Source organism: Bos grunniens, chromosome 3 (assembly GCF_055505025.1).
Source record: "Bos grunniens cultivar Pamir isolate PY7600 chromosome 3, Bosgru_T2T1.0, whole genome shotgun sequence".
Taxonomy (NCBI): domain Eukaryota; kingdom Metazoa; phylum Chordata; class Mammalia; order Artiodactyla; family Bovidae; genus Bos; species Bos grunniens.
Window position 1 is genome coordinate 11,522,874 of NC_141167.1, and position 248,629 is coordinate 11,771,502.

Sequence of the window (248,629 nt, forward strand, 5' to 3'; positions counted from 1 at the left end):
CTGTATAGTAGATGCATCTAATTAGTGCTTTGAAATAACTAATAAATACCTTCACTAACATTTAGGGAGGATTTTCTCAGTGCTTTATGCCCATTCCCTAACTTCACAACTGAGGACACTGAAGCCCAGAGGCTCAAGTGACTGATCTGAAGCCCCATAGTGACTGGAAGAGTACTAAAGATACGATCAAAGTGAAAGTTGCTCAGTCCTGTCGGACTCTGCGACCCCATAGCCTATCCAGTCCGTGGAATTCTCCAGGCCAGACTACTGGAATGGGTAGCCTTTCCCTTCTCCAGGATATTTTTTTCCTTTTTCTCTTTGTCCCAGGGTTTAAAAAAAAGTATTTTCATTATTAACATTCTAAACGTTGCTGATACTAGGGACAGGGAAAAATCATTAATCATTTCTCAGCCTGAATGAAATAGTTATCGTTTCTGTAAGGCAACAAACACTAATAGGCTACGCAATAGCAAACAAAACTTGCAGACTGGGAGAGGGTTTGTTAAGGAAATACTGTAATAGTATACAGGAATGCCTCACCATAGGTCCAGGAAAAGCATCAGCGATTGGCGGGCACAGGGGATGGGGTGAGCGTGAGAAAGGAGAGGGCTCCTGGTCAAGAAAATCCAAGTGTAATAGAGAACCGCTTTGCCCAGTGCCGGGTAAGCAGACCACTGTAGCTGTAGCATAATGATGAGGAAGAGTCTCGCTTGAAGGGAAAGGCAAGGACCTCCCTTTACGCCTCTAGGTTGGCCCCGGAATGGAGTTTGGGCCTTAGAGTGACCAGGCGTTATTAAAGAGTTTTTAACATGGAAATTATTCGATCTGACGTTTTTGTCAAGTCATCTTTTCCCAAGTTAGATTGTACGAGAAATATTCTCCCCAGAAATTGTCAAAACAACTCTACAAATTTGAAGTGATAAACCGTGATGGTCACTCGACTGCCTGCAGGGGAGGAGGCACGTGGGGTGTTCTCAACTGGGCGTGGTGGGAGGGCCTCAAGAAGAAAGGGGGCACTTTCCCAAGACAAGATCAGTCTGGGGCCCTCACAGCTCCTGCACCTCAGACCAGCCAAACTCCGAGGAGGCTCTCGTCCAGGTCAGCGAGGCCGCCCTCCACGACTGCGCCTCGCGCCGGCACGGCCCCGCACCAGGGCGGCGGGAGGAGTCCAACCCCTCGGGTTTGTCTCCGGCCGGCACGGCCGGGTCCCGTTCGCTGTCCCGGGTCTCAACCCGTCGCGCTCGCCCCGAACTCCGCCCAGGCTCGGCGCCCGCGGCGCGACGCCTCCCCTGCGTCCACCGCGCCGGCCGCGCCCGCACCGACGTCGCGCCCGAACGGTCAGGGCGGAGAGGCGAGGCCTGGACGTCTGGCGAGCCCGGGCGGCGGAACTGACGCCAGCGGGCTTCCGGGGGTGGCCCCCGGGGAGGTCGGCGGCGGCGTCGCAGTCGTGGAGGGGCAGTGGGAGCGTAAGCGGCCGTGGGCGACGCAAGTTCCGCACAGAGCTCTTCCTTCTCGCCTCACGCTTCTTCCTCTCTCCTAGTCGCGTGCTGCCTCCCGACGGCCGCTCTTCCTGACCAGAGCTTTCGGAGTGCGGTGGCTGAGGAGAAGCCGTCACCACCCCGCCTCGGGGCCGCGTCAGGGTTCCAGTCGCGCCGCGTCGCCCCCTGCGCCGCCTCCTTGCCCTCAGTGGCGGGCGCCCTTCTCACTCGAAGCACTCCCCCCAGCTCCATGAATGGAAATCGGCTCCGCAGGTGAGTGAGTCAGAGCTGCTGGTCTGTTCGGTGGGTGTAGGTAGCCCCAGAGCATCCTCGCCCCCGGCGCCCCGGCCCAGGTGCGCGAGGTCTGCGCCGTCCCCCCTCCGCCCCCCGCCCAGCCCTTCCTCCGCCTCCCCGCAGCCCCGCCGCAGTTCACCGGGGCCGCGGAGTAGGCGACACTGCGGGGAGGGGGCGCTGCTCTAGCGATGGAAGTTTGGGGTTCCTTAGGGGATATTACTCTTTTCCCTTCGGAGTCTAGAAGGGTTTGCCATCGTTTTCGTTGTTCCAGTTGAAGATATAATGGGGTGTGTGTCCCGTAGAGACAGAGGGTGGCCAGCCTTCTCCCTTATGTATTTCTTAAGGTAGTTGTGAAGATACATTAAGATAACAGACGAGAATTGAGTTTGAAATAGATGTTAGTGCAACGTCAAATGCAAGATGGCATTTCTTCCATCCCTGAGTTCTCGTCTGATGTTCGTGGCAGCTTGGTATGCAGTTCCTGAGGATCTTGGAAATGTCATATCAGCCTGGATCACTGCTTATGTGAGGAGGTAGATCTTAAAATTGCTGACTATATATGTATCTGTTCATTCTTTATTCCCTAGAGAATCGGCTGTCATATTCTTGGAAATTTAGGATTTAAGAAAACTGCTTCTCTCCTTGGGAAAAAATGATAGTCTTGAGGAAAAAATTGCAACATGAGCAATGCTTACATTTAAAAAAGAAAAAGCACTCTTTGTGGTCTGTAATTAGTTGAAGGACATAAGTAGGTGTTACATAACAGTTTGCTTTCCAAATGATCATATTTGGTATGTTAAATTTGGAAGTATGCTTCATCCAGTTACAGATTTATAAAGTAATTTTGAAAATGTAAAGTGGTTGGTGTCTTCTTACTAATAATACCAGAAGTCCCCGAATTTCACATCTCATTTTGTCAATTGATGAGGCAACTGAATATGAGATAGAAAAACTTACATGAGAAACCAGTGACATAATGACAATAAAGATTTTGTTGACTATATTAAGGAGTATAATTGTCAAGTAGATGTGAAAAACAGAAGTTGTAGAGATGGGCTGGGGAGAAGGGTTTATTACAATTTCTATTCTATGGAATTTTCTCTAATCAGTATCTACCATTTCTCTTTTGCATGCTCCATCTTTTTTTTTTTTTTTTCCACCTTTTCATGTCTTCTTGAAAAGGGGAAGTTTGTCTAGACTGTGAAGAGTTTTACTCTGGTTTATCAGTGATTAGTATATTTCCGAAACTGTCCTCTGTTTTTCAGTTTTCTAATACAGTATTTAGGGAATGTGATAATTTGGGAGATATACATAATTTTTACATAATTGTTCATTGTTAAGCCTGTAAAACAAGCATGGAATTTAAATACTTTCCTAATTATCCTAAATTTCCACACACACAAAAAAATTTAAGGTTTTCTTCTTTTTCATCTTTGGATTTTTCATATGAAATTACTCCCAAATACACGAACAACATTTTAGAAACTACTTCTGGAGTCAAATGATTTAGCCAATGGATCCAACTTGCCAAGTATGATTCAGTAAATTCTCCTATAAATTCTTGAGTTATAGATAAGTTTTACCTCTTCTTGCATGGGCCATTGCTGAAATATATACCCATTTAACTGTCTTCACATCTCTGGAGGTATAGTTTGATTTATCAACCATATGGTTGGACATCTTGGAACACAAGGTTTATTCTTCAGTGCAGTTTATACGTGATTGACTGTAATTTAATAAGATAAAGTGTAATTTGGCTTAAGAGTGTCATCATCAAAAACAGAATTTTCATTCTTCCTGAGACTTTTTTCATGTAATTGTTATGCTGCAAGTGAAATTAAAAGCATAGTTGGGAAAAATGTGCAACTGAGTTTAAAATCAAGAGTTTGACAGATGTGTATTTTTTGAAAATTTTAGATGCATATGTTCTCTGATAGTCTATTGAGTCAGTGTTGGATCTTGGCTCTCCAGTTCTGTTCTGAGTTTTTCTTTCTTGTGGAGATTCTCAGGAATCGGCTTATGGCAAAATTTATTAAATTCTAGTTGTTAGGTGGATACATAGAAAACTTAAATTTATTTACATTAGAGGACTTCAGATACAAATTCTATATATGTGTTGCTTAGGGAATCGTTCTTCACTAACAGTTAATATTTGTCTAGTCTCCTTTTAGGCATATAATATTTTAAGTGATTTTTTTAAAGGGTGTCCTGTACAGTGTACTGACTTAGTGCTGTGTGAACTCAGTGATTTAACCAAAAAGCTGCCAGGCACGATTGGTTTTTAAATAATGATAATCAATAGTTTGGCATCTGTGCCTAGGATTCCTTAGTTAGGGGAACTTCTGATGGAACTCTTCTATGCTTTAATTACAGCTGGTTTAAGATTATATATGTTATATTTTCATTCCAAATGAAGTGGGAATAAAAGAAGTAGAAATGTTCATTGAGATAACAGTTCTCCTGGGTAGCTATTTTTTAGGACTGCACTATTCTAGTCTGTATTTTTAGGTAAAATCAGACTAGTGTTGAAGGCAGAGAGAGTTGTATTTACCTTCCAATGGAAGAAAAACATTTTCTGTTATCCTAAATGAATGACAGTACAAAGTAATTTGTTTGATAGTTGTCTTATACAGTCTTGCAAAAGTGAATAGACTGTGTTTCTTAGTTATATTCTTGATTTCCTGTTTGAATGTAGTTTTTTTAGGACTCTGCATTTCTTATGTAATAAAAATCAAGAAAAGTCATTTGAGAAATTTCAAAGGATGTATGGAAGCTAAGTTTGAATAAGATGAATAAAAGTTGTGGATTCAAAGTACTGAAGTATATAATGCCATTAGGTTCTCAGTTTAGTATTTCTTTAATTGCTTGGGAAATGTTTTTATTGTTATATGGATTTTCTCACTTGTAGAGTTTTGTCTTGAAGAAGGTAAGATGCTGCTCTGTCTAGAGGAAACATTGAAAAATTTAGCTAGTGCTGCTCTGAAGTGGCCATTGTAATGTTTTTTCCCTAGTATTTGCTGCTCTTGACTGGTATTGGGACTTATAAAAATGTACAAGATTATTTTGATTTTTGTTTTAGAATTTAATTCCTCTGACAGTGATGGAAGACCCTGAGGGAAAACTGAAAAGGAAACAAGAAACAACTGTTTTCTTCTAAACAAAGACTTAAAAGTAAAGGGGGTGGGGGGGTGGGAAACATATGAAATCTTCAAATGTAATCCAGTCAACATGATGAGACTTTAAAAAATTATCCTGATTTCATCACCTTGGTATAATCTTTAAAGTTTTAAACCAAATTCCAAGTTAATAAATGTGTTAAAGATTTTTTTTAGCTAAATAATTTAGGAAAGTGGTTAGAATAAATAAAATAGTTTCTAAATGCTATTTTTGCTCCTTCAGAGAACTGTATGTAATAATTTGATAATTTAGACTTAATTTATTATTTTCCAGTGGGAACATTACATTTGTTTGTTTCTATATGCCTGGTCTGATAGTATGCAGAGAGGCCAGAGGCCCTGTAAAGGGAACATTTCTGGAAGCATTCTCTGTTGTATGTGGAAAAACCCTGCCTCAGGATAAAATTCTTGCCAAATTGTCATAATCTTGGGTTCTAATTGAATACTATCTTATTTTATATCACAGCCATCTTTCTTCACATTGGGTTTCATAGTCTTAAGTAAAATATTTGAGGATCTCCTTGAAAGATGAATTAAGTATTTCATAATCTAAAACAAAGTTGTAGTCTTGTAAAGCAAGTATACCCCAGTAAAATTTTTTAAAAAAGAAAAAAAAGAGGGCTGCCTTGTCATGTTACGTAGTTGAAAGTCAATAAATAATTATATGAATCTGAAAAAATAAAGTAACATGTTTTTGCTTATAATACTGAAAACCAGGATTTTAACTAATTTATGTGTAGTTTTGTTTTGTTTTAATGGATTGGGAGGAAAAGACAAGTGATCTGTTTTCAGGAAGGTAAAACTAAAAAGATAATTTATTTAAGAAAAGTATTCTTTCCAAACCTGTTTAGTCTTGGTTTGTTGGGATGAACAGCATTCACCAGACATTCCTGCTTCTCATTCAGTTGTCTGGGATACTCAATAGACCCTCATTCTTGGCTCATTAACAAAACAGATGTGAGAAAGAATATTGTGTGGTGTTTCAACCATAGTGGTTATGCTGTTAGGATACATGAACAACCTTTCTGTGTTTGGAGGTTCTGTAGTTTTCTGCCATTATCTGTGTTTTTAATATTAATGACTTTCATTGGCTACCCATTGCTTTAAAAAAAAAAAAAGACTGTTGAGAGTTAGCAAAATCTTGTCACACAACTGATGCTTTCTCTTATATCTTAAATGTGGGCTCTTTGTGATTTGGTTGCAATAAAATATTATATACATTAATCTAGAATGTTAGTTTAATGAAATCGTAGGGAAGAATTCTTTGTTTTATGTCAGCCAGTTTTTCCCACATTATTTCTGAATTATTGAGTTCTTGAGAAATCAGAATATATCTGTAGAATATAGACTTTGGATGTTTTTATATTTTTCATTTTTGCAAGAAAATGTTCTCAACTGTAGGCTTACATAATTCTCCTTTTGAGTCATTACCAATATTTGATGTTTTAACTGATTTCTAAATCTAACAGCAGAAGTTCAGTAGTGTATCTCTCAATTTTAAAAAAGTTGAAGAATAGATTGCAAAATAGGTTTATATCTTAGCAGTGAAGTCCTTTTGTTTGAAGAAACTTCTAGCTTCTGAATTGGGACTTGCTATCTATCTGTATATTTGACATAAAATTACTCAGATTTTTCTAAATTTTTGCTTGGGTGATAATAAGTTTTTCAAAAGTTATCCAAACTTTAATTATAAAATAAATCTCAAGGCATTTCCATAGTGCATGGACTGTTTGTTTTCTGAAGGGGCGGGGGAGGGGGGACGGCGTGGTGGGGGAATGTCTTTGAAAAAATGGTTCCCCATATGGCATCTGAGAAATTTAACCCTGAACAGTCTGGATGTTCTAGAGTGCTGATTTAGCTACAGTGAATATAATAAATGTAATCTGATATGAGTACACTGTGTTTGTACAGGTTCATTGAAAAAATAGGTAGAATTAGTAGATAGGAAGTTATTAAAATCTCATGCCTTGTGAATTTAACTAGTAAACAGACATTTAATTATGTCAAGTTTTGAAGTCAACACAATATATATATTTTTTCAAAACAAAAATAGAAAACTTTTCCTGATTATAAAAGTATATGTTTATTGTTTTTTTAAAAGCAAACAGTATAGGAAAATCTAGAATAGAAATTAAAATAATATGATCTTATAATCCAGAGAAAACCATTGTTAATTTTTTCTTGTATATTTTCTTATATGTCTATCCATCATCATATTAATTGTTTTTAACCTGCTTTTTCTACTCAGTTATGTATCATGGATATTTTTTTCTTATCATTACTTATATCTATGTAGCAATATTAGTTTTACTAATGCATAGCATTTAATTTTTAAATTTGTATTTTTTTTTTTTTTGCCATGCCATTTGGCTTATGGGTTCATAGTTCCTGGACCAGGGATTGAACTTTGGCAGTAAAAGCACAGAGTCTTAACCAATGGACCACCAAGGAATTCTAGCATTTAATTTTATATTATTAGTCAGGCTTAACTGATGGCATTTAGATTTTTTCCATTTTTTAAATAAAATTTTAACTGAAACTTTGGTAAGTATCCTAATATATAGATCTTTGTATGGTGGTCCATTGATTGCTTTAGGATAAATTCCTAAAAGTAGAATTGATAAAATGAAGTATCCCATGAATATGCAAGTAAAAGTTCCCAGTGAAAATCCATAATTTGTTAATAGGCTATAGTTGATTCTGATTTGTTAATTGCTTATTTTTATTTATTTTTGTTGTTGTTGTTCATTGCTTATTTTTCATCAGTCACATTTGCTGTAGGCTGTAATTTAGCTTTGGATTCACAAGTAGAACATGTTAAATTCTTAGGTCAGTGAACACCACATACATATGCTTTGAAAATGTATAGTTTGAGGTTTATGTGGTTAGTTGTTATTTAGCCAATACTTGATATAGCTACCAGAAGAAAAGTTTGGGGTAGAAATTCCTGATAGTGCTTTTTATTTCTATTTAATTACATTTTTAACTCTAGTGGACAATATATGTATTTGTTAAATAACTAAAATATGGTTCAGTGGAAGTTTAATTTATTGTATTGACAGAATTACTTCTTCCATTAATATACATTAACTTTTTTTTTAATACTTTGAATTGATGGTTTTATAGTCAATAGAGTTCTGTTACATTGCTTATTCATGAAACAGAATTTTTATTTTTACCAGTTTGTATAAAAAGTATCAAGCAAAATAATGGTAACGGAATAAAAATGACAGTGTAATATAGTGTAGAAAGCATGGGTTTTGGAGACAAATCCTGGTTCTCAAATTAACATAATAATGATATGCCATTGCAGGTTCATCTATTGTAACAAATGTAACACGCTGATGTGGGGATATTGATAGTTGGGGAGGCTGTGCATAGGTGTGTGTAGCAGGCATATAGGCCATCTCTGCCTTCTGCTCAGTTTTACTGTGAACCCACAACTACTCTAAAAAATAAAATCTGTTAAAAGGAACTAACTGTGATTTTGGGTAGTACATTTAATCTTCCTTAACTTTAATTTCCTTATCTGTATAATGGCATAGTAAAGAGATTCAGTATGCAAAGGAAATACCATTCTTCACTTCCTAATTTGTAAGACATTTTACTATAGAAGATTGAGGGTGTATAGGCAGAACTGTAATAAACTCCCATATACTCATCACCCAAACCCAACATTCATCAACCCGTATCCAATCATGTCCATTCTACTTTCCTCTCTCCTGTATTTTTTGAAGTGTATTCTGAGCATAATATTTCATTTATAAATATCTGCTAAGTATATCTATAAGAGATATAGGGGACTTCCCTGGTGGCTCAGTCTTAAAGAATCTGCCTGCCAGTGCAGGGGACACAGGTTCAAATCCTCTTATGGGAAGATTCCACATGCTGCGGAGCAACTAAACCTGTGCTCCGCAACTACTGAGCCCGTGCTCTAGAGCCCAAGACCTGCCACTGCTGAAACCTGCACGCCAAGAGCCCATGCTCTGCAACAAGAGAAGCCAACAAAATGAGAAACCCGTGCACTGCAACTAAGAATAGCTTCTGCTCACCCAACTAGAGAAAGCCAGTACAAAGCAATGAAGACCCAACATGGCCAAAAATAAATAAATAATTTTTTTTTTTTTAAGAGAGAGAGAGAGGGAACTTCCCCGGTGATTAAGATTCTGGGTTTCCACTGTGGGGGGCGTGGGTTCAATACCTGGTTGGGGAACTAAGATCCCACAAGCTGTGAGATGCAGCCAAGAAATGAGAGATATGTACTCTTTAAATAAGCCACAGTACCATTCTTACAGCAGAATAGTAACAGCGTAATCATTTATATCAAATATCTAGTCAGTGTTCAGTTTCAGCTTGTCTCAGATATTATACTTTATTTTCTTAACAGTTTGCTTTTTAAAAATATATTTCATTTTTGAATCAGGATCCAAATAAATTCCCCACATTGTAAATGATTGTTACATATTTTAAGTATCTCTTAATTTGTAAGGTTTCTACCCTTTCCCCCTTTACAATGTATAGATTGTTTGTTCTTTTAGACTTACTCACAGTCTGGATTTGGCTAGTTCTGTCTTCATGGTATAATTTAACATGTTTCTCCAAGTTTACTGTAAACTTTTGTTGTTGTTGAGTCGCTAAGTCGAGTCCAACTCTGCGGCAACACGCCAGACTCCCCTGTCCTTCACTGTCTCCCAGAGTTTGCTCAAACTCATGTCCATTGAGTCATTGATGCCACCCAATCATCTCATCCTCTGTTGCTCCCTTCTTCTCCTGCCCTCAGTCTTTCCCAGCATCAGGGTCTTTTCGAATGAGTCAGCTTTTCACATCAGGTGGCCAAAGTATTGGAGCTTCAGCTTCAGCATCAGTTCTTCCGATGAGTATTCAGGGTTGATTTCCTTTAGGATTGACTGGTTTGATTTCCTTGCTATCCAAGGGACTCTCAAGAGTCTGCCCCAACACCACAGTTCAAAAGCATCAATTCTTCGACATTCACCCTTCTTTTTGGTCCACCTCTCACATCCATACATGACTACTGGAAAAGCCATAGCTTTGACTATACAGACCTTTGTTGGCAAAGTGATGTGTCTGCTTTTTAAAATGCTGTCTAGGTTTGTCATAGCTTTTCTTCCAGAGGGTAAGCATCTTTCAGTTTTGTGGCCGTAGTCACTGTCCACAGTGATTCTGGAGCCCCCCAAAAATAAAATCTGCCACTGTTTCCATTGTTTCCCCATTATTTGCCATAAAGTGATGGGACCAGATGCCGTGATCTTCATTTTTTGAATGTTGACTTTTAAGCCATTTTTTTTGCTCTCCTCTTCCACCTTCATCAAGAGGCTCTTTAGTTCCTCTTTGATTTCTGTCATAGGGTGGTGTCATCTGCATATCTGAGATTATTGATATTTCTCCCCGGCAGTCTTGATTCCAGCTTGTGATTCATCTAGCTCGACATTTCGCATGATGTACTCTGCATTTAAGTTAAATAAGCAGGGTGACAGTATACAGCCTTCACGTACTCCTTTCTCAATTTTGAACCAGGACCTAAAACTTGATCAGATTCAGGGCATTCTTTTTCTCTTTCTTTCTTTCTGCCCACGCCTTGTGGCATATGAGATCTTAGTTCCTTGACCAGGGATTGAACCTCCACACAGTGGAATGGGAAATCTTAAACACTGGACCACCAGGGAAGTACCCCCAGAGCATTCTTTTTGAACTTCACAAAGAATCAGTCAGGTTTTTGTTCCCAGCACTTTGCTAAAATTGCTCTTATCAAAGTCAACAAATTATTCGTTAAGTCCAGTGAAAGTCACTCGGTTGTGTCTGACTCTTTGAAACCCCATGGACTGTAACCTGCCAGGCTCCTCTGTTCGTGGAATTTTCTAGGCCAGAATACTGAAGTGGGTAGCTGTCTCCCCTTTACTTCTCCAGGGGATCGTCCCAACCAAGGGATCGAACCCAGGTCTCCTGCATTGCAGGTGGATTCTTTACCATCTGAGCCAGCAAGGAAGCCAGTTAAATCCACTAGTCAGTTCCCAAATCTTAATTTTGTCTCTTCACCCATATTTTATTACATTGCTTCCTTCTCGAAACACTGCTATTCCACTTGTCTTCCTGACTACCACATTCTCTAGGTCCTTCTCCAACCTTATTGGCTATTACTTTTCTTCTTCCTTTGCTGTTTCATCTTCATCTCCCCAGTCTCTAAACATTGGGAGTTTCTCAGGATTTATTAATATTCTTATGTATCCTGCCACAGTTTGGGTGATCACCTCTGGTTCAGTGGTTTCAAAAGCCACTAATATGCCAAGGACTGTCATATCTACATGTCCAGCCTATACCTCTTAAAGTGTCCTAAAAATCTTCTTGATTTCTTCTCAAAACTTTCTATTATTCCTGAGTTATTCCTATCAGTATGTGACATTTCAAATTCTTTTAGTTGCTTAGACCAAAAAGCTTTTAGAGCTCTTTTCTTTCATACCCCACACCTAATCCATTAGCAGTTCCCACTAGGTCTCTTGTCTAAATATTTTCCACATTGACATCATTCCCATAGCTGCTACCACTGCTGCCCTAGCCAACATTATCTTTTGCCTGGAAAGTTGACTGGCCTACTAACTGATCTCTTTGCTTGTGCTTTTACGCATAATTTTTCAGACAGCAGTTAGAGTGATTGTTTAGAAAAGTTTAAGTCAGATCATAATGCTTCTAGATTCAGAACCCATTGTTGATTTCTCATATATCATAATCAGATCCAAAGACCTCATGGCTTGCAAATCCCGTGTGATCTGATCCCCCATTATCTTTCTGACCTCATCTCCTACTATTCTCTCCTGTTCACTTTGCTCCAGGCAGAATGGTCTGTTTGCTGTTCATTGAATACCAGGCAAGCTTTTTGCTTTATACTTGATTTTTCCTTTGCCTGGACTACTCTTTCAGCTATCTATAATACATGACTTTTTCTCTCACTTCTGTTTTCTGCCTCAGTTCAGTTCAGTCGCACAGTCATGTCCAACTCTTTGCAACCTCATTGACTGCAGCACACCAGGCCTCCCTATCCATCACGAACTTCCAGAGCTTGCTCAAACTCATGTCCATTGAGTCAGTGATATCATCCAACCATCTCATTCTCTGTCACCCCCTTATCCTCCTGCCTTCCATCTTTCCCAGCATCAGGGTCTTTTCCAATGAGTCAGTTCTTTGCATCAGGTGGCCAAAGTATTGGAGCTTCAGTTTCAGCATTAGTCCTTCCAATAAATATTCAGAACTGATTTCCTTGAGGATTGACTGGTTTGATCTCCTTGCAGTCCAAGGGACTCTCAGGAGTCTTTTCCAACACTACAGTTCTAAAGCATCAATTCTTCAGCACTGAGCTTCTTTATAGTTCATCTCTCGCATCCATACATGACTACTGGAAAAACCATAGCTTTGACTAGACAGACCTTTGTTGGTAAAGTAATCTCTCTGCTTTTTAATACGCTGTCTCGGTTTGTCATAGCTTTTCTTCCAAGGAGCAAGCATTTTTTAATTTCATGGCTGCAGTCACCATCTGCAGTGATTTTGGAGCCCAAGAAAATAAAGTCTGTCACTGTTTCCATTGTTTTCCCATCTATTTGCCATGAAGTGATGGGACCAGATGCCATGATCTTAGTTTTTTGAATGTTGAATTTTAAGCTAGCCTTTTCACTCTCCTCTTTCACTTTCATCAAGGGCCTCTTTAGTTCATTTTTGCTTTCTGCCATAAGAGTGGTGTCATCTGCATATCTGAAGTTATTGATATTTCTCCCGGCAGTCTTGATTCTGGCTTGTGCTTCATCCACCCCAGCATTTGGCATAATGTACTCTGCATATAAGTTAAATAAGCAGGGTGGCAGTATACAGCCTTTATGTACCTCTTTCCCAATTTTGAACCAGTCTGTTGTTCCATGTCTGGTTCTAACTGTTGCTTCTTGCCCTGCATACAGGTTTCTCAGGAGGCAGGTCAGGTGGTCTGGTATTCCCATCGCTTGAAGAATTTTCCATAGTTTGTTGTGATCCACATAGTCAAAGCCTTTAGTGTAGTCAGTGAAACAGAAATAGATGTTTTCTGGAATTCTCTTGCTTTTTTTTAATGATCCAGTGGATGTTAGCAGTTTGATCTCTGATTCCTTTGCCTTTTCTAAATCCGGCTTGATCATCTGGAAGTTCACAGTTCATGTACTGTTGAAGCCTGGCATGGAAAATTTTGAGCATTACTTTACTAGCATGTGAGATGAGTGCAATTGTGCGATAGTTTGAGCATTCTTTTGCATTGCCTTTCTTTGGGATTGGAATGAAAACTGACCTTTTCCAGTCCTGTGGCCACTGCTGAATTTTCCAAATTTGCTGGCATATTGAGTGCAGCACTTTCACAGCATCATCTTTTAGGATTTGAAATAGCTCAACTGGAATTCCATCACCTCCACTAGCTTTGTTCATAATGATGCTTCCTAAGGCCTACCTGACTTTGCATTCCAGGATGTCTGGCTCTCGGTGAGTGATCACATCATCCTACTTATCTAGGTCAGTTCTTCTGTGTATTCTTGCCACCTCTTCTTAATATCTTCTGCTTCTGTTAGGTCCATATTGTTTCTGTCCTTTATTTTGCCCATCTTTGCATGAAATGTTCCCTTGGTATGTCTAATTTTCTTGAAGAGATCTCTAGTCTTTTCTATTCTATTGTTTTCCTGTTTCTTTGCATTGATCACTGAGGAAGGCTTACTTATCTCTCCTTGCTATTCTTTGGAATTCTGCATTCAGATGGATATATGTTTCCTTTTCTTCTTTGCCTTTCTCTTCTGTTCATTTCTCAACTATTTGTAAGGCCTCCTCAGACAACCATTTTGCATTTCTTTTTCTTGGGGATGGTTTAGATCACGGCCTCCTGTACAGTGTTACAAACCTCCATCCATAGTTCTTCAGGCACTTTGTCTGTAAGATCTAATCCCTTGAATCTATTTGTTACTTCCACTGTATAATCATAAGGGATTTGATTTAGGTCATACCTGGATGGCCTAGTGGTTTTCCCTACTTTCTTCAATTTAAGTCTGAATTTGGCAATGAGTTTATGATCTGAGCCACAGTCAGCTCCTGGCCTTGTTTTTGCTGACTCTATAGAGTTTCTCCATCTTTGGCTGCAAAGAATATAATCAGTCTGATTTCGGTATTGACTGGGTTTTCTGCCTACTTGTCGCCTTTTCAAAGAGGACTTTTTTGACAGACCTAATATGGCTAGCTACCCCCTACCACATACGTACTGTCTATCCCCTTAACCCATCTTATTTTGTATAGCTTCCATGGGCAGAGGAGCCTGGTGGGCTACAGTCCATGGGGCTGTGAACAGTCGGACACAACTGAGCAATTGAGCACACACACTCATTTTTTATAGCAGTTATTATTACCTAACTGGCAAAAAAGAAATATAGTATAATATATCCTCCCACCCCTGTAAAATCTTCATGAGGATCAGGTCTTTATCGTATTTATTAAAATTACTATTCACCTGAACAATGCCTGGCACTTAATATACAGTAAATATTTGTTGAACACATTTATGAGTCAGGAAATAAATGACTTGATGAATGATAGCCTGTAGTGTAATGTGCTGATGAAAACTGCAGGCTCTGAAATCAGACTACTTATTTGCAAATCCTAGCTTTGCCATTTTCTTCCTGTGAACATGTTTTTTTAAAACATGTGCTCCTTGTGCTTCATTTTCCTCATTATAATATAGTACCTGATGCAAAAGTTATGTTGTAAGAAATCACCAAATGTATATCACATATATAATGCTCTGTATATGTTTCTGTTATTATTGTTGTAATTTGGGGATATCCCCCATTATATTATGAACTACTTCAGTAAAGTAATTGTGACTTATTAATTCATGTATCTATAAGACCTCGAACATAATATTTGTTCAATAAAAAGAATAGATAAATGACCTTTTATATTTCTGATTTTTAAAAAAAATTGTAGGTGCAATGAGTTTCATGAGAGAATAATGAATATAGAATAATAAAACATTTTTAAGCCTATCTTGATGGTTATCACATGTAAATAAAACGGCAGAAGGCGGGGTTTTTTTGTAACATATAAAAGATTTTAAAAAGTTGTAATGCCTAATGCTAGAGAGGGCATAGGAGAGAAAGAAATCTCGTGATAGTAATGTGTTCATATTGCCAGTTTGGCAGAAAATACCAAGTCAGAAATATGTTTCTGTTCCTGTCCTTTGACCTGGTGGTAGGTCTATTTGTGACATTTGTCTGAGGGAAAATTTCTATATGCCAGTTTCCCTCTCTAGTTCCCCCAAATAAAACAGTAGGTGCTTGATGCAGAGAAATTTCCTTAGCATATTTATATGACATGTAGGAGTTTATTAATATTTATTGAAGAACTGCTGCTTTTTTTAATGACTTCTATGCCTGGCACATCTAGAATATATAGATCATTTTATCTCATTTTTAAAATAAGGTAACTGAATGTACTGCAGCATTATAAAGGCCATATTTGCCGAAGTCCACAGCTAGTATCATAGTCAATGTGAAAAACTGAAAGCTTTTCTTCTAAGATCAGGAACAAGACAAGAATGCCTACTGTCAACACTTTTTTTCAACTTAGTGCTGGGGACTTACCTGATGGCACAGTGGATAAGAATCTGCCTGCCAGTGCAGGGCACATGGGTTCGATCCCTGGTCTAGGAAGATTCCACACGCTGCAGAGCATGTACGCCCACGTGCCACAACTACTGAAGCCCGCACACCCTAGGGCCCTTGAGCTGCAGCTCCTGAGCCTGTGTGCTGCAAGTGCCAAAGCTGGTGTGGCTAGAGCCTGTGCTTCGCCACAAAAGAAGCCACCACAGTGAGGAGCCCACGCACCATGAAAAGGAGCCTCTGCTCACCACAAGTAAAGAAAACCCAAGCAAAGCAACAAAGACCCCACGTAGCCACAAATAAATAAGTAAAAGAGAAAATTGACTTTTATACCTTTAAAAATAACAACAGTGCTGGACAACCTAGCCAAAACAATTAGGTAAGAAAAAGAGTAGAAAAGGCATTCTTTTTTCTTTTTTTGCTATTACGATTGGTATTTATAGAGTATGCAGTAATACAGGAAAAATATTTGAGCTACACTGAAAAAAAATCAGAATACAAAAAATACATATAAACAGAAAACCACTACAATGTAGAAAAAAATTTTTATAAGAGAAGATTATACATAGAAACACCAGTGTTCAACATGGGTGATGGGACCACGGATTTTTTTCCTCTGCCATTACCAGGTATTTTCTGAACTGTATATAATTAACAATAAATCCCAATTTTAAAAACACTGCAAAATCCAGTTGAGATTTTTGCATAGAGCAAATTCAAAGAGTAAGTAAGAGAGTACACTGGAACACTGTGAGTGGAGTTTGTCAGTGTCAGGTCAGACTCAGGCTTTTCATCGCTCCTTACCAGCAAACTTGATAATGCTGCCCCAAAATGCTTTTCAAATAACAATTTATAACCACTGACTATATATTTGACCCACTGAAAAACACCCACCTTGGCTCCTGAAAGAAGCCCTGAGAACAGTGTGTGTGTGCTTAGTCACTTAGCTGTGTCCGACTCTTGGACCCCATAGACTGTAGCCTGCCAGGCTCCTCTGTCCACGAATTCTCCGGGCAAAAATACTGGAGTGGGATGCCATTTCCTTCTCCAGAATACTACCAGTGCTGAAACAAGCTGATGAACAATTCTTAACCCGTTCACACACTGGACTGGAAGGAGTAAAACTGTATTTGCAGATGATGTGCTATTATATATAGAAAACTCTAAATTGTGAAAAACTGTTGGAAATAATAATTGAATTTAGTAGAGTTGCATGACACAAAATCAACATACAAAGCCTAGTATATTTCTATATACTAACAACTATCAAAATGATAGAATTTTTAAAAATCCCAGTTACAGTAGCATCAAAAACAATAAAATGCTTATGGAAAGATACTCTATGCTCATGGATTGGAAGAATTAATATTGTTTAAATGTCCACACTATTCAAAGTTATCTACAGATTCAGTGCAGTCCATATCAAAATTGCAATGGCAAAAAAATAAATCGCAGGGCATTTTCTACAGAAATAGAAAAAGCAATACCGCAGAAGACCCCCAATAGCTAAAACAATCTTGAGAAAGATGAGCAAAGCTAGAGGCATCACACTTCGTGATTTCAAACTATTTTACAAAGCAATATCATAATAGTGTGGTATTGGCATAAAAATAGGCATATAGATCAATGTGAGCCTAAAAATAAACCCATGCATATCTACTCAGTTTTTGACAAAGGAGCAAAAAGTACACAGCGGGGAAAGGATAGTCTGTACAACAAATGGTGTTGGGAAAACTGGATAGCCATATGCAAAAGAATGAAACTAGACCCTAGCTTATACCATATATAAACATTAAAATGGATCAAAGACTAACAGAATACCTGAAACCATAAAACTAGAAGTTTTACTCCATAGCACCTAAGCTTCTTGACATTGGTCTTGACAGTGATTTTTTTTTAGCTTAATACCAAAAACCAAGTTAAGGCAACAAAAGCAAGAATAAGTGGGTAAGACTATATCAAAATAAGTCTCTGTTAGCAAAGAAAATCATTAACAAAAGGAAACTTTATAGAATGAGAGAAAATATTTGCAAACCACGTATCTGATGAAGGGTTAATATCCAGTATATACAAGAAGCTCTTACAACTCAATAGCAGAAAATAACTTGATTGAAAAATGGGCAAAGGACTTGGAATATACATTTTTCCAAAGAAGACATGCAAATGACCAACCAGTACATAAAAGGTGCTCAGCATTACCAGTTATCATAGAAATGCAAATCACAACCACAGTGAGATATAACCTCATACCTGTTGGGATGACATTTTATCAAAAAGACAAGATGATAAATGCCAGTGTGAGTGTGGAGAAAAGAGAACCCTTATACACTGTCGATGATAACATAAACTGGTACAGCCACTGTGGAAAACTGTGTGGAGGTTCCTCAAGAAATTTAAACTAGAGCTACCATATGCTCCTTTACCAGCTGGGGAAGAGTAGGGGGAGGGATAAATTCGGAGTTTGGGATTGACACGTACACGCCGCTATTTTTAAAATAGCCAACAAGGACCTACTGTATAGCACAGGAAACTCTGCAATATTCTAAATGGGGAAAGAATTTAAGAAGTAATAGATGGATGTATATGTATAACTGAATCACTTTGCTGTGCATCTGAAACTAACAGAACATTGCTGCTGCTGCTGTTGCTAAGTCACTTCAGTAGTGTCCGACTCTGTGTGACCCCATAGATGGCAGCCCACCAGGCTACGCCATCCCTGGGATTCTCCAGGCAAGAACACTGGAGTGGGTTGCCATTTCCTCTAGAACATTGCTAATCAACTATATTCCAATATTAAGAAACAAAGAATAGAGCTGCCATGTGTCCCAGCAGTCCCACTTCTGAGTATATATCTGAAGGAAATGAAACCATTACCTTGAACCAATATCTGTACTTGACTGTTCATTGCAGCATTCACAGTAGCCAAGGTATGGAAACTATCTTAAATGTCCATCAGTGGATGAATTGAAACAAAATGTGGTATGTGTGTACACACACACACAGTGGAATATTGTTCAACCTTTGAAAAAGAAGGAAATCCTGTTACTTCTGACCATGGATGAGCCTAGCTGTCAATGAGCTAAGTATAATAAGACAAAGACAGATACTGCTTGGTATCACTCACATGTGGAGTCTTTAAAAAAAAAAGTAGAAAAATGGTTGTCAGGGGATGAGGGAAATAGAGAAAGGTTGGTACAAGTGTACATACTTTAAGATGAATAAGATTATACTGTGAGTAAGAGCTGCAGATTAATGTATACCATAGTGACTAGAATTCATTATACTGTGTTGTGTAATTGAAATTTGCTAAGAGTGTAGAACTTCAGTGTTTTAAATCCTCCCCTCCTTGCAAAAAGGTGAATATGTGAGGTGATGGATGTGTTAGTTAACTTGGTAGGAAGAATCTGTTCACAGTGCACAGGTCTATCAAACTATCATGTTGTATGCTGTAAATATCATTTAGAAAATTAATAGGCAAGTGAGTCAGAGTTGTGCCTTTTCCCTGATCATTAGATCTGAAATTTGAACTCAGATCTGAGACCATACTTCAGTTGAAGTAATTTAATATATTACTCTCTTTATATGTTAAGAGTTTAGCCTACTGCCCTCCAGGCTTATCCATGCAAATAACAGAAATCAAACTGAAACTAATTAAAGCAAAAGGGGTTTATTGACTCATGCAATCTAAGGAAGGTTGAGTGGCAGTAGGAAGAACAGATTTGCAGCTGAGCTCACATCTGGAGCAGTTGGAACTGGAAACTCATGGTATCAGACTACTACTCCATCTCTTATTTTGACTTCACTGTACATGTAGCTCTAGTATATGTAGTTTCCATTTTATCCTACTGTTGATTGGCTTTTTCTACACGTCAGAACATTTGATCTCCAATGGCTGTTATATCTCACAGCCTTAGTCCCTGAAGAGGAAATGCCTGATGGTTGTTTAGGTCCCAAGTTAAAAAAAAGTCCCAAGGGAAGGACTACTTATTAGTTTTTCTAGGTTCTGGTGTCTGTCCCTGGACCAGTCAATTGTGGGGCAAGTTCATGTAAGAACATATCAACTACAGGTATTCTTTAGTACTTGGGAAAGTGTACAGTATTCAAGAGAGTAGCCATGAGGTAGAGGAAAATGATGGTGTTGTGCTTGGCATACAGTCCTGTGAATATCCATTACAGTTGCTTGTTTCATTGTTTATAATAGTGAAAAATTGGAAGCAAGCTAAATATCCTGGAGTGAAGCTTGGTCAGTTGTAGTTCATCAACTTAATGGGTCATTAAATAGCTGTTAAAATTATGGTTATTAAGACCTTGGGCTTCCCTGATGGCTCAGTGGTAAAGAATCCGCCTGCCAGTGTAAGAGACACAGGGTCAGTCCCTGTGTCAGGAGGATCCCCTGTAGAAGGAAATGGTACCCCACTCCAGTATCCTTGCCTGGGAAAGCCTGAGGGCAGAGGAGTCTGGCAGGCTGTAGTCCATGGGGTCACAAAACAGTCAGATACAACTTAGCTACTACACAATAACATATGAAGATATGCTCATGATGCTACATTAAATGGGAACAGAATATAACATTTTATATACAGGAGCCTGGTAGGCTGCAGTCCATGGGGTCGCGAAGAGTTGGACACGACTGAGCGACTTCACTTTCACTTTTTCCTTTCATGCATTGGAGAAGGAAATGGCAACCCACTCCAGTGTTCTTGCCTGGAGAATCCCAGGGACGGGGGAGCCTGGCGGGCTGCCGTCTGTGGGGTCACACAGAGTCGGACACGACTGAAGCAACGCAGCAGCAGCAGCAGCAGCAGCATACAGTGTGTTTGCTACTGTGAAACTTCAAAATTCAGATTACTGAAACAGATTTACAAAGTCATATGACAGAGGATCGGGTTTCAAGCAGGAGACACAGGTTTGATCCCTGGGTCAGAAAGATCCCTGGAGAAGGAAATGGCAACCCATTCCAGTATTCTTGCCTGGGAAATCCCATGGGCAGAGGAACATGGTGGGCTACAATCCATGGAATCACAAAGAGTCAAACACAACTTAGAGACTAAACAACAACAGCATTGACAGAGGGTCACTGTGGTCCAAAGTCTGGTGCCTAACTTTGTAGATCCTGACCCTTTGTCTTGCCAGGCATCCAGAAACCATCATCACCATGAGGAACTGACTGATGCTAACCAGAGTTCACAGGAAACTGATACATAAATCATAATGTTAATCATTTGCAAAGAAAAATACTATTTCCAGAGCATCAAGCAGATTCATATTGACTAGTCATGAGGCAGCAAACTTCTCTCCCTCCAGTGGTCTATATGGGCATCCAGACAATAATTAGAAGATTGGTCTGAAATTGTGGAACCAGGAAAAGGGGCTTAATATGAGGCACTCGTAAGTATTAGGGATAGAAATATCACTCACTCACAAACTCTGTCCTCAGATCACTCAGTTTATATGAAAATACAGGTGTTAAATAGCTATAGAATTTTCTCTGTATAGAGTAGGCAGGCTATTTTATTAGGCTCAGAACTCCCACTAAAGAAAACTAAAATATCTGAATGAAATAGAACAAAATGTCTTATTAAAAGCATGGAATAATTAAGAATAGGTTGCTGAAAATCAGACATTCTGCATCACAACCACTAGTTGGGAGACTATTTGCCATTATGTTAAATGGGAGAAAGTATAATGTGTTAGATATTGGCCTAACCTCAACTGATTTCCCCAAATGAGAAATTGATGCTGGGAAGGACTGAAGGCAAAAGGAGAAGAGGGTGACAGAGGATGAGATGGTCAGATAGCATTACTAACTCAATGGACATGAGTTTGAGCAAACTCCAGGAGATAGTGGCCAACAGAGGAGCTGGTGTGCTGTAATCCATGGGGTCTCAAAGAGTTGGACACAACTTAGCAACTGAACAATAACAACTAACTTAAGTACATTAACACACTGTACATCTATCAGAGTGTCATGTTAGGATGTAAAATGCTTAGGAACATCTTTCCTGATCACGATAATTAATATGGTTGGTTATAAACAGTTGTTTTGTGAGTAGTACATGACAAATGGATGAGCTTTTAAAAAATTATCATTTTACTGCATTCTTTCCTTAAATTGAAATATAATTGATATATGTTTCAGATGTACAACATGATTCAGTATTTGTAAATATTACCTCCACAATAAGGAGGTAATAACATCTGTCAACATAGTTAGAAATTTTTTGTGATGAGAATGTTTAAGGTCTACTTTTTTTTCTACTTTCAAGTATGCAGTACAGTATTATAAACTATAGTCATCATGTTGTACATTACATCCCTGCTGCTGCTACTGCTGCTAAGTCGCTTCAGTCGTGTCCGACTCTGCAACCCCGTAGACGGCAGCCTACCAGGGTCCCCCGTCCCTGGTACTCTCCAGGCAAGAACCCTGGAGTGGGTTGCCATTTCCTTCTCCAATGCATGAAAGTGAAAAGTGAAAGTGAAGTCGCTCAGTCATGTCCCACTCTTATCGACCCCATGGACTGCAGCCTACCAGACTCCTCCATCCATGGGATTTTCCAGGCAAGAGTACTGGAGTGGGGTACCATTGCCTTCTCCACATTACATCCCTAAGACTTACTTATTTTGTAACTGAAAGTTTGTACTTGTGATCCCCTTCGCTCATTTTGCCTACTCCCATAATGCTAAAGAGGGCTTCCCAGGTGGTGCTAGTGATGAGGAGTCTGCCTACTAGTGCATGAGAGGCAAGAGACTCAGATTCGATCCCTGTGTTGGGAAGATCCCCTGAAGTAGGAAATGGCAACCACTCCAGTATTCTTGCCTGGAAAATTCCATGGACAGAGGAGTGGCAGGCTACAGTCCATGGGACTGCAAAGAGTCAGATGCAACTGAGCGACTGAGCACACACATGGTGATAAAGAATCTGCCTGTCAGTGTGTGAGAGGCAAGAGACTTGGGTTTGATTTCTTGGACAGGAAGATCCCCTGGAGAAGGGAATGGCAACCCACTCTGGTATTCCTACCTTGAAAATTCCATGGATAGAGAAGCCTGACAGGCTGTGGTCTATGGGGTCACAAAGAGTCGGACACAACTGAGCATGTGTGCACCTCTGGCAACCACCAGTCTCTTCTCTGTTATCTATGAGGTTGGGTTTTGTTTTTTTTTCTCTCTCTGTCTCTTACATTCCACACACAGATGAGGTCATGTGGCTTTGTCTTTCTCTGTCTGATTTGTTTCACTTAGCATAATGTTTTCAAGGTCCATCCATGTTTCAGATGGCAAGATTTCCCTTTTTATGACTAAATAATTTTCCATTTTGTATATAGAGCACATTTTGTTTATCCATTCATCCAATGGACACCTAGGTTGTTTCCATATCTTGACTGTTGTACGTAATACTGCGGTGAACGTGAGAGTGGATATGTCTTTTTAGGTTGCTGTTTTCCTTTTCTTTAGATAAATATCCAGTAGTGGAATTGCTGGTGGTTCTTCTAGTTTTAATTTTTAAGGGAATCTTCATTCTGTTTTTCATGGTACATGTACCAGTTTACATTCCTACCGATAGTGCACAAGGGTTTCCTTTCTCCACATTCTTGCCAACACTTGTTATTTCTTGTGTTTTGATAATAGCCATTCTAAGATGTGAGGTGATGTCTTATTGTGGTTTTGACTTGTATTTTCCTGGTGATTAATGATGTTGAGTGTCTTTTCATGTGCCTGTAGTCCATCTGCATGTCTTCTTTGGGAAAATATCTGTGCAGAGCCTCTGCCCATTTTTTTAATTGGATTTTTTTTTCCCTGTTGAGTTTTATGAGTTCTTTATGTATTTTAAGTATTAACCCCTTATCAAATATGTGTTTTGCGAATGTATTTTCTCAGTTTATGCTTGTATATTCATTCTCTTGTAGAACAGGTTTTATTTTTAATGAAAACATCAATTTTTTATTTAATATGTTGTGCTTTTGGTATCTATGTGTTTCTCCTAAAAAGTCATCACCAATGAACACTGGGGTACATGTGTCTTTTTAAGTATACATTACCATATGTAAAATAGACAGCTAATGGGAAGCTGCTGTATCACACAGGGAGCTCAGTGCCGTGCTCCATGACAGCCTAGAGGGCTGGGATGGGATAGGGTGTGGGAGGGAAGTTCAAGTGGGAGGGGACATATGTATATATAAGTATACATATATATTCACATCGTTGTATGCCAGAGATCAACACAACATTGTAAAGCAATTATCCTCCAATTAAAAATTAAAAAATGTTTAAAAATCATCATCAAGGTCACTTATGTTTTGAACTAGGAGTTGAGTAGCTCTGCATTTTACGTTGAGGTTCACGAGCCATTTGAGTTTGTTTTGTTTGGGGTTTTTGACCATACTGTGTGTCTAGTGGGATCTTAGTTCCCTGACCAGGGATTGAACCTGGGCCCTCAGCAGTGATAGTGTAGAGTCCTAACCACCGGACCACCAGGGAATACCCTGAGTTAGTTTTTGAAAAAAGTTTTAGATCTGTGTCCAGATTCTTTTCTTCTTTTTTTTCTTTAACACGTGGATATCCATTTGTTTAACAGCACCATATTTTTAAAATGTCCTTTTTCCATTGAATTGCCTTTGCTCCTCTGTCAAACATGAGTTGACTGTGTGGTTCAATTTTGGGGCTATCAGTTCTGTTCCTCAGATGTATTTTTCTGTTTTTTAATAAAAACCACACTAAAGTAATGCTAAAAATTCTGCAAGCCAGGCTTCAGCAATATGTGAACCGTGAAATTCCAGATGTTCAAGCTGGTTTTAGAAAAGGCAGAGGAATCAGAGATCAAACTGCCAACATCTGCTGGATCATCGAAAAAGCAAGAGAGTTCCAGAAAAACATCTATTTCTGCTTTATTGACTATGGCAAAGCCTTTGACTGTGTGGATCACAATAAACTGTGGAAAATTCTTCAAGAAATGGGAATACCAGACCACCTGACCTGCCTCTTGAGAAACCTATATGCAGGTCAGGAAGCAACAGTTAGAACTGGACATGGAACAACAGACTGGTTCCAAATAGGAAAAGGAGTATGTCAAGGCTGTATATTATCACCCTGCTTATTTAACTTGTATGCAGAGTACATCATGAGAAACGCTGGGCTGGAAGAAGCACAAGCTGGAATCAAGATTGCCGGGAGAAATATCAATCACCTCAGATATGCAGATGACACCACCCTTATGGCAGAAAGTGAAGAGGAACTCAAAAGCCTCTTGATGAAAGTGAAAGAGGAGAGTGGAAAAAGTTGGCTTAAAGCTCAACATTCAGAAAACAAAGATCATGGCATCCGGTCCCATCACTTCATGGGAAACAGATGGGGAAACAGTGGAAACAGTGTCAGACTTTATTTTTGGGGGCTCCAAAATCACCGCAGGTGGTGATTGCAGCCATGAAATTAAAAGACACTTACTCCTTGAAAGAAAAGTTATGACCAACGTAGATGGCATATTGAAAAGCAGAGACATTACTTTGCCAACAGAGGTCTGTCTAGTCAAGGCTATGGTTTTTCCTGTGGTCATGTATGGATGTGAGAGTTGGATTGTGAAGCAAGCTGAGTGCCGAAGAATTGATGCTTTTGAACTATGGTGTTGGAGAAGATTCTTGAGAGTCGCTTGGACTGCAAGGAGATCCAACCAATCCATTCTAAAGGAGATCAGTCCTGGGTGTTCTTTGGAAGGACTGATGCTGAAGCTGAAACTCCAATACTTTGGCCACCTGATGCGAAGAGTTGACTCATTGGAAAAGACTCTGATGCTGGGAGGGATTGGGGGCAGGAGGAGAACGGGACGACAGAGGATGAGATGGCTGGATGGCATCACCGACTTGATAGACGTGAGTTTTGAGTGAACTCCGGGAGTTGGTGATAGACAGGGAGGCCTGGCGTGCTGCAATTCATGGGGTCGCAGAGTCGGACATGACTGAGCAACTGAACTGACTGAACTGAACATTTCTATTATTGTAGTCTTACATATTAGCACCAAAAAACCCCCCAAAAAACTTAGGTATGAATCTAACAAAATATGTATAAGATGTATGTGAAGGAAACTGTGAAACTTTGATTAAAAAAACAAAGAAAATCTGTGGTTTGGTGGTGTAGTCTCTAAGTTGTACCCGACTCTTGTGACCCCATGGACTATATAGCCTGCAAGGCTCTTCTGTCCATGGGATTTCCCAGGCAAGAATACTGGAATGGGTTGCCATTTCCTTCTCCAAAAGAAAATCTAAATAGAGATATTCTATTATACATGGGTAGGAAGACTCATTATCATAAAGATCTTAGTTCTTCTCAACTTGATTTATGTATTTAGCACAATTCTAAACAAAATCTCAGCAAGTTATTTTATGGACATTGAGAAACTGATTGTGAAGTTTATATGGAAAGACAAAAATACCCAGAAGAGCTACATGATATTAAAGGAGATTAAAGTCATAGAACTGATTGACAGTACCTGATTTCAAAGCTTACTATAAAATATCGTAATCAAGACAGTATATGTTATTGACAAAAGGATAGATACATCAGTGAAACAAAATAGCACAGCAGAGTGAGTTCCAATCCCAGTTCTGCTACTAAAACAAAAAGACATCCTACGGACTGGAAGAAAATATTTGCAAATGATTCAACCAACAGGGGCTTAATTTCCAAAAATACAAACAGCTCCTACAATTGCATAACCATAAAAAAAAATAACAAACAAAAACCCACTCAAAAAAACAGAGTACCTAAATAGACATTTTCCCAAAGAAGACATACAGAGGAAAACATGCTCCACATCACTAATTAAAAATGCAAGTGAAAACTGTAATGAGGTATCACCTCAGGCCAGTCAGAATGACCATCATCAAAATGGCCATCCTACACATTGTTGGAGAGGGTGTGGAGAAAAAGGAACCCCCTACAGCGTTGGTGGGAATGTAAATTGTTGCCGCCACTATGGAAAACAGTATGGAAGTTCCTCAAAAACTAAAAATAGAGTTATCATATAATCTAGCAATCCCAGTCCTGGGCGAGTACCCATACAAAACTATAATTCAAAAAGATACATGAACCCCTAATTCATAGCGGCACTATTTACAATATCCAAGGCATAGAAACAACCCAAATGTCCAACAGCAGTTGAATGGATAAAGAAGACGTGAGTTACATATATGGGCTTCCCTGGTGGTCAGCTGGTAAAGAATCCACCTGCAGTGCGGGAGACCTGGGTTCCATCCCTGGGTTGGGAAGATTCCCCTGGAGAAGGGAAAGGCTACCCACTCCAGTATTCTGGCCTGGAGAATCCCATGGACTGTATAGCCCATGGGGTCACAAAGGGTCGGACACGACTGAGTGACTTTCACTCCACTCCACTTCACTTCTTCATACATGGAATATTACTCAACCATTATGTGTATATAAATATATATAGATAAAGAAGATATGTTACATATATGTAACATAATATTATGTTATTATGCAGCCATTAAAAAGAGCAAAATAATGCCATTTGCAGCAATATGGATGGACCTAGAGATTATCATATTAAGCAAAGTAAGTCAGAAAAAGATAGGGACTTCCCTGGTGATCCAGCGGCTAAGACTCCATTCTCCCAACGAAGATCGCTTGGGTTTAATCCCTGGTTAGGGAACTGGATCCCACATGCTGCAACTGAGGGTTCACATACCTCAACTACAAGAATCCTGCATGCTACAGTGAAGACCTGGCACAGCCAAATAAATATTTTTTTTTTTAAAGAGACAAATGCCATGTGATATCACTTATATGTGGAATCTAAAATACAACACAAATGAACATGTCTAGAAAACAGAAACAGACTCACAGACATAGAGAACAGACTTGTGGTTGCCAAGGAAGAAGCAGGTTGGCAGCGGGAAGGACTGGAGTTTGGTAGCAGATGGCAACTATTATATGTAGGATAGATAAACAACAAGGTCCTACTGTATAGCTCAAGGAACTATTTTCAGTGTCCTGTGATAAACCAAAATGGAAAAGAATATGAAAACGGATGTATAACTGAGTCACCTTGCTGTAAAGCAGAAATTAAACACATTGTAAATCAACTATACTTCAGTAATGTTTAAAAAATAAAAATAATTGTTATAAGATGTAGTAAGAGCTTGGTAAATTTTATCTATTGTTTATGTTCTGATTTGATCCTGACAAGATTCATGAAAAAGGCAGATTAGGTATTATTTCCGTTTTATAGATCAGGAAATAGAATTTAAGGGCTATTGTTGCTGCTTAGTCGATTCAGTCGTGTCCGACTCTGTGCGACCCCAGAGACGGCAGCCCACCAGGTTCCCCCGTCCCTGGGATTCTCCAGGCAAGAACACTGGAGTTGGTTGCCATTTCCTTCTCCAATGCATGAAAGTGAAAAGTGAAAGTGAAGCCGCTCAGTTGTGTCCGACTCTTAGCGATCCCATGGACTACAGCCCACCAGGCTCCCTCCGTCCATGGGATTTTCCAGGCAAGAGTACTGGAGTGGGGTGCCATTTTCTTCTCCTTAAGGGCTATTACTGTGTAACGAAGAGCAAGTGGTTAGGGGCTTCCCTGGTGGCTCTAGTGGTAAAGAACCTGTCTGCCAGTTCAACAGAGGCCAGTTCAATCCCTGAGCCAAGAAGATCCTTTGGAGTAAGAAATGGTAACTCCAGTATTCTTGTCTGGTGAATCCCATGGACAGAGGAGCTTCGCAGGCTACAGTCCATGGGGCTGCAAAGAGTCGGACATGACTGAGCAATTAACACACACTTACTTTGTTTATTGTGAATAGTACTGCTATGAGCATAGGTATATAATTATCAATAGCCCACTTTCAGTTTTTTTGGGGTTATACCCAGAAGTAGATAATAGATCTATTGTATCATATGATAATTCTGCTTTTAATGTTTTGAGGAACCACTCTACTGTTTTCCAAAGCAGCTGTACCATTTTATATTTTATCAACAGTTTTTCAAATTTTATCTGCTTTTGTGTACCAGTAAGCTGTATTTTTCTAAGACTTTGTCTAATTCATCAAACTTTCAAATTTATTAAGTGTTTGTAATGTCTTTGGTATTTGTGGTAATACATTTTTTCCATTTATATTGGTTACTTCAACCTTTTTTCTCATGTTATAAAAGTTTGTGTTGTCTGGAATTTATCACTTTATTTATCTTTTCAAGTAATTGATTTTGTGCTTTGTTGATCTTTTTTTTGTTTGTTTGTTTATTTTGTTCATTTGCTCTTACCCTTCTGTAAGATTATTCTGCTGTTGGTCACACACTCTTTGGATACGAGTGGTTTGTGGATTTGTGGTTTGCTTATGCTCACCTGGGTTTGTGGGATTGTTTTTTCCACCCGTTCCAAAACAATTTTTCAGAGGTACCCCGTTTTTTTCTCTGTATGTTTTAATGAAGAAAGTAAATTGGAGTGAAAGAAAGGGGTCTTAGAATTGACATCATTTTTCAGCACTAGGCTTTAGTCATTATCAGCCGTACTTAAAATTCTAACCTACTCTGGTTGACAGGATTATCAAACACAGCTTGTAACAGTGTTTCTGTCTCTCTTTTTTTCCCCTTCCCTGGCAGGACCCGTTGGGGCCCAGCCCCTACTCATGGTGCCCAGAAGACCTGGCTATGGCACCATGGGCAAACCCATTAAATTGCTGGCTAACTGTTTTCAAGTTGAAATTCCAAAGATTGATGTCTACCTCTATGAGGTAGATATTAAACCAGACAAGTGTCCTAGGAGAGTGAACAGGTAAGAATCAAGAAGTCACAGAGATCTTTTGCTGTTGGTTTTTGTCTTTGCTTTAGAAATTATGTTTATCTTATATGTCTAAATAGCAGTGTTTAATGTCTAAATTTGACCAAGAACACATGGTAATTTTCTTTGAAATTGACTGTACTTCAGAGGTGTGATAATGGGGGAAATCTACAAATAGTCTTGAAATTTTTCTGTTACAGTAACCTTATATGTTTTCTCTGTGATAATAGAAAAGGTCCAACTCATTGTTACGTGCTCTTAAAATCAGACTGAACATTTTTTTCCTTTGCTATTAGGTAATATCTATCTGTGCTTTTCTTTTCTCTTCCCACCTACCTTGAACTTATTTACCCCTTCTGTAATATTCCCTTTGAGACAATGGTGATTGTCATGATTTTATGCCTTCCCATCCTCAACTCCTCTAACTGTTCCCTACTCTTATACAGGAATAAATATATATGATATATAAAGATTTGCAGTCTGCTGTTAATAAGCTTCTCTCACTCCCTCCAAATACTATGGATGTGGATATGGTTTATGTAATATAGGAAATGTGAAAGGAATTTATGACATGATGTACACCACAAAGGAGGTTTTTTTAATTGAAGTATACTTGCTTTACAATGTTGTGTTAGTTTCTGCTGTACAATAGCATGAATCATCTATAAGTATACATAGACTCCCTCCCTCTTGAACCTCCCTCCCACTCCCTCCAGGTCATCACAGAGCGCTGAGCTGAGCTCCCTGTGCTGTTCAGCAGCTTCCCACTAGCTGTCTGAGTAGTGTACATATGTCAGTGCTACTCTCTAAATTTGTACCACCCTCTTCTTGCCCCCTCCTGTGAGATAAGATCCATAAGAAATATGAAATAAATTAGTACTAAGAATCTTTGTAATAACATGTAACAGAAAACCCCTATCATATGAATGTTACAATTAACGTAATAACAGAGTTCTTTCTGAGGTCAGGAGGCAAGTTGTAGAGTATTACAAGTGGAGAAACCTAAGGTATCAACTAATCTGATACCTTTTTTTCCCCCATACCTTTTTTATAGCTGAAATCAAGAAAGGTTGAGAGGCTTATTCAACAACGCTTACTAGTAGCAAATGTGAGACCAGAACTCCAGAATCCTGACTTGATAGTCGTTAAGAAATAATTTGTAAAGCAAGAAGGGAAGGAATTGAATTAATCTAAAGAGTTGGTAGAATTGCAGATAGCTGTAGTAAAGAAAGCACTTTTTGTTTTGTTTTTAAGATAAGGCAGCAGTAACAAAGATACAAACTCCAGGAGATAGTGAAGGACAGGGAAGCCTGGCGTGCTGCAGTCCATGGGGTCGCAAAGAGTCGGACATGACTTAGCGACTGAACAACAACAAAGGTATGGCAGTTGAGGAGAACCAGGTGTACTGACCTAAGCCAGGCTCAAAGGGGAGGTTCTAGTCAGTTACTGCAGTGCTTGCCATCTGACTAGATGATTACCTAATCTTGCTGTAGCCTCTGCCTCTTTCCTGAGCTTTGGACTGACACCTTACTATCTATAAAGGACTTCAAACAACTTACTCTCTGAATCCTCCTCCCCACACTCTGCTCATGTTGCTGTATTCTTTTTTTCTACCTAAATTTCCAAACTAGAACTTCCTTTTCCTCCTATTGGTGATCATGTCCTATTGCTTCTTTTTCAGAAACTATTCCCTAATCTGGCCCCCTCTATCCGTATTACTGCCACCTTGGTTTCAGACCCTTATTTGTTGCCTAGACTATTTTAATGACCTTGTCTGCCCTAATGTCTCTTTCTCTCTCCATTCTCCTAACATATCTACACTTTTGGCATAGTTATCCTTTTAAGTAAGAAATCTGATTATTTCACTCGCCTACTTTTAAATGTGTTCAGCTGCCTATTGCCTACAGAATAGCATCCCAAGTTTAGTATAGTATGCCCTTCTTAGTTTGGCTCTAACCTTCATCTTTTTTCATATTCTGCGACTCCTACCTGGAATGCCCTCTCTGCCTTTATCTAGCTGGCAAACTTCTATTATTTTTCAAGACAAACCTTTTGAACTCCATAGTCAGATGGTAGTTCACTTTTTAAAATAAATAATAACTGGCAGTTTATTAATCGATGGAGTATATTGCACAACAAATTCCCTCACATCTTTCAGGAAGAAAACCCGTTAGATTTGAAGAATAAAGACATCACCCACTGAATTTGGACATCATTAAAAGGTGCTTTAAATATTTCTTTGGGAAAAGGGACACAACACTTCTACTCAGGAGAAACATACAGTCCAGGTCTTTTATTTTCTTTGTAGCCATTGTGGCATGAATTCATGGAGAAGGGGCTCAGCAGTTCAGGCTCCTTCCCACTGGTTCTCACAGAGTGTGTATCTCTGGGTGGAGCAAGCTGGTGCTTCAGCTGAACCCAAATACTTTTCTTTTTGGCTCCCTTCTTTTTCTAATCATTTTCCTTTACACATTTCAGGAAGCTGTCTTGGCTCTTAGACTGCTTAATGTGCTCCATGTGCACATTAATTCTCTTGGCAAGAACCTTGCCCTTAACTTGTTTGTTTACACGGATGCCATCAGCATGCTAGGTAACACTGTAGACTCTTCCAGTTTTGCCACCGTAACATTGATGGGGCATTTCTTGTCAAGAATGGTGCCCTTCCCTTGTTATCTACAACATCACCTCTCTTGTTGATGTGCATGATATATGTGGCCACAGGAGCAACTCCATGTTTCCTAAAAGGCCTAGAAAACATACGGCGAGTACCCCTCCTCTCTCCCTTCGTGTTGGTCATTTTGGGAAAATGCTGGAGGGTGGCGGTTCCAGCCAAAAGGCCAGCTCATTCTACTATGACCTTGTAGTACTTGATTGGTATGCACTTTTGTTATAATATATTTAGTACAATATTTGTTGCTACCTTCTTCTCTCAGCATAACCTCTTCATGAAAAGTTATATTCTTTATCATCATCTGTATGATCATCTGATCTTAGCTCAGTGATTGGCACAGAGTAAATACTCAATAAAATGAACAAAATGCCTATAAAACTAAGAGGGGATGAGTGAATTGGTGAGAGACAGGAAAGAGAACTGGACATTACAAAGGGCTTCGTATGGATGTTCAGTACCCTATCCTCTCTCCTAGAATATGCAGGTTAGTCTTTATCATAGTATCCTTTTCTTTTGTCTGTCTTTGTGCTTACAGGGATTACCCATCTCATGCTGCACTCTCAAATTCCCTTTTTCTTGTTTCTCAAAACTAGGGTGTTAATGTGTAAATTTGAACAAAGGATAATCCTGGCCTTTCTGGTAGATGTTTACATTTTTTAAAGGCATTTATTAATCTAAAGAAATCTCTTAACCAATAGAATGTCTAAGGCAAATATTTCTTAGCTGAATTTCTTATTATCGCCTCTCCAGCTTGCCCTACCTGAAAGAATTGTCCTTAAATTTAGCAATATATAGTGGAGAATTCTCATATGTTATTTATTGAATAGCAAAATTATATAATTATAACATTAGAAACAGAGATCAAATTGCCAACGTTTGCTGGATTATGGAGAAAGCTAGGGAATTCCAAAAAAATTTGCCTCTGTTTCGTTGACTATGCCAAAGGCTTTGACTGTGTGGATCATAATAAACTGTGAAAAGCTCTTAAAGAGGTGGAAATACCAGACTATCTTACCTGTCTCCTGAGAAATCTATTTGTGGGTCAAGAAGCAACAGTTAGAACCCTGTATGGACAGGGTTGTCTGCTGTCACCCTGTTTGTTTAACCTGTACACCAAGCACATCATGAAAAATGCCCGGCTGGATGAACTCATCCAAGCTGGAATCAAGATAGCGGGAGAAACATCGACAGCCCTAGATATTTGGATGATACCACTCTAATGGCAGTAAGCTATGAGGAACTAAAGAGCATCTTGATGAGGGTAAAGGAAGAAAGTGAAACAGCCGGCTTAAAACTAAATATTAAAAAAACTAAGATCATAGCATCCAGCCCCATCACTTCATGGCAAATGGAAGGGGAAAAGGTGGAAGCAGTGACAGATTTCCTCGTCCTGGGCTCTGAAATCACTGTGGATGGTGACTGCAGCCATGAAACCAGAAGATGATTGTTTCTTGGCAGATAAGCTATGACAAACCTAGACAGTGTGTTGAAAAGCAGAGACATTACTCTGCCGACAGAGGTCCGTATAGTCTAGGCTATAGTCTTCCCAGTGGTCACATACGGTTGTGAGAGTTGGACCGTAAAGAAGGCAGAGCACCTTCATTCAAACTGTGGTACTGGAGAAGACTCCTGAGAGTCCCTTGGACAGCAAGGAGATCAAACCAGTCAATTGTAAGGGACATCACCCCTGAATACTCCTTGGAAGGACTGATGCTGTAGCTGAAACTCCAGTATTTTGATCATTTGATGCAAACAGCTGACTCATTGGAAAAGTCCCTGATGCTGGGAAAGATTAAGGGCAGAAGGACAAGAGGGCATCATAGGATGAGATGGCTGGATGGCATCACCAATGCAATGGACATGAATTTGGGCAAACTTCAGGAGATGGTGAGGGACAGAGAGGCTTGGCATGCTGCAGTCCATGGGGTAGCAAAGAGTCGGACATGACTATATGACTGAACAACAACAACAGTGTTAGAACAGCAAAATCACTTGAAGACAAAATGGGTTGGAATTGAGGGAATGATAGGAGTTGGAGACTTGGGACTTAGAGGTATGTCAGTTAAGGGTTTTTTTTTTTAATATTTCAGATGAGTCTCTCATAAGAGACTGAGGCAGTCGCAGTAATGTTGGGTATAAAAGACCAAAATTATTTATATTAGATTTGTTCCTTTTCTTACCTTTTTTTGGTAAAGGAATAATCACATGTTATATGTGTGTATATGAAGTTGTGTACCACAGAGTTTCAACATGTTGGTTAAATTTGAGAGGAACATATATATAATAAATTAGTGTGGTACATTCTGGTTTTAACTTATGGCCCTGTTGACATCCCTAATTGCATTTCATCTTTATGTTGCTTTGTCTTCTTATGTTATTTGTCAGTAGAAGTAAAGGATCTGTAATTAAGATGTTTCCAAATGGAAATTTTTTTATCATGTACCTTTTATTTGAGTTTTGACAGGAGCTAGAGGATCTCTTTGGGACTCTAAAATTGGCATTAACCAACTTTGTACTTTGCTAATAATATTGACTTAATTTTATGTCAGCATCCACGAAACTTATTCCTTTTGTTTTCTTCAGAAGACTAGTTCTTGTCTTCACTTTTTGCAGTATTACATACAAGTAGTCATTTAAAATTGTTGATGGGCTTCCTAAATTGATTTAGTTCTTACACGTCAAAAACTAGAATTCGAAAAGTTGGAAACTCAATAGAACCTTACAATTCCTTTTCAATATTAACTAAATAGTTATGAGCCAAAATGTAGCAGTATTTAAATCAACACATATGAGGTTTCTCTTGTCCATATGCCACATGCTCAAATATTTGGAACTATGACATTAATCATACTAGTAGAATGATGTATTGCAGCCAAGCAAGTTTCCACTTTAGTCAGAAGAGTTTTCTTGGACAAAATATGCAGGAAATGCTTGTGAATCATCTTGTGAGTCAATTTTTCTACCTTAGATTTTTTTTCTGTTGCTTTTTTTGTCCTTTCCTCACTTCTTTTCTGGAGTATGTATCTATGTGTTTCTTTTTTTCCCTATTTAATGATTTCATTTTAAAATCATCATTAGTTAAAAGAGTAAAGCAGGTTTCAGATGTTTCTAGGTGCTTTTTTACAAGTGAATGGTATTAATAACTAAAAGTTAATTTTTAGAAGTATTATGACCTAGAGTGTAAAATCTGTAACTTGAGATTTTTATGCTCGTTTGTCCAACTACTAAATGTATATCAGGGTAAATCCTCAGTAGGCTGTCAATGTACTTATTCAAAGTTGTTAAATAGTGAAATAGATGTGAAAATTGTTTATGCAGCGTGATTATAAATGCAAGATCTACTTGTATAAAGATAGAAGGAATCTTGAAATGGTAATAGAGTGATCAAATTTATTTAATTTTCTTTCATAAATTAAACATTATCTGACAGTCATTATATTAGGATGATTGTGCTTACTCAGTCAGTCGTGTCAGTTGTGACTCTTTGCCACCCTTTGGACTGTAGCCTGTCAGGCTCATCTGTCCATGGGATTTTTCAGGCAAGAATAGTGGAATAGGTTGCCATTTCCTTCTCCACAGGATCTTCCTGACCCAGGAATTGAACCTGTGTCTCCTATGTCTCCTGCATTGCAGGCGGATTCTTTACCCATTACTATTTTATTACGATTAATGACATAGTGCTGAATATTTGTGCATATTGCATACAGAGGTAATATAATTCTGATGATTGAATTTTAGAAGGAAAAAATATATCTATATTGAAAAGATTTTGGCTTTTATGTAGAAATCATCACAAGTCAGAGTGTTTGAAGAAACTCTCTTTTGTTATTTGGAATATTATTGACAGTGTTATACTAGGGTAGTGTTCCAAGAAAGGGACATTCTTTTTTTAAATAGCAACTTTATTGATATACAATTCATATAGTACACAGTTCACTCATTTAAAATGTACAATTCAGTGTTATTTAGTGTGTTTACAGTGATAGTGGACAACCATCACCCCAGTCATACTTTAGAACATTTTGTCCTCTGCCAAAGAAATCTCATTAGCAGCCACTCCCCATTTCCTCCCTCTCTGCATCCCTCCCTCCTTGCATCCCTGCCCAACACTAGCCTACTTTCTGGCTCTGTAGATTTGCCTTTTCTGGACATTTCAATATAAATGGAATCATACAGAATGTGGCCTTTTGTGTGACCGACCTCTTTCATTTCACATGTTTTCACATAATGTTGTAACAGAAAGAAGTAAAACTGTGAGTCGCTCAGTTGTGTCCGACGCTATGCAACCCCACAGACTGTAGTCCACTAGTCTCCTCTGTCCATGGGATTCTCCAGGCAAGAATACTGGAGTCGGGTAGCCACTTCCTTCTCTGGGGATCTTCCTAACCCAGGGACTGAATCTGTGTCTACCTGCAATGCAGGCAGATTCTTTACAGTCTGAGTCACCAGGGAAGTCCCTTAATGTTGTAGTATCTATTAGTATTTCATTACTTTTTATTACTTAATAAGATTCCATTGTATGGATATTTTGTGTTTCTGTTCACTTGTTGATGGATGTGGGAGTTGTTTGCACTTTTTGGCTCTTAAGATTCATGTTGCTATTCACATTCATGTTTTCATTTCTCTTGAGTGTATACCCAAGAGTGGAATCAAGTAGCAACTCGATGTTTAATCTTTTGAGGAACTGCCAGAATCTTCCAAAATGGATGCATCATTTTACATTCCTGATAGCAGTATGTGGTGATTCCAGTGTCTCTACATCCTCATTAACATTTGTTATCTGTCTTTTTCACTAGCTATCTTAGTAAGTGTTGAGTAGTATCACATTGTTACTTTGATTTGCATTTCCCTGATGGCTAATGATGTTGAGCATCTTTTTGTGTACTTATTGGCTATTTGCATATTTTCAGAGAAATGTCTGTCCAAGTCTTTTGCCCATTTGAAAATTAAATCGTTTGCCTTTTTTGTTACTAAGCTGTAGGAGTTCTTTATACCTTATCAGATAAGATGATTTGCAAAAGTTTTCTCCTTTTCTGCACCGTGCCTTTTTTACTTCCTTTTAAAATTTTTTCTTTTTTCTTGCAATTGAGATATAGTTGATTTACAATACTATATTAGTTTCAAATGTACAACATAATGATTTGACATTTAATAGATTATACTCCATATAAAGTTATTATATAAAATATTGGCTATATTCCTTTTGCATTTTCACTTTCTTTGAAACACATTTTTTATTTTGATGAAGTCTAGTTATTTTTTCTTTTGTCAACTGTTCTTTTGATGTGTTTTGAGGGGTATACTTCTGATTAAAATGATTTAGAAGACAAACCCCAAAAAACACTGCCAGTGAAAATTAAATGGTTTAGTTTTGCATGTTCAGCTGTCTTGGGGAAACTTTACCATACAAAATATATAATTTTTAAAAAGCAAGTTTTATTTGCCTTGTTAGTCGTTAGTCACTTGTAAGATAAGAAAGCTAATAGATGGTGAATATTTCAAATCTCAAAATTCTTTTAAAGTAGCATCTAAATAAATTACTCACTAATCTTTTGGCTGATATTCCTACAATATATTTGAAATTGAAAGGTATTTTTCAAAGATACTGTTGTAAATAAAGATATGTCTAAACATAGGGACTGTAGGTAGGGTTTATTTTTAACATCTATCCATTTGTGTAGATTCAAATTACAATAACAGCTGTATAATATTCCATTGTAGGATGTGCCTTGATTGTTTACTTCTAGGCTGCTCCTTTTTTTTTTTTAGACTGAGTTAATTTAAAGCAGTTATCTGAATGTGCTATATTATTGTACCAATTAAGAATGCTATTGGTACTAGATTTCAAAATTTATGGATCTGACTAGAACTATAATTCTAAATCTACGGTAACTTTTAAAGCCTTAAAGATCGTTTTTTAAATCTTGCCTATGTTTTCTTAACTGTTTAATTTATTGTGCGTCTGTTTTGTGTCAGGCACTGTGCTAAGCTCTGGGGATAACAAGATAAATAAAACATGATTCCTGCCAAGGATTTTATAGTCTGTGTAGAGTGACAAGTTCTGTGAGATGTGTGGAGTACTGATTCCCAATTTTGGTTATGGAGATAGAGTAGATGACATGCTATCTGAGCTGAATAGTTACCTAGTGGAGCAGGGGAAAGAATATTCCATATAGGGAACATGAGTAAAGGTATGACATGTTTACATAACAGAAATTAGCCAGTAAAAATAGAGTAGATAGAGTCTGAAAAGTTGACCAGGGAATAGGTTATGAAGGATCTTAAGTCCATGCTAAGGCTTGTGAATTCAGAAAGAGTAGAGAGCCATATTCCCATGGACAGAGGAGCCTGATGGGCAACAGTCCATGGGGTCGCAAAGAGTCGGCCACGACTGAGTGACTTCACACCCTCATTCAGCAATAAATAAATATATATATTTATATACAGAAATTAATTTTTTAATTATTAAAAAATTATACTACTATTCTAACTTTGTGTAACTATCAAAAAATTAAAGGTGGGAAACAATATTTGAAATAAACTAAGACTATAGTAATTTGAAATGTTCTGATTTCTGTACCAGAAACCTGATAGAATATGTGCTGCACACTTGAACAGAAAAAAGTTACAGCTTGCTGAAAATGAATGAATGAGTGAGAGTTTCACTGTTAACTCACATTACAGAAATCCCATTATTCCCTTAGGATTTCTTGTGTACCTACATGTGTTGTTACACCTGACCATCTCATGTGGACTAAGTAAGGGCACCAGTGTCAATCTCTATTCATGAATATTAGTCCATCTTGATTAGTAATTGTTAGATGAAAATTAAATATAAATACTTCTAACGATTTTTTCTCATACTCTACATACCCTCTAGCACCTCTAGTACTTGCTTTTTTAAATTTGAAGTACAGTTGATTTATAACATAAGTTTCAGGTGTATAGCTTAGTGAGTCAGTATTTTTTGCAATTATACTTCATTATAGTTTATTAAAAGATAATGCTTATAATTCCCTATGCTGTCCTCTTTGCTGATCTGTTTAATATTTTATGCTGCTGCTGCAGCTGTTTAATCCCTAATTTGTGTCCAACTTTTTGCGACCCCATGGGCTATAGCCAACTAGGTTCCTCTGTCCATGGGATTTCCCAGGTGAGAATACTCTGGTGGCTTGCCATTTCCTTCTCCAGGGGATCTTCCCAACCCAGGGATCGAACTCACATCTCCTGCACTGCAGGCAGATTCTTTACCACTGAGCCACCAGGGAAGAGGTGATAGTTAAAATCTAGGGAGAGTGCATAGAATCAAGATAAGAAGACTGAGAATAGATTCCTGGGATAAGACTCAGGTTTGTCAATGAAGACACTTAGGAGATTGGAAAGGTAGGAAAACCAGGACAAAGTAGAAAGTAAGTCAAGTATCATGATTTTCAAGGATAGATCACAGTTGCAGATGCTCAAAGAAGCCAGAAATATAGAGACTGAAAAGAGACTGTGTCTGAAGAAGTCAATGGTGGTCTGGAGGAGAGTGTTCTAGAGGAGAATGGTTAGCGTAAGCCACCTTGAGTTTAAAATCTATTACTCAATCTAGTCTGTCAGTCGTTTGTGAATACTAGAAGTGTTTATAGATTAACTACTGTGGTTATATAAGGTTATGAAAGAATTCATACCCATGTGAACTGGCAGTGAAGATAGTTTATGGTGAAATGCTCTGATGTACTATGAATTTTGTAAAGTATTAAAAATTTGATCTAAAGTATAACTCTACTCTGCATCTTTAAACTTTATTTTGACACAAAAGTATTTATTGGCTACCCTCTCTGCTACTTAGCACAGAGGTATGAAGTTAAATTAGAAGTTGGAAGGATACTAGGAGAGCTTGTCAGCTGTTTGCATTGTGTTTTATAAACCACTGGGTGATTTTAGCATCTTGTTATATCTTAGCAGTATTGTTATACCTTCTCCAGTATTCTTGCCTGTAGACTCCTCATGGACAGAGAGCCTGGGGCTACAGTCCATGGGGTCACAAAATCGGACACGACTGAGTCACTCAGCACAGCACATACTTCAGCCATCTTCCTTTATTCTGTCTGTGCTATAGTCACAGATTAATTTATTAGCTGGGAATACTAAATTAAGGTGAAAAGTCACTTCAGAGGAATGTATTATTTCATGCCTTCTCCTAAAGACTAATGTAATATTTCCCATTCTACCTTTAGGGAGTAGAAAATTAAGAGGTACTTAAAAATGAGATGAATGAAGATGGGTGTCTGTGAGTTTATAGTAACAATTAACAGGAAAGGAAAATAATTTCCTCTCCTCCTTTTTATGTTAAAATTTCCCTCTCCTACCATTTTTCTGTTGTATGAGTCAGGTGATAAAGTGGAACTTACTGAAACCAATATTAAATTTTACTTTACAGTCTGTGCACCAGAGCATGATGGAATCAAAAGACTTGGTACCAGAATGTAGGAAGTGGTGGTTGAGGTAAGAGTGGGAAGGTAGGCTGTAGCCCTCTGTAAGACCTAATGTACTCAGGTAGGTTCCATTTTTGTAGTGATTGCCAGATATTCTTCAGAATTTAAAAATTGTATCCTGAGGTTCCTCAGAAATGCATCATATTATTCTCTGCAAGAATTCTTCCTTCTTCAGACTAAGATTATTACTAAAAGGAAGCCACTGAAAAGTGGTTAGAAGTTCTTATTCCCAATTATTTAGATTTTCTTTCCTGCATGCTGTTTTAGAAGTTAAAATAGTTTATGTATTTTGGTTATTGTAGCTTTACTTTTTATTGTAAGCTAAGAAGCTGGCTTAACAATACACACTTAAAATATTGTTCTGAAATTTCTACATTTGAACAAGAGACCCCCCCCCAATTGTTATAATAAAAGGCTAATGCTCCCCAACTATACTGTGCAGAAAATTCCATTCACAGTTTCTGTTAATTACCAGCATTCATTCTTTGTATTATTTACAGTATTTGATGCTGGTACATTATAATGTATCTGTTAGTTGTTTGGAAGAGTTCAGTATATCAGTATAGTTCTTGAAGCATGTTTTTGAGATAATTATGCTTAAATTTTTATATAAAAATAGTACCATTCATATTTACTTTTTTCACCCAAGGTACTTTCACTGATATCCCACATTATCCTTGTAACAGCCCAAGACTATTAACCTCAGTTTTATTGATAAAGGAACTAAATTTAGAGAGGCCAAGTGAATTTCCTAACAATTTAGTGGCAGAATGAGACTAAAACCTCTTGTCTGCTTATTTTTTCTCCAGTAGTTATGTTACCACATATTATAAAGATTTTTCAAATTGGCCATTTCTCAGTTCAGACTTTATTCATAATTCAGTGAGTACTTTTGCTGCTCTAGCTGACTAGATGACTAGATAAATTAGTATTTTGGAGAGCTTTTCCTCTAGTTTTACATCCCTTCCTGATGGACATTCTGATAAACTACCCTTTGCCACTGTATCATTTGAGATAAAAAGCAATAAGTTGCAGTCCCTGGATTTGTCAGTTTGTTAACTTGAATAATAAAATTCCTTTAAAAGTCAAATATATCATTTAATTATATTGTATTAGTGAGAGGTTAAAGTTAAAATTGTTCAATGTGTCTATAATTCTAATACCATTCTGTAAAGACTCTGAAGTCTTGAGTTCAAATCAATTTTTGGTGTAATTACTCATAAAGGAGTCTCTGTATCTTATACTATGATAAAATCTGCAATTTCATATTTGATACTCTTAATTAAATTTTACTGTTAGAGGGCATTGTAGATATTATTCATTTCGATCTTCTAGTTGGTATCTTCCCTTACATAACTGCTCCTTGAACAGTTCTAGCAAGGATGAACTCAGGTACTTTATGAGATAGTGTAAACCACTTGTGAATAACTCTGGTGGTTAGAAAATGTTGGAAATTTTTGTTCCAAAATACTGCTCCTTATATTTTCCAACTATTTGTCTGATTTCTGTCCTCCCATACAAGGAAGATACTCAGGTTTTCACGTGACAGACAGTCTGTCAAAATAACTGAAGACTTCTCTAATTTCCTTTGACTCCTTCCTATTTCCAGAGTAAGAGTCTTTACTTTGATTTATTTTTATTTATATTATGTGAGGTTCGGTCAGAATTATCTTCTTCTGGTTGTGTTACATCTGTTAGGATCTTAAGTTTTTTTCAAATTGAACAGAGTACTCCAGAATTTGAAATGACCTGTGTAATAGATGGTGGGAAGGTTACCTGCCTTATACTGGCTATTTAAATACATGCAACTTGAGTTCTTTAATTTTGAAGAAACTACATCACAATATTAGTTCATTTTGGATTTATAGTCATCTAAAGCTTCCCTGGTGGCTCAGATGGTAAAAAATCTGCATGCAGTACAGGAGACCTGGGTTCTATCCCTGGATTGAAAAGACCCCCTGGAGGAGGGCAGGGCAACAAACTCCAGTATTCTTGCCTGGAGAATCCCATGGACAGAGGAGCCTGGCGGGCTACAGTCCATGGAGTCGCAAAAAGTCGGACACAACTGAGTGACTGAGCAGAACACAAAGCCCTTTTGCATGAAAGCAGTGGATAAGTTCAGATCCTTTCATTTATTTTTATTGCTATTGAACTTTTCAAACATAAGTTTTTCGACTTACAGTTACCATTATTATATTTCATCTTCATTTATTTAGTTTATTGTTGCAATTTGTCAGTAGCTTTTAACATTACTAATTTGTTTTTGGCATACTAGCCTTTCTTGTGTTTTTTATCATTTGAGAGTTTCTTAACCAACAGATATTTTTTGATTACTTATTATATGTAGGGCACTAGATATGTTTCTTTTGCTTATTGTATTAATAGTTTGGATGTGGGGGAGAACGTTACAGATTTATTTTGATAAATGTTTCCATGAATATCCAAGTTAACTTAGAGAAAGAAAAGGAACTTGCCCTGCCCCACATTATAATTTAATAAAACACCCCAGTAATCATGGAATCGTAGGATACTGGTCCAGGAACATCCAAGTAGACCACTGGGACAACATAGAAAACTCAGTTCAGAACTTAAGATAAACTGTTCTTATAAATTGATCAGTTAAGTATAGACTGTTTTAGTAGACAGTATGGGAAAATTGATTCACTGTATGGAGAAAAATAAAATTGAGTTCTTACATAATACTATTTATAAAGAAGAACCTAAGATGGATTAGTGACCAACATAAGATAAATAAAATTAATAAAGCATAATGCATCTTTGTGACTTAATATTAGCAAAGTATTTCTTAAAACCTTAAAAAATGAAACCATGATTCATTTGATGATACAGCATTAACGTTTTCAGTTCAGTAAATATATGGACATTGTTAACAGGCAGATAACATTTGGGGGAAGATATTTGCAACAACTAAACCTGTTAATGAAATAATATTAGAATAACAAAGAAACTCCTTTGGTTCAATGAGAAGACTGGCACCCCAATAGAAAATGAGCAGAGGAAATAAACAGGGAGTTCACAGAAGTAGGGAAATAGGACCCTCCAGGGGGATGGTTTAGTGCAGGCATTCTGAAGAGCAGTTTGGCAGTTCTTTATCATTTAGTTGATAAAATTCACTTGGACCTACCAGTTCTCAGTATATATAGCCAGAGATTATTCTCACAAGTTCATAAAGGGACATAGAAGGAGACAATGCCTTGCAGCATTGTCTTGGTGGCTGACTGTTAGATACTGAGTCTGTATTGCTGGGAGACCAGATAGACAACATGTAGAGTTCAGTTCAGTCGCTCAGTCGTGTCCGACTTTGTGACCCCCTTGGACTGCAGCATGCCAGGCTTCCCTGTCCATCACCAACTCTCGGAGCTTACTCAGACTCATGTCCATCGAGTCGGTAATGCCATCCAACCATCTCATCCTCTCTTGTCCCCTTCTCCGCCTGCCTTCAATCTTTCCCAGCATCAGGGTCTTTTCAAATGAGTCAGTTTTTTGCATCAGGTGGCCAAAGTATTGGAGTTTCAGCTTCAGCATCAGTCCTTCTAATGAATATTCAGGACTGATTTCCTTTAGGATGGACTGGTTAGATCTCCTTGCAGTCCAAGGAACCCTCAAGAGCATCAATCAGAAACAATGAACTAAGTGTCCCACAGCAATTTAAATAAATTTTAAAAACCTTAGAGGATAACGTTGGAATGTATACAAACAGAAGGATGTTCATCAAACATATTAGAGAAAGTAATTTATTGAGAAGAACGGAAATAGGGAAGTGGATATGGAAGGACAAGTCAGGGGTCTTAACGGATGAATGATGATAATGTGGCAATGAACCGAGGAGCATGATTAACCTAACCTTTTGTATCTGGAGAGTAAAAGTGAGGTTTGGAGGCTCAGGTGGCAGTGGTATAAAAGTTGGGCTGGAGAAGAAAAAATTAGAGGCCTAAAAGTTAAAACAATCCAGGTAGTAGGACATGAGGTTTTAGGTTGGCGGTAATTGGAATAGAAAGTAAAAGAGTGGTGCAAGAAATACTTGCAAAATAAAATTGAAAGTTGAGGGAAATAGAAACTGAGCATTTGGAAAGTTTCTCTGGGTGTCAAATCAACGTAGTTTTGTTCCAGAAAATGCTTCTTTCTCCTTTCTCTTCTACTTGACTGGGCTAGAATTGAAATTTTTTTCTCATTCTTTTAAATGTACTATAAATTATATTTAGTACTATGTGAGTATACTGTCACTGTAATATATTTAGATTATATAAACAAAATAAAAAGTCATTCTTCACTTCTTTCTCCAGAGGTAACTAACCATTGTATCTGTGTGGTACATACCCTTCTAGATATTTTTCTGCTGCTTTTACAAATTAGGTGTGTGTAAAAATAAATATTGATTTGTGGATATTTGGTGTTATTCTGTCTATAATCTGCAATTTTTTTAAATGTCTAAAAAAGAAACTTTTAAAATATCTTACCATGTAAGTATATAGGATAAAAATATTTGCTGGGTAAAAAATAGAGGTTTCAAAACATTTTTATTGGCCAGATACCATTGGAATGGGATGGAGGCGTAAGGAGTTCGGGTGTGTTTCTTGCTCTTAAAATCTCACAGTCTAGTAGAAGTGAGGTCTATGATACTACTACTACAGTGAAGTAAGTGTTCTAAGAGAGACATGTACTAGGTGCTATTTGAGCGCAAAGGAAAGAGCACCATATTCTTTGATAAATGTGTCAGTTAGTGCTTAGATGGTGAAAGGGATCTTAGATCATCTATAAGGATAATATTTTGCAGGTCAGCTGTGTCCCAGAATAATTAAGTGATTCACTGGAATCATTCCCAGGAATCAGTCTTTCTGGTATCCTAAACTATAATCCAGAAGGGAAAATCTTTGTCATGTATAATGATCTTTTAGAATTTTGTGACAGCTTTAAATAGTGTAAGAAACTACTTTAGTTAAGATTTTTGTATTTCATCATGCAGAGGATTATATGAATGCATTTTTTCCCTTTTTTAGGGAGGTGGTTGACTCAATGGTTCAGCATTTTAAAGTGACTATATTTGGGGACCGTAGACCAGTTTATGATGGAAAAAGAAGCCTTTACACAGCCAATCCACTTCCTGTGGCAACTACAGGGGTAAGATGCTAAGATACATTCCTTTATCAGAAAACTATACATTTGCAGTGTCTTTTAAATGCTTTTATGACCATTTTATTATGGTCTATATGTATCATTTATCAGTTTTAACATGTTATTTTTAAATAATTTCAAACTTAAACTTGTAAGATTCATGCAGAGAACTCATGTATACCCAGATTCATTAGCATTCTTAAAGTTTGCCATTTGTTTTATCGTTCTCTTTTTTCTTTTGCTCTCTTTGTGTCTATAGAGACAGCTATATATAAAGATAAATATACATCCTTATTTCTTCTTGAACCATTCAGGGGTAGGTTTCATACGTTATACCCTTTAGTGTGTTTTTCCTAAGAACAAGGATAAAAACCACAGTCCAGTCACCAACTTGCCTAAATTTTATGTTGGTAATTTTTGTCTGCTCTGCCCTTAGTCCAGTTTTGCCATTGTCCCAGTGATGTCCTGTAGCATTTTTTTCCCTTTAGTACAGAATCCAATCCAAGTTCCTGAATGTATTTATTTTTTTCTTAATTTATTTATTTTTAATTGAAGGGTAATTACAATGTTGTGTTGGTTTCTGCCATACCTGAATGTATTTAGATGTCATGTCTTCTTTGTCCTGGAAAATTTCCCAGACTTCTTTTTTTTCTTTTATGACATTAGCATGGTTGAAGATTACAGCCAAGTTATTTTGTAGGATGTCCCTCTGTGTTTTTCTGGAGCTTCTTCTTGATTAGATTCTGATTGAGGTTTTTGGGCAGGAAAATTGCATACATGTTCTTTCCTTATAGTGTATCATATCAGAAGGCGCATAATACGTACTTGTTTCACTAATGGTGAGGTTAATTTTGATCACTTGGTAAAGATGATATCTGCCAGGTTTCTCCTTTCAAGTTATTCTTCTTTCTTATGTGGGGAATAGAGTTTTGTTTTGTTTTGTTAATTATAATTGTGGTAAAGTATATGTTCAAGCTGGTTTTAGAAAAGGCAGAGGAACCAGAGATCAAATTGCCAGCATCCACTGGATCATTGAAAAAGCAAGAGTTGCAGAAAAACATCTATTTCTGCTTTATTGACTATGCCAAAGCCTTTGACTGTGTGGATCACAATAAACTGTGGAAAATTCTTCAAGAGAGGGGAAAGAAATGGCAACCACCTGACCTGCCTCTTGAGAAACCTATATGCAAGTCAGGAAGCAACAGTTAGAACTGGACATAGAACAACAGACTGGTTCCAAATAGGAAAAGGAGTACGTCAAGGCTGTATATTGTCACCCTGCTTACTTAACTTATATGCAGAGGACATCATGAAAAACACTGGGCTGGAAGAAGCACAAGCTGGAATCAAGATTGCCAGGAGAAATATCAGTAACCTCAGATATGCAGATGACACCACCCTTATGGCAGAAAGTGAAGAGGAACTCAAAAGCCTCTTGATGAAAGTGAAAGAGGAGAGTGAAAAAGTTGGCTTAAAACTCAACATTCAGAAAACGAAGATCATGGCATCTGGTCCCATCACTTCATGGGAAATAGATGGGGAAACAGTGGAAACAGTGTCAGACTTTATTTTTGGGGGCTCCCAAATCACTGCAGATGGTGATTGCAGCTATGAAATTAAAAGACGCTTACTCCTTGGAAGGAAAGTTATGACCAACCTAGATAGCATATTGAAAAGCAGAGACATTACTTTGCCAACAGAGCTATGGTTTAGTCAAGGCTATGGTTTTTCCAGTGGTCATGTATGGATGTGAGAGTTGGACTGTGAAGCAAGCTGAGTGCCGAAGAATTGATGCTTTTGAACTGTGGTGTTGGAGAAGAGTCTTGTGAGTCCCTTGGACTGCAAGGAGATCCAACCAGTCCATCCTAAAAGAGATCAGTCCTAGGTGTTCATTGGAAGGACTGATGCTGAAGCTGAAACTCCATTACTTTGGCCACCTGATGCGAAGAGTTGACTCATTGGAAAAGACTCTGATGCTGGGAGGGATTGGGGGCAGGAGGAGAACGGGACGACAGAGGATGAGATGGCTGGATGACATCATTGACTCGATGCACATGAGTTTGGGTAAACTCTGGGAGTTGGTGATAGACAGGGAGGCCTGGCGTGCTGTGGTTCATGGGGTCGCAAAGAGTCGGACATGACTGAGCGACTGAACATTGAACATATATAACATTGGGCTTCCCTCATGGCTCAGTGGTAAAGAATCTACCCGCAATGCAGGAGCTGCAGGAGATGCAGATTTGATCCCTGGGTCGGAAGATCCCCTGGAGGAGGGCATGGCAACCCACTCCAATATTCTTGCCTGGAGAATCCCATGGAGAGAAGAATCTGGTGGGCAACAGTCCATGGGATCGCAGAGTTGGACACAACTGAAGCGACTTAGCACACATGCACACACACATAACATTATCATCTGAGCTATTTTTAAGATATGGTTCAATGGCAAAGTACATTCACAACCATTGCCACCGTAAATCTCCATCTTATAAAACTGAAGCTCTGTACCCATGAAACCCTTAACTATCCATTTTTCCTCCCTCAGTCCCTGGCAACCATCATTCTACTTACTGGCTTTATAAATTTGACCTCTCTCAGTACCTCATTTAAGTGGATTCATACCGTATTTTGTGTTTTGTGATTGGTTTATTTCACTTAGCATAATATTCTCAGGGTTCATCCATGTTGTCATGTGTCAGAATTTCCTCCTTTTTAAGGCTGAATAGTATTCCATTGTATGTATATACCACATTTTACTTATCCATTCATCTGTTGATGGACATTTGGTTTGCTTCCCCATTTGAATGTGAGTTTACTCTAGGGACCTCATATAAGTGGAGCCATACAGTATTTATCCTTTGTCTCTGGCTTTTTTTACTTAGCGTAATGTCTTAGAAACTATACCATTTTACATTTCCATCAACAGTGTACAAGGGTTCCAAATACTTCACACCTTTGCCAACATTTGTGGGTTTATCAGTTTTTGATAGTTGTCATTGTAATGGGTGTGAGGTAATATCTCATTATGGTTTTGATTTGAATTTACCTAATGACTAATGAAGAACACCTTTTCCTATGCTTATGGGCCTTTTCTATATCTTCTTTGGAGAAATGTGTATTCAACTCCTTTGCCCATTTTTTAATTTTATTTGGTTTTGTTGTTGTTGAGTCTTAGGAATTCTTTATGTATTCCTATGGGATATATGTTTTAAAATATTTTCTCATATTCCATAAGCTGTTTTTTCACTGTTGATTTTATTCTTTGCACCAAAGTTTTAAGAAAGGGAGATACTTTTAAGCACGTATAGAAAGTGCTTAAAGTGCTCAAAGCTTGTTTCTTTTAATTATCTTTAAACTTACAAAGATACTTAATAAGGGAGATACTTTTAAGAATCCTGATTCTCATTAGACTTTTATTAACTGACGATTCTTGCTTGGAAGGATTGTTATTATATAACAATGGTTATTTTTGTAATTCTGTCATTCCTTCTACATTAATAATTGGTGTTCTACTGTAAAGGAGCACATTTTCTTCTCTTCTATTTATTTATCCTTATTTATTTGCCCAAATTGTCCCAGATTTGGCCTGCAGGAGCCCCTTTAAATTTGTGTGCTTTTGTCATGATACATCTTTTTTTTCTTGAGTACTTCATTACTTTTGGACCCAAGATATTCCAGGTTCATCTAATGTTTTCCCTCTGATAGTCCTGCAACTAGCCATATCTCAGAGGTACACTTGTTTCTTTTAGTTGAGGAATACAATTTAGAAACCAAAATCTGGTTATTGGATGTGCTCATTGCTGAGTTCAAACTGATTCTACTAGTTCTAGTCTATCCCCACTGGATTCTTCCTTCACTCCCTATGTAGCATATTTATAACTTGCTTTTCCTTTAAACCCCTGACTCCACAAAATATAACCACTTTTACGTGTTTATTCAGTCATACAGTACATATAAAATAGTTTCTGAATTACTACCTGATGTCACTATAGAAAACAAATCTGATAGTAGGAATTTAAGGTTTTATTTTGTATGCAGTTCTTTCCCACTCACCCCTCTCCCACACCTCTAACTGAAAATGTAGTCAGCATATGTTATTATGTTCAGAAGTTTTGCATTAGTGTTTTTTTTTTAATATTCTTTCAATCTGGCTGTTATTTGTTTGAATTGCATTTGGTTTCATTTGATTTAGTATCTATTCAATTTTAGCTTTTCCCCTCCATCCTTATTTGTTTTTTTGTTGTTGTTGTAGAACTTAATTTAACATGCTTACAAAGATCAAAACTACACTGGAAAATATGCTCAGAATTGTTAATCCCTCACTTATTTCTTCCAGTCTTTTCCTTCCTATCCTTTGAAAGTTAGCTGCTTTTTCTTATTTCTGATTCATGCTTGCTGTTTCTTTTTACAAAAATAAGCAGATACATGAATGTTTTTCTATTTACCCCTTTCTCATGCAAAAGATGGCATACTATTTATAATCTTCTGTACTTGCTTTTTTAACAATATTGCTTAGAAATTATTCCATAGCAGTTCCAACAGGTCTTCCTCATCCTTTTTTTATAGTGCCTAAATGGGCATTTAAGTCATTTCCATGTTTTTCAGTGACAAAGAGTGCTAGCATAAATGACTTACTGACATTTTAGTCTATTGATTTGACATTGAGATTGGTAATTTTTTTGTATTTGCCTTCTCTTCTCTTAAATATTTTTATACGTTAAGCTTAAAAATAATTATATTTATCTTTTTAAACTTTTACCAGTTGACTCTTTTCCCATCAACAGGTGGATTTAGATGTTACTTTACCTGGAGAAGGTGGAAAAGATCGACCTTTCAAAGTGTCAATCAAATTTGTCTCTCGGGTGAGTTGGCACCTACTCCATGAAGTACTGACAGGACGGACCTTGCCCGAACCACTGGAATTAGACAAGCCAATCAGCACTAACCCTGTCCATGCCGTTGACGTGGTGCTACGACATCTGCCCTCCATGAAGTGGGTCTTCTGGCTTTTTTTTTTCCTCTTTAGATTTTAAGTAGGAAAGACCTTCCCAAGAATAGGTCTTGCAGTCTTTCCTTGGCTAACCTTCAGATGTTGTATATTTTGATTATCTCAGTTGAGGAATAGCATCCATACCAATTCAATGACAGAAGTAAGTTACATAAACTTTTCTGACTTATGAAAGTAAGTGTACATCATTAGCTTAGCTATTCTGTTGGATATTTTTCAGAAAAAAATGTCTAACCCTTTTTCTTAGGAGCTATCCATCTTGAGTAACTGATACATTTTCAGTTTTAGTATTTTAGTTAAATCACCTTGTCTTAAAGGTGATTTCATTATTTTTATAACAGTATCAAATTATGTTGAAATTATTACTGTTTTAATGGTATTAGCATCTCACACATGTATATGTGTATCTATGTGTATATGTAAAGGATCAGTGTGTCTTTTTAAAGAAAAATATTTTCTTGAGACTTCCTGGCAGTCCAGTCAGTGGTTAAGACTCTGCGCTTTCAATTCAGGGGACGCGGGTTCAGTCCCTGGTCAGGGAAATAAGATCCCACATGCTGCACAGTGCAGCCAAAGAAGAAAAATACTCTCTTACAAACACATTTATCGAAGTGGCTTTTTGGTCAGTGATTGTTTATTCTGTAGCATTTTTTAAGGTTCAAACTATTTTTTAAAACTTTTTAAAGAAAATTAAGCCTTGCTCAAACTAATGTTAGTTTTAAGTATAGAGAATTTCAGTGAGAGATTTTTTTCATTTTGAATAGCTGCTTTTTGCTTTCACAAATTCGGAGAATGTTTAGTTTCATATATTCATAATGATTGGCATTTTACTATGATAAGATTATGTACTCTAGACTCACCTGTTCTTCAGATTTAAATATTAAATAGGAAGGAAAATATTAAATATACCATTTTAATTCTTGTAGATATACACCTGTGGGGCGTTCCTTTTTCTCAGCTCCAGAAGGATACGACCACCCTCTGGGAGGGGGCAGGGAAGTTTGGTTTGGATTTCATCAGTCTGTTCGGCCTGCCATGTGGAAAATGATGCTTAATATTGATGGTAAGGGAATTTAAACCATATTCTGTGTTGGGTAGTTGATTTCCGTATGGCCTCTGTGTGTGTGTGTGTGTGTGTATAATTTTATATATAATTATATGTACTGGTGTCTTGAATTAATATTTGGACATGTATTAAGACAAACATATATTAAGAAAAACCTTTATTTCTTATTACATTTCATTTAGAAAACATTTATACAGAATTTCTCCTGGAATGCTGTTAAACTTGAAGTAAACAAATATAAAAGCCGTGACATGATCACCTGAGCTATTTATTATAACTCATTTTTGTCCTTAACTAGATAAGCCAGTATTTCATTGTGAAATACATATTTTAAAGGAAGAGAAGAAGACTGCTGGTCTTGGTGACCTGTAGGTTATGCCTGCCACTGATGTTTAATGTTGTACCAGTTGCATTCTCATTTTTAGGTTTGTTTTTTTTTTTAAGAATATTTTTAAGCACATATAAGTAGAGAGAATAGTATGATAAACTGCTATCTGTGTATCCATTATTCACATTGCCCAGATTTTTCTACCTTTGCTTAAACTATATACATTTCTTCCTCTACTGTAGTAATTTTAAATCAAATCCCAAACAGCATGTTATTTTGTCCCTACTACAGTATGCACCTCTGAAAATGTGGGTGTTTTCCTACACAGTCACAGTGCCACCATCGTATCTAAGAAAATTTGATCATTTTTTTGTAGCTTCTAATTCCCTGTCCATAATCAGATTTCCCTGATAGTCTCAAAGGTATCTTTCTGTAGTTAGTTGGTTCAAATCAGGATTCAAGCAAAATGCACGCATCACATTTGGCTACTTTGCCTTTTAAAAATGTAGTAGTCCCATTTCCTTTCCTTTTGTTTTGTTTTTTCCTATTTTATGTCATTGACTTGTTGCAGAAACTTTCACTTTTCCTCTAGAATATCCAAAAATCTGGATTTATCTTTTGTTTTCTTGTAGTGTCATTCCCTGTTCCTTTATCTCCTACATTCCCTGGAAATGGAAGTTGGTCCTGGAAGCTTGATTCACTTCTGATTCATAAGTGCTCCATCATGTATTGTGTTAGGAGGCACCCAGTATATAGTAGACCCAACTTCAGTGGTAACTAACATTGATCAGTATGTTCAGAGATCAGTATGCCAGAGCTCTCCATTGTATATTTCCCAATCAGTCTTTCAGTTACTGATATTCCATTCATTGACCATTGTCACCTGAATCATTTATTTCAGTGCGGATTACCAATTAGAATTTTTTCTTATTCTGATATTCCTTTTGCATTAGATGGAATTCCTATATGGAAAAGTGCATTGTCTTGTTGGTAATTCATTGTCTTTGATAGCTTTCTTGCTTTTTGGCACAGCAGAATGTTCCAGATTCACCCTGTATTTCTTCCTCTGTACCTGGCATCAGCCATTCCTTCAAGGATCCCTGGATCTTTCCAGATCAGTGCATAGTCTCATCATCATTTTCAGCTGCATCTACCGTTGTAAAGATGTATTGAGAAGATATTTTTTTAAAGTCATCTTTAGGTGTATACTGACTGCTTCCGTGGTGACTCAGATGGTAAAGAATTTGCCTGCAATGCAGGAGATCAGAATTCGATCCCTGGGTCAAGAAGATCCCCTGGAGAAGGGCATGGGAACCCACTCCAATATTCTTACCTGGAAAATCCCATGGACAGAGGAACCTGGAGGTCTACATTCCATGGGATCGCAGAGTCAGACACAACTGAGCAACCAGCATTTCATTTTCATTTAGGTGTATACTAGGGATGTTTTATTTTTTTTCCATTTCAGAACATCATTCGTATATTTGTATTTTTAAGATAGATTCCAAGAGATGAGATTGATGGGTCGAAGGCAGATATGTTTTTAATTTTGATTGTTATTGCTAGATTGCCCTCCAATGAGATTGTAAACATTTTGCATCAGTAAATGAGGCTACCTGTTTCCCTGTACCTTTGCCACTAGATGTGTCAAACTCTAGATTCTTGTCAATCAAATTTGGAAGAAATAGTTTCCTTATGTACCATTTTGCATTTGGCCATCCTTTCTCATGTGTATGGGTCACCTTATTTCTTTTTTAAAAAATTAATTCTTTATGTCCTTTGCTCCTTTTCTTCTGTTGGATTATTGGTCTTATTTACTGAGAGAGCTTTCTAAATCAAGGAAATTAGCCCTCTGTGGTATGAATTGCAGATGTTATCCCTGGGTTGTTATTTGTCTTTTGATCTTTGATATTATTTTTGGTTTTTATCCTGTAGAAATTTTTCTTTTGGTGACAGGTGTGTGTCTCAGTTGATCCTTTCTTTTGTAACTTTTAATATCAACTAGGGCTTATGTCATTTTTCTCTTCCAAGATTTCTAGGCTGTTCTTTTGTATATCATTGTATAAGCTTTAGAAACACCTTGTCAGATCTAGTGGGTGTGGGAGGATGAGCTATTACTTTTACTGTGACTCCATTATATTTTTAAATTAAGTTACTGAGTCTTAAACACTGAATCTTTCTGTCCAAGAAACTGCTATGCCTTTCCATTTGTTCAGGATTACTTTTTTTTCCTTCTGGAGTGTTTTAAAGTTTTCCTTCCCTAGTGGCTCAGACAGAAAAGAGCCTGCCTGCAATACAGGAGACCTGGGTTCAATCCGTAGGTTGGCAAGATTCCCTGAAGAATGGAATGGTGACCCACTCCAGTATTCTTGCCTGGAGAATTCTGTAGACAGAGGAGCCTGGCCGGGCTATAGTCCATAGGGTCGCAAAGAGTTGGACACGACTGAGTGACTACCACTTTCACATAAAATTTGCTGTTTCGTATTATCATTCCTGGATATTTTCTTTTTCTCTTTTTTTCTTATTAAATGAACTTATATTCCAACTAGTTATTGTTTATATACATGAAGTCTTTTAATTTCTATATAGTAACTTTTTTCTCTCTGCCTTATTGAATTCCATTAACTTTTCAAGTTATTTCTTAGCAGTTTCTAGATTATAATCATTTTATCTGCAATAGTGATAGTTTTACCTCTTTAGATTTTTACACCTCTAATATTTTTTATCAGGTTATATTGACTAATTAGAACAGTTAACTGTTAGAGAATAGTGGGCATCCCCTTTGTATTCCTTACTTTAGAAGGAATGCTTCAGTGTTTCTGCATTAAGTCTGATGTGTGCATGTATGTATGTATATGCTTAGAAGCCTCTGTTGGTTTCTATTTTATTGAGTACTTTCAATCAATAATGTATGTTTTTTGTCAGATGTCTTTTTAGTATCTGAGGAATTATTTATATGCTGTTTTCTCCTCTTTTTAAAAAACACTGAACTAAATTTGTGTTTTTAGATTCTTTTAATGTGGTGCTGAATTCTGTTTTTTAGCACTTTACCTTTTTAATCAAGTTGCAAAAAAAAAGCAAGATTGATCTGATCTGCAATCTTCTCTTTTTTTATGCAGTCTTTTTCAAGTTTTGGTATTAATGTTTAGTTTCACAAAAAATTTGCAAGTTGCCTGTGCTCTAAAATGTACAACAGTTTTTAAATAGTGTTAAAATTATCAGCTCTTTTAAGATTTCATGAAATTCCCATGTAAAATTTTGTAGCCTCGTTTGTTTCATTTTGTTCAGTGAATAGTTCTTTTAAAGCTTTCATTTATTTTGTGAAAATCAGTCTGTTTAGGTTCTCTGTATTCAGTTTTGCTTTGTTATATCTTATTAGAAAATTATATATTTTATCTATATCTTTACTAAGTAGTCTTTCTTTTTTTTAAATTTTATCTATTTCTATGGTTTATCCCCATTGATTCTTTTTAATCTTTGTGCTTTGTCCTTTTTACTCTTAATTAGGAGAGGTAGTACTTTAATCAGCCTGTTTTCTGCTCCTCACTCTGCTACCTGCCTCCACCAAAGAGGTTTTGAAATTTTTTCTTAGCTCTCTGGCTTTGTCTTCTGACTCCTTAATTTCTTTTTTAGCTTAATAAATTTTTTCCTCTACTTTTCTTCAGTTAATTTAGTTGTTTTTCCTTTTTTTTCTCTCCTACACTAGGTCTTCTTGTGGCCCGCCAGCTTTCTCTGGCTGTGGCATGTGGGCTTTAGAGGGCACTGGCTCAGTCGTCGTCTCAGTGGGCCTCTCTGGTTGCCATGTGTGGGCTTATTTGCCTCCTGGCCTGTGGGATCTTAGTTCTCAGACCAGGGATCAAACTAGCATCCCCTGCATTGGAAGGCGGATTCTTTACCACCGGACTGCCAGGGAAGTCCCTTTCCTAACTTTTTGAACTATAGTCGTAACTCAGTTAATTTCATTTTTCTCATTAAAAAGAGAATTTAAAATGATTATTTTGGAAATTCCCTAGCAATTCAGTGGTTAAAACTCCATGCTTTCATGCTGAGGGTCTGGGTTTTGTCCTGTCCCTGATCAAGGAACTAGCATCCCACAGGATTATATTATTTTCTCAAAACACCACAGATTTCATTTGTATTTCCCCTATTAAACCCAGTGTTGTTTGAGAGACTTTTTAAATTTTCAGATTGAAGATCTTTTTATTTTCAGATTGTGTTGTAAATTTCTAGTTTCATTGTATTGTTTATCAGAGAATGTGGTTTGTATTTCTGTTTTTAGAATTTATTGAGGTTTTTTTTTTTTTTTTAGTAACCTAACATACTCAGAATTTATGAAATGAAAGTTCAGTAGCTCTTTGAGAATAAGATAGAATCATTTTTTAGGATAGAGTTAAATGAATATCCTTTAGCTCTTCAGTTTTGATTATGTTGTTTACATCATCTATTTCCTTATTTATTTCTGTTTACTTGTCTCAGAATGGGAGAAATAAATTTAAACTTCCTGTTGTGTTTGATGGAACAACAGACTGGTTCCACATAGGAAAAGGAGTACGTCAAGGCTGTATATTGCTTATTTAACTTATATGCAGAGTACATCATGAGAAACCCTGGGCTGGAAGAAGCACAAGCTAGAATCAAGATTGCCGGGAGAAATATCAATAACCTCAGATATGCAGATGACACCACCCTTATGGCAGAAAGTGAAGAGGAACTCAAAAGCCTCTTGATGAAAGTGAAAGAGGAGAGTGATAAAGTTGGCTTAAAGCTCAGCATTCAGAAAACGAAGATCATGGCATCTGGTCCCATCACTTCATGGGAAATAGATGGGGAAACAGTGGAAACAGTGTCAGACTTATTTTGGGGGGCTCCCAAATCACTGCAGATGGTGATTGCAGCCATGAAATTAAAAGACGCTTACTCCTTGGAAGGAAAGTTATGACCAACCTAGATAGCATATTGAAAAGCAGAGACATTACTTTGCCAACAGAGCTATGGTTTAGTCAAGGCTATGGTTTTTCCAGTGGTCATGTATGGATGTGAGAGTTGGACTGTGAAGCAAGCTGAGCGGCAAAGAATTGATGCTTTTGAACTGTGGTGTTGGAGAAGACTCTTGAGAGTCCCTTGGACTGCAAGGGGATCCAACCAGTCCATTCTGAAGGAGATCAGCCCTGGGTGTTCTTTGGAAGGAATGATGCTAAAGCTGAAACTCCAGTACTTTGGCCACCTCATGTGAAGAGTTGACTCATTGGAAAAGACCCTGATGCTGGGAGGGATTGGGGGCAGGAGGAGAAGGGGACGACAGAGGATGAGATGGCTGGATAGCATCACCGACTCCATGGACATGAGTTTGGGTGAACTCCGGGAGATGGTGATGGACAGGGATGCCTGGTGTGCTGCGATTCATGGGGTCGCAAAGAGTCAGACACAACTGAGCAACTGAACTGAACTGAACTGAATTGTGTTTCTATTTCTTTTTATACTTCCACTTTCTTAATGTCGCTACCATAGTATTAGGAGCATATGTATACCTATCTTTATTCTTTGTTGTAATTTATACCTTTACAATGATAAAGTGACTTTTTTTGTACTTTTTGGCAAAAAGTCTACATTATCTAACAGAAGGATTACAATCCATGTGGTCTGTTTTCTGTGCTTTTTAAATGCTAGTTCTGTTATTAGGAACCCCATCAGTGGTTACCTTCATACTTTCATTTAATACTCATCTTTCTCCCTCTTTAAAGCAGTATCTTTTGCTTTCCTTAATAAGTAACTTTTATATTAACTTTATTCTCTTCCTTCCCCTCCTCTGCTTTATTAACTAGTTTTAGCCAATATAGCATTATTTTATTGTTCGTTATGATTTTACTTAAATTTTTACTACTTGACTCTCATCTTTGACTCTGTTGCTGTTAAGTGTGCCATCAGTAAGTTTATTCTACTTTTTATGATTGTTCTGTTTTTCATGTGTTTGCAGATACTGTTATTCCCATGGGTTTTGAGCATGTAACAGTTACACTCCATTCTGTCACCTGTATGTCCATTTGTTTTCATCTTAAATCTACAGTTATATGTATTGGTGCTAATTGCAAGTCCTTTTGCTGAAATTTTTCCTGTCATCTCTTGGTAGCAGTTTGTCCTCGAGTTACTTCAGAAAGGGCTCATATGAGTAAGAACTGAGTTTTTTGCATATTGAAAACCATTTGTCTATAGCCTTATTCCTAAAGGGGACTGCTTGGTTAGACATAAAATAATTGAATCACACTTTTTTTTTTAATTCTATTTTTTTATTGAAGTATAGTTGATAAATTGTGCCAGTCTCTACTGCACAGCATAATTACTCAGCTATAGACATATATACATTCTTTTTTTTTAATATTCTTTTCCATTATGGCTTATCTGAATCATACTTTCTTGAGTTTCTTATACATACTTTCCCACTGTCTTCTGACATTGAATTTTCAATAGAGAATTAGGATGTCATCTGGTTTTCTTGTCCCTCATAAGTACCTTCTTTTTTTGTCTGGTTGCTGAAAATATTTTTTACAATTATTTTGCTAGATTTTTTCCCTCAGTGTTGACTATTTTGAGTCAGTTTTATTTAAAGCATGGGATCCCCTTTGAGGATGTAGGTTTAACTCTTTTATCTTTTTTTTTAATCTGTCATTTTATTTTATTTTTAAAAAATTCTGTCCTGCTTGTTCTTTACTGTTTCTTTTATGGTATAATTTTTACCATTTGCTCATTGTAGTTTTGTCTTCATTTTTTTAATTTAAAAAGTGTTTTTCGTCCATTTCTTTCATGAGTTCTGCAGTGCTTATTTCATTTTCTCCTCTTAGCTGTTTGTCTTTCCCTGAGTTCTTAAATTTCTGCTCTGATATCTTTCTTCATAGCTGCATTAAGAAATTTTGGATTCATATTGAAAAGTAGTGTTATAGTTTTATCTATTTTGCAGTGGTATATTCTGTTGAGTTTTCTTTGTCCAGGATGTTGTGCTGCTTTTTTACATTTTTTAAATGGTATTTTTGTATGGATACTTGCCACTTTTGTTACTCGTATTTGAATGAGATAAGTTTTCTCAAACCACCTGTTAGAAAAGACTGGAGTGGGAGAAGGAGGTGGGACAGGACATTAGGAGCAAGGCTGTTTTCCAGGTTTCTCTGCTCAAGATCTCTATTCTCTTCTGTTCTGATAGATTCTTTCTTCAGAATAAAGCCACATCTCCTTTGCCTCTCAGTAATATATGTTTAAGGAGTTTCTGCTACCAAGGAATTCAGCTCTTGGCTTTTAAAGTACGTGCTCAAATGTTAACAGTTAGAGAATCTGTGAAGGGTATATGGTAGTTCATTGTACTATACATTTAATTTTTCTTCAAGTTTGAAATTACAGAGGGGACAATGCATGCCTTGATTTTAAAAGGGAGTCCTATCTGAGACCTGTCACTTCTAGTTCACCCTCAGGTGACTGATGACACTTTCTACACTCCTTGCTCTGCTTCCTTCTGAGATTCCCCCATTCAGTTTCAGTACTAAACATTGCAGTTCCCATTTAGGAGAAGACCCTCTCTTTCTGGAGTAAAAATTTGCTGCTGTTGCCCCACTAGACTTTCTTTAATCTTTCATGACTTTCTCCTTTGCAGAGGTTCCCAAGTATTTTGGGCCGTATTTACTTACAATTTGGCACTTTCAGGTTTTAATTGTCTCCTAGGTTCATTGAAGATACAGGGTTTCTTCTCTTTTCTTTTCTCTCTCTCTCTTTTCAGATTATCTTTGTTGCTCTGTAATGAGTTCTAGGGGGAAAGTGGGAAATTTTGGAAATAAACTGCTGCTATTTTCCTATTGGAACTTACAAAGTTCTGCTTTGGATATTACAGAAATTTCTAAATAACTCATTGGTCAAAGAAAATTTTAAATATTTTAAACTAAAGGGTAATGAAAATAGTACATACCAGAATTGGTATGATTAGCTAAAGCAATTCTTAGAGAGAATTTAAAACCTTAAATGCCTATTAGAAAGGGAGAAAAGCAACAATGACCTATATATGCATCTTAATAAGTTAGAAAAGTAACATAATTAAATGCAAAGAAAAATAGAAGAAAATAAGAGTTTAAAAAAAAATAATGAAATAGAAAACAAATTTACTTCTATCCTATACGTAGGACGACTTCAAAAATTTTAAAGAAGGATAGTGACATGATCATATTTGTTTTCCAGAAAGAGACCTCTGGCAGCAGTGTGGAGAATAGATAGAGGAGAAAAAAACTAATCTGAGAAGCCAGTTAGGAGGCTTTTTCAATCACTAGTTCAGGTAAGAGATGGTGATGGTCTAATGTGGGATGGAGAGGAAGGAACATATTACAAGATTAAGTTGAAAAATAGGTTTAAAAACCATGTCCAGAAAAAAAGTTTGGGTGTAGTCACTGGTACATGGAACTGATTGGAAACGAATAGACCAGAAGGTTAACTAGGTTTTTAAGGAATTGGTTTTTGGATATAAGAAAATATATATAGAGAGATTGGGTTTACACAGTTGTAGGGGCAACCTAGTCAAGTCTGAAGTCCTTAGGATAGGCTATCAGGAAGGGCAGGCTAGAATGAATGGGTGTGGGCTGAAGCTCTGTCCATAAACGGAATTTCTTTTCTCTCTTAGGGACACCTCAGCCCCATTTTTAAGGCCTTTCAACTGACTGAATGAGGTCCACCCACATTATCCAGGATAATCTCCTTTACTTAAAGTCAACTGATCATGGAATTTAATTATATCTGTAAAATACCTTCACCACAATATCTAGATTTGTGTTTGATTGAATGCAACTAGTAGCCTAGCAATATTTATATATTTAAAATTTTAAAAATAAACTCGTACCTGGCCTATAAAATTCTATGATTAAAAATATAATAATAATAAAAAAAATTCTGTGATTATTCAGTCTTTGAAACAATCTTCATATTCCCAAACCTTTAGTAACTGCATTTATTTTATAAACTGTCTTTCAAGAAGAGCATACTCACCAACATACATTCAGAATAGTGACTCATTCATATCATTATGAATGATTATTCTAATATGGGAGGGAGATCTGCTTTCACTGGTTAGTTGGCAGTTTATACCATGTATAAAAAGATCAAATGTTAATATGTCTAACACTTGAGGATTCTGTAGAACATATAGAGAGTCATCTAGTATGTAGTTGGAAATGCAGATGTGAAAATCTGTAGTGGAGTGAGTAAAGGTAAAAGTTTTGGGAGTCCTTAGTACATAAATCCATATTTGAAACTCTGAAAATGGAAAATTTCCTTTAGAAATAATTATTTAGATTGAAAAAAGAAATGAAAAGGAGAGAGCCATGGAGAATACTAGCATTTAAGGAAGAAAGAAGAACCAGAGAGCAGTTAATGATTATTGTAGGCAGTATTAGAGCCAAGAAATTGTGTCAAGGGAGGAAACATATTCAGAGAATAGATGATTTCACAGTTAAGCAGTGGAGCTCTTCCAATAAAATCAACAGTAAGACAGGGATGTCAGTACTATGTTATTTAGTCACTATTGTGTTTGCTAACTTCTGTTCTTCTTACAGGTTTCAGTCTACATGTTACTTCCTTGAAAAGCAGTAACTGACACCTTCTCCCCCCCATCCAACCATCCCCCAAGAGTTACATATTTCTCTCAAGTATTCTTATAGCACAGTATACTTCCCTGGTAATACCATGTGTCACCTTGAATGTGTTTATTATTCTTTGTCTCCTGTTAGAATGAAAGCTCTGTGAAGCTAGGGACTGTAGGTATATATATAACCTCTGTGCCTGACACAACTCTTGGGCATACTAAGCCAAGAATGAATAAATAAAACTAAGAACATGGAGGAGGAGTGTCTAATTGAATCTGGAAAGTTAGGAAAATATTTGTAGGAGTAAATGATGTCTTAGCTAGGCTTTTGTCAATGTGATGACATCAGGAGTTTGGGTCAAAAAGAGGGTACACAGGAATGAAAAATTTCTGAGAGGTCTCTAAAGTAAAAAAAATTTATTGAAAGATATAAGCAAAAATCTGAATGAATGAAATATGTTAAGCTTATTGAGAAGACTCTGTTTGATAAGGTGTCAGTTCTCCAAAAATTAATCTGTAAATGAATTTTAAGTAAAATCCCAATAGGGCATATAGTGAAACTTGAAAAGTCAGTATTAAGATTTATATGGAAAAATAAGCGACTGTGAAGAATCAGTGTAATTTAATATTAAGTTGGCATTTTGGATCACTGAGGAAAGAGTAAAATATTTAATAAATGGTATTTATATAGTTGTTAACTGTAAGAAAAAAAATAATTAAACCCATCTCATATCATATCCCAGATTTATTTCTAGGTAGATTATAATCTAAAATTTGAAAAGCAAAGCTTTAAAATTCTTTCAAGAAAATACTGATAAGCTTGGCTGCACAAAATTTAAAACTTATTTGTTACAGATGAATCATAAACAAAGTTAAAATGCTAAGACAGTATTTACAGCATATATAACCAAAAACTTTACAGGGAGATCAGTTGAAAAAAAAAAAGCTAACTTACAAAAGAGGAAACACGAATGGTCAATAAACCCATGAAAATCAAATTCTCAAATTCATAATTAGTCAGGAAAATGCAAATGAGATCAGTACCATTTGACACCTATCAGATTTATAAAATTTTAACAGATGTTGGTGAGGATAAAGTATAAGGGAATATCTTGTGCACTGTTTATAGGAGTATGATTTGATACAAAAACTTTGGAGAGCAGTTTTCAATATCTAGAAAAGATGACATGAAAATGAAATTGAACATATCTTAAAACCCTTAATATACCATAGAGGTGTCTTGCGTACTGAGATATTTTTTGCTGTAGCAGAAAATTAGAAACATCCTGATTCCTGTGAATAATAGAAAAAGCAAATATTGGAATGAGTACGTGAATATTGTCATATTGTGGTATATACTATTATATGTAAGTTAAATGAATGAACCAAATATACATATATCAACATGGATTTTTCTTAAAGTTCTCTCTTATCTTAATGAAATGAAATAAAGCCTAAAATTTTAAATGGGTTTATTTTTAAACTGTCAATAATATGTACTGGTGCTGTGAAAAATAATGAGGGATCGTATTGCACTCACCACCTTACTTGCTTATATTTCCTTTCTCGTTTGTATGATTTTGCAACCTTTGCACTTGGTATATTTTACTGAACAAAATAGTCTTTATTGAACTTGAGATCAACTGGAGAAGATTATTTTATTGAGCAATATATGATGAGTATTATGGAGAAGTAATGAATACAGTGGGACTGTGCAACAAAGGAATCCATTCTAGTCTCAGTGTTGGAGGAACTTTTCTCTGAGGAAGTAACAGATGGGAGCTTAGGTAAAATTTGTGGTGATGATAAACATGGAAGAGTACTTTAAGAAAGCAAGCAATTTAATTCTAATTGTGTGACTTCATCTTATTTTCAGAATGATTGTTTTCATGGTATATAGTATCTTAACTCTCAACTATATGACTAAATTTAATGAATTTTACCAATCTATATGTACTGGTGCTTTTCACATTTCACATTTTCACTTTTTTCACATTTCATCATCTCTGAAATTGGGAGATGTCTTGCAGTGGATGGTTTGTCACAATTTAATTGGAAAATTTGGCAAATACAGTACTGATGTACCTTACCATAATTGGGCTTTTAGAGTCAGTGAAATACAGTATACTCTTTTATGTTAGGCCAGACTCAGTTGCAATTTGCATTTTGTTTTTCTAAGTATGCATTTTAAGAGTACCAGAGTAACTATAGGGAATTCCCTGGCAGTCCAGTGGTTAGGATTCCATGCTTTCACTGCCAAGGGCACGGTTTCAATCTCTGGTCAGGGAACTAAGAGCCTACAAGTCACAGTACAGCCAAAAGAAAAAAAAGAATCTGATAGTTACTAGTTGTATCTCCCCGAAAATACCTGTCACAGATAGAATGCTAAACATTTTACATTAATTACAGTCAGCCCTCGTTACCTGGGTACCATGGATTCTGAGAGCTGACTGTAATGCATCATTTTGTATAAGGGACTTGAACTTCCACCGCTTTTTGATGTACAAAGGGAGTTCCAGAACCAATCTTCTGTAGGAACCAAGAGACAACTGTATCTCATCTGAACTTCATCACCGTTGTATGAGTTAGGTGATACACCCAACTGAAGTTTAGAAACACAGTCTCTAAATTTTCTCTCTCTAAAGTGACTTTCTCCCTCTAAAGATCACATAGTTTGTATTTTATATTTATATTACTTTATATGTAATGTAAACTATTAAGTGTAGAGGCACAGTCATTTATTTACATTTAAGTGATAGAGGTTAACTTTTCTGTTTCCAAAGCTTATGCTCTTAATATTCACAGCTTTTTCCTGTATCCTTTAAGAAGCAAGTTTCCTGACAGGACAAATCTCTGACCCAGGACATCTGAGTTGAGAAATGTTTTTTTATTTTTATATACTTTATTTGCTTCTTTGTGCTTTTCAGTAAAATGTAGCTTTCTAAGGAATATTCACTGTTTTGCTGCTAGAAGAAAATAGAATATATAAGCAGAATTTGATAATTATAATTTATTCTGCTTGAATCAGAAGTTCACACTGAATATGCTTTCTTGCACGGAAAACAGATTTTCAATAAATAATTTATTAATCACAATATTAGTGTCACTTGCTTCATATGATTGCCTTAAGTTCAGGTATAAGATCCCTCAGTGAAAGTGAAAGTCAACAATTTGATTTTTATAGTATTCAAATTAGTCCTCAGAAGCAGAACAAAGCAGAACCTTTCTTTAGGGTGAAATAGGCAAGCAGCAGGTTTATCAACACTGATCAAACTCAGCCAAGTAAAGATACCTGTATCAGGCTTTATTTAGTCTAACCTCACATTAGAAAAAGAGTATTTTCCAGCAGGAATTTCAGTGACAGTTTCCAACAAATCTGTTTCTTGATTCACACTGCTTCAGGCTAATTGAGTATGTTCTTCATATTTGATGCACAGCTGTCGTCTTGGGATCAAACATCATTCTCTGTATCCATTTCTCTCCCTACCCCTCATTTTTTAATATTTAGAAGTTTCATGAGAAAAGGGTACACAAGAAGCAAAAATTTTTGATGCTTTACACATTGGAAAATGAATCAACAAACCTAAATGAAAGTTTAGTTGGGTTTCTATGTTGGAAATAATTTTTCCTTCATAAATTTAACAGTGATGTTCCAACTTTTTAAACAGCTGTGGTGAAGTTTTGTTTCCCTTATATTACTTTGCTTTCTCGAAAATTTACTTACCTTTATCCTTTAAACCTCTTCACTTTTTCATTTTTGCTATTATGCTTTTAATTTCTAATCATTCTTTTTTATTTCTTGAATGTTATTTTATAATAGCATACTATTCTTGTTTCACATATGGTAGTATCTTCTCTGTGCTCACTGAAGATAATTTATCTTAGAGTTTTCTTTTTCTTGCACATGCTTATGCTTCCTCCAAATTCTGTTTTGTTTGTTTGTTTGTTTTGATCACTGTCCTCCATTTCGGAAGCTTCCTTCAAGTATATGGTGTCCTTGATTATTTATTCATGATGCAGTGGGAATCTAAAACATTGACTCGATGCTTTGAATTCATTAGTGGGACTAGTTGACTTTGAGCTTTATCATAGAGTGGTTTAATTGGGCTGATCCTAGGGAACCTATAATGTTAGTGACCTTAGTTAGGTCTTTCTTCTTAGCTGGTCAATTACCCAGAGATGAGACTTCCAGACTCCTGCCTGAAGGGTAATAGTCTTGTTACCTGCATTCTGGAAGCCAAGTTGGGGATTTTGGCTTGGGGAGTGTCTGCATTCAGGAATTAATATTTATTGTCACTTAATTCTTTGTTTTGGGTACAGTCTTGTGCCCTCAGCTGTGCCTGACATCATCCCTCCAAAAAGTCTTTTACGTTTGCCAGAGAATATGCTTACAGATTATGCCAGGATAAAGATGAGGCAGTGGTTCCACAATGTTAATGGAGCTAGACAGGAATCTAGGACTCTACCTGCTTCTCAAACAGCTTTTGTCTTTATTTTTCTGCAACACCTCCATTCTTTTATCACCAGTTTCAGAGGTACCTGATACTGCCATTTCTCACACCTTTTGAGAATTCCATCTGCTCTGTCAGTTACAGCTTGGCTACTTGTTTTTCATCTTCTAAAATGGTACATTTTCTATTTCGATCCTCCCTTCCCTCTAGATTTATGCTTTCTTTTTTTTTTCTCCTTAATTCCTTACCAGAGTTTTAGTGGAGTTTGGGGAAGGAATGAACTGAGTTGCTTGACTAGAATCTATTCTTAAAATGGAGAGGCTTTGTCTGGTTTATCTTTAAATTCCAACCCACAAAGGAGTCCCTGATGTAGTAGATACTTGAATGTTTAAATGGATGAGTAAGTCTTGTTTTATTATCTGTAAAACTCAATTGGTAAGTTTGTGCTAGAGACCTAGTTTCTTGCCACCTGGACCTCTCAACAGGCAGGGTTGGTTAAGTGTTCTCATGATGTTGTGGCTGGCTTCTTTGGAGCAAGCAATCCATGAGAGAGCAAGGCAGACGCTATAATGACATTAAGGCCTAGTATTGAAAGCTATATTCTGCCAGTTTTGTAATGTCTTATTAGTTACATAAACCAGTTATATTCAGTGTAGGAGAGACTTACACAAAGGTGCAGAGTCCCATGAGGCAAGACTTATTAGGGACCATGTTGGAGGCAGACTACCGTATGAAGTTTCTATCTTCAACTAGAAGAAAAAATTAAGCTCAAATAGAAAGTAAGAAATAAAACTCCGAGCAAAAGTTAATTAAATAGAAAACAGTATAGAAAATGAATGAAACCAAAAGTTGATTCTTTTAAAAAAGTTAATAAAAATTTTAAACTCCTAGGAAGGCTAATCAAAAAAAAGAAAAAACCAAACAGATTACTAGTGTCAAAAATTTAAGAAGGGTTTATCATTAAAGATCTTTCAAAACTGAAAGGTTGATAAGGGAATGTTGGGAACAGTTTTATACCAGTTAATTTGATAACTTAAACACAATGTTAAAAAGTTAGCTCAAAGAAAACTGGAATAGTCTGGTATCTGTTAAGGAAATTGAATTCATAATCCTTTCTAACAAAGAAAACTCCAGTGCCAGTTGATTTTGTTGCTAAAATTTATCTGACATTTAAGAAAAAATGATACCAATCTTACACAGATGCTTTCAGAAACAGAAGAAAAAAGGCGTTTCAACTCAATTTTATGAGGCTCGTATTCCTCTGAATCTGACACCTGACCAAAACAGTGTAATCTTCTCAACAGACAGAAGAATCATTCGACACATTTTAATGTTATCATGATGAAAATTTGTAACACACTAGCAGTAAAAGGAAACTTCTCCAACCCGTCAGAGAATCTAGAAAAGCAGGCAGGCATCATCATACTCAGTGTCAAAAAGAGTGAACGACTTTGTCCTAAGATTAAGAATAAGAGGAGGATGCTTACTCTCACTACTTCTATCCAGCAGTGTGCTGGTGGTCCAAGAAAAAGGAAGGTGTAATATTGTAAAGGAAGTAATACAACTGTCGCTGTTTGCAGAAGACATAATTGTCTACATAAAAAAATCCTAAGAAATCTACTCCCCCAAAAAATCCTACTAGAATTAATAGATGCATTTAGCCAGATCACAAGACACTAGTTGCATAATAATACTAGCAGTATAATAAATAATACTGGCAATCAGCAGTTGGAAAAAATGAAAAACACATGTACCATTCATAATAATATTTTTGAAATATTTAGGAATAGATTTTTTTTTCATCTTTGCGCAGGGGACATGCTAATCTCTGTATCATTCCAGTTTTAGTACATGTATTACCAAAGTGAGCACTAGAAATAGATTTTAAAAGAGATGTGTACACAGATCCTATACACTGAAAGCCTATAAAACATTCCTGAGAAAAATAAGAAAGATAAATAGAGATACCATGTCCCTGGTGGCTCAGATGATAAAGAATCTGCCTACAGTGCAGGAGACTCAGGTTCGATCCCTGGGATAGGAAGATCCCCTGGAGAAGGGCATGGCAACCCACTCCAGTATTCTTGCCTGAAAAATCCCATGAACAGAGGAAACTGGCAGCTTGCAGTTCATGAGATCACAAAGAGTTGGACACGACTGAAGTGACTTAGCACGCATGCAGACCATGTTCTTGGCACAGAAGACTGAAATAGTTAGGATACTCATTATTGCCAAATTGATCTGTAGACTCAACACAATCCCAGAATCTCACCAAAAATCTCACTTAAAAAAAAAAATTGACAAGCTGATTTTAAGATTTATTTGAAAATGCAGAGAATCTTGAACAGTTAAAACCATTTTGAAGAAGAACAGAGTTGGAGGATTTATAATCCCTGATTTCAAGACATGCTAAAAAGCTACAGTAAGCAAAACTGTGATACTGAGGTTAAAGATGGACATATAAATCAAGTTATGAAATAGCTATAGATACTACACTTGATCTTAGCCAAAAAGCTAAAAAGTAATTAGAATAGCTATAAACACTTATGTGGTTGATTGATATTTGACAGAGGGGCCAAAATTCAATGGGGAAAGAATAGTCTTCTCAGTGATACTAGAACAGTTGGGTATTTGTACAAAAAATAAACATTAAAACTGAGAAACTTCTAAGAAAAGAGGGAAAATATTCATGCCCTTGGAGTAAGCAAAGATTTCTTTGTATGTTGGAAACCTAATCTAAGTGAAACCATCTCTTAAGAACACTGTTAAGATGAAAAGGCAAGCTATTGAAATTTGAAAAAGTTTCAAATATTTGCATAATATATCCTGAACAAAAGGTTTGTGTCTAGAATTTATGAAAAACTTGCATAACTCAAACTATTTTTAACAGTGGTCAAAAATTTACACTGCACAAAAGATTATGGGAATGGTCAATAGCACCTGAGAAGATATTAAACATCATTGGTCATCTGGAAAATGCAGATAAAAACCACAATGAGATATCACTTCACACTTGCTAGATTTGCTAAAGTAAAAAACCCAGCAATGCTAAGTGTTGGCAAGAATATGGAACAATTGGAAACGGTAGGAGTATAAAACAGTACAACCACTTTGAAAAATATTTTGGCAGATTTTAAAAAATTTAAATATTTTCTTGCCATATGTCCTAACTATTCTTAGGTCTTTCCCCAAGAGAAATGAAAAAAATAGGTCCGTACAAAGGTTTGTACATATTCATAATAACTAGGATCTGGAAACAACCCAAATGCCCAGCAACAAGTAAACTGAGAAACAAATTGTGATTTATTTACACGATGAAATACTATCCAGCAATTTTAAAAAACTAATTTATAAAATGGTATAGATGAATCTCAAGAAAGATGTGCAAAAAGCTAAACGAAATAATGTATACCATATAATTCCATTTATGTGAAATTCTGGAACAAATTTATTATGAAAGGAATCAGATCAGTGGTTGCCTGCAGCAGATGTGATGGAAGCTGATTAAAGAGGGGCAGGAAAGTACTTTCGGGGGTGATGATATATTTTGTCTTAATTGGAGTGATAATAGCATAGAGGATGAGATGGTTGGATGGCATCACTGACTCAATGGACATGAATTTGAGCAAGCTCCAAGAGATGGTTAAGGACAGGGAGTCCTGGCATGCTGCAGTCCATGGGGTCGGAAAGAGTCGGACACAACTGAACAACTGGACAACAACAACAAATAGCGTTGAGGTATATGTTTGTCAAAATCATTGAGCTGTACAGTTAAAATGCATTTTATTGTATGTAAGTTATACCTCAAATAGTTTTTTTAAATGAGATGTCACATCCCCAGAAAGGCTAGCAGTAAACTCTTAAACTCTGCTTGTGAGAGAGTTAGTTGTTAAAACCACTTTGGAAGATTTTGGCATTATCCAGGAAAGTTAGAGATACACATCCTTAGTTCATTTCAGTCGCTCAGTCATGTCCAACTGTGATCCCCTTGGACTGCAGCACACCAGGCTTCCCTGTCCATCACCAACTCGCGGAGCTTGCTCAAATCAATGGACTCATGTCCATGGATTCAGTGATGCCATCCAACCATCTCATTCTCTGTTGTCCCCTTCTCCTCCTGCCTTCAATCTTTCCCAATCTTTCCCAGTCAGGGTCTTTTCTAATGAGTCAGTTCTTCACATAAGGTGACCAAAGGATTGGAGCTTCAGCCTCAGCATCAGTCCTTCCAATGACTATTCAGAACTGATGTCCTTGAGGATTGGCTGGTTTGATCTCCTTGCAGTCTGAGGGACTCTGAATAGTCTTCTCTAACACCGCAGTTCAAAAGCATCAATTCTTCGACGCTCAGCTTTAGATTCAGCAATTCTACTGAGATACCACCTTTTCTATTAGAGAAATATACATGTGTATGTATATCAAAAAGGCCATCTATAAGATAGTCATAACATTATTCTAATAACCAAAGGAAAGTGCCAGCATAAATAGTCCACCACGATTAATAATCAGGCTTTTGTTTGTTTGGTTTTTGCCGCAGGACACCTTGTGGGATCTTAGTGGCCTGGCCAGGGGTTGAACTTGAGCCCCTGGCAGTGAAAGCACAAAGTTCTATCCACTGTCCACCAACATTAAAGTGAATAAACTGTATTTTATTCAGTGGAGTGTTAGGCAGAGCAATGGAAATGAAGAAAATAGTTGTTTAAATAGAAACAATGTTTAGCAAGTCTCAAAAAGATTTTATGTTTTATGTTTCCAGTTAGATAAAATTGAAGAACTGGAAACAATAAATTGTCCTTAGTGATCTGTACTTACACGTTGTAATTCTGAAAGAGAAAAAAGTGATTACCATAAGAACCAGGATTTGAGGGTTGAACTGTAAGTTAAGGTTGGGAAGGGGATAGGGAAGCGGTTTTGAGAATACTACCAATATTTAGTTCTTGATATGAGTGTTGGTTATGTGAATATTTGTATTCACTTTATAATTTAGTGACCCTTTAGTAACCTTTTAGTGACCCTTTAGTAAATATATTTTTTATTAAAAACAGAAAAAAAAACCCAACCCTTTGATTTATCAATATCTCCTGAGTACTATGTCAGTAATACTTTGCTAGTTAATGATAGACATGCAGAGATGTCTAACGTGGTGTCTAAATTGTTCACTATTACCATTAAAAGGCATTGTATAATAAGTGACCTTAATTTTTGTTCTCACACTTTCAGAGCCATGAAAGTAAACGTATAAAATTGAGGCATATAACCTCTCAGGAGGTTGAAGTATAATTGTAGTTATGCTTTTACCTGGATCCAACATTATTTACTGCTTTATTTTACACTCTTCTTTTGGACTTGGACTAATTTGGAACATGTAGTCCTTATTACCTTAAATATGGTAAATATTTATTATTTTTTCACGTCTGTATTTTAGCTGCATCCTAACAGAAAATTTCAGTTTTGACACAGTAAAGTGCAAACTAAAGAATCCTAATCACTTCTTCATAGAACATTCTCTCCCATTCAGCTTCTTCAAGGAGTTAGTTTACATTGACAGAATGATTTTGCCTAGAATTAAAACCTCAATAAATCAGAGCGCAAAAGACATGAGTAGACAATCCTTCAAAAAATGAGAAAAAGAGTTCTGATGAGTTTCTGCCATTTTCTGGGCACAAGTAGGTATCTTACATTGAATCTTCACACTAATACTGTAAGTAATGGGCGTTTTGCTAATTTTCCATATGAATGAATGGAAATTCTGAAAAATGATAATTAGTAAGTCTGGATCTAGAATTAAAATCTGTTTCATTTCCAAGCTTATTTTTTTTCTCTTTATTCTAATGTTGCTACCTATGAAAAGAAGAAAATAAACCTAATTTAAAAAATAAGGATAGGGACTTTCCTGGTGGTCCAGTTTTTAAGACTCTAAGCTCCCAGTGCAGGGGCAAGGGCTCAATCCCTGCTCAGAGAGCTGCATCCCACATGTTGCAACAGCAAAAAAAGAAAAAGAACCTGCATGCCACAACTAAGACCTGGAGCAGCCAAATAAATTTAAAAAAAATTTTTTTAAAGGATACATTTCCAACAGTAAAATAATATTTTATCAATTATCAATAAGTGAGTTATAAAGTATCACAAAACCTTAATGAGAATATTTTTTGCCTAAGTTGTGTATTGTACGTATCTAGATACTAACAATTAAGTAGTTGGTAATATCTCATTTTGTACAAATTCCTCTCGTTTTTTATTCTCAATTTTATTTATCTGCATTCTAGCACCTGCTCATTTATTTTGTTTATATGAATGTAGTACAAATGTATCCATCTGACTGATGGTTATTTAGGTTGTGTCCATTCTTTTTATCATTATAAACTGTCCTACAGTAAGCATTCTTATTCATGTTGCCCTCCACAGATAATGGGATTTTTATAGAGCATATATTCCAGTAGAGTGGAGTTGTTGAGTTGGAAATTATGCTCATCTTCAAACTTACTATAAATTACCGTTTGCTCCTGACTATATCACTTTATATTCCTAGATACTGTATGAGAATTTTCATTCTTCATTCTTCCTTTGGCTTATTGTCAGCTTGTATTATCCATTGTAACGTTTTTGGCCCATTTTGATTGGTATAAAATGATAGCTCAATAGAGTTTTTATATGTATTTCCTTTATTACAAATAAAATAGTGAAAAATTGTTTTTTGACATTTAGGTTTTCTCTTCTGTGAAATACCTAGCCATGTGTCTTTTGGCACTGTTACTGTTTTAAGCTTGATTTATAGGCACTCATGACATATTCTGGATAGTAATCATTTGTTGTATGTATTATACATATGCATTTGCCTGTTGTTGTTTTTTAATTTAATTTTATTTTTAAACTTTACATAATTGTATTAGTTTTGCCAAATATCAAAATGAATCCATCACAGGTACACACGTGCTCCCCATCCTGAACCCTCCTCCCTCCTCCCTCCCCATACCATCCCTCTGGGTCGTCCCAGTGCACTAGCCCCAAGCATCCAGTATCGTGCATTGAACCTGGACTGGCATCTCATTTCATACATGATATTTTACATGTTTCAATGCCATTCTCCCAAATCTTCCCACCCTCTCCCTCTCCCACAGAGTCCATAAGACTGTTCCATACATCAGTGTCTCTTTTGCTGTCTCGTACACAGGGTTATTGTTACCATCTTTCTAAATTCCGTATTTATGCGTTAGTATACTGTATTGGTGTTTTTCCTTCTGGCTTACTTCACTCTGTATAATAGGCTCCAGTTTCATCCACCTCATTAGAACTGATTCGAATGAATTCTTTTTAATGGCTGAGTAATACTCCATTGTGTATATGTACCACAGCTTTCTTATCCATTCATCTGCTGATGGACATCTAGGTTGCTTCCATGTCCTGGCTATTATAAACAGTGCTGCGATGAACATTGGGGTACACGTGTCTCTTTCCCTTCTGGTTTCCTCAGTGTGTATGCCCAGCAGTGGGATTGCTGGATCATAAGGCAGTTCTATTTCCAGTTTTTTAAGGAATCTCCACACTGTTCTCCATAGTGGCTGTACTAGTTTGCATTCCTACCAACAGTGTAAGAGGGTTCCCTTTTCTCCACAGCCTCTCCAACATTTATTATTTGTAGACTTTTGAATCACAGCCATTCTGACTGGTATGAAATGGTACCTCATAGTGGTCTTGATTTGCATTTCTCTGATAATGAGTGATGTTGAGCATCTTTTCATGTGTTTGTTAGCCATCTGTATGTCTTCTTTGGAGAAATGTCTATTTAGTTCTTTGGCCCATTTGTTGATTGGGTCATTTATTTTTCTGGAGTTGAGCTATAGGAGTTGCTTGTATATTTTTGAGATTAGTTGTTTGTCAGTTGCTTCATTTGCTATTATTTTCTCCCATTCTGAAGGCTGTCTTTTCACCTTGCTGATAGTTTCCTTTGATGTGCAGAAGCTTTTAAGTTTAATTAGGTCCCATTTGTTTATTTTTGCTTTTATTTCCGATATTCTGGGAGGTGGGTCATAGAGGATCCTGCTGTGATGTATGTCAGAGAGTGTTTTGCCTATGTTCTCCTCTAGGAGTTTTATAGTTTCTGGTCTTACGTTTAGATCTTTAATCCATTTTGAGTTTATTTTTGTGTATGGTGTTAGAAAGTGTTCTAGTTTCATTCTTTTACAAGTGGTTGACCAGTTTTTCCAGCACCACTTGTTAAAGAGATTGTCTTTAATCCATTGTATATTCTTGCCTCCTTTGTCAAAGATAAGATGTCCATATGGGCGTGGATTTATCTCTGGGCTTTCTATTTTGTTCCATTGATCTATATTTCTGTCTTTGTGCCAGTACCATACTGTCTTGATAACTGTGGCTTTGTAGTAGAGCCTGAAGTCAGGTAGGTTGATTCCTCCAGTTCCATTCTTCTTTCTCAAGATCACTTTGGCTATTCGAGGTTTTTTGTATTTCCATACAAATTTTGAAATTATTTGTTCTAGCTCTGTGAAGAATACTGTTGTTTTTTTTTTAGCTTTGTTTATGGTACCTCTTTTTAATCATTTTTGTATCTTAAGAAATTCTTTCCTGCTTTAAAGATCATAAAGATGTTCTATATTTTCCTTTAAATGTCTGTTTTTCTTTTCATGTTCAGTTCTCTAAATAGGAATTTGTTTCATATACTGTATAAAGTAGACTTTGAAGGATATTCTGCTGGTCTCTGTGTTTGTCCCCACAGTCTCTTGACTTGAATAGGATTATAACAAATCTTGATGAATGTTAGAGCAGACCTTATTCTTAGAAACTCTCTTAGCTGTTCTGGTTTAATTTCTCTTTCATGTTAATTTTAGTATCAGCTTCTTAAGTTCCAGAGGTCAAGAGGGTTATATCTTATTGGCATTTGATTGAAATTGCTTTGAATTTACAGATTAATTTATAAATAATTTATACTAATAAGGTATATTGCTCCATTTATTAATATTTAAATCTATAGTAGTAAAGACACCTATTATTTCAGTAAGTCTTCTACATCTTTTGTTTAGATTTCATCCCAAGTGTCTACACTTTTTGTTGTGATGTTAAGCGGTATCTTTTTTTTTAAGTGGTATCTTTTTTAAATTACATTTTAAGTTGATTGCTAATATATAAGAATATAATTTATTTTTATCTGTTGACCTTAAATCTAGCAGATTTACTGAACTCTCTTATTCTATAATTTATCTATAGATTAGAGGGTTTTATCTCTCAACAATCATACTGTAAAGAATAATAATTTTGTTTCTTCCTTTCCAATCCTTTTATCTTTTATTTCTCTTAACTTGCATTCCTATGCCAGCTAGCACTTTCTATTAACTTAAGTTGAATTTACCATAGATTTTGGTGAATAACTTTTATCAAATTAAGGAAGCTCCTTTCTAGTCCTGGTACTGTGAAAGTTTTAGTTATGGTGCTGAATTTTATCTGATGCTTTTTTCAGAGCAATTATCTATAGAAATGATTGTACATTTATTGCCCTTAGTGTTTTAATGTCGTATATTTTGTTAATAGGTTTTTAAAATACTAAATGTAAATATTACTTGTTCAGTTAAACTGAGTTGATTTGTGAAAGGGAATGAAGGAAAAAATGCATGTATATGTAGGTTTATAAAATGTTAGGGATAGAGAGACAGATCCTTGCTCTTTGAAACTCATGCCTAATTCAGCTGTACTCACCGATTTTATCCCATCTTGTGTAAGAACTTTCTGTCACCTCAAATGCCTACATTGCTGTAGGGAAGATGGTAAATAGTAAAATGATTAAAAGTGTAAACACTAAGGAAAATTAATAGAATGTTAAACAGGATAATATTTGTTTAGTAGTTTCAGCTCTGTGAGATAAGATGAATTAATTGTGAGTGCTAGTATTATAATAATCCAGTGAAGAAAGTTTACCTGTAGGATTAAAGGAAAGACAAAATAAGCATGTTAATGACCATATATTTATTTTCCTTTATCCACTTATTTTTTTTAATTTAACACAGAAGCAGTATATGTTTATTTGATATATTTCCTGCCTGCCTCATTTTAATGTGCAACAGTATTCTCACATTTTTAATAGAAGAACGTAGGTATACAGTTTTTTAATGTATAAGATTTAAATAAGATACCCAGAATGCTGAAATAGTCTTATCAGTCTCTCTTTTTTTAGTTAGCTTGAAATTGTAAAGGTATTTCTAACGTTTATTTGGGTGGAAATACAAAACCAACATAACTGTCCATCATTAGGGACATGTAGTAAATCCAGGTAGTGAGATATCCTGCAATGTGAAAAGGAATGATATAATTCCATATTAGTACATATAAGATCTGTCTCTAAGATACCTAATGAGAAAAAGAAATCAAAGCCCAAAATAGTGTTTCTAATGTTTTATCATTTGTGTTCTTTTTCATTAAGAGAAGAATGCGATATATATTCATATATATTCACTTAATTACCATGCACCCAAATTACAGAATAATATGAAGCCATTAAAAAGAAATTATTGACATGGAAAGATCTCTAAGACATTGTTAGTTTTAAAATAATAAAACAATAAAGCAAGTCATAAAACATTTATTATCTGATCTCATGTTTTTAAAAGTTATATCTCTATTTTTATCTCAAGTGTATATTAAAAGAACGAGATATGGAAGTACAAAACCAACCTAGCTATCTATTGTTAGGGACATGTAGTAGGTCCATGTCCATAATTAGTACATGTAGTAGTTAAGTATTAGTTACTAATAATGGTTGCTTCTTAAAGATACTTGGAGACCAGAAGTCTTTACTGTTTATATCTATGTTGTTTAGATTTTTTATGCTGAGACTTCATTCATATATTATTGAAATAATATATATATATATTGTTTATATATATATGTATATATATACATATATATTGAAATAAAGGAAAATGTAATATGTGCTATTAAAAAGATTTAAAGAAAAATAAAAAATATCCACAATAGTCTCACTACCTAACTACTTCAAGCCTTGTTAAATATCCGTCCAGACATTTTGTGGAAGACATTTAAACCTAAACCAAGGAGAATAAGAGAAAGGGTACCACTGTGGACATGTCTTTTAGGTAGGGAAATAATATGATAGCATGTTGACTCAGGTGGTCAAGAATCTGCCTACAGTGCAGGAGACCTGGGTTCAATCCCTGGGCTGGGCAGATCCCCTGGAGAAGAGAATGGCAACCGACTCCAGTATTCTTGTCTGGAGAATTCCATGGACAGAGGAGCCTGATGGGCTACAGTCCATGGGATCTCAAGGAGTTGGAAACGTCGGAGAGACTAGCACTTTTCACTTTTCAGCCTACTGTCTGTTTTGGTTTTACTTTTCACTGTACCCCCAGTATCTTTTAGCACATAATAGCAGCCCATAAGTATTTAAGAAATGAATGATGGTGATCTACTAACTATTGGTCAAGCTCTCTTCTAGTTCCAAAATCCAGGATTAAGAAGTCATACTAGTTGGCTCCTCAAAGACTGCTGATTGTAGCTAGATAACATTGGGCAGATATTGTTACTACCTGTAGCTTGGATTAGCGCTAGTAACATTTAATACCATTGTCTTCTCAAATCTGTACAAGACAGGGAAAGCTCTCCTTAGAACAGATAAGCAATCTGGGGTGGCATGCAAGGCTTAGTTTAAGAAATAATACCTAACCTTGTCTTCTGAGGCACTCTGGCCTTCTTTGTCCCTTTATAGGTCTTGTCTCATAGCCAGAACACTGCTGTGTACATGTAGTAGGGAATGGAATGATTCAGATACCCATGGTGAAAGAGATTATAAAAACTGTAATATTAGGTTTCTCTGTTGTTGTGCTTGTCTTGTAGTCAAACAGGTCAAGTTGAAACTGCTTAATTTTGGAAATATTTTTATATGTATTGATATATAGGTATACATAAGAGGGTAATTTTAACTCTATAATTAGTTATCATGGAGCCTTAGATTTGAGTTTTTTTAAAGAAACATTAATTTGTACCCTTTGTGTTTTTCTTCTTAGTTTCTGCCACTGCCTTCTACAAAGCACAACCTGTAATTCAGTTCATGTGTGAAGTTCTTGATATTCATAATATTGATGAGCAGCCAAGACCTCTGACTGATTCTCATCGGGTAAAATTCACCAAAGAGATAAAAGGTGAGTTAATTAGCATTTGGAACAACTTAACTGTAAAATGCATGAATATAACAAACTTTCATGGAAATTTTTTAAGATTTAAATCTGTTCATGTAACATCACCAGTAAAAATACGGATTAATTTTAAAACGTTACATTAAATTCATTGTCATAACATCTTAGGTAGTGTTTCAATGAAAGAAATACCAAGTAATGGAATTAATACTAGCTAATTTTTTGTCGATACTTTCCCTTATTAGCTGAAGGCATAAAGAGGTACTCTCATAGAAAAATGCTCCTATCATACTGTTTAAAATAGGAAATTTATTCCCAAAACATTGACACTTCAGGACTGGAGCCATTCTTTGAACATATTTTAATATAGTGACTTCTTTATTTTTCTGAAATGATAGCAGAATATTTTATTTCTTTGTAAATTTGTAGATGTGGGACTAGCCTATTTCATGTGTTGTTCTAGAGTTGAAACTTAGTAACTTCATGTACTTTATTTAGTTGACCATTGATCTTGCCTGTTTTATAGTTAGCGGCTAAAATTTATACAGTGGTGTTACATCATATATATATTTTACTAATATAAATTCATTTCTACATGGTCTTCCAAAGAGAAAAATTAAAAATTAATTTCACTTATATTCTAAAATTTATATTTTGTATTTATTTATTCTTTATATAATTGTAGCTTTCTATGTAAATATACAGTCTTATGTGCAAACCCATATACAATGGGTTTATCAGCAATTTAATTTAATTTAATATCAGTGTACTTTATCAGCAGTTTAAGGGATTTTTCAAGAATAATTTTGATTATGTAAGATTCTTGACGTGTTCATAACTGTGGAACTTAGTCCTCATGTAAGATGTGACTCCACTGTATTTAGTTCTTTATTATTTAGGCACAAAGAGAAATTTGATATTCTCTAATTAGAATGAATACTATAAATTCTGTTTATAATAAGTGTTACATCTCAAATAGTCAGAAATAATTATGTTGTTTAATTTTAAGGTTTTACCTATTTGTTGCAGGTAATTTTTCAGCTTGTGAAGCATTGAAGTTTATTTTCTGAACATCTTTCAGTCCCCCAAATCAGTTAGTATAGTTGAATACATCCTGCTAGCTCCAGTAATCATTTATTCTGTGCCATTCAGTAACCAAGAGAGAGATAGTCATTGTAGTAAAACATTTAAAGGAATTTCCCTCCTGCTTTGAAGATAAGCATCTATTTATGTCAAGATTTTTGTCAGAATAAGAAAGTGTTATATATTCTTGTATTGCAGTCATACCATCGTCCTGTCATAATCTATATTAACTGCACAGTTAGCTTTGTTGGAAGGTAGTGCATTACCCACCATTAATATGTGATCATCTAAATGCCATGGTTTCCAGTGGAGTTGCTGCTTAGTTACCACCTCTGATATCATGAAGTCACTTACATTATTTTGCGGTAACTATGCAATCAACTCATATCACCACTCTATCACAGAAAATACAAGATGTACAGAACAAGGATTCAACTGCTGCCCGAAGAGCATGGACTCGATCTTAACTTCAACTGCTCAGGGGGCCAAAGAAATGACTGAAAAAATGACTAGAAAGCATTATAAAGTTGATGTTATAGTGAAGGTAAAGCCAAGTTTATAGGTTCAATATTTGATTTATTAAAGCCAAAAACATTTTTCGGTTGGATGGAGGGTTTGGGGAGGGACCTGGGCAGAGAATTATCTAGTCCATTTTTTAAAAAATTTCAACTCTTTGCTAACCCTGAATTTGGATGTAACCTTAGGCACCTATGACTGTAGATTTGGGGTAGAAAAATATGAGTTAGATCTAATTGACAAACTGATGATTTTTTCCTCCATTCAAAGTCAGGAAAGCTTTTAAAAGAGAGAGAGAGAACTCTTTAAAGTACATCATGTATTCCTATCTCAGTAACACAAGAGAATCAAAGTTACATGTTTTATACTATATATTTAAGTTTAATTTTTAGTCAGCATGAGAAATTTGATGAAAACTGTTTAATAATGGTACAAATTGTGGTATAATGAATACACTTCCTAGTACAATATTCATTTGATTCCAGTTGAACTTTTTCCTAAATAATTAATAATAACTTTAGGGTGGTTTCTTTTGCAATAATTCATCATAGTTAAATAGCAGAAATATTGGAGGAAGTTTATGGTAAAAGTACCATATGTATGTAAGAGTGTCAGTTTTATTTTTGATAAAAACTTATTTAGTAGGCTTGTATAACCTTACTGATAATTTTTTTTTAATTCAAAGGGAAGATTGGAAAACAAATTGCTAAGTAGTATAGATAACAGAAATTTGTTTTAAATTTTTCTATGTTTTCCCCCAAACAGTATTTTTACATCTTGTTTACTTCATATAGTTGGTATTTCCTTCTTGAAAGACCTTCTCTTGGTAATATTTTCTATTTTCATTTATAATATAGAAGCATAATAAATGCTCTAATTGACCTGAAAGTTTAGTTTTGTAAAGATAGTTACTAACAAAAACTATTTCTCACGGACTCAGTTAAGAGTCAAAAACCCTCGTACCAGTCTGGTATAGCGGCACTGTGTCCACGTAGCGTCTTAGTTTGTGCTGATACGTCCTAAGAAAATACTACTGTGATTGAACTTTGTGTTTGGTTCTGCAGTTAGTAGATAGGAAAATAAGTTATACTGTAGCAGGGTTTCTCAACCTTGGCACTATTGATATTTTGGGCTGGATAATTCTTTGTTGTGGTCGGGGATGGGAGGTAGTGCTGTTCTGTGCATTGCAATATAATTTAGCAGCATCCCTGGATCCACCCATTCCTAAATCTAGCATCCACTAGATGCCAATAGCACCCCCAGTTTTAACAATCAGGGAAGCCCCCAAAAATGTCTCCAGACATTACCAAATCTCCCCTGGAGGTCAGAGTCACCTCAGGTTGAGAACATCTGCACTATGGGATACAGAGGTACAAAAGAAAAAAAATTTTTCAGTCACAGTAGCTATATTTCATGTGCTCAGGAACATTACTAGTAGTGATTTTAGTACAGGTGTAGAAATCATATCATCTCAGAACATCCTTTTGGACACCATTGCTTAGGAAAATTCATCCCAAAGAATTTCAGCCAATGGTTTAAAAGCCCACAGCTTCACCTTCTAAAGCAGACCTGGGATCCTCAAACCCCTAAGCTCCACAGATGGACTCATGGATCCAGTAACATCTAAATTCACATGCTGCGTTAAGTGTATGTTGCGTTTTTCTGAGAATTTATTGCTTTTGTCACATTCTCAAAGGGGTCATTGATTCCATAAGAACGTCTGGATTACTTGCTGTAGGAATTAGTTTGGTTACATTTGATATTTTGCCCTGATTTCTAATGGTCAGTAGTGAAAGAACTGTATCACTATATTATCCTTTAACAAAATTGTCACTCCACTTCTGTTAAAAGGGCCTGGGATTTTTTTTTTTTCTTCCTGGTTTAAAAATCTGTGAAGACTTTCTTCATAAGGACTTTATGAAATTATGATCTTCAGTCAGTATGTGATGCCTGGGGAGTTGAGATATCACATACTTTGAAGGTTACAGAATGTTTTGAGAGTTATGGTAACTCCTTTCCATTGCTCCTTCCCTCTCCCAGCATAAAACCCTGCAATATAAGCAGGACTTTTTTTGTAATTAATGAAGAACTTTATCCCTTGATCTAAAGGCTTTGCAAATTTTATGCTGTTTTTAATAGCTTGATAGAATAGGGAAATGGTTTGGAGTTAGGTCTGTCATGATTGTACCCATTATTAACTATGTTTTATATATATATATAATCCTTTGTTAATCATATCACCTATTTCACAGATTTTCTGTTTAGAATTTTGAGTTTTTATAGTGGTGAGCAGGCTTTAGAGTTATGAATATGTCACTTGTGACAGTTCTGTAACCTCAGTTTTTCTTGTTGGGAACAGGTCTGAAGGTTGAAGTGACTCATTGTGGAACAATGAGACGGAAATACCGTGTTTGTAATGTAACAAGAAGGCCTGCCAGTCATCAAACGTAAGAAAAGCTGGTGTTTGTCAGAACAGAGATGATGTGAGGCAGCTTACTCTAGTTGGTAGATTGGGACTTTTGCTTGCTCCTAATGGGATGAGTTGTTAATGTGTAATTTTTTTTTTTCCAGCTTTCCTTTACAGTTAGAAAATGGCCAAACTGTGGAGAGAACAGTAGCACAGTATTTCAGAGAAAAGTATACTCTTCAGCTGAAGTACCCACACCTTCCCTGTCTGCAAGTGGGGCAGGAACAGAAACATACCTACCTGCCACTAGAAGTAATGTGTTTAGGCTGCTTATTAATATCCTCTTATTCATCATTCTGTTAAGGTTTTTAAGGACCTGTAACTTACTTTATACTCTCACATTTATTTTTAAATTGAACTGTCTTTAAATTTCCTTATTTATTCTGAATTTTCAATTATGAGATAATACGGGAAAAAAATTCATCCACAGTTCTGCCCCTCTAAACATAACTGCTGTTAGCATTTTGGTACACTTCTTTCAGCCTTTTTATCCAGTGTACATTGTACCTGATTATAATCATACTGTGAAGCAGTATTGTTTACTGCCTTTCTACTTGACATGATACTAAACAAAAGTGGCTTAATGGAGTAGATTTTAAATTTTAAGTTAAATTAAAATTTAAAATATCACATTTAATTGCACTCAATTTTAAGAAAGATGCATATATCTAGTACAAAACTTTTTTTCCATTTATAGGTCTGTAATATTGTGGCAGGGCAACGATGTATCAAGAAGCTAACGGACAATCAAACCTCCACTATGATCAAAGCCACAGCAAGATCTGCACCAGATAGACAAGAGGAAATTAGCAGATTGGTTAGTACTTAACCCCAGAAATAGAAATTAAAAACATATTAGGGTGAGCTACTAAAGAAGAATGTCCACTATATCAACTCCTGTCTTATTATTATTTCATGGGCTCAGAATTAAAAGAGATTATGGAAGTATTCTAGCAGTAGCCTAGGGGTAAATGAAGAAGGTTCAGTTCAGTTCATTTCAGTCGCCCAGTCGTGTCTGACTCTTTGTGACCCCATGAATCGCAGCACGCCAGGCCTCCCTGTCCATCACCAACTCCCGGAGTTCACCCAGACTCACGTCCATCGAGTCAGTGATGCCATCCAGCCATCTCATCCTCTGTCATCCCCTTCTCCTCCTGCCCCCAATCCCTCCCAGCATCAGAGTCTTTTCCAGTGAGTCAACTCTTCACATGAGGTGGCCAAAGTACTGGAGTTTCAGCTTTAGCATCATTCCTTCCAAAGAACACCCAGGGCTGATCTCCTTCAGAATGGACTGGTTGGATCTCCTTGCAGTCCAAGGGATTCGCAAGACTCTTCTCCAACACCACAGTTCAAAAACATCAATTCTTTGGCCCTCAGCCTTCTTCACGGTCCAACTCTCACATCCATACATGACCACAGGAAAAACCATAGCCTTGACTAGACGAACCTTTGTTGGCATAGTGTCTCTGCTTTTGAATATGCTGTCTAGGTTGGTCATAACTTTCCTTTCAAGGAGTAAGCGTCTTTTAATTTCATGGCTGCAGTCACCATCTGCAGTGATTTTGGAGCCCCCAAAAATAAAGTCTGACACTGTTTCCACTGTTTCCCCATCTATTTCCCATGAAGTGATGGGACCAGATGCCATGATCTTCGTTTTCTGAATGTTGAGCTTTATACCAACTTTTTCACTCTGCACTTTCACTTTCATCAAGAGGCTTTTGAGTTCCTCTTCACTTTCTGCCATAAGGGTGGTGTCATCTGCATATCTGAGGTGATTGATATTTCTCCCGGCAATCTTGATTCCAGCTTGTGTTTCTTCCAGTCCAGCGTTTCTCATGATGTACTCTGTATATAAGTTAAATAAGCAGAGTGACAATATACAGCCTTGACGTACTCCTTTTCCTATTTGGAACCAGTCTGTTGTTCCATGTCCAGTTCTAACTGTTGCTTCCTGACCTGCATACAAATTTCTCAAGAGGCAGATCAGGTGGTCTGGTATTCCCATCTCTTTCAGAATTCTCCACAGTTTATTGTGATCCACACAGTCAAAGGCTTTGGCATAGTCAATAAAGCAGAAATAGATGTTTTTCTGGAACTCTCTTGCTTTTTCCATGATCCCGCGGATGCTGGCAATTTGATTTCTGGTTCCTCTGCCTTTTCTAAAACCAGCTTGAACATCAGGAAGTTCACGGTTCACGTATTGCTGAAGCCTAGCTTGGAGAATTTTGAGCATTACTTTACTAGTGTGTGAGATGAGTGCAATTGTGCGGTAATTTGAGCATTCTTTGGCATTGCCTTTCTTTGGGATTGGAATGAAAACTGACCTTTTCCAGTCCTGTGGCCACTGCTGAATTTTCCAAATTTGCTGGCATATTGAGTGTAGCACTTTCACAGCATCATCTTTCAGGATTTGGAATAGCTCAACTGGAATTCCATCACCTCCACTAGCTTTGTTCGTAGTGATGCTTTCTAAGGCCCACTTGACTTCACATTCCAGGATGTCTGGCTCTAGGTGAGTGATCACACCATCGTGATTATCTGGGTCGTGAAGATCTTTTTTGTACAGTTCTGTGTATTCTTGCCCTCTCTTCTTAATATCTTCTGCTTCTGTTAGGTCCATACCATTTCTGTCCTTTATCGAGCCCATCTTTGCATGAAATGTTCCCTTGGTATCTCTAATTTTCTTGAACAGATCTCTCGTCTTTCCCATTCTGTTGTTTTCCTCTATTTCTTTGCGTTGATCACTGAAGAAGGCTTTCTTATCTCTTCTTGCTATTCTTTGGAACTCTGCATTCAGATGCTTATATCTTTCCTTTTCTCCTTTGCTTTTCGCTTCTCTTCTTTTCACAGCTATTTGTAAGGCCTCCCCAGACAGCCATTTTGCTTTTTTGCATTTCTTTTCCATGGGGATGGTCTTGATCCCTGTCTCCTATACAATGTCACGAACCTCATTCCATAGTTCATCAGGCACTCTATCAATCAGATCTAGGCCCTTAAATCTATTTCTCACTTCCACTGTATGATCATAAGGGATTTGATTTAGGTCATACCTGAATGGTCTAGTGGTTTTCCCTACTTTCTTCAATTTAAGTCTAAATTTGGCAATAAGGAGTTCATGATCTGAGCCACAGTCAGCTCCTGGTCTTGTTTTTTCTGACTGTATAGAGCTTCTCCATCTTTGGCTGCAAAGAATATAATCAGTCTGATTTCCGTGTTGACCATCTGGTGATGTCCATGTATAGAGTCTTCTCTTGTGTTATTGGAAGAGGGTGTTTGTTATGACCAGTACATTTTCTTGACAAAGGTTAGAGCCTTCTAATTTAGCCCCAAGCTCTTTAGTTAGATTCAGAACAGATAATCTCAGAACTAATGTTTCAGTTTAGTGAACTGGACTTTTATCACCTCCCACCTAAAATAGGAAAGGAAAGTCAAGGTTTTATGACTAGCAATAGTGAGAAGCTTAACACACAAAGTAGGATTGCTTAGCCCCAGTATCTACACTGGTAACTATAGGATGAATAAAGAAGTTTAAGACAGCTCCAGCCTTATAGGGTGTCTAAGCTCTTCTTATTCTAAATGGGGAGAAAAGAGACATTAATACATTATAAAACTGACGGAATTAGGGCAAAGTGAAAAATAAAGGCACCTGGATCTTATCTTTGAAAGTTAGTTGTGCCTGACTTTTTGCTACCCCATGGACTGTAGCCCGCCAGGCTAGCACTTGGAATCTTAACAGCTCTAGGTTCAAAGTCTAACTTCTTTACTTACTTACAGTTACTGTTGCTGCTGCTGCTGCTGCAAAGTCGCTTCAGTTGTGTCTGACTCTGTGTGACCCCATAGACGGCAACCCACCAGGCTCCTCCGTCCCTTACTATATTTATAATTATAGCATCCGGTAGGCTAGAACAGTGACTGAGAGTAGGAACTCTAGAAATCAGAATGTACAGATTTCAGATTATATGTCACTTGCTTAGCTATATGGTTTTAGACCAATCATTTCACTTTACTAAGCTTTAGTTTTATCCTCTGTAAAATAAAAAGTATAAAAGACTTATTTGTAATTAAGATTATTGTAAAAATTAATCATAAAACATTTCACACCAAGGAAGTCTTGGTGAATAGTTGTTACTCTTTGTAATCTTATAGAAACTAATGGCATTTAAGCTTGAAGAAAAAAATCATTAGTGCATAATTTAGAAAACATTTCCTGCTTATTGTGGGATTATATATGTAAATTTATATAGTGTTTTTACTAGATTTTTACTCAAAGACTTGAACATTGCCCTTTTTGTAACCTTATATGACCTTTACCCTGAGACTAAAAAAATATGTTTTGAAAAACACATTATAGCACACTATAAACATGAATTACACTTCTGAGATTACAATAAATTCTTTGCATATATTGGTATATTATGTAAAAATTATAATACGCATCTCATCGTGGCTTTCTTGTCTGTCTCAAGTATATCTCTTAAGTAAATTTTATCTTCTGCTATGTTTTATTGGAAAATATTCAAGTAGATTTTATATAACTTGTTATCAATTAGGGAAAAAAGCTTAGGATTATTGATATTTGCTATCAAGCTCTACTTGCCTGGAAAATCCATGGACGGAGGAGCCTGGTAGGCTGCAGTCCATGGGGTTGCTAAGAGTCGGACATGACTGAGCAATTTCACTTTCACTTTTTACTTTCATGCATTGGATAAGGAAATGGCAACCCACTCCAGTATTCTTGCCTGGAGAATCCCAGGGACAGAGGAGCCTAATGGGCTGCTGTCTATGGGGTCGCACAGAGTCGGACATGACTGAAGCGACTTAGCAGCAGCAGCAGCATCAAGCTCTACATAAGATTTCAATATTATATGTCCAGATCCTCTGATTAGAAATAATTAACCATTTTTAGGTCAGGTATTTCTCTTGCAATTTCTTGACCACCCTCCCCAAAATGTATTAGGCTTAACCATATAAAATTACCATTTTCATGAGTCATAAATAGTTGAAATTTCTTATTATCCAACCTAATACATTTAAATATTCTATAAATGAACAGGAAGTTCACAGACTTCCTACTGTCCACTTATGGTCTGTAGTCCCCAGGTTAAAAATCTGCTCTGTAGTTTGGGTACCATTATCTAGCCCTATTGGAGAAGGAAGTGGCAACCCACTCCAGTGCTCTTGCCTGGAAAATCCCATGGATGGAGGAGGCTGGTAGGCTGCAGTCCATGGGGTTGCTAAGAGTCCGACACGACTGAGCAACTTCACTTTCACGCATTGGAGAAGGAAATCGCAACCCACTCTAGTGTTCTTGCCTGGAGAATCCCAGGGCCGGGGGAGCCTAGTGGGCTGCCGTCTATGGGGTCGCACAGAGTTGCACACGACTGAAGTGACTTAGCAGCAGCAGCATCTAGACCTATTATAAAACATTATTGACACAGTGAAGAAAAAAAATTAGAGGGTTCTAAAGGGAAATTAGGGGAATTTTGAAAGTAACTACAAACCTTTTGTGTTGTTAGGTAAGAAGTGCAAATTATGAAACAGATCCATTTGTTCAAGAGTTTCAATTTAAAGTTCGAGATGAAATGGCTCATGTAACCGGACGCGTACTTCCAGCACCTATGCTCCAATATGGAGGCCGGGTAAAACCTCTTGATATCATGTTTAAATTATAAATATACAGTTTCTGTGTTTTGAGAGAAGGACATCCTAGCTGAGTCTAGAATTTAGAAAGTATTTTTCATTCCAACGGTGTTTTTCTTTCAAGTTGAGTGTCTTTGCTTGAACTTAATGGAACTTTTGTTTTTCTGTGATAAAAATATAAAATATTGATTTAGAAAAGCCTATTCCAGCAATTTGAAATGCTTATTTTTAGCTCATTCAAATAAGTTATATATTAAATGTTTGTTCTTTTTTGCCTTATTATTTCTCTTTCTCTGTAGAACCGGACTGTAGCAACACCAAGCCACGGAGTATGGGACATGCGAGGGAAACAGTTCCACACAGGAGTTGAAATCAAAATGTGGGCTATAGCTTGTTTTGCCACACAGAGGCAGTGTAGAGAAGAAATATTGAAGTAAGGCTTGTCATTAGTTTCACTTTGGGACCATTTTGTGTTTCAATTTTAAATTATTCAGCTAATGTTCTAACCAACATTGCCTCAATATGAAGTATATTTAATCAATAAACCTTTAAAAATGTTTCTTCTCAGTACTTTGATGAAGATTCTGAATTTTTTGGTCATATCCAAGTCACTGATTGATTCTTATAGGCATTCTAATAGACTAGCTTATATGGTATAGCAGGAGTACCATTGACTTTTGATGGCAAATAGTTTAGATTTAATTCCCAGGTTTGCCACTTCCTAACTTTATTACCATGAACAATTTATTTGATCTTATTATGCTTCAGTTTTTACCTTTTAAAAATAGAGATAATAGTACTTATTTACTGAATGAAAGTTAAGTAACATCCTTATTTCTCAATTGAGTTCCTTGAAAGAGTCATTTAACTTCTCATTTTCACTTTCCAAAATTTGGCCTCCATCTCCACTACTTTTCATCTTCTCCAGATTCTTTCCCTCAACAATCTTCTGTTTAAAACAAATCTTCATTTTACCTTGACACTCTCTCAGGATTCCAGGCTTCCATTCAGTCTCCTTCCTTGAAGTTTTAGTGCTCTACCAAAATTGATTCCTGGAATCAATTTCAACCACAAAAGTATCTTTGTGATTATCAGTTCTAATGGTCTATTCTCAATAGCTGAGAAAAGAAGAGAAACTAAAGGCAAAGAAGAAAAGGAAAGATATACCCATTTTAATGCAGAGTTCCAAAGAATAGCAAGGAGAGATAAGAAAGCCTTCCTCAGTGATCACTGTGAAGAAATAGAGGAAAACAATAGAATGGGAAAGACTAGAGATCTCTTCAAGAAAATTAGAGATACCAAGGGAAAATGCAAAGATGGGCACAATAAAGGACAGAAATAGTATGGACCTAATAGAAGCAGAAGATAGTAAGAAGAGGTGATAAGAATACACAGAAGAACTATACAAAAAAGAACTTCATGACCCAGATAACCATGATGGTATGATCATTCACCTAGAGCCATACATCCTGGAATGTGAAGTCAAGTGGGCTTTAGGAAGCATCACTACGAACAAAGCTAGTGGAGGTGATGGAATTCCAGTTGAGCTATTTCAAATCCTAAAAGATGATGCTTTGAAAGTGCTGCACTCAATATGCCTGCAAATTTGGAAAACTCAGCAGTGGCCACAGGACTGGAAAAGGTCAGTTTTCATTCCAATCCCAAAGAAAGGCAATGCCAAAGAATGCTCAAACTACCGCACAATTGCACTCATCTCACACGCTAACAAAGTAATGCTCAAAATTTTCCATGCCAGGCTTCAACAGTACATGAACCATGAATTTCCAGATGTTCAAGCCGGATTTAGAAAAAGCAGAGGAATCAGAGATCAAACTGCTAACATCCACTGGATCATTAAAAAAAGCAAGAGAATTCCAGAAAACATCTATTTCTGCTTTATTGATTATGCCAAAGACTTTGACTGTGTGGATCACAACAAACTCTGGAAAACTCTTCAAGCGATGGGAATACCAGACCACCTGACCTTGCCTCCTGAGAAATATGTATGCAAGTCAAGAAGCAACAGTTAGAACCGGACATGGAACAACAGACTGGTTCCAAATCGGGAAAGGAGTACGTCAAGGCTGTATATTGTTACCCTGCTTATTTAACTTGTATGCAGAGTACATCATGCCAAAGGTTGGGATGAATGAAGCACAAGCCAGAATCAAGATTGCCAGGAGAAATATCAATAATCTCAAATATGCAGATGCCACCACCCTTACGGCAGAAAGCAAAAAAGAACTAAAGAGCCTCTTGATGAAAGTGAGAGTGGAGTGAAAAAGTTGGCTTAAAACTCAACATTCAGAAAACTAAAATCATAGCATCTGGTCCCATCACTTCATGGCAAATAGATGGGGAAACAATGGAAACAATGAGAGATTTGATTTTGGGGGGCTCCAAAATCTCTGCAGATGGTAACTGCAGCCATGAAATTAAAACATGCTTGCTCCTTGGAAGAAAATTTATGACCAACCTAGACAGCATATTGAAAAGCAGAGACATTACTTTGCCCACAAAGGTCCTTCTAGTCAAGGCTATGGTTTTTCCGATAGTCATGTATGGACGTGAGAGTTGGACTGTAAAGAAGGCTGAGCACCGAAGAATTGATGCTTTTGAACTATGGTGTTGGAGAAGACTCTTGAGAGTCCCTTGGACTCCAAAGAGATCCAACCAGTCCATCCTAAAGGAAATCAGTCCTGAATATTCATTAGAAGGACTAATGCTGAAGCTGAAACTCCAATACTTTGGCCACCTGATGTGAAGAACTGACTCATTTGAAAAGATCCTGATGCTGGGAAAGATTGAAGACAGGAGGAGAAGGAGACGACAGAGAATGAGATGGTTGGATGGCATCACCGACTCGATGGACATGGGTTTGAGTAGCCTCTGGGAGTTGATGATGAATAGGGAAGCCTGGTGTGCTGCAGTCCATGGGGTTGCAAAGAGTCGGACGTGACTGAGCATCTGAACTGATTCTGACCCATTATTTTTTCAATAGTTGTGCAGCATTAGATACAATTGACTGCCTTACTGACAGTCTCTCCATTCTTGCCTTCCTGGTTTTTTCATCACTTTGGTTTCCTTTCTCCTTTGTCTCCTCTCCTTTGGAACACCAATCTTTGGGGCTGTGGCCCTCTTGAGGGCTTCTGCTGTTACTCTTGTTTGAGGAGTTGTGCTATAGTGAAAAGAGTACCAACTCCTCTTGTGATTAGCTCCATTCTAAAACTTTAGGCTTCTGATTAACAAAGAATAACATTTTTAAAGTTTTTCATTTGCCTCTTTAAACCCTTTCTCCATGTTCATATATTTTGGACAAAGAAACTGAACACTGTATGCCCTCAAACTCTCTGGTGTTCTTTTCCATTTACACTCATGCAGCTCTTTACTAAGATGCCTCCATTCTGTGTCTACACTTCTAAATGACACTCAGTCTTCTGTAATTTGTGATGCTGGAAATAATCCATAATAGTAAACTTAGTAGTTTGTCAGTATCTTCTCCATTTGTACTTGTCACTGCCTGTATAAAATAAAGTTATAATATTTGTGTAAAGTTGTCTCCTCTCTAGAATCTAATCCTAAGAAAAATTATTATTGTCTGATGTAAGTCCACTAACAGACCCTATATGCCCGTAATGAATAGTTCTTGAGTGACGTAGAGATCAGTTTACCCCCGGATCAATTCAGAATTTGTTTTGCCTCCCTCATGTGAAAAACTTTTTTTTTTCCTATTTAATTCTGTTCATGGATGTGTGCATGCTAAGCCATGTCCAACTCTTGGCAACTCTATGGACTATAACTCATCAGGCTCCTCTGTCCATGGGATTCTCCAGGCAAGAATACTGGAGTAGGTTGCCATGCCTTTCTCCTGGGGAGCTTCCCGACCCAGAGATGAAACCTGCAACTCTTACGTCTCCTGCGTTGGCAGGCAGGTTCTTTACCACTAGTGCCACCTCCTTTTTATTGGCTCCACATCTCTAAATGTGTGTCTTGAGGTTCACTTAGTATATTTTTTCTCTCCGAACTTGGTATCCTCTGACTTTCAAGTAAAATGTCTGGAGCTCAGTTAAGTACAATGCTGCGATTATTTTTCTTGACCTCCAGAGACCAAAGAAAACACCTCCAATTGTTTTTCAAGCTTTGAGGTACTCTTTTCATTTTACATTTGTTATTCATGGCTTGATAGAAGTCTCATAATCATTGGGCTTACGGCTCTTGTTCAGGCTAACTGAAAATATTCAACTTCATACTTTCTTGAATTAGATACTAATAAGGAAAAGGAGGAGGAGGGAATTCCTACAAACTTCATCTCTGTCCTGAGGGAATCAGAGTTTTTGAGCAAAGACCATTCAGATCCTTGACTTAGGGATGTATTTGTTTTAAAAACAAGTAAAGTGATTGTTAAACCTCAACATTATTACTTATTTATCCTAGGCTAAGTGCAGAATTATTAAAGTGCTGTCTACCTCTTTTTTTTATAATGTTTTCTTTTTCCTAAATCTTTTCTGAGGACAGAATCTTTCCTGCTATCCTAGTTTCAAATAGGTATTACTGTAGAAAGAAATTCTGAATTAGGTCATAGTTCTGGGTCTTGCCACTTATCCAAGCATTTGACCTTGATCTAATACTTAATGTCCCTGAAGCTATTTCCAGATCTGTAAAATGGTGATAACACCTACCCCCTTTTTATAAATCTTGTCAGGATCAAATTAGAAAATGTATAATAGCTTAAATATATCAAGCTTTTACACCAGGTCTTGGGCAGTACACTAAGTGCCTAATGTGTATTATCTCATTTAATCTTCACACCAACTCTATATTGGAAGTAGTCATTTTACAGACGAGAGAAACTGAAAAAAATTTGCCTAAAATTCTATAGCTAGCAAGTAACAGAACTGGAACCCATCATGCTAATTCTAGAGCTGAGCTCTTAACCAGCACACTCTATTACTGATATCCTTTGTAAACTACAAAATGCCACATAACCGTACAGTAGTGTTCTTAGTTTGCAAAATAGACTACTGACCAGTTGTTGGCCTTTCACCTCACTACTCTGGTGACCTCTTGCTATATGGAGCACACAGATCTTTGCTTTGTTTTCCATTCCCTTCCCAAACTTTGCATTACTACTTTTTAGATGTTGATAACTAGACAAAAGCTTTATTTTTAGTGATTTCTCCTTCCAGGGGTTTCACGGACCAGCTGCGGAAGATTTCCAAGGACGCAGGGATGCCCATCCAGGGCCAGCCTTGCTTCTGCAAATACGCACAGGGGGCAGACAGCGTGGAGCCCATGTTCCGGCATCTCAAGAACACCTACTCAGGGCTGCAGCTCATTATCGTTATCCTGCCTGGGAAGACACCAGTGTATGGTAAAGATACCGTATTAAGATTGCATTTTTCCTCAGGTACTTTCTATTCCTTTCAGGGACTTTCCTGGCAATCCAGTGGTTAAAACTTCAAGCTCCCAAGGCAGGGGACATGGGTCTGATCCCTAGTCAGAGATCTAAGATCCTGCTTGCCAAAAAAAAAAAAGTTCCTTTTAAAATTATACTAACACATATCCTAAAACTTTCAAACATAAAAATACATTTTATAACTATAGTCTTTAAAACCATGTATTGTTACTATAAAAAGAGAAATCATGAGAGCAAACTAAATAGTCCAAGACTCTATGAAAAGAATTTCAGTGAAGGAGGCATTACAAAACAATGATTAAGAGAATTGTTTATTAAAAGTGTCATTGAAATAACTTGAGTATCAGTATAATGTATGTTAAAAGCACAGGCTCTAGAGTCAGACTCTGCTGCTTAATACCCAGGTATTGCCAGGTATGCTACTTGTGTGATACTACCTGAATTACTTAACTACACAAAGCCTGGGTTTCCTCATCTGTGAAATTGGGGTACTACAAATATTTAAGTTGTAAGTGTTAGTCACTCAGTCGTGCCCGACTCTTTGCAACCCCATGGACTGCAGCTCACCAGGCTCCTCTGTCTATGAGATTTCCAGGTAATGATACTGGAGTGGGTTGCCATTTCCTTCTCTAGGGGATCTTCCCAACCCAGGGATTGAACCCAGGTCTCCTGCACTGCAGGCAGATTCTTTACCGAGTGAGCTACAAGGGAAGGTAATTGTAAAGTTTAAATAAATTTACATATGTAAACAGGGCTTCCCTGGTGGCTAAAATAGAATTAAAAATCTACCTGTAGTGCAAGAGACCCAGGTTCCATCCCTGGGTCAGGAAGATACCCTGGAGAAGTGAATGGCTACCCAGTCTAGTATTTTTGCCTGGAGAATTTCATGGACAGAAGAGCCTGGTGGGCTACAGTCCATGGGATCACAAACACTTTTATGTAAACAGGTTTATGACAGCACCTGTGATATAGTGAATGCTCAGTAAATGTTAGCTATTATGAGTGTAAACAAGCTAAAGTTTATGAGCGTAATAAGTTAAAAATAAATCATTTAAACATGGAAAAACACAAAGAAAATATAATTTTCAAATTACTGAATGGACTATAATCATTTAAGCTTAGGATAATAGAATTGACATAAGAAAATTTATTTGCATAAAAATTAAATTTTCTATCACAAATGTATAACTAAAATTAAAAGGAAACCATAGAACATCAAAAATATTTGCAGCAAATTGAAACAACAAAAGGCTATAGTTTATTATTAAAGTATTCATATGGATCTGTTATTGTAGTCAAAGGAAAAAATTTTTATGTTCTCCTAGATTAATAAATGAAGAAAATCAAAATTTCTCAAGAAAAAACAAGTAAATATTTGAGAATATGTTGGTTTACACCAATAAAGAAATAAAGAAAAGTACAAATTGATAAAAGGACATTTTTATGCTACTAAATTAGCAAATATATTTAAATACTGTAATACCTAGTGATTGTGAGTATGCAGTGAATCTAGTATTTAACATATTGCTGATAACAGTACAAATTGATAATATCCTTTCATCGAAAGTATAAAAATGTGTTTTCAGTCACAACTTAAGTATTTCTTATTCCAAAAATATGTTCAAAGGAAAGAATTCATAATATAAAAAAACTCTGTGCACAAAATTTTCATAATGATATCTGTGACATTAAACAACTACTAAGAACTGGTTTTAAATAGTAAGTTTCTGGTGGTGAGATAATATGTAGTGATTAAAAATGATGGTTATAAAAGTCAAAAGATATTTTTTACGTTGTGATAAAATACAGAAAGTATTACCTTGTTTTGTGTGCCCGGATATGTTCCAGTGTCTGCTAGTTTATAGTCTACGGGAACTTGAATAGAATTTATACCCTACTGTTGTGTGAAAATTGTATAAATCTTCATTGTGTTCAATTGGATCATGGTGCTTTTCAGGTCTACTGTATCCTTTTACTTTTCTGTATATTCATTCTGTTAAATTTTGAAAGTTTGATATTGAAACTCCAACTAAAAATCTTTTTTTTTTTTGCTTTCTTAAATGTTTAATAGGAAGAACTTTTAGTTGACAAATTTTATATTGACATTCTCAAATCAGGAGAATATTTATTTATTTTTAATATAAATTTATTTATTTTAATTGGAGGCTAATTACTTTATAATATTGTATTGGTTTTGCCATACATCAATATGAATTTTCCTACTTAGAAAAACAATTGTAATATATAGTGGAACTATATGTGTAGCTTTGATCTGTATTTCCCAACTCTCCTGTAAATGTGCTATCATGGTTTCATAATTTAAAAAATAAAAGAAAAAGAAAAAAATACAGAAGGTGTTAAAGAATTTGTAAATCAAGGAAAGAACAAATAACTGAAAAAGACAAAGGACACAAAAGAAGTACAAATGGTCAGTTATCTATGAAAAGATGCTGGGCCTCATTAGACATTAAAGAAATGTGAATTCGAATAAATTATTTTTCACCAACAATGATAGCAACTTTTGACAAAGATGTGAGTAAGTATACACTGTCGTACACTGTTGCTGGGAGAGAAAGTTGATATTGTCATAGCCTCCACACTGATCTTCTTGCCTGCATTCTCTTTAGTTCACTTTCAGTGCACTTTCTACACTGCTTCACTCAGTGGATTCAGTGAGTGATTTTTCTAACTAATAGGTTCTACTTTTTAGAACAGTTTTAGATTTACAGAAAAATTCAGCAGATAATATAGAAAGTGCTTATATACCTTCTTTCCCCTGTACACAGCTTTCCCTATTTTTAACATCTTAGAGTGGTACATTTAATGAACCAGTATTGATAAATTATTATTACATATTATCTGCAGTTTACATTAAAGTTTACTCTTTGTACAGGTCTGTGAGTTTTGACAAATGCATAATGTCATTATCTACTATGACAGTATCAAAGAATAATTTCACTATTCTAAAAATCTCCTGTGCTCTGCTTACTCATCTCTCCCTCAGTCTCCTCAATCCCCTGGCAATCACTGGTCTTTTTAAGTCTCTATAGTTTTGCCTTTTCTAAAATGTTGTATAGTTGGAATTACACGGTATGTAACCTTTTCTGAACTGGCTTCTTTCAGTTAGCAATATTTAAGATTCTATCTTGTCTTTTTGTGGCTTATAAGTCATTTCTTTTTAATGTTGAATATTACATTGTGTGAGTACTACAGTTTGTTCTACATTTACTTACTGGAGGATATCTTGATTTCTTAACAGTCTTTGGCAATTATGAATAATGCTGCTACAAACATTCACATGAGGTTTTTGTGTGGACAGAAGTTTCTAACTCAATTTAGTAAATAAGCAGGAGCACAATTGCTTTATCAAATGATAAGACTGCCAAGAACAGAAACGGTAAAGACCTAACAGAGGCAAAAGAGGTGGCAAGAATACACAGAAGACCTATATAAAAAAGGTCTTACTGACCGGGATAACCACAATGCTGTGGTCACTCACCTAGAACCAGACATCCTGGAGTGTGAAGTCAAGCGGGCCTTAGGAAGCATTACTACCAACAAAGCTAGTTGAGCTATTTAAAATCCTAAAAAATGATGCTGTTAAAGTACTGCACCCAGTATGTCAGCAAATTTGGAAAACCCAGCAGTGGCAACAGGACTGGAAAAGGTCAATTTTCATCCCAGTCCCAAAGAAGGACAGTGTTAAAGAATGTTCACACTACCAGACAGTTGTACTCACTTCCCATGCTAGTAAGGTTATGCTTAAAACCCTTCAAGCTAAACTTCAGCAGTACTCGAATCAAGAACTTCCAGATATACAAGCTGAGTTTAGAAAAGGCAGAGGAACCAGAAATCAAATTGCCAACATTCACTGGATCATAGAGAAAGCAAGGGAATTCTGGAAAAACATCTACTTCTGCTTCACTGACTATGCCAAAGCCTTTGACTGTGTGGATCACAACAACCTGTGGAAAATTCTTAGAGAGATGGAAATACCAGACCATCTTACCTCTTGAGAAACCTGTATTCGAGTCAAGAAACAGCAATTAGAACCTTACATGTAACAACTGACTGACTGACTGGTTCAAAACTTGAAAAGGAGTACAACAAGGCTATATATTGTCACCCTGTTTATTTAACTTATATACAGAGTACATCATGAAAAATGCTGGGCTGGATGAGTTACAAGCTGTAATCAAGATTGCCACGAGAAATACCAACAACCTCAGATATGCAGATGTTACCCTCTAATGGCAGAAAGCAAAGAGGAACTAAATTACCTCTTGAAGAGAAAGAAGAGAGTGAAAAATCTGGCTTAAAACTCAACATTCAGAAAACTAAGATCATGGCATCCAGTCCCATCACTTCATGGCAAATAGATGGGGAAAAGTGGAAGCAGTGACAGATTTTCTCTTCTTGGGCCCCAAAATCACTGCAGATGGCAACTGCAGCCATGAAATTAGAAGACACTTGGAAGGAAAGCTATGACAAACCTAGACAGCTTATTAATAAAAGCAGAGCCATCATTGCCAATAAAGGTCCATGTAGTCAAAGCTGTGGTTTTTCCAGTAGTCACGTACAGATGTGAAAGTTGGACCATAAAGAAGGCTGAGTGCTGAAGAATTGATGCTTTTGAATTGTGATGCTGGAGAAGAGTCTTTGAGAGTCCCTTGGACAGCACAGAGATCAAACCAGTTAATCCTAAAGGAAATCAACCCTGAATATTCATTGGAAGGACTGATGCTGAAGCTGAAACTCCAATACTTCGGCTACCTGATACAACAGCCAAATCATTGGGAAAGACCCTGATGTTAAGAAAGATTGAAGGCAAAAAGAAGAGGGTGGCAGAAGTTGGATAGCATCACTGACTCAATAGACATGAACTTGGGCAAACTTCAGTAGGTAGTGAGGGACAGGGAGGCCTGGTGTTACTGCAGTCCATAGGCTTGCAAAGGGTCAGACACGACTTAGTGACTGAACAACAATAAGACTGTCAAATTGTCTTCCAAAGTGATGTACCATTTTATTTTCCCATCAGCAGTTAATGAGAGTGCCTATTCATTCAACATTCAGTATCTGACAGTTTTTTGGATTTTAGCAATTCTAATAGGTATGTAGTAGTATCTTGTCATTTTACTTTGAAGTTTGTTAATAATATATACTTGAACACGTTCAGTTGTGCTCATTTCACATGCTAGCAAGGTAATGCTCAAAATCTTTCCAGCAAGGCTTCAACAGTATGTGAACTGAGAACTTCCTGATGTACAAGATGGATTTAGAAAAGGCGGAGGAGCCAGAGATCAAATTGCCAACATCCGTTGGATCGTAGAAAAAGCAGGGGAATTCCAGAAAAACAGCTACTCCTGCTTCATTGACTACCCAAAAGCCTTTGACTATGTGGATCACAGCAAACTGTGGAAAATTCTTCAAGAGATGGGAATACCAGATCACCTTACCTGTCTCCTGAGAAACCTGTATGCAGGACAAGGAGAAACAGAACTGGACATGGAACAACGGACTGTTTCCCGATTGGGAAGGGAGTATGTCCAGGCTGTATACTGTCACCCTGCTTATTTAACTTATATGCAGAGTACATCATGTAGAATGCCGGGCTGGATGACTCACAAGATGGAATCAAGATTGCTGGGAGAAATATCAACAACCTCAGACACGACTTAGCAACTGAACAACGACAATAACACATATTATTGAGCACCAGGACTTCCTGGCAGACCATTGGTTAACATTCTGCACTTCTGCAGGGGGCATGAGTTCAGTCTCTGGTCAGGGAACTAAGATACTACACATGTGTGGCATGGCCAAAATACGTGTGTGTGTGTGTGTGTGTGTATATATATATATATATATATATAGAGAGAGAGAGAGAGAGCACCTTTTCATGTGCTTCTTTGCCATCTGTATATCTTTGATGAAATGTCTATTCCAGTCTTCTACTCATTTTTTAATTGATATGTTTGTTCTCTTATTGTTTTGGTTTTAAGAGTTCTTTGTATGTTTGGATACAAGTTCTTTATCAGATACCTACTTGGCAAATATTTTCTCCCAGGCTCTGGCTTGTCTTCTCTTAAGCGTGTCTTTCATAAAGCACAAGTTTAAAATTTTAATGAAGTCCAAATTTAAATAATGTCATCAGTATATTCTTTCACATATCATTTTTGGTGCTATATTCTAAGTTTTACTTTGTATAATCTTTTAGCAGTTTTATAGTTTTCTTTTTTACATATAGATACATACATACATTTTCTTTTTTACATAAAGTTTTATAGTTTTCTTTTTTATAATCTATTTTTACTTAATTTTTATGAAAGGTATAAGGTCATATCTAGATTTTTTTTTTTCTTTTTGCACGTGGATTCCAGTGGTTTTCAGCACCATTTGTTGGAAAGATTATCTTTCTCCATTAAATTGTCTTTGCTGCTTTGTCAAAGATTGACTGTATTTGTGTGAGTCTGTTTCTGGGCTCTGTTTTGTTAAGCCTTGAAGTCAGGTAATGTCAGTTCTCTGACTGTATTCTTCTTCCCTGTTGTATTAGCTAATAAGTCTTTTGCCTCTCTATACACTTTAGAATCAGTTTGTCAGTAATCACGAAGTAACTTGCTGAGACTTACTGGGATTACATTGAGTCTGTAGATCAAACTGGGAAGAATTGACATCTTAGAATTGATATCTTCTAAAAAAAGAATTGATATCTTCTATTTTTTAACAAGAAATATCTCTGTTCAAAGCTTCTTTGATTTCTTTTATCAGAGTTTTATAGTTTTCCTCATTTAGATTTATATTGAAGTATATATTTTTTGTTTTGTTGCTAGTATAAATGGTTATTGCACTTTAAATTTTAAATTTTAGTTTTTCATTTTTAGTACTTAGGAAAGCAGTTGATTTTTTGTATATTCACTTTGTATCCTATAACCTTGCTAAGTCACTTACTTGTTCCAAGAAGCTTTTGTCAATTTGGGGGGTTTTCTGCATAGACAGTCATGTTCTCTATGAACAAAGGCAGTTTTATTTTTTCCTTCCCAGTCTGTGTACTTTTATATCCTTTTCCTTGCATTAGCTTGGACTTCCAGTATGATGTTGAATAGCAGTGGTGAGATGAGACATCCTTACATTGTTCCTGACTTTAGGGGGGAAACATCTAGTTTCTCAGCAATAAACATGAAAGCTGTAAACCTTCTAGTTGTTTTTTTATGAAGTTAAGGACGTTCCCCTCTAACCCTAGTTTGCTGAGAGTTTGTATTATGAATGGATGATGGATTTTTTTCTACATGTTTTGATATGATCATGTGATTTTTCAATTTTTTCTCTTAATATGATCAGTCTGTTTGTTCAGTCATTCAGTTGTGTCCGACTCTTTGGGACCCCATGGATTGCAGCATGCCAGACTCCCCTATCCTTCACCATCTCCTGGAGCTTGCTCAAACTCATGTCCATTGAGTTGGTGATGCCATCCAAACATCTTGTCCTCTGTCGACTTCTTCTCCTGCCTTCAATCTTTTCCTAGCATCAGGGTCTTTTCCAATGAGTTGGCCCTTCGAATCAGGTGGCCAAAGTATTGGAGCTTCAGCGTCATTCCTTCCAATGAATAGTCAGGGTTGATTTCCTTTAGGATTGACTGGTTGCATATAAATGGGATCAGTTACTTTAATTGATTTTCAAATATTGAACCTGGCTGACCATAGGTTTAACCTGTGTGTGTTGGGATGACTCACAAATCCTGCTATCTGCTTAGTTTTTTTCTGGTACATTCCATGTAACACTCCATGTAAAAGAGATCACAAACTGGATCTCTGCCTACTAGAGCAGACATTTCTGCTACTCTTTAGCCATAACCATGAGGACACCCCACTTTTCCATGACAGTAGGGTAATACCCCTGATACCATCCACGTACAATGTGGAAAACCTTGGTTTCATCCCTGAGTTGGAAAGATCACCTGAAGGAGGGCATGGCAATCCACTCCAGTATTCTTGCCTGGGAAACCCCATGGACAGAGGAGCCTGGCGGGCTATAGTCCATGGGGTCACAAAGAGTTGGACACGACTGAAATGACTGACCACGCAGGCAACATGTAGTTTGTGTCTTAGTTTTTTTTTTTTTTTTTTTACTCTTCTCCCTTTTTTCTCCCTTTTATGGTTTTAAACGAGCATTTTCTATTATTCTATTTTCTCTCTTCTATGAATTATCCTTTTTTGAAAAATGTTAGTGGTTTCCCTAAAGTTTGCAGTATACATTTACTAGTAATCTAAGTTTGCTTTCAATAATTCCGTACTACTTCACAGATAGTGTAGATACCTTATAATAGAGTATCAATATTCCCAGTTTCTCCCTCCTGTCCCTTCCAGTATTGCTGTCATTCATTTCCATATAATACATTGTTGCTATTATTATTTTGAACCGCTATCTATTAGTTCAGTTAGGAATAAGAATATAAAAGATTTTATTTTTTATTTATTCCTTCTCTGACCTTTTTTTGTATGTATAGGTCTGGACTTCCAACCTATATAATTTTCCTTCTCTCTAGAAAACATACTTTTATCATTTCTTTCAAGGCAGGTCTACTGTCAATAGATTCCCTTAGTTCTTATTTGTCATATTTCCTCTTTATAAAAAAAAATTTATTTATTTTCAACCGTGCTGGGTCTTCGTTGCTAGGTGGGCTCTTCTCTAGTTATGGCAAGAGGGAGCTACTCTCTACTTGGCGTGCGGTCTTCTTACTGCAGAGGCTTCTCTTGTTGCAGGGCATGGGCTCTAGAGCGCAGGCTCAGTAGTTGGGGCTCACAGGCTTGCTTGCTCCGCAGAACGTAGGATCCTTCCAGACCAGGGATCAAACCCACGTCTCCTGCACTGGCAGGCAGATTCCTTACCGCTCAGCCACCAGGAAAGCCCCTTTCACTTTTTAAAAAAATGTATTTTCTTATGTTTACTTATAAATCAGTTTATCCACTCACATAGTTTCAACTGTTAAATTGTTCTGGAATTCTTATCTTTCAAATTCTTATCTTTCAGCACCATCATAGCCTTCATCCTATTTGTTTTTCTCATAGAAAAACTCATCGATTTGCCACTTTAAGTTTAATATTTGTTTCTTGAGTGCTGATGCCTGTATTTCAGGCTCCACTGTAGCCCTCCCTCTTTAGCCAGAACCCTGGAATCTCTACATTTATCTCATGTTGGTATAAGTGATGCCTTCTATCAATTAGTTGCTTGGTGTCAGTTTTGTTTCTGGCCCTGCCATGCAGCATGTGGGCACTTAGTTCCCCTACCAGGGATGGAACTGGTGCCCCCTGCACTGGAGTCATTGGACCACCAAGAAAGGCCCTGGTGTCAAATTTTGATTGTAGTGTTCATTCTTTCTGATATACTGTTTTCATAGGATGTTCTGGAATTAACTATTTTTTAACAAGTTTTGGTGTGTATGCATGGTAAAATATACATAACATAAAATTTACCATTTTAACCGTCTTAGAGTACACGGTTCAGTGGCGTAAAGTATATTCACAGCACTGTGCAACTATCACTGCTATTCATTTCCAGAATTTTTTCATCATCTCAGACAGAATTCTGTACCCATTAAACAATAACTCCCCATTCCCCTACCCACCAGCCCCTGGTAGCTTCTATTCTACTTTCTGTCTCTATGAATTTACCTATTCTAGTAACTTGTGTAAATGGAGTCGTACAATACTTATCTCTTTGTTCTTGGCTTATTTCACTTAGGGTAATGTCCTGGAGGTTTATCTATGTTGTAGTATGTATAAGAATTTTATTCCCCTTTTTTTGTGGTAAAATAAATATAAAACATAAAATTTACCATTTTAACAAGCATACAGTTCAGTGACATCAAGTACATTCATGTTGTACAGCCATCACCACCATCCATCTCCAATCATCCCTAATTGAAACTCAGCACTAACTCCCCATCTCTCCTTCCCAACTCCTAGAAACCTGTATTCTACTTTGATTGTATGAATTTGACTATTCTAGTTACCGCATATAAATGGATCATAATAGTATTTGTCCTTTGTAACTGTTTATTTCATTTAGTATAATGTTCCTCAGGTTAATCTGTGCTAGAGTATGTATCAGAATTTTCTTCCTTTTTAAAGCTAAATAATATTCCCTTGCATGTGTATCCACACTTTGTTTATCTATTCATGTATCAGTGAGCTCTTGGATTACTTCCACCATAACGCTGCTTTGAACATGAGCATACAGCTCTCTGTTCCAGTCCTTCCTTTCCCTTCTTTTGGATCTATTCCCAGAAGTGAAATTGTTGGATTATATGGTAATTCAGTTTTAGTTTCTTGAGCAATTGCCTTGCTGTTTTCCACGGAATCTGCACCATTTTACGTTCCTATCAGCAATGGGCAAGGTTTCAGTTTCTCCACATTCCTGCCAGTACTTGTCATTTATTTTAGCCATCCTATTGGGTATGGGGTAGTATCTCATTATGGTTTTGATTTGCATTCTTTAATGATTAGTGATGTGGAATATCTTTTCCTGTGTTTGTTGACCAACTGTAGATCTTCTTTGGAGAAATGTCTATTCAAATCCTTTGCTCATTTTTATTTGGATTGCTTGGGTTTTCTTCTTGAGATATAGGAGTTAGTGTGTGTGGTTTTCTGTGTGTGTGTTTTGTTTTGTTTGTTCTTGGCCACGCTGCGCAGCTTGTGGAATCTTAGTTCCCCGACCCAACCAGGAACTGAACCCTGGTCCTTGGCAGTGAGAGCTTGGGAGTCCTAGCCACTGGGCTGCCATAGAATTCCCAGGAGTTAGTGTTTAATTGTTCCTGCAGTTAATGGCTTCATCAGTTTCTGCTTCTAATAAGCTGATCTTGACTGTGATTCATTGTATTCACCTGTTTTGGGGTGGCAGTTCTCTTTGTTACCTCATTTCTCTGATGGATTTAAGACAAAGACAAATCATTGATTTTCAGTTTTGTTCAGCTTTTTCTGTTGTTGTGAGGATGGAAGTGATGACTTCTAATCTTTTATGTGTTAGTGCTATAGCCAGTGTCCAGAGTACTATTTTTAAAGTACAGATCTGATTTTACCACCTTCCCAATCACCCCCACTTCAGTAGTTTTTCATTATGCAATTGATAAAATTGACACTTAAGATTATCTTCCAAGGGTTTGCATGTTCTAATCCATGACTTCTTACCTCTTCAGAATTCATCTTCTTGCTTTATGCTTTTTTCCCCACAGGATCTCTTTGATTACCCTCTTCCTTCTACCTATATTGCTTCTCATAACTCTCTTCCACCCTTCACCAAGTAAACACACATTCTTTTTTAGTTCTGACATCCCTTCCTTGGGGGAAGCTTTTCCTGACCTCCCTGACAAGGTCAGATTCTCTTAACATTTATTGTCTTCAAGGCAATGGCAACCCACTCCAGTACTCTTGCCTGGAAAATCCCATGGGCGGAGGAGCCTGGTAGGCTGCAGTCCATGGGGTTGCTAAGAGTCGGACGTGACTGAGTGACTTCACTTTCACTTTTCACTTTTCATGCATTGGAGAAGGAAATGGCAACCCACTCCAGTGTTCTTGCCTGGAGAATCCCAGGGACGGGGGAGCCTGGTGGGCTGCCGTCTCTGGGGTTGCACAGAGTCGGACACGACTGAAGCAACTTAGCAGCAGCAGGAGGAGCAGCAGCACCTTGTTACCACTCCTTTATGTTGTTTCACAGTTGTGATGTTAAATTTAAAATTATTTAACTAATGCCTATTTCTCTGACTAGACTATAAATTCTATGAGGGCAAAAACAGTGTCTGTCTTGACTTAGCATTGTATCCCCAGAGCTTCACACAGTGCTAGCATGTATCAGATGACTCGATAAATATTTGTTAAATGAATTAATAAATCTTTCTGGAGGGTGATTTTTCAGTATCTATAAAAATTCTACCTATAGAAATTTATCCTGAAGCTATAGTTACACAACCAAACAAAAGTAAATATACAAAGATGTTATTCATAATGTTCTTTGAAATAATAGAAATCTATTTGATATATTATTGATGAAATAATAGAAACCTATATTCAGTTCAAAAATATGTCATTGTGTGAATACTTAGATAAGAAAAGGAAACAGGATAAAGAAAGGGACAGGATAAAAGCCTGTATACTGTAATACCTCTATATTTCTTTTTTTTTTTTAATATTTCTAAATTAAACTTTGGAAAATAGGATTGAAAGCTATAAGTATACTGTGATTATAACTGCATTAAAATAATACAGATTAAAATATTACTGGAAGAAAGTACAATTAAATACTAATAAGGGTTTATGTATTGATATTTTTCTCTGGTTTTTCAGTTGCAGTTATAGTATTTTCATGAAGACAAAAATATACTTTCTTATATATGAAGAAAACAACTGGAAACATTATCACTAAATGCTTAAGCTGATCTTCAAGGCAGTATACTTTATATTTTAGGATAATTTTTCATATTTTATAATTGTCTATTTTAGAACAGAGTTTTCAGAAATCCTGGAAACAGTTAATTCAAAAGATCCAGTTTATTTTAATTGGCTAGACATCAGTTTAAAACATTTAAGATAGAAATTATATTACTAACTGCACTCTTGAATGACCTCAAGACACTACACATTTATATAATCAAATAAGGCAGTATAGGGAATTCCCTGGCAGTCCAGTAATTAGGATCAGTTGGCTCTCATTACTAAAGGCCCAGGTTCAGTCCCTGGTTGGGGAACTAAAATTCCACAACCCACGCTGCATTGCCCAAAAAAAGACAGTATACTATAAATTTTAATAACATTGTTTTAGTATTGGTATAATTTGGGGTATCCTGTAATACAGTGATATATTTCACAGGGGAAAACATACAAAGCAGCTTAATGGTCAGTAAAATTTGACCTTTTTTAACTAGAGATGTTTGTATTTGTTTCCTAGCGGAGGTGAAACGTGTCGGAGATACACTTTTGGGTATGGCTACACAATGTGTTCAAGTCAAGAATGTAATAAAAACATCCCCTCAAACTCTCTCAAACCTGTGCCTGAAGATAAATGTTAAACTTGGAGGGATCAATAATATTCTTGTACCTCATCAAAGGTAAGATAAGCTAATCACCTAATAAGATATTCATTTTTTTTCCATTAGTTTTCATACCTTAATTTTTCTATGTTTTGCCATACCTAGGAGAAGGCAATGGCACCCCACTCCAGTACTCTTGCCTGGAAAATCCCATGGGCGGAGCAGCCTGGTAGGCTGCAGTCCATGGGGTTGCTAAGAGTCGGACATGACTGAGCGACTTCACTTTGACTTTTCCCTTTCATGCATTGGAGGAGGAAATGGCAACCCAGTCCAGTGCTCTTGCCTGGAGAATCCCAGGGACGGGGGAGCCTGGTGGGCTGCTGTCTATGGGGTTGCACAGAGTCGGACATTACTGAAGCGACTTAGCGGCAGCAGCAGCCATACCTAAGACCTATGTAAGAGACAACTTTGGTGATTCCTGCCATAGGCGATAAGTAGAAATTTTGGCAAAAAGTAAAGAGTTTTGATTGGCAAAATTTAAGAGACTGCTTTATGAAAAATCCCATTTTCATTTAATGTACAAAGTTCCTCAGCTCTCACTAGAAAGTATTGAGAACTTTATTTTTTCAGATGCATCCAGCTTGTAAAATTTTTTCATTGTTTGGTAGTCACCTTCTTGTTTTTTCTTTTGGCTGCGCTGGGTCTTTGTTACTTTTAGGCAGGCTTTCTCTAGTTGCAGCGAATGGGGGCTACTCTGTTGTGGTGCTTGGGCTTCTTATTGTGGTGGCCTCTCTTGCTGCAGAGCACAGGCTGTGTGTGCACGGGCTTCAGTGGTTGCAGCACGTGGGCTCCGTAGTTGCAGCTCCTGGGCTCTAGAGCAAAGGCTCAGTAGTTGTTGCACACGGGCTTAGTTCTCTGCGACGTGTGGAGTTTTCAAACCCATGTCCCCTGCATTGGCAGGTGGATTCTTATCCACTGCACCACCAGGTAAGTCCAGTAGTCATCTTCAAGCTGGTGTCTTGAGGCCACTCACCTAGAAAGTGAGGGAAGCCTTTCTTCCTCCTTTAGGGACTTAGGGTGGGGTTAGGGGAGAAGGGAAGTGAAGTGAAAGTCACCCAGTCATGTACGACTCTTTGCGACCCCATGGACTATACAGTCCATGGAATTCTCCAGGCCAGAGTACTGGAGTGGGTAGCCGTTCCCTTCTCCAGGGGATCTTCCCAACTCAGGGATCCTCCCGCATTGTGATTGGATTCTTTACCAGCTGAGCCACCAGGGAATCCCAGGGATTAGAGGAGAAAGTGAAAGTGAAGTCGCTCAGTCATGTCCGACTCTTTGCGACCCCATGGACACCAGGTTCCTCTGTCCATGGGATTTTCTAGGCAAGAGTACTGGAGTGGGTTACCATTTCCTTGTCCAGGGAACTTCCTGACCCAGGGATCAGACCCAGGTCTCCGACCCAGGTCTCCCACGTTGTAGACAGACGCTTTACCGTCTGAGCCACCAGAGGGGGCATGTCAATTAAGTAAATCAGTTAAATAAGTCATATCAATTGCTGGGGTCAATTGGACAACAGATGTTACTGTTACATTGCCATCATGTCTAAGAGCTCTTAGGACCTATGAGACATGATGACCTAGAAATAGGGTGCTGGGGAAGAGGCATAATGTTATTTGGAGAATTAAACAATAGGTTTCCTTTTAATAGTTGAAGCAACTAGGGCTCTAAAATCTTAAATGTCTTGTTGACACAAAAGCTCTTTTTTTTCCCTGTTTTTCCATACTGCCTCTATTTCCCATCCCTATTAAATATAAATGAGATTCATAAATGAGATGAATATAGAATTTTATCAAGCCCAAGAACTAAGAGAAATAGTCATTTGACTTTCAAGAATACAATTTTAAAATAAAATGAACCACTAGCTACTTTATGACTATTAAATATATGTTACTCAAATTTTACACTTTTGTTCGGGGAGTAGTAGACTCCCTTAATCCCTTCCAATGTGGTTTAATGATTCTTTATCTCCTTTCAAGATTACACTGGCTTAAAATGTAAGTAGATTAAAGAAAGGTTGATATAAATTGATGGGTTAATATGAGGAAATTTTATCATTTTATGCCTATTATGAAGAATGCTAGCCGCAGCTGCCCTTTACAACCATCAGCACAGCTGCTTAAGGCAGAAGCTGTCTGAAAAGGATCTTCTCTGTGCTATACCAACAACTTGCAATTGTGCTGCCCTAGTGTGAGACAGATAAAAGCATAATGAAAAAATTTATCTAACTCTTGTTAAAAATGTGTTTAAGACCTTCTGTGTTCCAGCAACCAGTGATCTTTTTGGGAGCAGATGTCACTCATCCGCCAGCTGGTGATGGGAAGAAGCCTTCTATTGCTGCTGTGAGTATCAGGCAGGTTTATCTTATCTCAAATTTACATGAAGATCAACATTTTGGTTTTAACTTTCTGAATTTTAATGACATTTTCTTTGAAATAAGCTTTTGTAAATATATATAAAGTTTTAAAAATACATTTGTGAAGTTTTACAGATTATGTATATTTATGTAGATCTATCCAGAGCCAACTTTCAAATGTTCTTTGGATTTTTTAAAAGAATGATTATTCTCTAGTTCGGAGGCTACAGGTTCCATATATATCGATTAGATCAAGTTTACTAATTGTATTACTCAACTCTTCTGTGTCCTACACAGAAATTTGTCTGTTTGGCCTCTCCATAATTGCATATTTTCAGTTACTTTTTATAATTCAAAGAGTTTATGTATTTCAGTCATGTCATTATTACAGAAAGATGTATCACATACAAGTTTGGTGCATTCCTTTTTTTTCAGTATAAAATATCTTCACCTTTGTCCAGTTTAATACTTTGCACTTGAAATCTTTAATACTGCTTCTCTTAACATCTATCTTAACATTCTATCTCTTGCCTACCTTTATTTATTTCTTAATTTTCATTTTTGGCTGTTGTGGGTCTTCGTTGTTGCAAAGGCTTTTCTCTAGTTGCAGTGAGTGGGGGCTACTCTCTAACTGCAATGCATGGGCTGCAAACACAACAATATTAAGACACAGAAAGAAAAAATTAAGATAGCTACTCTCAGAACCAATACTAACTTCTCCAGTGACCAGATACAAAGCATAAATACAACACAATAAGACTGAGTATAGAGTCAGGACTTTTTATCTAGGGCATTGCAGTAAAAGAGGAAAAATTCTTTTAAAAATTTAGGAAGCGTAACAGATCATGGCATTCGGTCCCATCACTTCATGGGAAATAGATGGGGAAACAGTGTCAGACTTTATTTTTCTGGGCTCCAAAATCACTGCAGATGGTGACTGCAGCCATGAAATTGAAAGACACTTACTCCTTGGAAGGAAAGTTATGACCAACCTAGATAGCATATTCAAAAGCAGAGACATTACTTTGCCAACAAAGGTCCGTCTAGTCAAGGCTATGGTTTTTCCAGTGGTCATGTATGGATGTGAGAGTTGGACAGTGAAGAAAGCTGAGTGCCAAAGAATAGATGCTTTTGAACTGTGGTGTTGGAGAAGACTCTTGAGAGTCCCTTGGACTGCAAGGAGATCCAACCAGTCCATTCTGAAGGAGATCAGCCCTGGGATTTCTTTGGAAGGAATGATGCTGAAGCTGAAACTCCAGTACTTTGGCCACCTCATGCAAAGAGTTGACTCATTGGAAAAGACTCTGATGCTGGGAGGGATTGGGGGCAGGAGGAGAAGGGGACGACAGAGGATGAGATGGCTGGATGGCATCACAGACTCGATGGACATGAATTTGAGTGAACTCCGGGAGTTGGTGATGGACAGGGAGGCCTGGCGTGCTGCGATTCATGGGGTCGCAAAGAGTCAGACACAACTGAGCAACTGAACTGAACTGAACTGAACAGTTCTTAAAGTGAAAGAAAGTGAAAGTCGCTTGGTCATATCTGACTCTTTGCAGCCCCATGGACTACACAGTCCATGGAATTCTCCAGGCCAGAATACTGGAGTGGGTAGCCATTCCCTTCTCCAGGGGATCTTCCCAACCCAGGGATCGAACCCAGGTCTCCCACATTGCCGGTGGATTCTTTACCAGCTGAGCCACCAGGGAAGCCCAAGAATGCTGGAATGGCTAGCCTACCCTTCTTCAGGGGATCTTCCCGACCGAGAATTGAACCAGGGTCTCCTGCATTGCAGGCAGATTCTTTATCAACTGAGCTATCAGGGAAGCCCCCAAAAGAGGATGCCAAAATCTTCTGAGTATGACTTCTGGGGTAGTTTGCTAAACTGTAAGAGAAATCAGGTGTTTGAATGGTGGTGATTTAGTTGTTAAATCGTGTTTGACTCTTGGAGACCCCATGGACTATAGCCTGCCAGGCTTCTCTGTCCATGAAATTTTCTAGGCAAGAATACTAGAATGGGTTGCCATTTCCTTCTCCAGGGGATCGTCCCCATCCAGGGATCAAACCTGGGTCTCCTGCATTGTAGGAGGGTTCTTTACCAACTGAGCTCTCAGGGAAGCACAGGTGTTTGAATGGATCCTCTTTTTTACTTTTATTCTTCCTCTTGTTCTCTTTATATACATCTTTTTGTCTATCTTTACCAGTATTTAGGTTTACCAGCAACATCTGTAAATTAGAATCAAATTGTTAAATGTAAAGTGCAGCCTACTTAGAGGAAAATAGTTTTTGACCCTAGACTGGGTCTTTTATTCTGTTCTTCACTTATTCTGTTCGTCACTGGAATTGTCTGTTTTCATTACTTTCAAAATGAACAGTGATTGTTAAGGTTATAGTAAAATACACATTTAAATGAAATCTAGGTATTTTTTTTTCCAATTTTTTATGGTAAAATTCATACTGATACACTTTTGATTACCTTAATTTCTATTTTTTTTTTTTTACTTCTTCCAACCTAGGTTGTAGGTAGTATGGATGCCCACCCAAGCAGATACTGTGCTACTGTAAGAGTTCAGAGACCCCGACAGGAGATCATCCAGGACCTCGCCTCCATGGTCCGAGAACTTCTCATTCAGTTTTATAAGTCAACTCGGTTCAAGCCTACTCGTATCATCTTCTATCGGGATGGTGTTTCAGAGGGGCAGTTCAGGCAGGTTGGTTGCCCGGGATTCTCCCGTACTATGGTTATATCAGGTACTGTATTTATAATGTGGTGTCTAGTTCTGAAGTTAGAAGCTTTAATTAAGTTGAGAGCTCCTACAGTCAAATTTTGACCCTTCCTTAGATTTTCCCTTTTAAAGTGTTTATTGTGGATGTGTAAACCTTGATCACTAAGACCATGCTCTGGTATTAGTCAGGATAAAATAGAGAAGTATAGTTAGCTATAAAGTAATGAGTTAAACTGAGTGTAAATCAGTATCTTACTTTGAAGTATGTATAGAACTGATTCTATCAAATCTTCCCATTTAATCTTCTCTAGGTATTATATTATGAACTCCTAGCAATTCGAGAAGCCTGCATCAGTTTGGAGAAAGACTATCAACCTGGAATAACCTACATTGTAGTTCAGAAGAGACACCACACTCGACTGTTTTGTGCTGATAGAACTGAAAGGGTAATCTTGCATCTGTTGTAACACTTATTGTCCCAAGCAAAGGTTATATCATATGGTTCATAGAGCACTTAACAAAGGCTCTCTGCCAACAGCAGGATTTCTAACATATGGTAGTAGGTTACAACAAAACAGCTTGATTATGAGTATAGAGGCATCAAAACAGGATAATTTTTTTAACCTCCTAGAATTTCTGGGAGCACTCCAGATGTTCAGAATCCCGTTATACTTTTTTGTTGTTGTGAAGAAATTTAGAGTTTTTAAATTATTCTTTTTATTCATATTTTCCTTCAGTGTTCAGAAGAAAAAAGTTACGTCCTAGTTTCAAAATCTCTTGTAAAAATTAATTTTACAAATGAGGGACATCATAGAGTGATTAGTGAAAATTCATGCAAGCTAACTCATTTCCAGTGTTTTGCCTCCATCTTGCGAACCTTAGAGCAGAGAAATCTGAGGATTGCAAGGGTTAGTGTCCTCTTGGGAAGGGGGATCATTAGAAAAGACTGAGAAAGAGAGGAGTGTGTCTTGTCTTTGGTATATATTTTGATACCTGGTCTTTGCTTGCACTTGTTGTATAACTTCGGGCAAATAACTTAAAATCTCTGTGCCTGTTTTTTTTTTCTAAACAAGGTTTGGATAGCATTAATATTTGCATTATTTTAGGTTTTTGAAATAATTTTTTAAAATTAAAACATGTTAATATACTTAGAACGGTGCTTAGCACACGCTGAACACTCGGTGGAAGTTAACTAGTTGTAGGATGGTGGTAATGGTTGTTGTGATAGAGAAAGAGGGCATGATGACAGGCACTGTTCTGGGTCTTCTTTATAAGTTTAACTCATTTAGTCCTCACAAACAACACTATGAGGAACTTTATTATTATTATCCCCAGTTTTCACAGGAGGAAACTCTGCCACATGGAGGTTAAATAACCTCCCAAGGTTACAAAGCTAGTACTGGGCCGAGCTGGGACTCGAATTAGGCAAGCTTATTAGGCAGTCTGGCTCCAGGGTGCTTTTACTACTGTCCTTTGCCACACCTCTCATAGCAGTAATGGTAGTTTTATTCTGGCCTCCGTGTTGTTAAAGTCCTTTGCCCCAAATTACTAGCTACATTTCTATACCTAGGAAACCAAAGCTTTCTTCAGAAGTTGGATTAGGAAAATCTAAGTTAGATTTAATGATTTCTTGCAACTGGTGTTTAATTGTGCCTTTCCTTCATTTATTTGCTTCTCTTTCACCTTTGCTCTCAATACCTCCTAATCATAATAGATGAGAGATCATTATAAATGAGGAAATAGGCACAGCAAGGAAAGCACTGTGTCCTAGATCTCATGACTAGAAACTCGGTGGCGCTGTGATATGATCCCAGGCATTCTGCTGCCCCTGTAAACAGAGTGAAACTGTTTATATGTGTTAATAAGGAGATCTGGGTGTTAAGAATAGGCGTAATTTAGTAAGACTGTGAACTATTTTCTTTGTTTTGTGACTTGGGGAAGGCTAGCTGGCTGCCCTGCAAGGCTGTAACTGAAGCCCGCACCTGGTGGTGGGCCCTCACATGGCAGAAAGAATATCTGAGTCAGTAGGATAGTTTCTGATTTGTTAGCCTTATAAACCTCGACTTATAATTAATGATTTTAAATGTGTTAGGGATAAGGAGCTAGAGGTAAGTATATATATGCATTTTAAATTGTTTTGTTAGGAGCCTGTCATTATCAGGAACTTCTACCTGTTTTGTTCACATCATGTATTACTTAGAGACAATCATGGTGTCTATTTCCTTATAAGATGTTGAACCTGCTAATATGAAATAAAAGAAATAAGGCCTTTGTAATCATTTCCATGTTTGACTGTCCTGGCCTATACTGTATGCTACTGGGCAAGTTATTTTATATTCCTGAGCCATAGTTTGCCCCAAAATGGGAATGCTTAACTTGCAGGATTATCAGAATTAGAAATAATGTATGTAAAATCCTGACATATAAATAGCTACCAAATGGTGACTCTAGCTTACTTATGTTGTTGTCAGCATCCTTTCACTCTAAAAATATAGGATTCTCTGAGAAAAATGCTAATTTTCATAAGAATTACATATTCAGAGAACCTGCCATGCACGGATGTTATAAATTGGAGCACTTAAAGTTACTTCCTAAAACAATTTTTTTAAGTGTTCAACCCATATTGGGATCAACTACCAGCTAAGCATCCATGGAGATGAATAAAACATTGTTGATCAGCTCTCACTTTTAGCAACTTTTAAGAATAGGAACTAGGACTAGAATGAGGTCTGCTCTTAATACCTTCTCAAGTATTATTTCAGGCTGGAAGTAGTGAAGCATGGGATCAGCCTGTGTATTTATATCTTTTTACAAGTGCTTTCAGATACATTCTTTACCTTTGACTTGTTTGTTTAAATTTTGACCAAATGAATCTAGGTCGGAAGAAGTGGCAACATCCCGGCTGGAACAACGGTGGACACAGACATTACCCACCCGTATGAGTTTGATTTTTACCTCTGTAGTCATGCTGGGATACAGGTAAGCCCAGACTTTGGGTGAAGTAATTCAAGAACTTCCATTCTTCTGCATCTCAGAAAAAGGAGAAAGAAATATTCTTTTCCACACTTCAGATTGTTTCCGTCTGAAGTTAGATGAAACTCTCAGTAACTAAATCGTATCCCCTTTTTCACATTGAGAAGGACTTATTTCTATGAAAATACCAGAATATAAGTAGTTTAATGGAAGTCGTCTCCCGAAACTGGGTCTTCAATTTAATGTAACCTGACTGTTCCTTTGATATATTCTTTTTGATAATAATACTTCATAGAAAACTTCTTCATTTATTGGCAGATATTGAGCATGTGAGAGAGTTTAGTTGTAGAATTACAAACTTTAAGTTTCTGTTACATAACTTTTTAAGTCTTTTATTTTCAGAAAATCTTTTTGTCAATTTGTTAGCTATACTTAGTAGCACATAAGCTGTAATTCAGTGCTTCTCAAACTGCTCAGCAAAGGAGAGTGAATCCACATTCCCGTGATGTCTGAGAGACATCTGTAGCCCTAAACTATGTTAGTTTACTTGCTATTGATTAAAATAGAAACTTCAGGAAGGTGCACCTAACTGTATATCTTAAAGCTTTATATGTTCCACATACACTAACCCCGGTTTCACTCTTAGGGCTTTAAAATTACTGTCCCGTTCATTTATATATGTTCTTAAATCTGCTCCTCTTTACAATCAGTGTGGTACATTTTTATGGTGGGTGGTAACAGTCAACAAAACAAAGTTAAAAGTACCTTCTGAGTTAAAATCTGTATCATTTGAGTACATAATGTTTCCCTCCATGTATCTGAACACTACTGCTATAACTTCTTAATAAATATAACAGAGGGGAGAAAAAGATTCTCTGTTCATGTAAATTTTAGAAATGCTGATTAAACAGGTAGGGTTTTTTTGTTTTGTTTTTTTTTTACTTTAGAACTTTTGGATGCTATTCACATGCAAATGGTTATTATAAATTTTCAAGACAGGACTATTTCTCCAATGTATTTAACCAGAAACTTTAGGAACCAGTACTTTGGGGGTACACCAAATTGAAAATTAACTCTAGTCAGCAAATAACCAGGAATATTTCATAGGGACCAAAGACCATTCTTTACATGTCTTCCCAGATTTATTATAATTTCAAACTTCTCTGAAATCAAAAAGAGAAGTCTTGGGACTTCCTTGGCAGTCCAGTGGTTAAGACTCCATGCTTCCACTGCAGTGGGTACAGATCTGATCCCTGGTTGGGGAAGTAAGGCCCCCCATGCTGCAAAGCATGTCCATGAAAAAAAGGAAGTATGTTCCCTCCATACCCACATTGTTGAGAGTTTTCATTATAAATGGGTGTTGAATTTTGTCAAATGCATTTTCTGCTTCTATTGAAATGATCATATGACTTTTATCCTTAATTTTGTTAATGTGGTCAAATCACATTGACTGATTTGCAGATACTGACCCATCCTCACAACCTAGAATAAATCTGGGCTTCCCTGGTGACTCAGACTGTAAGAACCCTGCCCACAGTGTGGGAGACCTAGGTTCAGTCCCTGGGCTGGGGAGATCCCCTGGAGAAGCGAACAGCTACCCACTTCAGTATTCTTGCCTGGAGAATTCCATGGACAGAGGAGCTTGGCAGGCTGCAGTCCACAGGGTAGCAAAGAGTTGAACACAACTGAGTGACTTTCACTTTCAGTCATGGTTTATGATCCTTTTAATGTACTGTTGAATTTGATTTGCTAGTATTTTGTTGAGGATTTTTGTGTCTGTGTTCATCAGGGATATTGACTTGTAATTCTTTTCTTGAGACGTCCTTGTCTGGTTTTGGTAGAAGGGTGATGCCAGCTAACCCTGTAAAATGAGTTTAGAAGAGTTTCCTCCTCTTTTATTTTTTGGAAGTTTGAGGAGGATTGGTGTTAATTCTTCCTTGAATGTTTAGTAAAATTCACCAGGAACACTATCTCGTCCTGGACTTTTATTTGTTGAGAGATTTTTGATTACCCATCATCAAAATCAGTTTGATTCAATCACTAGTAATCAATCTATTCAGATTTTCTATTTTCTGCTCCATCATGATTCTGTTTCTAACCCATCCTCCATATTACTACTGACATTATTGATCCTACATTAACCCCCATTCTTACCACACCTAAAATCTTTACTGTTAAACAAAGCTGTGCAGTGCTTTCCCTGCTGCCTACAGATAAAAGTTCAAATTCCTAAGCATATCATTCAGTCTCATTCCATATGTTCATTTCAACTTCATTTTTTTCTCCATAGGCTCCATATTCTCTTCATCTTAGTCAATTAACTGTTCCCTAAATCTACCATGGAGTTTTATGCCCCCTGTGTTTTGTTAAGGCCATTCACTCTCTCTAGTGTCTGCTCACCCCACCCACCCCCAAAAGGCCAAATATCCCTCATTCCTCTCTTGGTGAAGAACCCTCAGGGCTCACTCTCATAGTTACTTCCTTTGGTATTCTTATACAGGACTAAGTACCAGTAATACTGTAACCACTTATTGGTTGTTCTATAATTGTAGATGCTCTGTTTCCTTTACTCTTCTACTGAATTATGTTTTCCAAGAGAGGACAAACTTTTGGCTTTGCTTTGTTTTTCTTTGCAATTCACAGTCTGTAGCATAGTAACTAATATATAGGCACTCAGTTAAATGTTCTGGGTTTTAAAAAACACATAACATACAATGTACCGTTGTAGCTGTTTTTCAAGTGTATAGTTCTGCGGCGTTAAGTAATTCACAGTATTGTCCAGCCATACCACCTTCTGTCTCGGGAACTTTCTCATCTTTCCAGACACTCTGTTCTCATTAAATACTAACTCCCTGTAGCTCAGCTGGTAAAGAATCCACCTGCAATGTAGGACACCCTGGTTCGATTCCTGAGTCGGGAACATCCACTGGAGAAGGGATAGGCTACCCACTCCAGTATTCTTGGGCTTCCCTGGTGGCTCAGCTGGTATAGAATCCGCCTGCAATGTGGGAGACGTGGCTTCAATCCCTGGGTTGGAAAAATCCCTGAGAACGGAAAGGCTACCCACTCCATAGTGGAATTCTACTGGAGAATTCCATGGACTGTATGGTCCATGGGGTCGCAAAGAGTCAGACAGGACTGAGCGACTTTCACTTTCACTTTTCCCCATTCCCGCCTCCCTCCAACCCATGGCGATCACCATTCTACTTTCTGCCTCCTGTGAATTTCACTATTTCAGTTACCTCATATAAATGAATTCTACAATATTTGTACTTTTGTGACTCGTTTTAGCATAACGTCATGAAAGTTTAAGGCTTCCCAGGTGGCACAGTGGTTAAGAATTCGCCTACCAGTGCAGGAGACACAAGAGATGCTGGTTCAATCCCTGGATCAGGAAGAGTCCCCTGGAGAAGGAAATGGCAACCCATTCCAGTATTCTTGCTTGGAAAATCCCATGGACAGAGGAGTCTGGCGCGTCATTGGGGTCACAAAGAATGGGACAGGACTGAGCATACATACACGCATGTTAAGAACATAAGCTTTAGAAACAGAAAAGTTGACCTTTATCACAAATATAAAGGACCGTGCCTTGGAAACATCAGGTTTCATCCATGTTACAGTATGTGGCAGATTTTTCTTCCTTTTTCAGACTGAATAGTATTCCCTTATATACACACACACACACTCGTACACACACACACTACCCTTTATTATACATTCAGCCATCAGTGGATACTTGAATTGTGTCCACCTCCTGCTATTGAGAATTATGCTGCTTTGAACCCAGGTGTGCAAACATCTGTTTGAGTCCCTGTTTTTACTTCTTTTGGATACATACCCAGAATCAGCTAAATTTTGTGGTTTTTTCCCCCCCACTGGATTATTAAACTAAGATGTATTTTGTTAATGTACAAAGATGTGGTAAATATTTATTTAGAAGTTTAGAAATCAGCAGAATATTCCGTTGCCTCCTTAGGGTACCAGCCGACCTTCACACTATCATGTTTTATGGGATGATAACTGCTTTACTGCAGATGAACTTCAGCTGCTAACTTACCAGCTCTGCCACACTTACGTGCGCTGTACACGCTCTGTTTCTATACCTGCACCAGCGTATTATGCTCACCTGGTGGCGTTTAGAGCCAGATATCATCTCGTGGACAAAGAACATGACAGGTAATACAGACGCATAACAAGCACAGATTCTCACCCAAATCCAAATACACTGTGTGTTAGGATTTTCTTGGGAAATATCTTTTTAAGTATTTATGTGTAAGTGAGCATATATGTGCCTCTCTATTTGCCATAAAGTACTGCCACTGAGAATTAACATTCCACAGGCTATTAAAAGAGTCAGTGAGCCAAATAAAAAGCACTGATAGAACTAATTGTCCAAGGTGAGGGTTCCTATTAAGATGTACAGTCTAGGCTTATTAGTAATAGTGTGATGTAGTGATTTTGTTGCTTTACCATTAGTTCAGGGGAGAGATTATCAGTAATAAAAGTGATATATTCAGACAGAATTGTAGGATGTCTTGGATTTGCTTCTAAATAATCCTGGGGGGGGGTGAGAAAAGTAAAACAGAATTGGCGTTGAGTTCATAATTATTGAAACTAGATGACAGACATGTCAGGGTTCATTACACTGGCCACTTTGTTTTTAATTTTAAAAATTTTTCTACAAATAATATTCTTCAGAATTATTACATCAGAATAGGGTTTGGTTTTGTGCTCATTGCCACTTTTCTTACAGTGCTGAAGGAAGTCACGTTTCAGGACAGAGCAATGGACGAGATCCACAAGCTCTTGCCAAGGCTGTACAGATTCACCAAGATACCTTACGCACAATGTACTTTGCTTAAAAAGTCTAAGAATATTCTCTGAGAGGAAGAACTGGAAGATGAATCGACATACAACTTATGTTTCCAGTGGAGTCAGCTGGGTGAGGATACCTCCAGCCATACAGAAACCAACACTGTGTGGGGGCCAGGGTCTGATTTTATGTTGATACAGGAAGATTGTTTACTTCATCAAGGAACACAGCACCATTATGCAATATGAAACCAGCCAACTGCTTTTTGTGCGGTCTCCTGTAGGAAGTATCGCGGTTGTTTTGTTTTCACTTTCTTGTAGTCTAACCCTTTTAATGCCTTTACCTCAAGTTGCTTGGCAGCACAACTCTTTGCAAAAAAAAAAAAAAGTAAAGAAAAAGTAAATGAAGGTTTTTTTTTTTTTTAAAAACTACACCTATATGAATAATCAAAGTGATTGTTCACAATGATGTGTGCAAAAAAATTAATGTGCATTCATGTATTCTTGTAAAAGTTATCTGTATATTTTACATATATACATGCATACTGCATATGCATATATATCTGGATCTACACTGATAGTAGATATATATGTATCCCTGTATATATTTTATAGTTCATTCCGTCGGGGAACTGTCTTTCCCTTTTATTATTCTCCCACTGCCACTTTCATTTTTCTCTCTACCTCCCTTGCCTTCTTCACCTACATTTTTTTTCCCTGATGCTACCAGTGACATTCAAATATTCATGTATCTGGTTCATTTGAATATGAAGCATGGCAAACTAGATTTTTATTTTGCACACCCTACTCCTATCTCTTGTCTCATACACAATTTTGAGTCCTCAACTCTTGGTATTGCTTTCCTAAGAAACAAAATTATTTTATATATACATATATATATAAAATATGGTTTTGTGAGAGCGAATGTCTGCCCCCTCCAGCCCTCAGCTTACATTGGCCGTTTGTGCAATGTGTACATAAGCAGTAGCACCTAAACCATTCTTTTTCTTTAGTGAATTTGTTCAAGCTGCTATTAAAAAAGAAAACTTGTCAAAAGTTGTAACTCTCTCTATAACTGATGCTACTATTCTAAAGTCTTCTGTTTCTATGTGTTATACATGGAAATTCCTTAAAGCTTTTATAAAGGGTAAATGTTTTACATGATTGGAATCGTGTAGGGTTGAGGTCTCTGAAATTGGGTAGAGAGAAGGGTTGTTGAGGTTTCTTTTAATTTTTTTTTGCTAGTTTACTTGCTGCCTCTCATACCTTAATGTGATTTTCATATATATATTTTTATATATATGTGTTGTATATATAAACATATATGTATGTGTTTTGAAGTATAGCTTCCTTTTCTTTTATATTTATTAGAATAGTGCTTTAATAATTATAGAATCGTATTGGCAACATCTTTTATAGAAATATAATCATGTTTATTTTAAGAACTGACAATTTGTTTTTGCTCTCTTTTAGTGCAATAAGCAGTTTTAAAAAGAAAGCTGTGTCTGTTTTACATCTTTACCACAAATCATGGGAGAAACAGGCACCTCCATAATTTTAAAAGGGCAAAGTAATATAGCCTTAATTTCAGAAGGAAAGTTTTATAATTTTCAAGTTTAAATCATGTCTGATAAAAATCATTATGAAAATGAAGGAAGTTAAATTTCCTAAATGAGTCTTGACCTTGAATATTAAAGTTGAAAAACTTTGATTTAATTAATGACAATGACTAGCTTAAGATATAGAAGACATTTAAATTTTTGAAAAGAGCTCGTGTTTATTGAAGAATCATACTGGTAAGCTGCCAGTTTTCATTTACTAAAATGTGTCAGGAAAATATAAAATGATATTTTTAAAACTTTATTTGCTAATTCATCACTAGTGTAACTTTCCTTTTAAAATTAGGGAGATGGTGACAAAGGAAGTTATCATTTGAAATGAGTTAAATCACTGAAATGTTGAAAAACTTTTTTGCAGAACTTTTGTTTTTATTAACTTCACTTTAAGATAGTAAAAAATACTATAAAGCTGTCAAAACCGAGTTTATCAGTAACCTTGGATTCAAGGGAGCTTTGCACTTTGTAACTCATGAAAATTGCATTTAAATTTTTTTTTTTTTTTTTTTTGCACTGGTTCAGAGTGTAGATATTACAGATTGTTTCCAGTGGGCATTGTTAACCTTTCAGAATTCCATCTGCACATGAAAACAAATGGATTAGCTCTTTAGTTTCTCTCTTACCTGTTATCCATGTAATGCCAATTTACTGTATTTTGAGCCTAAAATCTGAGCCCATGTCCTCCAACAGGTATGAAATCTTTTGTCCCCCTGCCAGAAAATTAAGAAAGTACTGTATTTTGTATGTTTATTATATTGAAGTTGCTGAGATGCAATTTACAACACTGTTTCAAAGCTCTTTACATAAGGTGATGTTTGTGTAGTATATACATTTTTCTCCCAACCGCCTCTCCTCCTCCAAAAAATGTCTATAAAGGTTGTATTTTTTTTTTACATTGAAGTTTCACTGAATATAATCCAGAACATAGACAGGAGAAGGAAATAGTGTATCTTAGATGGTAAAACCTGATGGCGTATGTTTGCTCAGTATGAGTAAAGCATCTTCTTTATCAGTGGGAGTTTCACAGATTCATGTGGGAGACTTTAGGGCCTAGGGAAGAACTGTAGATAATTTCCCCCTGTTTACCTGGTTTACCTAATTTCAGTCACCTAATCTCACATGTGCTAAAGTAAAGCCCACAATTTAAATCTATTTAGAAGGACTTTTACAGAGGAAAAAAAATTTTTTTTAACATAAAGCTTTACCTTTGAAATGAGTTCTTTATAAAGGGTGCTCTTAGAGTTTCAACATTGCTAGTTTAAAGTTGGTTAACTTGAAAGAATATGTATAGTATATTTCTATTTTGCTTACTAACAAATTGGTGTATCAAACTTAATTATAAGAAAATTTGTGCTTAGAATTTTAAGATAAAAGACTAAATGGCACATATTTTTTGAAATTTGTTTTAATTGTTATTGTACTTCTGGTGTAGAATCACTGATCTTTTTTATTTAAAAAAAGGAGGAAAAAAAGATTGTTTTGAGTTTAAATGGTCATGAAACTCAACAGTGACCTTTCTGTTCCTGCCCTTGCTCACTAACTATACATACGGTGAATGCTAAATTTCTCTCTGCTGTTTTCTGTGATATATGAGTGACTTTAAAATGTCAGTCCCAGCAACTGGTATAATAGATTTTCATGTGAAGAAGAATTGGGAGCTTAATGTATATTCTGGATGGCAAATATGTAAAGTGCTGATACATGTTTTATATTACAGTATCAAGTTAATGGCATTGAGGACCATGCATTTATAATACTGTAGCTGCTATATTTATTTAATGAAGTAGAGTCTGACAGTTACTGCACTAAACAGTAAGGAGATGAGCAGGATTCAAGGCTGGTGTTAAACTTTTTTTTTTTTTTTTCCTAAATAAGATTTAAGAACATGAAATATCAAGATAACAAAGGGTGCTGCCAATTTAGGTTCAATTTAATGTCAGGACACTCTTTCTTTGTTTTAGAAATGTGGATTTTTACTTTAAGAGTTTTGAAAAAGGGTACCTCAGCCTCCTTAGTACTGGTTTTTGGCTTATTTTCACAGACATACAGATGCCCTTTATTTTTTTCTTAATATTTACCTTTTAACACATTTCTCAGAAAAAGTATTTGTCTATGAAAATCTTCCTGGTTATAACCTATTAATTTATTTATCTTCCTTGAAGAGGGTCTAGGTGGGATTCTAGTAGGAGTATACTGGGTGTTTTAGAAGGCACTTGATAAAGATTCATCTCTTCCTTCTAGCATGGAGACTCCTAGCCTTCTAAACACCTATACTAGTTTTCCAAACTATAATAGGTTCTCTAATGACCCACCACTGCCTAAAGTTTACTTACATATTCTCTAATGGATTTTAGTATGACAGACCTCATCACAGGCTTAGTCATGACAGACTTAAGCTATGTCTAGGAGAATAAAAGCTGAGTTGCCGTTCCTTAGAAATGATTGGCAGAGGATCTCAATGTTTAAGGAAAAGGTGAACACTCAGAATGCCAGTAATAAATCTGAAGGATCTATTTCTGATGAATTATAGACTAGGAATTAGAGATTCTTATCCAAGAAATTTTGTGGGTATTTGATTCAGAGGCCAATATGAATTTACCATAGGTAGTGATTTTTATGAAATTCATGAAGCTTAGCCACTTGGATACAGCTAGAATATTTTGTAGTCTTGCTATTAAAACTTGATAGTGATGTTTTTCCAAGAGGCTTAACTGACAGGTCTGCGTAAATTTTATTCAGTATCATTTAACCTGGTTTAAATAGTTGTTTTAATTCATCCTCTTAGATGTTTTCCTGTTGAATACTTTTTAAAGACAAGTTGCCACTAACAGTAACTTGCTACTTAAATTATCTTTTGTGAGTTATCCAGTCAAGCTGTAAAAAGACACCATTGGAATGGTATCTTTATTTTGGCTTTTTTAATCCTTTTCATTCTTTTTGAGAATTCATGGATATCCTAAAGCTTCAATAATAATACTTGCGAGACTTTATACCAGGTGAGACCTTTGTGAGTGGTAGTATAACCCTGACTCTAGAGGCTGTCTGTATTTTCCTTTTCTCCTCTCACTTGATCATATAAAGCACTTTGTGCTTCTGCAGGAGTCAAAAAGCAAAGAATAATGTGTAAAATCAGTACATAGATGGGAAAGTGAGAATTTTCTCCAAAAAAATCATTTAAAAAAATTCCTACATATACTAAGAACATTTGTGATCAGTGGCAATACTAGAAATGATACTGTGATTAGTGAAACCTAAGCTGATTCACAGGAAGAAAAATTCAGTCTCTCTCTCTCTCTCTCTCTCTCTCTCTCTATATATATATATAGCCTCAAAGGGAAAAATGTTTTTTACTTTTTCCTGCTTTTAAAAGTGGTACATTTCAGTTTCTAGTTTTCCATGTTGATCAAAATAATTTCTTTTAACTGAGATACAGTGGTCAAAGCTTGTGCTAATATTATCTACTACTAGTTGAATTTTATTTTTCTTTACCCATCAAAGATAGTGCTCTATATTTTTACATTGTTGTAAGAATATTTTGCTCTTGAAGTATGGAAAGTAAAGATTTTAATTTGAATTAAAAATAGAAGGTTAATAAATTTCATATGGAGGGTTGAGATTTACCAATGAGAAGCCCTCTTGAAGTATCAGGTAGCCAACAGAATGACAAAATTAAGATGCTGTTGAATCATCCATCCAGCCATTGGTCTCACTTCCTTTTTGAAATCAATATCTGAGGTAACCAAACTCTAATATTGTATCTATGTTAGGGTATCATTAAAGCAAAGATGTTCTTCAGGGTAGACGCTGAATTAAAATTTTAAATCATTTTTTAAAGCAAGGCGGTTCTTAGAAAGTGCCTTTTCAGAAGATGGTGCTGTAGACTTTTATTTTTCAAGTAGCATGAGGCTAAAAATTTAAAAGATAAATTATTTTAGAACTCCAAGAGTATGACCGTTTCATATAAATAATGTTATTTGTTGTCCTGAATCTGGTCCAAGGGAACCAAATATAGCTTTTATTCAAGTAAAGTATCTAAGTAAATGCTCACCAAATGTATTTTGTAGGTTTAAAAACACAGTTTTTAACAGAAGTAACCCTTTCAGTTCTCAGCTGTGTTGAAGGTAATCTATATGGCACATAAAACAGCGAGTTTGCTGAACTTTTTAGCAAGGGTACGAGTACGGTAGTAAACCCCCAAAGTCAATGGTAACTTGCCAGAAATTATGTGATAGGCTACCCTCTCCCCCTCCAGCATATTGACCCTTTTGTAAATATCTATTGGTGGCCTTTTCTAATTACTCTTTACTAAAGAAGACTGCACAGAAAGATAGAGCCAACTCACCAAGGAAATAGGAAAAGTAAAATGGTATGTCTCTATCTTTAGGGAAATCTTTTCTCTTTCAGGCAGCAAGATACATTCTAAACGTCTCCCTCTCTTTCTAGCGTAGATGGAAATGATGACAGTGCATCTGTACGATCGGTTAATTCGAAATTGAACGTGTAAAAATCAGGCTTTGGAGGAGAGAAGTAAAAGGAAGGATAATAGCAGAATTATTCCTACTGGTTGGAAAGTTAGTAATCTATCAGGAAGCAGTTTTCCCTTGAACTAGAAGTAGTAAACAGCAGTAAATGATCACCTAACCAGTTCTTGCTTGTGAACTTGGTGAGCACTCTTCCAGAAAAGAATAAACTTAAAAAACAGACAAAAGAACACCACACCTCAGTAACCTTGTATGCTGCATTATGTAATAATGATAGTGAAATTACATTGATTGTTTGGAGTGTACTGTGTCTGTCTGCAAACACACATGCACAGTAAACGTCTTCATTTTTATAATGTCATAATAGTGATTATGGGTTTATTTTTTTAATATTAATTTTTCTATTGTGATGTTTGTATTTATTGACAATTTGTGCACAACTTTTATATTTTGCTTAGATATTGGTTTTAAGGTATTTTATTTTTATAGATATTTCTAGCTTTTCCTCTTTCTTTGTAATATCAGCTAAGATAAGATGGAATGTTAACATACCAACCAAACTACTAATTCCATAAACTCTAGAGTTTGGATTTTTACCAATAAACCATTAACACTATTTTCTAACTTAGAATATTTAATGTTGTTTATATAGTGGGCATTAAAAAAGACAGTCTTTAGACAGATTTCTAAATGTGGAGGGGAAGTGGAACTTTACTATAGGATTTCCTCCCCTTAAGTATCTGACTAACAGACTGGATTGATTTCACCTGATCTGCGGATTGGTGCCAGCTTGTTACACTTCTTTTTCTAACTTCAGCTACAGTTGGAACTGCTTAAATGGTTACATCATTCAGCATTAGGATTATGATACCATTTTTATAGACCTGGAAAACAGCAAGTGATCCAGAAGTCAGTGATAATTGACTTTGAAATGGGGTGTCCCTCCTCTGCCATAATTATATTATATGGAAGACTTGCTACCCTGAATTTTTTCCTACTGTGCTTTTAAAATTGTTTTAACCCTACCATACTTTTAAAGTTGTTTCACAGAGTTTAAGTGGCTAAACTTAAGATAAAGACTGATTAATACTGTATTTCAGCTAATTAAACATTTAAGTAATAATTATGAATTTAAATTAATTGGAGGACAGTTAAAAGTATTATATAATATTAATTTCAAGTGTAATATAGTCACTTTAGTTTCCTAGTGAATCAGTTTAGTTCAGTCGCTCAGTCGTGTCCAACTCTTGGTGACCCCATGGACGAAGAGATCAAGATTATTTGTATTGACGTTAACTTTTTATAAAAGTACATGAAAAAAGTGAATTCTCTTAAACAGGTAAAACATTTCCATTGTATTTTTACACAGTGAATTTTCTTGGTAAGCCAATTTTTTTCTGTAAGAGATTAAAAGATAAACTTGATCCCACCCTCTGAGCTTTAAATTCTAATTTATCAGGGTTTAATGTATGACATTTTGCCGTACTATATTCTTTCACTGAGAGGGGTAAATGAGAAAGTTTCAAGTAATTATAATCAGAAAAATATTATTTTTATATTGTGTGAAACAGTTTAAAATGAATCAGCGTGTGATTTCATGAAGATGTTAGTTATATCACTTTTCCCCCACATTTTTGCCAGTTTCAGTGGGCTTTTAAATACTCATAATACACTAAGCTACTTCCTTTACCCTGATATCAAGTTGTAATTGAAGGTTGGTATCCGGGAGTTGGTGATGGGCAGGGAGGCCTGGCGTGCTGCAGTTCATGGGGTCGCAAAGAGTCACACACGACAGAGCGACTGAACTGAACTGAACTGATTCTGATTATAGGAATTTGTTGATACTGAAAAACTAAATATGTTTTGAGCAGTCAGATATGTTTTTGTTGCAAGTATACGCCCCCCTCTTAAGGATATTTATTGTGGTCATAATTTTAATAGTTTTATTCATTATGCTTCAACATTGCCCTAGACTGTCAGGCATATAATTCTTGTAGGCCAGTATTTTTAAGGCAGCTCTAAGTAGAAGTCCTCCTTTGTTTTCTTTTTTTCTTCCAAAAGCTCTTAGGAACCTGACATGTAGAGCTTATTTCACTGTTTATGGTTGGCTCCATAAATCAGGGTACCCAGCATCAGTGCTGAATTACCATGCTGAAGTACTGGGTGACGTGCTCAAGCTTACAGTCACCTCTTAGAGCTGTCATGAATAGTCTTATGTGAGTAGGAAACAGATAGGAATATCGATCATTAGAACTTTGCTTTTTTGTGTGATGTTTTATTTCTAAAAATTGACTATATGCAAATCTACAGTGTTATGTTTTAAGTTTAAAAGGCTGTGCCAGAGACTAGAGAGGGAGATCACTCTGGTATTTAGTGCCTAAAACTTTCCAGCTTTATTTACTTCATGGCTTTAGTTGGAAGGACAAACAAAAATCCTTTAATTTGGCCCTTTATTTTTAGAACCAAAGAAGGGAGAACTTTTCTACAAAAAATGTTGCAGGTGTGATAGGAGATCTTTGTGAAGAAATGGACTAGTGGGTTTGTAAGAGTATGTAGTAAGGGGGGAAATGAGGAAAAGGAAAAGGTTTCTTTGCTGGAATCCTTTTGGACAGAAAGCTTAAATTGTTTGATACTTACCTATTTCTCATAGTCACATTGTAAAAGAGGAACTGTTGTGATTTGAACCTAAGAAAGTGTCACTGTAAACTAACTGTATTTTATGTTGTTTGTTGTCCCAGATCTAAAGGTACATCTGTCTTCATCAGAGACGTTGCTTCTGAATTGTAATTTTAAAATGAAGTATTTTTCTTAAATAGAGCCGCGAAATTGCTATCAACAAAGCTTCTCCAGCTTTTCCCTTTATATAGAAAACACAAAACAGAACCTTCCCAGACAAGGTTGTCTTTCCTGTAAAAAAAAAATATTTTTTGATAAAAGATTTGGGGAAAACACTGGTAGGCTGTGATGAAGAGGGAATTTTGCCTAACATAAACAGTCCAGCCAGGTTAATGGATACAGTTTGATCCCAGGGAGTTTAACAAGAGGAACCTTTGGTAGCAGGTAAACATTTGGTTTTGGTAGCAACAGGCTTGGATCTCTGGTGGTGATTAACTGCGAATATCTCCCTGTTTCATAGAAAGGGAATGATCTCATAGTGTTGATGATGATCCTGCATGTGCTGTTTTTCTAATTCAGAAATCAGGTCTAGCAAGCACTAACCAAAATCTAATACTTTGTCCCCATAAGATTCTTAAAAAGTTTTCCAGGAGCTTTCTCATTTCTTAGCCCAGAGTACAGCCATTCTCCTCTTTAAAAAAGAAAGAAAAAGGATTTAGAGGCAGTTTATATAGAATTCTGCTTTGAGTAAGTGTCTTTAAAATACTTTGGAAAGAAAGATCACATACCACAAGTTATGGCTTGATTGAGAGACTCTCTGAATACTGTTTTCATGTTTGGGTTCTAAAGTTTTTTCTTTGACATACCATTCTTTGATCTACTTGAGTGCCATCATTCTGTTTGGGGATGTTGTCAGTGCTTTATGCCATTTATGAGTCGTGCAGTTCTTCTCTCTCCTCCCCCTTACAGACACACACAAACACACACACTATTAAAAGGGGGAGGGATAAAAGAAAAAAGATAGTAAGAATCATTGGAATGTAACTTTAGTTAATAATGATAGAGAGAAATCCTAACTTGGTTAAATGAGAATTAAGATTGAAAGTGTTAGTCCTGCAGCTATTCTCTCTGTCCATAAAGGTTTTTGCTACCTGTAGAGTGATAATGTGTACAGAATATGTACCTGAAATAGGATGTTATAGCAAAGTAATAGAGAAAATTATTCTTGAAAGTAACATTTCAGTTTTTTGCAACAGTGATGCCCATATTCTTAAGGAAAATTAATGTAGCTTCTAGTTTTAATGAATCAGACTCTGATTTAAACATCAGAAGATTTGTAACTGATTCTGACATGTCACCTTAAATATATAAAAATTGTATTAAATGAATACTTAAGACTATTATGTCCTCTTAATTTACATATTATTTCAGACCTTAGTTCTGTAGATAGATCTCTCACCTATACGCCTCTTAGTGTGTGCAAAGTTCCATATTAAAATTTTTTTTAATTCATTTTGTAGTCAAACCTGAACTATAAAGGAGAAAGCAAAATAAGTTTCAAATACCAGAACTTTTAGAAGATCACAACTGGAAAAAGATGGTTGAGAGCTTGTTGCCTTTGAGGGTAGTCAAAGTATTAGTCACTCAGTCAGGTCTGACTCTTTGAAGCCCCATGGACTGTAGCCCACCAGCCTCCTCTGTCCATGGAATTCTCCAGGCGAGAATACTGGAGTGGGTAGCCATTCCCTTCCCCAGGGGATCTTAAAGGCCTCTAAAACTTGAGCTAAGACTTGGAGTTTAGTCAGCTCTACCACTAATTTGCTCTGTGTCCTTAAGGCAGTTTCCTTAATCTCTTTATGTCTAGGCTCTTGTAAAATGGTATTGATAATACCTGCCCTCATCTCCCTCACAAAGTAGTTCTAAGATTAGGATGATTGTGACAGTGCTTGAGTTCTCCAAAAGAAAAGCGACTCAGAGGTTCAAGATAAAAGAATATTGTTGTATGAAGTGTTCATTTCCAGTTTGCCCCTATGAAAGTATCTTTAGTTACCACCCTGGATCATTTTATCAAACAAATGTAAGAGAAACGGAGGCTTTATCATGGTATGGCGTTCGCCTACAAACGTATCCTGTTTCATTTCTCCCCTGCTAGCTATCACACAGGTTGAATTTTTCTTTATAATCATTTTTGGAAAAAGTGCAACTCCAAAAACCAAACTCCTTTTAGTGGTGCTATGGCAGCTGTGATTGTATTTCAAGTTAGATTAATGTGATGAAACCATCAGATAATCAAAACTTAACTAACTTTGCCTTTTGCCTTCAGGCATTTTTGCTGTGGATTGGCATCAGAGGCTGTTGCACAACCAGATAATTATCCATTTGTTATCCCTTTGTTTCTTGCAGATCTTTTTGTACCTTTTTTTGGAGTACGGGGTTAGGTTTTAAGAAGGAAAGTGTGCTTCTTTCACTTAACACTTCACAGAGTTGACCTTGCTTTCCAATCACCATGTACCTGTAAAAAATCATATTAAAAGGGTTTTTTTCTTCATTTAAATTCAGTTCGGAGCATCTGCAGGTGATTTTAGGCAGCCTGTTGGTGTCTGACCCAGTTATCTTTATGGATTGTGGGCAGAACCTTACATTTTTACAGACTTACCCACTTTCCTGGGGGTAAGGGGCTCCTGTTTCTAGGAAAAAAACAAAGGGCACATCACCACAGGTTGTATAAGCAATTCCTTTGCTTGTTTGTTTTGTTAAGAAATAAAGGATGCATTTGAGGTACACAGGGTATGAATGCATTCAACATTTATTTTTTATTTCTATAGATGATCTCCCCTTCTTGCAGGCAGTTTGAGCTTTTAGCTCATCACTAACGCGGGTGATATCTGCCTTAGTTTTATAGGATAAAGTTGGGGAGGTTCATGCTTGGAAAATGAACAAAAAAAACTCCACCTTGCTGGGTGAGATAGCTGAGAACATTGGATATTTCAGGAATACTTTTAAACAGTTTTTGCTATAATGTGTAGCTTTAATATTTGTCTTCAGTTATAGACCCATGAAAGTATTACTGTATCTTGTGAATAAAGATCATTCTTGTGGACTATATGGATGCATTCATAGGCTGTGGGAAGCAGTGGCGTGTGTGTGTCCGTGTGTGTGTAAATATTCTATGTTTATAACACTGTGTATTACATAAGTTTATATAGAACAAATGTGTTTCTTTAATGTTTTGGGGGACTAAAATTGTAATACAACCATTCCAGTGTAATCTGACCACTCACTCTAGAGAACATTTATACTACACACAGATACACACCCCTAAAGCGTGGCTAACTGCTCCCACTTTAGATAATTGCTGCTTTTTTTAAAACCCAAAATAATGGAGGAGGAAATAGCACTCTTTTTAAAGGGGCTTTTCTGAAAAGTAAAATGTAAATATAGGACATGTGGGAAGGGTGGGGCCTTCTGCAGATGTCCTACAGGTGGACAAATAGCCTTTTAAATTTTACTTTTTAACCATCTTAACCGTGTGTGCCTATTTGTACTGCAGATGTGAAATATTTGGGGGGGTTAATATCAGTATGTTTTGAAACTGAATTATTACATAAAATCAGAGTAACCTCTTTCTCCATCCTCCTTTTCCACACTGACTATTCTTGCCAAATATTTCTACTGAAACCAATTTTCAGCATGGTAAAACGATGGACACTCAAACCTCCTTCTTCATCTTCCCTATCCTGTCTTACACCTGGTCTGGCCTTATATTTTTTTGTTGGCTTTTCATAAGTAAGAACAATTTACTGTAGTTTAGAGACTGCAGAATTTCAAAATGTTTATCTATAAGCCTTCCTTTGTTAATGTTCGGTTACACAGTCATATTAGTTAAAACAGTGGAGTCAGTGGAGTGAGTCTGAGTTCTTAATATGCTGTAAGATAAAATCTTGACTGATATTAAACTTGACGGCTGCATACTATTAAGAGGAAATTGGATTACATGGTGGGTGGGAGCTAATCTATGATATATATGTAATCACTGTATAATTAGAAACACCAAATGTTGAGTCCTATCACTGTGTACTTGGGGGCCAGGCTTTGGATATGGTTTTCATTTTAATTCCTTGAAGACTGTATGTCATTAAGACGAGCAGAAGGCAAATAAAGTTTTTAAACAAAAATGCTTTGGGGGGGTATTTAAATTATGTTCCCCCCAAAAATCTTTACTACAAAAAACCTAGGGTTGAGATTGAGACGCTTCAAGCCGCTTTTTAAGCAGTTCAGTCACTTACAATATTTTATGTTAAAGAAATTGTCATAATTCTTTCTGAGCCAAACTGTCACTAAAGTGTCCTGTGACAGAACCACTCCTTTTTTCTGCCATTCTGTGTATTGGAAGAGTTCTATGTTGTATTTGTTTTTAATCCTTGATTTTAAAATATTAATGGTTTTAGTGTTGCTTAGCATCAGTTTGAAGTGTAACTTTCACTAATAACTGCAATAAAAAGAAAAGCTTTGCTCCAAACTTTCTGTTGGTGTGTGTTCATCATTACTGCACTTCAGACTTAGGTAAAGGGAGTTAGTGTGAAAGAGTAGAAAGAATTTAGGCTTTAAGAATCGTAAAGTCCTGGATTCTAGACAAGTTCCTTGATGTTTCTAAATAATAGGGCTGTTGGGATATTCAATGAGTTGCAAAGTACTTAACAGTGCTGGGCATGCAGATGGAACCCAGGGTTTAAAGAGGTTCTCCCTGGGGACTTTCCCAGTGGTCCAGTGGCTAAGACTGTGCTTCCACTGCAAGGGGCACTCAGGTTTGACCCCTGGTCAGGGAAGTTATGCATGTCAAAAAAAACCCAACTCTGATGGGCTTGGAGCTCCCTAGGGGGGAAATAAAGTGATGTAAAATACGATTAAAAAACTCTCCCCCATCTAAATAAGACATTGGGTCTCTTAGACTCTCCTTCCTTTATTTAAACAACAGACACTGGGTGGGGTGGACAGAGGAGTAAGCAAGAAGTCAGGCTTGCAAACTGCCAAGCGGTGAGAGGACTTACTAGGTAGGAGAAGCAGAAACAGAAATGAGTTGGAGAATCTGCACAGGCCCAGAGGTGGGCGCACGGCCCGGGTACGATACGCAAGACAATCTGGACTGCACAGCCGCGTGGCCTCAGCTATATCACTTCTCGTTTCATAATTGAACTTAATAGACTAAACTCAGGGGTCTCAACTTGGCCGCCAGTTTCAGTCTGCAAATAATTTTTGTTCGGTGTTGAAAATATTTTTATTGGTTGCTAACATTTAAAAGGTAGCGATGGACAGTGAAGCCTGGTGTGCTGCAGTCCACGGGGTCGCAAAGAGTCGGACACGACTGAGCGACTGAACTGAACTGACTGAACATTTAAAAAATCAGACGATCTCACATAAAAATCCCTTCAAACGTAAAGCGATTCATCGGTTTCACTATTGCTTCAGAGCCCTTTCACAGCTGCCGCAAGGGGAAGCTCAGGAGTGGCTGTCCCCCTCGGATGGAGCTGACTCCACAGCCCCCATCGCTCTTTGCCCGGTCTGCAAATGTTTGACTCAAAGGAACCCTAGCAGGACCTGAGGCCTCCAACCAAGCAGGAATCCCCATAAGAATGAGCTCCTTACCTAGGAGGAACTCAACTACTTTAAAGGATTCCAACCTAAATATTAAAAACTTGTCCCTTCTTTATATGTTTACCCTATTTATGTTCTCCAGAACATCAGAGAATTCAGTCTGATGCCATCTTGCTATTATGTATCCTGCACCCCAGGCTTCCCCCACCTCCATGTCCCCAGACTCTGTGCAACCCTCATGGTACAGTTTGTGTTCTTGAAGGATCTTGTTACTGATGCTGAAGAAGCACTGGTTACCTTAACTAACAAATGCTGATGGTTTGAGTTTCTTTAACTATGTGTGTCAGCTGTTAAGTTTGACAAATAGAAGAAAATCACTCTAATGTCAGTCTTGCCCTAAAACCACTGATATAAGTTCAGAAAACATCAATAACTATATCCAGATTCATACACTTAAATGGGGGAAATATGTGTAACAGCGATGCTAAGACATGCCCTGATAAGTCAGGCTGTAGTAAACATAGTGAAAAAGTGAAAGTGTAGTCACTCAGTTGTATCCAACTCTTTGCGACCTCATGGACTGGAGCCCTCCAGGCTCCTCTGTCCATGGAATTCTCCACGCAAGAATACTGGAGTGGGTAGCCTTCCCCTTCTCCAGTGCGTCTTCCTGACCCAGGGATTGAACCCGAGTCTCCTGCCTTGCAGGCAGATGCAGGTTCTTTACCATCCAAGCCACCAGAGAAGCCTGGTAGCATACACAAGTGTACCAGAAAATCATGACGTTTATCTTGGCAGACAGTAATCAACCAATTGCTCTGACTGATTAATAAGACAGGCTGAACTGGACAGAACAAGTCACCAATTCTATTAAAATCCAGCTGCTTGAAACTTTCTTCAGAGAAAAGGGTGCTCAGAGCACTATAGTAAGACATACAGAAGTGAGGTGGTCGTTCTAAGGGAAATTCCAAGGTGGTTTTTCATTTTAGGAGGGGGGGCCGTACATCTTGAACTCTTAAGTTCTCTTAGTTTCCATGTTTCAGTCCTTTGATCGTTTGACAAATTGTTTGGCTGCTGAAACTTGCACAGCTTGCAGCTGCTCTAAGGAAATTAATTAGGTTAATCTGTCAGTGCCAAGAGAGGACAAGATCATTTTTACAATGTTTGATATGTTTCTATCATAAAGGACAGGAATCTAGTTTTTATCTGTTGAAAAAAAGATGGCTATTTTCCTACCTTGTCACTTTTGTTACTTCTATAATTTCTACAATCTATAAAGATCTTTGCAATGCCTTTATAGAGCAGCACTTTTCTCATACTATTTTCCATTAAAATATTTTCCTTTAAGAATAATGCTTGAAAAAAAAAGAATAATGCTTGGGTTCACTTATTTAAAAAGAAAAGCAGACATATTCATGGCTTATGAATTATGAAACTTTATATGATGTCTGTTTCTCAGCTGAAACAAATTATTAATAGACTTTTTCGCTAACTGACCTCAGAAACAGCCCAGTTCAAAGATAGTTGCAACTGCTAACTGTACAGTATTACTCTTTACTGCAGCATAAAGTACTCTTTACCGCTAGATGGAATTTGCACATTATGTTGCAAAAACCGAAACCAAAAACATCAGAATAGTGTTGATGCTTTACTAAACAGGATTTCAGTCACAACCGTCATTCGGATGGTTTTCATTTGTAATTTTGTTTTGGCTGTGCTGGGTCTTTGTTGCTACATATGCTTTTCTCTTGCATTGCGAGAGCTTCTCACTGAGGAGGCTTCTCTTATCGTGGCACACAGGCTCTAGGGTATGTGGGCTTCAATAGTTGTAGCACATAGGTTCAGTAGTTATGGCTCCCTGGCTCTAGAATACAGGCTCAGCGGTTGTGGCACAGGTACTTGCTCTGTGGCATGTGGGATCTTCCCAGACCAGGGATCAAACCCATGTCTCCTGCATTGGCAGGTGGATTCTTTACCACTGAGCCACCAGGGAAGCCCCACTTGTAATATTTTTATACAAATGTAAAATTAAGGTTGCCGAACCATTTTATTAGTTTAATTTTTCTAATTTGTTTTTGTCCTCTTACAAAGATTTTAGGTTATAAAAATTTGCCATTTGTGGTATTCCCTTGAATAGTATTTTTTTTTTTTTTACTATATTGGAAGATGGTTTTAAATCTTATCTATGTTAAGACCCTTTAAGGGAGTGACAGAGCAGCTCTGGTGGCCAAGTGTCCTCTATGGTGCCTGAGGAGTACAGGCTCTGTTCCTCCAAACACCAGTGGTCAGACCCAGGCATCTCAGTGTTTCTCCAGGACTGACCCCCTCTGGGTTGGTGTGTGGGATACAGGCTGTTCACCCAACATGCAGCCACCATTCTGGATTCAAAGTTGCAGCTCCACTAGACTGGTGAGAGGGTTGTCAGTGTTTTGGCTGGAGGCCTACTTCCAGCAGCATGTTTGAATCCTTGCTCTGGGATGGACTGGCTGCAGCCCTCTCTCTTCACAGTCACTGGGGCACTGGACAAGTTGTGACCATGTTCCGGCAGAGGCATCACAGAAAGCTGCCACAGCAGGCTTTTTGGCTCTCAACTTTCACATTTGCGGGGCTTTGTTATTTCAACCATCATGATGTGGGCATCTATAAAGTCATGGCTATGCTATGAAACTGCTGACCTTTTAGACTTAACACCTTGAGAACTGATTGTACACCTCCTTGCCTCTGCTCTGTCATGCTCTTCAACTCACAATAAGAAGGCAATAACAGATAAAAGTCCATTGGTGAAACAAATCTCTTAATCACTTGATTTCTTTTTCAACCTGGTTATTTTGTAACTTTTAAAAACGTATTATTCATTTATTGGCAGCACTGGGTCTTTGTTGCTGTGATCAGGCTTTCTCTAGTTACACTGCATGAGCTTCTGATTCCAGTGGCTTCTCTTGTGGAGTGTGGGCTCAGCAGTGGCACATGGGCTTAGTTACTCAGGCATGTGGGATCTACCCGGACCAGGAATTGAACCTGTGTCCCCTGCTTTGACAGGCAGATTATTAACCACTGAACCAAAACCTGGTGATTTTTTTTTAAAGTATCTCTTTTTGAAAAAAAAAAAAAAAAAATTATTTGGCCACATCGGGTCTTAGTTGCAGAACACAGAATCTTCGTTGCCTCACGTGGAATCTTTTGTTGTGGTGCGTGGACTCTCTAGTTATGGCACATGGGTTCAGCAACCATGGTGTGTGGGCTCAGTTGCCTGAGGTCTGTAGGGTCTTAGTTCCCCAATCAGGGATTGAACCCGTATCCCCTGCATTACGAGGCAAATTCTTTACCACTGGACCATCACAGAGGTCCCCCTGCTTGTTTTTAGAATATAATCTTTGAAGAAAGATTTGAGAGCAATTGTAACCAAGAAATTGTCAGGCTGAGTTCCGTATGCTGGGGAGTTATTGGGGTATCTCTCAGCTTCTCTTAAGACTCACAGTATAATTAAAGGTTACATATGAGCCTTTGCCTTTTAATTTATCAAACTTTTAAAGGGAATTCAGCTTTATTATTCTCAGTATCTGATCAGACTTCAATACTTGTCCTAGGATGGTAGAGAAAGGGAAAGACTGTTAATTCAAGAGTAAAGACTTCGCAAAAAGTTAGGCAGTGTTTAGTTTCTGCAAACTTCCCAGCGCTGTTCAGTTGATACTAGTTACTGATAGTTACATGTCTGAGGGAAATTTTAAAATTAGAAATGATGATATTTTACATTACTGATTTCTAAATCCTAGGAAGAAGAGCCTGGAGATTTTCTGAATACTCTGAACATACAGAAGTTTCATGTAGGGAAGAGGTCCCTTTAGATATGTTTCAAAATGTTACAGATGCTAAACTAAGACTTAATCCTCAAATGTGTTTACTTGCCCTAAAATAATCTGTCCATAAATATAAAATTATAAGTAATAAATTGTTCCCTCACTGTGGGAATCTCTAATGTGAAGATGAATTCTATGACAAAGTCTTTTTTAAAAAAATTGCTGTATAATAAAAATTTATTGTACTCCAAAAAAAGACCCTTTTGGTATTAATTTGAAAATCTGCAGAAATTTCTCATGTAACACTAAATTGTTGTTGCTTGAAAAACATTTTCACAAAGTTCTAACTTTTCTAAAATAGAAATTTCCAGAGGGATGACGAGAGTTTAATAGTAAAATACAAACTTGCTGTTATTTGCCAAGATTAATAAACTATTTAGGACTTAACTTTGATTATCTATATAAAATAGAAGAATGGTAAACGGTTAAATAGTTGGGGAGGGGGAGCTCCAAATTTGTACTTTGATTTTCCACTTAAAAGGGTAAAAAGGCTGAAATAGAACCACTTTTAAGACGTTCCATTTTACATTTCTGCATATTGGAAATAACCTGATATTTTAGCATGCCTCCAAACAGAAAAGGATGAATAAAATCATCATTCATCCTCTGAATTGTCTTTATTTTCCCCTTGGATTTAAATTTAATCGAAAACAACCTCACAGCAAGACCAAAATAGGAACTAGTATTTTGTTAGAAATTGTCCTCTTGAAAGAAAAATTTAAAAAATTTATCTGAACCCTTTCCAGTTAAGAAGTAATTAATAATCATGGAGAAATAATCCAGTATTTAATTAGTTTGTAATATCTACAACCATCAAGAAGCACAAAAACGTATTTCAGCAGGAAAGACTTGGAAGATGGAGCACCAAGGATACTCTATCTGCCTCTAGACACTGGAAGTGCACTCTAAAGAAAGAGAAGGCTCCGGGAGCAGGACACTTAGTAAGCTGTGCAAATACACACCTCCAAGAAAGGCACTACAGGCATAACTTGGATGAACACCTTATCAAGACATTTTTCATATTAGAATAAGATCAGCTGACAAAGCATTAATTAAGGGACTTTCAAACATGGTCCTCTTTTGAGAAAAAGTATATACTATGAGGGTCTTAGTCATTGGAATTCACTAAGTAAGGTAATATATGACATTTACTGGGAGGAGAAAATTGAGAAGAACAGAGAAGATACATACCATAACAGATTTTGAGAAAAAAAACCCAGCTTGTTATTACCAAAGCACCACATGTCTCCTTTGGCTAAATCTCAATCACTTAAAGAAGTTATGAGTTCATATTCTTCCGCTTCATGTTTTTGTCTCCACATTAAAAAAAAAAGTTTCTTGCTTCCTTGTTTAACATCTCTAGGAGCCTTTTTAATTCATGAGAATTCTGAATGGATAGACATGATATTTAAGTCTGACGAGAGAAAGCAGCCAACTGAAGAAGATGACAAGTAGACACATACCAGTCACGGACATTATCTTCCTCCTTATAATGTTCATACGAGAGGTGGCAGCTGTACTTAACAGCACCATTCCCAGGGTAATGCACATATAAAACAGAGAAATGATGTACATTTCTGCTACATACTGAAAGAAATACGTGTCTTGAATATAATGTGTCTGTCCTGTGTGAGTTTTGCTTTCAGCAAACGGGGCTCCTCGTATATGAATCCACATTCGACCAGATGACATCAAGATTACAAAACACAGAGCTAAAACCGCCCAAAAATTTTTGCTAAAAATAAACGTCCTCTTCCATTTCAATACATACACAAGTCCACCGATGAGAGCCACAGATATCCCTAACTTGAAGGGATAGTGAAAATGTACAGGCTGTCTGGTTGTGAAATTGCCCATCCATCTCCCAGTTCTGTCGTCTACCCATGTGAACATATGCTGCGCAGAGATATCCCTTACTTGGAAATTATAAATGTCATCTGCTGTGAATTCACTTTTAGCAGGAAGATGGAGGACAACTGGACCTCCCTTCACCTGGAGTGTTTTAAAGACCTCAGGGCTTTCATCAAAATCCAGCATAGCAAAAAATACCTTGTTGCTGAATGCACTGGAGAATTGCCAGGAACCTGCCAAGACCTGAAATTCTTCAACAGCAAGTTTGCACGGTGCACATGATCTAAACCTCTGGAGAGCAGTAAACATTGCAATAACGGAATAGTTTCTGGGCTTTTCTAATACAAAATGGTTGAACGCGGCAGTATTCATTCTCATCACTCTGTCTCTCTTAGTCCAGTCCATCAGCTGTCTGACCTTTTCTTCTAACACCTTCTGTCCCTGGTCAGGATGTGCCGAAGCCTCAGGAGTCATGAACATCAAGGCCACCACAGTCAGAGATACGTGCTGAAGCCACCAGCATTCTTCCATATTTGTTTACTTCTTCTGGTTACGTTTCCAAATATCTATGCCAAAATCCGATCATTTTTTCTAACAATTTGTCCAGGGATTTATATTTTTCTGTCTTCGTTAATCCTAGCATAAAGAGCTATATCACAAATTTCCATGCATGTCTGGCTTGTGAGCCATGTATTAGAGTTTAGAAAATATTCTGTGGAAAAAAAATGTTGTGATTAAAGAAGTCTTGGAAATGTTTCCAACCTCAGTCTCTCTGCAGAGTTCCAGACTCACATTTCTGTCGGCTAGACTGCAGTACCGGATCCACGACAATCACCTCAAACTACTCAAAAACCAACCTCATCATCCCCTTGCCTACCAAGTCCTAGGTTCTCTAACCTCTCTTCTCTCTGTGACGCGCTCCCCTCCACCCGCCCCCCACCCCCCAACACTCACTGTTGTTTTAAAACTGAGGAGTCCTGTTGGACTCCTCTTATCCTCCATCTATCAAACCTGAACTTAGCCTCTGAAGCAGACGGCCTGAGTTTGGATCCAGGCTCTACCACTTAGTCATGTGACCCTGGGCACAGGGTTCCTCACTTTTCTGAGCCTGTTTTCTCGCCGGTAAGACGGTGGTGGTCAGAGCATCCACCTCCTAGGATCTTTCTCCGCAGCCCTCCGAAGAGCAGCTGGCCGGCAAGCTGAGGCTGGCATCCCTGCCACCCTCTTGCCCAGCGCCACCACTAGAGGCAGTGTGGAGTCGTAACTGAGAGAAGATAGACCTAGGGACCAAACTTTTCCATCCTCGCCAGGCTCTTTAGTTGCTGGCGAAAATGGGGGTCATGCCTGCCTCACCTATTAGTTATGTACATTAACGATCAACATTTTCCAATACCTAAAACGGTCCTGGCACGGTTGAATTTCCCCCCCCTTCTCCTTTTTAAAGAAATGGTCGAATTGTTTGCATTACTACTTCCAAAACCTCAGTGACCTCTCCCAGGGACGTGCTCTCTCCAAATACGATGATCATTCCTTTTATGACGTCAAGCAGATGATGAAATTGTTGGGAAATATAGGATCAAAAGAAGGTGCGTAAACAGTGTTAAATGTATACACATTCTGGAAGGATACTTACTGGGGAGTGAGCCTGAGGATGACTTTGGTATCTTTTTTTTTTTTTTTTGCTATGTTGGTGGGTGACCTTTATCAAAATAAAAATGGTTGTCAACGAAGTGAGGGCCGTATCCTGACGCCCTCCTCCTCCTCGCTGCACCACCCGCAGCACCAGCCCAGCCGCCGGCCCTTTCCTACCTGGAAGGCCTCTGGGCCCCCAAAGCCGCCGCCGCCGCCCGGCGGTGGCCAAACTAAACAGGCGGGCGGAGGTGAACGGCGCGCCGAGAGCGGGGTGCCTAGCAACTGGGATGCCTGGCAACCGGGGGCGCTTAACAGAGGAGCTGGCCGAGGGAGGCGGAAGTGCGAGCGCGGAAGGAGGTGAGAGGACGAGGGGACCGGGCTGGCGGAGGCGGGGTGCTTACACCCAGGGCCGATCTCCCTCCCGCTCCTTTCTTCGTGCCGGGGTAGTAATATAAACTAAAGATGACTATCCTGGGAGAGGACGGGAGGGGCTGCGCTGGGAACCAGACAAAGCCCGGCTCCTCCCAGTGGGGATCCCTCACTGCCCCCCTCTCCTCCTCCTCCTCCAGTAGAGGGCGGAGAGAGGGAACGTGACGGCCAGGTGGGGAGGGGACCAGCGCCCCCACCCCCAGTTCCCTAGAGCCAACTTGTAGCCCCCGGCAAGACTAGCCTGTCTTTTCCAAACGGAGAACAGGGCTCCTTCTCTTCGATCCCTCCGGATCTTGTCCCAAAGCTAGGGCAGGGAAAGAAAAGAAAACCCACAGGACTTTAGTTGCTGCAAGTAGGGATGGAAATTGGATTAAGGTCTATTTTTCCTGCTACCCAGGGCTTCCCTGGGCTTCCCCGGGTGGCTCAGACGGTAAAGAATCCGCCTGCAGTGCAGGAGACCCGGGTTCGGCGCCTGGGTAGGGAAGATCCCCTGGAGAGGGAATGGCTACCCACTCCAGTATCTTTGTCTGGAGAATTCCATGGACAGAACATCCTGGCGGGCTACAGTCCATGGGGTCGCAAAGAGTCGGACATGACTGAGAGACTAACACTAGGGCTTCCCTGGTGGTTCAGCCCTAAAGAATCAGCCTTCCAGTGCAGGAGAGGCAAGTTCAATTCCTGGGTCGGGAAGATCCCCTGGAGAAGGAAATGGCAACTCACTCCAGTATTCTTGTCTGGGAAACCCCATGGACAGAGGGCTACAGTCCACCGGGTTGCAAAGAGTCGGACCAGACTTAGCGACTAAACAGCAACAATTCCTGCTAAACAACAACGATTCCTGCTACCCAACCACTCTGCCAGCCCTACTAAGCACCTGGTCTAACACACACACCCAGAGGGACCCCATTATCCCCTTTCACCTGCTCCAGGGTGAAGGTGCCACAGTAAGGGAAGGGTGCCACAGTTTGTGGATAGTCGGGTGGGAGGAAACTTAGTTAATGCCTCAAACAGTTGAATGTAGGGAGAGCTGTTCCCAAGCAGGCTTCCAGAAGGAAGGGAATTGAAGCAAAGTGGACAGGAGCATGTCCTTTAGAGGGGCTGCAGTCCAGGAGAGGCTCTCCTGCGTGGTATCCTGCCACCTGTTTGCCCCCTCCTGCAGAGTTAGGTGTCCTGGAACAGGCCTAGGGGCCTGACCCTTCAGGACCTGCACCATGGCCACGCTGAGCGTCAAGCCCAGTCCACGCTTCCGGTTGCCGGACTGGCAGACCAGCAGCTACCTGTTGTCCACCAACGCCGAGCGCCAGCGAGATGCCTCACACCAGATCCGCCAGGAGGCCCGGGTCCTCCGCAACGAGACCAACAACCAGGTTGGGGGTCCAGAGTCCAGCTGGGTGGTGAAGGGATAGCTCCCAGCCCCCGACAGCCTCTTTATCTGTGTCTGTCTCTTCCAGACCATTTGGGATGAACATGACAATAGGACGCGGCTGGCAGAGAGGATCGATACTGTCAGCCGATGGAAGGAGATGCTGGACAAGTGTCTGACGGATTTAGATGCTGAGATTGACGCCCTGGCACAGGCAGGGAGCCAGGGCAGGGTGCCAGGAGATCCTGCTCAAGGACGACCTCCTCTCCTTCCCCTCTTTCGGGTCTGGGTATTTGGTGGCTTGTCCATCTGAGTCACTCACTGTCCCCTTGGCTAAAGTGGTGATGAGAGCTGCTTCCCAGTAGGATGGCCCCACCAGCCCCCTGTGCCCTCTCTCTTCTAGATGAAAGAGTCAGCGGAGCAAAACCTGCAGGCCAAGAACCTACCTCTGGATGTGGCAATTGAATGCCTGACCCTGCGGGAGAGTCGGCGTGACATTGATGTGGTGAAGGACCCTGTGGAGGAGGAGCTGCACAAAGAGGTGGAGGTCATTGAGGCCACCAAGAAGGCCTTGCAACAGAAGATCAGCCAGGCCTTTGAGAAGCTCTTGTAAGAGAAAGACACGGCATTCTCATGTTCCCCTGCCTTGGGAGGCTGTGTTTTCAACCCAGAACCTGTGTATCATGGGTAACTAGTCACTGCTTCTCAGGCTGCCTTCTGCCCCCTCTGTGCCCATGGCAGAAACCACTCACTCACTGATCGTAGCACTTTTTGCACCGCTTGGACATGGTCTCAGAATACTTCTCGTGACACTGCTCTCAGCAGCCATTATCTATTGATTGGAAACATGAGGGATGAGTCCATTTGCCATCATCCCTGACTTTCTGGGCACGTGAGCCATGTGGGTGTAGCTATTTGAGTGTGCCCTGTGGGTGTGTACAAGCATTTGGGTGCCCTAATTTTGTCTGTAGGGGGCTCATCCAGCTGTGCCCATCTTTGTCTCAACTGCAGCAGCAGCTCCTCTGTCAGCTCAGCTTTCCCATCCCTCCCTGTCCCTTCAGTACCAGGGTGGGGGACTGTGTTCCGGGGCTGCTTTGGAGGGATGATTCACTGATCCAGTCTCTTCCGCCGCCCCAGCCTCCTGCAGGAAGCCCGACAGCGGCTCAACTCTGACCATCGTGGCAAAATGGAGACACTGGACATTGACAGAGGCTGCCTCTCTCTCAACCTCACGTCCCCGAACATCTCTCTGAAGATCAATCCCACACGTGTGCCCAATGGGTAAGAAGGACATTTCACTCCCTCTCCCTCCCTCCCCGCAGAGGCCATGCTCTTACTATTTCCTGCCGCCTGCAGCTCCACCTCACTCCAGCAGTGGGATGACTTCAGTCGGTTCAACAAGGACCATGGAGAGGCTGAGATGAAAAAGGCCATTGAGCTGAGGGAGGCCATCGCCCTCACTATTGCTGAGGTGAGTCCCCCACCACCACCTCCCCGATCCTCCATGGCTAAGAGCTGGCCCCAGCGGGCACTCACACACCCTTGTCTTTCGGTCTCTGTCTTATGGCATCCCTCCCTGCACCTGAGCGACACCCTCAGGTGGCCAGAGCTTATTCCCTCCCTTTGCCCTGCCTACTTCCTGTCCTCAGACCAACAACGAGCTGGAAGCCCAGAGGGTTGCCACGGAATTCGCCTTCAGGAAGCGGCTGCGGGAGATGGAGAAACTGTACAGTGAGCTCAAGTGGCAAGAGAAGAATGTGAGCCTTCTCCACGTGGTCTCCTGGGGCATGGACTTCCGGCTGTGAGATGAGCCCTGCCAGGAAGCCCTGGACTGGGTAACCAGTGGAGACTGGGCGCTCTGTCCCCGCAGACCTTGGAGGAGATTGCCGAGCTGCATGAGGACATCCGGCACCTGGAGGAGGACCTGCGCAGAAAGTTACAGAACCTGAAGCTGTGCCACACACGGCTAGAGGCCAGGACCTACCGGCCCAGCGTGGAACTCTGCAGGGACCAGGTGCGAGGGCACCCCAGCGGGGCACAGGCCCCCTGCTAAGGTTCCTCAGGATGACTCACTTTCTGGTGGGGCAGGGGTGCTGGCGCAGGGCAACCACCCCCCAGGCCTGTGGGCAGAAGACTAGTATGGCTGACCTGGGATTCCCAACCTGCCCCTCTGCCTCCAGGCACAGTACGGCCTCACCGACGAGGTTCACCAGTTAGAGGCAACCATTGCCGCCCTGAAGCAGAAGCTGGCTCAGGCACAGTAGGTCTAGGGAGCGGGCAGGAGGGGCGGGGAGATACCTCCCACCACTGGGGTCCCTGGCTGCCTGCGGGCTTCCCTGCTGGCTTCCTGGCTCAAGGCTGGTGAGCTCAGTCAGCCCTGAGTTCTCAGTCTCATGCTGGGGGCAGTGGGCTGTTAATGCCTGCTCCCCAGGGACGCTCTGGATGCCCTGTACAAGCATCTGGCCCGGCTGCAGGCTGACATCGCCTGCAAGGCCAACTCCATGCTGTTGGACACCAAGTGCATGGACACCCGTCGGAAGCTGACCGTGCCTGCGGAGAAGTTTGTGCCTGAGGTGGACACCTTCACCCGCACCACAAACCGCACCCTGAGTCCACTCAAGACCTGCCAGCTGGAGCTGGCCTAGGCAGGGGGCTGAGGGAGGAGAGGAAAGCTGGTTGAAAATGGAAGGGATGGGGGGAGCGGAGAGAACGAATCTAATAAAGGTCGGGATTCTCAGTCCAGAGGGTTCTCTGCTCCCCCTGCATGTAGCCAGCGGGAGAGAGGGCTCTTGACCCTCCTGTGTGTGGAGGTGCAAAGATGGGAAACACCATCTCTAAAGCCAGCACCCTTGGACTCCAGCGGTGTGACCTCTAACCAGCTCTGCCCCCTCTCCATACCTAGAGGAGGCCCAGAGCGGGCTAGGGTGATGGGGAGGGCTTGGAGGTGGGCACCCAGGCCTGAATAGGGGCCACCCTATGGTTGGACAGCTGGCCAACCGTGCAGGGGAGGGGGGACAGTGACCCAAAGGTCTGGCTCATTGCCCAGCTCTCCAGGGCCCTTCAGTGGCCGACCAGCCGGCTAGGACCCCCTTTACAACTCTGGGGAAAAGTGAAAGTGTCAGTTGCTCAGTCGGGTCCGACTCTTTGCAACCACATTAATTGTAGTCCACCAGGCTCCTCTGTTAAGTTGTTCCCCGTAAGCACCTTCTCTGGAGAAGGGAATGGCAATCCACTTCAGTATTCTTGCCTGGAGAATCCCTTGGACAAAGGAGCCTGGTGGGCTACAGTTCATGGGGTCGCAAAGAGTCGGACACGACTGAGCGACTAACATACACATACACACACACACTCCTCTGTCCATGGAATTCACACACACACACACACACACACACACACACACACACCTCTGTCCATAGAATTCTCCAGGCAAGGATACTGGCGTGGGTTGCCGTTTCCTTCTCCAGAGGATCTTCCCGATCAGATGGTAAAGAATGCAGGTGGATTCTTTACCATCCGAGGCACCAGGAAAGCCCTTACAAGTCGCGGAAATGCGGGCTAAAGACATAGGCCGGACCCTATCTGACCAGGGGACCGCCCCTGGTCTCTCGTGGGGGGCTCTGCGACTCCGGGCCGCGGGGCGGCGCTGTGGGGCCTGAGACGCCGCGCAGTGGGGGCGCGCGCCCGCCACGCCGGAAGTGGCGGCGAGTCCGCGCGGATGGCGGCGGCGGCAGCGATGACGGCGGCGGGCTGCGGAGGGGCTGGGGCGGCACGCTCCCTCTCCCGCTTCCGAGGCTGCCTGGCAGGCGCGCTGCTCGGGGACTGCGTGGGCGCCGTCTACGAGGCGCGCGACACCGTCGACCTGACGTCAGTCCTGCGTCAGGTCCAGGATTTGGAGCCGGACCCCGGCTCTCCCGGGAGCGCGCGGACAGGTGGGCGGGGCCGGGCGCCGCGGGCACCCGGGGCTCGGCGAGGGACGCGGGCAGGGAGGGGACCGCTGCCGGAGGAGCCCGGTCTGCACGACGCGGGGATACCTCGGACTCGGCGTGTCCAGGATCCGAGCCCCGTGTTCACATATCTCGCCCCGAACGTTCGCCGTCTCGGGGCACGCCACGCCTAGATTGCGCCTACTCCAGTACTTAACACCTCTGGCCAGTTTCACCCGTTTTACCCCGGTCTCTCAGAACATTGCGCCACCAGCCCATCTCCACGCAGCTGGAGTGCACTTCTGAGAACAGATATGGAGGCCTCCCCGGGCCTGAATCTCTGCAGTAGTTGTCCATTACCCTTAGGACAGAGCCACACTCCTTAAAGTACCCTACTTGGCCTGCCCTCGCCTGCGGTTCCAGTTCCATCTTCTAGCACCCTTGGCTTTGCTTTCTGTGCTGCGCTTCCTGGCACTTCGTGCCTCCTCTAACTCTTTTGCATGTATTGCGGTCCCTTTGCCTGTAAAACTCTATTCCCTCAGCCTCTCTCTCCCCTGTGCGGTCAACTCATCACTCAGAACTCAGTGCAGTGTCACGGCTGAGGAGGATTCTTCTGGGAGATCACGTAGAATAGTAAGAAAAAGGAGCCACACCCAGAAACCTGGAGAAAGAAAAGGAGCTAGAGAAGGAAAAAGTTTATTGGAGGAGAAGCAGGGGAGGTGTGTAACAATAAACTCAGGAATTTCAAGATGAAGACACTGGTTACTGATGTGAGGCCACAGAGAAGTTAAGTCGGGGGGAGTCTAGATTTAGGAAAGCTTTGTCAGTAGAAGGTTGAACCCTGGAAGCTATATTTCAGTGGGTTCCGGAGGGAATGAAAAGGAACTCAAGACTCAGTTCCTCTCCTGATTCAGATCTGCATTCTTTTGGGTGGGCTTCAGCCAGGCAGACCCTTTCCATGGGGTAGCCCTCAGCAGCTCCTAGCTCAGCATCTCCAGCAGAGGAAGTTTCTCTTTACAGAAGCCCCAGCAGAAGTCTCTGGTGGTCTCACTGGCCTGGCTTAGGTCACCCATTCATCCCTGAACCAGGGCACAGGATGTGCTTTTGGCTGGGCTGGAGGTGGCATTGGCGCCATCTTTGACCATCTAGGCTGGGAGTGGAAGAGACGTGGTTCCCTGGGGGGAAACTGGGTGCCAGGGACCAGTTGAATGGAGACTGGGTTCTGCTGCATCACAGAAGGAGAAGCTGAGGAGACAAAGGCAAGGCAAGGTCCCCTGGGAACTAGGCTGGGGCTAGACTGCAGGAGAGACTCAGTCCCTCTGAGGGGAGACTAGAGCGTGTGGCTGCGGGTAGGAGACTGTAGGCCTCTCTTGCTGGTAAAGTAGAGAGTGGGGGCCTCCTGAGAGTGAAAGGTAAAGAGAGGGCAGGGTTGGGGCTTGGGATACACAGAGCAGGGTGGGGCCGGGGGCTGAGGGCAGATGTCAGATGTGAGGAATAAGAAGGGGTTCATTAGGGAGTGTGCTTTGCTCTCTACAGCTGTGTCTTCTTTGGATAAAAGCAAGTCCTTGTCCCTAACTAGCTTATAGCCTGAGAAGCTACCAAAACCAGTGATGTGTGTTACAAGTGCCAGGGCAGAAGACCCGGGCACCTAGAGGAAGGAGAGGAGGTGGGTGGAGGGAGACGAGCAGCCCCACGTGGGAAGGATGTGACCCAGGCTCCAGGATTGGTTCTGAAGAGGTGGAGGGGAACAGTGGGACATAAGATGGATAAGGAAGGAAGGGCTTCAAATGGCCATGGCAGTGAATTTGGACCTCATCCTGAAGGCGAGAGCCAGCCATCTGAGCAGGAGAGTGTGATGACGAAAGTGATGCTCTACTCTTAGGAAGAATTTTCTGGCGGCACATATAGGCCAGGTTGGAGGGTGGGGAAGACACCGGAGATCTGAAATCAGCAGGACATGTGACCAATTCAGCGTACGGAACTGTCGAAAATCCCATGGCTGAGAGCCTGGGAAACTGGATGGGAGTGAGAGGCTGGCTTGAGGCCTTCTGGAAGTAGTAGATAAAAAGCGTGAGCAGGAGGCCGCAGCCGCCACCCTCGAGCCCTGCAGTTCCATCTCTGCCCCCTGCCCTCCCTGCAGAAGCACTGTGCTACACGGACGACACAGCCATGGCCAGGGCGCTGGTGCAGTCCCTGCTGGCCAAGGAGGCCTTCGACGAGGTGGACATGGCTCACAGGTGAGGCCAAGCGGGTGGGCGGGGTTACTGCACCCCTTGACCAGCGCAGCGATGTCCGTGCATGCCAGGACACCCTCCCCCAGACCCCGCAGCAGGACACCGTCCTTTGGGCCGCTGCAGCTTCCCAAACTAGAAGTGACAGCTCCAGGATTCCTCTTTTCCCAAACCAGCCAGGTTTCTTCTCTCCCAGCCATGGCAGGCATCTCTTAAATTGTGATCCTGTGGCCTCGCCCCTAGGTTTGCTCAGGAGTACAAGAAGGACCCTGACCGGGGTTACGGTGCTGGAGTGATCACCGTCTTCAGGAAACTCCTAAGCCCCAGATGCCGGGATGTCTTTGAGCCTGCACGCGCCCAGTTCAATGGCAAAGGCTCCTACGGCAACGGGGGTGCCATGCGGGTGGCCGGCATCTCCCTGGCCTATAGCAGCGTCCAGGATGTGCAGAAGGTATAGTCCGGGTGGGCTGGCCTCTGGGCCCTCTCATCTCCCTCCTGCACGCCTGGGTAACCACAGGTCTTCGCCTCCCTTGCCTTTGCCCTAGTTTGCCCGGCTCTCGGCCCAGCTGACACACGCCTCCTCCCTGGGTTACAATGGTGCCATCCTGCAGGCCCTGGCTGTGCACCTGGCCTTGCAGGGCGAGTCGTCCAGTGAGCACTTCCTCGAGCAGCTCCTTGGCCACATGGAAGAGCTGGAGAGTGATGCCCAGTCCGTGCTGGATGCCAGGGAGTAAGTAGGCGGGCTGGGGGCGCGTCTGTTGTGCATGTGTAGGCTGGTGGGGTGGCATTGCCTCAAGCGGAAACCTTTGTAAAATATGTATTTATTAAATATGTATTAGTACTTATTTAATACATATTACTACTTATTTTATACATATTTAATGAATACAAATGTTTCTATTACCGTCCATGGGATTCTCCAGGCAAGAATACTGGAGTGGGTTGCCATTTCCTTCTCCAGGGGATCTTCCCGACCCAGGGATCAAACCCAGGTCTCCCGCATTGCAGGCAGACACTTTAACCTCTGAGCCACCAGGGAAGCCCACTTAATAATATTAAGTATTATTAATTTGAATGTTAATGTTAATAATATTACACACGCCAGGTCTTAGTGGCAGCATGAGGGATCTTTGATCTTCCTTGCGGCGTGCGGGATCTTTAGTTGCAGCGTCTGAACTCTTAGTTAACGGCATGTGGGATCTAGTTCCCTGATCAAGGACTGAACCCAGGCCCCCTGCACTGGGAGTGTGGAGTCTTAGCCGCTGGGCCACCTGGGAAGTCTCTGAAACCTTCCTTCTTTAATTGCAGGTCCTAAGGAGGGGTGGGAAGAGCCCTGTGCGTAGGCTGTACTTCAGGGCTCTCTGGGTCCCAGAGAACAAACCAGCCAGCTCCCACCCAGCCCTTCCCACTTCTTGCCCTGGCACCTGTGCCTGGGTATCAGCCTGACCACATCCCTGCCCCACCCTTCCCCACCTGCCGTCTCCACCCTGCTGGCTCCGACCTCCCTGCAATATCGCCCCCATCCACAGGTTGGGCATGGAGGAGCGTCCGTACTCCAGCCGACTGAAGAAGATCGGGGAGCTTCTAGAGCAGGACTCAGTGACCAGAGAGGAGGTGGTGTCCGAGCTAGGTGGGTAGCCCCCTGCCCCCCACCCGTCATCCTTCAGGGTTAGTCTTGGGCTCTTAGATGGGACAGGAGGGGTGCCTGCAGTTACTCCTCCACCATCGCACTTCTGGGGCTGCCATAACAGGAGCACCATTCTCTGGAGGCTCCTTGGCAGGCTGGGCACAGAGCCTTCTCTAGGGCAACAGTGCCCTCAACCTGCAACACCCAGAAACGGCTGCTGGCCGTTAGTTGTTTTACGGCTGATGGTGATAACTGCTGTTTATTCATACAGCATTTTTCCGTGTTTTGGGCACTCTGCAGAGTGCTTTACCTCTAGGATTTCATTTCACCCTCACACACCAGCCCTGCAAAAGTTCCTAACTTTATTTCCTCTCTGCACATGGAGCTAAAGCCAAGATACAGGAATCACACAGGCAACAGGTGGGCAAGCCGAGATTTAAACCCAGGCTGTGATCTTAATCCCAGCCTAACTTGAAGCCTAGAGAGTTGACTTGTGACAAGTGTCAGGAAACTTGGGGACACCATGGGGCCTGGGAATAGGGGTCAAGTTCCCATATTGTGGCCTCCCCACAGGAAATGGCATTGCTGCCTTTGAATCTGTGCCCACCGCCATCTATTGCTTCCTGCGCTGCATGGAGCCCGACCCCGAGATCCCCTCTACCTTCAACAGCCTCCAAAGGACTCTCGTCTATTCCATCTCGCTCGGTGGGGACACGGACACCATTGCCACCATGGCCGGGGCCATTGCTGGCGCCTACTATGGGATGGAACAGGTGCCAGAGAGCTGGCAGCAAAGCTGTGAAGGCTATGAGGAGACTGACGTCCTGGCCCAGAGCCTGCACCGGGTCTTCCAGAAGAGTCTCTGAGGGCCTCAGCTGCTAAGGGCCTGCCGTACGCAGCAGGACCAGCTACAACTCGCATTGGAAACCCTGGGCATCCTCAGGCTTGGCTCCCTGCTTCGGTCTTCCTGCCGCGTGGGCAGAGTGCACCGTGGGGCCAGCGTCTAGTCTGGGGAGGAACGGGTGCCTTCTGGTGCTGGGTTCCTGCCTTCTGCAGAGCCTCGGTGCTCCTGGCTCCTCAGTCAGACATGAGGGACCAGGGCAGGTTTTATTTTGGAGCAGTATTTGTGGTGTTTTCCTTGATTATCTAGGACATGGGATTTGGGGAGGTGGAAATGATCTGCGGCATCATTTCTTCTTGTTGGGATTTAGCCAGTTTGCCTGAAGCCTGTCTTTGGGCCCCGAGTGCTCAGTTTATGTGGATCAGGAGGTGGGCACGTGGATCTGGCCAGTCGAGATGCACACCTGGCCCTTGGCCGTCGTGGGTCTTGTGAACAGCTTCCAGAGAAAATCGCAGAGCAATAAACAGTTTTTGGTAAGTCCCACCACTGTTTCTTGTGTTTCTCCTCCACATGGATGGATTCTTCCCCTCACCTTGACCTTCTGCGCCTAGCACCTCTCTATCTGAGCCTCACTCGTAGGAGCCAGGGACCCACCTGCTGGGTGGTGGAGGCAGATTCCTCCAGTTGTCCATCCAGGAAGAGAGCAGGCATAGTTTGGTGCTTTTTCCTGTTGGAGATCCCTCAGAGTGGCCCAGGCAGTGGTCAGGAAGAAGTCAGATATTACTGCTCTTAGAGAACCTGACGACTTAATAGGTTGCCCCCCAGATAGGACCCAGGCCCCGCTGGGCCAGGAACCAGAACCCTGTGGGAGGGTGTGAAGCGAACTTTGGGTCACCAGATTGCTGACCTTTAGGGAGGGCGGGCCTCACTCTGCATCTTGGGCCTCCGTCAAGGGCCTTGGCCTGCCAGGAAGTTGTACACACCATCCATTTTGAAGAAAGGAAAATGGAAATGGAAAGGGCACCCCCCCTTAAACTTGAGGGCTCTTCCAGCCTCGGTGGAGATCTGTGCCCAGCCCTGCAGCTAGCCTGAGGTTTTAGGATTGTTGGGCAGGTCTGCTTTCAGTCGGGACGGGGTTCCTCCAGGATTTTTCAGGGCCTGGACTGGCCTCAGGTCTGCGGTCCAGATCCCCAGCGTGTGGCAGGCTGTGGGGCATGTGCTTTCTCCCAGGACTGCTCCCCAAGCCCTGCCTTCCGCCTTGGGCCTGGCACCAGCCTCGTCCACAGGAGCAGAGATCCCTGATTTCATTCATAATGTGTATCAGATGTTGAAACTTCGCCCCCGGGATCCTGAGCCAGCTGTCATGCTCCACTACCCCTGAGAGCTTGCAGGAATGTTCCAGGGAAGTTTGACCCATCTTCCCCAGCTCCAGCCACTGCCTTTCTTTGGTTTCTTAAAACGCTTCCTGGCATTTACTTGGTGCAGAGCCCAGGCATTTCTTGACGCGGGGGTGATAGAACCCCTGGCTGGGGAGGAATGCATGCTCTTTGAGAAGGTGTGGGACAAGAGTCCCAGAGAACTCCCCAGGTGCTTTATGAAAGCAGAGGCTCAAGACACCTCTACATCAAGGCCAGTTTCAGCACACTGCTGTTTATACAACAGGCTTTATTGAGATTGTGTCAATACAGTCAATACCATTGTTTTTCTTTTCAAAAAGAAGTTCCATTTTCTTTGATTACCAAGTGCATTTTTCCCGAATCTCCTGTGACACAGGGCACATAATAGGTATGTAGGGAACTAAGCCTCCTATACCAGGTTAGAAATGAAATTACTAATGGAAAACATTTAAACCTTAATCTTTAAAAAAAAAATGAGGAATTAGAATACAAAAATGCACAAGGTGATGTAGTTTTCATTGTTAAAACCTGACACAGTTTATCAAAGCTAGTCAGTTAAGTGGGCACCTGGAACTAAAGTCCCATAAACATTTTGGAAACACCACCCACCTCTCCCCAAAGGCTTCAGGAATGACACTTGGCAGAAACTCAGTTCTGTGAAACAGCTCCTTTGTTCTTTTTTTTTTTTTTGGTTCCCTGTACCCTCAGGGCCCTGGACTTCACTGGGAGCTGGCGCCTTTCCACCTATCAGAATCCTTCCTAACAGGTCAGATGGCAGACTCAGTAAGGATGCTGAGCAGGTGGCCCCATGAGGTATGATTTAAGACTTAGTTCCCATGGTGCTGATGGATGAGAAACCCACCAGGAACCCTAGCCCAACCTGCTCTTGAAGTGCCACTTGGGCAGATTTGGGTTTTCTTTTCTCCTTTTGAAAGTTAAAACGAGTGGTCAAAGGGTCTGCTTGATTTGGAGAAGTTGTGGGTGGGGAGGAGGTCAGCCCAGGGGCCTGAGGGAGCCACAGCCTAACACGTCAGAAGTCGGTGATCAACCTCCTTCCTCAACATGGGCAGGCGGGGTGAGGGCCAGAGCTGCAGCACACCACGCTGGGTCCTCATCTCAGCGGTATCCACTCAGCTTGAACTAGGGGCCAAGGGAAGGGAAGGAGGTCTTGCCTGTTTCCTGCAGAGGGGAGCTCTGATTGGGGAAAACGGCAGTAACACCCACCTCATCCCAAAGGGGCCTTGGCACCCTTCTTCTCAGGGCCTCAGCCTCCTGCGCCCTAATCCTGCTTTGGACAGGAAATTGGAACCAGAGAGTGGAAGGAGAGGAAGCCCCTGCAGATTAACCCCTGGAGTCGACGCACACCCGCCATCAGGCTCTCATTAAGGAGAAGCGGGCGGCTGTCTTCACCCACGAGCTCGTGTGCACCTTGTTCTGTGGGTGAACAGGAAGCTCTCGGCCATGGGGCTGCTGGGGGTGGGGCTGGCAAGCACCCCTTACAGTTTTGTCTGAGTAAAGTGGCTCTCCCTCAGCAGGTGAAAGGAGAGAGGAGGAACACTCAGGCTCACTGACTGCCGGCCCTGCCTCGTGCCACCTGTGGCGGTCCGCAGGGGCCTGGGCGGCTGCCCTCACGCTGAGCAAAGCCAAAGCTGGTGGGTGCAGCCTTGGGGATGGAGATGAATGTGAAGAACGGCCATCCTGCGCCAGGCCCACGCCCCTGCCCCTCACAAGCCACTGTTCTCTGTGGCTGCGGCCTGAGCAGTGAGTGGGGGTCGGCACTGCCTAGGAGCCAGGAGGAGCGGTCACGCACCCGTACCCACTGGGGACAGGCCTGCATCCACAGCCCCACCACTAGGGTTGCAGTCCTGACAGGGTGTCCACACTGGCCACCACGGTCCCCCTCTTCTCCCTTCCCCTGGAGAGAAACAAAAACTCTTCGGGAGATCCATCACCTTCAGCTGGAGGTCCCAGGGCTGCTGGAGGAGCCCCAGCCAAGAACTGAGGGAGGCCACGCCCCATCCCTTGAGCAGGTGCCCTTTGGGGGCCAGCAGGCTGGGCAGGGCTTGGGAATATGTCTCCCCAGGGGAATGGAGGGGGCTGCTCAGCCCCCTCTCACCACTGACTCGCTGCGAAGCAGCCTCCTTCACCACCCGGCAGAGCCCAGGACTCAAGGGGGCAGGGGTCTCCACCAGCCAGGCCGAACGTCCGGGGCCCTGCCAGGGGGCCAGGCAGGGCAGGAATGGGGGCACAACCCCCACCACTGCACAGACATGTGGGGGAGAGGAACTCAGGTCAGCTTCTTCCAGGAAGAAACCTCAGCCTGCGTGGAGAGAATCCAAGTCAGTCTCCCCAGGCTGAGGCCGCGGCCGCCTTTGTGCCCGCCTCTGTTTCAGTCTTTGGTTTTTTTCTTTAAATGGAGGTTCTTGGTAAGTGAGAAGGTCTCTCTACCGCTAAAGAGGAGGAGGCCAGGGCAGCACGGGTTATGTGGGACACAGCAAGAATCCCGAAAAGGAGGAGTGGATGTACTCGGTGGAGTAGAGGCCATTGGCCTGGTCCGAGGGCATCTGCACCCAGACCTGGTCGTTGGGCCGCAGCTGCAGCACGGCCCCGCCAGACGCCTGGTCCAGGTAGCCCTTCTTGTACTCGTCGTAGGTGTACGTGGCCGGCACGTTGTTCTTGTAGAGGGCCACCCACACGTTGGTGCCCTTGACATGCACGTGGTAGGCGAAGTAGTAGACCCCGCCCACGGGGCAGGTGAAGATGCCCGTGGCCGGGTTGTAGCCACTGTGGCCGTTGTAGAGAGTCCGGTCAAATTTGACGGGCATGCCCGAGGCGGGGAAGGGCGAGGTGAGCACAGCGGTGAAGGCGGGCGTGGCATGGGCCGACAGCTCCCCTAGCCCCAACTGGGGCTTCACCCCCTTGCCCAGCACAGCTCCCTCCACGCCACCGTTGGGCAGCTGCAAGCCGGCGATGCCAGTCTCGTCAAAGGCCCCCGGGGCTCCGGGAGGGCCGGGGGGGCCAGGAGGCCCAGGAGGGCCCGTGAGTCCTGGGGAACCTGGCACCCCGGGAGGCCCTGTCGGCCCAGCCATGCCAGGTTCCCCCACTTTCCCCTCTCCAGGGGGCCCCGGCAGGCCTGGTTCACCCTTCAGGCCTGGCAGACCCTGGGGCCCGATAGGGCCAGCTGGACCCTGGAGTCCCGGGATTCCTGAAGGGCCCCTCAGGCCGGGCTGTCCAGGGAGCCCCAAGTCACCCTTCTGCCCCAGGGCTCCTGCCGCCCCTGGTCCTCCAGGGCGGCCCGTGAAACCTGGCTCACCTTTGGGCCCAGTCGGTCCAGGAGGTCCATGAGCCCCTGGAAGCCCCCTCTCTCCTGGGAGCCCAGGTTTCCCAGCCAGGCCACTAGGCCCTTGGTCACCCCGAATGCCAGGCACTCCTGGGGGTCCTATAGGCCCTGTCTCCCCCTTAGGCCCAGGGACCCCACGTCTGCCAGGGAGCCCTGCAGACCCTGGAAGTCCAGGGGGCCCCCCAAGGCCCTGTGGGCCCTGTTCCCCTGGCTCCCCATCCTCACCTGGCTCGCCCCTGTCCCCCAAGAGCCCTGGGACCCCAGCTGGGCCCCTGTCCCCCTTGGGACCTGGCAGGCCTGGCATCCCATAACCAGTAGGGCCTATCAGGCCAGGGGGGCCCCGGGTCCCTGGTTCCCCTTTGGCTCCTGGTGGGCCCTGTGGCCCTGGCAACCCTGCTGACCCTGGTGCCCCCACCCCATCCACCCCAGGGGGCCCCTTTGGGCCCAGAGCCCCAGGCTCCCCCCTAGGTCCTGGCACCCCAGGAGGCCCAGTGTCACCCTTATCTCCAGGGGCCCCAGGAAGCCCATCCAACCCTGGTTTGCCTAAACCAGCCGGGCCTGGGAGACCTGGGGGCCCCGGGGCACCCCCCTGCCCTGGGGCTCCAGGTAGCCCTGGCTGGCCCACTCCATTTTCACCTTTGAGGCCTCGATCACCTGGGGGCCCAGGCTCTCCCTGGGGTCCTGGCTCCCCCCCAAATCCTGGGGGCCCGGGCACCCCCTGGGGGCCTGGTTTTCCAGGAACAGCAATGCCTGAGGGCCCAGGGAGGCCAGGGGGCCCTGGGGGCCCCCGGAGGCCCTGGTCCCCTCGAATTCCTGGCTCCCCCCGAAGCCCCGGCTGCCCTGGTGGTCCAACCTTGCCTGGGAGCCCTGGGGGACCAGCCTTGCCCATCCGGGAGAAGCCAGGGGGGCCGGCGGGGCCAGGTTGCCCGTGGAGCCCAGGTTTTCCGGTGCCTGGTTTTCCTGGGAAGCCAGGAGGGCCGGGGGGACCCCGTGGCCCAGGCTTTCCAGGGGGTCCAGGCTCTCCTTTCAGGTCCATCGGCAACAGTGGTAGAGGCATTTCTGAGAGAGAAAAAGAAAAGAGGCAGTCAGGGGCCTGGCCAGTGGGGCCAGGGGACCTATCTTCCCACTCCCTAGCCAGCATGGGGTACAACTTGAGAAGTTAGGGTTCTGTACCTGCTCATGAAGACCACCCTGGTCCTCCCTCCCTTCTCTCATGAAAGACGCAATTTAGGGGTGGTCTGGTGGCGGTCTTGGGAGCTGCAGGGTAGCCACAGCCAGGACTCCTGGTTCCCAACCTACCCAGGCTGGGCCTCCCTTCCCCAGCAGCCTCTCATCCCTGAGGAACTGTGGTGGAATGGCCACCAGGTGGCACCAGCAGCCCTCCTTAGAGCCAATCGGCGCCAACCCTTCCTATTTCCCCACAAACCTTCCCGCCCCTCCCCTACCCAAAGACCACCTCCGCCAGCCAGCTCCACCCCACTTCCGGGCGCTCTTGGGGTGGGAGGCCCTGGACCCGCATCAAGAAGCAAGTGGAGATGGGAAGGTCTTTGGTGGGATGGACGGGCTGTGGCTGTGAGGGGCCTGGGAAGAGCCGGTGGAGGTCAGGAGACAGGGAGCTGGGGGTGAGGACGGGCCGAGGCGGGGCGGGCGGTGCTCACCCAGGTACTGGCCCTTGCCCTCGCGGAAGGGCGGCCCCACGGGGCCTTTGTGCATGGGCTGCACGTACTGCGCCGGCGGGTAGCCCGCGGCCCCAGCGGCCCCACCGCTGGCGGCCGCCCTCGGCCCGCACCCCAGCAGCAGCAGCAGCAGCAGAGGTGGTGGCAGCGAAGACAGGGGCGTCAGAGCCCCCTGCATGGCGTCCGCGGGCGTGCTGCGGGGAGGAAGGAGAGAGGCCGTCAAGCCAGCTCATGGGTGGTTTGGCACCAGGCCCAGGAGCTCACAAAAAAGATGAAAATTTAGTTATTATTCACAAGCAATTCTCAAAGTCTCAGAGTCTGCAGAAGTTACTACTAAACCTCTCCTAACCCTGCCCATAGCTCTCTGTACAGGCAGGGGTGGGGGTGAGGTTCCTGGACAACAGCCTCCCAAACCATTCACTTGGCAGCCAGATGCCCTTCCAGAGCACCTCTAACCTTGGCACAGCCCTGCCAGACACTGTTTGATGATTACACACCCACTACCACGTGCTGGACTGGCTCTCTGCCAGGCATGAGGCTAAGCTCTCCAGCATGGGAGCTCACTTAATCCTCCCAGCACTTTAACGAGGTATTGTTACTGTCATCTGCATTTTCCAGATGACAAAACTAAAGCAAAAGTCTCTAGGAAGCAGCACTGGGATTTGCCTAAGGTCTGTCTGACCTCACATTAAGTCAAGGCTTTTCTGGGGTTCCCCACCATCTTCTGGATCGAGTCCTTTGTGGGAATTCCCTGGCTATCCAGTGGTTAGGACTCAAGGCTCTCACGGCCAGTGGCCCAGGTTCGATCCCTGGTTGGGGAACTAAGATCCCGCAAGCCTCGAGGCCATTAATTAATTACATATATATGTATGACTTCCCATATATGTATGGGCTTCCCTTACAGCTCAGCTGGTAAAGAATCTGCCCGCAATGCTAGAGACCTGGGTTCGATTCCTGGGTTGGGAAGATCCCCTGGAGAAGGGAAAGGTACCCACTCCTGTATTCTGGCCTGGAGAATTCCATGGACACGACTGACTTTCACTTCACATGCATATGTATGAGTCCCCTCGCTGTTCACGTGAAACTATCACATTTTGTTAACCGACTATACCCCAATACTTCCCAGGTGGCGCTAGTGGTAAAGTACCTGCCTGCCAATGCAGGAGAGATAAGAGACACAGGTTCCATCCCTGGGTCGGAAAGATCCCCTGGAGGAGGGCATGGCAACCCACTCCACTATTCTTGCAGGGAGAATCCCATGGACAGAGGAGCCTGGTGGGCTACAGTCCACAGGGTCGCAAAGACTCAGACACGACTGAAGCGACTTACATGCACACCCCAATACAAAAGAAAAGTTTAAAAAAATTATAAACAATAATTTTTGTAAAAGTCCTTGGTTCCCAATGTGGTGTTCTAATCACTGAATCAATATCTCTGTCTCCAACTCTACCATCTATTGCCTCTTTCTCTGCTGCTCCCCTCCACCATACCTTTGCCCCAGTCACCAGGCAGCCTCACACTTCCGGGCCTTTGCACCTGCTGTTCCTCTGCCTGCAGTGTTCTTCCCCTCACTCGTCCTTCAAGACCCAGGGAAGCTGTCACTCCTTCCTCTACAGAGTTAACCCCTCACTCCAGTGTCCTGACCTAGCCCTGTCTCAGCATTCAGCTCAGCTCTGAGAACAAGGACTGAGTTAGGAAGAAAAACAGGCTCCAGATTTGGATAGCCAGCCTAAATCCTCCATTCACCAGGTAGGGGAGCCTGAGCAAGCGATGTCCACTCTGTGAACTCAGTTTCCTCATCTGTAAAATGGAATAACATGTCCACACTGAAACGTGTACATGAATGTTCATACTGGCATTATTCATAACAGCCAGAAAGTAGAAACAATAGATGTACATCAACTGATGAATGGATGGTGTGGAATATTCAGGATATGGAATATTACTCGGCAATAAAAAGAGGTGCTGCTGCTGCTGCTAAGTCGCTTCAGTTGTGTCTGACTCTGTGCGACCCCATAGACGGCAGACCACCAGGCTCCCCCGTCCCTGGGATTCTCCAGGCAAGAACACAGGAGTGGGTTGCCCTTGCCTTCTCCAAAAAGAGGTGAAGTACTGATAAATGCCACAATACAGATGAATCTTGAAAACATCACCAACTGAAGAAGCCAGGCACAAAATCATATAACTCTATTTGTAGGATGGGTTTGCAATAGGTAAATCTTTACAGACAGAAAGTAGTTAGATGAGTGGTTGCCTAGGGCTGGGGCAGGTAGACAAGGGGAGTGATTATTAATCACAGGGTTTCTATTGGGAACCCCGGTGGCTCAGACGGTAAAGAATTTGCCTGGAATGCAGAAGTCCCAGGTTCCATCCCTGGGTCAGAAAGATCCCCTGGAGAAGGGAATGGCTATGCATTCCAGTATTCTTGCCTGGAGAATTCCACGGACAGAGGAGCCTGGCAGGCAATAGTCCATGGGGTGGCAAAGAGTCAGACATGACTGGGTGAATAACAGACACACACGGTTTCTATTAGGGGTGATGAAAACGTCCTAAACTGATTGTGATGATGGCTGCATAATTCTGAGTACCTTAAAAACCTCTGGATTCTTATATTTTAAATAAGCCAATTGCATGCTATGTGAACTGTATCTCAATTAAGTTCTTTTTAAAAAACTAGACTAGGACTTCCTTGGTGTCCAGTGGGTGAGATTCTGTGCTTCCACTGCAGGGGGCACAGGTTTGATCCCTGATCAGGGAAGTTCTGCATGCTGCAAGGTGTGGGGAAAAAAATAATAATAATAATAATTAAAAGCTAGGCTAGGAGATTTCCTGTTGGTCCAGTGGTTAGGACTCTTGAGTTTCCAGTGCTGGGGGTCCAGTTTTGATCCCTGTTTGGGGTACTAAGATCTCGCAAGCCTGGAGATGTGGCAAAAAAAAAAAAAAAGAATTTTCTTTTCAAGCTAGGCTAACAACTTGCTTCTCAGGATTGCTGTGATGATCAGAGTTGGTACCCCAGGGCGGGTACCCATCAATATCTGCATAGGGGACTAGCCTGACATTTCACACACCCCAGAAAGGTCCCACTTGCCCTGGCATCCCTGCTCTGGGCTCCTCTCACTCCACCCAGGGGCTCTCCACACCTGTGTGTGGCTGCAGGAAGGTGTGGCAGTGGGCTGTGCACATCCAGGGATACACCTGGGGCTGTCTGAAGCTGCAATGCAGTATTCTTCCAAACTCAGTATCATGTGGGCTTTGCAGGAATGAACGTGGGGCTTTGGGGCAGGATGGTGAAGCTGCCAACCCAGCTCTGCCATCAACCTCCCTGTCACCTTGGGCAGGTCTTCAGCCTCCCTGAGCCCAAGCGTAATATTAACACCTGCCACCTAAGGGCTCCCTGGTTTCACATCACTAACCCTCTCAATGACCTCCGACCAGCTCATACAATTACTGTCCCCTATTTTATAGATATAGAAACTGAAGCTTAGACTAAGAATCTTGCCCAGAACACCTGCCCTCAATGCAGGCCACCTGCTCTGTCTGCACCATGACTGGTTCTAGGCCTCCTATTGTGTAGGCCTGGCCCTCAGTTAACTGCTGACGAGGCTCTGGCCAGGCACTGCCCCAAAGTTTGACTTTCTATCCACATTCAGCCCTGCAAGGCTCATCAGCCCTGTTTTACAGGTGAGGCACCTGGAGTGCGGTCAGAGCCTAAACCCAGGCAATCTGACTCTTAAGCCCCAGCCGCTAACCACCGTACCATGAGGCCTCTTGAGAGCGGGATAAAGACCCTCCTGCCCTGGCCACCTGAGCTGGGGGAATGCGGGATCCTCATATATCACAGAGCTAGAATGTTCTGCCTGGAAGGGGAGCAGGGGGTTGGGCAGAAGGGCAGACCTTGCAGTAGGAAGCAGGAGGAGGGGAGTGAGCAGTTCTGGTCTGAATGGGCCAGAGGCCGAAATCACGGCACCCCCACAGGAGGACTCAAGACAGCCCTGGCTCCAGGGAGGACTTCCCTGTAGCTCATAAGGTAAAGGATCTGCCTACAAGGCAGGAGAGCTGGGTTCGATCCCTGGGTCAGAAAGATGCTCTGGAGAAGCGAATGGCAACCCACTCCAGTATTCTTGCCTGGTGAATCTCATGGACAGAGAAGCCTGGAGAGCTATAGTCCATGGGGTCTCAAAGAGCCAGACACGACTGAGCGACTAACACTGCTACTATTACTACTGTTACTACTACTGGGGAGCCTTGGTCCTCTTCCCGTGCTGGGTGAGGCCTCACGGAGGCGGGGGCTGATGGAGACTCAGCTGGGAGGGTGTCTGGGATGGAGAGAACTGTAGAGGGGCACAGGGCATCAGAGGAAGGCCCCCCCCCCAGTTCAGGCAGGAGCCCAAGTAGGGCCCCCTGCCAGCTCCCCACTTCTCACTCCTTCTTGGCAAGGCGGGTCTCCAGGAAGCATCCCCGCCCTACGTCCCCGTGGCTCCCTGAACTTGCCCCATCCTGGCACCTCCTGCTCCATGGAGGTGGGGCGGGACCCCGGAGCAGGTGTTTCCTCTGGAGCGAGGCGTGTCTGAGTGAGAATGACAGCTCACACCTTCTCTGGGGCACCGCCTAAGTGCTGCGTCACAGTTCGCGATTGATGTAATTCCCACCGGATCCCCGGGAAAGAGGAGCTATGGTGCCTCCTCTTCCTATAGACGAGGCGTCTGAAGCTGGAGACAAGCGGGAGTGAGGCGCCGCCCCCTGGCAGCCAGGGTCTGAGCGGAAGTCTGTTAAGAACCTGAGCTCTTAACTGCTGGGACAGACTGCCTCCAGGGAGAACGTGCCAGAGAGCACAAGCTAGACAGAGGCAAACAGACTGAGAAAGGGAAGCTCTTTTCCAACTCCAAGCTGCCTGTGGGTTTGAGGAGGGAAAACTTACTCCAGCTCTTAAAGGGGAGGCGGCCATGCCAGTCCAGGTTGGGGGCGGCGGCGGGGGGCGGGGGGAGAGAGGAACTGGGAGTGGAAGTGTACATATCACAGGAGAAGGGGGCTGCAAAACGATGGCCCGGGCATGGTGCCACATGGCTGCCCAGGTGGGAGGGACTGCCCCCCATGCCAGCCACCAGCAGAGCCGAGGGTGCCTGGGCGCCCCTGCCTCCTGTTCACGGTCATCCCTTTCTCGCCGCCCCCAACCCCGCCTGCCCCTGCCGCAGGCTCCCCAGGCTTTCTGGCCGCTGCACGTGTTCCTTCCCTCGGTTCCCCCTACTGCGTCCCCACCTCCTGCTCCTCTTCATTCTTAGACGCCGGGAAGCCTACTGGATGCCTCCCTGGGCCCCACTGACACCCGTAGGGCCCCCTCACAGCTTCGTCTCCCTCTTTGGCGTTTCTCTTCTCTCCCCGCTCCTCCCCTCCCCTCCATGCCCAGCCCAGGACTTGGCTGGCACAGAGATTAATGGATGATGAACTCAATTTGCTGTCAGATTTAAAGATCACACGAATAACACTCAGACCTTGCGCAGATCAGTGTCACACGGCCCTGGAAGCCCCTTCTTCAGCCCCTCAGAGGGGCTTATGTGTCAGCTAGAAAAGAAACAGGTGGGACATTCACGTGGCCTCGATCAAGAAACTTCAGCTAAGAGCTGCCCGCTCGGGGAATAGGGGCACACAAGGAGGAACAGCCGATCCACTTGCTTGCTTGCTCCTGGTCTCCCCTCATGGAACTGGTTGGCGAGAGCTCTGAGGCTCAAGCCTGGCTGGGCTGTGTGACCTTGGGCAGACCGTCACCCTCTCTGGTAACCTCTTAGGAAGGAAAGCAGGAGCCGAGGCGACCGGGAAGGGGCGGGGCTGACAGGGGCAGGAGGTGGGATGCAGAAGAAGACGCTGATTCAGGGGATGGAGCGGTGGCGGCAGCAGGGTAGACGCGGTGTTTGGACAGCTGCAAGTCCTTAACGGGGATTTCCCCCCTTTTCAACAAATCCCCGTAAAACAGCATTTTGTCCAAGTCAGCGTTTTGTGGCAGCCTGGGCCTCCTCCGGGGGCGGCAGAGGAGGTTGGCTGGGAGCGGGTAGGGTTCCAGGGTCCTTCAGACCAATGAGAGGGGAAAAGAGAATAGACCCCAGCAGGAAGAAGCGGCATGAATACAGACCCTTCTCTCCCTGGACAGGGCTTCAGGAGCAGAGGGGCCTTAGCAATGTGACCCCTCCCACCAGTCCTCTCTCCAACGGTCCCGTCCCAGAGACGATCAGCAGCCTGGGGGTGGGGGGGTGGGGGGCAGGTGATCTTGTGGAATTTAAGGGCCTGCCCCCTCCCCATCCCACTGCACACGTGAGCTCTCAGAGGTCGCGATGCAAAGGGGGGCCTGAGCGCGGGGCGCAGGTTCCCGGCGGAGCGTGCAGGGGTGTGGCCAGTGCGGCCCTGGCCGACCCCCGCCTCCCTTCGCCCCCGGTGGGTGGATGGAACGCAGCTCTGCGCAGGCTCCTGCTGCTCCAAGCCCCCTACCCCAGAAGGGCGGCTGCAGCTGAGGGAGCCGCGGGGAGCTCAGGCAGCCCCGGGGCCTGGCCAAACCACAGGTATGTTATGAGACGCTTCCTGTTGTGGAGACATTTCTGCGGGATCGGCTGTCCCGCTTGCTCCTGTCTCCCCACCGGCCCGGCCGCGCTCTGTTCTCTTCCTGGGTCTCTGGCCCTGACCCATGTCTCTCGGTCCCTCTTTCTCTCTCTCTAAGCCCAGTCTCTACCACTTCAACAGGTGAGCAGCATCAGGCTCTCCCTATCAGGGGCCCAGCCCTGGGCGGGGTGGGGGGCCCTAAGGCCCTTTACATTCTGACTGCCCCTGAACTCTCATTCCAGCACAGCTACTTTCCAGCTGTGTGGTCTCAGGCAAGTAACTTAACCTCTCTGAACCTCAGTGTCTTCATTTGTGAAAGGGTTAACTGACATGGTCTAAGCCATCGGCCCCTTCATGCTGCCCTGTTCTGCTACCCTGATGGCCAGAGAGTCCTCCCTTCAGTCTAACCTTAGTGCCTCCTGCTGCAAAGCAACATCTCCGCCAACCTTTGAAAACCTCAGGTGACTTGCTGCCAAAAGCCAGGACCTTGTGAAGTTCCCTAAAAGTCAATTATCTGGGCTTCTCAGCCTTTTCTCTGACTGCTCCTGAGATGCTGCTGACTAGGGGTCACACAGCCTGCTCAGGCCAAGGACGGAGTTATGGATCTTGGAAAGAAGCAGAGGAACTGCCCTCCTCACCCACTGGGCATGATGCCCACCCACCCCACCCCCCGCCGCGACTCCACACTTCTCCAGGGTTCCTGAGCCCCCCATCCCCCACCTCTCTCCCAGCTTGCAGAAATCAGGAACCCTTTCCCATCCCCCTTTCCTGAGTCTCAGATGAAAGGGGTCCTGTCTCCTACTCAAGGTCCCCCCAGCCCCTCCACACCTCTTCCTCAGGGCTGGGTTGGGGGGCTCACTGTCTGTGGGTGCCTCCCCCAGTCCCAGCCTCTGCATCCCAGTCTATACAGGCCTCTCCCCTGCCCCCGGTCAGCCTCATCTTTCTCCAGCCCTTCTCAGCCAAGCTTCTTGAAAGAACTCTCTCTACCCCTCACCCTCTCACCTCGTGTGTTTCCTTCTCACCAGCACTGCCTCCCGCCTTGTGACCCTGCTTTCCTCCTTCCTGGAAAGGCTCCTCCTCAGATTCTTCTCTGCTCCTTCCCTCTGCCCACTTTGCAGACCCAGGCTTGACCCCAAGGAGCTGGCTCAGACCTCTTCTCTTCTCTCTGGATGTTTCTCCTACAGTTTCTAGCTCTCCCCAGCTCCCACAGTTCCAATCCCAGCACCAGGGACTCCCATGTCTGTTTCCAGCTACCACTCCCCTGAGCCCCAGACTCTTGAGTTCAACTATGAGCCAAGCATTTTCTCCTGGCTGTCCCTCAGATACCTCCACCCAAACTGCTGTCATTATCTTCTTCCCTATTACGTGCTTCTTCCCAACTCCCTGGTGCCCAGGCCAGAAATTAGGACATCACTCCTCACACTTCTGACCCTTCCTTCCTTATGTGGAATCTCTCTAGCCTATACACTGCCTTAGCACAAGTAGGAAAGGCCAACTTCTGTCCAGCCAACTCGGGCTTTCCTCATTGACTTTCTGCAGTGTCCTTGAACAGTAACCGACCTGCACAACTGTACATGACAGCCCTGTTCCTTCGCCCCCAAACCCCCAATCCAATCTTGCAGACTGTCTCCTCTGTTTCTCTCACTTCTCTTCCTTCCCCTCCTCCCCCATTCTCTCTGTCCTAATACAGACCTTGTATTCTCCCAACACACAGCCCAGAGCCGGGCACATTCCAGCCATTTAGTAAAGGTTTGTTAAATTGCCAGATCCTCACCTGGATTATCAAAACTGTTCTCTCCCACCCCTCAACCTCAGCTTCTCTGTCTTCCTCAGAACATCCTATAGATACTCCAACAGTGCTTCTCAAACTTTAGTGTGCATCACACGATTTTAAAAACACAGGCTCCTAGCCCATACCCTCAGGGATCCTGATTCAGTAAGTGTGGAGCAGGGCCCAGCATCTGCAGCTCTAACAACCACCCAGGTGATGCTAATGCTGCCTGTATGTGAACCAGACTTTGGCACAGCTCTGCCATGGCCCTCCCCGCTCTGGATTCTCCAATGACTCCCTAGTACCAAAGTGATAAATCCCATGTTATTCTGCAGTTCATGTGGCTTACTGGAGAAGGTATATAGTCGTCCCTCTGCATCCACGGGTGATTGGTTCCAAGACCCCCCGTGGATACCACAATCTATGAATGCTCGAGTCTTTTATATAAAATGGTGTGGTATCTGCATATAACCTATGCACATCCTCACATATACTTTAAACCATTTATAATACCGAATACAATGTAAATGCTATGTAAGTAGTTGCTGGGACACAAGGTAAACTTAAATTTTGCTTTTTGGAAATTTTGGGAATTGGCTTTCAAGTATTTTTGATTCACAGTTGGCCAGATTTGAGAATGGACGTGGAACGTGCAGATACAGAGGGCTGACTGTACTTTAGACTCAGTGGTAATGCGGATAAAGAAAGCAGAGAGGATGGCAAGATCATAGTGAGGTTGGCAAACCCATGAGACCACAGCTGGTAAGGAGACACACTCCAGGTCTAAGAGTCATGTTTGGGAACCAGCTTGTTGTGGGAACCATGTGGGTGATTGACATGCCCACCTGTGACCCTTCCGCCACGTCTGTGTCTCTGAATCCAGATCCTCATCTTCCTGTGTATCTGAGGCATCTCCTGGTAGGTCTCTCTCCTGTCTCTGTCACCATCCCATTTGCCCACCCTGTTTGTCTTCCTCTGCTCTCTCGTGCCTTATACCCAGATCCTGTTAGAGTTCCAGGCTCTGAAATCCCTAGCTGCTGGTCACTTGATGGGAGCCTCCAGAAGGCGAGCATTTGTGGCCTTAATGCTAACGTCAGGTCTGGGGCTGACCTCCCTAGATGATCCCTGAGCAGCCCCACAAGGTCTGGGTGGAGACTTGCGGGGTTCAGTCCCCATGACCTCACTGTCCTGCAGGTCACTGAGACTCTGAACCTCTCAAATTTAGATGTGCAAGCATGAAGACTGTTTCGAAGCTAAAGAGCTACCTGGAATCTGAGAGTTGGGGGATGGAGGGAGGAGGCTAGGCTGGGACAGGGCTGCCTGGAGAACACCCTATCATCCAGACTGATGGCAGGACAGGAGTGTCGCCTCTGCCCACCTTGTCTATACAATCAAGTTTCAGTTCCACCAAGAGTCCCAACACCCCTCACCCCTGCAAGTGAGGACCTTAGACCACAGGGGACCTCAACTTGCAAAACAGCATTGGAAGGAGGTTTTAAGGACAGATCAGAGTTCAACATGCCCATAAAGGCAAGAGATGGTGGAATACTCCAAATTGAGTGGACAAAGAAGACTGAGGGGCTTCTAGGATGGATTATATCTAAGAGGCAGAGAACCTGTGGGTCTGAAACTTAAGAGGGAGCGATATAGGCTGGAGATAAAAATAGGGCTTCATTGGTGGTGTTGCTGCAGCCTGGATGAGGGCCATGGGCTCACCCTTAGGGAAATCACCTATGTTTAGGGGTGAGAGGAGCACCAGCATCCTGAATCCAGACACCCCAAACTTCTTGATGTTTCCCTGTACCCACTGCCCACCTTTGCCTGCACAATCCTGTTTGTGTGAATTGCCCTTTCTTTCTTTCTCCTCTAGGTGGTGGTGGTTTTGGTCACTAATTCATGTCCGACTCTTGTAACCCCATGGACTGTAGCCTGCCAGGCTCTTCTGTCCATGGGATTTCCCAAGCAAGAATACTGGAGTGGGTTACCATTTTCTTTCTCCAGGCAAACATGTCATTCCTCATTTAAGACCCAGTTAAATGCCTCCTCCTCCAAGCAGCCTTCCCTGCCTCCCTCAGGCAGAACAGCTCCTCCTCCAGGGCCTGTCTCCCCCAACACCCATCTTATCCTTAGCTGGGGCTCAGCATATAGTAGGTGCTCAGTACAGTCTGCAGCCTAGGTGCTCTAACTCCTGGCCTCTGACAACCCCACCTCCAACCTCCTGCCAGCCTGCAAGATGGCTTCTCATAGGGTCCCTTTTCCTTGGTGGCTCTTCCAGAGTCCTTCTCAGCTCTCTGCTGGAGGGGGCTTGGGCTGACCTCCCTCCCTGAAGGCGACTAGGCCCACTTCCCAGGCCACCAATCTCTGCTCATCTCTGAGGCTAGCCAGCCCACTACTACCCTGGGGAGGAGCATCTTGGGGGGCAACAGAGTGTCCAGGGAGGTAGGAACAGCCAGGTGGGGGCAGATGAACCAGAAGAAGCTGGGCAGCAGACAGGAGCCAGGGCAGCCGTGTATCCTCAGGCAGGTAGCCAGGGGACGAGCCCTTCCTCGCCAGGGGCTCAGGCCTCAGCTGGTGCCATTGCTCACTTCCCAGAAGAGGCCTTGAGCTTTTGAGCGAGACCGGACATTGGAGGGCCACCAGACCCAGGCACCCCCAGGCCCTAGGCTGGGCCCCGCCTTCTCAGCCGCCAGTCCCCTACCCCACCCCCACCCCACCGCCTTCTGGTTCACATTTGCAGCCTTTTCCGGAGCGCCACCCGCCGCCCGCTGCCTCCGCACGCCTGCCAAGATTCCTAGGCCTTCGCGGCTTCCCTGCGCGGTGGCGGCAGCTTCAGTGTCGACAGGAGAGGCTGGGTTGGGCAGGGAGGGGGCCCGGCGGGAGCCCGGCCAGGCCACTGCACCCAGGCAGGCCAAGCAAACACGGCCGCGCCAAGGAGCTGGGGCGAAATAGTTCACAAATGAGAAAAAGCTGCTTCCGAGTTGGGCCGGAGGGAGCTGAGGTCACCTGCAAGAGGGGCTGCCCGCTAGGACACCCTGAGTCGGGGAGGGGCTTCCGCGGCAGCTGGGGGGAGCAAGGGCAGACGGCAGCAAGCATAGGCCGCAGGCAGCCTGGGATACTGAAGAACCCCTGCCCCCAAATCTAGCTTACCTTTCAGGTCGGAGGGGCCTCTGAAGGTCCCAGCAGAGACAAGGCCTGAGAATTGAAAGAGGGAAACTGAGGAAGATGCCAGGAGCTGGGGAAGCCTCCTGCCCTAACTCACAGCCTCCCTAGGGCCTACCATGGGCTTTTTGCCAGGAGCTCCTGCTGGAACACTGGCCCCCAACCTCAGTCTCTGCTCAGGAAGCCAAGATGTGTGCCCCGCCACCGACTTCATTCATTCCATGCACACTCAGCAATGCCCACAGGGGACCTGGCCCTGAGCTGCTGGGATTCTTCCTGTCCTAGGGCCTAGGCTGAGGAATCCCCTTCTCTGTGCCAGGGTCCAGTCTGAAGAAGTCCCTACACCCTGCCAGACCCTAGGCTGGGGTGGTCCCTACTATAGACTAGGGTTCTATCTGGGGAATCTCCTACTGGGTACGGAACCCAAGGCTAGGCCTTGGCTCCTAGGCTCAGTGCCCTGCCCTGCCCTGAACTAGCACGAGGCATCAGACAAGTGGCCATCACACAGTTGATCAAGGTCTCTGGGCCATGGGAGTACACAGCAGGGAATACTGCCCTCCCTTGAGTTTCCCTAGAAGACTTCATGTAGGAAGGGGCTGGATCCTGAAGGGTGAGTAGGAGTCTGACAGGCAGGCAAAGTAAGAAAAGGAATCTCAGGCAGTAGGGAGCTGCTAGGCAGGCACAGGGAAGGCCCAGAGTGCCATGAGGTTGAGAGGATGAGCGGGAGCTGAGAAGGCCGGGCCAATTTAGTGGAGAGCCTTAAATGCTATGCTTGCGTTTCTCCATGAGGCAATGGGGAGCCATGGATGGTTGTTCAGCAGGGGACATGATGTGGTTACAGCCCTCGATGGCCAGGTCCCCATTTCTGGCTCAATCAACCATGGTACCTGATGTCGTAAGCCCTAGTCCAGGTCACACAGCAGAGCTGGGGCCGCAGTCCAAGCCCAGACATGAATCCCGGGTGGATGGGGAGGGGATGCCTAGCCAGCCCACCTGGCAGGGAGGCCTGCCGGCCGCGTCACTCTCTCCCCCAGCTGCTTGCTCGCCTCTGCCCGCTCCCATGGAAACTCTGACATCCCAGCCCTCTCCCTGCACAAGCAGCCAGCTGCCGGAGCCAGCGGCTCCTAGGCCCTCTCTCCAGCTCAGCTGAGCCCTGCCCCCATCCATGCCACTCTGACACCGTGACCCCAGAGGTGGGTCATGAGGCTGCTCTCTCTGAGGGCCCAGCCTAGCTGACGGAGCGTGGGTGGGAGGTTCTCACTGCCCAGCTTGACCCTGGCTTCTCTGGCCCCAGTCCCCACCCTCACTGTGAGGCTCAGGAAGAGGAAGTGACTTATATTGGATCTGGGCTTTTGAAAGATGAACACAGATTTAACTGGGTGGTGGTGGGGAGAGGTAATCAGTCCAGGCTAAAGTAGCAGCATGTGTGAGGGTATGGAGGCATGAACGTTGTAAACATAATTGAAATAAATAAATGAACTAACTAATCATAGCTGACACTTATTATGCACCTACTGTGTGCCAGGCTCTCTGCTCGTGAACTGTCTCATGTAGTCCTCAGACCAACCCAATGAAGTATATGTTCTTTGTCTTTCCTTTTTACAGAGTGGGAAACCAAGGGACAGAGAGGTTAAGTAATTGGTCAAAGGTCACACAGCTCATGATGAGTAAAGCCTAGGCTGTTGGTGCCAAAGCTTGGGCTCCTGACCTCTCTAAATACAGATGGTTTGAGATGAGAACTGGATGAGGTCAGCCTGAGAAATGCCTTGAATATCAGAATCAAAGACTGATACTGGAAAAGACTGAAGGCAAAAGGAGAAGGGGTGGCAGAGGATAAGAAGGTTAGACAGCATCACCGATGACATGAATTTAAGCAGACTCTGGAGATAGTGAAGGAAATGGGGTCACAAAGAGTCAGACAGGACTTAGCAACTACACAACAACAGCAGCATCAGAGACCCCAAGCACAGCTTAAAGCTGGCTCTCCATGCCCTTCACACATTAGCCCTTAAGAATAATGGTCTCTAGAAATCCCAAGTATAAGGAATTCCCTGTCAGTCCATTATTTAGGACTCTGTGTTTCCATTGCTGTGCCATGGGTTCGATCCGCGGTCAGGGAACTAAGATCCCACGAAATGCACAGTGTGGCAAAAAAAAAAAAAAATCCCAAGCATACTTTATGCACCAGACGTAGCACTAGGCATGTTCCAGGCGTTTTTATCATGCTCTCCTGTAACCCTGTAAGGCGGGAACTCTATTGCTTTTTTGAGGAGGAGGGTTGAGGCCCAGAGAGGTGACATCCATTCTCCATGGTGAAGCACCAGGGCTAGGATCTGAACCTTGGGGCTTGCCAGCCCTCAAATGGCCAAAACCCGGTTCACTTGGGCTTCCTGGAGACTGCCGCCACGGTAATGCTCCCCACTTCTCCACCCTCATCTGTGCTGCCTCAACCCAGACGGCAAGAGAGACCAGCAAGGCTGGCAACAGAGTGGGCCGCTCCTATCCCGGGCCTCAGGAGCCCACTCCAACTGACCAAGGCTCCTCAGTCCTACTAAGTAGGAAGGTGGGGCGGGCGGGTGTGCCAGGGCAGGGCCTGAGCCCGCTTCAATGGGACTCTGTTCTTAACCTGCGCTCTCAGCTGCCTTCCCTAATCTCCTGAGCCCCTCCCCTGGCGACATCGCCTCCTTGCACAGTGCCTGCCTCCAGCTAAATCCCAGACCAGAGGTGGGTGGGACAGTCTGCACCCCCTTGTCCCCCACCATCTTCTGAGAGCTCAGGCTCCCTAAGGACACTGGCCAGGGCCCCAGGCCCGCTTCCCCATCCCAACTTTCCAAACAGAGGTGTGGATTGATGGCCAGGAGGCAAAGAGTTGACTCCTCCCAGAGCGGGGCTCATGGAAGAAGTCTCTGTTTTCTGAGCCCTTACCGGGAGCTGGCCGTCCGCTAAGAGTCCTGCTTAAAAAATCATGACAGGGTATGAACCGCTCTGGAGCCCAGCTGCTCACATTCCTCTCTCAGCCCTGCCTCTTACTAGCAGTGACCTCATTCATGTGTGCCTCAGCTTCTTCATCAGGAACGTGGGAGCAATTCCTACTTCGCCGAGCACTGGAGCGGATGAAGGGCGGTCATTTCAAGTAGCCGACTTCCACCAGCGCTGGGCATTAAGGGAACATTTGATATACGTTTGCAATTATCATCGTCTCCATCGCCATGATTGGCCTCCCCCAAAGCCCTGTGTGAGATTAAATTAGAAACCCTATTTTACAGATGAAGAACCGGAGGCTCAGAGACAAGTCACTCGCCCAGGTCTGCCAGCCAGCCCGTGGTGAATGATGCCAGAATTGGGACCCAAGCCCAGTGAGTTCACAGATGATGAGGGCAGCCTCGCGGCTCCCTGGAGCTGAGGGCCAGCATGCGTGCGTGCGTGCGTGCGTGTGTTGGGTTTGGGGCGGGGGTGGGGGGGTCCTCCACAGCCCCTCAGCCCCTCCTGCCTGACCCCCAGGGGCTCCGCTGCCCAAGCCCCTGCCGCCGCTGCAGGAGGGGGCTGTGCATTCCTGGCTAAGCAGCCGGATTTGCTGTGCTCCGGGAACTATGAAAAGAATGTTTGCCACGAGCTGAGCCGTGGTCGCCTGTCAGAGGGAGCGTGGCCTGGAGGGCCCACGCAGAGCTGAGTGGCGGCCAGCAGCCGCCGCAGTGGGAGGGAAGCAGGCTAGACGGGAGAGAGCTCCTGGTTAGCGAGGGCAGTGGATGCTGCAGGGGGCTGGGGACTGGAGAGTCGGCTTCCTGGGGCCTTTCGGGAGAAGAGAAAGGACCCCTCCCCACACACAAGCAACACTGCTCCTCATCACAGGCTCCAAGGAGATCCGAGGAGGCATTACTGGCCCATCTCATGGATGGGCTTATGGAGACCCAGGGGGAAGCTCACTGCCATGGCAGAATTGAGACCCGAGGCCTGGACCCCTTCCTCCCAGAAACCACCTGCCCTGACGGGGCCCACCAGGTCCACAGAGCATCCTGAGATATCAGAAAACACCATGCCAGCCCTCACAGTCGTAGCCGCGCTTCCAGCCTGACTTTCTCATGATTACTGCTCCCCACGTTCCCTGTCCCTCAAAAAAGTACCTTGTGTATGACAGTGCCTGGCACACGGTGGACAGATGAGAAACAATTAAGTTTCCATTCCCTTCCCCCACAAACCGAGCCCGGGAGAGGGCAGGAACCCGGGAGGTCAGCGAGGGAGGAACATGAGCTGTACATCCTTATGGACCTAGGAGCAAATCCCAGTTTGACACTCCGAAGAGGGGCGCTTGGCCAGGTTACGGGCCTCTCTGAGCCCTCCACTTCTCCCTCTGTTAAATGGGCTACCGCCCTTTGCCTTGCAGCAGAGTAATAAGGACTACATGAGATATGCAAACACAGGTCCTGGTGCATCGTGGCTGCCCAGTAAACTCTTATTGTTACTCTCCCCCAAGGGGACAGAAAGAATTGAAGTTAGAGAACCTCTGATGACAAGGTCCCCTCCATCCTAGGTTCCGGATGGCCCCTGTGAGAGGAGCACAGCCTCTGCAGGGAAGGGAAGCCGGCGCCCAGGGTCCCATCCTCGGGGCTCAATTCCTCCACTGGCTGCTGTGTGACCCTAGGCGAGTTCCTCTCTGAGTCTCTGTAATCCCGTCCAGGAGATGAGCCAGCAGTGCTGGCATGGCTCTCTCCAGGAGGCAGTAACCCTCTGCCACCCACTTCTTCTACCCTCTAAGAGCCAGAAATCTCAGCCTGCATGGGGACAGTCACCTCTCAGTTCAAAACTTTCCAAGAATCTGAATGGAAGAAGGGCCAGGCCCTCCCCCGTCCCTTCCCAGGATCCAACCAGAGGGGTGGAACAGACTCTGATCAGAAGTCTGGGTGAAAGTTCTTGGCTCTGCACCCTGATTATGTGTGACCTGGGATTACTCCTCACCTCTCTGCAGGCAAAAGGACCCTGGAGACCAGCATTAGCGTTCCCATTTTATAGATGAGGAAACTGAAGCACAGAAATGGGAAGACCCTTACTCAGAGTCACATGGAAAGTAACCCCATCTGAGTCCCAAGATCAGCTCTTCCCCTCACTGCACATGCTGCTTTCACTTAAGACCCGCTGTCCACATCCCACCACCCTGGAAATGCCCACAGAACACAGCAGGCCTGAAATGCCCTTTCTGGGACCAGGACTTCCCTAGCTGATATCTGGGCACACTTGTGCACACACATGGCCCCACACACCCACTTAGGCTTCTATACATACATACTCAGGCCTCACAGACACTAACTAGCCCCCAGACTCATGGCCATACTCAACAGTCAGGCCCCTGCACCTAAGCATACCAGACCCTGGGCTTCAAACCCACATCTCCCCTTGATCTGCCTCCTCTGGGGTCAGACCACAGCCATTCAGAGCACGGTTCCTGGCCCACCCTCTCCTCACCCCCACAGTCAAGCATCACTGAGGCTTGTCCAGTCTCTCTCCTTATTCCTCTCCATCTGTACCTTCCTCTTATCCCCATGGCAACCACTCACCTCAGCCTCTATCATCTTCCTCCTCAACTCTTGTCCAGCCTCCTAAGTGGCCTCCTTGCCCCCCAGAGCAACCAGAGTGATCCCCAATTTGCACCACTCTGCAGCTCACACCCTTTCTCTGAACAAGGTCCTAGGAAATCTGACCTCAAAGTAGCTGTCAGTCCCTCCACCTCACTCCCCCACTGTGTGAACCGTGAGTTGTGAGCCGAGCCGGCAAGTACTCACCACCCCCTGAGAGAACTCTGCAGCTTCCCACCTCCACACCTTGGCCTATGCTGTTCCTTCTGACTGGAATGTCCTCATTTACCCTTTCCTCCCTCTGCACCTGTCAAAGTTCTTCTCCCTGAAAGCCCCAGCTAGAGTCACCTCTTCGCTGCCTCTCCTGATGGCCCCTCCACACACACTTCGGCTTACAAGGTGCCTCCCCCCATGTACCTCAGTGGGCACCCTGAGACACAGCTGCACCCCATATGAGAGGCTGCTGCGCCTCTGTAAGTGCCTGAGGCCACAGATGGGACTGGTTCATCTGAGGCCCCACTCTCCTACAAGGGGAGCCCCATGCCTGCCACTGGGGGGCCTGGGGTGGGCTAGGGGACCAGTAGGGCAACCAGCCTTCAGTCTGGCTCAGACCCGGAGCAGGGGAGGAGGTGGGGTGCTGAGGCTGACAGCCCTCTTGGCTATCTGCCTGCCCCCTTCTTGCTAGGAGATATATTCACCTCCACTTTTCTCTCCTCTTCCTCTGAGCCAGAGAATAAGCGGAAACTCATTTTCACTGTGATAGACAGAGTGAAACTGGAGAGAGAGACCCTACTGAGAAAGCGTGTGTCTGTGTGTGTGTGCACACGCATGTGTGCTGTCCTGTCTGAGTGCGTCTGGCTGGGCCATGTGGGGCCTGCCATGTGTCTGCAGGAGTCCGTGTGGGCGTGCGTATGTGCGTGCGTGCACATGCCCTGTCTGTTGTTGCAGCGTCTGTCGTGGTGTATGTTTCAGTAGAGCATGTTCTGGTGTGTGATGTGTGTGACTGTCAATGGGAGGGAGTGTAGCTATGCAGCTGTGCGTGACTCTGCGAGTATGTCTGTGGTGTGTCCTCGTTACTGTTTTGGGGTAATTGCACGCCTGAGGGCCTGTCTGCATTCACCAACCCAGCAAGGGGCCAGTGGGGACGGCTATGCACTGACCGAGACCACCAACTCCCCGCACAGAGTTGCTGCCCTCTGCATCTCCGCTTCTGAGGTCTAAGTGGGCTCCCGGAGGGCTCCCCATCTGCTCAGGGCAGTGAGCGTCAGTCCCCTGAGAGGAACCCCAGACTCCCTAACCCTCCAGCGCCCCCAGGTCTTCCAGACACCCAAGGCAGCTCCCTGGGAGGTTGCCTTCACTAAGGGCGCTCCAAGGAGGAGGTGAACCCTACCATCAGACAAGCGCACAGATCTTAGCAAGAGATGCTGATGGCAAACAGGAGGAAGGGCTTCCGGGTTGCCAGGGTCCCCTGAGGGAGGTCAGTGGTATTTCTGTGTCAAAAGCCTAGCACGTTCTCACACACACCGAGGACCTCACGTAAGCACACACTGATTGACACACACGAATGACACACCGACAGACACTCGCTGTCCCCCTCACACCCCACAAAGGCACACACTGACAGGCTCACACACTGCACACACACAACAAGCAAACTCCGAGGGTCTGCCCTTCAAAGCTTATGACTCCCAGGCTCCTCTGGCTGAACAGTGTCTCCCCACGGCCCCCCACCAACCCCAGGGGAATCCTATGGTCACTATGTCTCCAGCCCCAGGACAGACACTGGGGAGGCAGTTCTGGGGCCCCCAGATCCCAGCTCCTCTGAGTCAGGCACCAGCCCCCCTCACCCCTCCGCAGGTCTCAAACCTGAGCTGCAGCAAGGTGCTGAGCCTCTGGCAGAGACAGCCTTCAAAACCCCAGTCTCGGTTTGGGGGATGCTGTTAGGGCACCCCGAATAGGAGGGACTTGGGGGCAGAAGCAGGAAAAAAAAACCAAAAACGGGAAACCGGGAGGTGGCCAGCTAACTAGAACCAGCAGAGAGATGGGGAGAGGAGATCCTGAGGTCTACAAGGGGTTCAGGGGGACTCTAAGGCCCCTGCTCCCTCCTGACCCTGAGATGGAAGCGTTGTCATCCCATTTCACAGGTGGGAAGGGAGACTCCCGGAGGTGAAATGACTGCTCCGAGCCACATGGTCAGGGATTCCACCCTGGGCCTGTCTGAAGCTGGAGCCCCCGCTTCTGGGAAGGAAGGGAGGAGGGGCTCCCTCGTGCCAGCGCCGACCCCCGGGCCGAATCCCCCATCCCGTCCTCACCCCGGAGTCCTAGGCGCCGGCCCAGGTGTCCCCGACGGTTTCGGGAGAAGCGTAGGCCGGGTCTTGCCCTCGGAGCCCCCAAGCCCGGCAGCCGCGCAGCCTCCTCCCGCTTACCTGCAGGGGCGGCCGCCGGGCGCCGTTCCTGGCCCTCGAGGGCGGCCCGGGGCGCGCGGGCTCCAGGCAGGGGCGTCGTCGGGGTCCGCGCCGGCGGGGCTCCGCGTCGCTCTGCCGGCCGCCCCTCGCGGCTGCCGGAGTGGGCGGGCGGCGCGGGGGGGCCGGGGCGGCGGGAGGGGCGCGGCGGGGCGGGGCCTCCTCCCTCTTTCCACAGCCGCCGCCAAGGCCCGCGCCCCGCCCGGCCGAGCGCGCGCCCAGCCCGGCCTCGACAGCCGCCTCCCTCCCGCGACCCACTCGGAAACCCCCACCCCGCGATATCCCGGGCAGCGCAGCCCCCATGCACCCTCGTGCCACGCACATTGTGCCAGCGTCTGGGGCCCCCTGCACTCTGGGGCCACCCGTCGAAAGGAGGACACAGACCCAGAGCTGGCTCCGGGGAGGGCATGGTGTGCTGAGCGCGGGGAAGGGGCGGCACCGAGATTGTGGTTTAGTGGCTCAGTCATGTCCCACTCTTTGCGCCCCCAGGGACTGAAGCCCACCAGGCTCCTCTGTCCACGGCAAGAATACAATCGCGGTCTGTGTCTCCTGCATTGGCAGGCGGGTTCTTTAGTATGGAGCCACCTAGGAAGCCCAGCACAGGGATGGTGGGCCATACGTGAGCAGTTGTCGGAAGGCTTCCTGGCAGTGGTGACCTAGCCTGAGGGCCAGGACTTAGTGGGCTGGCGGGAGCAAGGGCGCTGGTCGTCTGCGCATTCTGGGTTTAGGGAGGTAAGCCTGCGTGCACACAGAGGCGAGCAGCAGGATCTTGTAGGCCATGAAGAAGCTGGTTAGACGTCACTTCAAGGAAATGGGGAGCCACTGAAGGCTCTGGAGCAGTGCAGTGAGGTGGTCAGAGTTGCATTTTAGAAAGAGTCCCCTGACTTCTCTGCGGAGAAAAACAGAGGCAGGGACGCTGGAGGAGGCTACTGTTCAGGAACTAAGATCCCACATGCCCAGCATGCAGCTCCCCAAAACAAACAATGAAACAACAGCAAGAGGAGTCAAGGAGGTGGAATAGGCAGGATTTGGAGGCGGGGGCAAAGGACCTAGACCTAGAAATGAGGACAGAGTCTAGGTTCCTGGCTGGGCAGCGGGGAGCTGGTGGCTCGGAAGGAAGATGGCCGGATGTACTTGGTTGCACACCCGTGTGGGCTTCCAGGTATCCAGCAGAGTTCTGAGCTAGAAATAGGAGCCCGTGGTATACAGATGGTAACTGAGGCCATGGGAGTGATGTTCAGGGAAGAAGTGCTCAGGCCAGGGCCATTAACATTAAGAGGACATGCAGGGGGAGGAGAGGTCTGCAAAGGAGATTTGGAAGGTGGGACTGGGAGTTGGGGAGAAACCAAGAGAGCAGTGACTCAGAAAGCAAAGGCAGGGTGTTTCTAGAAGGCCAGGGAGGCCCAGGGTGAGATGTCACAGTCCTATGGGACTGGCAGGGGCTGGTGGTTGGGTTTGAAGGAACAGGAGTCAGGCGGCAGAGGCCAACGGAGTAGCCATTGGGGAGGAAGTAGAGGCAGGGAGTGCGGGGAGGAGTTTTAGAAGGTATGTTGGGGTGAGGGGGTGTGTATGTCTGTCTGTCTGGTCTAAGTAGGAAAGACCATCCACAGGTCCAGCAGAGAAGCAGGAAGGGCCTACGGCTGTCTGTCTCTGGGTCTGGGCCCACCTCCATGGCCCCCTCCTTCTCCCACTGCCTGCCCTCCAAGGGCCTCCCACTTTGCTGTCCCCCTGCCAAGGTACACACCAGTCCCGCCACTTCTAGACGGGGCCTCTCACCCTCACCTACCTCCAGAGTCTGGGCCCACTCCTATCCTGGCCCTCAGAGTGGGGCGGGGTTGCACGGGGTCTTTGGGCCTGGCCTCCTGGCCTGAGCAAGCACAGAGGGACTGCAGGGGAGCCAGGCTAGGGCACTGCCCGGGGAAAGGGGAGGGGGCCTGGGTGGCAGGATTCCTAACAGGAGACTGGCTGGAGTGCAGAGCTGCAGCCCTTCCCCAAGCTGGTGTGAAAACTAGGCCCTTGATGGGGATCAGACGGGTCTGACTGGTCAGGGAGGGGGTGGAAGCTAAACAGCAGGGACTCTGGAGTCAGACTGCCTGGGTTCAAGTCCAAGAGCCACCACTCATCAAATGTGTGTCTTGAGCAAGTTGCCTAACCTCTGAACTCTCAGTTTCCTCATCTGAAAAGCTCTCATAGGCTTGTTGTGAGGATTAAATCCATTAATCCATGTAGAGTTTTTAGCTCTGAGTGTGAGCTGTTCTGGGGTGGGTGGGGGGAGGGAATTCAGTGATGGGGGTGCTGGTGAAGCAAGCAGTCGAGGTACCTCTTGTGCTGGGGAAGGGGTCCCATGGGCTCCACGCACACAGTTGCTGCAATACACACTTAGTCCCCCACGTGATCCTACCTCTGATTCTTCTGCTGCTGCTGCTGCTAAGTCGCTTCAGTCGTGTCTGACTCTGTGCGACCCCATAGACAGCAGCCCACCAGGCTCCCCGTCCCTGGGATTCTCCAGGCAAGAATACTGGAGTGGGTTGCCATTTCCTTCTCCAATGCATAAAAGTGAAAAGTGAAAGTGAAGTCGCTCACTCCTGTCCGACTCTTCGTGACCCCATGGACTGCAGCCCACCAGGGCTCTTTCATCCATGGGATTTTCCAGCCAAGAGTACCGGAGTGGGGTGCCATCGCCTTCTCCGCTGATTCTTCTGACTCACCCCTTACACTTTCCTGAGCCCCCCCGCCAGCCTGGTTCTACGTGCCTCATATATCCCCTGCCTCTCTTCTTCTCCCCCTGCTGAAGGCCCTGCAGGCAGAGAGGGCTCCAGCTCCTGCACCTTTCAGCCGGCCCTAGGAGGCCAAGTCTGGCCCTGTCCTTTGTCCTGTGGTCCCTGGTCTTCACTGGACCCTTAAGGTGGGCCTCAGCTGCCCCTCCCCAAAGCAAGGCTGAGACAGTCTTGCCACGACCCTCCATAGCCGCCTGCTGTTCTACCAGTTCTTGGCCCAGCAAACTTCAAGGTAGGAAATGAGTATCTGTATGCCATAGGTCGCAGACTTTCCTGCCAAGGCTCACCTCTGGGCTAAGAGCCAGGCCAGACGCCCAGCCGGTTCCCCATCCCCCCCTGCTCAGCCTTGATCTGTCTCTGGTGGTGCCTAGATATCAGTGGGTCAGCTCTGCCTGTGGTTGCCTGCTGTGTGGCCTTGGACAAGTTGCTACCCATCTCTGGACTTCCTCAGCCACAAGAATCCGAGGCCAAAAATAAAGGGATTCAAGGACTGTTCTAGGAAATGTGATGGTTGGTTAAAGTGAACCAGACGAGGCTCGTAACCTGCTTAGCACAGCCCTGGCAGAGCCGATGATGGCCTCTCCTGCCCCGTTTAGAGCACGGGCTGAGGAGTCACGCAGACCTGGATTGGGATCGCAGTTCTGCCTCTTTGTGACTGTGGGCAAGTGACCTCATTTCTTCAAACCTCAAACTCCTCCTCTTTAAAAGGGGGATAATGATAGTCCCTGATGACAACAGCTAACCCTTTCGGGGCTCTTACTCCATACCAAGCACTGTTCTAAGAACTTCTCATGGATTAACTCGTTGAATCCTCACACCAGTCCTTTGAGATGGATAAGAGTATTGTCCCCACTGTGCAGGTGGGAAAACAGAGGTACAGAGGGGTTAACTGACTCACCCATGGTCACCTGGCTAGGAAGTGGGTGAGCTGGGAAGCGACTCCATGAAGGCTGGCTCCCCAGTCTCCCCGCTTTCCCACCATGCTATCGGGCCTCTTAGAAACAGTGACTATAAAGGGCTTAACCCAAGCCTGGCACATAGTAACGACTTAACTAATGTTAGCAATTGTTATTACTGTCACCGTGATTCTCCCACTCCTTCTAGATTTCTGTCTTGACAAGTCAGTAAGAAAACTCTCTGGGCTCCAACCACTCTAGGTTGGAGCCTGGGGAGGGCCTGAACGGAATCTTCCTCTTGCCATCCCTTCCATCTGCCAGGCAAACTGAGGGGAGAGAGGGACGTTAGCATGGATGTGTGGCCTGGGGTGTGCAAGTCATCTGGGGAGGGGGTGGGTGCTGCTAACTGTCCCTACTCTCCCAGGGTCTTGGTGATTCTGCACACCCTCATGCCCACCCCACTCCCTAGGGGACTGGACTCTTGGTTCTACAGTTCCTGGGAAGTCCGTCCCTCTCTTGAGCCCTTCTTCTTTCTTTCTAGCTACCAGAGGCCTCTCTTACAGAACTAGGGTAATGAAGACCCCTCCTGAAGCCCCCACCGTTCTCCTCACTTCCACCCCCGGGGACCTCTCAGCCCCATTCTCAAAAATCCCAGTAATTCCATGGAAATTGAAGTTACCTTAAATATTCTAATCTTATAACAATTTTGCTTCAATCAACATCTAAATGTGACCACATGTGCCCAGACCACCCAGAGGCCTGGTTGGTGGTTTGGGGTGGGGGGTAAGTTCCTAGACAGATGGAGGGCAAGAGGGCTGCTCTCAGGAATGGCCTGGCTCAGGAGGGGCTCCCTGGGGGAGACGTCTGCAGGTCACTGAGTCCCTTCCTGGCCTGCTCACACTGAGCAATCCTCAGGCAGCCTGGGAAGCACAGGCCTGGGCAGAGTCTCCTATACTCCCTCCCAGCTGGGCTGGGGGAGGGCTGGGCGCTGGTGATGCTCAAAGGCAAGGGGAGGCTGGGGCTGGCTTCATGGGCCTGCAGCTCAGAAGGGCTTGGTTTAGGGCTCTTTTGGGTCATCTTTTCTGAACCAGGGGCTCTGCATTTTTGTTTTGCCCTGAGTTCACACTGCCCACCCACCCTCTCTCTATGGGCCCTCCTTACTCCATTCTTACACTTAGTCAACAGTGAATAAAAATTTATTGAGTACCTGCTTTGTGCTGAAAATAATGCTAGACACTTGGGGATACAGCAATGAACAATAGAGGCATGGACTTGATTTTGCAAAATTACCATCTGCAGACACTCATATATCCACACACAGCAATTCTGCAAGATAATTCCCCCAAATATCATGTTCATCATAACTGCCAATTAGGGAACACTCAGCCTAGGCCAGGAAATACACATACTTCATTTTGTTTTACCCTCAAAACAGTCAGCAAGGTAGGCATTATTATCCCCATTTTCCAGACGAAAAAACTAAGGACCAGAGTTCCAATTCTTCATCCAGAGTCACATAACCAATAAGTGGCAGAGCTGGGGCTCACCCTTGGCTCCACGTTTTCAACCTGTCCTCCCCATCACCATACATGCCTTCAGCTGCTTCCCCATGGATAAAAGCTCCCAGCATCGTGTCTCCAGCCCTCAATTCGGGGCTACATTTTCATTAAATGAAAGAATTCACATAACAGACACACTCCTCAAGGAACACAGGCAAACAGTCACCCAGGGAAATACAAAAACACACATATGCAACCCAGAATATACTGGAGAAGAGAGTGGTGTCCAATCCTGGGCTGTTTTGGTTCAAGTCCTGAATCCACTATGTGTCAGCTGTGTATCTCGGTTTTCTTATCTGCAAAATGGAATAATGATAGGGGTATTGTGAATGCTCAATGAGAGATGCATGTGAAGTGCTTAGACTAGCGCTGGCAGAGTCGCTCTGCAATAAATATTAGCTGTTGCTATGAATAACACTGGTCTGCACTCACTCACATGCTGTCATGCTCATCAAGCCATCTTCCCAGCCCTCCTCCAGCCTGGCTCAGTCCTAGATGCCCCCATGACCGATGGTCCAGGCCTCCAGAGCCAGGAGGGACAAGCAGCTGCTTCTCTCAGCATCTCCCAGGGCTATACCTGTGTGGTGGGGGGTGAGGGTACTGCTTCTCACCTGTTTTGGGTCCATCAGAGAAGGCTTCCTGGAGCAGGCCTCGAGCTCACAGGCTAAGTGAGCCAGGTCGAGTCAGGAGGCTGCTACCCTGTGCCTTGACTCCCTCCATTATTCCTTACAGCACCCACCCCCTCAACTCTGCTGCAGCGCCCTCTCTCCACCCCCTTCCCCACAGTAGAAACTTTCCTCTCCTTCTGCCAGAAGCGCAAATTGCCCCCAGGAATGCGCTGCATCCCACAGCTCCCCTGGCAGTGGCCAGCGGCAGTCCTGGGGTCAGACCTGGCCCTACATCAAAGGCTGGGGATTGGTAAAAGCGAGGCTCCACGCCTGCCGCCACCCTCCCCTCCCTCCCACCGGCCCTCTGGCTTCCAGGGAACAGCACATGGTAGCACTTAAGCTCCAGGAGAATGGAGGATGCCTTTCCTGCACTGCCACCCCCTAGCAGCCACAATGAACTACTTGTTAGGAGACTGTTTTAATTTTACTTAATGCCATTTCTGCTCCTGGGGCTCTGTGGCCACCTCCTTCTCAGACCTGGATGCCCAGGACAAATGTAGGGGGCAGCCAATCTGCCAGAGAAAGGGGTACCCTGAATCTGGAAATGTCACTTGTTGGGGGCTGGGGCAGGGACAGGACCCTCTTACATCAGGGGAAGAGGGCTGGTACTCTGGTCTCCACTCAGGAAGTGAGGGAGTTAGTTAGACAAGGGCTCAGAGCTAGCGCATCCAACTCAGGAGGTTGGATGTCTCATACTCAGGAGTATGAGAGTATGGGGTGTGAATGGAAGCCAGAGACTTCTTTGCCAATGTGTTTTTTCCAACACCCTGGGCAGCCATGGGAGCTTTGTTTTCAAATGGTTGTGACTAAAGGAAGGGGGCACTTTCAGGCTCTGACCAGCCTCTGAGATTTGCTCCATCAGGTGCATCTTCTGGCAAATTCTGAAAACCAGGGATCCCATGGTTACTCTCTGGGATGTTAGTGGTGATCTGGAGACCCCTGGTGGCCAAAGGCTGCAGACAAGGCCTTTCCTTAGCGCTCTGCCCAGCCAGCGCCAAGCCCCAAAGCCACCAGCATGGACTTCTCCCGCTATCCAGGCTCTTTGGGAACCCCACCTGGTTAGTCAGCCATTCCCATATAGCCAGGCAACCCTGCCCCTTCTTGTCAGGAGGGTGTGCCAGTACATCATGAATGGGGAATGGCCTAGCCTGGGGGTTATGGGGCAGGGGGTGGTCCAACCTCAGCCACAGTAAAGCAAAGGGGTATGTAATCTACAGCTAATTAATTTCAGAGGTGGGGGGAGCAGCTGTTGGGTAGCTCGGCCTTGTATGGTTGGCTCATCTGGGGAGAGAATGAGGTGATGTTCCGAATAGCTCATAGCCCTCAGCCCTTTCCCTTCTCTCAGCCCCTGAATGCACATCACACAACTGTGAAGTTGTAATTGGGAGAACTTACTAAGGGGACTTTGTTTCCACAGCTTTCTGACCCTGTAATGCTGCCCAAGTTAAATTCTGGGAAAGGAAATATCCAAAACCTCACGCCATACAAACAGCTGCTGGAAAGTAGGCTGTGGTACTAGGAGGAGAGGAAGGGCGAGGGCCCCCCTGGAGAAACCAAGGGTGGTGCAGCACACTTTTCTTGGCAGGTCCAGACACCACACACTTTCCACATCGGGCCCCAACATTCACTCCATCAGCCGTGCACTCATTCACTCACACTCTAGTGTGACTGCACCCAACCCCATGCTGGGTGCTGAGGATGCAGTTGACCAAAATGGGGTGCCTGCACTGGGGCCCCAAACCATATGTCTCTGGAGGGGGAGGTAAAGAGGCTTGGAGAAGAAGGGGATCCTAGAGGAAGCATCAGTTCAGTTCAGTTGCTCAATCGTGTCCAACTCTGCGACCCCGTGGACTGCAGTACGCCAGGCTTTCCTGTCCATCACCAACTCCTGCAGCTTGCTCAAACTCATGTCCACGAGTCAGTGATCTCATCCTCTGTCATCCCCTTCTCCCGCCTTCAATCTTTTGCAGCATCAGGGTCTTTTCCAATGAGTCAGTTCTTCACATGAGGCCAAAGTATTGGAGCTTCAGCTTAAGCATCAATCCTTCCAATGAATGTTCAGGACTGATTTCCTTTAGGATTGATTGATCTACTTGCAGTCCATGGGTCTCTCAAGTCTTCTCCAGCACCACAGTTCAAAAGCATCAATTCTTCGGCGCTCGGCCTTCTTTATGGCCCCCGGAAGTGATCTTTCCTCCTCGTCAGCAGCTTAACCCAGCTGGAGGAGGCAGGTCGGGAGTTCTAGTGCCCTAGGACTTTATGACCAGACACACTTCAAGCACAATGCTCCCCTCATCTCAGGCTTGTCCACTAACCTTGGGGAAGGTTTGGGGCTCTGTTTCACCCCAACAACCTGAATATCTGGACCTCAAGGCCAGAGGCTGTCCCCAAGAAGAGTGCTACCAAATATGGCCTGCTGACCTCTGACCCATCTGTTTAAAAGCTACCCTAAGCTCTGTGAGACTGAGAGAGGGATCCGCAGGCCTGCTGCCCCACCATCCCACAGTGTGAACCGGCATCATGGTTAAGAATGTGGGCTGTGGGGACTTCCCTGGTGGTCCAGGGGTTGAGGATCCACCTTCCTCTGCAGGGGGCACAGGTTCTATCCCTGGTCGGGGAACTAGATCCCATGTACCACAATTAAGACCCAGCACAGAAAAAAAAAACGACATGGGCTTATGGAGTCTGGCTGGGGCTTTGAACCCTAGCTTCTCCACTTACTAGCTGTATGACCTTGGGCAATTTGTGGCCTTCTCCTAAAAATGATATTACCGTGAATTAGATAATGCATACAAAGTGTTCAGTGCAGTGATGACACTTGGTACGCACTCATTAAATGGCACCCTAACAAGGTTTTCGTGGTCTTTCTAGCCAAATCCTCCAACGTGGTGGCCAAGAGCCCAGGATAGTCCATTTTAGGAACATCTGGGATACTGGTCTGCATCTAGATTTTGCTATAGACGGTGGACTCAAAAATGACTCTGAAGGAGCCTCAGTTGCTCCCAGACTTCCCAGACTCTGGTCCACAGGGAGCCGTGTTTCTGGATTAGATAAAATCAAGGTAGGGCACAGAACCCAGCAGGTCTCCACACCACATTGTAACAAAATTCCCAGGGCTGAGCAGAAAGAAAACAGGACATGATTGGGGTTTCACTCAAGAATGTGTCTTTATTGAAGAATTTGTAAGAAAAAAAGACGGACCCTCTGTAAAAAGAGGAGATGTTGCCTCCAAACAGCAGGGAGGAATGAGAGACCTGGGTGGTTTCCCAGAAGTCAATGTTTCTGGCATGACTGGCTCCCCTTTCCTGGCAAGCACTGGAGGGTATCACTCCAGCCGGCAAATCCGCCCCGCCCCTCCCACCATCTCCTCCCTGTCCGGTGAGTTCTGGACCCCCTACAGTCACTCACCAATGACTTTCTGAAGACCCAGGTATAGGTGTGCGAGGTTTGCCTCTTAATGGGGTCAACGTGGGTTCTGCTTTGGAAAATTCAAACAGGAATGTAAAATGGTTGGAGCTCCTTCTAGTCCAACCAAGGATGACTACATCCAGCCCCTTTGAAGGGAAAGGGAGCACAGAATTTCGCTCCTGAATGCGCACACTTGTAGGTAAACAGACTATATCACAGTCTGCTCTTTATTAACACGGAGAATGGAAACAAGGTTAGAAGAATATATAACATCCGTTAAAGAGTCACTGAATTCTCAAAGGCAGAAGGAGCACTGAGGCTTTCTGATCCAACAAGTGCTCCTGCTAGCTGCCCTGAAGTCCTGGGGATGGTCATTCCTCTCCAGCTGGGAGGTTGTCCTCAATCCGCCTGATGAACCTCATCCGGATTTCTGTCACACCATCTCCTTTCAGGGTATCCTGGACAAATTTGGCCTCCACAGCCATCTGGACCTGGGGGACAGTGTGAAAATGAACGGGCCTCTGTGAAATCACTGGGGATGCAGCTGTAACTGCCTCACCTAGAGCAGCCTAGACAAGGGGGCTGGTTTCCACAAGGACAAGGTTGCTAGCTCCTGTGTAAAAGGCAGTGGCCCCGACCCAACGGGAGACTTAGAAAGAACACTCGAAAATTAAACTGCCACCAGATAAGCCAATCTGGGAACGGATGCTCCTGGGCTTTGGGGGCTGACGGCACCGCCTCCCAGCCTAAGCAATGAGGATCACCACCACGTAGAGATCTCCAACTGGGATCCTGTGCTTGGCAGCCTCACCATCTCCAGCAGCGAAGTGCCAGGTGAGCTCTAGACCCTTCTTTTCACTCTCATTCATTCATTCAAGCATGTATTAAGACCCTACCACCTTTCAGGTGTCTCAGAAGGAAAAGAGCTGCACTCACCATCTCCAAGGCTCCTCGCAACACCCCACACAAGAGATTGGAATAAATAAGGGATGAGTGGTTATCAGGAAGTTCCACGAAGTCCACCAAGGGATTATTTTCCAAAATGAGGGAGAATTCGTCACCAGCTGGGCTCCAATTGGTGATGCTTGGAGTGATGCCCAAGTACATCTTGAATGCCACCTGTCAGGAGACACACAATGGCACTACGGGAAGAGCAGGAGGGGCTGTGCACCAGGTAAGGTGAAGTGATGGCACCAGAAAGGGGACTTAAGTGGCTCTGGGAAAAACTGGGGCCTCCGCAAGACACTGAAGCTTCAGGTATTCAGGGCAAAGAAGGAAAAGCAACTGTGCACAACTCCGCACCCCTCTCCTTCCAGTGGGGCTTTAATCCACAGGGATGCTCCCAACCATTCTTCCCTTTCTCATAATCTGTACTATTCTTAAACCACCAGGGAAGGCTTCTTTGGCCCAGACAGCTGTAGCTATTCTTCTGGAATACTAAGGGCCTCTCTAAGGAAGAAGGTGGTAAGCAGTGCCTTCCAATGACAATTCTTCAGCATGGCCTGGTGGCCCAGGATAATGACCTTGGCAATGACATCTGCAGTTTCCCGAAAGTCATGGCACCTCCCGACGTTTGACCGTGCCAAGAAATCTTCAATCAGTCGGACTCCAATGTTATAGCCCCTGGGAAAGAAATGAGAGAACCAACTATATTATGGGGTCTGAATGTCTTATGTCTGCATGTAATGCTGTTGGTGGTAAGGGACAATGAGGACAATCCCCAAACCTCCCAATAAATAAGCAGTGGAAACAGCACCAGAGGGGTTGGCTGTGACAGAGGACCTTGTTCTGGGCTCTAAGGGACCACGGAGATTTGGTGTGCTCAGGAGTCTCATTCCTGTCTCTCCCACAGAGGAGCTCACTCACATTTTGTCCAGCTGTTTATTCACATCTTCATCATTTTCATAGTCCTTGCAGAGCTGGGTAACTAGAGCCCCGTAGGTCAGGGTGAAGAGCTCAGAGCTCTAAAAGAGATTGAAAAGGCAGTCAGGAGCAAGCCACACAAAAGAGAAAGTGTGGTGAGAGTCTAGATCAGCCTCAATGCAACTGGCAGAATTCAAAGGAAGGTTACTGGTGTCCGGTGGGAAAAAGCATCATCCTCTGTGGAGTAGCCAAAGAATCTGGCTCCCTAGGGTCAATGCAACAGGGCTGCAACCAGACCCACTAGAAAATGGGCTGAGAAAGGTGCCTCATCCACTAAGCAGTCACCCTTCCAACACGCCGAGGTGACTTCTGCTGACCCAGGACCCCACCATAGCTGCCAAGCCTAACTGCACTCCTAAGGCCCCATCTAGGAGCAGCAGAGGAGCAGAGAGGAATGAAGTACCAGATGAAGTCCACTGCACTAGTGAAGACCCCTCCAAGTCACCAACAGGGGAAAAAATAATGTTCCTCTTGACACAGCTCAAGTGTTTGCAGAAAAGGGGTAACTGAAGGAAATACAATCTTTTCTGTGCCTGGAACACAATATTGACCTGGACTGGCTTCTATTACAACCACAGTTAGAATCACAGAATCTCTTTCTCAGATAAAGAATCCTGTCACCTACCTACCAAAAAACAGAGAGATGGGAAGGTGAAAGGAACAGCAAATACCAAGACTATAGAATAAAAGCAGCAGGTTGGAGCAAAGGCATTATCAAAGTTAAAGTGAGAAACGTGTTAACATCTGGGTCAACGTACTTACATAGAAGTAAGGCTGAAAATCAAGTGCCACCCAAGCAGTCCCTTCTGCATGGAGGCTTGTCAGACTTGCAGCAGAGCACATTCCTGTCTGAAAGTCTTCTGGGGAAGATAAAGTCAAAGCCCAGACTCCCAGGACCCACTGTTCCTCACCTCATCCTCACGGCCTGGCGATGAGGTCACTGCAAGAAGGGTAATGCGAGTGCCTTTTGCTTACATACTGCATTCTATTTTTCATTATCTCAGTTTCCATTCCACACTAACTCTGTAAACCATAAAGGGCAGGAACCAATCTGGTTTTAGAGATGAGGAAACTGAGCCTCAGAATGGTTCAGTGATTTGTCCAAGGACAGCTAATTATTGACAAAAGTAATCGGGGAGACAGAAACCAGAAGTTTCTAAGCCACTGTTCATTCTGCTCATTGTTCCCCACAACTGCAGTATTAATCACCTCCCCCCAAAAAAAACAAAAGATAGCTGTACTATGGAGTCAAAGAGAACCAGCTTCTGAAAAAGTAAGCTCTCTAAATTCAACTAAAACAGATCAGGGTATCTCCAAGATCAGGGTATATTACCAAGTATGGCAGTTAAAGGGGAGCTATTAAGCAGAAGAATGATTTTTAGTAAAGTTAAGGGTTTGGCATTAGAGTGGCCTGGGCGTGAATGGATGGAGACAGTCCAGCAGTAACCAGTCCATACAGTTGGCGCTGCTGCATTATATCAGGAGAGCTTTCCTTGCATTATTAATGAGTCCTTGGATGGAGAATCCAAGAGCCTTGCCCACCATGATGCCAAGTAACATACGTATCACGATGTTATTAAGCACTTTACACATGCAGCAGCCCTCAATTTATCAATAAGAAAAATCAAGGCCCTAAACAGATCTGTCGGTGCTCAAAGAATCAAGAAGCCTGGAATCTGGGAATGGAATCTGACCCAGACTCTCCACAGCCTCTCTTAATTTCTAAGTTTATCTCCACTCAATTATGAACCAAGCCTATGTGGAATAGCTCATGACATAAATAGTGCACACCTTAAAAGGTCTTCAGACTTTAAAACAGGAATGAGTTGTAGTGTAGGAAAAACCTTTCATTCAAGGTTTACTATGTACCAGGAACTACTAACAGGAGGGAAACAAGCAATGAACTGAATAAATAAACGGTGTGCCAGACAGTGTAAGAGCCACGGAGGAAAATGAGCATAAAAGAAGATTAGTGAATATTTATGTTCACCTGTATGTGTTCTTGCCTGGAGAATCCCAGGGACGGGGGAGCATGGTGGGCTGCCGTCTATGGGGTCGCAGAGTTGGACACGACTGAAGCGACTTAGCAGCAGCATATGTGTATGCGGGGGGTGTCAATTTTAGATAGGGTAGTTAGAAAAGGCCTCATTAAGATGATGGTTGTACAAAGACCCGAAGGTAATCAGGGAAAGCCATGAAGACATGTAGGTGAAAAAATTGAAGGCAGCAAGTGTAAGGCCCTGAGGTGGGAGTACGTCTGCTATGTGTGAGACACAGCTAGGACAGCAGTGTGGCTAGAGATGAGTAAACCCAAGAGAAAACAGGAGAGGAACTCAGAGAAGTAACAAGAGGCTGCAGTCTGAAGACCGGTATAACTTAAGGTTCCACGGTACCATAAAGGTCACATAATTCAACCAGCCCCATTTCGTCACTGAACAGAAGCACATTCTTCCTCCCAACAGAAATAGGAATCTCTTCTCAAAACTTCTACTTTCAGACTGCTTTAATTATGTTTAATAATAATGATCGTTAACATTTATAAAACTTTTTTAGAGTCTCTTCAGAGATAGTCACTTATTGATCTTCACAACAACCATGAGAGGTCAGCAAAATAAACACTATCTATCCCCATTTTACAGGCACTAGGTTAAGTAACTGAGACTCACTCTTCTTAGTGCTCAGCACTGTCCTGTAAAAGTTATTAAGTCATCCTAAGTCACTGCTTAATCTCCCTGAACATCAGCTTTTCCCAGCTGTACAGGGGTGACAACATTATCTGCCCTTCAGGATTATCAGTGAGACAACGTGTGTGTAGAGTGCCTGCCACATAGTACCTACGCAAGGAGTAGGTACTGTAGGATTTCCCTGGCAGTCCAGTGGTTAAGACTCCACACTTCCACTGCAGGGGGCATGGGTTTGATCCCACATAGGCCAAAAAAAAAAAAAAAGTAGATGTTGTTATTTGTTCTTAAACTGCTTCTCTGTGGCGTGGTGCCAGAAAGCACTCTGAACTAAGTTCAAAGAGGGAGATTCTGAATCACTATAAAGAACTTTAAAGCAATTAGTAAGGCATATAGAAGGATCCAGGGTTTATAGTCAGAAGACCTGATTCTAAGTATAGAGTTGTCACTGGCCGAAAGACTTGAGCTAAGTCACTTCACTCTGCTGAACTTCAATCTTTTCCAACAAAAAAAGTAACAGTGAAATCTGCCGTGCCAATCACAGGGTTGATGGAAGGGGAGGGTCTAATGAGATAATGGACTTAAAGATGCTTTGCAGACCAAGAAACCACAGGAGTGATTTCATGCTGGCAGAGTCAAGTACTTCAGGCACCCTGTGCAGAGTAAGTTAAGCCAAGCCCTACACTCAGGTAAGCCACTGTACTTGACGGTTCTCAGGCAGCTTTGTAGTCAGTGCACCAAACAAAACATCACAACTCCTTAGGGGGCTAACCTTTGGAGCTAAAGTTCCAAGATACTTATTAAGAGTCATACTTACTATTTTTGTCAACAAAAGTAATCCAGTGTGACTGCCCGCAAGATGCTAGGGAAGGAAGGTCACTAACAAGACTGAGTCCCTCCCTCTTCGTCACTCTCCATCCTGTCACAGAGATTCTGAGGGCTGCTACTCAAGTAGTAACTCACCTGAGCTCTGGAGAATATAGTCACAACACTAAAAAAGGGCAGGCCTAAACACACAAAGGTTAATTAATATCTTTACTAATAAAAATGCCTGTGTGCTGACCATTTTGTAGTCTATAGTGTTGCTGTTGCTGCTAAGTCGCTTCAGTCGTGTCTGACTCTGTGTGACCCCAGAGACGGCAGCCCACCAGGCTCCCCCGTCCCTGGGACTCTCCAGGCAAGAACACTGGAGTGGGTTGCCATTTCCTTCTCCAATGCATGAAAGTGAAAAGTGAAAGTGAAATCGCTCAGTCACATCCAACTCTTAGCGACCCCATGGACCGCAGCCCACCAGGCTCCTCCATCGATGGGATTTTCCAGGCAAGAGTACTGGAGTGGGGTGCCATTGCCTCCTCTGTGTATAGTGTTAGGTTGGTGCAAACGTAATTGTGGTTTTACACTGTTGAACTCTGCTGTTTGATACTGGAATACATTCTTAAATAAATGTGGTTATGTTATACATCATTTTAATGCACATTTCTCACTTTATGATTTTTTGCTAATGACACTACTTGGTGTTTTTTATGTTTATTTTATTATTTTTTAAAAATATTTATTTGGCCGCTCTGGATCTTAGTTATAACATGTGAGCTCTTGGTTGCAGCATATGGGATCTAGTTCCCTGACCAGGGATCGAACCTGGGCCCTCTGCATTGGGAGCTCAGAATCTTAACCACTGGACCACCAGGGAAGTCCCTTATGTTTATTTTAGACTAGGGAAATGATGTTACACAAAAAGCAAATTTGAGCGATTTTCTTATTCAAGTTCAAAATGGGTCATAAAATAACAGAGACAACTCTCAATATCAACGCATTTGACCCAGGAACTGCTAATAAATGTGCAGTGCAGTGGTGCTTCAAGAAGTTTCACAAAGGAGACGAGAGCCTTGAAGACGAGGAGCGCGGTGGCCAGCCATCGGGAGCTGACAAGCATGCAACGGCAGTGACCGATGGAGAGGACCACCAACCTCATCCTGTTATAACTACACGAGAAGCGGCCAAAGGACGCAGTGCCAACCGTTCTACGGTTCAGCATTTGAAGCAAAGCGGAAAGGTGAAAAAGCTCAGTAAGTGGGTGCCTCATGAGCTGAAAATCAAAAATATCATCATTCTGAAGTGTCATCTTCTCTTACTCTACGCAACAACAACGAACCATTTCTCAATCAGATTGTGATATGTGATGAAAAGTGGATTTTATATCACAACCAGTAACAGCCAGCTCAGTGGTTGGACCAAGAAGAAGTTCCAAAGCACTTCCCAAAGCCAAAGCTGCACCAAGAAAAGGTCACAGTCACTGGTGGTCCGCTGCCTGTCTCTTCCACGACAGCTTTCTGAATCTTGGCGAAACCATTATATCTGAGAAGTATGTTCAGCAATCGATGAGATGCACCGAAAACTGCAACGCCGGCAGCCAGCATCGGTCAACAGAAAAGGGCCCAGTTCTGCGCCAAGGCAACGCCCAACCACGTGTCGCCCAACCAGCGCTTCAACTTAGCTTCAGAAGTTGAACAAACGGGGCAACATAGTTTTGCCTCATCCGCCACATTCACCTGACCTCATTCAACTGACTACCACGTCTTCAAGCATCTTGACAGCTTTTTGCAGGGAAAAAGCTTCCACAACCAGCGGCAGGCAGAAAATGCTTTTCAAGAGTTTGTCGAATCCCAAATCACAGATTTTTACACTATAGGAATGAACATGCTTATTTCTTGTTGGCAACAATGTGTTGACTGTACAACCAAACAGTGCGTTGGTTCCTATTCTGATTAATAAAGATGTGTTTGAGCCTGGTTATGATGATTTAAAAGTCACAGTGCAAAACCGCAGTCCAAACAAAAAATTACGTTTGCACCAACCTCATCACATTGAATCACTGAGTGCACATGGAACTAACACAGCGTTGTAGATAAACTTTAATTTAAAAAGGAAAAGGACGCTGGGACGTCCCTGGCGGCCCAGTGCTCCGGACTCCATGCTTCCACTGCAGGGGGCATGGGTTCAGTACCCGGTAGGGGAACTGAGACTCCTCAAGCTGCTTGCTGTGGCCAAAAATTAATAAAGATAGTGAAACTGATGTTTATAGCAATGAAGACACTTGCCCAAGGTCACACAAGCAAGCAGTGAAGCCAGGGCTCAATCCCAGACACGTCTATGCTCCCGGCATTGTGTATTTTTCGACCTCTCTCATAGAGGACTGCTTCTCAGGGTTGGGGACTAGGACTTCAACTCTGCATTTCCCACAGCGCTTTACACAGAGCTGGGACCCAGGAAAAGTTTGCTAGACAAATGGGTTGTTTCTGTTTGCACAGATTAAAAGCAGAGATCTAATTCCTTGGCCATATTAACCATTTACGTTTCGAAAGGGTTAACTGGGAACACAGCAATTAGAAGGAAGCTGGGCTGATTGGGAAGTGGACTGCTAGAGGCGGAGGCTCCCCAGGCAGACAGGAAAGAAGGGGAGCATGTCAAAACCAGGTGGCCACAAAGAGGATCACATGACAAGCCTGAGGTGGGTACCGACAGAACTGAATGACAGGATGCACCAAACCCTCACGCCACTCATTTAACACAGACCGCCTGGTGCCAGGCATCGTTTTAGGAGCTGGGAGTACAGCAGTTAACAAATCAACCCTTGCTCTCGTAGAGCTACATTCTCATGGGGCAACTATAAGTAAACAAGTAAATACATAATTTATAATGAAGCATTTTAAATGAAAAAGACAGTGCTTGAAGAGAGACAGAGTAAGGGGATTGAGAACCAGTCAGGAGGTCAGGGAAGCCCTTTATGAGGAGGTGACCTCTGAGTACCTGTAAATGAGGTGAGGAGGAGCTAGATACTCTCTGGGGGAAGGTTCCAAGCAGAGACCACAGCAGTAGCAACACTCTTGAAGCAGGAGTGCACTGAAGCCTGTCCTTAATTCCCTCAATTCACCAAAACTAAGTGAATACTGAGGGTTGCGGGGTGGGGACTGAAGGTTCCTGCTAAACTTGTATTAAAAGTTTCAATGTTGTTTTAAGTTTTAAAAAAAGATAGGAAAAAGAGTTAGATATGAAAACTAAACAGGAAGACTTCTGATATCTGCTCATAGAGGAAAAGGAGAGGAAAATAAACATTTACGATGTCCCTTGCATTTTACATTGTTATCTCACTTAATCCTGCTGCTGCTGCTGCTGCTGCTAAGTCGCTTCAGTCGTGTCTGACTCTGTGTGACCCCATAGACAGCAGCCCACCAGGCTCCCCCATCCCTGGGATTCTCCAGGCAAGAACACTGGAGTGGGTTGCCATTTCCTTCTCCAACGCATGAAAGTGAATCCTAGAAAGGCATTATTTCCCTATTGTATAGATAAGTAAACTGAAGACCAATCAGGATTCCAACAAATATCCATGCTTTTTATAATACATCAGGGGTCACCAACCTCTGGGATCTAAGGCCTGATGATCTGAGGTGGAGCTGACGCAGCAACAGAAACAAAGTGTACAATTATGTAAGGTGCTTGAACCATCCCCAAGTCACCCGCACCCCCGCACCCCATGGAAAACTGGCAAACTGGCCTCCATGAAACTGGTTCCTAACTCCAAAAAGGTTGGGGACCGCTAACCTGCATGACACTATTGCCTAGCAAAACACTCTTCTTCCTTTTTCTTATTTCCTCCAAAACAGGAATTCTTAACCTATGATTCACAGAGTATTTTCGGGGGCCCACAAGTTCCCCCTAAATGTAAGTAAATGTCTGTTTATGTTTGTCTATTTACTATTCCTGGGGAGAAGACCCACAGCTATTATCAACTTTTCAAAAGAGATCCAACAGAGAAAAAGTACAGCACTACTCTGGAGTCACAGGGCCTCCAGCTGCCCGTATTTGGTGGCTGTTCCTGGCATAAGATACAAAGGTGTAATGGGAGTTTGGTCATCTTCTGTAGAGCTGAGTGTCAACAAAAGGCTGCAGATCTGCCCTGCATGCGACCTTCAATAACTCCGTTTGTAAATCGGAAAATAAAGACAAATGGGCAATTCTAGAGGAAGTACGAAGATGCCAAAGAAAACAAACACCTGTCAAGAAATCCCCTTAGTTTAGAGAAAAACATCATCAACCTTACTTTCCAGGCCCAGCCCTCACCAGCAGCCAAACTTTCTAGGATAGACGGTGTCCCACTATTTCCAGGACAAGAAGGGAGCCTGTCCACCTTCACCAGAGGGAGACCACTTACGGCCTACTCTGGCCCACCCCTTACTTTCTTGCTTTCTGGTTAAATCAGTACCTGAGCATCTCACAATGCCCACGGCACAGTGTGGGAGACATTATAGTCCAGTAGTCTGAAGCATTAGCTTTGATGTCAGAGAGACTTGGGTTCAAATCCTAACTCGTCTTAGCTGTAAATAGGGGCAAGTTATGCAACATCTGAGTTTTAAAGCGGCGATGTTATCATCCACCTGACGAGTTATTTTGCGGATTAAATGAGATAACAGACGTAAAGTGCATGGCCCAGTGCCTAACGCAGTAAGAGAGCAACAGTGGGAGCTACTATTATCGTCACCGTCGTTGTTGGTCTCGTACGCAATAGCACTCAGGTGGCGGGGGAAGAGGTCTTCGAGCTCCTCCAGCGGCCCTCCAACTTGCCCGGCACTCGGGACGCTCCCAGAGCTAATCTCCGCTCTCGACCCACCAATGAGCCCCTTCCTTCCCTCCAGTTGAACCACTCCCTCCCAGGGCAGGTAGAAGGCGCCTTTCCAGTTGAGACTTGCACCCCGCGCTGGGCCCCTTCCCCAGAACACCTCCATTCCGCCCCACCCGCCGAGGTCACACGCTCCGGTTACCATTTTCTTGCTCTCGGTGCCACGGTTCGCCTGCCTCGACATCTTGCCGGCCGCCTTACCCTGCCTCGCCACAGACCCACTCGGCAACCCCTCCCAACACAGCTCGACCCAGCTAGCTGCCCCCTCAGCGTTAAGAATTGACCGGCACCGACTCACCGCGCCTGCGCAGCTGGCCGCGGGGCACCACGGGACTCGTAGTCCGGCAGACGAGGGTAATTCCCGCGCAATAAACGCCGAACCACAGCACCCAACAGTCCCACTGGTAACACCACCCCTTAGTGCAGCCCAACTACAACTCCCAGAGTGCTCCGCGCACAGAGAACTCTTGTAACATGGCTCCCTATCGCCTGGTTTATGGCCACTGGGTGGCGTCCGCAACTTGCAGTAATCCTGTATCATCCACACAATTCTTTCCCACCCTGCCTAACCCTCACTCTGATGCTCCGCAAATTCCTCCCGTCAGGGATGGTCTTGGAAAGTCCCTCTTTCAAACTAGCTTCTTCCGCTGTTGCTGCAATTCAAAGCCAGAAGCTCCCAGGATGTCCCAGAAAACTGGCCATGGCTCCTACACAGATCTGGCTTCTTCTTTACAAAAATATTTGATGACCACCTACCATGTGGCAAGCATTTCACCAGTGACTTTCTCTTCGAACGGTCATCTGTCCCCAAGCCCCAAAGGCAGCGAGCACCTGCATCCTACCACCGTGGCTTCCTGATGAAATATCCAGTCTGATAAAGTTCAGGTCAATTTCTCCCTCTCTCTTCCCTAGAACAAGACTGGTTCCCAGAAAAGAAAGATCACTGGCGTTGGTAGCAGCCAGTTCTGGATTTTAATCCTAGCTTTGCCATTTTAGGCAAATTGCTGGCTCTCTCAGTTGTTGTGAAGATTGGTGAGACATGTATGCAGAGCACTTGGCACAAAGTAAACGTGCATTCCCTTTCTTTCAGCCACTCTCTGGACACACAGCCCAGCAAACAGGCCCCAGAAATATGAGGGGGATGAGCTGGCCACACCCTCACCCATCACCAAGGGGAAGTCCTACAGTCCCTGACCATAGTTCTTTGGTTTCAGCTCCAACCATCCCTGCCTGGCTAGTCAGTTCTGAGAGGACTGTGCTATGAGTCCCTGAGCCCCGTCTTCTGACTTAGGCCTGGTAGCCTGACTGGCAGCTGCATTCTAGCCCCTAGTCTTCACCATGACAACGAGCCCGACCAGACTTGAGCCATCCTGGCTGGGGAAGGCTGGGGGGCCCAAGCTGCTCAGCCTGAAAACCAGTACCCAAGATTCCCCCAGTCTGTCCCTCTCGGTGCAGAACCAGTTATTATTATACTCTTCTCCCTGTGGCACAGACCTGCTGGGGACTCTCTAGAGGCAGTGACCTTTGACTCTCTGTCCTGTGTCAGTGCCTGGGCTGAGAGCTCTGGGAAAGAGCATGAGGGTCAGTTGAGGGTGGGGATGAGAGCGCAGGGGTGGGCTAGCCCGCAGAGGCCAGCAAAGTTAGAGAAGAACCTCCTGCATTCCCAGGAGAGGACAGCTGAGGTGAAAGCTGCAGTTGGCTGGCCTGTCTGTTGGTCTGGGCTCCTCCCTGCCGGCTGCCCTTGGCTGCCCACAGAAACCTGAGTCACAGTCACAGCCAGCCACTCGACCCCACCCAGCCTGCTGTCAGGCCAGGCGGGTCTGGAGAGATTGAAGGCGGAGCCTCTCCATGCCCATCTTACAGCCTCTTGAGATTCTTCCCCTCTCTGCCTGTGATTCCGCCTTCTGGCTTCTTTTTCTCTGGGACTCCTCCTCCAAGAGAGAGTCACCAGTCCTGAATCCGGGGGGGGCGGGGTCCATCTCAGGCTAATCTAAAAGATCTCCTCCTGGCTCCTTAGTAACTTCTTCAAGGGCTCTCAGTCCCAACTCCCAATCCTTCTCTATCACCTCTTGGGGGCCAGGACATTTAAGAACAACAGCCACCCCTCTCCCTAGCCTCACCCTGGCTCCTTATCCCAGGAAACTAATGCAGCAGGGACAGCCCCCCATCCCTAGCAGGAGCACCAGAGCCCCCGGCTCCCCCGGCCCCCCCGCCCAAGAACCCAAAAGGTTGAACCTATTTAATCCGGAATCTGAGTTCCTCCTCCCACCAATCCCTCTCTGTTACTTCCCCTCTGCAAGATCTGGAGGGAGGGAAGCGGTATTGCAGCTGGTGTCAACACTGGCCTTTAAGGACATTCCCCACCTCCAGCCCCAGGGAGTGAGCCCTGGAGGTTACAGTTCCCTAGCAGTGTGGTCTGGGTTAGAGACCCCTTCTTGCTGTTGTGCCTTGGGGGTAGGGTGGGTGTGAGAATCTGATGTCTGGTCTCTCAAGCTGCACCCACCATGAGGCCCCTCCTATTTCCTACTTGTGTACGAGTGGAGACAGCCTCCAGAGGCTTGGTCCCAATTCATATCTCTTTGTCAAATCACCCAGTGATTTCCTTCACCTCTTGGACAGATCCGCTTTGGACCCTCCTGCACCTAACCTAGGAGGTTGTAAATGCTCTTGCTCCTGCTCTCCCCCTAGTGGGATCAGGAAGGGGACATATTTCAGTGACCTGACTCCTAGCCCAGCCCAGCCGCATGGTAAAACTGACAGCTCATTCAAGCCTGTTTCCTGAAGGGGGAGGGGACTGCCCTGGGCGTAGGGGAGGAACTTGGGAGACCACAGAGTTCCCGGGCCCCTCACTGAAGAAGGCAGGGCATTCTCAGTCACCAAAGATGCTGCAAGTGCCCTGCTTGCTCCTTCTCTGGGATGTCTAATGTTTGGGGGGGTGGGGAACATGGAGCACTTTCACCCAGCCCCAAACTCAGAGATACCCACTCTAAATCTGATCAACTGCCAGGGCCTGGGATGCACCAAGGATCCTGATCAGTTAGGGGGCAAATGGAGAGGAATGCACTCCATCTGTCTCTTCCAACTGTATCAATCACAGGACATCAGTGCTCTCAGGACTTCCTGTGGACCCACCAAGTGTGTAGGAAGCCTCCTGGGGCTGGCCGGGAGAACTGACCATCAAGTTGCCTAACAACTAGCATCTTGCCAGGAAGTGCAGGTGCCTCCACCCTCCGTCCAGGGAAGGGTTCCTCAACCTCAGTACCATTGACCTTCTAGGCCTGATGACTCTGTTCAGGAGGTGCTCTGTGCATTGCAAGATGTTAAACAACATCCTGGTGTCTAAGTACTAGATGCCAGTAGCATCTCTAGTTGTGACAACCACAAATACCTCTAAACATTGCCAAATGTCCCCTGGGGTGGAAAACTGCCTCTGGTTGAGAACCACTGAGTAGGCTAATGCTATACACTGACTCTTTGCAGGGCACTCCTCAAAGTCAATCCTAGACCATTAGACACAATGGAAGATTTCCAGTTCCAAAGCATTGCTCACCCTTCTCCTTCTGAAGAACCTTCGACAGCTCCCCAGTATCTACATTATGTAGTTCATGTTGCCAACTGGCATTCAAACCTTTCCTTATAGGGCATCCCTGGCCTATCTCTTTATCTTCAGTTACTGTTTCCCCCTCTACTATTCTTGAGCTCCAGGTAATGAAGGTATCTCACAATTCCCACCTATATATGTCTTTGTTCCTACTGTACTCTCAAGATTGTGGGTACAGAACCCAGATGGCTCTCCTATATTGGGTTCTGTTCATGAATTCTTGGTCTAATCACTGCCTGGCTCAGTGTGGGCCTGGTAAGCTCTAAAAGATGCAGGCCCAGAGGTCTCTGACCTCACAAAGGACTCTACCTGGACTCTATCACCCACATGGTCCCCTCACCCTGCAGATAGGATGACTGACAACAAAGATGGGGCTCTGCTCCTCATCCTAATCTGCTTTTACTTCTGAATGCCCACCATCATACTTATTTATTAAGCACTTCCTATGTGCCAGGCTCAGTGCTAAGCATTTCATCCATGTTGCATTATCTAACCTTTACAGCAAACCCATGATAGCTCATGGTATTATTATTTTCCTAATTTTTTAGGTGAGCAAAGTGGATTTCAGAAAAGTTAAGACAGTAGCTTCAGGTTACCAGTTCTAGTTGTAGATCTTCTAGCATCATCCTTTTCTAATGATTTTGGACTGGGGAAGGCCCTCCTTGGCCCTGGAAGCGGGTTCAGGCCTTCAGCGACTCACTCCTCCCAGGACTGTTTGCTCCCAGGTTGCCTGAGACCCAGACCCTTTTGTTCCCAACCTTCTCCCCTTAAATGACTGCGTTCTGGGCATTCACAGGTTTAGTCCACTGGTAGAGTTAGCCTGCCAATGCAGGGGACATGGGTTCAGTCCCTGGTCTGGGAGGATTCTACATGCCGTGGGGCTGTTAAGTCCATGTACCACAACTCCTGAGCCCCCACTCTAAAGTCCAAGCTCCAAATCAAGAGACGGCACTGCAGTGAGAAGCCCACGCACTGCAATGAAGAGTAGTCCCCACCCACAGCAACCAAGACCCAGTGCAGCCAAAAATAAAATCAAAATAAAAAATAAATGACTGCTTTCTGGAGTTGCTCAAAGGAAGAAGACACTGGTAGGAAAGGGGAGCAGGAGGACAACAGGTCACTGGGCATCATCTCTGGGCGATGAAGAACTAGACAACTGACCTTCTGGAGGTCAGGACAAAGGGCAGGGATGGGGTGCGCAGGGCCCAGCTGCGCCTGCTCCTTCCGCCCCGTCAGTCCCTGCAGCAGCAGCATCGATCCACCTTCCCAGCAAGCTCCCCCCTCTCTGCCCAGGCTGGGCCTGACTTGGATTGAGGCCCACCTCAGCTGGCACTAACAAGGGGATTGGGGGATCTACTTCCCTGGGCTGGGAAGCAGAACTACTTGGGGGAGGCGGGTCAGAAGGAACTCACTCCCTCCTTGGACAGAACACAGGGGAGAAAATCCTTCCCGGGTACATGAGGGGGGTCATCCGATGAGTCTAGGGGAGGTGTAGGGCCAGGACCACCCAGTTCGGAGCCGGGAGAGACCCGGAGCAGATTAGAGACCTGAGTAAGGCGGTGGTGCAGGCCTGTAATTACTCCCGGAGGAGCAGGGAAGACACAGCCCCAACCGTAGGATGATGCAGGAAGGGCCGCAGCAAGGCTCCCAGGCCGGGTCTCTCCCCACCCCAGCCATCACCAGGGGAGAGAGAGCATAGCCCTTTTAGGGGTCTCCTTGTAACCCTCCAAGGCTCCCGACGTCCCTCGGGCGGATTTTGAGGTGGGTTTGGGAAAGACTGCTTATCTGAAGCTGCCGCCAAGGCCCTAGAGCCGGAGCTCGCAGGGTCCAGGGTGGGACTGGGGGCTCCCATCCCCGCTCCCCCCCGCTCCCCCCAGTCCTAGCGGCGCGTGAGTCACCCGAGCGCTCCCTACATAGTCGCCTCGCGCTGCGGCGCGTACCAACGCGCGGCCGCAGGGGGAGGCAGCTCGACGGGCGTCCTCCGGGAGCCGTAGCGTCCCCTCCGCCGCGGCTGCAGGAGAGGCGTCCCCCGGCTCCAGGCCCCGGGCCCCAGGGCGGGGGCGCGGCGGGCGGGGCAGGAGCGCGGTCCCCGGGCGCTGCGGGGGTGGCCCTCCCCGCGTCGCACTTGGTACGCGCCAGCCGCGAGGCCAGGCCCAGCCCGGGCGGTACAATAGGGTTGGGCAGTGGCCGCGACTGGGCCGGCGCCGGGCAGGCAGAAGGATCGAGGCCGGAGCCGACAGACACTGGGCGGCCGGCTACTGCGAGCCCGTAGGCTACCAGCCGAGCCAGGCTCGACCTTCGCCAGAGCTCCCCCAGCCTTCGAATCGTTGCCCGCCGGGCCGGGCCGGGCGTGATGCGCCGCGGGACCCCTATCCTGGCCGCTGGCCGCCGCCGCCGTCGCCGCTGAGACCCCCAAGACACCCCCCCACCCCCAGTGACGCCGCAGCTATGGAGAGCGGCTCACGTTCGGAGCCGGGTACGGGCGCAGCCCCAGGTATGCCAGAGGCGAGATGAGAGAAGGGGATGGGGGGCCTCGGAAAGGGCGAGGATGAAGCCGGCCCGCGCGGCGGGGACCCCTCCCCCGCCGCGCCCTCTGACCACTTGGAAGTTTAAAAATAAAGGCTGCAGCGGCGTCGGCGGCTCTGGGCCACCGGCGCATCTTCTGACAGCTGCCCCTCCCCCACCCCGGGCGCCGGGACGTCCTGGGCGTCGGGATCCCCGGGGGCCCCAATGTAGAGTTGATGGTGACCCCTCCGCCCCAACCCAGTGTCACCTCGGCTGCCCGGCCCCTACCGTCCTCCCCGATCCACCCCAGGCCTCATCTACTGAGCTGGGGCGTCTGTCCCCCTCCCATTCCTGGTGGGCACATGTGACCTCAGCCTGGACGTGTGTGTCGGGGGTTCAGATTCTCAGGCCTGAAGCCTTGCATACCGAAGCCTAGGCCCTGGCGCCCCCCGCCTCCCCACGCCCAGGCCCTGGCCCAGACCTCGCCCCCACCCCATCCCTCCAGCTGCCGCGCAAAGGGCCTGTAGCTGCTGCCCGCCGGCCAGGAGGGGAGGGAGGGGAGGGGGCGGTCTCTTAGCGGCGGCTGCCAAGTAACCCGCCGGATAAAGGCAGGGGGAGGGGGAGGCAGCATTGTTTGGGCAGAGGGCGGGAGCTGGGGAGTGGGCCGATTCCCCTGCAGCCTGGCCTACTCTGGAGCCCACCCAGTCCGATCTGGGGAGAAAGGGGACAGAAGTATATATCTCAGAGCCTGAGTGTTTCCCAGAGAATGGGGTGAAGGCTTGAGGCCGGCACTCCAGGGACCTGCCACATCATTCCTCAGCCTGAGGCTTCTGATACCAACCCCCCCACCCTTACACACACACACACACACACACACACACACACACACTCCCTCCCTCCCTCCCTCCCTCCCTCCCTCTTTCTCTCTTCAGGCCCCTGACCATCAAAGCTCTCTCCCCCCTCACTCCACCAACCACCACAGTGCCCAGGACTTCTGCAAATCCCATTCGGATCTGGGAGCAGCTGATGAGGGGGTGGGGACAGGTTTCTGGTTGGGCCTGGGGTTGGAGGGAGGGATTTCTCTTTCTCTTTCTTCCTGGAAAGGGAGGGAGGAGCATGATTACTGAGGACCCAAGCTCTCTTCACTGACTCAGGGGGGAGGTGGCCCCAACCCCACACCTCCATAGAGTCCTAGAGCCTAATCCCCGTCACCTCCCTGCCCCCTGGGGCGTGGGCCCAGGATGAAACCATGTCTGTGGGTGCAGAGCGCCCAGGACAAGGTGGAGCCGCTTGGTTGTGGGTGGGCTCCACCCCATGCCCTCATGGGTGTTTGGAGGGGACCCTGTGGGTGTGGGAGCTGGAGGATGCAGGGGGAGGCCAGTAGACCCGTGTGGTTCAGGAGGTCTGTAGGCTGCGCCGGAACAATGGCACTTCGGTCTGTCTTGGCTCTGCTGAGCCTGAGAGGGAACACCCAGGGAGGCCTCTCCTGTGTCCATTCCATCCACTTCCTGGCCCTCTGCAGCTGAGGGTCTCTGGCACCAGTGTGTACATCAGGGCCTGAGTGGTGGTGATTACTGGGCCAGAGATGAGGGCTGGAGTGAGTGGCTGGTTTATAAGCAGGGCACTTGAATGGGATATCTGGATTGAATGTGAGGGCATGGGTGGGATGCTTGGCTGTGCTGGGGGAACCTGACTGGGTCCTGCACACCAAGTCCTGGATTGGGAAGGCTTCTACACACAGGGACGACCTAGATGGAGTTACATGAGAACTGGGGTCAGGATGGTGGCTGGTCTGTACCAGTTTCAGTTAAAGGTGACAAGGGCCCTGTGAGTCAGGAGCCTTCAGGGAGTAAAGGTGATGCCCACTTCCTGTGCCCTGTGAAAGTCTTAGGCATGGGTCTGAGACACTGAATACATATGATGTGCTCCCTGCCCTCTCTGAGCTCCCTTTGCACACTGAGCATTAACAGGAGGCAGCATGGAGTAGGGGACAGGTGTGGCCTGTAGCAAGTGACCTACCCTCTCCAGACAGAGTTCATACCCCCGGAAAATGGAGGTAGTGCTATCAGCCTTGTGGGGTTAACATTAGAGGTTAGAGACGATGTACCTAAAGGAAGCTGGCACATGGATGCCTGCAATACAGTGTTATTACCATTACTGTGGTTATGCTCATCGGAAGTGGTGCCAGCAGGGAGGTACGAAATATGGGGAAAGTAGGGGCAGGAGTCGGGATTTAGTTTGCTTGAGAGTATAGACTCTGGAATCAGTTTAAGTCTCCCTTTCATAACTTACTACTGTATGACTTATGTAAGTTGCCGAAGTCTTAAATTTTCCCATCTGTAAAAGGATAATAATTCTGGAAATGATCTCATAGAGACATTGGGATCATTAAATTAGAGAAATACATAAGACATTTAGGAGAGGCCCTGGCAAATAGTTAATGCTCAGTAAACGCTATTCATTTTTGTTGTTATTATTTTTAATTCCTTTGGAGGCCTGAGGAGGAGATGGGATTAATTATAACTTCAAGAGGTAAATGTAGGCCAGAGAGCAAGGTGGAGATGAGTTCTAGACAGACATGAGACAGGGTGTATCGGGAACAGAGGGCCCCATACTTGAAGTGGGGCATTTGGAAATAGGAGAGAGACCCGGGGGGTGGGTGCAGGCATCCAGCGCACCTATATTGATGCCTGCTGTGTGCCAGCTCAGTCCTGGCTGTACAGATGACAGGACAGGGAAGTGAATCCCAGTCACCACCCTCCGGGAACTCCCGGTGATGCAGTGGTTGGTGGAATCTGCTTGTGGAAGACTTCACAGAGGAGGTGTTTGAGGTGGACCTGAACTAATGAGAAAAAGATGGGCCGCCTCTGCACCTCTCCACATATAGCAGCCAGCCTGGCTGGCAGCTCCCACTGATAGCTTCTGTCCCTCCTGGGGCGCGTGGGCCCAGTAATGAGGCCTTAATGAGCCCCTAATATGCAGTCACGCATATGCAAATAAGGAAGAAGGGGCACCAGGCCAGTTCACTCCCCCTCCTCCAGGGATGGGCATCAGCTGGTGGCAGAGCTGAGGGAGTGGGGAAGGAGCTGAAAGCAGGGTCCAGCCTGGGGTGGCGGCACTTGAGAGCCATCAGGGCAGTTCTCAGGCCTGACCAAGGTTGGGAGTTTGGCCACAAGCAGCTGGGAACCATGTCCTTGGGTCCCCACTGGGCCTTGGGGCCAGTGAAGCAGCCAGAAAGCCAGGCTCAGATAATGCAGCTTTGTTGGCGGTGGCAGCTCTGCCTGGCACTCCGGGGCACAGCCTTCAGTGTCTCCTCCATCACCTCTCAGCTGCAGCTTTTCCCCCACAAGGGAAGCAGAGAGGGTGGCGGCCACTAGAGAACCTGGTGCATGCGTGCTCAGTCGCTCAGTCGTGTCTGACTCTTTGTGACCCCAAGGGCTGTAGCCTGCCAGGCTCCCTGTCCGTGGAATTTTCCAGGTAAGAATACTGGAGTGGGTTGCCATTTCCTGCTCCTTACCAATGACAAGAGGAAATAGACCCCCTGGTGATCCTACTGATCTCCTACTCTTATTTATCAAGGACCTTCTGTGTGCCAGGCATAGTGCTTAGCATGTCCAGTGCATTGTCTCATTTGATTCTCAAAACTATCCGGTATGGACTAGTATTATCCTCATTTTATTTTTTCAAATTTTCTTTTTTATTTTTGGCTGCACTATGCGGCATGTTGGATCTCAGTTCCCCAAACAGGAATTGAACCTGTAGCCCCGGACCCCCTGCAGTGGAAGCACCGAGTCTTAACCACCGGACCACCAGGGAAGTCCCATATCCTCATTTTATAGATGAGGCTCAGAGAAGGAAGTAACTTGCTTCAAGTCACACAGCTAGGTGCTGGCAGAGGAAGGATTTGAACCCAGGTCCATCCAACTGTGAAGCCGGTACACCAAACCTCTATGCTGAATTAATCATGGCCAAGCCAGCTGGTGATAGAGTCCGACTTCACTTTCCTTGCAGTGATTGGTCTTCTCTGGGCATCGTGGTCTTAGGAACCCTGTAATCTTTTCTCTGGGAGGCAGAAGTAGAACAGCAGGGCCCTGCATCCCCTATCCATCCTGCCAGGTTGTAATCTGAGCAAATCAGACCAGAAGGAGGCCCTGGACTCAGGCAGTGGTGACAGTTCAGCCAGCGGGCCATCCTCAGGCCTTGGCTTAAGGCCGGGCCTCTGCCCTCAGCTCCTAGGCCCCAGCGTGGGCAGCCCTGCTGGGGCTGAGGGAGGGCCGGGCTGCGGGATGGGGTCATTTCCTGCCGCCTAAAATAACAGGAAGTGGGTGCTCCTGATTGGAGGCTGGGAACAATGGCCGCCAACCGGGCCAGAGAGCTCCTCAGATCTGCAGTCTCCGACGGGATCCCAGCCTTATCACCCACAGAGGCAGCGAAGGGCCTGTGGCCCAGGGTCTGAGGAGTGCTGGTGCAGGTTGCCCCGCTGCTGGTTCCCTCCCTCTCAGAGCTGGCTCAGCTCTGTCCCAGCCAGGAGTGGTGCTGCCCCCTAAGGGTCCCCTCTGTCCCAGCCTCACCATCAGAGGTCTCCTAGGGTTTATCCTTCCTGCCCACCCCCATCCTCCCAGCCCCCTGCTCTCTCTAGGAGAGGAAACCCAGGAGGCCGCCCCCTTTGGGTCACAGAGTGAAGGTACAGACTTTCAGCCTGATTCGAGTTCCAAACCCAGCTTTGCTACTCAGCAGCTGTGTGACTTAATCTCTCTGAATCTATTCCCTCATTTGTCAAATAGGGTAATAATATCAACCCCGTAGGATGGTGGTGAGGGTGAAAAGGACTGAAGTGTTAAGGGATTTACCTGACGCAGCATTAGCTGTTGCTACTGTTAACTGGGCTTTCCCTGGACCCAGGTAGGAGTGCCTAGAGGGGCAGGGCCGAAGTGAGCGGATGACACACGCTATCTGAGTGCTGTACGCATCTCTGAAGTTTCATTTGTGTCTCAAAGCGGGTGCTTGACTCCATGTGTGTCTGTGTGTGTGTGTGTGTAGGTTTCTGAATCCCAGCAGTAGGTCTGTTTTCCATATGAAACAGGAGAGAGAGAGAGAAAGGAACGTGTCTAATCTCCCATTGTGTGGACCTGTCCACACTGTCTGGTGTCTCCCGCTGTCTCTCTGCAATGTGTATTCTCTGTCTGTGTGAGTGTGTGTCTTTGCCCCTCCGGCAGCCTCCCTGTCTTCATTTGTCTGCTCTAGTGCGGCCACCTAAGGAGCTGCTGCGGGAGCCAGAAGGGCTCTGGCTCGAGGTGCTGACCTCTGCTGTCTGGGCACCCCCTCCCCTGGGCACACCCTTGCTCTGCCTCCTGGACGAGGGCCATTCGCCCCCACCCCTGCTCAGGTGCCCCAGTTCTTGACTCCTGGTGGCCAGCCTGGGCAGGAGCCTACCTTCCCTGCATTCCTGCCCTCTGAGCTCAGTGCCTGCCTGCCCCACCTGCACCCTTCATCTTCAGGGGGGAAACCCACTGAATCACTTCCTTCTTTGGGGAATAGGCAGGAGCCTTGGGGAGGGGTTATGTGACACCCACCAGAAACAGTGTGACATAAGGGTTTTGTCATCAGACAGCCTTGGGCCCAGTCCTACTTCTGACACTGACGTGAGCAGTCACTTAACCTGTCTGAGTAAGTGTTCTTACCTGGGGAACGGGCCTTCCATAGCACTTTCCCTTGGGGGCTATAATAAGAACTTGAGGAGATAAGGGTGAGTGCCTGGTTTACTGTAGGGCTTCAGCAAATTAGTTTTGTTTCCCTTCCTGGACTTAGGAGCTGGCTGGGCACACACAGAACTCTGATATGGTAGAGACATTTAGGGTTAGAGAGGCTAGATGTTGGAACAGCTAGGGGTTTTACTGTTTTATCCATCCATCCACCCATCCATCCATCCATCCATCCATCTATTCTTCCATCCATCCATCCAACCATGCATGTGTTCATTAAGCAGACACAGAATTCCTTCTCTGCCCAGGCAGATCCTGTATAAGGCTCTAGGCTGCAAAAAGGATTCTCTCCACTAGCCCTCACAGGGACAGCAGGCAGACTAAAAGGGCAGACTGAGTTATGGGTATTGTGAGAGGAGTTTTGGCCCAGGAGCAGTTGTTGGGGTGGGAGGAGGGAGGGATGAGAGGCAAGGACTGCCAGCACCCAGATGGTGGGGATAGGGAGTAAGCACCCTGAGACATGTGACCAGCCCTCCGAGAGACTTGGCCTGATCTCTCTGCAGTCCCTCTTGGGTTTTTGGAGAAAACTAGACTAACTGATCCTGCAACCAGCTCCTGCACCTTTGCCTTGCCAACACTCTTTGTGCCAAGAAATGAATGCAAACTATCTGTCGCTTATCTAGTTCTTAACAAATACTTCTGGTCCATATCAATATCGCAAAATAAAACCTCACAATTTGACACAGACCAAAATAAAGTGAGGTGGCTGAAGGATCGTATTTGATGATTGAAAATGGGAATAATCAGATATTGATTTAACCATGCCTAGATAATTAACCAAGGAATTCATTTGGCTTAACATAACTTGTTCCAAATAACACAGTCCTGATGACATTTCATCAGGGTTGGCATAATTCTCAGAAAAGTATTTGTATTCAGGGTCTGTAGTCCGCCAGGTCAGAAGAAAAGTTCCAAATGTGCCATTTGCCTCCTGAGAGGTTTTTCCTGTTGAATTGCTGGAATACACACTCATTATTACTTTTATTAACTTCTCCCTGAGTACCTTAGTCCAGGAAGCTGCCCAGATTGAGATGGAATTGTATTGCCTCCCTTCAAGTGTTTATCCCTTTGCAATACATGGCCACACGGATCTGCTCACTATTAGGGTGAAAATCTCCTTCTCTGTGCGTGTGCTTAGGCGACGGTGGCTTCCTAGTACAGCGATTTATTCTTATATAGCAGCATTTCGTGACTGTCTCCACGTACTGGGCACTGTGGTAGCTGCTGTGGCAAGCTACAGTGGCAAGCAGAGCAGATGCAACCCAGCCCTTAGGGGGAGGACAATAACAAAAAAACCAAACAAGGAAGTTTAAAATTGTAACAGTCACAGTGCTCCAAACAAGAGGCATGAAGCCATGACTTCATATAATGAAGGAATTTATCCTGTTCAGAGAAGCCCAGGAAAGCTTCCCCAAGGAAATGATGCCTCAGCAAAGATCCGAAGGATGAATGAAAGTTAAGTAAGAAAAGAGGGGGAAGAGCTTGTGCAAAGGCCCTGGGGCAGAGGGAGTGTCAAGGCTACCAGAATTAAAAGGTCAGTGTGGCTGGAGTATAGACAGCAAGTAGGGAGCAGAGAGGGGGCCTCAAGAGGTGTGGGAGAGGGAGGCAGGGACTTCAGACTGTGTTGGACTTGCATCCTGGGCTCAAGAATCTTGGTTTCTCTTCAGAACGATGAGAAGTTATTGGAGAGCCTCACGTGGGGAAGAGAACCATGACCAGATTTGCATTTGAAAACAATTACTTTGGCTGCTCAGTAAAGAGCAGAGCTGGAAAGGGTGCGGGTAGGATGATGACGGAAGTTTGCAGTCATCCAGGGAAGAGAGGTGCTGATGGTATCTGCCAGGGAGGCGTTCATTGATATATTCATTCAACAAATAGCTGGGGAGCCAACTCCGTGCCAAGCTCTGTTGCTGTTAGAGACAGAACAGCTAAACAAAATATAAACGAATATGTGTGCCCTCATGGAGATTACCTTCTGGGGGTGGGAGACAGTGTTAAAGTGGTGCTAATGCTTACCGAGAATAACAGAGTTGGAACAAAAAAGAATAACGATTGAAGGACTTCCTGGTGGTCCAGTAGCTGAGACTCTGCGCTCTCAATGCAGGGGGTCAGGGTTTGATCCCTGGTCGGAGAACAAGATCCTACATGCCACAACGAAGACCTGATGCAGCCAAATAAAATATATATAAAATAAAATTTAAAAATATATGATATATACATATATATATATATGGAAACGGGAATGGCTGGGTTGCGGTTGACTGAGATAGGGAAAACTGGAGGAGGAGCAGGGATTTGGAGAGAAAGATCAGGAGTTCAGTTTGGGATGTTAAATTTGAGGCATCAGTAAGACATCCAGGGGTGTCAGGTAGGGAGTTGCATGTCGGGGGGAGAAAATTTTTGAAAAAAAAGAATTCAGTTGGAAAGGGGAGGGAAACTTCCCCTACCTACAGTTTGTAGTTTTAGAGGGGACAGGGAAGGCTTGGCCGAGAAGTGACGGTCAGGTAAAGACCTGAAGGAGGTGAGGGAGTAAGACACGCAGGATCTGGGGGCAGAGAATTCTGGCAGAGGAAACAGTGAGCGCAGAGCCCCGAGGCAGGAGCGTGCCTGGCACAAACAAGGAACAGTGGCCCGGAAGAGACAGAGCAGGGGGAGATGGGGAGGAGAGGAGGCCCAGAGGTAATGGGCCGCAGAGCACGGAGCCTGAAGGGCCTTGAAGGCCATCGTTTGCCTTTGGTTTTCCTCCCTTGAAGTGTGGGGCGTCTTTGGAGGATCTTGTCAGATCTCCAACCAGGAACTGAACCCGGGCCATGGCAGTCAAAGCCTGGAATTCCAACTACTAGGCCACCAGGGAACTCTCAATCTGACTCTTTTTTAAAATTTTTATTTATTTATTTTAACTGGAGGCTAATTACAATATTGTGGTGGTTTTTGCCATACACTGACATGAATCAGCCATGGGTATACATGTGTCCCCCGCCGCCCCATCCAAAACCCCCCTCCCCCGACTGATTCTTGAACAGAATCATTCTGCTGCTTTGGTGAGAAAAGACCCAAGGGGAACAAAGGATGGCAGCGGGGAGTCTTTCATGTGAGATGATAGAAGATGATAGAAATGGACCAAGATGACAGAAATGGAGCTAGAAGTGACTGGATTCAGAATATACTGGGCATGTGGAGCCAAAAAGATTTACTGAGGCATTAGATGTGAGGTGTGAGACAAGAAAAGATCCTAAAATGGCTCTGAAGATTTTGGGCCTGAGAAACTGGAAGGACTGGGTTGCCATTGACTGAGATAGGGAAAACTGGAGGAGCAGGGTCTGGCAAGGAAAGATCAGGAGCTGAGTTTGGGATGTTAAATTTGGGGCCTCAGGAAGACACCCAGGGGTGTCAGGTGGGGAGTTGCATGAGCGAAACCAGTACTCAAGGGAGAGGTCTGGGCTGGAGATACAAATTTGGTTGTCATCAGCAGAGCGGTGGTATTTAAAGCCATGAGTCTGGATGAGGTCATCAAGGGAGTATGTGTCGACTGATGAGAGTCGAGGTCTTCACTGGGCCCTGGGGCGCTCCGGTGCTAAAAGGTTCGGGAGTTTACGAGGGACTGGCAAGCCCGAGAAGTCACAGCCAGCCAGGGGAAGGAAAACCGGGCGAGTGTGTTGTCTTCGGGGCCAACTGAAGGAAGAGCACCCAGGGCTCACCCGTGTCTTGTGGCTGAGAGGCCAGTGGGGTGAGGCCCAGGAAGTGGCTGCCGACTCGGCAGTGTGGGTGCCACTGGAGACCTTGAGAGGAGCAGTGGCGTGGAGCAGTGGGGGTGAAGGCCTGCCCCAGGGGGCTCTTGTGGCAGAGATGGGGAGAAGCAGGCCAATTCTTCCGGGGGTGCTGTTTGCTGAGCCCCTGCCAGGCTCAGCATCACCAGAGGTGATGTGCCTACTCACCATAGGTCCCAACACCATGGGCCCCACCTTGAGAAAACCGGAGTTCAGACCTGCCTGACTGAAGCCGGACACCTTGTGCCCCGCCGCACCTGAGCGCCAGATGCAGGCCCTTCCAGGCCTCATCCCTGCACTTCCTCCCAGACTCCCCGTCACGTGGCAGGTCTAGTCAGAAGCTAGCTGGAGAGACTCACTGTCTTGCCTGGTGGGTGTGATCCGCCTCGGTGCAGACAAACACCTCCCTACCAGTTTTCCTTGCAACACCTGTAGCGGGCACAGGTGCCAGGAGAATGGCAATAAACAAGCCTCACCCTCAGCCTTCGAGCTTTGTGCTTACGTACCTAGGCCCTTTGGCCCCAGATAGTCCTGGGTTCGAATTCTGCCTCTGCCACGTACTAGTTCTATGACCCTGAATGAATCATTTAGTGGGGTAAGCTCTGATGGTCTCTTCTGTTCAACGAGGGTAAGACTCTCTCTCTCTCAGAGTTCATATGGAGATGCAGGATGGGGCTACCAAGGGCCCGGCTCAGCTCTCGGCATGTAGGAAGCATTCACTAAAAGGCGGCCACTAGCTTTCTTGCCCACCGGGACTGGGGAGGGGTTTTCAGGTGGCTGGGAAGTGGACTAGCAGTGGCCGGGCGGTCTTTTGGAGCTGATGTGGGGAGGGGCTGGCAGAGTGGGAGGGACAACTGGGGAGACAGGGCCTTGGCTGGGGCTCTTTTGCCTGGAACCCAGGAATCTAGAAGGGCAGGAATGAGGGGAAAATAGTGTGAGTCTCAGATGGTGTCATTGTGTAACATGTGTTGCCTCACACCGCCTTGTGCAGAGGCCGGAGGGTGTGGGGGTTAGAGCAAGGGCACCGGGGACCGACGCTGGGCTCAGGTCCCGACTCCTTCACTTCCCAGCTGAGTGGCCTCAGACTTCACTTACTTTCTTTTCGCTTCACTCTCCACCTCTATCTCAAAGAAATATTTACCTTGCCTCCTTTAGAAGTATTGTCATAAGGATTCAAACTAGTGTGTGTAAAATACTCTCTCCATAGGAAGCTCTCAAGAAATATATACATGTTAGTGGTTATTGTTGTTACTAATGCTCATCACAGGCCTACTTTCTGCATTTCACAGAAGAGGAGCTAGGGCACAAAGAGGGCCTGTAACTAGTCCAAGGTCACACAGTCAGCGGGGAGGCCAAGTCCAAGGTCACACAGTCAGTGGGGAGGCCAGATAGTTAAATAGCCTGCCTTCGTCAGAGCCCACTGGACACCCGTCTCCCTGAAAAGGGTCCCCGGAGTTCCAAAGTCAGCTCCTTAGGAGTGTCCTCTCCCTGTTCACACATTGTCACCCACAGGGAGGGGGAATGTATCACCTCCTGAGTGGACCACTGTTCCTAGAGCAGAAGGCCCTGTGTGATGGAGGCACCTGGTGAGAGCAAAAAATGCTTCTTTCGATTGACCTTTCCATGAGCTGTGGTCCTGATCCCTAAGCCCAGGCAGCGGGTGTGTTCCCCGTCTGTCCCCTCAAGTTCCTTAGACAGCAGCAGTCGATGGCACCAGGGCTCAACGTGCAGAGGCTGCTCTTTGGCAGCTTCATAAGACAAACAGGAAGAGAGAGGGAAGTGTTGTGTCCTGGCACGTGAATTATTCCAGGCACTTCACTGACATCCCTACCAGCTTGGGCTTTTATAGTCCCCATTTTACAGATATGAAAGCTGAGGCTTAGAGAGGTTGAGTGGCTTGCCCTAAGTTACCAAGGCCCTCTCTTCCTGTCTTGGAGTGGTGAAGTCAGAATTGGGCCCTCAGCCGGCTGACCCCTAAGCCCATCTTTCAGTTGCTCACATGTGTGTGCATGGACATGTATACATCAAATCATGTGGCTTCCTTACTTGGCACTTCGGTGTCTTTTACAGACACCCTGAAATATTAATGTCTAACAAGAAGAAATCTGTGGGTGGTTGGGAAAGAAAACAAATGACGAAATGGATGTAGCCAGTTGCCTACCCTGTTGGGGATCCCACCTGGGCATCCCACTGTGCCCATGCGTATGTCTTTCCTTCCGGCTGGTCCCAGGCACCTCCTGAGCACTGGGCATTGGGATGGGTCCTGTGAGCCCAAGGGAAAGCAGAAAGGTGAGGGAGGCAGACGTGGAAACCAACCTTTACCATTTGGTCCACTAATTACCCCCAACTTCTCAGTTTTACCGATACACCCGGCTCCCTCTGCCCCTTTGCAAATGCTCTTCTCTTTGCCAGAACCCTCTCTGCCTTGGTTTGCTAACTCCAGCTCATCCTAGACCTCAGCTTAGCTCTAACTTCTGCAGGAAGCCCCCTCGGTATAGGTTAGCCATCTCTGCTTTGTTACTCCAGACATAGTACTTATTCTCTACCGTAATTTCCTCGCTGTCTGTCTGTCTGCCCTGCCAGAGTGTGGGCTCCACAGAGGCAAGGACTGTGGCCATTTTCTCACTATTACATCATTAGTGTCTGGAACAGGGCCTGGCACATAGAAGGAACTTGATAAACACATACGAATAAATGAATATCAACTGGACAAGGGAAGGAGCTACATGTTGAACTGACAGTAACAAATGTTCTGTCTCACTTTCTCTCCTGTCTTGTGTTTTACTTCCAGCTATGGCAGCCAGGACCCCTCCAGAGCCAAGACCCTCCCCAGAAGGTGACCCCTCCCCACCGCCGCCACCACCACCGACGTCAACCCTGGTGCCCGACACTCCCCCAGACACGCCTCCCGCCATGAAGAACACCACTAGCCCCAAGCAGCTTCCACTGGAACCAGAGAGCCCCTCGGAGCTGGTAGGGCCCAGGCCAGCCCCCCAGCAAGAAGAGTCCCCTTCCTCTGAAGTGAAGACCAGGGGACCCACCCCACCAGCCACGGGCCCACGGGATGCCAGGCCTCCTCGAAGGAGCAGCCAGCCATCCCCGCCAGCAGCACCCGCCTCTGACAGCCCTCCCACCAAGCAAGGTATGAGTGATGTCCCTCATCCCGGGCCCAGTCCCAGCCCTGGGTGAAGACCCCAGAGGGAGTCTCCTGGGCTCCGGAGGAGATGGAAAAGGCGTGGGCATGCAGCCTGGGGGCAGGGCCCTGAGGCTGACTCCCCTTTGAGAGGAACCTCTTGACCTAAGTCTCTCCTTATTCCTTTTGTTAAGATGTAAAGAAGGCAGGAGAGAGACACAAGCTGGCAAAGGAACGGCGGGAAGAGCGGGCCAAGTACCTGGGTAAGTGTGTGACAGCTCCCCTTCAGCCTCACCCCCATGGACATCCTGTTAGTAGCACTAACCCTTTGGGAATCTCTGTTGTGTACACTGTGCTAAGAGCAGTTCGCTTATCTCACTTAACCCTGTACCCATTTTGAGGATGGGGAGACAGAAGCTCGGAAAGAGGCAGTCCTTTGCCTAAGCCACGCAGCTAGGTGGAGTAGCTGAGACTCAGACCCAGAAGCCTCATCTCACCCCATGCTCTTAATCACAATATGTCAGCAGGCCCCGAAGTTAGACAGGGACCTGGCCCTAAAGAGCTCACTTCTTCTCGGGTGCCCAGAGACCACGACGCTGGTGGAGGGGAAATAGGCCTCCTGCCCGGGAAGCCCTCATTCTGAGGCCCCAGCCCACCTTCAGCATGCCCTTCAACTTGAGTGGGGGTAGTCTCAGAACACAGGCATCTCCCCAGTAGGCAGGCAGTGGGGAAGACCCACCCCGGGCCAGAAGAACAGGCAAGGCCACTCAGAGCAGACACTTGGGGGCCCAGGCGCTACCAGATGTTCACACCCTCGGGGCTCCTTCCCCAACCCCCTGCAGCTGCCAAGAAGGCAGTGTGGCTGGAGAAGGAGGAGAAGGCCAAGGCACTGCGGGAGAAGCAGCTCCAGGAGCGCCGGCGGCGGCTAGAGGAACAGCGGCTCAAAGCCGAGCAGCGCCGGGCAGCCCTGGAGGAGCGGCAGCGGCAGAAGCTGGAGAAGAACAAGGTGCGTTTGTGCTGGGTTCTGGCCGGGCACGCGTGGCTCTATGCGCACACATCTGCATGTGGGCTCAGTGTGAACACACAGCCCTGTGTTCACACGTGCATTCGGGTCCCGTGGGTCCCACATCTCAGCATCTGTGCAGGCGTGTTTGGTTCCGTACGTGCCAGGATAGGCGCCTGTAGCCGTGTGTTGTCATTACATGTATGTGTGCGTGCCCCAGATGGGTGTGTGTAGGTGTGCAGAGATGTGTCTGTGTGAGTGCGCCAAGTGAACTCCTAGTGAGGAGAAGCCTGGCTTGAGCACTATGAAGAAACGAAGGGAAAGGTGGCCTGGCTGTGGTCCAGTCCTCAGGCTGAACGCAAACCCACCTCCAGGGTCAGAACCCTCAGAGCCAGCGGCCCCCCTGGGAGACCCAGGCAGGGAGAGTCCCACCCGGTCCTCAAAGAAACAGCTCATAGGCTCAGGAAATGAGTCAAGAACAATGAAAAGCTCCCCAAGAACAAGTTGAAAGGGATCTGTTGCAAACTGTCTTTAGTCACAGCGAGGGCTCAGTAGCCTTGGTTACCCGCCATGAGTCAGGGAAACCTTCTAGGGGTGGGGGAGGCCTTGTCCCGGAAGAGAGCCTTTCTCCCAGGTAGGAGGAAAGCTTCTGAGCCCAGACCTCTCCCCCCACCCCGGCCCCCGCCCCACCAGGAGCGCTATGAGGCAGCCATCCAGCGGTCAGTGAAGAAGACGTGGGCTGAAATCCGGCAGCAGCGCTGGTCCTGGGCAGGGGCCCTGCACCACGGCTCCCCAGGACGTAAGACCAGTGAGTGGGCCGGAGGGGTTGCAGGGTGGGAGGGGAGGCCGGGGCCTGAGAAGTGGGGGAAGGGAGCAGCTTCCGTGCACGGAGCTGGCAGCTCCCCGCAGCAGGTATGCCTCGCTTTTGTGTGCCTTGTGTCTTCTGGAATGATCTGTAAACCCAAGTCTGTAGAACCAAGTCCTGTCCCAGGACTTACACTATTGAGTCAGAGGTGGGTGCTCTTCATTCGGTTTGCTCTTTTTAGATTAGCCTTCTTTGCTCCTGTCAATTACTATTAGTTGATTGATACAGAAAAGAGCACTTTAATACCCTGCAGACACTGGATATTTAAAGAAAACTATCACCCTGATGTCCCTGTCGTGGAAGGTAGATTTTTGTCTCTGAGTTTTCTTTATGTAGGGCCATCATGCATTTTGGTCTGACATTTTGCTGGCATGTATGTGCTGCTGTGTTTGGGTGTCTTTAGGTAACGGCAAGATTCGGTATTCCTCGTGCATCTTTTGGTGTATGTGTTCATGGATCTGTGCGTTGCGAGTCTTAGTGCGTGTTTGCCTTGATGTGTGAGTGGCCTTGTGTACCTCGCTGTGGATTCCCAAGTCAGACAGAATTGGGTCCGGATTCCCAGCCCTGGCCTTTGTGCTGTGACCTCTGACTTCCTGCTCTCTCACTTTCTTTATCTGTAAAATGGGGATAACAGTACTACTTGCCTCCGAGGTTGTAGGTAGATGTTTGGGAGGATCAAGTGTGGTAACATGTGTGTGGTGCCCAGCACAGTGCCCGGTATGTGGTAAGCACCCAGCAAGTGCTGCAGATACGATTAAGTTGCTGTGATGTGTTGTGCCTGTCTGCATCTGGGTCTGGGCCTGTTTCTGCGGCTGTGTTTGTTTCTGTCTGTGCATGTGTGCACTATCGTGTGCATGCAGAAGTACCTGTCACTCTATATGCCCATGCGCGCATGTCTTTGTCTTTGTGTGTCCCTATGACTATGTGAATCTGTGTGAGCGCCTTTGACTGTGGGTCCTTCTGTTCAGGAGCATCTGTATTTGCTGCAGGACCATGGGTCTTGTAGCCAGAGTGCCTTGGCTGGGCAGTGTCAGCGAGTGCCAGTGCTGGTGGTTGTGGGGGAGGGCTTGCAGCGCCCAGCCCTAGGGAATGACTTCCTGGCCAGGAAGGCTGTAGTGTCTCCAGTTTTATTCCATCTCCTTCCTCTGTTCCTTTTCCGTCGGCTCCCCCAATCCAGGTTGTCTCTGGTCACCTACCCACCCCCCCCATCCCCTCCAGAGCCAAGTCTGCCTCCTCCCCCCTTCCTAGCCTGCCCACTCCTCCCTCTCCCACCCTGCCCGCGGAGCATCCTGCATGGAAGGCCTCAGTGCCCCCCTGGCTCCCGTCCGGCCCGGCCCTAATGCCGTGTCTTTTCCCCTCCAGGTGGGAGCAGGTGCTCCGTGTCGGCAGTAAACCTGCCCAAACACGTGGACTCTATAATCAACAAGCGGCTCTCAAAGTCCTCTGCCACGCTCTGGAACTCCCCCAGTAGAAGTAAGAGAAGGCCCAGCCCTCCTTCCTCCAGAGCTCCTTGTAGTCCCCTCCTTGTAGCCTCTTCCAGAGCTCAGCAAAAACCTCAGGTCCCAGGAGCCCTCACACACCCCAGGTCTCCATCCCCACTCGACCCTGCTTGGGGTTGTGCACCCCTCGGGGGAGCCGGCATTTGGATCTGGGTCCTGAGAACAGAGGTGCTTCCCACAGGGGAGGAGAACAGAGGGCAGTGACCCAGCAGGCAGAGCCTGGCTAGAGTCTCGAGAGCAGGTGGGGATGAGAGTGGGGGTGGAGGGTGGGAATGGGCCGGCAGCCTTATCTCCAACCACAGCCAGCTGGCCTAGGCCAGCCTCAGGCAGGTGGCCTTGCCCGGGAGTACCCGACGAGCCTGGGTGCTGTGTGTGCAGGAGCCCTCTTATTCTGCCTCCACCCTGGAGGGCCCACGCAACCCTGCCCTCTCTGCCTTCAGAGCCCCAGCCATGGCCTTGGCTGGATCCAAACTCGTGGCCAACCAGGGTAGCGCAGCCCCTGCGTTCCCACCATGCCCTGATGTCACATGTGAAGGGGCCATGGTAGGAGTTATTTATAAGTTTCTCCAGCTTTTATTTGGTTGCTCTGTTGCCCAGCAACGAAATCAGCTGCTGTTACCAACCCCACCTGACTGAAGCTTAAAAATAACCCAGCAGCTGAGGGGACAGAGCACGGTGGCCCGGGGCAGCCAGGCCCCCTAGCAGCCTCTCCCTGGCATGGGATACACAAAAGCTGGGCCTCTTCTCAGTCAGAGAAGCACAAGGGCCCTCACTGTCCCAAATCCCGTGGGGGGTGGAGTGGGGGGGGTTGCGGGTGATGCCTCCCTAGGCCAGCACTCTGAGGGCAGGAGGAGCAGAGCCCTACAATGGGACATAGAAGTTGGCAACTGGGTACCCCACCAACCTTGGCTGTCTCCTCTCTATAATCATAGTTCAGTGCCCTTTCACCTGGGGAGAGAGGTAGGAGGGACCTCTCTAGCCCTGCATGGGAAGTGTCTTGTTGCCTGGGTCTGCAGTGGGGGTCAGACCCAAGGGCGGACAAGTGTAACCCCCATGATAGGGGGAGAGTCTGAGACTCCTTGGGCTCTGCCTGGGGATGGTACCTGGCCGTCTCCAGATGCCTCTGCTTGCCCACTCTAGCCCTGCAGTAACCTGCTTCTCCCGGCATTCTCCCCCTAGATCGCAGCCTGCAGCTAAGTCCGTGGGAGAGCAGCATCGTGGACCGTCTGATGACGCCTACCCTCTCCTTCCTGGCACGGAGTCGCAGTGCAGTCACACTGCCCCGAAACGGCCGGGACCAGGGTAGGGGCCGCGGCCCAGGGAGAGCCCCCTCGAGGGGCGGGGCAGGGGCCAGCCACGCCAGTGGACCGCGCCCCGACCGCAGTCATCCCTCCGCAGCAGTGCCCCTGTGCCCGCGCTCAGCCTCCGCCAGCCCGCTGACGCCATGCAGTGCCCCCCGAAGCGGGCACCGCTGCGCCCCCGCCGGGGAGCGCGGGGATCGCCGCAAGGCCAGCGCCGGGGGCAGCCCCGCCCCGGCCCGCCTCCGGCCCGAGGCCTCGCCGGTGAGTGGCTGGCGGCGCAGGTGGGGACCCGGCTTCTGTGCTGGGGAGCTCGGGCGCCTCTGACCTCTGCTTCCCCTCTCCCTGCTCTCCTTAACCCTCCTCCCCAGGTGCAGAAAAAGGAGAAGAAGGACAAGGAGCGGGAAAACGAGAAGGAGAAGAGTGCCCTGGCCCGGGAGCGCAGCCTCAAGAAGCGCCAGTCGCTGCCTGCTTCTCTGCGCCCGCGCCTCTCCGCTAGCAACGCGGAGCACAGGTGGGCCCAACATTGGGGCAGGGCCTGCTACGGCCAGGCCAGCTAGCCGGCCATTCATTCATAAATATGTGTCATGCATATTTGCCAGCCATTCATTCATAAATATGTGTTGCTCTAGAGGAACAATCTGTAGCCCTAGTGGGCTACAGTCCATGGGGTCCCAAGAGTCCCAAACGACTTAGCGACTAAACAACAACCCACCTCTAGAAAGAAAGCTCCTTGAGAGCAGGATTTTTTAAATTTTTGGAGTGTTTTGATCACTGAAGTAACCCTTGCATCTAGAACCAGTGCCTGGTAAGCACTCAAGAAACACGTGCTGGACGAATGAATGGTCTTGTCAGGTACTGTGTTCGGGGTGCCCAGCACACTTCCCTGAGCCAAACCAGGCCTCATTCTTGCTCTTAGTAATCTTACTGGCTCTTGGGGAAACAAACAGGAGTCAAAGAATCACAAATGAGCATGTAATTACAAACTGGGATATCTACACTAAATTATGTTTGTGTGAGAGCATATAAGGGGGGTGCTGACCAAACCTGGGAGGACACTTCCCTAGCGAAGTGACATGCTCAAAGTGTGTGTGTGTGTGTGTGGACACTCTGTGCCCTTGAGGTCTAACTCTTCTTTTTCCTCTCAGTCCCAAATCCAAGGGCCGGCCATCCTCTCCCTCCACAACCTCGCACAGGCCTGCCTCCCCCTGCCTCAGCCCAGGGCCAGGTCATGCTCTGCCCCCAAAACCACCATCCCCCCGAGGCACCACTGCATCACCCAAGGGGCGAGTCCGGAGGAAGGACGAGGCAAAGGAGAGCCCCAGTGTGGCGGGGCCCGAGGACAAGACCCAGAGCAAGGGCAAGGCCAGTGATGAGAGGGAGCCTGCAGCCCCAGCCTCACCGGCCCCCTCGCCTGTGCCCTCACCCACCCCAGCCCAGCCCCCGAAAGAGCAGCCCACAGAGATCCCTGCCGGTGGGCAGGGAGAGAAGAGGCCAAAAGGTGGGCAGGGCAGAGAAGCCAGCTTTGCCTGTGAGTGGGAGGTGGTCAGAGGTGCGGGCTGCCAGAGACGCCTGGGGGAATGGATGTTGGGAAGAGACCAGGACCTCAGTGCTCTGAGTCGCTGGCAGAAGCAGGGTGGGTGGGCCGCCGGGGTTGCCCTGACGTCCAGCAAGCACAGGGGTATGGGGGTGGGGGAGAGGGGAGGTGATGGAGGGGCCTGTGCTGGTCGGTGCATGCTGACTCCTGGTCCCGATCCCGCTCCAGAGACAGCTGTCCTGACCTCACCCCCAGCCCCTGCTCCCCCGGTGACCCCTAGCAAACCCATGGCTGGCACCACGGACCGAGAAGAGGCCACTCGGCTCCTGGCTGAGAAGCGGCGCCAGGCCCGGGAGCAGCGGGAGCGCGAGGAACAGGAGCGGAGGCTGCAGGCCGAAAGAGACAAGTGAGCACGCCCTCGGGGACCGAGGAGGCCTTTACAGGGGCTGGAGAAGAAGCCGGGCGTAAGCCTGAGTCTCCTGTGTTCCCCAGGCGAATGCGAGAGGAGCAGCTGGCTCGGGAGGCCGAGGCCCGGGCGGAGCGGGAAGCCGAGGCCCGGAGACGCGAGGAGCAGGAGGCTCGGGAGAAGGCGCAGGCCGAGCAGGAGGAGCAGGAGCGGCTGCAGAAGCAGGTGCCCCCGAGGGCCGGGGCGCGGGCGCCTCCTGGTGGCGGGTCGGGGCCGGCTGGAAGGGACCGCCGGAGGCCGGCCGCCTAAAGCTCCTGGGGGTCTTTGGCAGAAAGAGGAGGCCGAAGCTCGGTCCCGAGAAGAAGCAGAGCGGCAGCGTCTGGAGCGGGAAAAGCACTTCCAGCGGGAGGAGCAGGAGCGGCAAGAGCGTAGAAAGGTATTGCGAGCGGCTGGCCGAGTCGTGAGCGGGGCCAGCTCTCCCGGCTCGGTCCGCACTTCTTTAGAGGGGCTAGTGGGGCTGGGAGGGGGCGCTGCCTTGGGTTGCAGAGGGTTCGGTCGAGACGGAGTTGGGGGGAGATCAGCTTCCTGGCCTGGAAAGAACTGGTGTGAGCTAGAAGGGCCCCCGAGACTCCAGGACCAGGGCTAGCTGGTGGGAGGTCGAGGATTAGGGCCGGGCTTGGGCCTAACCGGAGTGGGGCTTCTTTCCCAACAGCGCTTGGAGGAGATTATGAAGAGGACTCGGAAGTCAGAAGCTGCTGAAACCAAGGTCAGGATGTCCCCAAGAGTGGTGTTGGGAGTGGAGGTCCGGTGAGGAAGGAAGGGATCCAGGGTGGAGGAGCGAGGCTGTCCAGGATCTGGGCGGAGGGGAGAGAAGAATTCAGCGGCGTGCAGTCGGGTGGGGCCAGGGATCCCCTGGAGCCTGACTGCTCTTCCTCTTCAAAGCAGAAGCAGGACAGAAAGGAGGCGACGGCCAACAATTCCAGCCCAGGTAAAGGCCTGTTCCCCTCCTCTCCAGCCCCAGCCCCAGCCTTCGATCCTCTCCCCGACCCCTAACTGATGGCCATTCCTTCCCAGGGATAGACCCTGCGAAAGCTGTGGAGGCTCGGCCTGCCGGGCTGCAGAAGGAGGAGCTGGCCCCCCAGGAGCCTCAGTGGAGGTACCAGCTCCCAAGCGCAGGACCCAGGAGCAGGGAGGCAGGGTCAGGCTGGAAACCATAGGGCGCCCGGGCTGTCCCGCGATGGGAGTGGCCTGAGCATTGGCCTCTGCATCCACAGCCTGCCAAACAAGGAGTCGTCTGGGTCCCTGGTGAATGGGCTGCAGCCTCTGCCAGCGCACCAGGAGAACGGCTTCTCCCCTAAGGGACCCTCCGGGGACAAGAGTCTGGGCCGGACGCCAGAGGCTCTCCTGCCCTTCGCAGAGGCAGAAGCCTTTCTCAAGAAAGCTGTGGTGCAGCCCCCTCAGGTCACAGGTAGGGATCCCTTTCTCCCGGACCCGCAGCTCTAGCTCCCAGCAGCCTTCCCCAGCCTCTTCCGCCCAGCCCTTTCTTCTCCCAGATCCATCAGAGGCCCTCTGGAGCTCTACCGAGAAGACCCCACCCCCTCACCCCCTGCGCTTCGTTCTGGGCTTGGAGCCTGATTTGCCCTGACTGTTTTCCCTCCTGCTTTTTTCCCCAGAAGTCCTTTAAGGGGTTGCCTCGGATCCAGGCACAGCTATGAGGGCTCCTCTGCATCATCTACCAGCGTGTCTGGAAGAGAAGGAGACAGAACAAAGCCGGAAGTGGCCTGGGCCCCTGGGGGTTGGGTCCTCTCTGTTATTTTTAATCTGCACCTTATAGACTGATGTCTCTTTGGCTGGAGCCAGACCCTGCCCCTCAGTGCATTCGTGTGCTCACACGCGCGGACACCCCCCATACACACACATACACTCACAGCCTCTCTGGCTTCCTCCCGTGGGGAAGAGCCACCTGTAGTATTTGCCTTGGTTTGGTGGGGTACAGTGGATGTGAATACTGTAAATAGCTGTGCTCAGACCCCTCAGCGTGGAGGGGGTGGGTGCAGGAGGCAGACCCTCCCAAGACTCCCTGGGGAGAGCTTCCTCCCTCTATTTAACTGTAACTGAGGGGGAACTGTAACTGAGGTCTGGGGATGGGGGGCACCTTGGGCCACAGGATATTGGTTGCTTTAGGGGTACCCGTGCCCCCTGCCCTCGCCTGGAATCAGTGTTACTGCATCGATCAAATTTCTCCAGAAATAAAGTGAGAATAATTCTGCCAGTCCCGTCTGTCCTTAGGGCTGGCAGTGGGGTTGGGAGCAGGTGTCCTCCTGAGTTCTAAGAAGAACTTGAGGACCCGGTGGCCTGCGGATATCCAGCCCTACCTGGTAACCAGTCCCAGACTTCTTCTGGCGGTCTTCATTCATTCATTTAACAAAAATGGTTACATCTACTCTATATTAGGCAAGGAGCTCTATGCCAGGGATGCAAGGAGGAAGAAAAGACATGGGTCTCTGTTCTCTTGGAGTTGACAGTCTAGCAGTGAGCATCAGAGACGCAGGAGCCCTCTCAACATCCATTTCCACTGCCCCTTCCTCATTCCAGAGTCCTGATTTTGTGCAGGCGGCAGTCTTCCTCTTGAATCCCACTATGTACTTCAGCAGAGGTGGCTCCTAAGCCCAGGGGTGCATCAGGATTGCAATCAACCGCTGGTCCCACCCGCCTCACGAGTGATTGGTTTAGGTAGGTTTAGGTATCTGCCAGCAGATGCAAAGAAAACCCTCCCTCATTTTTTTTTTTCCCCCCTCACTCACTTTGAAAGAAAAATACCAGATGGGAGCCAGCCTCTAAGGTGACCTCCCAGCGTCTCCCGCCCCCTAGTGTTCACACCCTGTGTAGTCCCTTGTCATGTAGGACCACGGCTGGGCTGAGTGATGATAGAATACAGTGGCAGTGGTGGTGGGCCATGTCTGAGATTAGGTCTTAAAAGACACTGCAGCTTCTGACTCAGTTGCTGTCTCACTCTGGAGGAAGACAGCAAGCACTGCCTTAGGAAACAGCCTTATGGAGAGGCCCACCTATGGAGGCCTCAAAGCCTCCTGCCAACAGCCACACGAATCAACCTGGGCGCGGATCCTCCAGCTGCAGTTAAGCCTTCAGGGGACTTCAGCCTTGGTCAATAGCTTGACAATAACCTCATGAGAGACCTTCTGCCAGAACCACCAGCGAAGCCTCTCCAGTTAAAATGTCATTTTAAACTGACAAGTTCTGTGACAACTTGTTACACAGCAGTAGTTAAGTGGGACACATCAGAGGAGAAAACCCTGTTGGTATGACAGGAAGTCCTACTGTGAGGCCTGGAATTGCTGTATCCATCCTGCTCACCTGAGGACGGAGATAACATCAAGGGGGCAGTGCAGCGAGATGGGGAAAACTGAGGTCCTTGAGAACACCACTGAATTGCCCCACCTCAAAACCAGTCCTTCCCCTAGACAACTTCCCTTGTTGTTTAAGCCTGTGGAGTTGGGTTTTCTGCTATGGTGGTCAAAAGCTTCTAACCCATCTAGGGACATAGATGATAAATACATAAATGCATTTCTGAGTGAGCTAGGATGAAGGAAATGACCTGGATGAAAAGCTCATCACAGGAAGACCTACTCAGAGAAAGTGTCCTCTAAAGATGCAGCATTTCAACTTGACCTGAAGGATGAGGAGGAGCCAGCCATGTGAAACAGAGCAAGAAGAGTTGCAGGGGGAGGGCTCAGTGTGTGAGACCCCCAGAGGAATGAGAGCGGGACCAGTGCTGCTGAGGGCCGGGAACTGTGGCAAGAGCCTGCAGAGGAGGAGAGGGGGGCGGCCCAAGTTACAGGCACCCAGGATCAGATGGGCAGGGAAGGTGCTAACGGTTTCCAGGCCCTCTCCCCATCTAGCTCCTTTGACACCCCTCCCAGCCCCCAGCTCATACCGAGGCAGAGATGCCATTTCCCTGAAGGCAGTATCCTCTAATACTGCGGCTGGAGAATCACTTATTCATTTATTCATTCAATCAATTATGGAGCACCAGCTAAGCACCACAGGGATATGATGGTAAGCAAAACCAGACTTGGAAGCTCTTGGAGCTTCCTGGTGGGAAAGACAGGTATTAACCAAATAATCACACAAATGGAAACATAAAATGTGGTTAAGTACTTTGAAGATGGAATATCTGAGTAATAAGACCTAACAGGAGGATCTAGGTTGAAGTCAGATAAGGTATCCTTGAATAAATGGTGTTTAATCTGAAATCCGATGGCTGGCAGATGTTGACTGGGGAAGTCAGGAATGGAAAAAGGAGAGGAGAGACAACATTTTCTAGACAAGGGAAAAAGCAAGTGCAAAGGCCTTGCACAGAAAGGAGATATGTTTCAGTATCTGGAGGAGTGTAAGCAGGTCTGAAGGAGTCTAATTTTACTCATCACTGGAGTCCTCAGTGTCTGGTACCATGCTGCTGCTAAGTCGCTTCAGTCGTGTCCGATTCTGTGTGACCCCATAGACGGCAGCCCACCAGGCTCCCCCGTCCCTGGGATTCTCCAGGCAAGAACTCTGGAGTGGGTTGCCATTTCCTTCGCCAATAGATGAAAATGAAAAGTGAAAGTGAAGTCACTCAGTCATGTCTGACCCTTAGCGACGCCATCGACTGCGGTCTTCCAGGATCCTCCGTCCATGGGATTTTCCAGTCAAGAGTACTGGAGTGGGGCGGTCTGGTACCATAGGCACTCAATATTTATTTAAGGAAGGGCTGTTGATAGAGATTATCATACTGAGTGAAATAAGTCAAACAGGGAAGCACAAATATATCACTTATATGTGGAATCTAAAAAAAAAGATACAAAAGAACTTATTTACAAAACAAAAACAGACTTACAGACATAGAAAACAAACCTATAGATACCAAAGAGGAAAGAAGGGGGATGGGATAAATTAGAGGAGTTTGGGATTAATAGATACAAACTATTATCTATAGATAATCAACAAGGGCCTACTGTATAGCACAAGGAACTATATTCAATAGCTTTTTAACTTTTTAATAAACCATAATGGAAAGGAATCTAACAAAGAATATATATATATATACACACATATATAAAATAAATTTGCTATACACCAGAAACTAACACAACCTTGTAAATCAACTGTGTTTCAATTAAAAAAAGAAAGGTCCATTGAGGAGGTGGCACTTGGCACAAGGTGAGCCAGACCACGCAAGGCCTTGTAAGGCTGTGTCAGGAGTCTGGATTTTATTCCAAGGGCCATGGGAAGACACTGAAGGCTATTAAATGGGGTGGGAAAGGTGACATGGTCAGACTGGCATTTTTATTAGAACTCTTTGGCTGTTGGGTGGGAAACCAGTAGGGACTTGACTGTAGGGACTTGACCAGTTAAGAAGTGATTACCAAGATCCAGACAGAAAATGATACAAGCTTAAGCTCAGGAGACAGAGATGGAAAGAAGGTGTTATTTAGTCTCTAAGTCACTCTTTTGGGACACTTGCAATGCCATAGACAGCAGCCCACCAGTCTCCCCTGTCTATAGGATTTCCCAAGCAAGAATACTGGGTTGCCATTTCCTTTTCCAGTGGATCTTCCCAACCCTGGGCTCAAACCTGCATCTCTTATATTGTAGGCAGATTCTTTACCACTGAGCCACCTGGGAAACTCTTGGAAAGAAGTGGGCCACATGAATTTACTTATTTATTCAAGAAACACTGAACACCTACTATGTGCCAGGCACAGAGGTCCTGGAGATTTTCAAGCACCCAGAAACTGACATGGTCCTTATGCTCATGGAGCTTACAGTCTAGTGGAAGGAAATGGACATTAATTAAATAATAGTACCAAATGGACAGTTACAACTATGACAGATACGTGAAGGGGAAGCATGTGGGGCTAGGAGAGTGAGTAATGAGGGACCCGCCCTGATCACAGAGGCCAAGGGGGACGTCCTTGAGAAAGCAGTGCTGGAGCGGAGGTCTGAGAGAGTAGAAGTTAACAGGACAGAAGGGTGGGATTTGTTCCAGGCAGAGAAAACAGCAGGTGCAAAGGGCCTGTGATGACCTTGGCCAGTGCATTTGAAACAGAATAAGGAGGAGGATAGGACCAGAGAGGGAGGAAGGACCGGACCTCACAGGACTTTTTGGGCCATGCTAATAAGAGTTTGGTCTTTATTGCAAGAGCCACTGGAAGCTGTTGAGAGATTTCAGCAGGTAGGTGACAGGATCAGAATGAGGATTTGAAAGGTTTATCAGATGGGACTTCCTTGGCTGTCCAGTCGTTAAGACTCCACATATCCACTGCAGGAGGCATAGGTTCCATTCCTGGCTGGAGATGAACTAAGATCCCTGCAAGACTCGCTGTCAAAAATAAAAAATTATCAGAGCTACCACCTGGGGGAGGGATTGAGAGGGGAGAGGAGTGACTATAGGGAGTGCAGACACGAACAATTCTGGTGAGATGCAATGGCCACTTGGTGCAGTGAGTGGGGGGAAACCCAGAGGTAGAGAGGAGGCGTGAAAAATGGGGTACGCAAGAGAAAAGTGTCAAGGATGACTCCTAAGTGTTCTGAGTCAAATAACCATATGGGTGTTGGTACCATTCACTGAGGGAAGGAACTCTGGAAGACAGCCAGGTTTAGGCGGACAGATTATGAGTTCCACCTGGGGGTCGGTGGTGGATAACACTTTCTTTCAGGGGCTGGAGCTCAGGGAATGGGTCTGATCCCATAGGCTGGGAGGAAGGGGCCAGCAGGTCAGGAGGGCAGTTCTAGGAGGGTGCAGGGTCCAGGCGCCTGGGGCTTGGGGGTGGGGCGCGGGGGAGAGCGTTGCTTTGCAAGAACTGGCGGGCTGCAGAGACGCCGGCCTCCCCGTCTATTTCCCGGTTTCCTGCCGGAGCTTTAGGAATGTCCGGTCTGCTCTTAAGCAAGACCGAGCCGAGCGGAGGCGGGGGCAGAAAGCCTGTGCTCAGGAAAGCCCTTCCTTTCTCTGCTCCTTTCCCAACAGGGCCAGACCAAGCAGGACCAGAGGAGGCAACAAATGCCCTTCCCTCGTCCTCCCTCCCTCCCAGCCACTGCTCCAGAGCTTCGGCCCTCTTATAAGCGCCCAACTCTTCGTTCGCTTTCTTCACCAGCTCCACGCACAGCTGTGCGGATGAGGCTCTCAGAGGAGCAGTCCCTCCCACCCCTCAGCCTGGGCCCGGCTACTGCATGAACGGGCATCTGGCTCCCCCTCGTGGTGACATCAGCACATTGGCGCGCTAGGTCAGCTCGGAGCTGCCGGGGCCCGAGGCAGGGCTATGGCCGGCGTCCTGGTCGAGAGGTCAGGAAGTGTGTGTCCAGTCCTGGCCAGTGACTCACTCTATAACTGTGCGCTGTTCCCCTGACCTGTATGTGCTCCGATTTCCTTGCCTGCAAATTAGGGTTAGTGATCTGGGTGAGGCTTTCCTTGGCTAACACATAGAGTTTTTAAAAGAGTTTTGTTAGTTTGAAGAACCCCTCTCCCTAACTTGAGGTGCCTTGACGTCCAGTGGCCGCTCAACAACACTCCTGTGTGCTACCAACCCCTTCCGTAAACCACTCCATTTCGGGACAGCCACATTAGACATACGCCCATTGGACTTCCCTGGTGCCTCAGACAATAAAGCGTCTGCCTACAATGTGTGAGACCTGGGTTCAATCCCTGGGTGGGGATCTCCTGGAGAAGGAAATGGCAACCCTCTCCAGTACTCTTGCCTGGAAAATCCCATGGATGGAGGAACCTGGTAGGCTGCAGTCCATGGGGTCACAAAAAGTCAGACATGACAGAGCAACTTCACTTTCACGTAGCCAGAATATGGTGATGCATGGGGCCAGGTTGGTACTGTCAGGGCACTCAGTTGGAAGGATCAGGCACGGAATGGATGGCAATACAAAGGAGAAATATTTGATCCAGATCTCAGGGCTGGCTACTTGGGGCTTGAGAATCTCCTTTAAAAAAAAAAAAGATTTTATTTATTTTTCGTTTTGGCTGCTCTGTGTCTTCGGTGCGGCGGGCGGGAGTTGCCCGCGAGGCATCCCCTACACTGGAAGGCAGATATTTAACTACTGAACCACCAGAGAAGTCCCTGAGAAGCTTTTTTAAATTAAGGATTGAGAACTTTATGCCTCCAAAGGACAGCCCCTAGCATTCAGCTCTGGTCCACAGTGGCTGGGTGGAATTGGATCCCAGCATTGCTGGCAATGGCCAGAAAGGGTAGAATGATGGATGGAGCCTGCCCCTGGTATGAGTAATAAAGGTGGAGAATTAAAGAATAAGAATAACTAAAAACCGGCCTGCTTTTTAAGATCACCATTCATTTTAAACAACATCAATTAAAAAATGCTTCTCCCTGAAAAAAAAATTTATTGGTCTAATTTCTTTGATCTTCCCAGGTGGTGTTAGTGGTAAAAAATCCTCCTGCCATGCAGGATACATAAGAGACGCGGGTTTGATCCCTGGGTCGGGATTCCAGTATTTTGGCATGGAAAATCCCATGGACAGAGGAGCCTGACGGGTTGCTATCCACGGGGTCGCAAAAGAGTCGGACGTGATTAAGTGTCTAAACAATAACAACATTGATTAGTGATATTAAGCATCATTTTTATGTGCTTATGGGCCATTTGTATATCTTTTTTGGAAAAATATCTATTCAAGTCTTTTGTCCACTTATTAATTGGGTTGTTTGTTTACTGTTGTTGAGTTTTAGGAGTTCTTTATATAGTGTGGATATAGGTCACTTTTCAGAGATGTGATTTACAGCTGTTCTCTCCCATTCAATAGGTTGCCTTTTCAGTCTGCTGATAGTGTCTGATGCACAAAAGTGTCTAATTTTGATGAAGCCCAGTTTATCTACGTTTTCCTTTTGTTGCCCTTTCTTTTGATGTCATATCCAAGCAATCACTGCCAAATTCACTGTTATAAAGCTTTGCAAGCCCTATGTTTTCTTGTAAGATTTTATAGTTTTAGCTCTTATATTTAGGTCTGTGATTCATTTCAAGTTGGTTTTTGTAGGGTAATCAATTTTTAAAAATTAAAACAGTAGAATTTCAGAGACAACTTACCCTAAAAGTAAGATTCAGACCCTGGACTTTAGGTGCTGGTATTCCTGAAGGTTGACTGTCTGGCCTTCTCACAGCTCTAAAGTTGTTCTCATCCCCTTCTGGGGCTTAGACCGCTGTGCAGGTGAGAGGCTGCATGGTCCAGTTGAGAGCGTAGATGCTGGAGCTGGACCCCTGGAGTTGCAGCCTGGCTCTGTCACTCAGGGGTTGTGTGATCTTGGCGACAGTACTGAACTTTCCCCTTCACCTGTAAAATGGCAAGAGGAAAGGCACACACCTCACAGGTTGTTGTAAGGAATCAATACGTTCGTGTACATAAGGACTTAGGGGGAATTTCCTGGCAGTCCAATGGTTAGGACTCTGCACCTTCACTGCTGTGGGCCTCGGTTCAGTCCCTGGTTGGGGAACTAAGATCTCACAAGCTGCATGGCGCAGCCAAAAAAGAAGAAAAAAATCTTAGAAAAGTGTCTAACGCTTGATGAGAACTAGATAACATTTTTATTGTTAACTTTATGCTGATGACTCCCAAATAAGAATCTGCAGTCCAGACCTTTATCCTGAGGTTGACAACCTACATATGTGTCTGCTGGACATCTTGACTTGGACATCTTTTGGGCACCTCCAATTCAAGTCCAAATCTGGACTTAGAACCAGAGAACATCACAGGACCCACCAGTGTCTCGAGCCAGGTGCCTGGGAAGTCACTCCTGCCGCCTCACCCCTGCAATGCCTCCTACTCCCTCCCCAGTGCTCCGTCCAGGCTGCTGTCATTTCTGCCATCCTAGAAAGAGCAGCATGGTCTCCTCTGATCTAGTTTCTCCAGAACAGCCGTGTGACTTCCCTGACGATCCATGGTTAAGACTCTGCGTTTCCACTGTAGAGGGCGAGGGTTCGACCCTTAGTCCGGGAACTAAGATTCTCCATGCTCCGTGGAGTGGCTTCCTGAGTGCTGCTCACCCAACGGCTCTCACACCCTTCTTCTCTTCTCTGTGTACCCCCAACCCTGGATTTGTGGCTCCTCTCGATGTCTCAGGGCCTTTGTATGAACTGTGCACGGAGCTGGGACACTGTCCCCTGCCTGCCCTCCTCCCCGCCCCTCCGTAGTTGGCTGATGACTGGTCAATTCTTAAATATGTCTTCTTCCAGGAGCCTTTCTTTGACCCCAGAGCTCTGGACCTACCCTCACACAACAGATGCTTTATCGTAACAATTTGTCTATTAAATGCTCCTCTGCCAGAACCTGAGTCACAAGAGCAGGGACCTTCCAGTCTGGTTGCCAACCTACTGTGTCCTTTGTAGCCCGCAGTGCCTGGCACCCTACAGATGCCATCTGTATGCAGTAAGTGTCTGATAGGGAAACATGACCAAAAGCGTGGACCCCAGGCCAGCTGGGGGAGTGAGGGGGACTACTAGGAGGGTCGTGTTTCTGTGATTGAGTGTCAGACCAGCAGGGATACTTGCCACATGTCCCAGAGCCTGGGCAAGAATCAGGCAGCAAGTGCCCTGGATCCTGATTAGCTGGGAAGTTTGTTCTTTGAAACCACTGCAGGGCTTTAAGTTGGGAGGTAAGGGACTTCCCTGGTGGTTCAGTGGTTAAGAATCTGCCTTCCAATGCAGCAGATGAGAGTTCTAGCCCTGGTTAGGGAACTAAAATCCCACTCGTCTCAGGGCAACTAAGCCCTCATGCCACAGCTACTGATCTCTCACACAGCAACAAAAATCCTGCGTGCAGCCACTGGAAAATTAAAAAAGAATGGATGAAAGGGGTATATTGCGATAATCTACGCAGTACATAGTGTCTATAACATTTGATTTTTTTTTTTTTTGTATTCTAAACTAATGCTGACTCTAAAGAAAATGAGAAGATGTATAAAAGTAAGAATAATTAAAAACAATAAAATCCCCTAAGTTCCCTCTACCCAAATGTGAGCAGTGATAGGAACACTCCCTGTTTCTCCACCTGAAGCAGCTGGTAGATAAGCTGGGTAAGGGCTGGAGGGGGACGTTTGTTTTCCTGTGGGGCTACTGGATTTAAGAAATCAAAATACAGGACCCCTGTTAAAGTAAGAATTTCAGGTAAACAAGGAATAATTTTTTAGAAGTATATTCAAATATGACATAGAACATTCTTACATTTAAAAAGTCTTTTTTTTTGTTACCTAAATTCAAATTTACCTGGGCATCCTCTATTTTATGTGGCAACCCTAATGCATGCGTGCTAAGTCACTTTGGTCATGTCCGACTCTCTACGACCCTATGGACCCTAGCCCACCAGGCTCCTCTGTCCATGGGATTCTCCAGGCAAGAACACTGGAGTGGGTTGCCATGCCCTCCTCCAGGGGATCTTCCTGACCCAGGATCAAACTCGAGTCTCTTAAGTCTCCTGCCTTGGCAGGCAGGTTCTTTACTGCCTGCCCCACTTGGGAAGCCCAGCAGATCTATACCCTGGTCTTTCTCTTCCCTCTGTCCAGACTGCTAGTCCTTTTATTTTAAGTCTTCATTTGAGTACTTCTTACTTTAAAAGTCACTCCAGTTTATTTTAAAATTGTCATAGAGTTTTCTGCTGTGTCCATGTCCTACATAGTACCCACCCCTGGGCCCTGCTGGCCAGGATACGGCAGCCTAGGCCCCCAGGGTCTGCTGGGGGAGGGGAGTGAGAGGGGCAGGGCTCAAAGTCCTGGCACCAGGCCCTGGGTCCTGGCAGTTGAGCCTGGATGTTGAGCAGGGGCTCCAAGCACCGGGTACCATGTCCTGGCTCTGAACTCTGGGACCTGGGAACTGGAAACCAGGACCAGGGCAGAGGCCACCAGTGCCTGGTCACTTGGCAGAAGTTACTGGGCTCGGTGGCCGTCCTGAGCCTGGTGTCACTTACTGCCCCCGGTGGGAGGGGTTGCCTAGTTCCCCGTTGTTTTGTAACAGCTGCTGGACTAGGCTAGAGGGGAAATTTAAGGAGCTGAGAGTGGGGTGGGGAGGAAGGGATCTGTAGGTTGGGCAAGGCGACTTGGACAGGCTCCGGGGGGTGGGGGTGGAGTGACAGCAGGTTGGAGCTCCAGGCCTCAGGGAGGCAGGCAGTAGGGTCCTGGGGGCAAAGACAAGATAGGTGGTGGGAAAAGCGATACCCTTTAGACCCTCTGTCTTTATAGCCTCTGGTTCCCTGATCTCCTGGCCCAGCTCCCAGGTCATGGCAACTGGAGTGATGAGTGTGGGCTGAGGGAGCACTGATGCCAAAGGCTTGTCTCATGACTCAGAATACAAGATCCAGCCAGAGCAGATGGCATGGCTGAGAGTGAGAAAAGGAGACCAAGAGATAAACGGAGATAAACAGGGACATCACTAGAGAGAGACTAGAGAAACAGGACAGGATGCAGAATGAGAGACTGAACGGCCACCCACAGCAGCGGGTGCTGCGTGGGAGGGAGGGGTCAGTGGCTGCCAGGCCAGCGAGCCTTTCCTCTGTCTCTTCCTAGACCCTACCTGTCTGAGTTTCTCCCCGACTGCGTCCCGTCCCAGAGTTTCTCAGGCTCAGCACTGTTGGTGTTTGAGGCAGGACATTCTCTGATGCGGGACTGGGGGGGTGGCTTTCCCGTGTGTTGTAGGATGTTTAGCAGCATCCCTGGCCTCTGCCCACCAAATGCCAGGAGCACCCTTCCCCTGGAAGTGTGACAACCAAAAATGTCCCTGGGCATTGCCAAACGTCCCCTGGGGAAGAACTGCCCGGATGAGCTTCCCTGCTCCCAAGTAGATCGTGTGCTTGAGAGGCAATGCCCGGTTCCTGGCTCATTCTAGTTCTCCCATCTAGAACCAGCCCTTGTGCGCCCCCACTGTGCCCTGCTTAGCTTCAAAGCCAGGGATACTGGGAGAGTTGCCGAGACTGAGACGGGGTCTGAAGATAAGATCTGCTGAAGCAGCGGTGAACACGGTCCCTGCCCTCTTGGCGTTTCTGGTCTTCTTCCATTCAGAAGGCACCACAGGGTGTTCAGGGGTGCCCTAGGGGGTGCTTTGTGAGCGGGCATACACTCTTGTCTCAAAAGGAGTAGGGAAAGATGGGTCCCCAAGTATGTCAGGACTAGGTATTTGGGGTTTGGTTCTGTTTGTTTTAATTTATTTGGCTGCGCTGGGTCTTAGTTGCGGCATGCAGGATCTTCGATCTTCACTGGAGCACTCAAACTCTTAGTTCAGCCTGTGGGATCTAGTTCCTAGACCAGGGATTGAAGCTGGGCCCCCTGCAGTGAGAGCGCAGCATTAGCCGCTGGACCACCAGGAAAGTCCTAAGGACTAGATATTTGCAGCAAGTATTCATTTTACCCACAATACTCAGATGTCGGACATGTATATTTATTTATTTCTCTAAATCACATTATCTGCTCCAAACCCCCTGCCCACCAAGCTGGTGGGAAATTCATTCATGGTCATGTCTGGGGAGTCCTCTACCCAGTGTCATGCTGGTAAAATGATTTCAAATGGCTTTAGGGAAAGGTTGGGGTGGGTGGGGTTGTGGTCTTAAGGAGAAATTTGTAGCATCCGCCCATTTCCATGGTATAAATACTTCCACCACAGCTGACTTCTAGCTGCCAACCTGCTGCCAACCTGACATTACTGAAGGAGTTACTGGGAAGAAGCCAGCAGCGGTGCACCATTATGTAGCATTTCCACCACGCAGAAGGGAATAACTCCAAGAGCATGTGCAATAGCAAAATGTAGTAAAATAATTAGGCAGTGACAAGCTTTGAATGCTATTACTTTCGAATACATGGCATTTAATTGTAAGTTTACAGAATTTAATTTATTTATAATGCCACCACCCCCCTGAAGCACAGCATTTAATTCCTGTGTTTATCCAGTCTAGAACATTCAGGGCAAGACTGTTTGATCTGCAATCAACTTCAGTTTATCTTCATGGACCTGCTTGGCTTAGCCACTGTGATCTTTTGCTGTGACAGCACTCCTAGTACATCCCCTCCCCAGCAAACAGAAGCTCTGCAGGCCAATCAGAGGTCCTGGGAGATCAGAGTGGGAGTGATGCAAAGTCCCTATTACTCAAGAAAAGACAACAGTCACAGCCAAGACACCCAGAGCCCTGCTCACTTTCTCAGGCTTGGAAAAACCTTCAAACCTTTTCTAAAGGGCCCATTTCCTCCCCTCTCCAGTCTGGAGCCTGGGAGCCCCATGCTCTGGAATAACCCAGCTTCCTGTCTGCTAGAGTCTTGCCTTGTAAACAAAAGTTCTGGCTGGGGGATGTCTTTTGATGCCTGGCAACCTTTGACAGCCTCAGTCCCACCCCCAGCCAGAGAGGAGGAAACTTACCCACAGCAAGGAGTTATTCTGTTGTTCAATAGCTAAATCGGTCCAACTCTTTAAGACCTCATGGACTGCAAGGAGACCAAAACGCAAATTGTTGACTTCAGTGTGTTTTTCCGCTGTCTAATCTGAGCACCATGGTGGGGACAAACCCCTAAGGTACTGAACTAAACAAAAGGAGGAGTATAGGCCCTGAAAGGCGAGATTATAGATAGACTGAGACTTCTGCACCTGCCTGGAGGGAATTAAACCACGGTGGGGGTAAATCACCTCCCTTCCTGGCTGCCCCACCGACCACTCAAAGCTGATTTTCCTCCCCCCAGGTTCACAAGGCTTCTTCTAATGGTTCTCTACCACCTCAGGATGAAGTCATAGCAACAGCCAACTTCCTGGACCTTGTAAGATAAGGTAAGTGAAGTGAAAGTCACTCAGTCATGTCTGACTCTTTGCGACCCCATGGACTATACAGTCCATGGAATTCCCCAGGCCAGAATATTGGAGTGGATACCCTTTCCCTTCTCCAGGGATCTTCCTAACCCAGGAATCGATCCAAGGTCTCCCGCATTGCAGGTAGATTCTTTACCAGCTGAGTCACCAGGGAAGCCCTTGTAAGGTAAGAGTTGTCCTATTTTACAGATGAAAAAACTGAGGCCCAGAGAGGGAAAGTCACTTGCCTGAAAGAACACAGCTGAGGAAATACGGCTGGAATATGAACTTAGATCGAAAGCCTGTACTCTGCAGTGTGTGACCCCGTCTCTTATCCCCACCTAACCCCTATCTCCTTCCACAGCATCCTGCACAAAACAACCTTCACCCATTCCCATACAGGAGCCAGGGAGAGGAGAGCAAGCACAAATGTGTTTATTATGTCTGGCTGCTCCTTTGCTTGAGAGATCTTAGTTCCCCCACGAGGTGTTGAACCTCAGCCCTTGGCAGTGAACCTCTGGACCGCCAGGAAATTCCCCAAGCACGAATTTACTGATGAATTGCAAGGCAACACCCTTGTGTTAGTTATTGTTGACCAGACCAGGGGCTATTTTAAGTTACTTTTACTAAACTTTTTCTCCCTAAGCGAGATGAAGAGTTTCTCAGCCTCAACACTATTGATATTCTGGGCAGGAATATCAAGAATTACCTTGTTTTCAGGGGCTGTCTTGTGCATTCAGATCAGATCAGATCAGTCGCTCAGTCGTGTCCGACTCTTTGCGACCCCATGAATCGCAGCACGCCAGGCCTCCCTGTCCATCACCAACTCCCGGAGTTCACTCAGACTCACGTCCATCGAGTCAGTGATGCCATCCAGCCATCTCATCCTCTGTTGTCCCCTTCTCCTCTTGCCTCCAGTCCCTCCCAGCATCAGAGTCTTTTCCAATGAGTCAACTCTTCCCATGAGGTGGCCAAAGTACTGCAGTTTCAGCTTTAGCATCATTCCTTCCAAAGAAATCCCAGGGCTGATCCCCTTCAGAATGGACTGGTTAGATCTCCTTGCCTTCCAAGGGACTCTCAAGAGTCTTCTCCAATACCACAATTCAAAAGCATCAATTCTTTGGCGCTCAGCCTTCTTCACAGTCCAACTCTCACATCCATACATGACCACAGGAAAAACCATAGCCTTGACTAGACGAACCTTTGTTGGCAAAGTAATGTCTCTGCTTTTCAATATGCTATCTAGGTTGGTCATAACTTTCCTTCCAAGGAATAAGCGTCTTTTAATTTCATGGCTGCAGTCACCATCTGCAGTGATTTTGGAGCCCAGAAAAATAAAGTCTGACACTGTTTCCCCTGTTTCCCCATCATTTGCCATGAAGTGATGGGACCGGATGCCATGATCTTGGTTTTCTGAATGTTGAGCTTTAAGCCAACTTTTTCACTCTCCACTTTCACTTTCATCAAGAGGCTTTTGAGTTCCTCTTCACTTTCTGCCATAAGGGTGGTGTCATCTGCATATCTGAGGTGATTGATATTTCTCCCGGCAATCTTGATTCTAGCTTGTGTTTCTTCCAGTCCAATGTTTCTCATGATGTACTCTGCATATAAGTTAAATAAACAGGGTGACAACATACAGCCTTGACGAACTCCTTTTCCTATTTGGAACCAGTCTGTTGTTCCATGTCCAGTTCTAACTGTTGCTTCCCGACCTGCATACAAATTTCTCAAGAGGCATATCAGGTGTTCTGGTATTCCCATCTCTTTCAGAATTTTCCACAGTTTATTGTGATCCACACAGTCAAAGGCTTTGGCATAGTCAATAAAGCAGAAATAGATGTTTTTCTGGAACTTTCTTGCTTTTTCCACGATCCAGCGGATGTTGGCAATTTGATCTCTGGTTCCTCTGCCTTTTCTAAAACCAGCTTGAACATCAGGAAGTTCACGGTTCACATATTGCTGAAGCCTGGCTTGGAGAATTTTGAGCATTACTTTACTAGCGTGTGAGATGAGTGCAATTGTGCAGTAGTTTGCGCATTCTTTGGCATTGCCTTTCTTTGGGATTGGAATGAAAACTGACCTTTTCCAGTCCTGTGGCCACTGCTGAGTTTTCCAAATTTGCTGGCATATTGAGTGCAGGACTTTCACAGCATCATCTTTCAGGATTTGGAATAGCTCAACTGGAATTCCATCACCTTCACTAGCTTTGTTCGTAGTGATGCTTTCTAAGGCCCACTTGACTTCACATTCCAGGATGTCTGGCTCTAGGTGAGTGATCACACCATCGTGATTATCTGGGTCTTGAAGATCTTTTTTGTACAGTTCTTCCGTGTATTCTTGCCATCTCTTCTTAATATCTTCTGCTTCTGTTAGGTCCATACCATTTCTGTCCTTTATTGAGCCATCTTTGCATGAAATGTTCCTTTGGTATCTCTGATTTTCTTGAAGAGATCCCTAGTCTTTCCCATTCTGTTGTTTCCCTCTATTTCTTTGCATTGATCGCTGAAGAATGTTCACCTGGGGACAAAATCCACCCCCCCTACCCCCACCCCCACCCAGTTAAGAACCACTGAGTTAGACAAAAGATAAAAACAGCAGCTGTTTCAAAAAAGCAGGTCTTAGAAATAAAAGGGGGCTTTCCCAGTGTCTCTGTGGTAAAGAATCCGTCTGCAATGTAGGAGCTGCAGGTTTGATTCAAGGGTTAGGAAGATCCCCTGTAGGAGAGCTTGGCAACCCACTCCATTATTCTTGCCTGGAGAATCCCATGGACAGAGGAACCTGGCAGGCCACAGTCCATAGGGTCGCAAAGAGTTGGACACAACTAAAGCAACTGAGCATAAACACTCTGAAATAAAATAAAATGTTCCAGGGAAGGAGGACTAAGTCCCCTCTTCTGAAGTAGCTTAGGGGAGATAGATTGCTGAGGTTTAGGCTTCTGCTTCTGATGCAAGAGGGGACTGGAGAGGCAGCTTCTAAGGTCTGAATCCCAGTCAGGAGCCAGGACTGTGGTGATCCTCAGAGGCCTGACTCTGACTTTCCTGGGAATAACTGGCTTTGCCGGCACCTGCTTCTGTCAAATCAGAGTCTAAGAGGGGTCAGTGATGTTACATTTACTGCCATTCCCAAAGGGGATAATCCAGTGGCAAGAGCAACTTGCTCAGGGCCAAGATGGGAATAGAGCGGCAACTGGTGGTTAGTGTCACATCCTACTTGTCCACAGGACCTGTCGTAGGAGCCTCTTTTCCTTCTGTGTCTGGTACTGGTTCATTCTTTATGTGTCTGTCTCAGTCCTTGATCTGCTCAAGGACCAGTGGATTGAGGAGGACCGAAGTGGAAGCCTGTTTACATGGAAGGTGTGCGTGTGGCGGGGGATGGGATGGTGCTATCAACCAAGACAGCCCTTTCAACAGTATTCAATATTCCCTTGAATGATCCTTTCTTTCTTTTTTTGGCCCTGCCTTGCAGCGGGGATTCCCTGACCAGGGATTGGGAATAAATGCTGCCTGCACTGGGAACTCAGAATCTTAATCACTGGACTGCCAGGGAAATCCCTTAAAGTGAACCTTTCATATCTCTGCACCATCCCACTTTTCCTATGACACCCTTCCATCCTTCAAGAACCAGATCAAATGCCTCCTCTTTTGGGAAGTCTTCCCTGCTCCTCAGAGGCTGTTGGTCACTGGAGACTCCTGACAGCAGGCATCACACTACGTCCTATTTGTATATTTTGTATCCTTTACTATCTCATAAATGGGGTAGAAATTCAGTTAAGACCTGAGTCTATTTTACATATTTAATATATTGAGAACTTCTGTGGCAGTCTCTGTGCTGGGGGAATATACAGAGGTCACAGGACACAATGCAGTCCAGGTCCACGAGAAAGCCAGAACTCAAGCTGGTACAAAATGCTAGTGCTGGGGTGTGAGAGTGACACACACATACACCCTAAACCCAAAGTTCAGACCAGGCCACTCAAGGCAGCAGGATGGAGAGCCAAATCAGCTTTATTGCTAATTGCTGCTATTTGAACCTAAGCTCAGAAACTTTCCCCTCCCATGTCTAGACCTTGGGAGACCACCCAAGGAAGCCTCACCCAGGGAGAGTCTGGGCAGGACAGACAGAGCTACCCAATCCTTGGACCAACCCTGAAAGTGGGGTCAGGGAGGTGGATCTCCAGATTTGCCTTTGGAAATCTGATGGCACCCTGGCCACGTGTTCACCACAAGAAGGGTGGGAACAGGAAGGTCTGAAAAGGGAGGGGGGCAGAATCTTAATTGCTTGTTGAAGTTTCTCTCAGTCTCATCCATCCCACAAAACATTTCTTCTCCTTAGGGGAAGAGCATGTGAATGAGAAAGGGGAATGGGAGTGGTAGGTGGGGGTAGGAATTCTCTGGGATCCCTTTTGTAAGGGCACTAATCCCATTCATGAGGGCACCACCTTTATGGCCTAATCACCTCCCAAAGATTCCAACACATCGAGGGTTAATCAGATATCAATATATGAATTTGGAGTGGTGAAAAACATTTAGTCTATAGCAGCCAGTATTGAGGTCCTACCCCAAGCCAACTGAATCAGAATTTCTGAAAGGTGGGGCCCAGACATGGACATTATGACCTAATGTCAACTTGGTGGAGAATCTCTGCTTTCTATAAGAAGTGTAAGCCTTGGAAACAGTTAGATGGGGCCTTTAGTTCCCCAACTTGTCTCACGTTGGAATCACCTGTATAAACTTTAAAAGTAGTGATGTCTGTGTCCCACCCCCAGAGACTGTGATTTACTAGGTGTGAGACGTGGTCTGGGTGTTGGAATTTTTAAAATATTCCAAGGTGATTCCAATGCGCAGGCCAGTTTGGGAACCACTGGACTAGAGTACTCTCTGATGGTAGATGCAAGCCAACTGGCTAAGGGAGTAACCATCTCCTGCTTAAGCTCATACATGAAAAGCTTCCTCTGGCCGATGAGCATCAGGAAAATAAGCAGCTGCTACCTTGGTCAGAATGTTTGGTTTGATTCTCCTGCAAAACAGAGATGGAGTGAAGGCAGTTTGGTTGGTCTGAGCAACAGCAAAGATATCTGCTCCTCTTTTCCACAGGTAGACCTTCAAACTTAAAGGGTCACACGTTGGTACTGGTCCCAATCTCTTCTGATTTCCCTTCCCACCTTCCTTCTCTGAAAATCTCTTGAACACAACAGATATCCCCGTCAGCTTCAGTCTGCTACTCAGGACTCCAACATTAGAAGTGACAGATACTGGGGACTTCCCTGGTGGCCCACTGGCTAAGACTCCATGCTGCCAATGCAGAGGGACCAGGTTCGATCCCTGGTCGGGGAACTAGATTTTCTACTAAAGAGTTTGCATGCTGCAACCAAAGATTTCACCTGCTGCAACTAAGACCTGGTGCCACCAAATAAATAAATAAAAGCAGTGATAGATACTCATTTCAAACAAATTCATTTATTGGCTCATGAATGGAAAAGTTGAGGTGATGTTAATTTCAAGTTCTTTTGAATCCAAGAGCTCAAACTGGAAGAGCTGAGAATCTGTCTTTCTCAACTCTTGGCTCTGCTCTTCAACTCTGTTGGTTTCACTTTCAAGAAGGCTCTCTCCAAAAAATGACAAAGATGACTAGTAACAAGTCCAGGCTCTGCTACTCTTGTAGTTTAGCAACTCCAGAAGAGAGGGCCCTTTCCCCGGTGTCCTAGCATAGGTCTCAGCCTGATGACCCCCTACCCCAGCCACTAGCCTGATTTGAGCCACCTGCTGATCACTGTGGCCAAAGGAATAAAATGTGCTCATCAGCCAGAGTCACCTGCTCACCCTGGAGCCAAAGTGGGAGACTGAAGTCATCTCAGAGGATTATCAGAGTGCTGTTACTGGAAAAGGAGGACTGGAAGGATGCTGAGCAGGCACAGCAACAGATGGCCAATCCATTTGCTCCCAGGGAATGAAGGAATGAGATGTGCAGAAACCACAATGTAAGGCAGGATCTAATAAATGCAGAGTAGAAGTGGGGTAGTCCTGATGGAAGGGGACACTGAACTGACAAGATAAGACATTGATAGATGGGGCCACTGGGGAGGAAGGGCATAAGCTGGCAGGAGGAGGCAGGAATCCCAGCATATGGGCAAGATGAGCACACATGACTGGAGCATTTTGCATGGAAGAGCTGAGGCTGGTGAAGACATTGAGGCCAGATGGTACAAGGCCCTGAGCTTGCCCTTCTTCCCAGTGGCAATGGAATGCTTTTGAAGGTGAAGCTGGGAAGATAGTCAGATTAGAACATGTGGGCCCTTGTAGAGCAAACTGAGGATTTAGGATTTGGTCTTGAGAGCACTGGAGCTAGGGAATGGCTTGAATAGAGTTGTCCTTGAGAGACAGGACGCTGACTACCTTCTGGAGGAAGGCCCGAGTGGAAAGAGGCAGGAGGCAGGGAGACTGGGGAAGAGTCCTTAGCCAACACTTATACACCCTTTACTCTGGCCCAGACACCATTCTAATCACTTTACATGTGCTAAGCCATGTAAAGTCTTCCCTGATGGCTTAGACAGTAAAGAATCTGCCTGCAAGGCAGGAGACCTGGGTCTGATCCCTGGGTCAGGAACATTCCCTGGAGAAGGGAATGGCTACCCATTCCAGTATTCTTGCCTAGAGAATTCCATGGACAGAGGAGCCTGGTAGGCTACAGTCCTTGGGATTGCAAAGAGTCAGACATGACTGATCGATTTCCACTTGGGCTTCCCCAAGTGGTAAAGAACCCCTGTGCCAATGCAGGAGATGCAAATGACATGGGTTTGATCCCTGGATCGGGAAGATCCCCTAGAATAGGAAATGGCAACTCATTCCAGTAATTGGCAACCCACTCCAGTATGCCTGGAGAATCCATGGACAAAGGAGCCTGGCAGACTATAGTCCATAGGGTTGCAAAGAGTCAGACGGGACTGAAGAGGCTTGGCACGTGAGACAAGTAATGGCCTGGACTTCCCTGATGGTCCAGTGACTAAGACTTCATGCTCCCAATGCAGGGGGCCCAGGTCCAATCCCTGGTCAGGGAACTAGATCCCACCTGCCACAACTAAGAAAAAAAAAATCCCAAGTGCCACAACTAAGACCTGGAGCAGCCAAATAAATAAATATTTTTTAACTAAGACATGTGAAGGCCTGAAACAGGGCACTAGGAAATTCACCAGATGTTCTCTGTTTTGTTCAGTTGCTCAGTTGTGTCCGAGTCTTTGTGACTCAATGGACTGTAGCACACCAGGTTTCCCTGTCCTTCACCACCTCCCGGAGCTTGCTCATACTCATGTCCATTGAGTCAGTGATGCCATCTAACCATCTTGTCCACTGTCATATGCTTCTCCTCCTGCCTTCAATCTTTCCCAGCATCAGGGTCTTTTCTAATGAGTCGGCTGTTCGCATCAGGTGGCCAATGAATGTTGGAGAACTTGGTGTCTCTTGCAACTTCAGCTTCAGCATCAGGCTTTCCAATGAATATTCAGGACTGATTTCCTTTAGGATTGACTGGTTTGATTTCCTTACAGTCCAAGGGACTCTCAAGAGTCTTCTCCAACACCACAGTTCAACAGGGACAGAATATATTAGACTTTATGACTGATGCCATAAGGTGGGTGAGGTAGAAAGAGGAAGCCAGCGTTCCTCTGAGATTTTTAACCTGAGCAATCAGAAGGATAGATGTCTCCTGTAAGAAACAGAGAAATAAGAACTGAGAAATGTTTACACACATTTACTGCTCCCAATTCTATGCCCAGCTCACTGCAGGGCCCTCGGAAGACAAAGAACAAGCTCACTGTTGCCTTCTAGGAGATGGCTCTCTGTGGAAGACACAGGGATGTAATGAATGATTTCAGGACATCCTGATGAATGTGGGGAGATTTGTACAAACAGTGTGGAGTAGTGAGACAGTAATAGTACGTTCATCCACACAGCTGCTCATCCCAGAAACCCAGGGGTCAACCTTGATTCCTTTTCTCCCTCTTTCATCTAATCATCAGGACCAGTAGATTTGATCTCCTAAGTATCTTTTGAATCTGCTTACTGTTTTTTCATCCTCAATGAAAACAGACATGATCAAGCCACTGTGTCTTCTCATTTTAACTATGGTGGTATAACTTCCTAATTGGTTTCTTCACTTGTATTCTAGTTAGCCCTAATCCATTCTCATGATGCATAATCCTTTAGAATAGGAATTTTATTTAATTGTTTAGGAAATTTATTTAATCTTTATTAAAAATATTTATTTATTTACGGCTGCATTGTGTCTTAGTTGTGGCACTCAGGCTTCTCTCTAGTTGTGGATAAGAGCTCAGTTGCTCTGTAGCTTGTGGGATCTAATTCATAGTTCTCAGACCAGGAATTAAACCTGTGACCCCTGAATTGGAAGGTAGATTCTTAACCACTGGACCACCAGGAGTGCATACATGCTCAATGTGCCCAACTCTTTGCAACCCCGTGGACTGTAGCCAGGCTCCTCTGCCCATGAGATTTTCCAGGCAAAAATATTGGAGTATGTTGCCACGTCCTCCTCCAGGGGATCTTCCCAACCCAGGGATTGAACCTACATCTGTTGTGTCTCCTGCATTATCAGGCAGATTCGTTACCACTGGGGCCACCTGGACCCACCTGGAAACCCCTGGACCACCAGGGATGTCCTTTATCTATCCTTTGAGAAAGGAAATCAGAATCCCTCCCAAGCTTATATACCTTTCCATGGCTTCCCACTGCTCTCAGAGTAAAATCCAATATTCTCAGCCTGGACTACCAGACCCAGCAGGATCTGGATCCTGACGACCTCACTAGGCTCACTGTGCTTTAGCTCCTGTTACACTCCAGAGTCAGTGGCAGGCCTAACAATTTTTAGAATGTGCCAAGTTCCTTCAGGCCACAGGGCTTTCCCACGTGTTGTTTCTTCTGTCTGGAATGCTTTTCCCCAATTCTCTACCTGGTTAACCATAGGTTTATCAGTCAGCTCGTTAGGGAAGCCTCCTCTCACCATTAAGCCTGGGTCAGGACCTCTGGATTCTATGTCAAGAATCTGCAAACTTTTTCAATAAGGAGCAGGTAATATTTAAGGCTTTGCAGGTGACAGAGCATCTCAGGGTCATAGTAGCTATAGAAAATACATAAATGAATTTACTGATGCTGAACTTTGAATTTTGTATATAGTTCTCATGTGTCATGGAATATTAGTATTCTTTTGATTTTTCTAACCATTAAAAAATGTAAAAACAATTCCTAGCTTCTGGCCATAGAAAAACAGGGGTGGGCTAGAATTGGCCCATAGGCCATAGTTTGCCAACCCCTATTCTATTCTATGAGATACATATATCTCATCTACTTTCCTGTGTTGCCCTTATCACAAGTAGTAATTAATTATCCATGTGATAGACTTCTTAACGTTTTCTCTCCAGTTAGAAGTAAGCTCTGTGACGACAGGGACCGTATATATATATATATATATATTTTTTTTTTTTTTTTTTGGCTAGGTTTTTGTTTCGATTCATGGCTTTCTCTTGTTGCAGAGATGGCTTAGTTGCCCTGAGGCATGTGGGATCTTAGTTGCCTGACCAGGCAGGAGGAGAAGGGTATGATACATGTCCCTGCACTGGAAGTTGAATTTTTTTTTTAAGATTGTTTATTTATTTTATTTTTGACTGTGCTGGGTCTTCCCTGCTGCCTGTGGGCTTTCTCTAGTTGTGAGGAGTGTGGGCTACTCTTCTTTGCAGTGCTCAGACTTCTCATTGTGGTGGCTTCTTGTCGCAGAGCATGGGCTCTAGGTGAGCAGGCTTCAGTAGCTGTGGCGCACAGGCTTAGCTGCCCCATGGCATACGGGACCCTCCAGGAGCAGGGATCAAACCCATATCCTATGCACTGGCAGGTGGATTCCTAATCACTGGAACACCAGGGAAGTCCTGGGACCACATTTGTTTTGTTTACTATTTTCCTCCTTAGCTTCTAGCACACAGCCTGGCCCATAGCGGGTGCTCAGTAAATGAATGGAGTCATAAGATGTTCCTTTCCTTAAAAAAAAAAAGTATTTATTTGGCTGCTGGCTCTTAATTGCAACATGTGGGATCCAGTTCCCTGACCAGGGATTGAACCTGGAACCCCTCCACTGGGACCTCTGGATCTTAGCCACTGGATCTCCAGGGAAGTCCCTATTCATTTCCTTGTGAGGAGCCCCAAGCTTAGTGGACAATACAAATCTGTAAACAATTGACTGCACAATTAACTAGGTAATGCTTTTTGAAGAAAGTTCAGTTTTCAGCAGGTTCAGTTTGAGATTAACAGTGGGAAGTCAGGGTATGGTGACTCTCAAACATCTGGAACTGAGTTGATGCTAAGATGTGGATAAGGGAGTAAAAATGCATAGAAGAGCTGTAAAAGCTATCTGAGTGTGCTTTTACACACAGACTTAAGGAGAGAAGTCACTCAGGGAGAGAGGTTGAACGAGAAGAAGAGGAAGAGGAGGCTGGAACTGTGAATAAGTTTCTGGGCCAGGGAAGGGGCAGAGGTAAGAGATCCAGCACAGAGATGTTTTGGAAACCAAGAGGAATGACTACGTATTTTTGTATTTACCTAGTTTACCGCTGTGTTCCTAGTATTTTGAACCAGGCATAACCTTACAGTAGACACTCAGAATCTGTTAATTGAAAATGACACTGCATCAGATCCTTTCAAGAAGCACTACTCAGAAAGCAGCCTACAAGAAATGCTCAAAGAAGGGAAAAAGAGCAGTGTGGAAGGAACGTTCCTGGGGCCAGTAAGGGTGAGGGCTGATGTGGCACCATATTTGAGTTGAGCCTGGTGAGTTTTTCTCACAGGCAGTACATATTCCTTCAATATATATACATATATATATTTCCACGTTTTTTGTTTACTTTGCCCTGGGGATGCAGAAATCCATCAAAACTGATCTTTGTTCTAAAGAGCTCACAGTCTGGTGGGGATGACAAACACAGCCCTTGATAATTATGAGATGGAAAGGTACTGCAGGAAGACAGAGATGAGAAGCTAGTAAATTTTGAAGGCTTCACAAAAGAGGGGATACGGAGCTCAGGCTTAAAGGTTGGAGTTCAGTAGGGCAGGAATTCCAGCGCAAACCAGCCTGTGCAAAAATCCTGATAAATGCCCTGGTTCTCAAACTTGTATGTGCATGAGAATCACTGGAGAGGTCTGTTTATAATGCAGATTTCAAAGATACACATGGGAAATTTCTGGTTCAACAGGTGAGGGCATCCACTTTAACAAGCTTTACAGGACCTCACTCTGTAAAACATTTTTTTGTGCTGCCATTGTTGTGGGAATCGAGACCAGCGGTGGCGGAAACGAGGCTGGAGAGTGCTTTGCCACCGGGCTTCTGGGTCTCCACAGGAATACACTATTACAACAAAAACCAAATTCACTTTTAGTCTTCCTTTCAGGCCACTAGACGCTTTCACGTGCCTGACACTGTCGCAACCTCGCAACAACTTTGTGAGG

The 248,629-nt window shown here is 44.1% G+C and overlaps 6 protein-coding genes, 1 non-coding gene and 4 pseudogenes across 58 annotated transcripts; 5 read left to right on the top strand and 6 right to left on the bottom strand.

Moving 5' to 3' along the window:
• The first annotated feature begins 1,399 nt into the window (after positions 1 to 1,399).
• LOC147374984 (protein argonaute-3) lies at positions 1,400 to 137,691 on the top strand. 23 transcript variants are annotated; one of them, XM_086379250.1, is made up of 22 exons: positions 1,400 to 1,751; positions 29,208 to 29,379; positions 30,640 to 30,762; positions 40,479 to 40,543; positions 45,552 to 45,672; positions 50,448 to 50,656; positions 51,598 to 51,734; positions 60,277 to 60,370; positions 78,144 to 78,278; positions 82,231 to 82,318; positions 82,443 to 82,590; positions 83,036 to 83,155; positions 87,855 to 87,977; positions 88,278 to 88,411; positions 93,165 to 93,385; positions 106,331 to 106,490; positions 108,721 to 108,811; positions 111,342 to 111,536; positions 111,863 to 111,997; positions 114,429 to 114,530; positions 118,501 to 118,700; positions 119,278 to 122,572. In XM_086379250.1, exons 9-22 carry the CDS (start codon positions 78,188 to 78,190, stop codon positions 119,384 to 119,386), a joined length of 1,917 nt encoding a protein of 638 aa, XP_086235376.1. In that variant the 5' UTR covers positions 1,400 to 1,751; positions 29,208 to 29,379; positions 30,640 to 30,762; positions 40,479 to 40,543; positions 45,552 to 45,672; positions 50,448 to 50,656; positions 51,598 to 51,734; positions 60,277 to 60,370; positions 78,144 to 78,187; the 3' UTR covers positions 119,387 to 122,572. The 23 variants fall into 23 exon arrangements, with proteins under 23 accessions (XP_086235376.1, XP_086235405.1, XP_086235265.1 ...); XM_086379279.1 differs by having other exon boundaries at positions 93,165 to 93,349; XM_086379139.1 differs by lacking the exon at positions 60,277 to 60,370.
• Positions 24,015 to 24,087, bottom strand: TRNAD-AUC (transfer RNA aspartic acid (anticodon AUC)). The gene has a single exon. It is a non-coding gene; the product is annotated as a tRNA-Asp (tRNA).
• Positions 31,648 to 32,185, bottom strand: LOC147374986 (large ribosomal subunit protein eL21 pseudogene; annotated as a pseudogene).
• Positions 67,895 to 67,992, bottom strand: LOC147374987 (U6 spliceosomal RNA; annotated as a pseudogene).
• Positions 135,712 to 136,445, top strand: LOC147374988 (succinate dehydrogenase [ubiquinone] cytochrome b small subunit, mitochondrial pseudogene; annotated as a pseudogene).
• Positions 137,692 to 138,695: 1,004 nt separating the features above from the next.
• Positions 138,696 to 144,236, bottom strand: LOC147374989 (dolichyl-diphosphooligosaccharide--protein glycosyltransferase subunit MAGT1 pseudogene; annotated as a pseudogene). Its single transcript, XR_015155869.1, has 2 exons — positions 144,108 to 144,236; positions 138,696 to 140,058 (listed from the first exon to the last, which is right to left on the bottom strand). The product of XR_015155869.1 is annotated as a dolichyl-diphosphooligosaccharide--protein glycosyltransferase subunit MAGT1 pseudogene (transcript).
• Positions 141,285 to 145,512, top strand: TEKT2 (tektin 2). The gene is made up of 10 exons (XM_086379322.1): positions 141,285 to 141,335; positions 142,567 to 142,774; positions 142,859 to 142,984; positions 143,174 to 143,379; positions 143,908 to 144,051; positions 144,127 to 144,241; positions 144,420 to 144,527; positions 144,641 to 144,784; positions 144,951 to 145,030; positions 145,202 to 145,512. Exons 2-10 carry the CDS (start codon positions 142,619 to 142,621, stop codon positions 145,413 to 145,415), a joined length of 1,293 nt encoding a protein of 430 aa, XP_086235448.1. The 5' UTR covers positions 141,285 to 141,335; positions 142,567 to 142,618; the 3' UTR covers positions 145,416 to 145,512.
• Positions 145,513 to 146,468: 956 nt separating this feature from the next.
• On the top strand, positions 146,469 to 151,935 carry ADPRS (ADP-ribosylserine hydrolase). The gene is made up of 6 exons (XM_086379331.1): positions 146,469 to 146,699; positions 148,834 to 148,930; positions 149,168 to 149,375; positions 149,470 to 149,654; positions 150,454 to 150,554; positions 151,125 to 151,935. Exons 1-6 carry the CDS (start codon positions 146,486 to 146,488, stop codon positions 151,415 to 151,417), a joined length of 1,098 nt encoding a protein of 365 aa, XP_086235457.1. The 5' UTR covers positions 146,469 to 146,485; the 3' UTR covers positions 151,418 to 151,935.
• Positions 151,936 to 153,040: 1,105 nt separating this feature from the next.
• COL8A2 (collagen type VIII alpha 2 chain) lies at positions 153,041 to 177,470 on the bottom strand. 4 transcript variants are annotated; one of them, XM_086379318.1, is made up of 4 exons: positions 177,314 to 177,470; positions 169,309 to 169,353; positions 157,788 to 157,999; positions 153,041 to 157,188 (listed from the first exon to the last, which is right to left on the bottom strand). In XM_086379318.1, exons 3-4 carry the CDS (start codon positions 157,981 to 157,983, stop codon positions 155,270 to 155,272), a joined length of 2,115 nt encoding a protein of 704 aa, XP_086235444.1. In that variant the 5' UTR covers positions 157,984 to 157,999; positions 169,309 to 169,353; positions 177,314 to 177,470; the 3' UTR covers positions 153,041 to 155,269. The 4 variants fall into 4 exon arrangements, with proteins under 4 accessions (XP_086235444.1, XP_086235427.1, XP_086235437.1 ...); XM_086379301.1 differs by lacking the exon at positions 169,309 to 169,353 and having other exon boundaries at positions 177,314 to 177,449; XM_086379311.1 differs by lacking the exons at positions 169,309 to 169,353; positions 177,314 to 177,470 and adding an exon at positions 165,393 to 165,526.
• An 8,921-nt stretch (positions 177,471 to 186,391) lies between these two features.
• TRAPPC3 (trafficking protein particle complex subunit 3) lies at positions 186,392 to 198,106 on the bottom strand. Of its 4 annotated transcripts, XM_086379401.1 has the most exons (7): positions 196,522 to 196,577; position 195,888; positions 192,079 to 192,123; positions 188,524 to 188,621; positions 188,181 to 188,280; positions 187,594 to 187,776; positions 186,851 to 187,148 (listed from the first exon to the last, which is right to left on the bottom strand). In XM_086379401.1, the coding sequence occupies exons 1-7, from the start codon at positions 196,560 to 196,562 to the stop codon at positions 187,029 to 187,031; spliced, it is 588 nt and encodes a 195-aa protein (XP_086235527.1). In that variant the 5' UTR covers positions 196,563 to 196,577; the 3' UTR covers positions 186,851 to 187,028. The 4 variants fall into 4 exon arrangements, with proteins under 4 accessions (XP_086235517.1, XP_086235507.1, XP_086235501.1 ...); XM_086379391.1 differs by lacking the exons at positions 192,079 to 192,123; position 195,888; positions 196,522 to 196,577 and adding an exon at positions 197,692 to 198,106 and having other exon boundaries at positions 186,392 to 187,148; XM_086379381.1 differs by lacking the exons at positions 192,079 to 192,123; position 195,888; positions 196,522 to 196,577 and adding an exon at positions 197,234 to 197,845 and having other exon boundaries at positions 186,392 to 187,148.
• Positions 198,107 to 202,731: 4,625 nt separating this feature from the next.
• MAP7D1 (MAP7 domain containing 1) lies at positions 202,732 to 224,583 on the top strand. 23 transcript variants are annotated; one of them, XM_086379454.1, is made up of 18 exons: positions 202,732 to 203,030; positions 215,362 to 215,712; positions 215,898 to 215,966; positions 216,546 to 216,709; positions 217,400 to 217,514; positions 218,934 to 219,044; positions 220,250 to 220,372; positions 220,469 to 220,632; positions 220,740 to 220,882; positions 221,517 to 221,869; positions 222,134 to 222,311; positions 222,398 to 222,536; positions 222,643 to 222,747; positions 223,024 to 223,077; positions 223,254 to 223,299; positions 223,386 to 223,467; positions 223,586 to 223,779; positions 223,985 to 224,583. In XM_086379454.1, exons 1-18 carry the CDS (start codon positions 202,985 to 202,987, stop codon positions 223,993 to 223,995), a joined length of 2,448 nt encoding a protein of 815 aa, XP_086235580.1. In that variant the 5' UTR covers positions 202,732 to 202,984; the 3' UTR covers positions 223,996 to 224,583. The 23 variants fall into 23 exon arrangements, with proteins under 23 accessions (XP_086235580.1, XP_086235590.1, XP_086235601.1 ...); XM_086379464.1 differs by having other exon boundaries at positions 223,257 to 223,299; XM_086379475.1 differs by having other exon boundaries at positions 220,472 to 220,632.
• The last annotated feature ends 24,046 nt before the right edge of the window (positions 224,584 to 248,629 follow it).

Coding starts and splice junctions, on each gene's coding strand:
- LOC147374984 (XM_086379114.1), top strand. Junction 93,386..106,330: donor AAGATTGCATTTTTCCTCAG/GTACTTTCTATT, acceptor TTTGTTTCCTAG/CGGAGGTGAAACGTGTCGGA. Junction 118,701..119,277: donor GTGGACAAAGAACATGACAG/GTAATACAGACG, acceptor CTTTTCTTACAG/TGCTGAAGGAAGTCACGTTT.
- TEKT2 (XM_086379322.1), top strand. CDS start 142,619: ATGGCCACGCTGAGCGTCAAGCCCAGTCCACGCTTCCGGTTGCCGGAC. Junction 142,775..142,858: donor GCAACGAGACCAACAACCAG/GTTGGGGGTCCA, acceptor TGTCTCTTCCAG/ACCATTTGGGATGAACATGA. Junction 142,985..143,173: donor AGATTGACGCCCTGGCACAG/GCAGGGAGCCAG, acceptor TCTCTCTTCTAG/ATGAAAGAGTCAGCGGAGCA.
- ADPRS (XM_086379331.1), top strand. CDS start 146,486: ATGGCGGCGGCGGCAGCGATGACGGCGGCGGGCTGCGGAGGGGCTGGG. Junction 146,700..148,833: donor TCCCGGGAGCGCGCGGACAG/GTGGGCGGGGCC, acceptor CCCTCCCTGCAG/AAGCACTGTGCTACACGGAC. Junction 149,376..149,469: donor GCGTCCAGGATGTGCAGAAG/GTATAGTCCGGG, acceptor CCTTTGCCCTAG/TTTGCCCGGCTCTCGGCCCA.
- COL8A2 (XM_086379318.1), bottom strand. CDS start 157,983: ATGCAGGGGGCTCTGACGCCCCTGTCTTCGCTGCCACCACCTCTGCTG. Junction 157,189..157,787: donor GGGCAAGGGCCAGTACCTGG/GTGAGCACCGCC, acceptor TTTCTCTCTCAG/AAATGCCTCTACCACTGTTG.
- TRAPPC3 (XM_086379375.1), bottom strand. CDS start 197,476: ATGATACAGGATTACTGCAAGTTGCGGACGCCACCCAGTGGCCATAAA. Junction 188,622..197,077: donor GCACCGAGAGCAAGAAAATG/GTAACCGGAGCG, acceptor AATCTCTTTTAG/AGCTCTGAGCTCTTCACCCT. Junction 188,281..188,523: donor AATAAACAGCTGGACAAAAT/GTGAGTGAGCTC, acceptor TTTCTTTCCCAG/GGGCTATAACATTGGAGTCC.
- MAP7D1 (XM_086379415.1), top strand. CDS start 202,985: ATGGAGAGCGGCTCACGTTCGGAGCCGGGTACGGGCGCAGCCCCAG. Junction 203,031..215,361: donor GGGTACGGGCGCAGCCCCAG/GTATGCCAGAGG, acceptor TTTTACTTCCAG/CTATGGCAGCCAGGACCCCT. Junction 220,633..220,739: donor TCCGGCCCGAGGCCTCGCCG/GTGAGTGGCTGG, acceptor CCTCCTCCCCAG/GTGCAGAAAAAGGAGAAGAA.